General features: G+C 43.1%; 10 protein-coding genes, 1 long non-coding RNA gene and 1 other non-coding gene across 18 annotated transcripts; 5 read left to right on the forward strand and 7 right to left on the reverse strand.

The window, feature by feature from the left end:
- Positions 1-3015: 3015 nt before the first annotated feature.
- Positions 3016-59226, reverse strand: tmem104 (transmembrane protein 104). The gene is made up of 10 exons (XM_040118674.1): positions 58609-59226; positions 58288-58354; positions 57354-57475; positions 55854-55935; positions 51573-51666; positions 50116-50199; positions 43359-43458; positions 41678-41774; positions 19771-19864; positions 3016-7417 (listed from the first exon to the last, which is right to left on the reverse strand). The coding sequence occupies exons 2-10, from the start codon at positions 58330-58332 to the stop codon at positions 6654-6656; spliced, it is 1482 nt and encodes a 493-aa protein (XP_039974608.1). The 5' UTR covers positions 58333-58354; positions 58609-59226; the 3' UTR covers positions 3016-6653.
- Positions 59227-62231: 3005 nt separating this feature from the next.
- LOC120805618 (5-hydroxytryptamine receptor 3A-like) lies at positions 62232-68677 on the reverse strand. The gene is made up of 9 exons (XM_040156014.1): positions 68129-68677; positions 67881-68047; positions 66096-66140; positions 65775-65884; positions 65306-65478; positions 65050-65204; positions 64737-64947; positions 64471-64629; positions 62232-62616 (listed from the first exon to the last, which is right to left on the reverse strand). The coding sequence occupies exons 1-9, from the start codon at positions 68166-68168 to the stop codon at positions 62327-62329; spliced, it is 1350 nt and encodes a 449-aa protein (XP_040011948.1). The 5' UTR covers positions 68169-68677; the 3' UTR covers positions 62232-62326.
- Positions 68678-69875: 1198 nt separating this feature from the next.
- Positions 69876-77837, reverse strand: tsen54 (TSEN54 tRNA splicing endonuclease subunit). The gene is made up of 12 exons (XM_040154833.1): positions 77695-77837; positions 76221-76379; positions 74931-74994; positions 74674-74757; positions 74358-74456; positions 74224-74276; positions 73786-73911; positions 72494-72968; positions 72214-72349; positions 72028-72088; positions 71127-71240; positions 69876-70699 (listed from the first exon to the last, which is right to left on the reverse strand). The coding sequence occupies exons 1-12, from the start codon at positions 77748-77750 to the stop codon at positions 70549-70551; spliced, it is 1578 nt and encodes a 525-aa protein (XP_040010767.1). The 5' UTR covers positions 77751-77837; the 3' UTR covers positions 69876-70548.
- A 1106-nt stretch (positions 77838-78943) lies between these two features.
- Positions 78944-79015, reverse strand: trnat-cgu. The gene has a single exon. It is a non-coding gene; the product is annotated as a tRNA-Thr (tRNA).
- Positions 79016-79272: 257 nt separating this feature from the next.
- Positions 79273-84947, forward strand: LOC120788214. The gene is made up of 2 exons (XR_005707208.1): positions 79273-79641; positions 80753-84947. It is a non-coding gene; the product is annotated as an uncharacterized LOC120788214 (long non-coding RNA).
- A 2067-nt stretch (positions 84948-87014) lies between these two features.
- Positions 87015-103904, forward strand: LOC120785910 (polycomb protein suz12-B-like). Of its 2 annotated transcripts, XR_005706647.1 has the most exons (17): positions 87034-87205; positions 87996-88042; positions 88177-88241; positions 91755-91823; positions 92485-92534; positions 92639-92724; positions 92860-93106; positions 94129-94231; positions 94355-94460; positions 95710-95884; positions 96030-96118; positions 97170-97313; positions 98037-98194; positions 98318-98516; positions 99719-99798; positions 100615-101463; positions 102508-103904. XR_005706647.1 is itself a non-coding variant. In XM_040120892.1 (16 exons), exons 1-16 carry the CDS (start codon positions 87034-87036, stop codon positions 101072-101074), a joined length of 2250 nt encoding a protein of 749 aa, XP_039976826.1. In that variant the 5' UTR covers positions 87015-87033; the 3' UTR covers positions 101075-103904. The 2 variants fall into 2 exon arrangements, 1 of the variants encoding a protein (XP_039976826.1); XM_040120892.1 differs by having other exon boundaries at positions 87015-87205; positions 100615-103904.
- Positions 103905-108651: 4747 nt separating this feature from the next.
- crlf3 (cytokine receptor-like factor 3) lies at positions 108652-127417 on the reverse strand. The gene is made up of 9 exons (XM_040156507.1): positions 127320-127417; positions 121241-121368; positions 117080-117287; positions 116697-116784; positions 115918-116095; positions 115580-115808; positions 114138-114276; positions 113789-113901; positions 108652-112971 (listed from the first exon to the last, which is right to left on the reverse strand). Exons 2-9 carry the CDS (start codon positions 121355-121357, stop codon positions 112706-112708), a joined length of 1338 nt encoding a protein of 445 aa, XP_040012441.1. The 5' UTR covers positions 121358-121368; positions 127320-127417; the 3' UTR covers positions 108652-112705.
- LOC120805943 (mpv17-like protein) lies at positions 116423-139951 on the forward strand. 6 transcript variants are annotated; one of them, XR_005709615.1, is made up of 4 exons: positions 116423-116512; positions 116597-116860; positions 117051-117326; positions 119722-119769. XR_005709615.1 is itself a non-coding variant. In XM_040156517.1 (4 exons), the coding sequence occupies exons 1-4, from the start codon at positions 131226-131228 to the stop codon at positions 134152-134154; spliced, it is 624 nt and encodes a 207-aa protein (XP_040012451.1). In that variant the 3' UTR covers positions 134155-139951. The 6 variants fall into 6 exon arrangements, 1 of the variants encoding a protein (XP_040012451.1); XR_005709612.1 differs by lacking the exon at positions 119722-119769 and adding exons at positions 131882-131952; positions 132985-133014 and having other exon boundaries at positions 116429-116860; XM_040156517.1 differs by lacking the exons at positions 116423-116512; positions 116597-116860; positions 117051-117326; positions 119722-119769 and adding exons at positions 131226-131532; positions 131882-131952; positions 132985-133014; positions 133939-139951.
- A 1042-nt stretch (positions 139952-140993) lies between these two features.
- Positions 140994-156420, forward strand: LOC120784969 (nuclear distribution protein nudE homolog 1-like). Its single transcript, XM_040119159.1, is given in 11 exon segments — positions 140994-141449; positions 142143-142285; positions 143176-143329; positions 146088-146236; positions 147213-147349; positions 147650-147780; positions 147783-147838; positions 147840-147916; positions 149103-149188; positions 150779-150924; positions 151344-156420. Coding segments are annotated over 10 exon segments (1071 nt in total). The 5' UTR covers positions 140994-141449; positions 142143-142199; the 3' UTR covers positions 151393-156420.
- A 4289-nt stretch (positions 156421-160709) lies between these two features.
- LOC120784161 (myosin-11-like) lies at positions 160710-190114 on the reverse strand. Its single transcript, XM_040117698.1, has 41 exons — positions 189950-190114; positions 188912-189082; positions 185677-185833; positions 183513-183540; positions 182617-182804; positions 182183-182208; positions 181317-181409; positions 181144-181207; positions 180882-180980; positions 180233-180376; positions 178123-178218; positions 177902-178020; positions 177430-177582; positions 177162-177335; positions 176372-176545; positions 175826-175940; positions 175517-175704; positions 175295-175416; positions 174010-174079; positions 173646-173806; positions 173310-173418; positions 172019-172150; positions 171722-171928; positions 171041-171178; positions 170825-170948; positions 170215-170386; positions 168983-169195; positions 168552-168696; positions 167812-168018; positions 166981-167085; positions 166185-166337; positions 165621-165869; positions 164689-164901; positions 164267-164476; positions 164019-164180; positions 163653-163781; positions 163059-163147; positions 162167-162290; positions 161817-162025; positions 161024-161132; positions 160710-160886 (listed from the first exon to the last, which is right to left on the reverse strand). Exons 1-41 carry the CDS (start codon positions 190112-190114, stop codon positions 160710-160712), a joined length of 5883 nt encoding a protein of 1960 aa, XP_039973632.1.
- A 4280-nt stretch (positions 190115-194394) lies between these two features.
- On the forward strand, positions 194395-194878 carry hoatz (HOATZ cilia and flagella associated protein). Its single transcript, XM_040124135.1, has one exon. It carries the CDS (start codon positions 194395-194397, stop codon positions 194860-194862), a length of 468 nt encoding a protein of 155 aa, XP_039980069.1. The 3' UTR covers positions 194863-194878.
- Positions 194879-211651: 16773 nt separating this feature from the next.
- Positions 211652-241647, reverse strand: gsg1l (gsg1-like). The gene is made up of 5 exons (XM_040123657.1): positions 241344-241647; positions 229191-229238; positions 219217-219369; positions 216053-216164; positions 211652-212024 (listed from the first exon to the last, which is right to left on the reverse strand). The coding sequence occupies exons 1-5, from the start codon at positions 241630-241632 to the stop codon at positions 211652-211654; spliced, it is 975 nt and encodes a 324-aa protein (XP_039979591.1). The 5' UTR covers positions 241633-241647.
- Between the last annotated feature and the right edge of the window lie 46711 nt (positions 241648-288358).

Here is a 288358-nt window from a genome sequence, read left to right on the forward strand (position 1 = left end):
CTAGAATTAAACTTTCGGTCCTCTCGATGGGAAAAATGGGGTCGTTGCAGCAGCAAATTGGTAACAATTATGATACGAGAAGGTCAAACCGCTTGAAAACATTGTGCTGTGTTAGTTTTTCCGTAGCAGCATGATAACAAGGAACCACATCGCACTTAAACAGAAACTGATTTGACGAAATGATTTGTAAAATTTCAGTTCATCAGCCCCCAAACAAGCAAATCATATTTCCTGACAGGCTGATGGGACTGACATTGGTTTAGCAGGTACTTTGTCATAAACCAACCTATCGGACAAATGTAAATTTTGACCCGATGACCCGATTGGCAGGACTTCGAACAGAAAACAGTCTCACAAAATCCGGTCTGACTGCACCATCAGTCCCACCCAAGAGGTGCAGCACCGCACCTTTGAAATGCTCGTCACAAGTTGAGACAGAGCTTCAGACTTCAGGATCTAAGGATAGATGGTGGCGGATGTCGTACAGAGTGTAACGCCCCTTGAGGCAAATTTGTAACTGACGATTTTGGGCTGTTTAAATAAAACTGACTTTTAGCACCAGATGAAAAGTCAGGATCTCCAAAGTTAGTTCTTCCAGAAGGGGACGTGAATGTCTGACCCGGAATTCACGGAAATCTATAAATGGACCATAAACGTCAACATCAGGGTGGTGCTAGGAGAAAAGTCAGGGGGGATCATCGCTCGAATTCATCCTCTGAGATTTTGTGCCAATGCAGATATTTTACTCAGTAAGTGAAAACTTTTGATCTCACCAGGTGGAAAGTCAAATTCATCATCAAAAGTCACTGATGAAGGTTTTTACCAAATTTCGTTGCAGTCCATCTAATAGATCTTGAGATATTTAACTAACTAATGTTAACCACACGGTGGCGCCAGAGGAAGAGTCGGACGATCACCTAAGCCAATAGGATTCAGCCTCTGGGGACCATGAGGGCCTGTAAATTGTTTTTTTTTGTTTGTTTGTATGTTTGTTTTAAACTGAATCCATCCCATATTTGTTGAGATATTTCATTCGGGACCAAAGTGGTGGACTGAACAACCAGCGTGACGACAGGGGAAGTCGTAGTGAGGATAAGATCTAACTGTTATAGCTTACAACATTAATTAAAGCGGCTGCAAAACGTTTCCGCAGTGAGCTCATCCTACACATCTGCTGTAAATATGCATCAACAGATAATTATGCAACAACAGATGTAGGGAAACATTCCTACAGAAAAATGCGAAAGTCATCAAATATGTAGCGATATGGAAAAAACAAGTGATGGCAACGATGTGCAGTTTAAACTCCCATCAATATCAGCTCATTAATGAGATCAGAGTTTAATTCTGTAGATAATCGGAGCCAGTTATTGCTTCAGTGAAGAAGAGAGCAGCTGCCTGGCTGCAAGTTTTTGATTAGTTTTCATAGATGCTGATGAAGTGAGGAGTTAAAAAAAAAAAAAAAAAAAAAAGAAGAAGTCCTAAATTTCACCCCATGAGATCAAATATTTGCAAACAAGCAGCAGCCGGTAGCTGCTCTCTCTTCCAGCCGGCGTAACTGCACTGCATAAACCACACAGCAATTAAACACACTGTGAATTAATTAAGCCGCGCCAAGTTTGCATTTCCAATTAAAGCTCTGGCCCCAAACAGGCAGACACACCCCACATACATAAAGGGGCAGAGGGCAAATGAAATTACAGCGGCGAAGCCTCGCCGAGATTGAAATTCAGCGGGGGCAGGCTTGGTTCGATAATAAGAACAGGGATCTCGTATGTCAATGGAAAAACTACTGAGGTGCTTCGCGGAAGATTGAGGTGAACAGGGGTGTTTGGAAAGAAAAAGAAAAAAAAAAAAAAAAAAAAAGGTGCCAATTACCCGGAGAGCAGATACAAATACTGCCAACCGTGAGTCTGTGAAATTGTATGGCTGAATACAAGAGTGTGATGTGAGGAAGAGCGTAGCCGCACCTATTCATGTATTCAGTTCCCAGGAATGAACCCTACATTTTTTTCTACTGGCACCGGGAAAGAACCGGATTTGTTTCAGTGTGGAAACAGCCCAGGCCGTGATACGTCGTTTAGGAGGTGAAAGAATTTCGTATCATCCTGCGGTGATTACAGAACTCTTGACCTCCAACGGGGACTTTTTGTCACATTTAAATGGATTTATATTGAATTTCAAAGGAACGTATTTCCGCATCCAGCCCGCTGGTTATGATACTGTTAATTAGCAGCTTCACCGCACAGAATCTGACACCGCTAGACACAGCTTCGCAGCGGGATCAGCTCGGGCTCTGGGCTAAAACTCAGACAGGTTTTTAAGAAGTCTAATCATCTCAATCACTTTACACGGTTGCTCAGACGAGGAGGTGAATGATTTCAGTCCAGTGTTGCCTGTTTGTGTGTCTTATACAGTTGGCATGATATCTCATAAGCTTGTAAACTGATCATAAAGGAGTTTTACAGGGACTTTAACGGGATTCCTTAATATTTCTCAACATTGGGCCGTTGCCCGTACTGTACATGTACAATACTTGCCTGAAAAAAAAAGTACGATACATGCATCATACAATTGTCCGTCACTATGTGGATTTGTGATGCAAAAAGGGAACTCTTAACATGGCCAAAAGTATGCAGACACCTAAACATCACAGCCGTGATGCAATCACCTGAACATCTCAGAACGCCAAAACCGTGGGCCCCGCTGTTCTGGTTTCAGGCCTTCCACCGGAGTTCGGAAAGCAGGCCGTATAAGGCGTTTATAAGCCTTTACGTATAAGTAGGAGCGGTTCTGCTCGGTCCACATTCTTCAGGCCATGTAGCGTAGCTCTGCAATGCTTTGAGATATTACAATGGGAATTGTAATATCTATAGTTTTCAGTAAAGTCCCTGTGTCCAAATCCTCTGCACTAAAGCCTGAGAGAGTCAATGTTATAAATGATTGGTATGTGGGCAAAAGCCACATAAGAAAACTCCATTTCCCTTTGGGCAATTAAGGTTCATGAGGTTCAGATGAACATAAAGCATTTATTTTCTTAGTGAATCATAAAAATCAAACACAACATCCATTAAAGCAGTAAGCATCCATATAAACTGGTGAATCACAGGCTGGCGAAATTATTGTAAACAAATACAAGGAACGTGGATCAAAAATGAAAAAATAAAGCGATTCTCAGAAATACAGTGACAAAAAAAAAATAATAAAAAAAACCCAACTGAAATTATAGAAAAGACAAGAAAACAAAGGATTATAAAGCATTTTTGGGGACACGCTGATTGTCAGCTAAATGAAATGGCTTACATGCAGATGTCGTCTGGCAAGCTGCTTTTCAAAAGATGAGAAAAACAGCAGTCGATAAGTTTAGGGCAAGAAAATAACCCTGTAAAAAAGGCACATTTCACAACTCTTGATGAAGAGTCATCAAAACAACATTTACCGTATTCAGTATCTAATCATCCACTCACACAAACACAGTTTTAAAATTGCCTCCAGATTAAATTATAAATATCTGCTGTATCCAAGGTAAAAAAAAGGTTTGTAATTTTCATTCAGATGTTCCACTTCAGATGAAGAGGGAAAAAATAATCAAACAAACAAACAAACAAACAAAACAACAACAAAAACACCTGTAACATCAGAATCTGGGAGGATGAAAATCAAACAGCACAAAAGTGAGAACGCAAACGTGAAAATGACATATAACGATGTTTTTTTGTATTTCTGCATGCAGGGACTGCTACAAGCTCCTCATCCACTTCCACCCAAGTAAGACAAGCTGTCGGATGCTGCGTGTGACGACCGTCAGTGTTTTTATAATGAAGAAATTACTGATGACCTCAAAATTACGAGAATCCGCCTCGTCAGTGCCGTGTCCAGCTGAAAACGTCAGTCGCACATTCTCGCTGCAGTTCGGTGATGACAGACAAGACACTGTCTGGTACGCCGCGACGACGTCCAGCACATCCAGCACTGTACCACAAGCGCCGGCAGCTCTGCATCCTTCAATAGTGCACCAGTGCTGGAGCAGCTGGAGTTCCCTTTTATCTTTATGCGCTAGCTCTGATGAGCCAAGATTCATGCCAAGGAAAAAGTCTCTATGGATAATGCTTTCATGGTTACTAATGCATTTAGAAGAAAAAAAAATTAAAAATTAAAAAGTGTTAAAAATCTTTTTGTGCTGTGGATATGTTGACCGAATATGTTGCGTCAACAGTCAGATTAGCTCAGAGATGTTGTGTCACTCAGCCATAAAGCAGCCTTTAACAACAGCACTTCGATAACCTGGATCCCAGACGATATGTAGTCTCATATCATGGTATTACGTAAGTGGCCTTTCCTTCACTGAGTCCATTACGTTCTATAACAGGACATCTTTGAGCGTATTATCATGCTTATACCACGGATATTTATAAAAGTAAAAACCATCCGTACTTTTAAGTGGTACTTTATAAAAAGGTACTGTTGCTATGGTTACCGTTTAACGTATCTATTCATTAAGCACTGATTTAAAACAGTGGCTGCGTTTCAAACATCTCCCCGTTCACTCATTTCCTACGTAATAGGGAAACTTTGCGGTGAGCAGTAAGATCAGACGCCGCACGCCGCCCGACAGTGGCGGAGTCACGTGAATTTAAACGTCTATCAAAGGTGAAGAATGAATGGTGGACATTTTGGCGGGTGTTTGGTGCACAGATCTACACTTTGTATTCGGACACTCAAGAAAGTAAATCTAGCGCACTTAGTAGCAAATAGCTACGGCTATGGTTTCAAACACAGTGATTTTATGTGATCATGTAGCAGAAATTCCATTATCCTCGGACATAAATCACTACTACATCATCCAGCTCTGGTCTCTCCTACACGGCTAAAGTCCCACTGTGTCCTTCAAGTCTCATGAAGTGACACTGTAACCAACATCAAAGTGTAAAGGGTCAGTTCACGCAAATGACATAAAAGATATTTTTCTGACATACCTTTAGTGGCATCTGACCACGCAGGTAGTTTTGGTTTCATCTGTCCACGTTGAGTGATGGCTGTTTCTGTGGTTCATACCAGCACTCCTGATACCATGGAGGTGAATGGAATATCATACGTGGTGCGCACACATTCGAAAAAATTAAAACAGCAACATCTCTTTCTAGAAAGTGTCCGTGTTACTCTGGATAATCCGCAGAGTCAGACTACTTGTAGTTTGCTGCGGAGCTGATTTCTCCAGAAGAAACAGTTCCCACGACCACAGAGGAAGGTGAACTGAGAGCACCACAAATCTGATTTCATGCACCTTCAAAATCTGCATTGCTAAATTTCCCCAATGATAAGTGAGAAAATATGTTTGGTTTTTGCTTTGGGTGTACTGAGCCTTTAAGACACATTTCACGAATTATGAAAATCAGAGAGACGGAACCATTTGATGGGTTAGAGATGGAAACGTAAGAGCAACAACAGAGTTCGTTAAAGTCAGTACAACTCAGAGAGGAAGCTGCCAAGTGTCAGTTAAATCCGCATTACTGAACTGTGGTACAGAGCGCGGTGTGTGAGGCTGCGTTGTTCCAGGTGGCACGGTAGTAGCCTTCCCCCTCTGAACGCCGATGGCTTCCCCACAGCAAGAGCCGGAGCACCGTAGATCACGATTGCCCTGTCAGATGCTGGGCTGTGTGATAGATACAGTTTGAGCCTGACAGAGTCATGAATGGGTGCTGAGCGGTAAGAGACGGGAGACATGCCCCGCGTGTGAACTACAGGCGCGAGCGTCTGGTGATAAACAGAGACGCAGCTCTTCCCGGAGGCCTATCTGTCTGGATCTGTCACGGACGGAGCTTCATTGTACACAAGGGGGGGGGGATGCGAGGAGATCGGAGGCAGCCACCGCTGAGGAATGGATACACGTCAGCCACGGAAGACTGATCATCCCTGATTTGTTCGTTTTTCTTCTTCAGCTGGTTTCCGTTCCAATTTCATTATTAAGCTGTGTAGATGCCAAGCAGTTTCGCAAACAGGACACGAGTCTGGGTGTGACAGGCTCTTTTTCTTGTCGCTACTCGGCTCTTTCAATTGCTTTAATATATTTTTATTGGAACATTCTGCCCCGAAGGTCCAATGGATCATTCAGCACATCGACACTCTAACTTTTCCATAGTTCGCCATTTGAGCGAGGCATGATAGAATAGCGTCTGACACCCTCTGTCCCTGCGTCCGACAATTTTTGTAACTTTCCAAAACCGACAGTCTGACAAGCATGCCAACTTTCTGCAGTTTACACATGTGTGTACAACACTTCAAATTACTAGTTCATTTGAAGCATACTAAACCCCATTTCAATATATTTTTTTAGAAAGTTCTGTAAGTGTAAAATCCTGTGAGAACCTCAACACCGTCCGGTGTTTGTCGACAAAAGATCATTTTAATAAATGCCCTTCCATTATATTCATGCACCGTCCTGCTTTTGTAATGGAGAATAAACACTTGACATTTGGTCCCTTTTAACAAATTTGATAAATTATTCTTAATTACACTTAAATTTATGCAACAGAAGTCCCATAAAAAGGCACACTGTCCAACCAGCAGCAAGTAAGGCCTCGTCTACAGGAACAAAGGAACCGGCGAATCAGAAGTAGATTACTAGAGAGTTTTTTTTTGGGAACAGTGAGTTCTCATTTCTTGGTATCAGTCAGGATGATGTTGGCTGTGACAAACATGAGGCAGAAGGCGGCCCACAGCAAAACAAACCACACCCAGAAGGCGTGGCGGAAGGGAGACTGGTGCTTGTTGATGGCATCTCTGCCCATCACGGGCTCCAGATGGCGTCTAGCGTAGTAAACAAGGAAGGCTGGGATAATGTACTGGATCCCTGTGCCGGCATAGGATCCTGTTATGCCCACCAGGGACTCCAAGTTGTGGGTGCAGAAGGCCACCAGGATCGGGGGCACCAGGGTAATGAGGGGAAACACAACGCGGTCCACCACCCACGGGTAGGTGCCTCCGTCCCGGTGGAACAGGGTCTTCCAGTTGTTGCGGAGTGTGACGGCAATGATGGGGAAGTTGGTGCTGATGGTGAAAACCGGGAACAAGCCCAAGAAGTAGCGCAGCACTGGAATATCCAACACGTTGCAGTTGTCCGTGAAGTTCAGGGTGTACATGTCGTGCAGCAGCGAGCTGTCAAAGCAGAAGATGGCGGTGAACGAGAGGAGCACGTAGAAGCCCAGGATCAGGATGTAGTCAGCTAGGACCAGCGTGCCCACGTGTTTCTTGTCGGAGATGGGCGTCACCAGGGAGGGCAGGGAGTGTTGACACATGAAGGAGTAGACGCACACACCGAACAGGTTGGGGACTCCGGAGAAGGAGGCGACTGGTGGTTGGCCCTCACCGGTGCCTTTAGCGATGCGGATAAGAGCCAAGATGATCATCATGGTGAACGCTGTTAAAAAAAAACAAGAGGTGACTGATTACAGAACACACTGTGACAGTAAATCACCCACAACGGTGGCAACAAGAAAATAAATCTACCGTATATTTAACTAAGATTGTACGTGATGGTGAATGTGGTGTTTGTACGTTATGCCCCAGTTATGCCAGACTACGTCACCGCAGAGCAGCGGCCACTGTGGCCAAAAATAGGTAATTACAAGATAATGGTAGATGGAATTTCCTTTTATTTCCCAACATTATCAGGTCAGTTTCTTCAAAGACATCATCATTAGGTTACAAAGACCTGACTAAAATGTTGTCTGACTATACCAGAAACAGCTAACATGCTGGTGTTGGTCATACCCGACCACGTAAGGTAAAATCCCAGGTGTACTGAAATGAAAAGGTGTGTATATTGCTCATGAATCAAATTTTTCATCTGTGAAAGGAAGATGTGTGTCATTTCTTCTTTCAAAAGTTACAACGTCTGTCTTGAAATAAAACTGACGGAGAGAGTGTGCTGTAGCAAGCCGTGGTCCAGTAATATAATTAGTAAAAAGAGCCAAATGTGAAAACTAACTTAGTGTTGTCGAGGTTGCAAATGTATTTTTCCCATTAAATAAAATTGATGTCACAGTCACGTATGTATTTTTCCATGTTGTGTAAAGTCATGGACAGGTTTCTATTCCCCAGCTTCAACATGTCACTTACGTTGTTTTCCTCTTTTTATTTGGACAAGGACGACCCCATACGACCAGCCTGGGGATGGTACAGAAAACAAAGTTTCTGGCCCCTTCTGTTTGTCTGGGAGAGTATACTGTGCCACGTGTGAAGGTTTATACCACCCCCCCCCCCCCCTTAAGGCTACACTGCTTTCCCTGAACTGCATTATTATGTTCTTGTCCAATGCCAAACTCTACCCTCCACGCATGGCAACAAGGCAAAGCTTAGCTGCAGTGTAACCATGAGGAGCTGAAGGGTTGGGATACTGCCACAGTCCTGGGTCAGCTTGGGGCCAAACCCTTAAATGATCCTTTTCTTTAGCGCCTTTCTAATCCAGCCACTTTTGTTCCTCTCTTCCTCAACTCAATTTCCTCTATTATTCTATCGCTGTTAAAGAAAGAAATACACTTTTAAAAGGACGGCCGGTCATTCACTGCTAATCAGAAAGAGATTGTGCTACGTGGAGCACTTTTAAACAGCGACATGCACAATGTTGAAGTTGTGAATTGTGATACCTTGGTACAATTACAAAGAAAAAATACAGAAGTTTAGACAACTAATAGGTTCTATCTCCGATTATTTGTATTACTGGGACCAGGTTCCATTTGCCCAGGCTTGTCACTCCTTTGTAAATCACCTGACCCTGCTCAAACAACCTATAACTGATGTCAGTTTGTAACAGAGGAACAATCCCACCTTCAAGCCTTGTACTGTAAAGTAATTTCCCTTTTCCAACACATTCCACCGATCGGTTCCACCAATCACACAGACTTCCCACAAAATCTGTACTGGTAGTACCACCGCAAAGCATTTAATACAACTTTCTGTACCCCACATAAATCTCTCTGGTTTTTATTTTTATTTTTTTTATTTTTATCTTGTTCATTTAAAAAAAAAAAAAAAAAAACCTCTTTCAGTTTAATTATCTTGCTGCATCTATTTTACGTTTCCAGTGGATTATGTAATATGGAGCCCTGAAATTGACAAAAGGTAGTAAAAGGTTAGCAGAGAATTCAAAGATATAACTGCATGCATTACTAAATAAAACAACTACCTAAACAAATGAAATAATGTGTAAAAATAACGTATAAAGCTTTATACTTTTCCCTTTACCTCCAACCAGTTATTTAAATACATTTAAAATGTATTTATTTTACTTTTCTTTTGATCTTTTACTACTCTTATTTCTTAAATTTTTTAAGTTTCCTTACTTTTTTCTTAAAATTTATTATTTATTCATTTCCCGTTTTTCTTGCGCAACATTTCCCATTTTCCGCACATTTCCTATTTTATTAATGCTTATATGACGGTGAGATGGACACGTCAACGTATGTGACAAGCCACTGCTGACGAAGTTTGCTATTTTTGACTTGTCTAATAACCTTTTACTGCCTTTCGTCACCTTTACACTCCTCACACTTTCATGTTTGAAATGTGTATATACATAAACTTGCCTTACCTTAGATGTACAACATTTAAAAATGAATGTGGTAAAGATACTTTTTGTTGGAACACTACATCTAGTGCTTTAAAAAGGGAAAGCAACCCACCTGATAACGTTCACTCTGCCAGTCTGGAACTGCCCTCCAGCTGTTTGTCCCAGAAACATTAGATGAAAAAACCAACTAGGAAACATTTCATGGCTCGACATAAAGTCATTGGAGCCAGATGGAGATAGAGCAGCCCCACCATGTGTCTCCACCTCCTGCTGTTCGCATCGCATCTCCAATTTATTTCTGGAGGTGCCTCTCTAGCAGCTAGCATCAGCGTATCTAAAGGAGACCTGAGCATGGCCTGCAGTCCTGTTACAGGCTGAGAGTCATGTGGCCCAGTGAGCCGTCTCACCTCCACACACAGTCAATCAGCCCGTGACACCAGGAGTTAGTCATAGCCTTGCGATGGCCGGGAGCCAGCTCCTCAACTTTCATCATCAGCTGTCCTTTAAACGCAGGATGACATTTAGGAAGTGACACTCGGACCGAAATTTGCCACACATATGCGGGAAATTATTCTATACCATACACTTCAAAACGCTCTTTGAGACTCGGTGTGATGCATAACTAAAAGAATGAGTTCCCAACTGCCTGTGATGGAAAGATTTTAGAGGGCCAGCACTGACGGTCCTTGAACAGTGTAGTTTCTGTTTCTAGCACAGGTCATAGTGCTTTAACAGGGTGGAGGGGAAGTGTGCAAGGTTGGGAAGACATCATTCCCAAGACGGATTATTATCAAACATAAACAATAGCTATTAAAATGGAAGGAGGTGAATTCATACCACATTTTATTTGTCCAAAGGGAAGAAAGGGGAGTTCACCATGATGATCATCTTGGCTCTGAGAAAAATCTCTTTCATCCTTTTTTTTTCATGGGACATACAGTTAGGTACGCAAGTATTTGGACAGTGACACGGTTTTTGTAATTTGGCTTCTGGACTCGAGGCAGAAGATCCACAAACAGGCAGCAGCTGAAGGCCTGGCAAAGCATCTCAAGGGAGGAAACTCAGCATTTGGTGATGTCCATGGGTACCATACTTCAGGCAGACATTGACTACAAATGATTTTCATCCAAGTATTAAAAATAATCCTCATATTTATAAATATGTTGGTTTGTCCAATTACTTTTAAGCCATTGAAAGTGAGGGACTACGTATAAACAACATCTTGATGGCCTTGTTTCAAATCCAGTGTACAGACGCGAAATGACAAAAAATGCTTACGTACCTAAGTCTAGATGTGGAAATGGCGGATCTAGTCGATGCTGAAAAAGAAAGCATCACCAACTACAACAGAGCAATATCGTGATTTTGAACAAACACAGCACGTAGTTACATTCCACACCTTTGTTTCACACTTTCCATAGTCACATCCGAGCAGCTGTACACACACACACACACACACACACACACACAGCTAAAGTCTGTTAACTTGTTTCACAAGTGTTCAGTATTTAAAGCACCTCTGGCCTCTATCCGATGTAATCTCTGGGTCTGGGGAAAGCTCTGCGAGTTGCAATCCTCCCCACTCCGACCTTAACCCCCCCCTCTTATACAGAGAGGTCAAATGGCTGGGCAACAGACCAGCTTTCAAGGACACGGACACACAGATGTAGTGCTGAAACGAATGATCATTTTCATTACCGATTAATCTGACAGTTATTTTCTTGATAAATCAGTTCATTGTTCAGTCTATGAAATCCAAAAAAACAAAGAAAAAAAAAAAAAAAAAAAAGCTTATTTTGTCCGATCAACATGTGCAGTCCTTTTCTGCATTACTCTCCACTCCCCAAAAACACCTTTAATGTGTGAAGGAGCCATCACTAAACCCATCTGTCTGCTCCCTTTGCTGCTCCTGTCTTCTCTCTCCTTCAAACTCTCATCTTCTTTCTGTCTCTTGGAGCCTGTGTGTGAAGCAGTGAGCACAGCCACCTGTCTGTCTGCGGTACCACGAGGGGAAAAAGGTGCAGGAGGGGAGAAAGGAATATTTTCTCCTCCTTGACACCAACACTCGCAGGCTGCACGGGAAGGGAACAAGCATGGGGCTTTTAATTAAGAGTACCTCAGGGTGGCTGGGCACCTTTTTGCAAGTCCAGCCAAGATTAAGATGCTGAAAGAGAGCCTGTGAGCGAGGATAGCATCGGTGATCATACTGGTAAAATGCCTCCGAATTGCAAAATCTAAAGCATAACATCTCTTTTCTCTGCCCACAATTCATAAGATTTTATTCTAATTAGTGCCAGAGAACTCATTTGTCTTACTTAAGACACAGGAACTAACGCATTATTTTCAAAGAGACTGAAAGTCAATGGGATGGTGGAGAGGTGCTGAACACCAAGAACAAAGCCACTAGGATAAAGCTTTTCATAATGTGCTCATTCGTCACCAACTCTCAGCTGCATTAGGCTGCACAAGGTGGGCAAGTCACGGGTGCCCGTGACAATTTTTTCACACTCATTGCACCCACAGCTATGAATCTCGATGCTGAAGCTCTACGCGGCCATGAAATAAGAGCAGACTGGCTTTAATCACATTGGCTGCTTTGAAGGACTGAGGAAACAGAGTCTACTGCGTCTACTGAGTCTATTTACATAGATAATTCAGTATAGCTTTCTAGGTCACTGGCTTCATGTAGGAGACGGGTCTAAGTCGTACTCCTATGCATTATTCAGTGACTATTACGAATCATATTGAGACCAGCAACACAAACAAATGAAATATACATCAGCCTGACATTCTCCTTTGATCTAACCACGACTTCCATCATGGCCTTCTTTCTCATTACCTATTGACAGGATGAAAAAGAACCTTTAAGAGATGCCACTGACTCCCTGATAAGGTTTCATGTGACGAAATCTATGTCACCCACCTACAATCCAGTAGCAACTCCCCCTATCTGTCCAAAGACCCTCCACAAAACTCATTCATTCAGATACGATGAGCCATTTACCTCGGCAGATATCTGTCAGGATACGGTGATTACATGCACTTTCAAATTGACACAATGGGCACCGCCAATACTCTCCGCTTCACTTGACATTCGAACACAGGAACTGAGTAAATTGAGCAGGTGTCAAACAGCTGCACATCCCGTCCACGTAACTAGTGGCTGTCCATCATGCAGCCCGTGACTTACATTACCCGAGTGAGGATGGGATCGACCTTGTGAGGAATGCTTTATCTTAAACAACCCTCCAGAGGAGGCTGTATTCTCACTGGGAGCAAACAAAGCTGTTTCTGTTAACCCAAGGCTGGCAGACACTCTCAGTACCCCAAGGAGTCATTGACTGCCTATGGAGGAGGACTCGTCAGTGGCTATCTCAGAAGAAATGGGATTCCCGGACTCAATTAATGAGTAGAAAATGGTAGAAGGTGAGAGGTGATCAATCTCATGAGCAACGGAGCACGAGAAAGCTGCAAGTTGGGGGGGTCTTGCTCCTCGGAGAGAATGACTTGGACACTTAAACGTGAGCAATTCATTGATGATAGTGAGAAGGTCAAGGACGTCTCAGCTGTGCCGAAAGGAATGGCACTGCTGTGACAGCATTTTAACAACACTACGGAAACACATTCTAATCTAACGCAACGCAAGGTTCTTGTGATGCTGCTCTACTGTTTTCTCATCTTGTCTGCCAATTTAAACATCTCCCCTGCTAGTGCTTTGAGAGCACAACAATCATCCCATCACTAATTAAGAGAGACACTCCTTGAGCACTCTTGGATAATCTCCGTGGTAATTAGCAGCGCCGGCTCTTTGCCCAGTTCTCGCCAGGGTTTCAGGATTCCTTGCTGTGGTAGAGCTCTACCACTTCAAACCTATCAGGACCGGAGCTAGCGGGCTGCTGCTGCTGTGTTTGGTGGGCAACTGGGTGATAAGTGGCTGCCTTGCCTCCTAACAAGTGGTGTGATCTCAGATAGGACTATCAGTAAACACAGCACAGAGCGGCACAGCAGTTGGCCCACTGTTTAGCACCTCCTGCTGCAGCTCGAGTTCACGGGGAAGAGCCAGCCAAACTCCATGACACCATCTAACAGCTTCATGGAAACATCAATTAGTTCACTCAGCCAGAGCTCTGAAAATTTGTACATTATCCACAGATTAGAAACTAAATGCACCTGCCTCTGTAACCTGCAAAAAAAAAAAAAAAAAAAAAAAAAGAGGAACAATCCAAAGAACTCACATCTTTAAAAAACAGTAATAACCTGTTCTTTCCTTGTGCTTACTGAAATTATTCCATTATGTCCCCCTATTCCATTGGGTAGGAGGGCAAATTTTTGTTTCCTTGATTTAAATGTTGTAATAGAAATAGAGATAATTACTTGAGCTTTAATGCAGTGTCTAATTCTAGGGTAAAACTGTAAAATGCCTATTGTTGAAACAAGTACTTAATTACTAAATGAACTAAATGCAAAAAAACTCAACTGAGTGATTAAGAACATTTATCAAGCAAAGTTTTTGGGACTTCTCTGATTCCAGCTTTTAAAACAGGAGGATTTTCTGCTTTTCTATTTTATATCCTTATATCCTCTTTTTTTTTTTTTTTTTTTTTTTTTTTAAACAGTTTTATGACATTTTATAAATTTTATAGTGATTGATCAACTAAGAAAAAAAAAAAAATCTAAAGATTAGTAGATAATGAAAACAATCATTAGTTGTAGCCCAAAACATTTTGTTTCCAGAAGATTTGGTTGCCCTGAAGGTATCGCTTTGTTTCTAAACGTTATCAGTCACGCACACATAAAATAAAAAAGTCCTGGAATCGAGATAGCAGTGTGCCGCTATTGTCAATCTTTCAAAGGGTTGTGTCGAACCGGCAAAAAAAAAAGAAATCAGACCGCACAAGAAAATAAGCCTGTCGTCTAAATGTTCTCTTACATCTGTATGTTAATAAAGGTAAAAGTTGTAAATGAGCATTTAACATCAGTGTTTAAGTAAGGATTTTTTTTTCATTGAAAAGGCAACAATTACTAAGTAAAGCAATAACATGTGATGGATCAGATACACATACAAACAGTAGGTAATACAGGTAGTGCTTTTCTTTGTCCACTACATCTGCACAGGATTAAAGCCAAGTTAAAAGGTTCTCAGGCTCAAGATTTTAAGCAACAGATTTCAAGTATGAACAAATAACTTCTATGATAAAACTCAACTTATTAAGATAACTTCTTTTGCCTAAAGCTGCAGCTTTAATCCCTCCCTTCAAACGTCTCATGCCCAGGATTGAAGGCAACTCTGAGGTAAACAAGGCACTGAGGTATAATTAAAAGCTTAGTTACTGGGTATAGATCCAATTGATCATGTTCTTCAACCAAAGCAGATATCAACCAAACATTCCTTTAATCACCCTGGAACTCATCTCAGCAGGAAGTCAAACCTCTCATTAGGCAAACAAACATCTATACTAAGCAGGGATGGAGGACAGGGGCACTGAAAAAAAACAAAACAACAACTTTAATGACAGTGAAAGTGGCCGTGATCACCTTGATATTTAGTTAGAATTTAAAAAACAACAACAAAAAACATACATACAAAAAAAACAAAAACAAAAGCTGCTGTTTTAGTCCTTGGCTGACAACAGGAGTGTCATATAAATACAGAAAATGAATGATGTTTTCCAATCTGGGTTTTTGTTTCCCTTAAATGTGACAAACTGAACATCCCACTCAACCGGCCACCAGAGTCCCTCTGACCTTCAAAAACAATACACCCCCCCACTCACTCATTTAGAACGGCACTGGGCAGCCGTGAATATCCCTGCGGGCACTTTCCTAGCCCCTAACACTATGCCGTGGTAAACCAAGAGCATGAGACGGATGGTGAGAGCCGTGGATCACTGAAGCTGAGAGTCTTTGACTGAAGTTCTTTCTCTCTTGGCGCAGAGGAGGAAAATTGTGCGTTTTACTGTATTTCATATAAATCACAGTCAGTGTTACGTTAAAAATGCAATGATGTAAAAATTTATTTGACCATTAAATTCTTGTGAGTTCTAAATATAATCTTAAAGAGTTTGTATTTTAATTTTAAAAAATGAAAGCAAGTAAAAGGGAAAAAAAAGTAATCTTTAATTTCTTTTTAAAACATAAACTATATAAATAGAAGCAAAACTTTTTACAGAGCCTATAAAAAGTATCCAACCCCTTTAAAGTTGTCATGTTTTATTATTTAAAAATATTGAATCAAAGTAGATTTAATGTGGCCTTTTTCCCCTACTGATCAATAGAAAGACAGTTTAATGTCAAAGTGAAAGGGTCAAAAAACTCAATAAATTTACTTTTTATAGGCACTGCATTTACAGTCTGAAGGTCTTGTGAATAAAAAGAAATGCTTTAAACAAAACCAGTGGTAAGACCACTTCTTTTCTGTACCAGCTTTTCTTTAACAGCTTTCATCTGAAATAAATCTGACAATCTGCTCTCAGGAAACACAGGATCCGTACGCCTCTGACTCAACAGTTAATATAGCCAGAGACCCCCTCAGTGGCTCCACACAGCCATGCAACCCAGGAGAGATGGGCGGAAGTGATTAATACTCGTTTACTGAGGAGGCTGTTAATGTGTTCCATTCCTCTCATACCACTCAATATCTATTAGACGAGCTCTCTGCGCCTCTCAAAGTTGGGGAGGTGGCGTTCTGGCGAGCTGACAAGGATCCCTCCTGCTTACAGTGGGCAGCAGGCGGGAAGTGAGGAGGCTGACTGCAACAGGTTGCAACATTATTTACCTTCCCATGAATCTGTCAATATAAATATGCAAGGAAAGTATGCGCTGACAACGATGACTAGCTATTTTACTTCGCGTTTATATTCACACTGTCTGTTTTAGTGTTATTTTGATTTGAGTTATCATACATGTGGCGCAGAGGTTTTTGGTGCAGTTACACAATGCATTTGAAATATACTGTAAATCGCCACTAAACTACTATTAGTCCAACTACTAAATTTACCTGGCTATAAATTTAAAGAGTCAAAACCCAGACGAAGCCTGGTGACATTAGTGGTGTACCATGGTTTTGTTTAAATTCACAAATGCCAACTTGCCAGCGATGATTCATCAAAAAGGTTAACGTAACGTGCTGCAGTGAGTAATGATGTTTGTTGTACGCAGCTCCATTCAACCCTCAAATGTACAAGATTTTGGCTCGTTACTACACAGAGTGCCGACAACATGGACATAAAGGTTAACAAGCGCTTGAAAATTCACAAGGCAGTGAAAGATGGCCGGTCGGTGTGGATGGCGCTTGAGTCTTTCAGTGATGGTGGGAGGATGGTGAACCGTAGATGGAGTTTCCCAGGTAATCAATAACAAAAATGTCAGGTATATAAATGCTTTTCTTTCCACCAAGGAACTCTAGGTTCTTATGGAATGCCCTCACAAAATACCCCGCATTCAAATACTTGGGCAAATACATGTAAATAGGAGGATGGGCACAGTGTCAGACTTTGAGCACCCTGGTCTGTAGTGTCCATCACAATGGTAATTCTTGCTTTTTTCCAGAGGAAAATCCAGTAGTTCTGTCTTTGAATAGTGGGGATGTATTCAAGCTTAAAGAGGGTGTTAAGTTGCTCTCTAAAGAAGTGAATCATCATCATGACATTATGTGCCACTTCATAAACACTTCAAAGGTTGATGTTGTATTGTTCAGCTGTTTTTCTTCTGTTTGTTTTTTTTTTAATTAACACAATTTAAATTGTTTAAGATACGATGCAGTGACAAACCAAAAATTGTACTTTCCATTGTAAAGTAGGTACAATTGAGTGGCACGGTGGGGAAAAAACAGAAAGTGACCAAATGAGTTCTGGGTTGAACAAATGGTGCCATGCTGACCCGTGCTAATGACTACTCCATTGAAAATCCCAGCATGTTACAGGCAGCGCAGCAGCAGGCAGTCACACCATCACTCATGTTTGATGTAAAAAACAGGGCTCACTGGACAAGAAGGTGACTACAGTTGATGGGCAACAACCGTGACAAGGCCGGCGCCGAGGGCAGGAGGCAGGGCCCCGACGCACCAGCCAGCTGCTAACCCTGACATCCAGCGCACCATGTCGTCACTCAGGGGGACTGGACAGGAGGGGAGGGGCGGCCTTATGTCTGCAGAGTGTTTGGTGTCAGTGGTTATCAATAAAACAGATGCTGAGACCCAGGGACACAAGAACAACCAAACCGACTTGAGTAAATCAATCCTGTATATTTAAAAACTGTATTTAAGTGACACTCCAACCAGAGTTAAAAGTTCCCTCCTTTAGTGAACAGTGGCTGTGATCAGCTTGAAGGATCAGAGCCAACGGTCAATATTAATGACCTCACAGAATACCTAATGGACAAAACAGGCCATGAGTTCTTTACATTTTTAGAACATGGCCAAGAAAAATCTAAGGATTAAGAATCAGCTACTCTGATTCCAAGCATTACACAGGGTTATTACCCCTGTTCTTAAAAGATAATTCTATTACTAATTGGGTCTTTTTTCTTAATTTCGTCCATCATCTTTATCCCTCATAATTACACTGTAGATGTTTATGATGTGGGAAAACTGAAAAGTCGCTAAAGCAGAGCAGGACAGGTGAAGAAACACGAGCAGTCAGAGGATCAGACGGGTTGTAAACAAGCCAACAGTTACCATTTTATTTGGAGGTAAATTTGAAAGTTAGCACATCTGAAATGTTTTTTTAGAACCGATTACTGCATGGAAAAACTGTGTGCACAGAACTATGGTATGTACAGTAGGTCAAAGCTGAGGCAGGAGGTGGGTCTGTGAGCTGTAATGAATGTTTAAAACCAACAGTTTTGGCTGTCTTCTCTTCAAAATAAGTTTGACTATCCTGGGAGTTTACAAACGCTGTGATCGCCTGACTGATCTTGATTTTTGTCTGCTGGTTTTTTGGAGACCTTCTAGGTTTACACTGAGATATTTGTGTACTCATATAAAAGCTTAGGAACAGGCAGGAAATCTGACCTGACACAGTATGCCAGAGATGAATGCCACTGAAGGTCATCTGGTAAACATTTCACCAGAAATTCAGAGGTGGGTCTTAACGGTTCTGATTAATCTCTTTGGTATATTTTTTGGCTCTATTTTACATTTCCTCAGAGAAACCAGTGAAATACCGGATATAAACACACGGCATGAGAACTAATTTAACTATGCTGATGTAAGATATGTAAATTTATAACTAGTCCTGTGTTCACAGTACTTTTCACACAGTATTACAACAAAAGGACGGTCTGTATGAATTCTGTGACGTGTTGCATGTCATTTGAATTTCTCTTATCACTTTTGCTCTTGCTAAATACGATAATATACAACAATGATTCTCAGGAATGAAAATCAGAACGATGTTCTTCTAGATTTTAAAATCTAAATCTAATTTTATGTATTTTACTGTTGGATCTCTGAGCATGCGTTTTCCTCGCGTTGCCGCACAAGTACATGGAGGAAACGTCAAGCTTCCCCTAGAGCCATTTTCAATCATCAGCCAGTGCTGTAAAGAGCCCCGCAAATGCGACACAACCAGTCGGTCACATAGAGAGCCAGGGAGGGGTGAGGAGAGATGGGGAGGAGTGAAAGGCGCAGCTGAAACCCCTGTATTATTCAGCCAGCCACTGGACAGTGGGTGGATGCCGCTGCGTTTGTGTGTTGTTTACGCGAGCTAGCACAGGGCCGTGCGGGGTTGGCGGGAGCACAACGATTCAGTGGTGTTGTGATTTTAACAGCAGGCCCAGGACGGGTGGTTTATTTTCGTCCGTCACCCTGTGAGTGACGGTCCAATCGAGCTTGGGAGGGGCTGTCAAGCCTGTCAGGCTGAGGAATGAGAGGAGATGAGAATCAAACACACAGAGCAGGACCAAACCATGATGGACAGACCTGAGTACGGCAGCCACCATGGCAAAGGCGGGAGGGGGGGGGAAGAATGGGAGGAGACATCTAGAAAATGGAAATACGTGTAGGTATAGAAAAATAGGAGGCAGAAAGAGAGGGCTGGAAGAAAGCAAAAGGAATCAGGAAAAACGAGAACGAATGGTGAAAGTCAAAGAATAATGCCATGTTTGAAGAACTCAAAATCTTTGAAGTCCTAAACCTTCAACATATCAGTAAACTGAATCATCAGTGTTATTGAGGGAATACTGTAGGATTTGTTTAGTCTTACCAATCCAGCGCATGAATGAGGTGAGGATCTGGAGATATTTGGTCTTCTGAGCGTTGAAGAAGGTAAAAGGCCCCAACAGAACAGTGAAAATGCTCTGCAGAGAGATAAAGAAAGGACATGGTGAATACTTTCATTGCTGTAAGAGACAAAACATGTCTTACCAGCTCAAGGTAAGACAGCCCTCTTGCCATCGGCACTGTGGCATCATCCCACTTTTGCGCGTTTGCTTGACCACTGTTCATTTCAGCTTGCAGCTCTGTTTTTTGACTTGCAGTGTTGATACTTCCCTGACGTGTAATTTTAAAAACACCAGTGGAGACGCATCTTTCCCAAAGTGCCGTGAAAATCCCATCAGCACTCTCAAGGAGAACAGATGAACAGGAGGACCAATCCCCAGTCCAAACAAAATTTCAGATCCTCTCACGCCCCAGCTTTGTTTGCCTATCAGATCCTTTCTTTATCAAGAGCTGCAATCAGAGGCAGCGGCTCAGCTACTGTAGCTCCAATTCCATCGGCTCCCCTCGCTCCTCCTCCTCCGTGCATTCCTTCCCTCCATCCCCATTCTCTGACTGCACAGCATGAGAGGCATGTGACCACAGTCGCAGTCACTTGTGTGCCATTTAAATCTCAAGAGCAGCCTGCGGGGTTTCAAAGAGGGACCTTACTCTCCCATCAAGCGCACACTTACATGCATACCTCGGGGTGAGGACACTGAAGTATAGTGTTGGACATGAGGTAAAAAGCAGAGAGTGGACAGAAAAACTCAACGCTCAAATATATGCCAGTTGTAGAGCTTCCAGAGTGACTTTTCTAGTGCTCAGAAAAATCTTCAAACGCAGCAAAAAATTATTTCAGCAATTATGAAGACCAGGAATCTAATTTGTAATTAAAAAAAAAAAAAAAAAAAAATCAAGCATGTTATTCGTAATATGCCTCAAAGAGTTTGGCATTTTGAGAAGCCATGAATAGATATCACTAAAAGACATGGTCTAGATAGAGCGATAGATGGATAGATAGATAATATCTGTGTATTATTTTAAGCACATAAACTTTCACTTAACACGAGTGTAAGTTGTTTGTACAGAATTAGACACATTTATAAACTAAGGTCCAGGGAGCATTGATCAAAAGAGCAGTTTTGGACAAGGCTATGCTTTAAGTTAGTCAGTTATTCCATAATGGACCATGCAAAAGTACAGTACACAACAGGTCGTTTCCTGTGTTTGAACTAGAGAATTAGGGAACAAGGGAATTTCAGACACCGCCAGAGGCAGCTATTGTTTCCAGGTGGACAGATGGACAGCTGAGAGATCTGTGGGGGTGAGAGGGAAAAAAATAACAACAGCCTTTAGTTGTGCTGAATAATGATGATGCTTATGTGTCTATATATTCAAATATTACCAACTGTCTTCTTTGCTTAGTGCAGCCTAAGCCCAAGAGGAGCCAAAGCATAAATCTGCACACCCACTGGAGGTAATGAAGGAATCATTATGAGGAGAGATGTGTCTGCAGAAGACGGTGAATTTAATGGCAGCTGGCTGACAGACAGCAGTATTTTAGCCCCGAACGGTTCGGCACAGCCTTTGCCAGCACCTCTGCTTTCTGTGCAAGGATCACTTTCTAAACCACAGCAGGACATCAACCTGGGCCCAAGTTTAGATACAGTATATTTATGTTTGAAACTTATTTGTTGTGCTTGACGAGGATGGCTTATTGAGTTCCTGATATAGTGACTGAATACATGGCACTGCTACAACTACCGACCAGCTCGGCACTTGGAGAGCGTCAAATCATTGTTTCCGTTTATGTCGACCTCACTGAAGAAGCTGTACTCTCAACACAGTCTGCAGAATACATAAGCAGGCAGAAGGTTGACAATGCGGATGCAACACAATGAGCTACGGATCAAGCTAAGTAAAAAAAAGTGGCCTACAAACACTAAAATATAAGATTAAATAATAAAAAAAAAAATTTTATTTTTAGACACGCTGCATGTTTTTAATGTTCTACAATGATTTCCCGTTAAAGTGTAAATATAATCTTTTAGATTTTTAGATACCTAATTCGTTTTTTTTGCAGTGATGAAGATTTTGTAGAAGCAGAATGGGAAATTGTTTGAAATTTTTTTTAGTACTGGTGCCAAAACAAAACTGCACGTTTCGGTAATGATACAAAAAGAAACACGTATCCAGAAGCCGCAGTTTGATGGAATACAAACATGTTTGGTCTACAGCCGACAATATAAAAATAGCAAGTCATCCTGACTGAGATCAAGAAGTATCTGTTCCTAGAATGAGTAAACAAGAGGAAGAATCCGACCAACTGTTCGATGCATTTGATTTTTGATTCTCAATGCTATAGAAATATTTTATGGATATTTAAGAATTACTGATGTACTAATGTTTGATGCCCAGCCCTACATCAAATAACTTGATTTTTCATACCTTTATAGCGTAAACTAATAAGTCATAAATAGTCTATTTCCTACTATGTTTTTTGCGCATTTTCTACAATTTACGTCACCTTGCAAATACCACTACTGACCACCTTTTTCAAGGCATACCCTCATTTTTATGTTGATCCAAAAGACCTTGTTATACTTGGGAAAATGGCTGGCACTAATGTCGTATGTAAAATACTCTGAAGTTAATGGGCTAAATCATGTAAAACCACCAAGATAGTCCATTAACTGGACAATGAAAGCATAAACTAAATGTCAGAGGATGCATGTACTCCCACAGCAGAGACAAGAGAGCCTTGGTCCTCTGAAAAAGTGTTCTCAAGTTCGGTCAGTAGGAATTAGATCAAAGGCACTAAAACTGCAGAGAAAAGAGAGGAGGGCACATAAAACGACTGCATGAGACTGGAAAAGTGGAAGTGTGAGTGGGAAGGTGTAAGGGCATCAGGTGCCGTGTGCTGTGGGGTGACCCACCAGAGCAGAGACAGAAACTGGTAGTGTCACTAGAGGCACAGCCAGCAGGAGATCGCACTTCATCCAGTCCACCTTAAAAAAAAAAAACAACCTTTCAATAGGATCTGGCTGCGAGGCATGAAGGAGGAAGCGTACAAGAGGTAGGTATAGTCCAGGATTGACAACAAACTGCCTTTATTCCTAATTACTCTTCTTTTGTAAGTATATTTTAATTGTATTTTAGAAAGACATGTCCTGCTTTTCCGATCTGTCCCATTTTCAATTACTGTTGTTCCCGTTTCCTGTTAATGAAAATTCCAAGTTTGCTCATTATCTTGCCAAATTTAGGACGATGTACATATCCACAGCATCAGTACAACAACAGTCATGTCAAACTCCCTACAGAAATACTGTTACGACGAAGAAATCATTCCAACCACTTCTTTGCGGCTCCCTTTCATGAAACTGAATTCTTCCTGCACACGTTTCACATTTAAACCTATTCACGATGCAAACAGCAAAGTCTCTCACTTTCCTGATTGACTTTTAATCTAAAAAAGTTCAGGACATGTTGAGTTTTGGTCTTGGTTATCATTCGAATATCTCTTTTTTTTGTTTTGTTTTGTTTTTTGTTTATTAAAATTATATTTTTGGCATTTTGTCTTCATGTGAAAGCTCACGTCATAAAAGCAGACGGGAAACAAGGGGAGAGAGAGGGGCATGACACCTTTACCCTTCAGCTACCAGGACACCCATGAATAGCATCTTTTATCTGAGAATTTACAGCATGTATCATCACAAAGTAGTGCAGTTTGTTACAGTTAACAGTTTGCTGTGGAAGGTAGACATTAGCGAACTCCAGACACTTTAGCATAGGCACCCACAGCCAGCTTATAAGAATAAATGTATATGAAGTGTCAGGTCATCTCCTTCTCTGGTCGTTTTCATTCCTAGCTACCACGACGGATGGGAAAACTTTTGATAACGCTCCATGAACCACAGTCTTGTGACTATCTGGCGAGAAACACGCTATCTATTATATTAATATCACACTGAAAAACCTTAGTTCCAGTTTCCAAGGTTTGCATCAGCTGGAAATGTGCAGCAGTGTCAACTAGAGAAATAAAACTGCCAGACAACAGAAGAACAGGAGATGAATATAACTAGAATTTCATAACGTAGACGGATTGACAATGCAATGCATATATTCATTTAATACTTGGTTCCAGCTGTTCCAGCATTTTCATCTCACTCTTGCTTGCAAGGCCACTACACAGATTTTTGTCTGCGTTTTTTCGTCCTCACCACAGAAACTGCTTACGTTTCAGGCTCAGTTTAATAAATGCCTCAAAAGACAAAAGCAAATTCTGTCAGGAGTAAAGGGGCATGAATCAGTTTTGGCTAGGTGCTTCCCTCCCTTTCCCTCCTGTTCGGCAAGCTGACGGGTTTTGCTCCTCCGGAGCAGCACACTCACCAACGATGAGCATTTCACTTTTGACAACGGAGACATTCTTAGAAATCAGCCATTTTTTCTCCTCAGCATGAGACAACACCTGGCTGGCTGCAATCACACACTTCAGTGAAACGTAATAAAACGGTGAGTCTGAGATGAGAAACTACGAGTTTGACCGAGGCAATGATGGATACAAACACTGAGATCTGTCCTATTACCTCTCCTCAGAGGGTTTGGACTGAAGGTGCATCAGCAAATACTGAAGAAAAAAAGATTCTTGCGTGACCTGCTTTCAATGCAAGGTCACAGGCACTCATTCATTTGCAGAGAGCATGGGAGGTTGGTTCATCACATAAACAATGAATTATCAGTCTATTCTAATAATGATGGACAACTTATCACGTGCAGTGTTCGGTCCAACATGAATTTGATGTTTTGTGGTGACACGTCTCCCTGTGAATGCAAGGATATATGTCGCAACAGTGTGAATTGAACTTAACAAATAGAAGACGAAAAAGAAGAAGCAGCAGCAAACCTATGATCAAAACGTACATGGGTATTTTAGTTCTAGAAAATATCAAACACTTATCAGACTGAATGATTAGCTGAATATTATACAAAGTCTATCCAATAATGTTAAAATAAATAAATGCAACTTCACTGATCGGGCAAAAGTGCTACAACCTGGAACATGGCCCTTTTCATCTTGTATTAATGAATATTTTTTGCTAAAATGAGCAGTTCAGGTAACAAATCTTTTCTGTTCTTAACTCCACTTGCTGTGACAGATAATTGCCCTCTCTTGGGATATAGTTTATTAAGGTGTTTCATTCTCATTCAAAACACAACTTCAGTTCTTTGTGGTGACACCATCGTTACTTTGGTTCCGAGCAACATCTTTGTCGCCACTCCTCATTGACATACCAAGGTCTTATACAGACCATGACCCAAGTCATGGCAACAATCGGAGGGCAACATCTTATCCTTATGTCAGAGCCAGCAAAACTAACCTGGTTTTAAATGTAGGTTGTGAAAACATTTTATTTTTTTTTTTTAAAGGAACAAAATGGGGGTTTGCCAGTGGCCTGGGTCCTGGGGTTTAGGACACTGACCACGTAACCACAACGTTTCCAGTTCGAGTCGGGCTGGGGACCTTTGAGGCCCATCATCCCCCATCTTTCTCCACTAATTTCCCATCAGTTCTCTACCGTCCTCTGTCTCATAAAGGGAATAAGTACCTTTATAAAATGAACAAAATAGCATCAATTTTCCAGATTTTCCAACTTTTCCAGCAGTCTCTGTGACGCTGAAATGTTATAATTTCGAAGTAAGAGATTAATGGGGTTTAGATATGGTGAATGATCTCAATTATGGTGAAAACCTGCAACCAACTGACAACCCAGGCTGTAACTGTCAATCACTTTCAAAGTCTATAAAGACCTGTGTTTTGGATTTGTGCGGATGAGAGGATGCCAATCCAATCCAGTGCCAATCCACTGGTCTCATTAATCACCACACATGTGAGTGTCTCTCCTGAGCCATGTGTTGCGTAGGCTCTTCATCCATCACAGTTGGGCTACATAAGTCAACCCCTGACCGTCCACCCCATTGAATAATTAATCAACATATTTTTCTGTCTTTTTTGGGGGGGGTCAGCCAAACACTGTGATGGCCCAGATGTCCTCGAGCTCTTGGACGTCGTTGCAGCTGAATTTACATCCAAGAGAGCCATGTGAGCGCTTTGTTTATGACGGCTAAGCTGTCCGGCATTTTAATTGTGAAATCACCGTTTAGTTTTAGGTTTTAGCTGTTGTTTGTCTGACGCAAAGAGGGTTAACAGTAAAAGACCCAGAGGGCAAGCAGAGATCAGGGTGCGGACAAAGTCCAGCATTGAAAATCGTAAGTGCCCTGGTGCTTCTATGCAGTGGTCCAGCCTGGACACTGATAATCCCCCCACAATCAAACAGAGAAAGGAGGATTATAATTCACAATCCCCATAGTCCCAAGATCCCTGGCCATTTGTGTCTGATGTTAATCTTTATTCCAAACAGATTTCAAACAGATAATACTGAAACTGCAGGTCCTTATTCATGCACTTTTTTTTTTTTTTTATTATTATTAATTGTGAAAGTAATGATTTTTGATCACTGTCACGGTCACAGTTTTATATTCATTTTCTTGTAAAGAGACGAGTATAAAACTTTAAAGTTGTTATTCTGCTTAATAAGGAGAGCAAAGGGAAGTCGGATGTGATTAAAGTGTAGAGTTCGTGTTGATATAGGAGGGTTTCTCCCAGGATAAAGTAACTTGAACTCGATGCAGGTCGTGTGTGCTAACTTCAACCTGTTTTTTCCTCAAACATCCAAACCTGTTTGTGACTGATTAAGCTACTTCCCAACATTTCCCGACAAAACTCAGTTCTCTTTTCTCTTTTTCTCAGACATTGCCGCCCTGATTAGTAAATGCAAAGTAAATCTCATAGGTGATTAACCAATTATTGTCACGTGAATCAGATGCATCTCAACCCATTCCCATGGAAAGATGACGATTGCCTCAATCATTAAACACGTGGTCTTTTCTGTACAGCATCTCAACTCATTTTCCTTGACGTCCAATAGATCTTTTCATAAATACAGTCCGTCAATAGGGCAGACTCTCTTTATTTCAGGAGAGGCAGCTTGCCTCCACTGTAATGTAATGGAGAAAATCCTGTATTTCTGCTTTACAGTCATCTCACCTTCTATAATTAACAAGATTTCTCAAATGTGGAACAAAACTCCCGGTGCTTTCAGTCACATTAACACAATTTGCATGACATACTGTAACACTGCCTCTTTTGGTGAACTATAAAAACAATATAAATGCCATCTTTCACAGCAGAGACATAGGCTATATACTTGCAATGAGGACAAGTCTGCACCAAGTGACACACAGATCTAGGATGCTTCCTCACCAGCAGAATAGCTGCAAAAACTGCAATAATTCAAGACTTCTACAACTGCACACACCATTTAACTTAACCTTGAACTGAGACCTTGAATGTATAAAATATAGAACCAAGCAATCTGAGACTTTTTTTCAACCGACAGTTTGACAGAAATTAAGACACTACTTATATTACCACAATTTATATTTGTTGTCATCAGGACCGGTGGAAATTAATCAGCCGTGAGAAATTAACCAAGTAATTGATACATATTTAAATGTCTAAAAGCCCAGCGATACTCTATATATTCTATGTGTGTGTTCATGAAAAAAAAAATTCAGGAATCAAAGTCTAAAGAAGACAATTTATTTAGATTGCCAGACAATATTTCATCTTAACGGTTCTAAACAAAATAAAATGCTGTGTGACCTCATGATGCCGAGCAAAACGACGCTTCAGCTACATCATACACAGGATGTAATGAAGTATTGGATGTTATGGGGCAATGCATTGCCTTGTTGACATGTATGATAAAAGACTTGAGGGGAAACCTGACCGCGGTGGTATGCAATAGAAGTGGCTTAAAATAGGCCATAAAAGCCCAGGAGATACGTACAAACCCTTATGATAGCAATAACAAGCCAACTGAACACACAGGCAGCAGGGAGGAAAGGGAAGTCAGACAAAGATGCTCACAACATGATTGTGGGGGGTTGGTGTTGTGAGCAGAGGCAGATGATATAGAGGGGAGCAGAGACGGTGCCTGCGAGGCAACACTATGCAGTTAAAACCATATTGGAACTATACGTTTGTCAGGATGACAGAGAGTCTTCCTTCAGAGTCATTAATCAGCAGCAAACATCTCCATCATGTAGACTTGATTAACATAAATAAATAATAAAAGAATGGATGAGTAAAATTATTTGACTTGTCATATTTCAAGAACCAATTAATGAAACCAATTAAGATGGTTCCATTCTGCTTTATGTTCCCCTTATCGGGAAAAAAATTAACTGGGTGTGGTTAACATTGTGTAGGAATGCCAACATGCAGCCTCTAGGTGATTATGCTTGCTAGGTGACAATGTAATTAATAACAATTAATAACAGGATGAGCGCACTTTGGCAAAGAGCGCAGAGCTGAAATGACTGCTCAATGAATCATAAGTCAACTGACAAAACAATTTGATAGCTACTTTGATAATCGAGTAATTGTTTAAGTAAAATTTGCAAATATTCTCTGGTTTCAGCTTCTCAAATGTGACCATTTCGGTTTTATGTCATTGTGAACTGCATATCTTCACACCGCAGTTTCAAGCAAAACAAGCAATTTGGAGAAGTGACCTTGGGGTATGAGATTACGATGGCCATTTTCAATATTCACTGACATTTTTCAGAATAATCAATTAATTAATCAAATAATTGTTAGGTGCCAGTGTAACAGAGTGACAGAGCCTTGGGCATGAAAAAAGAACGAACCAACAGGATTTGACAGAAATTAAGACACATGGTTTAAATGTTATGTAGTCCGTTTAATGAGGACAAGTTCATTTGTAGGTGCAGCTAATGAAAGACTCCAGACATTAAATCTTTTCTACATAATAAACAGCATGAATGATGCTGTGATTATATAAAGAATGACAGAACCGCAGGAACTGCATGGTCAATTTACAACAGATTCAGGTTAAAAAACATAAATAAATAAATAAAAAAGTGCACACGCCTCAACTCGCTTTCTACAACTCAGCCTTTTACTATAGTTCTTTAATGTTTTGGGGAATATTTGCTGCGAACATGGCTCGAATTGGGTTTCTGGGTAATGACCAGTGCAGGAAAGTCCAAGTCAACAACAATGGAGGAAAGCAGGAAGAAATAAGGGAATGTAAACCTAAATGCGAAACTGGCAACATCTTGAAAGACATGGTTGAACATCTGCCTTTCTTCTGTGTCTCTCTTCAGTGTCTGCAGGGGTTTTACAAATGACCCTCCTCCTAGGGGCCTTTTCTGAAAGCGTTAACAGAGCATCAAAACGCGTGACAAGTGGTGGTCAGGTAAGCTGGACTACGCTTTTTGCTGACTCGGGGTCTAGAACAAAAACACCATCACTTCAACCCCCACAGGACCCTGTACATTCATAAGGCTGATGAGTAGAAGACACTGGTCTGAATTTTTTTAAAAACCTAATCGTAAATATTATTCACGAATGACAGATTTAGGGTGAATATCATGTTCATTTTTCCGAGTGTGTGCATACAGTATTTTATGTTTTACAAGACAGGCATAAAGAATGAATAGAACAGGGCTTATCTACTGCCAACAGAAGCCTCTCCATCCATCTCTTGTGTGACCATCTCTGTCAGCTCAGCATACTGCTCCCACCCCTTTGGGTCTTTGGGTCAACATCAAACTACAGAATTTCAACTTCCTCAAAAACATACACACAGAAAGTACCCCGCAACGAAACTCAAACACACACACACACACACACACACATGCTCACACACAGTATATATGAATAAATAATGCTGTCTCTCTCTGAACGTGCCTTGCATCCAAAAGACAGCTGATGCAGGCTTCAGGAAGCCAGTGAACCAGACTGTGGATGACCTGTCAGGCCTGGTCCAACTCACTGGAGGTCCCTCAGCCAGTTTGTTCAAGTCTAGGTTCTGACATAGCCAAGCACATAAAACATATTGTTCTCATCTCAATAATTGGCGAGATGAGTAGAGATATCTCTATCAGGGCAGATTTTTGAAGGATCGTTATTGGCCAACAAAGCCAATCAAAATCGGAGTCTTTCTTCATTGAACTCTACTCAGTTTTGTCCAGCTGAGCCCTTTGGATCGCTGCTTACGACAGCCCACAGTGTGAGCCTTGTGGTGCATATACAAGTGGAAATACGATTGTGTGAATGTAAAAATCATTTGGGCACACCAACGCAAGCGACCATCATTTCTAACATCGGGGTTGGCCAGATACACAGATTTGCCAAACATTGGCGCTTATGAAGCTGCACAGTTGGTTCATCTCCTCATAGAGGCCAGGATCATTCACTCGTCCTTCCCTATAATGATACTACTAGCAAGAAACTGTGTCCTCGTTAAATGACCTAAACACACCTGGACTCAATTTCTGTAATTATCATGACCAGTAGTAAATTTACTACTGAGCATTTTTGCAGCGCTACTTTACAACTCGATGTATGGGAATTTTTTTTCTCAGTAATAACAAGTCCACTTTAATAAAAGCATCTGCATTTTGATCTTTAAAAACTACAACGGTCAGTGGTCTGGCTTAATTTTTAACTGTAAATGTAGATGTTGAGGACACAGTCCACCCACAATGGAAAAACTGAAGGAAAATGCAAAAACTGAATAAAATAAAGGGAACAATAAAAAAAATCTGAATAAAATCTCAGAAAATACTAAAGTCTAGATGGCTGGATGTGAAAAATCCCATTGAAATAAGTACAATTATAGACAAACTCCATTACAGCTTTCATTTCATTTGCTGTTGGTGAAAGTGAAACACATCCAACACAGTAGCCTACACGGTTAATTAGGTGTGTGGCCCTGGAGACTGAAGATAAGACTGTAATGAGGGGGAGGTAGACAACTCAGACAGAAACAGAGGTGAAGGAGGGATGACGTGAGGGCAGAGATGCAAGGGGAATGTGTCATCTTGTTTCCAGAGACAAAGTGCAGGGCCAGTCAGAATATTTTATACTCTGAATAAATATGGATCACTAAATGAAGCAGCCAATAAAACAAAGATTGTAAAATTTGGGGGTTCAATTCTGACTCGGGCCACTATGCTAAAAATTGATACAGTCCAAGGACTTTGGATAATTTCACCCACCAAGAGTCTGGGAAGATTAACTATGTGACATTCAACTTTAGACCATAGAGCAAACCTGATGGAGAAAATATGGAGCAGAGACGCCTTTATTTCACTGCAGTGCTACTAAATCAAACAGTCTCATCAATGTCATCCAAAGACTGTTCCAATATGCAGGCAAAATTAATGCGCAGGCTGCACTGTTTGTGGCAGAAGTCATGTGTAAAAGTTAATCACACACTGGTCATCTGCAGTGTGATTTAGCCGGTGATTAGTATTTTCCACTTCCGTGATTTTAATAACAGCAAAAAGTTTTTCTGCAGAGAGCTCTCACCTCCCAGTAGCAAGGTCACATTTACCTTGGATCTCGTTTAAACTCAAACTCAGGCTGAAAATCAAGCAAAGCTAATTCAGAAAAGCAAAAACTAAGAAAAGCAGTTACACATCGCAACCCTTGTCCTACGAACATGGAGCATCTTTGCGGCCTGTACGTCCTCACACAAACATTAACAATTCACGGAGCGAGGTGTCTTATAACTACTCCTTGGCTTCATAATGTGGTTATACTTCACAAAACTACTTGCTGCAGACTTTATGACTTTGAACAAGCTCCTGTCTCCAAGATATTTGCCTAATTAAAAGCCATAAAAGGCAGTTGCGCTCCTCAAAAAAGAAGCCATTACACACCAGTAATATGGTAAAAATAACAAGCAACAGGACACAGTGAAGATTTATGACAGGCTTGGGACATATCTGGGGAGGAAATGAGAAATGATGATTTGCCTGTGGTTTAATAGGACGATGGACTATTGTAAAAGGGAGACAGAGGAGGAGGAGGAGAGGAGGAGAAATGGAAGGGAGACCGCAATTACAGTACAGGACACTTTCCTCCCAAACTAGACAGATGAAAAATAAAAGAATACATCAACAAAGAAAATGTTTTGTGAAAGTGCTTTATGTCAAGACGTAATTGAAAGAAAATGTGTGGATATTTAATTCTCCACTTTGGACAAGGGCACGATGGGTCAGTGGACAGCAATTAAGCAGCTGTTCCCAAAGGAGCGACTACAGAGCACCATGACCCAACCACCCGAACCATTCAGAAAGACACTGAGGTTGGCTGCTGCTCCGGTGGCAAACTACAGAACACGAAACCCACTGTCATGCAGCCGGACGCGTAATGAGTTCAAGGTTACACTGGGGCTCAATGTGGACGGCTATTGTCAACCTTTCTGCATTTTACACGTGGCCACGAAGCGCTGTAAATTTCATGGAAATCACGTTCATTTGCCTTCAGCAAGTGAGATCACTGCAACACTCTGAAACGTCCTTGCGTTCGGCCTGTAGATTTGTCTCCCCTCCGTGCCAACCCTCACTCCAAAAAAGAAAGGAAGTCAGTGAATGGACGACTGAGGTACATTCACTTTATCTTACCCCCCGAGGAGAGATACACACAAACAGCTGGGTTTCATGAAAAAATTGTCACAAAACTTAGGTATATGACAGGTGGGAATAGAGTAGCACGATTATTTTTAAAAAAATTAAATAATAATCACTGGCTGGAATATATTCAGAGGCAAGCGGCAGCAGCAACGTCACCAGGAGGTCTTAATTTTAATAGAAAACGCAACCCGGCTGCAAATATATTTCCTTCAAAACCTGTTAGTTGTACAGTATATAAATGGAATTTCTAGAAGACGGGGTTTGAATTGTCCCATGCAGTACGCTTCCTGGTTACCATTTTTAACCAAACAAATCAAGGGGATCTGTATCAAAATGATCAGTTTATGTAAAAGAATACTGCTGTCAGCCGATACATAACATTGTATTATAACAAAAATCAAATACATCCATGAGTATATCTGACAACGCATCTACAGTAACTGCTAATTTCTTGAGGATAATGTCGGGGCAGCAAGTCCTCCAAATTAAACAACAAGATACGTCATTTGTAAGCATTTTATGATCTGACATCCCTGTTGGCAGGACGACGCCATTTGTCGGCGTCTTCAAAAACCGTTCACGTGTGCCGTTTAATGATATGACAATGCTGTGGTTAAGGTTTGGTAGGCTCAGTGACACAAATGACTTGGTTAGGGTAACATTGTGGTTTGGGTTAAAATGACTATTTTACACACGATTTCCTCCCGACAAACAAGAGTAATTACCGTGGCACACACACACACACACGCACGCACGCACGCACGCACGCACCCACACACACACGGACACACACACACACACACACTCACACACACACACACACACACACACACACACACACACACACACACACACACACACACACACACACACACACACACACACACACACACACACACACACACACACACACACACACACACACACACACACACACACACACACACACACACACACACACACACACACACACACACACACACACACACACACACACACACACACACACACACACACACACACACACACACACACACACACACACACACACACACACACACACACACACACACACACACACACACACACACACACACACACACACACACACACACACACACACACACACACACACACACACACACACACACACACACACACACACACACACACACACACACACACACACACACACACACACACACACACACACACACACACACACACACACACACACACACACACACACACACACACACACACACACACACACACACACACACACACACACACACACACACACACACACACACACACACACACACACACACACACACACACACACACACACACACACACACACACACACACACACACACACACACACACACACACACACACACACACACACACACACACACACACACACACACACACACACACACACACACACACACACACACACACACACACACACACACACACACACACACACACACACACACACACACACACACACACACACACACACACACACACACACACACACACACACACACACACACACACACACACACACACACACACACACACACACACACACACACACACACACACACACACACACACACACACACACACACACACACACACACACACACACACACACACACACACACACACACACACACACACACACACACACACACACACACACACACACACACACACACACACACACACACACACACACACACACACACACACACACACACACACACACACACACACACACACACACACACACACACACACACACACACACACACACACACACACACACACACACACACACACACACACACACACACACACACACACACACACACACACACACACACACACACACACACACACACACACACACACACACACACACACACACACACACACACACACACACACACACACACACACACACACACACACACACACACACACACACACACACACACACACACACACACACACACACACACACACACACACACACACACACACACACACACACACACACACACACACACACACACACACACACACACACACACACACACACACACACACACACACACACACACACACACACACACACACACACACACACACACACACACACACACACACACACACACACACACACACACACACACACACACACACACACACACACACACACACACACACACACACACACACACACACACACACACACACACACACACACACACACACACACACACACACACACACACACACACACACACACACACACACACACACACACACACACACACACACACACACACGCATCTGATACAACTTTCACCTTACTTTCATAGTATTGGTCATCATTCTTATCAGTAATAATAGCAAAACTGTTTTCAGCAAGTTGATTACTGAGTTCCGGGAACGCTGCGAAATCACTACAACCAAGTTCAACAGGGCAAAAAACAAACAGTCGGACGACCAGACAGGTTTTAAACAAACTCGCAGGTTAGACAAACTTATTTGGAGAAGAAATACAAAGCCAAATCTGTCCATTGTAAACATCCATCACAGATTACAGACCCACTTTGTGCTTCAGCTTTGACTTGCTTTGACTCTTTCCCCTGCACAATGAGGGATTACCACCAACATTTGAGATGCACTCAGTTTCGGTTTTGCATCCAAATGAAGTGGTTTTGATAATCTGGATAAACTGTTGGCTTGTTTAAACCTGTCCGATCATGTGACTGCTCACGTTTCTTGCTCTGTCAGACTTCAATGCAGCAATTTCGCCATGTACCAAGATCTCCGGAATAAACAAATAAGTAATATGATATCGTATTCGATTTTACTTTTCTGGTTTCACTTTGCTGCCCAGTTCTGCTCAGTGTCTGTCGCACAACAAGGGTTAAAGAATATGAAACAAAGAAAGAACGACACACAGTCACTTGAGCATAGAGTGTTAAAAAAAAAAAAACAAAACAAAACTATGCTACTACCTCCATAGTTTGTCCCTTTGGTTACTTTATCCAATATCTGATACGAAGATTGGCACCAAAATGCTCTAAGTCACTAACGGAAAGCAGTGCACTTTACTCATTTTAACACTTTTTACAGAACCTACAATATGTGATCACATAGGAGCATTATTTGAGGTGGACCATAAACTTTTCACCGATAAAAAGTTGGTACAGGTTTTTGTTCGATTGCCAGCGTTTTCATAAATTCTCAACCCACATCTCAACCCCTTATTGATGTTACCAAATCAACAGGACAACAACTAAAACCGGGCTGTTAGGTTTGCTCCTTTCCTGTGTAAAGCTGGTGAAGTTACACTCACCAGTGACACAGGATCTTCTGTAATTGAGAGTGCATCACTTTTGTTGAATCTTATGCCTGTTTACCAAACCCCCAGGACAAGCCTGGCAGGTAAAAATGTGCCAAACCAAACCTGCACCTAGTTTATAATGTTTCACTTTCAGTAGAATTCTTATGATGTATGAATACCCAATACTCTGAATGCTAGAGCAACCGCAAGCGTGCTAGACAGTGCTTTTGGTTCTTCCATCCCACAAGTAGATGCATGAAAGCTATACCCTAATGTTGGCACATCTTTAATGCATGAAAATTCAATTTACGCCAGCCTTCCTCCTCCTTACATGTCTCTCTATTGTTTGTGCTTTTGGAGAAAAACAAGCTTTCCTCCATTAGCTAAACAACCGAATCCTTTATGCGCCATACATTATGCATGCAGTTCGCTGTGTGTAACAGGGTAAAAATGCTGCAGTAAAAAGATGGCATCCACAGGGAACAGGCATCAAGGTCACTGAAATTCCTCTTGGAACCAATCTATATTAGTCAGTTAATTAATCAATCAGCTCTGTATTGAGGAAAGTGGCGGGGTGGGTAATTTCTGCACTCTTAGGGGACGAGCAGCAACTTGACCTGTGCTTAAAATGAACTTTACTTCAATGCTTGAGACAGTGTATGGCTTAATAGACACGCAATGTAATGGAAACATCTGCATGAAAATAAGAACTGAACAATGCAGCGTAAGCATCATCTGCCTTTGATCTCATATACTGCATGGATTTTCCATCACTCCCCACATACTGAGGGAACAATAAATCAGCCATTTAAAATTACACTCGCCGTCCAGCAGGGTGGAGTGTACCAGCCACTGCTTGGCCAGCCACTGTGACAAAGCCCCTGCAGTGAAATTCCAAAAAGAAAACTTAGCAGGGGACAATCAAGGACAGAGACGTTTAATTGAGGTCCGGGGAATCTCTGCTGGAGCCGAACAAAAAACCCAGAAAGGCCCCACTGTTGCAGAGGCCCTTAATCTTTTCAATCAGAGCTGTGTAAAAGGCCAGGATCAACACTGTGGGCTCTGTTATGCAATGGTCTCCATCGTCTCCCTTTCACACCCCCAAAGCCAACATATATTGTAGATATTGGAAGTAAAGCCCCCAGCTGTCCGATTAGGCAGCGAACGTGAGAATCGATCAGTGGCAGAGCAGATCACGGTCAATTGATCTTCTTTAGAGCTTTCACAACCTCGGAAGAAGAAAATGGCCGTCGTGGCATGTCCACCGCTGATGGTGCTGCTGTGGGAAGTCAATACTGATTAAGTCAAAGACCTGACATGATGAAATATCAAGTGGGCTACTGTGGCTTATTATCACCAAGTAATTAGTCAGTCTCTGTGAATTTAGCACTGAGGTCTTTAGAAAAATGACAACGCGTATTATAATGAGACTTCAATGTGCATTAGAATACCAACATCACTCCGTGGTGGCTTGTGGCCTTTGAAGGCTGAGTAAAACTCAACATGACAGATGCGTCGCTGTGAAGATCACAGGTAGAATTCAGCTAATTTAACTCTGTGGAAGCCACACATTTATCCCAGTTTCCCTCTAGGCTGGGTTTGAGTGTCAAGACTGACACGCAGCTGATGTGACTGACACATGACGAGGGAACGGGCTTGAGGTGTGGAAGTAAAAAAAGAAACTGTGATGCCTGGAAACACACTAGACTCAATCACGCCATCCCTGTGTTAAAGTGGGAAACAAGGGTCAGGCGATGAAGAAAGCAACTCTCGGTCCAAGAAACTGGAAACAACCGGCTGGAAAAAAAAAAAAAAAAGACCGGCCCGATGGATGCACACTGAAGTTACTAACAAATTGCAAATAGTGTCAAAACTCAAAAATAGACTAAACTAGATTTGAGGCTGAATGTTTGTCTCACTTTGCCTCGCCGCCGTAGTGCTGTTGGTAAAGGCCTACCCATATGTACGGAGATAGCTGTTCTCAAACCTAAAAATAACCGTCAATCTGTTGTGCACTGCGAACAAAGCCCTCCAAACACTGCGGAGCAATCGTCTGGAGGAAACCTGCCACAACTGTTGGGAGAGATTCACGCGTAAAGGTCTAAGGACGACACCGAATAAGGCTGAGAAATGATAAGTCTAGTAATCGTCAGAAAATGTTTTAAAGTGTCAAGGAAAAAAAAAAAAAAGCCAAACGTTCAATTGTTCCTGCTTATTGGGTTTGAAGATGTGCTGCGTTTGGCTGTTTTATATCATTGTAAACTGAAAAGCTTTGGATTTTGGATTGTTGGTTCTACCAAAAATAAAAAAAAAAAAAAAATTACAAGCTTGGGTTCTGGGCTCTGGGAACTTGCAACGGGCAATTTTTTTTCACCGTGTTCTGAAATTTCATAGACAAAAGACAGATTCGTTGATAGTGAATTTAGTGGAAGCCTGAGATGTGACCACTGTGACTTATTTGCGGCGATTCTCAAAATCTGGGCCCTTGAGGCAGACAGACAGTCAAAAATATCCGCAGGTTTTCATATCGAGATGAATTCTGGTAGTGGGAAAGGGGTGAGTAAAAGCATCTTAACTCCTGTGGACAACATTAATCCTGAAGGACTCACAAGAGAGAGCCTCCATCCATCAATACTACATCTCTCTCTGTCCGAATTCAGTCTGACATCAGCCTCCCTTCCCTGTCCGCTCTTTGCCTCTCTTTCCCTCTCCCTGCACAAATCACCCACACAGGGATTAAGGCTCTTTATAGCAACACCATAATCAGGCTGCTCTTTAATCTCTCGAAATTTTCTAAACTCTAAAAATGTTATGGCTGCAGTAATGTCTCTAGCATTACTCCCAGCGATTCCCATGGACACAACCAAGCAGCTCCCCTTTCGCCGCACGGCCCAAACATGACACTGCTACTGGCCTCCATTGGTGCATATTAATTCACACTACAGTACAGTGCAGTGAAATGTAGTTCATTAAATAGGAGTTAAAGATGTTTATCCCAATACTATTGCACAGAAATGTGAAATTCTAACACAAACAGGTTTACAATATTTTTCCATCGCCATAATATGCTCCCACCATGCTGCTAAAAAAGTAAATATCTGTACTCAAACTAGCACGACGCCATAAAAACCGAAGTCGTGGAGTCATGAGAGTATGGGTAACTACTCTGCACTTATTTGTTTGGTGTCTGTCAGGAGACTGCAGCTTCACATATTCCAAGTCTGATGCTGTTTGTACCAGTGTCAATGTTACTCAGCATTTATCTTCCAGTAACTCAGAAATTATCTATGAGTCATTAAGCATACTGCTTTAAAGATATGTGTTTTAAAAAAAAAAAAAAGGTATGAAGGCATAGAGCAGAGTCTGAAGTTTCAAAGTAAAAATCTAAAACACACACCTTCCAATAAAAAAAACAAACAAACAAAAAAAACAATAAAGGTCACCATGGCTTGCCTGAATGACCCCTTGAAGCTCTGTACCTCAGGAAGACCTGAAGTACAGAGTGAAAATTGACAGAAATGGACAACACTGTGGAAGAAGGGCACTTTGTCCTTGCAGCTCAATGCAGCTTGCAATGGAAACCCTGAGAATACAAAGGAGCCCACGTGGATCCTGGTTGGGCCAGGTTCTGATAGCTCTTTCCACAGGCTAGCGCACAGCCGAGGAGAAATAGTCAATTATTTAGACTCGTCATTCGGAGCGTGGCTGCAGTGTCTTTAGGCTTGAGCCTCTGACCCCGTGACGGCGCACGCACAGAGCGGAGGGTAGAGATAGTTCAGCCACTGTGCAGTATGCTAGGAGGACCTACTGAATGTTTCATCACAGCTCAGTGATTTCTGACTTATTTAAGGAAAGGTCAACCACAGCTAACTCAATAAATAAATAAATAAATGAATGAATGAATAAATTATAAGAGGATACTGTGAAAAACTCACAACGCCTTTGAGCAGATGGATCAAAAAACAAAAAAACAAAATTCAAAAAAAAAAAAAAATCAATAGATCTTAGATATCCATCATAGAGCATTTAAATTATGACATATTGTACGTAATGTTTATGGACGCTATTTAAATTGTTTTGTTCAACAGCTACATCTTCACTAGAGTTGGGCAGCCAAATCGTGAGACCAAGCAAATAAAATTGAAACAATATAAGTTACAAAACGTCACCGAGAGCACAAACGTATAGGTGTTCAAAATTACCTCAGATTAATGTTTAAGAAACTAGTCAGGAAATGGAAAACTGCCTTTAGGTTTACCTTTAGAAAGTTAAATCGTTTGGCTTAATTCGCATCTGATTTGCTGAGAGAGAGACTAGTTCGTTGATTAAAATAATGATAAAGCAACATGTTATTGTGGCATCATAGTTTCACAATTTCTTTGGAAAATATGACTGTGACAAACATCACTGAAGCTTGACAGGATAGGGACCTCATAAAGCGGACGGGACATTTAATACAGATCTCTGCTCCGGTCCAGTCATTCGCTACCACTGATACTTCACGCATGTGTTTCACAATAAATGCGATTTAAAGTGAAGGCAATGGTAGACCTTTACCGTCAGACTGCGGGTGCCGACGGTGACATTTGTGGTTAGCTAACATTACCAGAGATTCCATATTTCTTTTCTATTACTAAACCTACTGTATACAGTTTCTCCATATATTTAACTAAGCTTGGTAAAGGAGACCGGCTCAGAAAAATTAAGGCTGGCGTTAAAATCTTATTAGTGACTCACTTTTAACAACTGCAGTTAAAAACAAAAACACACAGCAGAGAGCTCTGTTGTTCAGGGTGGCAGTTTTAGCTTGTGCAGGGAAGCAGCAGCATGTGCTTACAGGAGGTTTGTAAGGTCTTTACGTGCTCCCAACACCAGTGAACCCCACAGCAGAGTCAGTGTGCGTTACATGAATTAGACAGGTTGACGTTAACAAAATACAGTCCACAAGCGCACTTGCCTACGAAGCACTTTGGTGTATGAACATCTCCATGTGCAGCTCAGAATAAATGTGTGGTTCCACCCTCGTGTTACCTTACACACAGAAGAATGGCGTCACACGGAGAGGTTTCAGAGTTTAACTTTAAAAAAAATAAGTGCACTGGTAGTGGAGTGGTACTTAACCCTAACCCGAGTATCAGTGTTGCATATCTATTCCCCTAGGCAGTCAGGATGAAACTGGGAAATTAGTCTGCCAAACCGCGAGTGTAAACAAATTGACCGGAAATTACAAATCAGTATTATTTCAGTTTGCTTACATAATCTAAGAGGCTTATCCCACAGGAGATAAAGGAGGGAAAAGTTCATTTACTGGCAAATTATTTGAGGTCGGCTCAAGCCATTAAAATATAAGCAAGGCTAGGGAGAAGAGAGCAGGGAGGCTAAGAAATTATACAGGAGGAGATCAGCACATCTATCACTGTCGCTGTGCAAAGTTAAAGCCCGAGTGGAAATCACAGTTCGGCTCGCTTAAGACTTCAAGGACACGTACAGCTCCTGTGGGCCGCAGAGATAGGGTGTCAGAGGAAGTTTGTGCGACGAAGGGACTCAGAGGACACAAGAAGCTGTCAGAGCTGAATATGACTGAGATGCAGGCGAGGCTTGGCCCATTACGACTTTTTCAAAAAACATGCGCGTAGCTGTGCCGTTTGGGTCAAACGGGGACTCTTACACACCGTCCAGCAGCAACATCACTTTAGAATACCTCCCAAAGAGGAGAAATCCGCCGTGAAAACAAGCTTTACTTACATTGTTCAACGTTTTTAACCTTGTTTTTGGAAAAATGTAATTGTCTTATCTGAAGGTCACGTGTCAGATTAAATTCTTGCCATAACTTGGCAGAGAGAAAGAGTTGTTGGGACTGGAAAAGGGGAGGCAAGCTACAGGTGGGGGTTCTGGCAGACTGCTAGGGGGGTAAAGAGAGGGGAATGCTGCTGGGATGAGGAAACCAGAAACACCAGCTTACCAGAAACACCCTGTACGCATCGTTCCTTGTGACAGAGCCCCAGCACTGGTCTGTGTCGTTGTACTTCACACTTCCAGCACTGCAGGAGTGGTTTCCGCTGCACAGGAACATAAACACAGACACACTTAGCTTCATGTCTAACACCATGTTGCTATCTGAAACTGACGCACACACCGGGTCATCCCTGTCGCTCTTTGAGATCTGTGGTCTGAACGGGCACCAGGGCCTGTCGCGAAACTGTCTCGAGTTGACGCGTTAGCGAAGACACAATCAGATAAATCAGCTAAAGGAAAAGCTGATGTGCGCAGCAGAGGTTGTGAAGACACAAACCCTATCACTGCTGCGTGAGAGGGGAAGCTGTAGTAATATCATCTGGTTCTGCCCATGCCACTAAGAAGTCTGCAATTTCTACCTTAGGGCAAAGAAAACTGCTTCTGAAGTTTCAGTTACATCTCACATTTATTCTTGCTGGGAGGTTAGCGGGGTTTGGACTACAGTGGAGGAGAATTTAATACGATAAGACAGCATCAGTGTGCTGGGCCTCGGGACAGGATGAGGTAGGGTGCCATTGTGACAACAACAATTAGAAGAAGAGGACTTTATGCCAGGAGTTTATACTGTGACTTTTCCTTAAAATCAACACCGCGATTTTATTATGATGAATTAATTCAGTGAAGCAGGAAATGAAAGAAGCTCAAAGAGGAATGAAAAGGTTTTTTTCAAATACTTGTGGAGCGTCAAATGAAAGCAGCAATAACAGTCAAATCATTTAGCTTTGTGCCAGTCCGTTTTTATTTCAATCGTGATTTAGCCTCAGGCTGGGTGGACAAAAACATGACCAACTGTCTGGTTAGGGTCTGGCTGGGCGAAGATGACACCTTAGTGACGTGGACCTACGAAGAGAGGTCAGCCAATAAGAGATGAAGAAGTTTTCCCATTGATCAGGCAGTTCAGTGTGATAAAGATCCTTAAAAAAAAATGACCCGAAGGCAATGTTGCGGACACCCGTGGTTCACACAAACGAACGGCGTTCTCAGGTTCACCCGGCTGAGTCTGGTCATACTCCAGTTGACTCTAAACACTAATGTCCGCGGGAGTAATAGAGATGAAATAGTGACGAAATATCAGTTTAATCAAAAGGTCATAGAAAATATAATACTTTCTCTAAAAGGGAAAGTTTTTGGAACTGCCTGAAGAAAAAAAAACATCCATGTCCGAAACTTTAACTGCCCCCCCCTGAAAGCATCTCACTTAAACAACACTAGAGGGGGAATGGCTATTTCTGTGATGTCCAGGCTCTGGAGGGCAGAGTCTGTAACTATATGAACTACCTTATTCCCGGCCAGTCTGGCCAACAGACTTGTAATAAAAACCTGTCTGGAAGCAAGTCAACATGACTCAGACGCCAGGAGCACCAGTAAGAGGTCAGCGGGCCTAAAGGCTTCTGTCAGAAAAGCTTTATTGTCTCAATCTTGAGTTCATAAGGTGAGAACAGGACCACGGTGTTGGAGCAAAGGAGCCAGTGAGATGAAGAAAGATGTGCTTCCTCTTGGCCAAATGGAGAGTAGCAATTGTTCCAAATGTTCTTCGAGGAGAGAATCTATAAAATCCATCTCTATATAATTTCATTTCACAATAAAACTGAGAAACTGATGTAATAAAGTAAGTATATTGGTCTTACCAGGCAACTTCCATCAGTGATATAGGCACGGCGGCTGCGTAAATGGCCATGTCCCCGTACAGATAGACAATGATGCAGATGTAGAACATATTGACACCGACTGAAAGACAAAAACAAGAGAGATCAAGATATGAATGACTCAGGGATACGTGCCAAGTTTGTCTTGGTGAATAAAATCAAGATTCAAGACGTAACATGAGGTCAAGAGGTGACAAGCAAACATATTTTTCATCTTTGTCAGCCGTCCAGACACTTCATCAATAAATATGGTTGATGGACCGTGTGTGTCAAACTTTACCACTGCGGTGGCATCTCTATTAAAATGCACTCTCATCCACACCTCCACTCATTACATCCCCCCATCCTTTATCTGGGAGAGCAGCCTGTCTAGCAGAGGCACATCTTATTGGTCCAATGAAAAAAAAATTAATAGCATTTATTAAAAAACTAATCACTCCATGAAGGAAATTCTCGTCAGCCTTTGCTCTCCACAGTGACAAGCTCTTAACCATCAACCCCCCCCCCCTCAAAAAAAAAAAAAAAAATCCACACGACCGGCTGGCAGACCCTGCCCAGCTGCCTTTGCCAAGCCAAGATCGAACGCTTTCACCAGCAGAGGGATCATCACAGTGCACCATGCATCCATCATGCTCTTGAATTCTCAGAAGGGGGTTCAACTGTCCAACTGGACCCTCCAGCTAATTCATTACTGCCAAGGAAATTAGACCCTAGAGTCCATTAAAAAGAAATAAAAAGTGACAGATTTACAGCTTTAAAGGCTACACAGATTCTTTTATGAATTAAGCGCTGGGGGCTCCTAGCAAACAGTAGAAAACATACCGAACTGGCCGCCTGACAAACAACTATTCATCTAGTAGTAAAAAAGAAAAAAGAAAAAAGCCATTAATATATTCACGACACAGTTGGAATCCGGCATTAGATACTGGAGGCCCAACAGAGTACCGCAAGTCTAAATTAGCTGATACTTTATTTCAGCTAAAACTGCAATCAATTTTCTCTTTAAAATGTCAGAAAATAAATAGTTTAAAAAACAAACAAACAAACAAAAAAAAACTGCCCAACACACTTCCCCAGGGCCTAATGTGACATTTTCAGGTTGCTTGTTTTTCAATGTACAATGACAGAAATCAGGGGAAAAAAAGCAGCAAAACCTTAAATTCAAGGAGCTGGAACAGGAAAATATTTTAGGCTGAGAAATGCCTTAATGATTGATAAACAATCAAAATTGTTGCCGATTAATTTTCCATTGATCTACTAATAATAACTTTATAGAGCATGTTCATGTGCTAATGTTATGCGACTGTCCGAAATATTTAGCTTTGATCTGGTAATTTTATGTCTGGCCCCATTACTACATTGATGCTTTTTGAGAGTGACTTTCTGATACTGAATGATACTCAAGACTCAAGCACAATGATATGATATATCATATCCTATCCTATCCTATCCTATCGTATCGTTCCAAACACAAGGGCATATGTTTCAAGGTTGAGATGATGAGAATTAGATCTTTCTCCGCCTTATTTCTCACATCATCAGCTAAGGACCCCAAATCCTTCTCCATTCTCCCGCGGCACAACATGGGTCGAGGCATTTTCGTGTCTCGGGGGCTGACAGAACAAACAGAACGTGCTATACTCTGCTGCCGCTGTCAGTAAGCGACGGAAGCTCTGCGTGACCACAGGGATGCAGGCCTTCATGGCACTGTAACTAATATTTCCCAATTACCCAGAGCCACAGGCAAAAATGCCGTAAAATGGGTCTTCATGTAGGAGCCTGGGCTTTCATGTAGCTGTGAAATGCAGCGCTATCCATCAACACTTTGCTTCTGACTGACAGCAGACCTGACCACCTGTCTATGAGGAGCTACAGAAAAAAGCTGCAAGGCCACTATTTAGTTAAATGCACAATAGGGAACGGTAGCTTTATTACCTTGTAAAGACTCATCAGTACCGCACTTAGGGATTTAATTCTGGATACTGCATTACAGGAATAACAATATACGTTATTTTAAGCACTTTAAACCTGTCCTGTAGAGTGGAACTGTCTTGTTTGGTCAACAGTGACTTATTAGAACCGTTGTCACGTCTAAAGCTTCGGAGGTAAAGAAGAAACAGAGGGAATTTTAACTTTGAATTTCACCTAAATTAACATCCCTCTCCTTATATTCGCACTCTGCTCCTCGCGGGAATGTCAGAGTGAAATTTTGATGGAGTGAGCTTATAGACATAATCAAATCTAAATTGAGCCAGCCCCAGAGGCAACAACACTATTAACAATATGTCTCTAAAAATAGGTAAATAGGACAGTGCGGAGTTAGAAATGGCTCATTTAGGTCTACCTTGTCAACAACCAACTTCTGTGTGATGAAGGAATCATTAGACTGAATCTCTTTGACACTAAAAGTCACTTTTGCACCTCTGATGATTAAGAGCAGGGGAATAAACCCAAGAATCCTGAGAAGAATTTGAATCTTGGTCAGGGCCTGACCACTGCTAGATTTTTTTAAAGGCTAAAACTAATATTTGAGAGATTTAAAACCACCTTATTGCTATTCTTCCTTTCGTCTGGCCCTGGCACAGAAAGGCGATGTCCCCACTCTTGATTGCCGCCTTCAAAGCTCTGATTGGCTCCGTTGTTTTCCCAACAGGACTTAGACCTATCTGAACGATTGAAAAAAAGATGACGGGAACTCAGGTCTGACTCTCTGACAATTTTCTGAAGAAAACTGTTTAGTAAAATAGCTGTAACCGAGATTCACTGAGCGTGACGCTTGGATAACACACTATAAACTATGTCATGTTGAATTACTTCTAACATCTCTTTGGCATTTCTTTATTGCAATTCCTTATCAAGTGACACTTGTGCTGATAGTGGCGCATATATAAGCTAAAATCACCAGTTAACAGCTGCTTTGTCAACGTGTCAGACTGACAGACCGAAGCCGGCAGTAGTAAAAGGGAGATACAACGGAGCAGTAACACTATCAGAGACGAAGTCGAAAACTTTGGGCCACCTGCGTTTTGTATTGCTTATTCAGGCTCAGAGGGATCGGTTGGCTTTAGGCTTTAAGCCAGAGATGAGCTTCCTTCTGAAGCATGTGTCATCGGAAATGTGAGCTGCCGCTACGACCAGTGCTTTCTACTTTACAACTGCAAGCACCGTATACTTCGATCCATCAGGAAGCAGAGCTGAGGTCTGAAAGGACTGAATGGATTCTAGGTTACAACAGAGCAGCCCTCACATGGTCCCATTTCGAGAAATAAATCAAGCTGTAATGGAGCAAACTTCCTTCCGGGGACTAAACTTGTAATATCGATCAGTTGGGTTGATCACAGTTAGCTAATGTTAGCGGGCGACATATGGAAAATGAGTGGGCTACAAGCTGAAGCAAACATGTCCATTCATCTTCCCAGTTGGCGCAGGCACTCCAGGTTTCACTCTGCCAGTGCTCTCAATGCACAAATATGACATTTAAGTAAAAGTCACTGAAGTATTAAAAATTGGTGTGCCCATGTTTAGTTGTCATTAAAGACACGGGCCCGGGGTACAGCGGAGTAAATTAGTATTCGCTGCCATGGTTCTCCATATGTCAGGGGAAGGACGGCTCACGTTGAAGAAACAATCCTGCTGTTTGCACAGCAGCCATGTTAACCACCACATCACATTACAGAGGTAGGAAAGCTGAGACAAGATGCTGATGCAAGGACAGCGCTCTGTTAGTCTCTCTCTGCGTGACTTTCGCCAAAGTCGTCTTCTAATCAACTTTCAAATCATCAGTGTGAAGGTTATAGTAACACCTTTCCACAGTGGTGCAAAATAAACCAGCCCCCCATCAACATTCCAGTCAGTGGCTGCAGGTCAGGCTGATACGATAGCCATGGCCTTATTCCAAGCCTGCTTTACCGCTGCTGCCGCTGCCACATCAATTTCAGCCCAGGAGGAAGTCAAATGCCCTCTAAGCAGGAGAGATGCTTTTAATTGTCTGCAAAGGTGCAGGGCAGAAAGACGGTGTGCAATCACGCCTACAGTTTATTATCTGTGAAGAGTGAGGAGGTGGTGTTAAAACTGTTTTAATGTCCTGTGAATTTAGCAGAGTATAATGGACCTGTTTGCACTGTCTTGTTCTTTTGGTTCCTTCAATGCATGAAGAAAGAGCTGAATGCGAAAGCTGGTCCGGACTGCTGTTTGCCCTCCGCCGATTTTGTTTTGCTACGCTTTCCAAGAAAGAAGAACTACTGGTTATCAAATGACAACATCTGTCTCGTCACACCCGTAATCCCCTGCAATTTAGGGTTGTTTCCTGGAGATGGCTTGGATTAAATTGTCACGTCCAACAAACTGCACAGCCATTCCCGTTATGAAGAGGACGGAGATTTACATTCTCACTGCATTTTGTAAACACTTCAGATGTGAACATATAGCTCCTAATGGCCCGACTGTGTTTGACCTTAGGTCTAGCAGATTATTTGAAGGGCAAAACTATAAAACCTGAACGCACAATAACCAGCAGGCAGTGCCAGAATAAAGAATCTATAACTAGGACTGCAACTAAATGTTATTTTTAATATCAATTGATCTGCTGATTATTTCCTCCATTAATCCAGTAATTGCCTGCTCGGTAAAATGTCAGAAATTAGTGAAAAATACCAATCACAAGTTTCCAGAGCCCAGGCTGACGTGTTAACGTAGCGTGCATTGTCAACAATCAACCAATCTAAAAGCCCAAAGATATGTTGTTTACTTACAGAGAAGACCAAGAAAACCTGCAAACAATTACCACTCGAGGAGCTGGGCCCATCGAAGTTTTGGCAGAACAAAGAACTTAATGGACAGATTGACTGACGGAAATCCTAGAGCTGTGCAGAGCTCAGACGTATTATACTGCACCTCCATTTGAGCAACCAGTTACCAGCAGGGTTCTGACATTTGTACCTGTCCTCAGGGTGTTTTTACATAAATTATTATTAGTCCAAGCAGGTCTGCCAGGGTTACGTGGCCAGCCGATTAGGTCTACAGTCTACAACTTTACTAAACACAAATTAAGACCCCAATTAGTTCCAACAACGAATTAAGCAGTGAGATGCTACCCCCCCCAAGAAAACAAGACTCATTTGGATGCCGAAAATATTTGGGAACATAAAATGAACGAAGATTGCATTGAAAAATGCCTTCACTGCATCTGTTCACCTCAGTGTTTGGACCGTTGTCCTTGTAACTAGGGCTGAAACTCAAGCTTAAACACTCTTTTGGTGCCAACTGAAATGTGTTTGCACCACTGAGTATCAGAAACCGTAACATACCGTAAACTGCAATGAACGTCTGGTTGGTTTTAATTGTTTTACTTATTCTTTGATCAAACAGTTCCCAATTAAAAATTGAGATTTTACCATTTTTAGATTAGAAAATAGAAATAAATAGAAAATTTGAACTTTGGCGTCTTCTGTTTTTCTCAAAAATGGTTTTGTAAAGAAAACATTTTTCAGCGAGGCTTTGAAAAATGTATCCTGCTGGCACCGGGTTGAAACTCACTGGTATCATATCAACACTAGTACTGAAAAATGTCAAATTACACCTGGTCTCTCCGGTCACATTTCATTATCTGTAAACAGTATGTGCAAAAAAAGGGAGCTCACATATAGGGATGAAAATTCTGGACAGCCCGCAGGAAGTGAGCAGGTCGCTGTTGTCGGGATAAACAAAAGAGCTGCATGCCCCTTTCCTCCTTCAGCATGTGCTGGGACCCGTGCCTATCTAATTCATTTCTGATTAGAGTCACTGGGCCGCTTTCCTATACCATGGGGAGAGCGAGGACGGAGGAGAAAAACTCATTTCCTTATTAGCAATCGATACCTCCACGTTCCTCACCTGCACACGGTCTGTTTCGTGGTGGGAAAGGTCATCAGCAAATTCTTCAGGCAGGAAAGTGGAGTCAGTGACAATAGGCTGAATGGATGGGAGCACACCGCAGCCTTAACAGCATGAGCTGCATGACGGCATACACCGGCGCCTTCGCACGTGTGGGTGTGAGCGTGAGCTGAGGGGACTTGCCTCATACTGTGTGCGCTTATGTGCCGAGTGCTCCACCTAGCGTTGAGATGCCGAAGGACAGAATGTGTCGGCTCAGACGATGTTGTCAGAGCTCTGGCCTTTCCTTGTTCCTTTGTTCCTGCGACAACAGGGACGCTGCAGACCGGTTGAGAGGAGCCCGTCGGTGTAACACAAGCTGTCCACGGGAGGGGGGGCATGAGGAGGAGGATGAGGAGCCGCACGCGGACGTAGCCGGGACGATGTGCTGATGTGAGTGAGGAATCTAAATCCACTAGATTTGCTCTGTCTCCGGTTCAAGGTGATTTTGCTTTCAACATGCCACCGCAAGTTAGCAGAGGGCTCATTAGCTCCCAAATGAAGTACAGGTTGTGCCCCCTCCCACACACACACACACACACACACACACACACAGTGGGGAGATTAACAGCCTCGATGGGGTCTCAAACAGCTAATTACAACCAAAGGCAGTTAACCCGTATACAATTACATCCAATTAAACAGCCAGCAGCCTTCCTCTGTGAATGTGAGGGGTGGACATAAAAGGTGTAAAAAAAAAAAAAAAAAAATCTTTCCTGAATTATCCCACGCCACTCCTCCACAAAGATGAGGTTAGATGACAGTGGCGTCTGCAGTTCACTGAATAACGGGCAGTGACAGTAGAAGCTCGAGGCCAGAAGGACGTTACCTTTGTTGAAGAACATGGAGGCCATTTGACCCATCTCGACCCGCTCCACAATGTCGAAATGATCGACGTGACCTCCTGATCTCTCTGTGAAGACATTGAAACATCATCTGCGGTAAATACCATTCACAGTGGAGGTAGTTAAATGTCAAATAAAAAGTCCGATCGTTGAAAAAAAACATATATAAAAAGGGGTTCAAGACTGGTTCACAAGCTGCTTTGAGTTTACTGCTGAGATTCAACAGTTAAACTGAAATAACACAAAAGCACTGCTCACATTTTATGTGCCAAAATTAAAATATGTCATTTCAGTCAGGGTACAGTGTGATCTCAATACTGAAGATATTTAAACAGTAATTAAAAACACTTTGGTGACCAGCAAGACATCTTGCTCATTTAAAAAAAAAAAACACTAAAAGCGTTTTTAGTGAAAAAGCTGCGCAAATGTGACATTAAAGGCTATAACTCATTTTTTTTTCTCCCCATTAAGCAGAGTTTTAAAAAAAAAAATCCAAGGCGACAGCTTCTAACAGCTCATTTGTTCAACAGAGTCCGAAAGCCAAAGACATTCAATTTATGATGATGCCAAACTGAGAAAAGCAGCAGGAACTGAGGACAAACGACTCAAAACCCTTGATGATCTCATTTCCTGAAGTGTTCAACTGTTTCAGTGTTAGTCATTACCAGCAAAAACGGTGCCTGCAATTATTTTTTAGACTAATTGTTGTTGTTTTTTATTGATTAGTCAACTGACAGAAGATGAATTCCCAGCTATTTTGTTAGTTGATTAATCACTTACGTCACTTTCCAAGCAAAAGCGGTGAACATTCGATGGCTCCAGGACCTCAAGTGTGTGAAACACTGCTTGAACTGGTCTTAGCGGACATGAAATTGAATATCTTTGCATTGTGGACTGTTGGTCGGACAAAGCGAGATGTGTGATGATTTCACATCAGATTTCATATCAGATTTCAGTTTTCATTGTTTTCTAATGTTTTATAGACCCAACGATTGAATGATGAATCAAGAAAAAATAATATGCAGATTAAATGATGATTGAAATATTGGTTAGTTCTAGTTCTATATATTTTACCATATGATGACCACTGAGACATTTTGATTATTTAAAAATACATTTTTATTGAAAAACCTGTACAGACGTGAACTAAAACTGCAGTTTTATCCATCGTCTCTGCTGTTACTAAAAATAATTCTCTCACCATCTTGTCATGATAGATACACCTAAACCTAACCACATCTTAACCATAGTAGTGATGGATCAGAGTTCAGTTACATGAGTCACCTCTGGGAGGTGGTTTTGTTGTTCAGTTTGGAGGACTTGTTAATTTGACAGCATGTAACCGCATCCCCTCCGGTTCCAAAGGATTAACCTGGTGTTTGTTGCCAGCACTTGCACTAATTGATGAACTGTAAACACCTGTTGCACACATGATACTCACGAACAGACAAGATGGGCTTGGTCTCCGGCTGTAATCGGCCTCGGCACATGACATCGTCATCCGAATACTCGGAGGTGGAGTCGCTGTCGTCGATCTGAGGAGGATGACATGAGCGTGTGAAGCTCTGTTTTGGCTGCCTGTTTTCCTAATTTCTCAGCATAAACAACAGTCAGTTTACAAGCTATTAACACAGTGTTTATTTGCTCTGTACGTGAAACAGGGGAGGGCAACATCTGGAAATTACTAGCAACAGCTGGGAAGCACTTTGGAGAGCGGAGGACCTCGCAGCTCTCCCCAATCACACGCCCACACATTGCTTTTTATCGTTTCACAAATTCTCTCCAGATTAATATCAATACGCTGTCAAGGATAGTCAGCTTGGTGAGTGTCACCGGCCGAATCAATAAGTGACATGTTGGCTGGGACACAGGGAGGAAACGAAGATGAGGGGTGATGGGAGCTAATGGCTCTGTGACATCCGACAAGCAGGCAGCAGCAGACAGGAGCCGCCCGACACGGCGCCCGATTTACACGTGCGGCTACGGAGGAGAGTCAGATGAGCGGTTGTGCCTCAAGGCAGTGGTGGACAGAGGCAAACTAACGCCCTCAAAATAGAAATACAGTCAAACACCAGGCTGCAGACAAAAATCTGGCTCCTCGCCGTGGCTGCGATGGTTTAATTCCTACTTCCAGAAGGCGAATTAGAAAAGAAAGTGACGGCAGTTTTCTTTCATTATTTTCACTTCAAAAAGAATTAGAATGTAGGACACATTGTGATTAACTGGATAAAAGAAACGAATTAACTCTTAGGCCATGTGATTAAACAGTTTTAAGATTTATTTCATATTTAATAGTAAAGCTCTATGAATTAAAGGGATGCTGTTGTTCAGTTATGGTGGCATTGTCATGCTATAATGGCTGATCTGGCAATAGTTACTTTTATGGGTCTCAAAGTTTCCTTGAATTTCCCAGACGGGAAATTTAACCGAATCCATCAAAAGGCTCCTGGAAGAGGAATTCTGGGATGTAATTTGGTGCTAATTACAGGGAAAATGGAGACAGCGTTCAACTGGTGTAATTCCAATGAATGGCTAGTGTAACCTAGAGCCCTGGTTCCCAACCTTTTTGCTTGTGACCCCAACGAAGCAACGCCTACTTGCGAACCCTCCGACAAGGTGCATGTCTCTGAGTTGTGAGCAGTTCATTCGAAGTGATTTTCCCTTGTTTGACTTTTCTTTTAACAATTACGTTTAGGCTGAAGAGGTTTAATACACAGTATGTATACAGGCCAGCATTTTATGAGGAAAAAAAAAAGGAAAGATCATAGAAAAGTGGGAAAATTTGAGTTTTGAGGTGTCAAAATTCACTGATCTACAGAGTTGCTTCACGTGCAAAATGTGAAATTTTCCTAGGCAAGAATACAATTCCACATAAAGTATCATAGAGATTAGAGCTGCAGTGATTAGTTGATTAACTAGTTCACTGGACAGAAAATTTAATCGGCAAACCATTTTTGAGTCATTTTTTTAAGAAAGAAAATGCAAAAATATTCTGGCTACAGATTCTAAAATCTGAATACTTGCTTGTTTATCTCCGTCTTCTGCAACTACATTTTATAAATTAAGGAAATTATTTTGCAGATCGATCTACTTCTTTCCTGAAAATAAACTCTAACAACTGTGTAAAATGCTGCCTCTAGTATCACTGTATTTAGGACCAAATGACACAGTTTTTTTCCAGGAAATTTCCGAGAAAACGAATATAAGATTAGAGACCCTCAAAATGGAACACTCCCATCATTTTTGGATTTTTAAACATTTGGGGAGAGAATTTGTCAGAATACAGTCCATGTTGGAACTTTGGGAGGAATGGACACTGATACAATCCAGCGGCACTTCACCTAAAACTCCAGCAGAGGGCGATCTCAGCAGCCCGTGCTAAGCCTTAACTAGCCAATCACAACATCATTCAGTTGTAGATTAAAACACAACCAACTCTGTGGTATTTTAGGTCAGGAACAGTCAGTCACAGTTGGGGGCTTCTGTACGGAGCTCAGCTATCACGTCTGTGGCCACATCGCATGGCCAGAAATCAAAGCTCCACGTCACCTTTGCCTGCAAATCTGCCTTGTTTTCCTTATGAACTGGCTTAAAGTTACTTCCGCTGACAGAAGGACCATTCTCAGACTCGGGGTCTGTAGTTATGACCTAATGAAATTATATGGGGCTTTCCTTGAAAGCACATAAAAGGAAAAAACAAAGAAAAAACAGAAAAGCATTTTCGTTAATAGGTTTCACCCAAGCTGAGAGAAATAAAAAGCATTCAGCATTCAACATTTCCACTTTTCTCCCTCTCTTGTTTTCCATTACGTGGGAGGAAAATGCTGAGGAGGAGGACAGGAGCCATGAATCAAAGCCGAGCGTTTGAGGCCATTGTCCTCAGGCTCATAACTCCTCAACAGGACACCCACAGGCATTAAGCAGGATGACTCCTGCGCCACAGGAGAAAGCAAAAAGCAAAGGCTGAGTCAGTTAGAAAGCACAAAGTCTTTTTCTAAGTCAAAGTAAAAGTGATTGAGGACCGGGTTCTTTCCCTTGGTAATCGAGTACAGTCCTCCACTGACAGCTTCATCCAAATTGAGTTTGTAATAGAGGGCTGGCAAGAGGCACATTTCACTTGTGCTAGGATTGGGCAATAAAACAACACCACCGCTCTGAATGAAAAATACAGCTTCCTATTGAAAGGGGAATTTGCGTCCTGGATTTAAAATGAAATATTCTATAGTCTAGTAATTTTTACTGGGATAAGAATGAAAGGTTATCGTTTCTCTCAACAGAAGCTGGAATGTGAGAGAAGAGATGTGGTGATAAACTCCAGGTCGAAAACGGAGGATCAGTCACTCAGCTTTGGTGCTGCAGATATAATTGGACAGCGTAAGCTTTTAAATGCTTCACATGTTTAAAGGAACAGCGAGGTGTCTGTAACGTCTCATGTGACATGTTTAAACGACCCTCACTTCAGTTGTAATGAAGGTTTTTGAACAGTTGGCTCCTGAGTTCTTGTTTGGGATGAAACAAATTGACTACAATGGAAATGAATCAGTGGAGGACGCAGTGTCCTTGTGTCTTTACCGTGTTTTAAAGTATGGGTTTGCTTTGACGTATGTCTGTGTGCCGTTACCGCAACTAGCGCCTATTTTAACTACGCATTAATGTTGCATATTACATTTCTCAATAGTTAAAATCTCCCAAAGCCCGAGATGCACCTTCAATCTGTTTGTTCTGTCCAACCAACAGATGTTCAGTTTATAAATCACACCAGCAAATGCTCCCAACTGGGAAGCTGAAGCCATCACGTGCAATACAACCCCTCTAGTGTTAGAGTGGTGGTGACGACGGTTGAAAACCACGCTGAACTACAAGATCAAAACTTACGCCGTCGATATCGACTGCAGAAACTGCCACTGAGCCATCGGGCATCGGGCATAAATCCAGCTTGAACTTAACTCAACAGGACAGAACGTTCGCTGACGGTGACCGGTGCAAATCCGCGCCGGTAAAATGTTGCCACAGCAGAACTGCAGCGGGAAACACCACCATCCCTCAGTGGGCGCGCTGCTGCCCACCGCGCGCTACATCTGCAAGATTTACACTAGTCCGACCAGATCCAGTTTGCCCCAGAGGAAGAAAGGATAGTTCTTATGAATCTCTCTTGCACTTTTACACATCAGCCATCTGTTTGTTGTAATCAATAAACCAGGATTTTTAGCTGTATGCTAAGGGTTACGGCGCAGCTTTGGAGTCTACGCACAGCTAGAAAACTACACAGAAAATCGCCATTACGCCCCCCGAGTGAAAACACTCTGGATTTATGTTTGTTTTGACACAGATTATTTCCTAGGTTTATCTCTGTAAAATGAAAAAAAAAAAAAGATGAAGCGAAGTTCATTTTGTTATTAGCTGCCTAAACGTGGTGAAACCTGTCAGAACAAGACGTGTAAGCACATTAACCAGAGCTAAGAACTGGAAATGTCCCCGCACTGCGTTTATACTAACATTAGTTCCACTTTTTCGCCCGCAGGGTGTAAATAGTGTTTGGCTTAATGTCTTATTAGACAAACTCCCCCTGACACAGAGGAACATTTACTTCTTTAATATTTGGTTAGTCTGACACATCCTTACAGCAAATAGAGGAACGTCCGTCCAGCCACCATCCTATTAAAGAGATATTTACATTCAGAGGACGGGCTAGGCTGCGCCGTCTCAGAGTTTATTATCTCACCTCCTCCTGCTCTCTCCTCTTCCAGCGCAGCTGAGCATTGGCCGCCGCCATCGCCTCAATCACGAAAGTGGTGGTCATGTAGCTGGTGAGGGGCAAAAGAAGGGAAGACAAGACAGGTTAATGGCCTTGACCATTGCAACAATACGTTAGAAACTTGGTTGTTACATTTATTTTCAACAACGCGTGGATCCATCAAAGCTTTCCTGTAAAACGCTGATTGCAACTCTGCTGCCTTAAATGAAAACAAGTTTATGTAAATATCAAAAGAGGGAAACCTCTTTCTTTAAACCTTCAATAACTGATTTGTTGGCCACCTGCAGGTAGTGGACACAAGTTTTGAACGACGGCTACCAACACCAGAAACATCTGGCTCTTTAGCCGCTAAATGCTCCGCTGTGTTCGCCAGCTGGACTCTGACTGGGTCCGTCGGCCGTTTGCTGCTGAGCAGGCAGCGGACAGTGGCTTATTACAGCTGTTTCTCTGAAAACACCTGCCTGCTGCGGCCGAAGACGACGCTGTGAGAGCGGTGAGAGTGAACCAGAGCGGCAAACAGATAAACAATGAGCTGAAACTCACTGTAAAGCTCTGCAAAGCCGAGGGGGAGCTGCAGATGCATGTGATAATTCTCTGTAGCTTCATCACTACAAACAACTGCTTTCACATGATCACACTGTTTCACATTGTCACTTGATATATTATTTTAAAAATACTGATTATGACCGTTTTAAATACCAAAAACAGAAGAATGAATGTTCAGTTTATGCCAAACTGGCAAGAAATTGTCACATTTAAAGATGTTTTGTGTCTAAAAAATTAAAATGCAAACTTATGCACTGAATGTTAATCACAAAACGATTCATTATGAACCATCAGAAAGTTTTTTATCATAATTTTGTTTTCTGTTCTGACATTTACCCCATTTTTTTTTAGTAAATATTATCTTTTAAAATATTATTACTCTATTTAAGGTGACACATTTACTGTATTGGGCTTTAACCTTCAATTTTACTTGAACACAATTAATACTTGACCTACAGCGAAAAAACCTCTGTCACAAATTTCTAAGCGTGTGATGAATCCCTCACCTCAGAAAACTTTTTGCATTAGCAACGTGTGGGAGTAATGAATTCCTGTTTTGATTTGATATTATATTCATATTTGATATTTGATTCTGTTTTCAAATTCATTCAATTATATGGACCAAATCATGCTGTAATCATAACTTTAAAAAAAATCAACTGTCACATCTACACACTTTTTCACGGGAAAACACACACAAGACTGATCTTAAATACGAAAAGCTGGAAACACTGCCATTAAAAGCCTGATAAGTAACCATCTTTATCTTAGGAGCAGGGAACAAGTATCATGTTCAAACTTTTGCTTTGTTGTTTTGATACTGACTCTGAATATAAACCAGAAGATGTCAGAGATGAAAAAGAGGCGGGCGGACACCTCTGCGTTACCGCCACATCAAGTCTGGGGTCGAACAGGGCTCACCTCATGAATCCCAGGAATGAGATGAGTGCTAAGCTGACCACCCAACCGGCCGTAGCGAAGGCTTTGGGCATCGTCAGAGCTCCGGTTCCCACGATCAGATTGAACATATACACCAGCCCCACCTGTGGAGGAAATGAGCAGGGTGGAAGGTCAAGACGTGCACGGGTCTAACGTGACACTGCTGAGCTTCAGCTGTGGCAGGATTTCGTGTTTCTACCGCATTTCGCTTTTAGTTTTGCTGCTGCGCTGACTGAAATTTCTCTAGCAGTTTTTTTTTTTTTTTTAAAAGTCCAAAATCTTAAGATTTAACCAGCGGTGCTTAATCGTTGTGGCAAAGTCAGGCCGATGTAGCCAAAGTCAGAGACTGAAGTGAGTTGTCGAAACTGAGTCCAGACCATAAAGAGGCCTGGTGTGTAAAAAAAAAAAAAAAAGAGGATGTGTAAGCAGTTTGGTTTCCCTTTATATGTTTCACAGCACCTTCCTGTGCGCCATTACTACTTAGAGACCTTTACTTATTTGATGACCTAAAGAAAAATGTCCTTTCTCTGTCCTAGGTTTGGAGTATTTATACATAATGTATTTATACATAATGAGTCAATTTAATCTGCTCCAGGTAAACAGATTCCAGGTTCTGTTCAACCCACTAGGTAAAAGTCAAAGAACCCGCGAGTCCCCAGCCGAGAACGCATCAACTTCTTCACTCCCTTTCATAAAGCGCTGCATTGATCACAATTTCTTTGGCCCCAGTCCGGTGGACTTTTGCATTCAGAAACGCGTCGACCGCGGCTCCGAGCTCCTAGATGCAAAAAAAAGTTTATTGACAACCCACATTTTTTTACAGAGCTCCCCCCTTTACGTCAGCAAGGTGTGTGTCCGACCTTGGATGGTCAAAATCAGATCAGGAGTTAAACACGGGATTGTGGACGACACTCACAAATGCGGAGTAGGGTTCCCCGGTCTCTGTAATTCCACCTGCCATGGTCGATGACACTGGGCTTAACCTGTAGGAGAATAAAACATTAAATAAACAAATAAAACAGCCAGGTTACTGAAACTTATACTGGCTTTGCATTTTAAACGTATACAGTTTAAATATTACCAAAACAGGCTGTGTTGGTAGAGCCATCACCGATGGATAACCAATTATTCTGAGGTTTTATCAACAAAATACTGGTGAATGTGGGAAACTGTTTAGATTATACTGCGGCTAGCTACACAGGTGTCATTATTGAAAACAAAAATAAAGAATGCTTACCTTACTTCCCACAGGTGTATCTCGCTAATTTAGCCGCTAGGCTAGCAGGGTTGCTCCGAGCCGTCGGCCGGATCAGATCCTCGCTAGCTGGCTGAACAAACGCAGAGCCTCGCCGCGTAGCTAACATGAGCTGCTTCGGTGTCAGACAGCCGGAGGGCAGCTTGGGGGGGGGGGGGGGGACCACCTTCCCACGGGCTAACGAGGCTCCAACGATCGGCTAACTGAGCCAGTAAACTAACCAACCAGCTGACCTGCTCCGCTATGAACACGCGTCAAGCTCGCTCTAACGTAAACCTCACACTTCCGTTAGTCGCTTTCAAAATACAACTTTCACTGTCGCGCATGTGTTGCAGTGGTCGATACAATAAAGCTTTTATTGCGAAGACAATAAACAAACGGAATCGGGGTTTTTCGTTGTTGTTGTTGTTGTTGTTGTTGTTGTTGTGGTTGTTGTTTTCAAATCACATCGCGAGTGCATGTTTTGTGTATCGCCGCCGTGCCCCTACAGTTATTCCGACACCGGCGGGAGCGCGTTTACCACGACGGGTGACCGTTGGTCGCACCAGCGAACAACTTCAATTGCGTGGCTGCGGGTTTCCTTCCAACCCGCCCCTCCGTGCCGCGGAAGTCGTCAAAACGAGCGAACCCGCTACCAGCACGCCTTGTGACGTGACACGTGCGCACGTCGTGTGACATGTTTGACCCCGGTTCTCGCCTTGACCCCGGGTCCCGCCTTGACCCCGGGTCCCGGCGCTTTACTCGGAGCACTTCCGCTTCCTGCCGCCTCGCGCTCCACGCCAGCGACCTGAAAGCCCCGGCGCATAGAAGAGTCAAGTTGCTCCGGTGATGGCCGGGGCCACGGTTAATCGGCTCGCCGTTACGGCCGCCAGCCGCCGGCGGAGACCAGGTGGTGCCAGCCGACCGCCCAGGTACGCCCAGTCGGGCCGGCGACGTCCCGGAGCGGCCGCGGCGGGGATCCCGGACACGCAGCTGTGACGAGACCCGTCAACAGAGGACAAGTCCTCGCTTTTCACTGTGACTCGGGCTCGTTGGAAATGAGTCAGGGGAGAGTTTTCTCTGAGGAAGAAACTCTTGGTTCCTCTCAGAGGACAAACCCCCAAGACCAGACTATGGCCCGGGGTTTTTCGTATTTTTTAAATTTATTTCTTCTACATTTAGTTAAATACAAACAAGCTATTTTCTTTTTTTGGGGGGGCTTTCAACGATTCTTACACTGTCATCTAAAGAAACAGAAACTAGATTCAGATAAACTCAAATTTAAAGCAACAAAAAGAAAAGGAGAAGTGAGGCTTGTCTTTATTTATTTTCCAGTTCGGGTCGACAGGTAACTTTGCACCAGCAAACATCCGGTGGTTTGACTTAACATTTGTTTCAAAAGTTCTGGAGACTGGCGGCGAAAGGAAAAGCCCCCGTTCTCGGGGAAAAGGTCATCATTGGGATTTCATTCATCATTTCCTCCCTGGTTTCGAGCTAAAACTCACCGAGGAGACCGAAATCCCCCTGAGGGGGAAAAAAAACCAACAAAAAACCCGATGGACCGTGTTCGGTTTGTCCGATTCTGCCGCCGTAGTGTCAGGAGGGCAATGGTGTGATTAAGGCGGTTACACGACTGCATGAAGTGACACCGCCCCATAAAAACAGGGTCTGCTGGATCGACCGGGGGGGGGGGGGGGGTCTCTCGTCGTCTTGTTTTCCCTCTGCTCGTCTTTACACTTTGGTTTAAACCTGCCCATTTAAAGTCGGGGGGGGGGGGCTTCATGTGCCCCACGGGCCGTGGGTCTGCGTCCTGCCTGAGCCGGGGGACGCTCCCCTGGGGAGTGCTCTCCTCCCGACACCTGCCTGGACGCGCGGCGTCCCGGACGCATTCGGTGCTGCGGGCACAAGGTGTCACGGCTCGATGCCAGGGGGGGGGGGCTCAGCATTTCATTCAGGGCAGGCCCCGGAGCAAATCCTCAGAAAACGGGAAAGTTGACCGAATAAAGAAAACAGGAAAAATTCAGACGGTTCGTGACGTGTGTGTGTGTGTGTGTGTCTTTTCACACCACGTTACAGGATGTATGGGGGCCTCATTTATTTATCGACCTGTGTTTATTTCCTCTCATGTCACTTTTTTTGTTTTTTGTACCTGACGAGGATGCCACCTCCCTTAACAGCCAATCCACCCCGTCTGTCTAGAACTCTAATTTAAAGCCATTTGATTCAGCCATTAAAGATACAGACAGAAGTATTGTATAATTGCACATCAAGCACACTTGCATATAATGCTGCCCATCGCTTTTTATTTCAGTTTATTTCACCGTCAGTTCTCTATTCATGGTTTGCCTTTTTTGTATCTGTGTAGAGATTTAATGTCGATTTTCCCCATTTTTATTTTCTTGTATCCCTGTGCTTGTTCTGTCCTGTTTCTTCCCCTGCTGCTGTAGCCCCCTCGGTTATTATTTAGAAATATTGTGATGATCAGGCCTGGGTCCGGTTCATTCATTTGGTGGCTGTAATCAGGACTGGATCAACGACGGCGGCCCCAAAGCCCCCCCCGTCAGCTACATATCACGTGGGTCTAAATATTTTGATTATTCCCAACTTTGCTCAAAACTTGCACCACTACAGTAGAACGTCATCTATCGTGGAGCCTCCGTCCTCCATCTCCCGGCCACTGGACCCGTAGGGGGGACTTGTAGAGTCAAAATCTAGTTCTAGGACCTCCGCTGTCTGGAAGTTGTTGTTTTTTTTATCGCAACTTTTCTGTCGGTCAAGTAGTTAACAGGCGGAGAAAACCTCAGGCCAGGTCGTATTACTCCATCAGAGGAGATCATCATCCAACAATTATCCTCTCTCTCCATGTGTCCGGCAATTTTTTTCTTTAATGAACAAGCGATTGTTCAGTGATTAAAAAATGTCAGAAAATAGTGAAAAATGCACCTCATTATTCCCCGAAGCCCAAGTTAACATACTCAGGTTGCTTTTCTTTTTTCTTTTTCTGACCAACGGTGGAAAAAAACGAACTCTGTTGGATTTAATATCGTAGAAAACTGGGGAAGACAGCAGACATCCACACTTGAGAAGCTGGCACCAACGACTTTTTGGCATTTTTGCTTGGAAAACCACTCAACCCATTAAACAACTAATTGTCCGTCGGTCATGTCCTCTGTTCATCGGCATATCATATCGGCTGTAAAGTGGTGGTTGGTTTCTGGGTGGAAACAATGAAACTGTCACGTATAACGGGGGCCCAACGACGATATTCTGCCCCTGGGGGGGGGGGGACACCTCCCGGGAGGTTAATCCGGCCATGGCTGTAACAACCATTTACTTAGCAGCTTTTTATCATGAGAGACAAAAAAAAGTGTGTAATTTAAGCATTTTGCCATGTTATGTTGAGATATTAGGGGGCGGGTGTTGAAAATATTGGTAACACTGGCCAGTTGAACCCTTCTTTTCCGATAGCGACCCAGCTTTTCTAAACTATTGAACATCTTTTCCCCTTGTAGAGTCTTATTTGTGTGTAGGTTGACAGTTCCGCAGGGCAGGAAAAAAAAAGAGAAAAAGGAAGACACGCTCAACTACAGGTCAAAAAGAGACGGACTCAGTTCAGGTGGGTTTTATCAGTGTCGGTACCCAGGTGGGTTTTTTTTAGTTATTTAACGACCCATTTTCACCGAATTTAAGAGCATGCACTGGCTGATTATACACACAGCATCTAATGATTATCATTTGCCGTATAGTTCTGAAACCCCGCCTTGAACATGCACACCACAAAAATCACAACAGTTAAAAAATACAGGACAAAGAAGGCGGAGTCCACGATCTCGGCCAGTCTTCTGTAGCGTCCGGGCTTCCTCTCGTCTCTGTGCTGTCCTCCGGCCTCCTGTCGCGCTGCCCTCACCTCCTCCAGGATCAGTTTCAGCAGGTCGTGGTCCCCGGGCCCGTCCCGAGCAAGGTGACCCTTGGCCGGACGCACCCGGCCGCTCTCCTCAGCTCCGGCGGGCTCTGTGTGGGGGGATGAGCCGGTACGATAAGCATGCTGAAGTTAAAACTGGGGAAAATAGTTCAGCGTCTGCCTGTGCGGTCGCCGATGCATCTGTGTCGGGATGTGAACTATGTAAAGTTGTTATAATCAATATTTTTAGAACACTAATACTAACAATAAAACTGTGAAAGGAGTCACGATGAACCCACGGAGAATTGTTGGCTGACTCTGAGCATTTTGCCATATTTTAGCTCTTTGTTTTGGTTCACTGTCTCCACTTCCACCAGAGCTGCCTCCAGGCGGCCGCAGGCGGCGAAAGAGTTCCGCGCTCCTCCTTGGCCCGAGAGGCTTCATGGAGACGAAGCCGAAGTTTAAAAAAGGGGAGTGGATGCTGGAGTAACATTCACCAGTTGACCAGACTCATGCGTCCCAATAAAGCCCACACAGACGTGACGTTTCCTGGTTTGCTGTGTTGCCCCCAAGTGACCGAATAATCGATTAACGTACGTTTGAGGAAAAAATGGCTGCTAATCCTTCCTGACACAAACAAGTTTAACTAAAACTCTGAATAAGGGAAGAATACTTTTCTGGTAGCAAGTGAAATGTGTTTGTAGTGAACTCTTATCAATTGGCTGGTGGCTCGTTTAAATCTTCGATCAAATATTTACTTACTCAAAGCCATAAAGTTTTTCCTATGTCCTCTGGTGTTTACACTACATTTAATATTTGGGAAACTTTGGTTTGTCTCAGGAAATAGATCGACTCAAAATGTACCGCTTTACCATCACAACTACCAAAACTCATTTATTTTATTGCCGATTGTATTGAAAATCTTTAAAGACACTTCTTTGTTTCCACTAATTATTTGACTTCATTACTTTCCAGCTGGACACATAATATCTATGTTTTTTTTATGGGGGGGGGGGGGGGGGGTTGTGATTATTTTTTGATTGTTTTATATCTTAAAACAAAAGAAACATGGGCCAATGATATATCTCCTATTGGTCCACGACAATACACAGATACATAGTCACGCCACTTATGTATCCTCCCCATTACATAATGTTCACTCTCAGTGTAGTTCAGTGTGTGCAGGGGACGACCAAGAACATAAAGCAAGTCTTGCAGACACATGGTACATCCACTCACTGAGCACTTTATTAGGAACACCATTCTGATACTGGGTGGTTCATCCGTTTGCTCTGAAATCAGCCTCAGTTCTTCGTGGCCTGGATTCCACCGGATGTTGGAGAGTTCCCTCTGAGGTTCTGGACCACGTTGACGCGACCGCATCGCACCGTTTCTGCAGATTTGTCAGCTGCACATTCGCGCTGCCGGTCTCCCGTTCTACCACGTCCCAAAGGCGTGCCACTGGATCCAGATCTGGAGACTGGGGAGGCCACTGAAATCCAGTGAACTCACTGTCGTGTTCATGAAACCGGTTTGTGACCTGGAGCATTATCCTGCTGGAAGCAGCCATTAGAAGATGGTGAACTGTGGCCATGAAGGGAAGCACACGGTCAGCAGCAACGCTCACAGGCTGTGGCATTCAAACCATGGCTGGCTGATGTTAAGGAGCCCTATCTTTTCACCACAGGTAGGATACTCCCAGCACTCCACCAGTAGGTGGTTGGGTTTTCCTGGCTGTGGTACAACCGTATGTCCTCTCCTCTTCTTCCTCTTTCATGATTTTACGCCTTGTTCTTAATAAACAGCCCGTTATGGCAGACAACCCTCGCTGACTGTGGTGGCCTCCTCACTGAAGCCCCCTGCGTCTCCATCCACATCTGGCTGTTGTGGATGGATCTAACAACACTCAAGATTTACAAAACAGAAAAAAGAGAAACTGTATCTTTAGTGGGCAGAACACGTACCTTTGTGACCGTTGGCTTCCAGCTGGATTTCCACTTCGGCATTAGCAGCGCTTTGAGCCTCCTTGAAACAGTAACCGTCCAGCTCCATTAGGAAGCTCACCAGAATGGCCTCCAGGAGGCTTATCCACACCAGGGTGAAAACCACAATACAGTAGCAGGCTAGAACAAACGTGCTACGGTCAGTGTAATGTCGTTGACACCAGTAAAGAAGATACTGAACACTATCGCACTTAAATCTCTGGTCTGAGGCCTGTGTGGCAGCTCACCGATCATCGGAAGACTGTCCTCAGTGGAGGGCAACATGTCCTGAAGAATCAGCAGTAAGACGGAGATGGACAGGAGCAAGGTCACTTTGAAGCTGAGCTTCTCCCCTCTGGCATCGCTGATGAAAAAGGTGGCCAGATCCAGGACCAGAAGACAGAACAGGGGTACGATCAAATTTATCACATAAAGCATTGGCTTTCTCATGATTTTGACCTGAATAAAAAAAAAAAAAAAAAAGTCAAATGATTTAAAACCAGAACACTCGGAGAATGGGGAAAGAGCTGCTATCAAATTTCATTAAATGTCTGTTCTTACCATGTATACAAGCCTGCTGTGAGATGTACCAACTTTGGTAATAGTATAATGAGTGATTTCAATGTTTTTAAGTTGCCATTCTCCCTCTGTAACCATGGTCAACTCAGAGACTGAAGTAAGGATTTTGCCACTGTAGTAGGTTCCTAGTATTAGAGCTTTAAAAAATAAATAAATAAAGGAATTCAATAATTACACCAATTATGTTCCAATTATGGCCATTCTGAGGTGAGCCCGCGGTGCGTCTGGTGCATTTTACCGTCATAGTTCATGGATAAAAATGTGATGTTACAATGTTGCACATCGAAGGGGAACAGGTAGAGCCTCAGCTGACAGGTGGAGGTCAGGCGCTGACGTCTGTTCGCCAGCACTAGACCGCTGGGATACAAACTGATGTGTGGACTGTCTTGAATACTCCCACTATCAGAGGCACTTTAGGGGAAAATGAAGAGGAAACGAGAAGTTTAAAAAAAAAAAAAAAAGGTAAAATTCGACTTTCAATTATATTTCAGCGAAGGGATCAATTGACTTGGTTGTCTCCATCAAAAACTAGTCACATCACAGAGGTTTAATCAGTATATATATATATTTTTTTTGAGATCTAAACAAGTCACAGCAACCATCACCAGGATTGTAAGTCCAAATTTGGTGCCGGATTGTGTGCTGAAAACACCCCTTTGGGCGAGACCAAAACCACAAACTGCAGGTATGTAGTGAGTCGCACATACTCCTCTTGGATGGTTACATCTGGGATCCAGAGCATCGACCTCGGAACGGTCAGCATGTCTATCCCACAAAAGTCTGACGAATTCCACGTGAGGAATTCATTCTTCCAACGCTGGGAACAGAAAAATAAGGGGCTTTTAAATATTTTATGACAGGTTGGCGATGCTCTCTGAGGTTGATACACACCGTGCAGGGGTGTATATGTACAGTGCATAGTGTATCTGGCGATAACAGACCAGTGATGTTTGAAAATGCAATTAAATTGTTTGGCACCTTAACGCGACACGATCTGCTCTTTCCCTCGTGTCAGTCCAGATTCTTACCATTTGGATCCAGACGTGACTGGTGACGGTTTGAAACTTCTCATCCTGCGGACAATCAGCAGACCTCAGTAAATACTCACAGGCGTTTTACAACATAAACAGCATGTTGAGTGGAAGGGATCGATTCGCCAGATTCAGGAAAAACGCCTAGTTTTTCAATCAAATCCATGCAGATAGTTCCGCCTTGATTTTTCCCAAGGTTTTGAGAATTTGCCAACCCATTGAAACAGAGGTGAACGGGACAGTGTCCTCACTACCAAGCCCACGGGCCTCGATTTGAACAGTTTTCATCTGGCTCGTCATAAAACCAGTGACAGAAGAAGTATTCAGACCGTTAACTTAAGTAAAAGTGGCGATCCAACAAAAATCTGATACAAGGAAAAGTTCTGTTTTTAAAATTCTACTCAAGTAAGAGAAGCAGTATCAGCAAAAATGTCCATCAGGCATCAACAGTCAGAGTGTTAAGTTACAGAGCTCCCAAAGTCCTTGTTGCAAAGGACGTAAAAATAAAAGCTTTTGGGTCTTCAGGAGCTCTTTATTAAATATGTTACATTAGTGGATATTGTGTTATTTAAGTGTTAACATGTAAACAGGATTTTAATGTAGCTGATCTGAGCTGTTTTATCAAAGTTTTTGTAGTTCAAAGGCCCACAGTCCATCCCCAACGGTAGTTTAGCCTAGTTTAGATTAGACCTTTTTTTTTTTTTTTCAGGACTGCGTGGGCGTCAACAGACGGGGCTCCGTCTACATCGCTCTCACTCTCCTGCCGGATTTGTTGCCGGACAGTTAGTGACCTTTGGGCGAGGTTTGGTGACCTCGCCTAAATCCCAGCAACGGTTTGCACAACGAGGGGGGGGGGCATTCAGGTCCTTTACTCAAGTAAAAGTACCAATACAGCATTGTAGAAATACTCCATTACGAGTAAAAGTCCTGCATTTAAAATCCTACTAAAGTTACAGTACAGAGCTATTATTAGCTAAATTTACTTAAAGTATCAAAATAAAAGTACCAATTCTGCAGAAAGTCGGTCCCTGTGACTGACATTGATATAAAATGCATTATTAACAGTGATGCATCGAAGCGCAGGCAGCAATTTCACTGTTGTAGCTTCTTGAGGCGGAGCTGGTCTTAACTACTTTATGGTACAGTTAAATAGTTTAGTCCAGAGGTTCCCAGCCTCTGGGTCGGGCCCCTCCAAAGGGACGCCAGATAAATCTGAGGAGTTGTCAGATGATTGATAGGAGAGGAAAGAGGGGAAAAAACAAAACGTTCTGATACACAAATCTCTTGTCAGTCTTTGGACTTTTGTCTTGTCTTTGTTTTTATGTGTAGTATAGGAGAGTTTATCCTCTTTGGGCTTCAAATAAGTTGTTGTAATGAAGCTACCTTAGAAAGTTTAGCAGGGAAATGTCTCTTTCGTAACTGACAATGACTCAGAAATCTGAGTCACAAGACAAAAAGGTTGAAAAACACTGGTTTAGTCTCCAGCAATGTGTTGTATTCTATAAACTCGTAGGTTTTTTAATTTAAAATTTAAGTCCTGAATAAAAGTAACTGGCGACTAAAGCTGTTAAAATAAATGTAGTGCAGTAAAAAGTACAATATTTCTAGAAATATAAAGTAGAATTAAATGGAAATACTCAAGTTAAGTACATCAAAATTGTGCTTAAGTTGAGTACTTGAGTATAGTTACAAGTTACAAGTTAGAAAGCAGACACATTCATAAAAGCAATGCACTCTAGAGGGTCAATTCAGTTTTTACGAAGAAAACACAAAGACACTTACCACTTCTAAAATGCCGTACAACAGCATGTCCATCTGAACAGGGGTTGCGTGAGTCCAGTTCTTCACAGGTCTCATCATTGCTAGAACATCATTTCTTGTAGTCAGTTTTAGGTGATTCAGGAGCCCCCAGTGTGAGCAGTCTGAAGTCTGACCGCCGGAAATACCTGCTAGCAAGGACAAAAAAAAACAAACTCTTAGAGACAAACTTCAAACTGATACAAGAGGAGAGTTTAAGTTTAATAACTCACCAATTAGAGCAAGAAAAGCTAGAGTCCTCAGAGATGACATGGCTGTTTGGCTTCAGCTCAGTCTGAGCAAATCCTTTTAAACTGCAAAAAAAAACCTTACATAAACAGTAGAACAATACAACAGGTAAGCCCGAAAAACATCAATAGCTCTAATTAACTGCACTGTCAAAGTGAAAAAAAGCCTCTCTTTGTGGTCTGTGAGTAAGAGACACTTCACATATCACCTGTACGGCTCTCTTGTTCACCTGCAGCTGAAGCAAAAAGTCAACACGGGGAGATCTCAGTGTAATTTGGGATTGGGAGCGGAAAGGTTCCCAGAGCACACACCGAAACACCTGTGGTGAAGACTAGAGATGACTCATAGAGTGCTCATTTGACCATGTCCTCTCGAATAGAGCACATTAACTTGTAGCTGTGTGCATGAAAGCACAGTAGGTTTGGAATACGGGCACATTTTACCCCCTGAAAAGCAGCAAGACACGTCATTTCTGCCTCCCTGGGACGGTGCACGGTTTTGAACCGGCCCTGCCAAAATGTCCATCACAGAAATGTGAGTTGTAACAACTCTGTAATTTAAAAGAGACATTTTAGTTTTATTATAGGACTAGTAGTGCGCACAGATCCCAACATTTTCCCCCCGGCTCACCATTCGCTGCTGCTCTCCCCTGAAGCGTGAAGTCACTCCAGTGGCAGCAGTTGTTATCGTTAGTGTCTTTTCTTGTTTAGGGTAACTAGAATTTTTGTGAAAGACGGTATACAACAAAAGTACACGCATATGCAATATCACTACAATGTTAAATGACTCAAAGCTCCTTCATCTTGCAATAATTCTATTGTTTTTTAAGTTGACGTGTAGGGTATTTGATCTCATGTATGATTAAAAACAAACAGGTTAGATAGACAATGAAAACACAGGCCCCACAGGCGCAGTTGTCCGTCCTCGAAATATGACGCCACACGCTATTCACTATCTACACAACCTCGCACAGAAAAACAGGGTAAGTGCTCCTGACTTGGCACAAGGATCATCTGTGGAAACTGGAGTTTCGGTGACTGATCAGTGTGAAGGACGTGACATGACGTCAGCCTCTACGGACGGCGTCCGAGAAGAAAACCGTTGCTCACAAAACTGCACAAAACTGCAGATTAAACTTTGCCAAACAACAAGAAAAGAAGCCTGATGAATGTTGGCAGTACATTCTCTGGTCAGATGACACCATCATAAATTTGTTTGGATCAGATGGGTCCAGCATGTTCTGTTTGGACCTGGCCAGGACCACCACACTGCTGACTGTGAAACTTGGAGGTGGGAGTTTGCTGATATGGGGCTGCATGAGAGCAAGAGGTGGAGGAGAAATGACTTTCATAGATGGCAGGATGAAAGCAGATTTGAACCCAAATACTGACTGAAAAGATGAGTCCCAGTCTCAAGAAGCTCAGCAGGAGAAGAATTTCCCAACATGACAATGATCCCAAACCCACTGCAAAATTCACACAGGAGTTTTTACAGGAGAAAAAAGTGAAAACTATGACCTGGACAAGTCTGTCCCCTGACCTGAACCCAATATAAGCCCCTGGAAGTATTTTAAAGCAGAAGTTAGAGCAAAAAAAACCCTCCAGCCAAGAGCAGCTGAAAAGAATCATCCGTGAAGAACAACTGGTCTCATCCGGGTCCAGGAGGACCGAATCTGTCATCAGGAATAAAGGCGGACACACAAAATATCAACAAAATAAGAGTAGGGAATCTCATGAACGATGGGTGCACTGGCTGTTGTTGCAGCTGGTTCTTTAATGTGGAGCTTTCGGCTTCATTCTTGGGCTTTTGGCTAAAAGCAAATAAAACTGTATCAAATGGACAGGATTTGTAAATAATTAACATTTTAGTGATACTGACCAGGAGTTCCTCCTCAGTTTTTGCTGTATACTGTAACTGCTGTAGAAACAATTTATTTCCCACCAGGATTAACGAGGTACTCGATAGTCTTTTGTTTTTGCCGAAAATAAACAGTAACAAATCTGGTCAGTTTAATTGTTCCAATAAGTCTCTCTGATGGCATGTTGGCCCCGAAGAGAAAGAAAAAAAAAAAAAAAAAAACCCAAAAAACAAAAAACTAACTCTTCTTCTTTATCAACACTGTGTCAAAAGTGTGAACAAAGCAAACGGATACACCCATAAATTATAAATTCCCAACTTTGGCATCGCTTAGTGGCAGCACAGAAAGAAAACGGTCCTACCCGTCCAACAGATCTGACCCGGGCGGCCAAACCTCTGGCACTAAAAATACCCCCACCTTGTAAATCAGACACACAAAAGAAGTCTGCATTTTCACACATGCACTCCGTCCAACAGATTTATTTAAAAGTCCCGGATACGTGGAGGTAAATGTTTTAAAGTGATGGTTTTTGAGAGCAGCGAGTTGTCAGGGGTACACGTCAGTCGGCAGCTGGAAGTCTTTGAAGGTGTAGAAGGAGATGTCTCCGTGGTCCACCACAGCAAAGACCACCGGGATGTCTCCACTCTGGCAGGCCAGCAGCTTGATAGCGCGCAGGTCGGGCACGGGACCGTCAAAACTGAAAAACAGAGGGGACACGGTCAAGTTGTGAGCTTTGTAGGAGACGAGGACCAGCGTAAATACCAGCATTCACAATCTGTGACAATTAGTAAATGAGTCACTTAGTCGATCGACAGAAAATCAGACAGGGAGTGTGGTTATCAACTAGTTGTTTAAGTCATTAGCCAAGTAAAAATGGGAATTTCTGATGGGCATTTGTCGGTGTTTTCCAACATTTTCCAGTCTAAATGATCAATCAAACGACAATCAACAGATTAATTAGGTTGTTGTCGTCGTACCACAAGCTCAAAAAGACAGATGAGAGGAAAAAGATCCATTCATCTCCAATCACTGTGATGTTTACGTCATCCGAGTCCGATGTCTGTTGTTTTCTGTAAGCCAACCATTAGTTGCCGTGCCCTCGGGCAGGTTGTGCGATTTCTTACCTGCACACGCACATGCGGGAGTACGGTTTCCCCGGGTTGCTCTTCTTGAAGTCAGCCACCGAATCAGGTTGGTAAACACTGAAACAAATCCTCCACCCATCTGACCCTTTTAACCTGAGCAGACAAAGCGCAAGGTCGTCGATATCTGAACGAGGTGCCCTCCGTCACAGTGAAAGCAGAGAGCCGCGGCGTCTCCCTGCTTTGTTTCACAGTCTTTATGGGTTTCTAAATGACAGACCGTGGATTGCGGTAGCAGTGAGACGAGCTTGGTTCACACTAAGTCCGAATTCTGATTTATCTTCCTTCACAGGAGACTCAGAGTTGATGTCCACTAATCACGACGATCGGACAGTAGAGCTGGTTATATGCTACGAAAATGAACGAATACACTTCAAGTCTCAGATTGAAATTTGCAGCTGCTTCCACAAAAGTAACTAAATCACCGTCGAGAATTCACAGAAATCATTTTTGGCTGAACCAACATAAGCCTGATGGACAAAAACACACAACATAGAAAATGATGATTAGTCGATTCATGTTTGGGGGGAAACAAGTTATTCAGTCAGAACCCAGCAGCAATTACTGTGATCAAAACCTGTGACAAGGCGTTGGGTTGGAAATGGGACAGATCAGGACAACTGGGTCACGCCAGAGTCTTATTTACAGCATTTATCCATCAATTCATTTTTAGTTTACTCTCCCTTTATTTCTTTTATTTATTTAGTTTGCTTTTATTTTGTTTTGATTTGTTTGTTTCTTTGTCCTTTTTTTCTCTTCCTCCTTTGTCCTTGCGTTTCTTTGCTTTCTCTCTTGGTTGACTCCCGACTGACAATTCATTCCTTTTATTTTTTTTGTTACCAAACTTTGGTCTAATAACAGAAAAAAAATGAATCAGTTATACCTGGACGCCCCCTCGAGCAAATTTGTAGATTTAATCACACTGATTTTATCCAACAGTTCCCCTGGAATAAAAAAAAACAAATATCAGTGACTTGGTTTTCAAATTAGATGCGACTGATGTAGATGAAAATCCAGAAACTATATGAAGTCTGAATTTACTGTGCAGAGTAGGTCCATGTGATCTCACCAGTGGGGATCGGTTGTGTCGGGTCATGTAACGGCGAGACCTCTCTGCTCCACAGGTGTGCTGGTCGACCTTTACGTCCCTCCTGCCGCCTCGCCAGGAGCTCCTGATACTCTGCCCAGTTTCTGCACCGCTGAACCTTGAAAGAACTCAGAATGTGATCTCCCATAATGTGCCTCTTTTATATCACTTGAAATAAACAAACATAGTGATAATATTTCCAAAAAAGTAATATTTTGATGTTATGTTAGATTTAAGTGGTTTGCTACCAGCAGCTACGAACCTCTTTGTCTTTGTTGACATCCCCCTGCCGCCTTTGCTTGTTTTCTTCCCTCTTCTGCTCCTTTGAGGACATCGTCACCTTCCGCAGGTTTATCCTCTGCCTCCAGGGGGCAACGTCACAGACTCCCACACCCAAAGCCCCGGGCAGCAGGGATGGGTCCGGAGAGGCCAGGCATTTGGAGAGGTGCTCCGCGGAGCCCAGGTCTGGGAAAAGGATGGTGCTGAAGTCCCAGCGGGAGGAACCTGAGGTGGGGCCGTCTTCTGTTCCTTGGCCCGAGTCCCCGAGAACATCCGTCATCCACCAGGTCCTGCCCCCGCCTTCGTCTGCTGTACTTGTGGTGGCAGCCCGTACCTCTGCAGTCTCTGGAGAGGCTGTCAAGTGTGACTCAGGGAGTGTTTTGTCCTCCTCACCGTCATGGCTGCCTTTATCCTCCTCCATTCTCTCAGTGGGGGATTCTTCTTGTGCTTCAGTATGACTGCAGCAAGAAAAAAAACAAAAACAAAACAAAACTGTGTAGCCTCTTTGTTCATCGGAAGACTCGTGTGCTACGCACCGACTAATGATCGAAAACGTCACATCAGTCATTTATTCTAACAACATTTCAATAAACTCAGCCGAATCAGATCACCAGTGGAGCTGCAAGAAACTTTTTAATTTGTCAGACCATGTGGATGGTCTGTACTCTACAGTGTTAAGTTTGTACCTTTTCTACAATCAGTCTCTTTCTGCATAGTTTAGTCAAACTATGCAGCCTGAATAAAAACAAATCAAACAAGACTTAAAATGAAAGACAACACGCATTATTATATGTATTTCCTTTTCATGTACGCATTTACTGTGTCATAATTAGAGGAAAAACGTGTTTCAGGGATAAATATTTAGCTTTCTGTCCTTAATAACTATATATCAATTTTTACTGTGGCATGAATTTTCCATGCAACACTGAAGAGGTGATCTGCATTTCAGTTGTGTCCTGCAAAGAGCAACACAGACCTGACTCCACTAAATCAGAGCAATGTTGTTACTTTTTCACGGGGAGGTGCAAGAGAGGTTTTACTTTTTTCAGGTTGGAAATTTAGTTCTGCCAATTTGAAAGCACAGAACTAAAAAAAAATTAAAAAAAAAAATCAACAGCTCATCCTATAATGAAAAAAATAACAGCTCCAATTTCTACTTCTTCTGTCTTTATTGAGCAGTAGCTGAACAATAAAATCTAGTTTTGTCCTAAATCACTCCCAGAATTCAATCATTCACCATCATAGGGACTGGTTTCGTACAGGGCATCTGTTTACCTGGATGTTGGGGCGGGGGCGGGCGCGGGGCTGGGGCTGGCACTGCGTTTCCTCTTCATTTGTCTCCCTGCTCTGTCGTGTGACTGAAGCAGGTTCAGCTGCCTCGCGTAGGACGACGGCTCCAAACTGTAAGAAGCCAAAAACCCAACACCCACATTCGGCTGATTTTGGAAACCTGGACCAAAATACTGAGTCTCTAAAGACCCATTTGGACAGGATTAGCTTCCCCAAACCACGTAAAGAAGTGGAGGTCTAAAAGGGGCTCTATATGGGGGTAGAGACTGATGGATGGAACTGGTTCAAAGTGGGGCACTGATCAACACCGCCATCCCTAAAGCTCCGTTGCTATCAATACTGAAGATGACTTCCTGTTATGTTATATTTCAATGCCCACCTGTACGTCCAAACATGCCTGATTGGGATGTGCGCTTCTGTTACCTGGGATCAAACCTGTGCACCACATAGCCAAGCCTCTTCAAATGCCCGAAGACCTTTGTGATGAAAAGGAGTCGTTAGACCAGGTCGGCATCGCGTTCCGCTTCCACGATGTGTGTGGGGACTAATGGCTGTACCTGATATTGCTGGAGGCCCACTGTGTTTGAGGAGAGGAATCTCTCATAACCGTCCTGAATGGACAGTGGCAAGTCCTTATAAAACACCTGCAGGGATCCCTGTTCACACATACACAGTTAGGTCCATGAGTATTTGCACTGTGACACAATCTTTGTAATTTTGCCTCCATGCACCACCACAGTGGATCTGAAACGAGTTTACAGATCTCATGTGTTGCAGCAGGACTCCTTGACTGTCATTCAAATATTACCGAATAAAGACAAAGAATTTTGTGTTCAGTAATCCCCTGAGCAACAGGTCTTATCTGCCACTCACACACTCCATCAGGTAGAGAGCCTCTTCAGGGAGGAGATACTGTTTTCCATTGGCAGAGAAGCCCATTGTCTGCCAAAACTTTCCCTGTGTAAGGAAAAAGAAAAAAAAAACATGATCAAAAATCGCAAGATACATATTTATAATTTGACAGACGTTTGATAACAGGAAGTGATAGGAGATGCAGTGCAGAAGTTGTCAGCTTGTCACAGGGTGTGAGTGATTATAGTTTGTCTCACTTGGTGTGACACAGTACTCACAGCTGGAGACTGGAGCTCCACAATCTGGTCACTCGGAAGCCACGTGGCCTTCACTAGGTTTCCTCTACAGTAAAATAAGAACAGACAACATTTATGTCACACGTCAGTGCAACACAACCTGACTCTCGCTGACTGCACATACTTTACATTACTGACAACTCGGGACATAAAAGATTTTTTTCTGGCCGCCAGGACGCGGAAGAACTTCCCCCACCGAGCCAACAGACACGCGCCCCGGACATATCATCACCTTATAAAGTTGTTATGGCAAACGTGTGAGAAAACAGCCGCTTAATATATTTCCACATACTGCAGACACGGAGCAGCGTGAGCAACGTGGTGTTTGTGTTCCGGCTGATGCCTGCACAGCGCATCCGACCCTCACACTGCTCTTCGCTCTGGTTTGCTCTTCGCCGACTCCCGAGATAAAATATCTGGCCCTTTTAGCTGCTAGATGGCGTCCTCTCTTTGACATTAAATATGTCTGTCTGTCCGTCTGTTTGGTTGAGAGCTTGTTTTCTGAAAACAGCTGCCTGCTTCTCCGGTGATAATTATCTCTTCACGCTCAACTCATCACTACGAGAGACTCCTTTCACATTACGTGCAGTCATTTGACCCATTGTTGATATAAAACTAATGATTAGAGGAGCTTCAAAGACTTCCTGCTTCCTGCCAGCTACGGTACTAATTCCCTTTTATTTGTTACGTCTATTGGCAGAGGTATCACAGATGCTTAAGACAGCTAATTCACCACAGTGCACATTTAGTCAGTCTCGTTTTTTGTCAACGTTACAGTATCATCATGCTATCAGACAGCTGTGAACAACTGACTGCTTTGAACAGTCCCCCTTCTTGGTGCGTTCGAGAGCGCTCAGCAGCCTAAGATTTCAGGGTCGGTTACCGAGCAGCAAACTTTTTTTTTTTTTTAAAAGCAGAACAGCAACCTCTGTCATTATTATTGTTTGTCTTGCACGGTCGATTTGCCGTCAACTGAGCTCAGGGATGACGTTAAACCTTTCAGCAACTGACTTCAAAATCTCAGACGGCAGAACGTCTTTGAATGCATCTCTAAGGAGAAATCAGAGGATCGCACAGCAATAATTATCACTGGGGATGGAGGGATGGATGGATGGATGGATGGATGGATGGATGGATGAATGGATGGGTGGATGGATGGATGGGTGGATGGGTGGATGGATGGGTGGGTGGATGGATGGATGGATGAATGGATGGGTGGATGGATGGAGTGGTGGATGGGTGGATGGATGGGTGGATGCTACGCCTACTCACAGCCTCTCCACTCTCTCCTCCGATATGAGGCTCCAGTGCTCATTCAGGCTCTGCTCAAGCCGCTCTCTTTGCTCGTCCGAGTCACTGGGGAAGAAGTCCTTCTGTCCTCTGACTGGGATCTTGTGACTCCTGGACCGGGCTGCGAACAGCTCCGACGGACTGGAATTTAAAGAAAGACGACAACGCTCAGCTCCAGACACTTGACATTTGGCGCTTTTATCAATAGATGATGGCAAGACACATAAATATTAATTTAAAAGGTCTAAAAATGATTTAAATTTTTTTTACATCTAACTGTTTAGAGTCAGTGCAGTGGTGGCCACTGTCACAGTTTCATAAGACACAATCGAGCCACTGAAGAGAGGAAAAGAAACCGTACTAGTCAAGTTTATGAAATCTTGCAACAACAACAATAAATAAAAGTTCCCACAAAGTTCCCACAGTTCCCATATCTCCAGATCAGTACAACAATGCGTCGCAGCAGTCGCTTTGGGGGAAAAAGAAAAGAAACGATCAGTTTCTAGCAAAGTGCCGTTGGTACTGGCTCTGATGCTGACCTCATCAGAGGTATCCACAAAATCAGATCAAATCAAAAGAATCAACAAAATAGGTAATTTGCTCAGGGGAGCCCCAACCTTTGCATACAACTGTATGCGCTGCATAAAAACTGAACCTCGCTTCTCCAGGTTTAATTTCGACCCCCAGGCAGCAAGCAGGACCTTTCCCAGACCATCTAACAGGTCCCAGACCACCTAATGGGTCTGGGGAAAAGAAACACCTGTCACCAAAACCCCAGTTTCTTTTTGCGTGCTACTGCTGGGCTCTACAGGAGCATGTCGCGGTTTACGGTGTTGTGTTTCTACAGCGTTATCGCGAGTCATTAGGTCATGACTCGGTTTCACAGGACATCGCCCGGACATTCAACCGGCACCAGTCGGCTGCATGACGCCTTGCTCATGGGCCAAAACGCGCCGTGCGATGCGACCTTTGAACAGCACGCTTCCAGATCCCTCCTCGAAGGTGCATCTGCCCCAGTTAACTCTGAACTTTTGCAGTATTTTTCCCCCTCTTCTCTCTCCCCCGAAACACACAGCGGAGGGCGACAGAGAGAGAGACGAGCGTACGGGAGTCCCCATGATTCGCGAACCGCTTCGGTAACTTAATGTCCACCTCTACACCTCTGGAGATCACCGAAGCTCCAGCCGTAGAGCTTCTTTATAAGAACCCCCCCCACACACACACAACAATTTCAGTGATGTCTTTCATATACGTGTATGTAACACTACTCCATAACTTAGCTAACAGAAAGATGAACCCGTCCCGCCATGTGCACAGGGCAAACGCCGCAGAGCTCCCACGACAGAGACAGGTGGGAGTTAAGAGGAGCGAGAACCCCCGAGCGAGCGGGACGGAGGAGTTATCGCCGCCTCTCTTTAAATTAACAGTTATTTGCCAAATTTAGGCGGCAACGCACCCTAATATTTCACTGTAGAGACTGCCTCCGGTGTCTGTGTTGTTTTGGTCCGCCATGATGACCGCCAGTCCCCCGCCGCAGCTCTCCTCTGGGTCCCGACGACCGTCAGGTTCAGCAAATTAAAAGTAGTTACACTCGAGGCCGACAGGGGGAGCTGTTTGGAGTTCTGTTAAAAAACGTATGTTCGCTCAACCAAATTAGAGCTGCGACGATTCGTCAATCCACAGAAAATTAATCGGCAACCATCATGATAATCGATTAACCTGTTTTAGTTCTATTTCGAGGAAAAATTCAAGCCAAAACTAATTTCACAATCGTTCCCGCCAAAGTATGACAGACCGATGGAAAACCAGTACCGACAATATGGCCTGGAATTATTTATTATTATATTTATTGTTATATTTTTTTCTGTAGTTTCCGGCAGGATACAACAATATTTCATAATGGATACATTAACCGATTAAAAATGATTGATTGATAGATTGAAGTTTTTTTTGTTAAATTGACACTCGCCCATGGAAACACAATTCCACTTTTAGTTCTGTAGAACTTTTCCTGACAGCCCACAGTCAGATACAAAAATGTGTTATAATTAAAAATTACTGCGTTTTTTTTTAGGAGACTGAATTGAGTTCTTTTCATGAATTTTCGAGAAGTAACTGCGTACACACTTATTTGTCTTACCAAATGTATTTTGTGGAAAACGTAACCGTTTCATGGATTAAGTTCATGTATTGTTTGTTCGTTTGTGTTTCGTCACTTTTGACGTATCCTATCGCTCAGAAATACAAAAACTGATCAAAATCATGTTTGTGTGTTCACTCTTCTTAATACATGGGCCAATAGATACATATCTGGTAAAGGGTTGAAGCCACTGTGGTTTGCTTGACGTGATTATGTATGGTATGGACAGGACTTCTCTCAACCAAGTACCGGGGTTATAGCTTTAGACAAGTCTACTAATGAAGGGTAATCCAGGTGTAAGACTCATTGAGCATTGTGCTCATTTTGAACATTAAATGAAATTGAATTGAAAATGAAAATGAAAATTGAAATGAAAATGAATTTTTCCGTTTGCCCAGTTATGGGTCTTTCACATTTACAGCTGTAACAGGTGAACAGGACAGTCGTTCATAGCATCTGTAAACGCAACCGTTGTATCATTATACAGGATATGGTGCAATTTTAGAAAGCAAAGATGTGCAAGAGAGAAGAAAATAAAAAAAAACATGTAGCTTTCACGGGATGCAGGCACGGACGGGGTTCGAACCCGCGATCTTCGGTTTACGAGACCGACGCCTTACCACTTGGCCACCGCGCCTGGTAATGTAAATGCCGCAGCGTTTGATGATTTGAAGTGAGCACGTACCTAAGCCATGCGAATACCTGCAACACCGACACAAGCCTATAAAATTCGATCGGCCCGTATGAAAGAGGGGAATCTAGTCGGAGCACTTTGAAATTCAGCAAAAACCCCGCTAGACCGAAGGGCACACGATTCAGCGAACTTCCGGAAAGGGACCGTCTGTGTCGAGAATGTATTTTCTATATAACGGATGAACGTACACCATATGAGCTGATGAGATGTGAAGCCATAAAAACCTAAATCCACCTCGACAGAATTCTTGCATGCCGCCGAATGTTCAGGCAGATGGTATGACTGACTACGACCAGTGTTTTATCCATCGGGCGTTTGACGGTCGGCGAAGTTACAAAAATGTGTAAAATGTCGAAAGGAAGTTTCGCGCACCCCTGTCACCACGGGCGAGAGAAGGGAAGCCCGATAGAACAACACACCCGGAAGCAGCTCCACTGGCTCGGGACAGGTGGGATTTCAATCCGTCGATGATGGTGGCTGGACGCGCAAAGCGATGATGTGAAAGTTGCATTTTCACGTATCGGATGGTGGGAAGATTTGTGCGGCCCTTGCGAGTTTCAGCTAACGCTGTGAGTAATGTGACTGACATTTTGTGGAGAAAAAAAAATCAGCGCTAGCTTAGTTACCGTATGAGAAACAGTGATGTTTACGAGCTAAAGCGTTAGCTTGCTAGCAGGTGATCTCTTCGATATTTGGTCATTTTTTTTGCGCAGTTTACGGTTGCGGTTCCTCTGTTCTCGTTACTTACTGTATATTGGTTTTTAACATCAATAGCATTCTTGTAAGTCGTATTACGTACGCCAAATTGCACTCAAACTTTACTAAATCCGTGCTGACAGACACCTGACGTACTAGTTAGACATGAATCGAAACTTCTTACGTGTCATTATGTGCCGTTCTTCAATTCGGCATATCACATGGGGTATTACATTTTATATTTGGGGACAGTTTCGATTCAATTAACTGCTTTTACCTGAAGCTTACGTTTGCTCTCTTTGAGCAAGAACTGAACCTCTAAAATTTCTCCCAATGGGTGTAGCTACTATTACGGGGCTAGAGGATCATTACTGATCAATATTGATAATTTTATCGGCCTTTTGATAACGTATTTACGCAAATGTTGCTGTTCAGAGTAGTGATTCCGACCTAATTGCATTTAAAAGAAGTTACATCACGAGATGTTGAGGGCCTTGCTTCACATGGTTGAAGAGCATTTTACCTCGGTGTGATTATTTGACACATGATTTTTGCACACACTTGCCCTGTGGAGTGTTTTGGAAATCTGAAAAAATCAATACGCTGTAGATTTCGGCCAGATGACTGCAATGTAAAGCGGGCAAGCAAAGCATAGCGTCAACAAAAGGATATAAAATCAGTGCTCTATGCTCCTCTAAGACTCCATTCCTGTGATTTTTCAGATATTCCTGTTGGTAAAACATGACCAAATAAACTTTTTGTATGTTACTCGAATTTTAAGCCTCCGTCCAATGTCACTGACACAGGGATTTTTTTTTTTTTTTCAAGACTTGATTCTAATGTCAACAAAAATAATCTGGCAAGAATACAGTTCTTGGGAATACAAAGTTTCATTCCACAGTACAGGTCTCAGCATTGACCTTGAAATCTAGCATTGCTCAGTTCCTAGCTGAAATGTTGGCGTGTCTCGTTGTCTCGTTCCAGTCTTTGACGGAGCCTGTCTGATCTGCAGCTGAGCCTCCCTGTCTGCCTCACCATGCCACTGGTGGTGGATGCCGTGTGGGCGCTGTGGAGCATCGGAGCTGGCATCTATGACTACTTCCACACCAGCGCCATGGAGGAGAGGATCCACACACTGGAAAACGTCCTCTCTATCCACCAGTTTGTGATCGCAGCCCTGTCGGCAGGTCTCATCCTGCTCATGACATATATACTATGGAGAAAACACTAAAACCTTCATCCACTGAATGTTGTTTTGTCGCAGGATATCTTTCATTACCCGGGCCCGTTTTCCATCCAGATGTTGGCCAGAGGGACAGTCTGGCTCATACAGATGCTCACCTTTGAAGATCAAGCATGTTCAGTAACGATTGGGATGTCCCAAATGAGGTCAGGAGCACTGATGGGCAACTAAACCGAGCAAAGAAGCTCCATAAGGACATGAAGTCTCTGAAAACTAGTCGATGCCCTTTGGGTAGTTGGAGCTTTGTCTGTCTTTCTGTCTGTCTTTCTGTCTGTCTTTCTGTCTGACTGACTGACTGACTGACTGACAGATGGACCATTGTCCACATTAACCCAAAATCATAACTGCTTCTCAAGGCAACTTTGCACTTTGACTTTTTTGCCCAAGCTTGAAGGATTTGATGTTGATTTAAAAAAAACAAAACAAAAAAAAAACACAACCCTCTGAGATGATGCGCTTACTTTAAACACCTTCGCAGTGTGTGCTGAGGGGTGAAGGTGTTCGGTCATTGTTGGTGACGACGGCTGTCTCTGAAAAGCGGAGATGCTTGGGAATTTAAATCCTTTGATGTGTTACAGAACTGAAGTGCGATTGGTTGATACTAAATTTATTAACCCTGTTTTCACAAGATCACAATGTAATTACCTCGTGTTTCCAAGTTAATCGTGTTCTTTTTTGAGTATAATATCAGTTTTATGCAGTGCTTATTCATTTCTCTAAGGCCATTAAGCTGACGGAATGATCTGATTATCTTGACATAATTTAGATTGGCATCACAACTTAATTATCTGAATCCTGAGCTAACAAATGCTGTTCATAACGTAGCGTTCTCCTCTGTAATTTCTGCTTTGGTCTCTTCTCAGATGCCTCATTCTCGCAAAGCAAGAGGAACAAACCGTTGCTGAAACCCACGTTAGATAGACTGTAAAGCAGATAAATCCATTATCATGAAAAATATTTGGCCCCCCGATGAAAGCTGATGTTTTCACTTTTCAGTTTACATCAAAACCTTTACATGATTCTTCATAAAGGTTCATAAAGTTTCAACATAAACTCAACATGACCTCATAACATGTAATAATTATCAATGCCTCCACGCCCCCAAATTAATTCTAAGAAACTTGCGAGATAAATAACAGATAACAGATCAATAATGTAATTTTGCCTATTGGATCAGAACAGATTCGCAGTTTCATTCAACCACAGATGAGGCAGACACTGTTTAAAGTGTGTGAAATTACACCTCTAGTCTTTTAGTACAACTCAGAACATACTGTGTATTCATGTTTACAAGTCTTTTTTTTTTTTTGCAGACAACTCTGCAAGAACGAACTTACTAAAGGGAATTGTGACATCTGCCCCGGGACACACTCCTAAAACTGTTTTATGACTCAGTTTTATTCTTGCGAGGGTTAAAAAAAACGAAGCAAGTAAAACATATGGAAAACATACAGGCCTGTGTTTTCACCAACCTGTACATCAAACAGGACCCTGGTTGATCCTATTTGCTGAGTACTGTCTTAGGATAATGAGCTTTAAAACAAATCATGATGATAGAGTTGTGATCTTGAGAGAGCAGGCCCAAAAAAAAAGTCTCGGCAATGAAACACACTCTCTGCTTTCATAGTTAGTCACTTTCTGTGAGGGGACCGTTTCCCACCAAATACTTTATCCAAGAGTATGATAGTCCTTTGTCAGACTGGGGGTGGTTCGTAAAATTTGAGACAAATGCCTTCGGCTTCTGTGGTTTGTAATTATCCTCGTTCTGAGTGGCAGAACTAGAAAAACAGGATAAGCACAAAAAACACTGCTAAGAGGTTCAAACACTGGGTAATTAATTCATCTGTCACGTGACTTATTGTCAGTTTTTTCATGCTGAGGAGAAAGGATTGGAGATGTGGGATGTTAGAGGTTAGTCTTTATTTAGTGTTGTCTACTGTGTTTTGGAAAGGGTGTGTTTGTGTGTGTGTGTGTGTGTGATACATTTCATTTCTAATGAAATGTATCTGTCACGTTTTCTCTGCTGCACCTGCTCACTTACTGTGTGCTCTACTGTATGTTACTCTGACAAACTACTACCATGGCTTCGACTAAAGGGAATATGTTTGAATAATAAGTCAGAGCTGTTCTTTTTCCCACTTGTTTCGTGTTTTAATTACAACCTTTTTGTTCCCTGTCATGGTTAACGATAATTTAATTTCAAATAATTTAAATAATGTTAATAATAATTTTGTTGTTGTTTTTTTAAACTCGTAAACAAGTCATTTTAAATCTGGATATGTGCCTCCATCGTGTGTTTTTGGGTTCATTTTATGTAAAATAGGATGAAACCAAAAAGGAAGGAAAAAAATCCATATGCTCGGAGGCCACGGTCTTGTGCAGCATCATGAGACAAGAAATGTAATTGAAAATAAATCAACATAAACAGAGATTACACATCTTATCAGATGATAGGCTATGAAAGAATCTATATAGTTACAAGGTTCCCCTTCTACAAAATTCCACACTTACAATCAAAAATCAAAACTGGATAGAGCCATACTGTCAGTGATTTCCGTGGACTCTGTTGACTGGTTAGTTATTGTTGCGGCTCGGTAACACAGTGGAAATATCACCACTGTGTGAGTTCAGCTACCGTGTGCTCATGAGCTATTTTCGTCCACGTTATGTTTCGGGGTCAGTGGTTTAGTCATGCGCAGGCAATAATTATTGATATAATAATTTTTATTATTTAGAGTGCATTTCTCTCAAATTATGGAAAGATATTTGGGCCACCTCTAATGATTTAAAAAAAAAAAAAAAAACGGTTAATAACAAATGAACACAACAAAATATATATATAAAAACAATTTTTTAACATTGGATGTGATGATACATTTGATACTGGCACGAATTCCGCTTCACAGAACTGATACTCTTTAATTTTGAAAACAAAAAAATCAGTGTAATCAATCAATCAATCAGTGGCTATAGACACTTCTGTTTGACCCTCATTTTTAACTGGTGGGTGTCTCAAAATTGCCACGTTTTTTTTTTTTTTTTAATTTAAATTTTTTTTTGTGATGGTGTGCGTCGTCGGGGAAAAGGAAAAATCAGAGGAAAACCATATCATACGCGACTTATCCTGGTCTTATTCAAAATGTTTTTCATAAACAGCATCATAATCAGTGAGGCATATCCATCAGTGGCGGAAGAAGTACTCAGGTCTTCAAGCAAAAGTCCTAATTCCAAGATGTTACTTAAGTAGAACTATTATCTGCTGAATTCACTCAAAGTATTAGAACTACTGGGCTGGGGTGTAGCCCCGTACATACGCAGCCTCAGCGGTCCCCGTCCCACTTTCTATGCAGTCATCGTCACACCTGTACAAATAACTGAATCAACAAGTAAACACATCTGTAGTGGTTATTAACGTCATCAGTAATGAAGTGCTCATTATGCAGTTTTGAACATACTGTAATCACTGTGTGAAGCTTTCACTGTGGAGACCATTATAAAGCACGTCATGGTTTTTAGGCCTTTGTTGTACGTTGGGCATGAGACAAAGGATGGAAAGTGATCTTATTTCAGGCCCCTACACGGAGAAAGGATTTCTGTATTTCCTGATGGAAAAACAGATGAATGAGGAGAATTATTTTTTTATTTAAAAAATAAAAAGCCCAATTCAAATACATGTAAAGAGAAAAAGGTAGCTCCAGGATTAGACCCCGCTACAAGCTCGAGCTGGTGTGATGTGAAGTAATAACTATGTTGTGAGTTTTTTTCTGATGCTGCTGATACTTTATTCTCATCAGTTACAATATTAAAACTGTTAAAAACACTGTAGTAAACTAACTGTATTTCGAAAGTCATTCGTTGAGGAACATTTTACATTACAAGCATTTATAAATGTGTCGTATAATACTTTAGATTCACAATAAAACGGACTACTTGATGTCTCTTGTCAGTGTAAATTACTGCAAATGTGTAGTTGAAATGACTTTTTCAAATGGTCACGATTGGTTCCATAAACCATAACGGAGCTTCTGGGGTACATGGTTAGATACAGGGAGCAGTCTGTCAAATAATTTGTTCAACGGTAATACAGACGAAAACCAACTTCCGGTTTTCAGACAATTTCCAGGCTTTTTGAGGGCTCTTCCCATGTTGGGGCCCTGGATACTCATTTTTAATATTTTTCTTCTCTCTACTTTACCCCTGCTACTGGATATATTAGTGGTATTGTACTGCCTCATGCCATATAAGCATATCATGTTTTTCTTGTGTAAAAAGGCTCCATTAAATATAAATTAAAAGTACAGTATTTGCCTCTGAGCTATAGTAAAGTATAAATGGGAAATACTCATACACGTACTGTAAAATTGTCGAAGTTGTAAGTAAGTACAGTACTTAGTTACATTCCACTGCTGATATTTATTTAATTTCAGTAAGGTTTTGTGTCTCTGACCACACCAGGCTGTGCTGGTGTGTCGCTGCGAACGACTCGGCTCCATGGGCCGGCTCCTCTACGTGAACGATGGGAGTCGGCTCCCGTGTGAGAGCCTATTTCTTTTATTTCTCTTTTTGTTAAATTAATTAATACGAGACTGAATTTCTGTCTGATCACACTGCTCAGCGCTGACCGAGTGTTGGGTTGATGTGTGTGCAGTGCCCCGCCGATCGTGTGTGATGACAGACAAGGATCACACCATCAGGTTACAAACTCTTTTGTTTAGTGTTTGTAATAAATAATTCAGAATTTATAACATTCAGCATCAATAAAACCTTCAATACACATGTGAAATGCTGTTTGGTGTTTTTTATATGAATGTTTTCATGCCAAACACAATTTAAAATAATGGTATTCTGGAAATTATTAGGTTTAGTTTAATTACATTGAATGATCGAGGTGATAGACGTGCACACAAACCAATCATAGGTCAAAACATTGTTAAATTTGGCTGAATTATAAAGGGAGCCGAAAGAATCTGCTCCTATGGCTGAGCTGAGAAAAAACGAGCCGGTTCACTATTCAGAGCCGGAATTCCCATCACTACCACGCTTGCAAGCGGCAAATGTGGCCCGTGGGACGGGGCCAAATATTTCAACCCATCAGCGCTCGGGCTTTTACAACCAAGCGCGGTGGTTGGGTGGAGCTGCTAGAAGGCGGGATCTTTCAACAGACGTCAGGTCAGAAGCCTCAACCTACATCTCGTCAAGTTTTCGGGTTAGCCCAAAGGAGGAGGAACTCTGCCTTCAAAATAAGAGCACGCAAGTAAGATTACGTTTTCAGAATTCATGTATTTAATGTAAGTATTTTCATGGAGATGTCCTCCTTGGAACCGCATAGTCATATTCATTACACACAATGCAAGTGGAACACATATTTGAGCATTTTATAGTTTCATTAGAACTTATTTAGAAAATACTAACCGGATAAAGTCTGTGATATTTTCTGCCACTTTCCTGTGCCGCTAACCCAACTTGCCAACTGGCGCTAGGCGAGAAGTAATGTGAATTTTGGTAAAATTATGGCATCTAAACCACTGGAAACGTGTGCCATTTCTCTATTTAAGGAGTTGACGATCAGCTGCAGCTTTCGAGTTCTTAATTGGTGAAGTCAGAGTGCCGGACAATGCTATCTAGTTAGCCCGGGGTTGTTGCTAGCTGGCTAAGGAAGTTAGCCAGTTAGCTAGCAAGCCGCGTCAGCTTGCCAGAGGCAGTTCTCTTCTTTCGCGCATTTCGAGCCTGTCCACGGACCTCTATAACTGTTAAACCGGTACCTGAGCAAAAACGTTAGCTTTTAGCTTCGCCAATGTCAAATGCGAAAGAGCGAAACTTCCACAATCCGCTTTTAAAATGAGGAGTCAACACAGTTTCTCCTAAGCGGCTGGTTCTCTGCCAACGCTACTCTTTTGTTTTGACAAAGGAAGAGGACCAGAGATTCTTTTTTTTTTTTTTTTTCCTTTTTTTTTTTTTTTAGCTTTAGGTTGTGGTAAAGTTTCTTTGGCCTTTTTTGTTTGTTTGTTTGTTTGTTTGGGCAATGGCTCCACATAAGCAGAGCTCCTCAGGTGGAAACCACCCGGTCGGTTTCGGTCCCGGAGGAAAAGCCCACGGTTTTTACCAGTCGTCCTCCTCGTCGATGGCTGCAGCCAAGAAGCCCAACATGCAACTCATTCAAGCCGACCATGAGTTGTTCCTGCAGGCCTTCGAGAGTGAGTTGCGTATTGAGAAGATATCGGTGTTAAAGTTTAATTCAAGGTCAAAGGAAACTTTACAGTGGCTGTGGGGTGGTGAGATGAGGGTCTGCTTAGCTGGAGGAGTAGATCATTTTATGACTTTCATAAAATTATTATCGACGAGTCATGTCGTGGTTAATACTGTACACTTTTGATTTTAGCCATTATTTATTCCATTTACCATTAACTAGACGTGTTGTAGTGCTGTCATACTTTATATTTTTGTCAAATACCTTGCAGCTGCCAGGTTGTCTTGGTGTTTGCGGATTTCATTCAAACTAAACCTACAATATAAAATAAACAGGTTTTTGGAGACAGATTATTTCATTGTTCTTTTGCTGCTCTTTAGCCACATGTTTAACTATCTCCTAAACACTGCTGCAACAAAAGATGGTTTTCTGTTAATCTATCAGTTATTTTTAAATCAGTTTTATAGTTCATTAAATGTCAAAAATAGACACAACCAAATTTTTGCCTGACCAACATTCAAAATTAAAATACGAAGCGGAGAAAATCAGGCATATCCTTGCGTTTGAGAAGATTTAATCAGCAAATGTTTGGTATTTTAACTTAATAAATTACTTACATGTCTAACTTATTGGAGTTGTCATTCAACAATTGGATGATTGTTTCAGCATTAAGGGCAATGAGGTCATTCATGTTTTTTTGCTTGGCTTGATGCGTGTTTAACATTCAAAATGTTTACTTGAAATGAATAGTAATACATAAAGTCATGTGCTGATGGTGTAACTATATTTATTCCCAGAACCAACCCAGATCTACAGGTTCCTCCGCACTAGGAACTTAATTGCTGTGAGTTTTGCCTTTTCTTGAAACTACTCACATGATTAACATTTGAGACAACAGGAAACATTTCTGTACCTCTTGGCATGTTGAAGCAGATTTGTAACACTCTGTTTTTTTTATCTCTCCCTGTTACATTTCAGCCCATATTCTTGCACAGGACACTCACATATATGTCCCACAGAAACTCAAGGAATAATGTCAAAAGGTAAAAGGAAAAAAAACAAACTGTCTGTTTGTGTCCATTCATGATGTTTTTCCAGTACTTAACAGGTTTTTGTGATGCAGTTCATTGAAAACTTGTAGGCTTAGAGGATCTGTTGTTTCATGGGTTATCTTATTTCTTGTGTTTCTTTATGGTTTAGTTTTGTTCAGTTTTAAGTTTCATGAATGTATGTTGGATTGAAATGTGGTGTTAAATTGTTTGTCTCTTAGAAAGCAGGTCAACTGTTATCATGAGTGAGAATTAACTGACACGGAGGCTGCTGTAGGTGGGGGCAGGCTGGATCAGTAGCTGAGACAGGAGAGACGTTTTCAGTTAGGCTGTTTTGCATACAGACGCTTCACAAAAAAAGATCCCACTGATACACATGGGGCTGCTTGTGTTTCAGTGTGCACTAAAGCGCGATGTTAAAATACAGAGAGCCTTCTGACATGGATATCAGATGATAATTTAAAGAACTTCATTTTATTCTATGTTAAAAAGCTTGGGATGCATAGCAGCTACTACTGAACTACCACCAAGTAGGAGCATGTTGAATATTGGCTGATACTTAGTTTTTATTAGCAACCAAACTGTGTCTTGGTCTAGGCTTGTTTATTTATATTTCTGTCTATTTAGCGGTTTTTAGGCAGTGTCCTTGTACCGCTGTTTCTGTTATGACTTGGACTTTGGTAGAAACTTGTTTTAATTGTAAGAAAAGTAAGGTATTGAAATTACCTTTTCATTAATTACAATCTTAGAATTGGTACCAAAACTCCTGACAGGGGTTTACCAGCTAAGAGCTTCCACTATGAACATACAAGCTGGTAGGTGTTTGTTTTGTTATTTATGTCTTCCAAAAACGTATTTATGTGCAAAAGAAAAGTTCATGAAAAAATAAAATTCTATAAATCTATGAATATGTAACAGTTTCTGTTGAACACAGCAGATGTTCATGTAATATTTTAAAGATTAGATAACAGCTAACTCTTACGAAACAAATTTACTTTGATCATTCCTTATTATTGTATTATTTTCTTTGGTTTTGAAGTTTTAACATCAATTTATAAACTTTAAAAAAAGGAAAAGGACATAAATAAATTGGAAGATATCGGGTTTTTATTAATTTAATTCTTGATAATCATCTATATGTGAAGCACTACATTATATCAGTCTTATCTCTGCTACAGTCATCTCTAAAATATGTCAGCCTTAGTAGTTTTTCTTTCAATCCTTATTTGGAAATGCACTCATCATACTGGAACTTTTCTTCTTTGTGCTACAGTAATTTCTCTTCATTGCGCCGGGCTTGATTGCAGATTAAAAATGGCACCCATTAGATTGTTATTTCTGATTTGAAGTGGAGGTAGCGAACCAGGTGACGTGTGTGCTGCTGCTCGGCCCGGTTTCACTTTCATCTGCACTCGTGCATGCTTCAGTCACATGAAACGCAGCTTGGGATTTGAGATGATTAAGATCCACACAGGGCCACTACACAGTTACTAACTCTTCATAAAAGTGTGAATACCTGAAAAACATAAACTTAAAGAACAGAAATGCAGTGAATTTCATAAGTGAGATTAAATGCTGCTAATGTTCTGTACTTTGATTTGATCAGAAACTAAAAATCAAACTGGTTTAGTGTTCACACAAGGCATTCTTGGTGGTTATATAGTCTGTGTCCAGAGTTTTCAGTTTCATTAGAAAACTCTGAGACTTAAATTGGCTCTGTGCAATCAAAATGCCTGAGCAGTACGAAGTTTCTCACTTGTGTAGCCTCTTTGAAAAGGCATTATTTTATGAGTCCATAGCCTATCCAACCTCTGCTCAAATCTTCATGATGTTGTATGTATGTCACTGTAAGCAAATTAAAGTAAAAGGCACCCAGCCCACAGCATGTCCACAGGGTATATGCAGATCTTAAAAAGGCACTGATTATTGAGCACTGATTTCAGTTTCCTACAAAAAAGGCCTTACAAGGTATTTACAAATCTTAAAATCCGTTTACAAAGGTCTTGAATATTTTTAGAAGGCTGCCGTTTGCTGTAATGTTACTTTTCAAATATTTTTTGTATGTAATTTTAAAATCCCCAGTACTATTGCTCCAGACCTCTGACATTTTACGTAAAATTCATATGTGGGCCTTAGATAAATTCGTTTTTTTTTTTTTTTTTTAATTGGTTAATCCGTCCATCCGTTTTCTGCTGCCTATCCAGGTCCGGGTAATTTTTAAGGACTACTTAATTACATTACTAGGAATTGTTGTTATATACTGCTGGGAAATGCTGACAAAACTTTGATATAAATACCAAAAAATCCGTGCATTTGATGAGTAGAAATTACTCACTAAGAGCGTAAAAAATCTCTTAGTAAGTATGAAAATTATATTTTTCTTACTTTGACCAGTATGACAACGAAACAGGTATTACACAGAAAATGAAAAATGTCTTAAAGTCTTACGTTCAACCTGGTGAACCCTGCAGAAACCCCCGTCCAGTAGCAATCATTTTTCTCCGGGAGAACAGTAAAATAATTGCGTTTATGTTACAGACTAATGTACCAGGAATGAGAGATTGCACATATTTGCTTGATGAGGTGTGTTGGTGAACGTTGGTGCATTGCTTTGCACTAATAGCAGGGCTTTTTTTTTTTCTTTGGCAGAATTATTGAATTGAATGAGGAGGCTGCACTTGAGTCCTTTCTAATGTCTGTCTGAATATAGCCTAAAGATGTAAGGGCTGCTTTCTGCATTCTGTAAGGCTCTGCACAGCCCCCCAGGTGTTTTCAGTTACTTTGGCTCATTAGACCTCTCCTCAGGTTGACACTGGACAGAACTTGGATTTATGTGAGGTCACCAAACTCCCATTGTGCTAAGGGGTGCAATGTGAGCCAGGTTGGTGTGCTTTAGATGAAATTTTAGTTCAGTACACGGAAAAGCACATACAGCAACAGCTTGTGCAGCGTGTAAGCAAAATGCCACATCTACCAACAACATCTTAAACAGTACAGACAAATAAACACTAATCTCAGGGTTTGTCACAGTTGAATCCAAATGGAAAATGTTCTGCCAACGTTTCAAACAAAAGCTAATTAAAGTTTACCGCAGCGGGTTTCTCGGCTGTTTCCACTTTGTATCAAACACGTTTCTGTGGAAGTTGTTAGTCGTTCCAGCCTGAGTGGCAAACACTCAGCGCCTGCCATCGATATATTCACATGGAAAATGGAAAAAGTCAAAAAATATGATTTTAAAATGGCAAAGAGCTGATGCAGAATCAACCGCACAAACGGAATTGTCTACATATGTAAAGTAACTAAATGCCTCAACCTTTACAGACCACTGTCTGTTACTGTGTACGGTTTTACACGTCATTGTTTGTGGGCGGACTGAATCTATCTCCAGGAAAAATTCATTTGGCTCTGACCTGTCACTCTGTATATAGATGTGTTATGCTGTCTGTAGGTGTGTAATGGGTGGTGGTCGTATGGTTGCTAACTGCTGCCGTTTGTCTGCATGTACAGGAAAAGCTCCAAGGTCGACAATCTGCTGTTCAAAGTGGAAAAGATGAGGGGTGAGCAGGAGACTCACAGGTAAACACTCAGTCCTCCACGACCCACTGAGGTTGATCTGTGTTGTTGCTGTTGTTGTTGATGTTTCACAGGGAAACCCTGAATGTGTCTAACAGTTTTGACATTTTTGCTGTTTTCTTAGAAACTGCTACAATTGACTGCCTTACCAATTAAATCTGGGGAGCACACACAGTGCCTCTGTCAAAGTTGAAGAATGTTTTCAATTTGTGAGAGGGTTCTCAGTAGTCTTTCAGCAACTTTTCAAGATAAACCCATATCCTTAATGTGGAAAACCTTAATATATCAGCAGGGACATTCCAGTTTCAATCAGTATTTTCTGCCATATAAATCTTATATTGTAATTGTTAATGGGTTTTGCAAACATCACAAGCACATAAACCATCAAAACAATGTGCCTCTAATGAAGACGGAGTGACAGAATAAACCAGTCTCTGATCTTATTAATGCCATATCCTGATTTCAACTTTTTGTCAGAATATACTTCCTGTTTGGAATATTGATATTTTTGGGGGGATATGCAAAAACAGCCCCAAATTTTCTAACTATAGTTTTAAGTCATGCTAACCGTGTGAACTTCACATCCAGTGGAAATTTGATCAAACATAACTTCACCTGTTTTAGTTTTAAAGTAAAAGTCTTAAGTTTATCTGTTTTCCCACAGCTTGGCCTCTAATCTGCAGCTCACCTTTACTGGTTTCTTCCATAAAGCTGGTACGTTTGTCCTTCTCAGTAGCTGTCCTTGGACTCTGATTTCCTCTGATTCACTTTGACTAACAGGAAGTCTTTTGTCCTCGTTTATAATGTTGTGTTTTCAGGGAAGCCATCTCAGGACTGTGAGAATGAGCAGAACTCCGTGTCTCTGGAGGTGCTGCTGGTCAAAGTCTGCCACAAGAAGAGGAAGGTGTGGTATTTCATCACTGCTGACCTTAAAGTTTTTGATGACTTTCATCTTTTAAAGGATAGGGAAATTTTACTTATAGATAATTTCCAGGTGTCAGTGACGTACATCTGACACTTCTTTTCCTCTCCTGGCCAGGATGTAAGCTGTCCAGTGAAGCAGGTCCCTACAGGGAAGAAGCAGGTTCCTCTGAACCCAGACACAAGCGCTGGAGTCCAGGCCAAGCCAGGCTGTTTCCCCTCCCTGCTGGTCCCCAGCAGCGAGTTTGAACCCAGCAACTCTCACATGGTCAAGTCTTACTCATTACTCTTCAGGGTATTGTGGCCTGGATACCCTCGAACACAGATCAACGGCCTGACAAACGGAGAGAATCACCACAACAGAGGTCAGCAGGGACTTCCAATAACACAGAAGGCCACACAGACAATTATTATTATTTTTTTTTATAAATGGGATCGTTCTAATGATATCAACATGGATTACAATGGGTAACACTGTATTCACAAATGAATTGCTGAGATCTGGGAAAACAGTGACATCGCTAACAAAAAAAGTTTGACGGGGCAAGAAAAACTAGGTTTGGAGGAGAGACCAAGAGTGGACTTTAAAGTTATTACCCACACTTCCTGGTGTATATATCCATCGCTTCCTGCTTCAGCTTTTGGGTTGCGTTGGAAAAATACCCAGATTTTTTTGAGCTCTGTCGCTAGAAATTTTCATTTGCTTTTATTCTTATAAAATTCATATTTTTCCTCAGGTTTTTCCTCATCCTAAGAATAGTTGGTGTTATAGCTGTACAGGTTGTAAAGGCATTTGAGGCCTATTTGTGATTAGCCGTAGTTAATTTAATGTCATTTCATTAATGATTAAAATGAAACCTTTGGCTCATGTTTGTTTAATGCCTCTCTGAAAGGCAGTGTCTCTACTTGTCAAAGATTTTTAGTGAGGGGTAGGAAACATCATTTGGTACCCAGTTTACGGCCCTGATCAGACTTTGTTTTTGTTGTCCAAAAACACCGAGAGTTTTGATTCTTCTGTAGAGAAATTATCTAGCTGATTGCGTTTAACTTTCACAAATATCCTACCAGTGTTTTAAGCAATTCAGCAATTACCTTGGCGATTACAATGTTAAGATAACGGAGAGAAATGACTACAAATATAAGGCCAAATTGGTAATAAAATAAAAATTACACTGTAAATACTTTTTTTTTTTTTTTTTTTTTTTTTCCCCACAACATTGTGTGAAATCTCAGTGAAATCAACCTTGAATCTGATAACCATACTGGTGTTGGGCTCTTTATGGTCACCATTGATGCACTGATCAGGTTTTTAATACCAGATCTAACTATCACCTTCAATCCTTTTGTGATGGAGAAGAGGTATATGTCATTGTGTGTCTTGTTTCAGATTTTACAGAGGAAGTGGTAAACAGGAAAAGGAGGAGCTCCTCTCTCAGGGAGGAGGGAGAAACCACATTTGTGGCTCAGATGACTGTCTTTGATAAAAACAGGTGAAACTCATACACACTCTCACAACCTGACATCTTGCAAACTGTTCTGACACACAGGAAAACGTGTTATATTCACTGTGTGGCAGGAACAAGAAATGAAAAATGATGTGTATTTGTGCGCAGACGTCTGCAGTTGTTAGACGGAGAGTATGAGGTGTCTATGCAAGAGATGGAGGAGTGTCCTGTCAGTAAGAAGAGGGCAACCTGGGAGACCATCCTGGACGGAAAGGTGTGTGAGTCTGAGAGAGAGAGAGAGAGAGAGAAACTTGTAAAGTAGAAAAAACTAATGCACATAAGCTCCACGCTAAAGGTATTTCCACATGATGAATGCAAGATATTTGCACCAAATTAACCAGGTAGTTAAATCCTCGCTTCTTGCACTTCAGAGACATAATTCCGTGTGATGGGGAAAACCCTCCATAAAGTGTTGTTTGCTCTGAAATTTAGCTGGCACAAGTGAGCATTTGATGAATGAAATGTGTGTCCCTGTAATGACATTACAAGATCATTTCTCAGTCTACATCTTGATTAATGAATGATCTGAGTCATCACCAAAGGCTGACATCAACCGAAACATCAAAAACTAACAGAAAAAGGTGAATGACAGCAACAGAAAAGAATCCTCTTTTTACTATCTCTACAACCAAATAAAGACATTTATATCGGACCTTAAACGCACTGTAATTAAGTGAAACTCAACCCTCCTCTCGTCACCTCACCAAGATTTCTTATGCTAAGGAGCATGAAAAGAAAAATACTGTATAATCACAGCTAATAATAACAATAATAATAATATTAATAATATAATGACGATGATAATGATAATCATTTATAGTGCACTTTTCAAAACCAAAATGCTTCACACAAAGCAGCAAATTAAATTCAACAAATTATATCATAAAATCTTTTGATGTTATTAACACAAAGTTTATAAAGAAACAAACCAAACACGTCGACATTATTTCTGAAACATATACACAAATGTTGTATTTTATTAAATTGATGATTGTCCACCTTGAAAAGTTTTCAGTTTTTAAAATTAAATTACTCTTATGTGAATATAGATCACAGATCTGTAGATCTGTGTTTATTTGGTTTCACATACAGAAATGTACTACGTTATCATTGTTATGCTCTGCGTGTTTCTGTCATGTAGCAATGTAGCAGCATGTGCTATGTGGCAAACGTTATCCACCTCCCCTCTCTCCAGCTTTTCCATAGCTCACTGTCTGGTGTGGGTGTTGGAATGAAAAACATTTTAATAGAGAAACGCATTAACCAGGAGTTTAAAAAAAAAAAAAAAATGTACTTTCATATTTGTGCCATTTAACTTTTTTCACTTTTGGACAGTAGACGTGATGTTCCAATACGCTTTCGGGACACCTCTAAAAGAAAGCTAATCTGGATATTGATCACGTTAATAATAACTGAACTTTAAGCCAGTGTCTGTCTAGAAACTGTCTCCTCTCTTTTTGTAGCGTCTACCGCCATTTGAGAGTTTCTCCCAGGGACCCACCCTGCAGTTCACCCTGCGCTGGACCACGGACTCCTCCGATCGCTCCACTGCACCCGTGGCTAAACCCTTGGCCACCCGCAACTCTGAGACCAACCAGGACACCAGACCCAGCACCCTGAGAGCCACTCAAACACTGGGTGAGCATGACACAGCAACACAAAGATTTAGATTTTATAACAAAGAAATCTGTTTCAGTGTATATATAATTAGTTGGTCAGTGGCGAAACAGTTGATTAGGTTCATTAAACGTGAGTGAGCCTGTATTTCTCCTCTGTGCTGCAGCTCTTAAAGAATCCATCAACACTGACGTGCAAACCAGAAGAGAACAAATCTCAGCTGAGCCCAGACAGAAACTACGCATCCTCTACCAGGTCAGTCTCACCTGATATCTGCTCAGCAAACTTTTGCGTTTACAGATCCCCAGAAATTAGTATGAACGTCTTATCTCAAACAAAAGAGGTCAGAACGTTCAGGCTAAATGACCCTCTGCACTGAAGATGTTACGGCTTACCTCTAATTATTCAGCCACTTAACCACTATCATCTCATTGACTTTATGTCCAGAAATTATGCTCAAATCAGGGTTTGCCCCAGACTCTCATTAGGTTACAGTGTTACGCCATGAGCCCCTGCCTGAATCAAATGAATGTTGTGGAGTTTCGAAAGTTAGAGGTCGGGGATATAGTCAAAATACCCTAGTGTGTTCATCCGAACGTGTCGATAGCTGAAAAGACTGCCGTCATAAAGAGAGGTGAGACCATTAAAATACGGAGATAATGGCGCACACTTTTGAGAGACTTTCTTCAAAGGCATTCTTACTGTTGCGCTCACTGCGACTGACAGATTTTGTAACTGGCCGATACCAACAATCCAACCATCGTGCCGACTCTACACTGCGTTTGGCCAGGCGTTTCTCTTTTTCATTCTTTACGCAACGACTTTCTGTCACGTTTCACATGCGCAGCCAAGTGTTAACACCATGAATGCCTTCGAGGAGCAATGTCTGAAAGTGTGCGCTGTTATCCTTGTTTGAGCGATTCGCTGTGTCAAGACGACAAATATATGCAAGAAAAACACTTAATTGTTAGAGAAAGATGTAGCTTGTTTGAAACATGCTGAGGCCAGTAGACTCCAGATGGATCTAAACGTATTTTCAGCAAGTCATGTAAGACTTAAGAATAAGAGATGCTATTTGGAACTCATTCTACTAGCATCATTACTGCTAGATGTAATCATAGTGCAATGTCATTTATTTTCCCAATATTTTTAGTCTGATGTGAATTTAAAGTACTGCCACTGGAGAGTGATTTTTCTCAGCAGTATTCACTGTCATCAACAGCAGGGATCAGACGGATGTCCCTCTTACGTTTGTGTCAGTTTTTGCTGTTTCGACACTCTCGCATTCACTGTGTCCTTTCTCCAGTTCCAGTACAACAACAACACTCGGCAGCAGACGGAGGCCAGAGACGACCTCCACTGTCCCTGGTGTACCCTCAACTGCAGGAAGCTCTACAGTCTGCTCAAACACCTCAAACTGTCCCACTCCCGCTTCATCTTCAACTATGTGGTGAGACGGACTCACAGTGACTGTCTCTGTGCAGAAAGAGAGACTCAGAACCGAAAAAATATCCTGATAAATTAAGCAAGTCGAAGCAAAACTACAGGTTTAAAAATAACACATTTCATTTATGTGGCACTTTTCAAAACAAATTTAAAAAGTGCTTTACATGGGTAAATTAAAATAAAACACTTTGTTTTTCAACTTAAAGAAGGCAATTTAAATTACAAAAATCAAAAAAATGTATGAGGAAAAAATTGGATAAAGATTGGAATAAAAAAATGGACATAATTAGAACTAGAAAAATTAGGGGTAAGGCTAAAAAGGGATTTTTTTAAAAATAAGGGCAGAGGTGAGAGTCTTGAGTGTTGACAGATTATAACCACACTTGTTTACATTCAACAGCTTTAAATTTGAATGTTTTACAACATTTGGTAATTCTTTAACCGAGGTTTTCATTTTGTGTCTTTTTTTTTTTGCTCCCCTCCCAAGATTTATCATTGATTTGGTCAATATCTTGTTTGTCAACATTTCTTTTCATCCCAGCCCTGCTCATCATCGTCAGCCCGTTCTTCATCAACATGTGAAGATGTGTGTTCAGATGCTGTAATTTGAATAGACGCTGTAGGCCTTTGCATTGAGAGTTAAAGGCTCTAGAAATTTTAGTCTGGATTCCGCTGAGTTTGATTTTGCTTTTTTTTATTCACACACACCTCTCGTGATCTCCGGCAGCCTCATCCTAAAGGAGCAAAGATCGAGGTCTCCATCAACGAGTGTTACGATGGTTCGTATGCAGGAAACCCTCAGGACATCCACAGCCAGCCGGGGTTCGCCTTCAGCAGGAACGGCCCCGTCAAGAGGACCGCTGTCACCCACATTCTCGTCTGCAGGTACCACTGATGTCCTGACTGAAATATTTGCTCTTAACGGTCATTATTTAGCTTTTCTACCGAGTTACTTCTTGTCAAGGGTACCCAGAATTTCTGAGGGTTAACCTACTGTCCTCTGTCCAGACCCAAGAGGACGAAGCCGAGTCTGTCTGAGTTTCTGGAGTCGGAGGACGGTGACGGAGAGCAGCAGAGGACATACATCAGCGGACACAACCGCCTCTACTTCCACAGTGACAGCTGCCTGCCGCTCCGGCCTCAGGAGATGGAAGTGGACAGCGAGGACGAGAGGGACCCCGACTGGCTCAAAGAGAAAACTGTCAAGGTCGGTTACTGCCAGGGGTTAAATTGGGATTGGTGGGGAGGGGGAGCCCCTGTCCCACAGACCACACTGTCGACACTTTTTTATTGGGACTATTTCTGCAGTAGAAAGTAGCTCCGCTGGAAAATGTAGACATTGTGTTCTGTGGATTGTCCAGAGTAACAGTGGCACTGTTTCTTTTTTTAAATGCCGTACCAGTCCCACAAGACAGTAATACAACACCCCGGATATATACGCCTTTACCCAAAGACACTGCCGGGGTCATATGAATGTATTTTTTGGCCTTGAATTTCACTGCTATCTACTACTGCTACAGCTATTTAATGAAGTTAAAGAAGAGAAGCCCAGATTCTGCGTTTGTTTGGTCAGCGTGAGGCAGGGTCTGAAAGAGTTTGTTGAAGAGATGTTTTAAGCCAAAAGCGTGAGAGGTGTTAAGGCTGCGATGCCGAAGGAGACGAGTTTATCTCAACTCGGTGCGATGCTGAACTTCTGGACTACCCCTTTACAAATAGGTTGTCTAACGAAATCAGAAGAAACAGCTCTTGGTAATCTTTATCCACTTGATGAGATTTTGGGGCAGTAGAAGCAGTTATGTTGCGCAGCTACCAACACATTCCTTGCGGTAGCGAGCGCTGTACCTGCATTTCTGTTTATTTTAGTTTGTTTTTGTTTTTTTCCACTATAATGGTCAGGGTATCTGCAGGTTCTGAACAGTCTTAAAAAGCTTTGAATTCACTTTCCCTTTTTAAAAAAAAAAAGAAGATATTAAAAAAGTCTTGAATTCAAAGTTTTTTTTCTTGCCTGCCATTGACAGTAAATTTAGTTATAATGTTTGTAATTTAGGAGATGTTATATCGCTGAGAAGCTCATCAGCTCACAATGGACAAGTCAAGATTTTAGCTAAAACTGAAATTAATTTTAATTAATCAGTTCATGTTAATCGATTATATTATTATTAAGTATTGTTATATACAGCTGGGAGATAGTGACCAAATGTGATATTAATTTCTATGAGTTCATGTACTTGATAAATAATTGTAGGCCTTACTGTCCATTTTCCTTCATTCTTTGACCGGTATGATTGTGGAAAAAGGTAATTAAATTAAATTGCGTTCTGTGTTGTGTTAAATTTAAATCTTTTAAACCTCTTTAACGTGGCGAACCCTGAATCTGTGCGAAGTCTGATTATTCTGCTCTGACCGCAGCAAATCGAGGAGTTCACCGACGTCAACGAGGGGGAGAAGGAGATCATGAAGCTGTGGAACCTGCACGCCATGAAGCACGGGTGAGCACCAAGTAGGGACGGGGTTCGGTAGCATCTTACTGAATTCAGCGCCGGCGTCAAACCCACTTGTGAAATCTTGTTCGGTTTTACCTGTCAACATCTACGAGGAACCAGACTAAAATAACTACAACTCAAAGAGAAGCGGAGAAACTACAGTTTGTAACTTTCACAACCTCTGGCTGAGCAGCAGAATATTTGAAATGTCGGTTAAATGCATCTGACACATTCAGCCTGATGAACCAGCCACCGACTCCAAACACTGACGCTCCTGATTTTGAACTACGCAGCTGATCAGATAAAAATGTTGATATGATCAAAGTTTAGATTCTTAATCTGACGTGAGAGGAGAGAGCAGAGTCACCGCTCCGTTGGCCCCCGTTAAACCACACACACGCACAGTCCACTGTTGGTCATACAGAGCTCTTACAGAGTGACGTGTCCTTTCACTCGTAAACAATCTGAGCGAATCAGCCGTCACTGATGTGATTTAAGGAGCAACGGCAGCAGCAACTCCAGGTATTTTGCCGGCCCGGGAGCCGGAAGCCAAAATTGAACCATCACCAGCGTGAAGCTCATGTTTCACTGCTTGATCACTGTTTTATTCTCGGCCAGATTCTTTCATAGTATCTAATAACTAAGTTTCGGTTTTACAGTAATCAGACTAATAAAGTGTGTTGTTGATCAATCACTGATTTCTCACAGTAATCTGGTCTCTTGCGCACGTAAACATAGTAAATGATTCACTCGAAGCGAGTCTTTGAGGTTTTTTTTTTTTAGTTTGCAGCCGTCATATTGACTCCTCTGTCCTCCCTCCAGCTTCATAGCAGACAACCAGATGAACGAGGCCTGCCTGCTGTTTGCCGAACACCACGGCGCCCACATCGTCAAACACAACCTCTGCCGCAACTTCCTGCTGCACCTGATCAGCATGCACGACTTCAACCTGGTCAGCACGCTGACCATCGACCGGGCCATGGCCCGGCTCCGTCTCATCCAGAGCCAGGCCTCTCAGAGAGACAAAGACAGGGAGGACGAGGACGAGGACGACGAGGAAGAGGAAGAGGAGGACTGGGAGACGGCGGTGGAGTCCCAGCCGGAGCCAGAGCCGGACCCAGATCCTGACCCCGATCCGTCAGAGTATAAAACCTGTAGTGACGAGACGAGCAACGGCTGCCTGGAGAACGGAAACCGGCAGGAGGAGGAGAGCGGAGGAGCTGTGACGGAACGAATGTTCAGCAAGCAGAAACTCTCCGGCTCCGGCTCGGTTCTAAACTGACAGCTCAAGCAGAGAGCCACAAGATCCCAAACAGGACTCGAGTTTGGAAAATTGAGGCTACAAACCAGAATCGACAAAAAGGCGACAGACAAGCAGGTGTTCAAACACACGCACAGGTTACTGCAGGGATTATGTTTTCAAGGGCAGGTTACATCAGAAACAAGATGAACTTTTACTCACGAAAGTCGTTTGGTTTTCAATGTTCACACATTTACATCGAAGAGACGCTTCAGAGGCGTTCGTCATTTGGTGACTCATGAAAGCGAGGAGTTCAGAAAAACTTGAAGCTTTGAATCATCGTCATTTTCTCTTTTTTGAGAACTACAGAGGTGCCACGTTATTTCCTTGGATCTCCAGCCCATCACGTTTATTAACGACAAAACTATGAGGTGAGCACAAAACACACTCGGCCTTCAGGCTGGATGTGTTTGACCACATTTTGTAGACCTAAAGGATGAGGCTGGCGGTTTTCTAGATTATTCTAATTGTCAGCAAATCCCACGAAAAGAGCAAAACCAACAGTGTGTCAGTCCGTCTCTCGGCGCTTGGACTCTCATTCCTCTGACCGTGGCTCTCAGCTCCGAGCCCCATGGGTTTGTACCGAAGACGTAAATCTTTAAAAACGACCTCACTAATGTATGATTTCATTTTTTAAAAAGGCTCAGTAATTCTCCTAAAACAGCCGGTCGCTGTAGTTTTTTAACAAACAGGAGGAAATAGTGCGTTTGGGACTGAGATATATCAGGATTTGAAACGCACACGAAGAAACATTCATTGTTGGTTTGGGTCTTTTTAGGGATTTGTTGACGATAAGCAAACTAAGGAATATAACAAGACGAATCCAGAAGTTTGGGTCTGTGGGCTGAAAGTTCGAAATCTGCTTCCACATGTTTCTGCAGCTGTTCTGGCAGATTGAGCAGAGATTAGCCAACACGTTTTTTTGGATCCGTTTTCTGCTCGCTCAGATCCACAGACGCAGCTTTTTCTTCTGGGCTCAAAACATCAACCGCACTCTGTTGCTCCTTCAACCCAATCTGCGTTTTCAAATCGGCCTCTGTAGTTTCCAGACCAATCAGATCCACCTTGTGCTCAGTCCACGGTTTTGCCAATGAGCTTCAAATGGGATCATTTTTGTCTTCCTCAGTGTGACGCACCAATCAGTGACCTTCCAGACACACTCAGCTCCACCAAAGGTTTTCATTTATTACCGAGTGTGTGTGCACGTGCACGTTAGTGTCATGGGTGTCAGATCAGGTCTGCGGGTCTCCGATCAGGTCTCTGGGGTCTCTGCACAGACTCGACAGTTGACGTGAATCGGCCGCAGCATCTGTCTTCCTGAACTCCGCTGCAGTTTCACACACTTTACTGGTTTTTAATTTTCCACTCGATGACAGTATATATTGATATTTATTATATTTTTTAATTTTTCTAAGTACTAAAGTTTCCAGCCCGCTCCGAGTCCTGGATCCGATGTTCACAACTCAAATAGTCCAGCTTGAGGGCTCATCTGAACTTCTGTCACTGGGATTACACACGCAGACAAATCGGCAGGATTCACCAAATACCAGATCGGAACCGGGACACTAGTGTGCGTGTGTAGTCGTGTTCCAGTACAGTTTCTACTACTGGTGCTAGATCTTTTTTTTTTGGTTTTTTTGGTTTTATGGTTTTGTTTTATTCCTCACTTGGTGGAAACAAGTAACACTGCCAGCACTCACAAACGCCAAGACGCATCGCTGCTTCTTCAAACAGTGCTCCTCATCGTGCAGCTCTGCTCTGCTGAGCCCAGGACAACAGACGGACAGTACGAACCGTGTCCCTCCTCACGCGCTGCCTCCTGTGAAATCCACAGTTCGGTTGCTCGACTTGCTCAGATGGCTCTGAGAAATGCAGCCACCTTATTCGCAAAATCTGGACACGGCACAAGCACAAGCGTGTCGTGTGTGTTGAGTCCGTCGACGTGTCGGTCGCTTGTTTATTTTCGTCTCTGCAAAGCTGAAATCGAGAAACGTAGATTTTCTGATTTAGGAGGAGGAGGTAGGTTCAGTCAGAGTTGGACCCACAGAGAATTCATTGTCTGAACAGTTCATCTCCAACGCATTTAAGCCTTTTACCAGGTGCTGCTTCCAGTTTCTTTCATGTGAGAAATTGCTGCCGATCATGAACTGAATCCCTTTTGGGGTTTTGGACTGCTGGTCCCACGCCAGAGCTCTGGGAACTTCTGATCTGCATTTTCCATTATTTTATCGACTAATTTACTAAGTGATCACGAATGAAAATGAGTGATTGAGGCCACACCTGTGGAGGCGGCGGTCCCCCTGAAACAGCACCCGGGTAAAAGCACCACCGTTAACTGGAGATGAGTTGTTCTTCTTTCTTTTTTAATGTGTCATTTCTCAGCTGGTTTTTGATTTATTTTTCTCCTCATTGTTGCTGCACCTGCCCACTGCACCTGTTGTTATGTACATAAGACTCTGTGAAACTATATGTAATAAATTAGCTTTTGACCACGGTTGTTTGGAAACCTGAACGCCACCCGGGAGGTTTTGTTAGTTCCTTCGTTCACAGACCAAAGGGGATGAATTCGCTGCAGATTTCTCCGCTCTTGTTTCGTGTCTCCTGTGGAAAATATTTCTTGCTTTTTGTTTTAAAAAAAAAAAAATAAATAAAAACAAACACAAAAAAAAAAACAAAAAAAACCCCAGAACAAACAAAAAAATAAGGTTCCTACGAAGCAGATTCAGGCTGCATCCCTGAACCATCTGACCCGGTATCACGGTTTTCAAATGATCCTGAAGTTCGGTTTCAGTGAGACACAAAAAAAAAAAAAGCACAGAGTCCAGATGCTGGTGCTGCATTATAGTTTAAGTTTTACTGCTGCATTGTGGCCAGCTGTTAGGACTGGCACGGACACAGAAATATTTTTGAGGTTTGATGGGAACAGTTGGATTTAGGTGTAAGTTCTCATACTGCGGCGCCGCTCTTTAAAAGCTTTACATCAGTCAGAGGTCTGATGGCGACAGATCCGGCACCCAGAAACCTGGTTTGCTGTGGGTTTTCAGAGGCGATGGGTTCATATGTTACAGTTCTGAGAGACGTGCAGAGCACTTTTTGTTTCCTTCAGAGCCCGCTGTTGATTTTAAGGGTTTGGTTTTTTTTTTTCCTTTTTCCTTTTTGTTTCCTTCACGTGAGACCAGCAACATTTTGCACAAGGTGAGAGGAGCCATGTCAAGAAAACAAGACTTTTCTTCAACAATAATGTAAAAACCAGCTGAGTCAGAATGGTTTTCTATTAAAAACAACAATTTTGTACGACTGTCAGCCACGTGTCCATTTCTTTCTGTAACGTTTCATTTATTACACGTAAAAACATACCATACATAATGCATTCTGAGCACTTTTCCTGGTCAAGAACTTCTCCCCAGTGATGTTACACTTGTACCAGATTACCTGACACAGAATCAACCTTTCAAAGCAGAACGATGGTGGAAGGACGTATCGGTGTCCGGCTTCAGATGAACGAAAAAATCGCACGTGTTCTCTCTCTCTACACCGCTGCCAAATTTAAAAAGCTTTTTGATTTTGAACGTCTTTTACCAAAGGTGTTTGCATTATGTTTGATTTGACTCAAGATGCTAATGCCTGCCTTAATAAAGTTCAAATTAGTTGGGCTTTACTGGAACGAGCAGTATTCCAATACTGTATAGCCACGGCGCTGTTAGTAGTGACATTATTTTACAGTATGTTCAGAAAAGTAAGGGAAGGGAAAAGGAAAAAGTTAGGGAAAAAAAACCCATTAGCCTACAGAGAACTGCACTGAAGGCATATAAAACCAAACATCAACAGTAAACTAAGTTAAAAAATATTCTTTATTTAATATTAGCTCAAATGTAGAATCAGGAGTCTCTACTGCCCCCCAGTGGTCACAGCGAGGAACTGCAGCACGTCAATACGGATGTAACAGCGTCCTAGCGCTTCCGGTTTTCAAAATACAATCACCAAACTCAAGCTAACACAAGCGGGCTGACGGAAATGGTTACTCGTTCTCATGTTCACGGTTAAGACTTTAGTCCACATTCATCAGTGGGGAAATACATATATACATATATAAATATCCGGTAGACTTTTCAACAACGGTATCAACTTGGAAATTAATTTGAAACGATCGCCCTTAGCTATTTTCACCAGGCTCCGGTCGCGAGCTAAATCACCCAGAGATTTTTTGTTTTTTGAGAGGGACTGAACGCGTTTGTCTGTTAATATGTCGGAAGAGAGGAAACAAAAAAACAAGACCAACACCAACAGGTGAATCGACTGGATCCGGGGAAGGCAAACCCGTGACTTTCCGCCCCTACGCCGTCGGCTTCCGCCGGCTTCCGCCGGCTAGCACGGCCCTCGGAACCGCCCGTCATCAGGACACCTGTGGGTTTACCCGCCCGCCTGGCCACACAAAAGCCCTGTTGACACTAAGGGCAAGTACGTGCCCCCGCTGAAAGACGTGCCCTCGCTTCAGCGTGGACACACCGCGTTGTGAAAACGTCCGCCGTCGTCGTGTCGGCGCTGACGCCGGCTCGATTCATTTAACACGCCACTAGTAGTTCTTCGCTGTGGCCACTGGGGGGCAGCAGTCTGCACTAAATCCGCTAGAATTGAGGCAGAGAATTAAAGACAAGACAGTAAAAAATATTTTAAAAAAAAAACTGTTATAGTGAGAATGAGAAACAGTATCTGCACGTCCTGAAATGTAACTCTACATATATCTATTTAAAAGAAACTAGGTCGACACGGTTTGACATTAGAAATCCTGGATTTACGTAGGTTGAACTTGCTAATAATGACAGCAAAGTAAGAATCTGTGTTGATGTTGAGGACAGAATTTAGCAGCAAGTACTTTAATATTACAGACTAGACATAACATAGTATATAATATAATACACTGAAATAAGTCATGTAATTAACAGAAGGCAACACAATGTGTTTATGATGGTCACAACTAGTACTTCTTAATATCAGATATTTATAGTTTTGTATTATTTTCACATCATTCTGGATTATATTTCATATCAAAAACACCTCTAACTACATATTAGAGTACACACACACGTTGCATTTATGCAGAATATCAAGTTCTGCACATTTCACTTGGGCCCATGGGTAATTTCGTTGTGTATTTATTGACTGATTGATTTGTATTTGCTCTACCATGTAAGATTGATAAAACAGTGTTATTTGTTATTCAGTTGATTATTTTACCCAGAAAGCATCGTGATTTTTTTTTTAAACAATTTTAAACGTCAGCAGACTTAAAACCTTTGTTTGACTTCGTGAGACGCGTGAGACCCCTGCTGCTGCAAAGAGTTCAGTAGGTCATTTATAATGTTTATTATTGATCTTTGACATTCGACGTTCCCGATTGACTGACTGATTGATTGAGGACAAGTTGCCAGGGTTTTCCTAATCACGAGACCGTTCTTTTTTTTTTTCTGGAAGTCAGGTTTGAAAAAGTAGGGGGTCGTCTTTTATTCGAGGACGGGTTCGTTACATCGGGTGTTGTTTTTTTGTAATGGAGGGAGTACAGGTGCAGGAGGGTCCTTCACTAGCCCAGTTTAACCTGCAGCGGTCTCTGAAGTCTGCCGTAACGCGCTTTGAACAAATTCTTGCCGACGTCTTTACCGCGGAAATGAACCAGGGAGAAAAATCCGTCACTCAGCCAAGAAGCACGGACGATGAGCTCACAGAGACCGAGGTCTGACAAATCTTAACCATCAGGTGAGACGCATCGACTGGCTGCAGCAACTCAGCCGGCTCTTACTCGTCTATGCACAGGTGCTCATTGTCTCATAATGCGTCCGTGTCTGGACCCGGATGAGGAGCAGAAGACTGGTGGACGGATTCGCCAGTTTAATGAATGACTCTTCTGTCCATTATGAGTCCATGAGTTCCCTAGCAACTGTCTCCAGACAGCCCAAAGTTCTAACTAAAGTTACCGTCAACGAGCAAGAAAAAGGTATTCAAGAACTAAATGGACTTCATTTGAGACTTTAAGGCCTTGTTTCTTTCTCTTTTTCTTTTTTTTTCTCTTTGTTTCTCTTTTTGTTTTTCTTTGTTTCTCTTTTTGTTTCTTTGTTTGTTTTTTTTGTTTTTGTTTGTTTCTTTTTGTTTCTCTTTTTGTTTGTTTCTTTGTTTGTTTCTGTTTCTCTTTTTTTTGTTTCTCTTTTTGTTTTTTTTTTTGTTTCTTTTTGTTTTTCTTTGTTTCTTTTTGTTTTTCTTTCTTTGTTTCTCTTTTTGTTTTTCTTTCTTTGTTTTTTGTTTTTTCTTTCTTTGTTTCTCTTTCTTTGTTTCTTTGTTTCTTTGTTTGTTTCTCTGTTTCTCTTTTTGTTTGTTTCTTTTTGTTTTTCTTTTCTTTGTTTCTCTTTTTGTTTTTCTTTGTTTCTCTTTTTGTTTTTCTTTCTTTGTGTCTTTGTTTCTCTTTTTGTTTGTTTCTTTGTTTCTTTGTTTCTCTGTTTCTCTTTTTGTTTGTTTCTTTGTTTTGAGGGAACTGAGTTCAATTCCTTTTCCAGACTTTTCAGATTATTTAAAAGTAGAACCACAGGCTGGATTCAGGTGATCAGATTACATAACATGATCTTTATTGAACAAAATTCCAAGGATGACATCAGTGAAAACAAACGCACAGCAAAGCTTTGACCAGCAGGTGTCGCCGTTTTGACCGTTGCTTCATTGTGGTCTTCGTTCGGTCTCTGATTTTTCCCTCCCTCGGGGGGAGAAGTCGTCGCTGCGAGGTTCTGCTCACCGGAGTCAGGAAATTTGTACCATCAGCCGGATCCGTCCGAGCCAAACCACTGACCTCGGCTCGGCAGGAAAACGGGGAAAGGGCTCAGAGGATCGTTGGTCAGAGAGCTGAAGAAGACGCGTCGACTGAAACGGAAATTGAGTGAATGTGTCCCGCTGCACCTTCCTGTGTTAGCAGCGGCTGCAACAGTCCGTGATGTGTGAAGGACAAGCATCCACCAACGCTTCCTCTTATTTCAATATTTGCACATGAAAAAACAAATTGTTTTAAATAAAAAAAACCAACCAAACCACCTTGGAAAGACAGAAGAACCAGTCTGAACCAGAAAACATTCTTATCTGAAAAGCTGTGGAGACATTGATCTTGGTGGAGGCGGACTCACAAAAATGAATGGTTGAAAATAACTACAGAAAAAAAAGGGAAAAAAAGGAATAAACTGACAACAGGTGGAGAGAGGAGACAAATAAATTCATGAGATATGGTGGAGAACCAGAAAGGGAAGATCAGAGATTTGGATCCTTAGATCAGTCTGATCCTGCGCGGCGGAAAACAGGAGCCAGCGCTTCTGACGGGGTCTCGTTAAAAAACTGGAAACGGTTTCTCGTAACTAGAAAAGCACGAGTTGCTAAAAGACACCGACCGGCTCTCCACGACGCGAGCTTTGCAGGATGTAGCCGGCGTCAGACAAGGGTTGGACTTCTGCGCTTTGACATTGATCCGATGAGGTTCTTCTCTTCTTTTGGTTTCAACTATTTTGATAATCAAACAATTGTTTTAAGGATTCTTTTTTGTTTGTTTGTTCGTTTCGATGCCAAACATTTCCAGCTTCCCCAGAGTCGGGTTTTTTTTTTTTTTTGCTTTTCTCTTAGATCACAGTAACCTGAGGCTCTTTGGGTTTTAGACTGTCGGTCGAACAAAACAGCACATTTGAAGGCGTCACCTCGGACTGTGGAGGCGTTTTGTCGCTGTTTTCTGTCGTTTGAGAGACAAAACGATTCATCAACTACTTAGAAATAACGGTCAGTGGCAGCCCTGGTTACAAACAATTAAAATATTCTACGGGATCCGTTAAAGGAATTAAAGACCAAAGGAGGAAGCGTCACGTTTTCCAGGCCTTTGTTTTTCTGCTGTTCACGGGTCAAACGGCGTCTCCTATCTGGTATCCTCACATTAATCTGTCTCTGATGACCCAGCAGGAGCAGCCGCCTCCGGCGACCGAGCGGGGGTCGTCTCTCACGTTGGTCAGTGACCATCAACCATCGCTCGTGAAGCAAACGCTCACCCTCCCGTTCAGGCGGCAGGATTGTCGACACGGTTCAAGATTGTCGATGCGAAAACAAACAAAAAAAACAGGGTAAGAGCTGGTGATTCGGAGAAACGGCTCCATTATTTGAAAGGCAACAGTTCAACCTAAGGGCAAAGTTTGCTTCTACAGCCCAGATCGCCACCTGTCTGTCCGGAGTTGTCAGCTGTTGAACAGCTTTTCTCCGTCTTCACAGAGACAGTCAAGGATTTCAGTTTGACGTGAAAAAAAGAACTTTACTCGCTTCTTCCGGTTCTTACAGCCACATCTCTTTTTTTTTTCTTTTTCTCGTCTCGACCTGTGTCTTCATCTCAGGACCAAAGGCTGGTCGTCTTCATGTTCTGTTCTTTTTTATTCCCCCTCATTTCATCGGTAGGAGTTGTTCCTCTCTGAGACAAAGAGGCGTCTCACAAGAACACAGGACATGTTCTCGAGAGATGATATAATATTCTGTTGGGATTTCAATATTCAAAGTTAAATGAGCAAATTTTTAAAAAAAAGAAGAAGAAGAAGAAGAAGAGAACACTTCTTTATGGCGAGATGACAAAATACTTAAAGCCAGATCCAAAGGTAACTGGCTGAAAATAGTAACAAACATAAAACTAACAAAACTAATAGAAAGCTGAGCTGGCTGAACTAAACTTTTCCAAAGCGTCTGCTTCATTGCCTTTGTAGAGACGTTGCCGTAGCCAAAAACCCCGGAGAAACTCTCACGTTCTTTTCAGCTTCTGACTGGCGACAGCCGAAGCTGCTAAATCCGCCTCTTCCCAAGCACTTCTCAAGCTCCTAATTGGCTCGGACGACGTCAGGTGAGTCACACGAGGGTAAACTGGCCTAAGTACGAAGCCGTGAAAACAATGAAACTACCAGGGAAAATACGAGACACAAAGGAGCAACTTTCCGGTTTGCAGGGTTCCTGTAGAGTTCACCGGGTTAGAGACAGAAATTTAAGACCTGTTTCACCATCATAACTTCCTAGGAACTACAATTACTTATCATTACAATGGATTGATGGATTAACTGATTATAAATAATAATAATATAAAAAGATTGAAAAAAATTTTTGTGTCATTTTTCAAGGAAAAATGTCAAACACTTGTTGGTTTTAGCTACAAAATGTAAAGATTTGCTGCTTTTTCTGGTCACATACACCAGTAAATGAAATACCCTTGAGTTTTGGACTGATGGACGGAAAAACCAAAAAAACACAACAAAACAAACATTGATGTGAGACTTTTGTAAATGAAATGTAAGTCTTCTCAATACTTGAGGCTTTAAGGGCTTTTCCAGACCTGCAGATCCCCTGTATTTGTGCGACAACAGGACAAATGCAGTCGTCGCATTAGGTGAGACACAATTATCGGTCTGAATCTTTCAACTGCCTTTGTTTTCTGAGGCTTGCGGTGTTGCGGCTTCGCGACGTCCCGCTGGCTGCTGGGCTCCACTCAGGCTGGATTCAGCCCATTTCCCCAAACCTCTCAACATTCAGTCCAAAACTTCAGTCACGCAGGTGACACGCAGGCGACACGCAGGCGACACGCAGGGTGGGTTGCGGGGTTTTTTTGGTGAACTGTCCCTTTAAACGTTTGCAGCAGCAGGATTAAGACGCAAAGAAAAATACAGGAGGAGGTGAGACTTTCACAGTGACGGTTTTTATGTTTAAAAAAAAAAGAGAACAAAACCCAGCAGGTTCAACAGTTCAAAACCTTTAAGAGGCAGTGGCAGATTGTCTGCTCCCAAAAACACATCCCGTGGCCTCCAGGGAACAGTGTGCGTGTGTGTGTGTGTCCTAACAGGCTGTGGTTTCATCTACAGAAGTTGTCAAACTGTTACTATGGCTAAATGAAGACAATGCATAGATAAAACTCCCATCCAAACTCTTCCCCTGCTCACAGGGGATGCCAAAAAATAAAAATAAAAATAGCTGTAAACAACGGCCCCCCTTATCAGAAGGCCCAGGAAACTTAAACAAAACAAACCAAAAGCCAAGAAGATGCCGTGAACACAAATGTGTCGGTCCTCCCGACGCAGCTCCCTGAAGAAAAGCGACCAGTTCCTGCTCAACGTTTGTGAGACTGCTCTGATCGACGGGGTTTGCAGAGAGTCTGGAAAAAAAAATCGGGATCAATCACGTCCCTTTCCTCGGAGGGCAGGGACCCTCCCGGTCATAGTCAGCCTGTTTACATGCACAAAAGAAACCAAGTGACTCAGAGGAAGCAGGCTACTGAAAAATAAGAAAGGCGATAACCGGGTGTTCGGACCAAAAACAGCCCGGCGGCTTCACTGGTGGAGGCAGTGAGACGAGGTTAAAGGGCAGAAATGCACCATTCACATTAGAAAGTCTTCTACCCAGAATGTGCGCTTGCATGCGGCAGGTCAGCTCGCCCCGTTTTGGAAGCGCGGCTGTGTTATGTCAAAATGCTCGCTGATTTTTTTTTTTTTTCTTCCCCCCCCTCGTCTGTGTCGGAGCATTTGGAGCAACAACTCAGCGAGAGGACTGTAGCTAGCGCGAGCAGTTATCACAGTGATGGCTTTCCCCTCTGTGAAGTCTGTCAGGCACGCGTGTTAGAGCTGATTGGAAACGGACTTCTCGGACATCGTTGTTTCTCCAGAGGAAGTCAGGTTTCTCTAAGTCCTGACAACAGAAACCAGGTTTGTTGAACAAGTGAAAGATTCATTTTACTGCAGAAACCCAACAGCAACCAAGTTACTTATGTGCATGTAAACAGACTGAATCTGTGCCTCTGAGCCAAAGAAACAAGCTGCTGCTTTTGACGAAATAAACAGAACTAAAACTCTGGTAAATGCAGCAGGACGCTCTTTAAAACTTGTCTGCCGCCCTGTTCATCTGTTCTGCTGCTGCAAAAATATTCCCTCTGGAGCACCATCAATGACAGCTTTACCCTGCGTTGCCCTCTTTGGGTCAGGGGTTAGGAGGCTGAAGAGTGTGAAAAAGGCTACGGTTTTTACTTCACTGGGCCCCAGAGGAAATAGGTTTTGCAGTAGTAGGCTGCAGGAGTCTTTGAGGATTAGTCTTCACAGCGGCTTTAAATTCTGTTTAACAACGCGCTGTGTTTCTTAACGTTTCACTTCTATTTGTGCCTCTCGTCGCAACCTCTCCGCTGCTGCTTTGACGTCGAGATCTGGCGAAGTTGAACTGTTTTCCAGGACATTCGCTGGCCAGTTTTGTCCCAGGAATTTTCCGTGTTTGGAAAGATACGTGAAGGAATTGCAGGATTTCCAGGCTTCGTGGATAATTACTGACGAATGTTGTGGGCAGCCGCTGATGTGGAGAGCCGACCTCTGAAAGTTAGCCGTTGTTGAGTTGAGGACCATTCAGGGAAGAAATGACTGATTTTCCTATTTTTCCAGACTTTGCAGCCGTCCTGTCAGAGCTTCGGATGTAAAAGGAAATAGAACAGAAGAAAACAGATGAAACTGAAGACAACGGAGCCCGTGTGAGGAAACTCTTAAACTCCAGCAGACTGAAGGATCCGCTCTTGCTTTTCTCTTTTAAAACTGAGCGACGGAACCCTTAGAACACAAGCACTTTCCAGCCGGAGTGGACGAAAGAGCAGCCGAAGAAGAGGCAGTCCACGGCCTGGTCCACCAGCCAATCAAACACCACCTCCCGGTTCCCCGAGCCAATGGTCACCCTCAGCTTGAAGTTGCCCCCCTCACTCAGGTTATTGTTGCTGACGGGAAACAGGTTCACCACTTCCATGTCAAAGGTCACGGCGGAGCCCATGATGATGGCGGGCAGCTGGTTGGTCATCTCTTTGCCGTTTACAAATACAGCCCCTACAGCAGAGAAACACGGATACACAACTGCTCCATCACTTCAGGGGAACAGACTCAACAGTATCACAGACCTTTTTATCAGCAGCAGCGTGTTAAATACTCACGTCATTTAATCAGAGTTAAATCTGTAAAGTAGCCTTAAGAAACCCCCTCCCCCACTGCACTAATGGCCGACAATTTCCGCTGCCTTCCAGAACTGACAATCTAATATCTACACCCACTTCACGCCGTGCTCTTGTTCCACTTGTGGCACCGTTAATGTCAACCTCCCTCTGTCCCCTCCCTCTCCGGACGACGCCCAGCTTCCCACTGCGCCCGCGGGCCAGGCCGCTCGGATCGGGTACGTCCTGTACAAACAGGGCACCGGAGGCCTGCTTAAGCAACTCCTGAACGGCATTCTGAAGTGAGCCGTTATTGATCCACTGATACCAAGATATTAAAGCGAGCTAAGTTTTCTCCATTACATGAAACCAAAAACAGTAACTTTAGTTTTATCACTATTGAGCATCGGCTTCGGTTTCAGCTTCAGTCCGACAGTTTACCCATATGTGTGTAGTTTATCCAGTTAATAAAAATGGCATCTTGTTTGCTTCTCCCACCTTCTCTGAACACCGCCCATGTAAACCATGTGACACCACCTTTGTTGACAAGTCAAATGATGCCTAAATAATGTGCATATCGAGATCAGATCCCAACGCGGGCGCAACGAGAACGCATTTGAATAGCAGTTGGATCGGATTTCTTTATCCAGGTAATGAATCCAGATACAGATCTTAGGTTAATAGCAGGTGTAAATGGGGCCTTTGTGTCAGCATACCATTGGTGGAAATGCAGACGGCCTGGTCTCTCTGAAGTGACTCTGCCCCCCTCCCGCTGTCCACGCACACGCCCAGACTGTCCCTGCGATCCATCTGACTGGCTGCAGAGATCCTACAAACACAAAATATGAGACGCACAAGTTACATCACTGTGAATGAGTCCAGGAGAAAAAGGAAAGAGTCAACATATTATACACTAATTTGAAAATTTGCTTCAGCCCTGGAGAAACACAACTACAGCTGTAAAAATAAGGCATAAATAAATCTACAAGTGTTTGAAAGGGTCCCGGTGTATTTACTGTATATTTGTGTGAGTGTGTGAGTGTGTGTGTGTGTGTGAGTGCGTACTTGAAGGTCAGCGTCTGGCCACAGAAGTAGGTGGGTGCGTTGGAGTAGAGGACAGGGCAGCGCGACTGGGAGGAGTCATTGCGCAGGGCGATGTTTCTCCTGCTGCTCAGGATGTAGCCCTCGGTGCCCGGACACCACTCTGTTATAATGAAAGAACAGACAAACGCACGCACACACACACACACACACACACACACACACGCGCACACGCACACACATTAATGACTGTAATTTTCTGGCTGTTTAGTTTCATCATTATTTAATCCGTCTGTGAAGCGGGGGGTTAAAAAGACTGTATCTGATGTGTTTTTCTGTTGCTAAATTCCGGCAAATGAAGGTTTTTGATTTTTATGTTGTAACTGTAAATATCTAAGCGTATGTAGCTATTCAACTATGGAGTGAAGAATCCTTGTATGAGTGCTTTCTGTCTCCTTTGTGTTATGTCCCCCTACCCGCTCAGAGACTACTTCTCAAAACGTGGACAAATAAAACCGGAACTGCCTTCATCAGCAGACACCACCGGGGCAGGCCTCACCGCCCCGTCAATGGCGATCGGTTTAGTCGATCCTCCTGGACTTTGTAGTACTCCTCAGTGCATTTCAGTTGAATGGTAATTCTCATTGTCAGAGCCGTATCAGGACGTCTGTATCTGCGGTGCTTAGTTACTACGAATGCAGAGCCGTCTCTTCCTGCCGCTCTGTTTCAGCTTTCAGAGAGACTTTCATTATGATGCAACGGCAGGAAATGCATCGCTCTTGACACCAAAGTCAGCGGTGTCACCATTCCTCACTGCTCTTTTCCACTCTTACTGGGTTTTTTTGGAGTGGATCAGTTTTAAATATTGCAGGGAGGAAGAAGAAAACAAACAGCGTGCTGTTAGAATGACCTGGAGGCAAAAGCGCAGGTCAGGAGAACCAACTCACATCTCACACACCACCAACACCTTCCTTAGCACTGTATTACCGATCTGTTGCCTAAGATCCGCTGCATTTTGCATGTGCCAGTCTTTCACATTCGAAGGTGTGTCTTCTAGGCTGGTTCGGGGTGAAGAGGAGGGTCTTTGATTTCATGCCGTGCCTTAGTTTCCCCTTGACAAAATGTGAAACTAGTCAGTGATTGCCACTCTAGAGCTCTTGAGAATTCATGTGTGTTTGTAATTCAGTGAAAAGACCCTTAAACAGCATTTTGCCAGTTGTTAACTTATGTTCTCATTATGAATCAACGTCACGTGTGTCATGTCCAGTTGCTCAATGTCCAGCTCAGCAGCTCTATCAACACAATCAACAAGTATCTTCTTTTTCTGTTTCCCGCTCTGAGCCGGTTGTGTGCAGGGCCAGAGATCATTTCAATATTTCTACCTCTGCACCTCCACTTCAGCCCTTTAAAAAAAAAAAAAGTTACCGCGCAGCCCTGCGTGGGTCGGGTGACAGGTCTTCACCTACCATGCGGTGCGAGCGTGGTGTATCCTGTCTGTGGGATGCTCCAGGGGCTCCACTCGGTGCGACCCTCCCCACGGGCGCAGACCCTGAACAGATAATCTGTGTGCGGGTCCAGGTGGAGAACCAGAAACTCACACTCCCGTCCAATGTAGGAATCCTCATACTGGCTCCCCCCGCTGCCAGACCGCCGGTGCTGCAGCCGATAATCTGCTGCTGCAAAGTCCTCGTCCACCTGACGCACACATAAAACAACAAGGTTTCAAGTACTTCACATGCACATAAACATTTTCACGATGTATGTGAGTAGCTTCTTCATATTTGTGTCCCTTTCCCTTGCAGACCTTACACCAGCGGACCAGGATACCGCCCGGTCTCTCCTGTAGCTCCTCTATCTGGACGGGCGGGTGGGAGGCGACAGAGCCGTGGCGGGAAACCCGGTCCCTCAGCAGCCCCAGCAGGGAGTCGTCCAGCTGGGCTGAAACACAGGGCACGTCCACCAATGCTGGTACCTCTGGTAGACTGGAAAACACACATAGAACCAGTTAGAGAATAATTCAAGAATGGATAACTGCAAACTGGTGATACAAAGCACCAGGAAGTACCACTATTTCTGTAAAGGACGGTTACAGGGGGATTTCAGACCACAGTACAGTGTTACACATAGCAGGTGGTTCGTTTTGCCTAATTGAGCGTGTGACGCCCCTCCCACTGTCTTGGAGGTTGCCCTGGCAAACCTCGGCAGGCAGTGGGTTGACACAGGAGGGTCGTCAGCTGATGCGGTTCACCTGGGCCATCCACATGGGCCGGACCATAAAAGCCGACGTGCTCACTTGCTCTCTCTTTCAACTGCTGACGTCCACCTTGCATCAGCTTCTTCTGCTCCTCCTCATAAAACACCACCACAGCACACATCCCACTCACCCGTGCACCGACTCTGTGGGTAAACTTGCTGCTCTCCGCACCACACTGATCATTTGTGTTACCTTTACCAACAACCAACAAAAATTGGTTTGTTTTTAGTGTAACCTTTGCATGGACTCCCCTTCTTGTCACATTCCCTGAGCCAGTCTGTGACAAGGGAAATGCCTGCAGCCATAAAGAGCGTGTCTGTGTCCAGTACCTGTCCAGTTGGATATGCATGGCCTTCTTAGTGAAACTGCCCAGTTTGTCCTCCTTCTCCCCAAGACCGCAACGCAGAGCTGCTTCCCCTGGAGAGGGAGAGAGAGAGAGAGAGAGAGAGGCTATATTTAACTCACTTCCTTTCTTATCTGATTGGAACTCAGGGTAACTATGCAAATTATTTTCTCAACTAATCAGTTTAGCCGAAAAATAAATTTTAAATGTCTTGTCTTGAATGGCCAACAGTCCAAAACCCAAAGAAATGTATTTTAGTATCATGTATCAACAGCAAGAAGATGTGAGTAACAGGCAGAAAACAACCCTTCTCCATGAAAAAAAAATAAATGTTTTACAGATGGTTGCAGAGATTTTAGGATGACCCACCCTCTCTCAGCAGATCGTCGGCCTGGGCCACCCCGTGCTCGATGAGGCTCTGACAGTCATCCAGCGGTTTGACGCTGTTGGCCTCGATGGTGTCCACCTCAGCCAGCAGGGCAGACAGCCGCTCCGTCAGCAACCGCGTTGCTGCTGCCTGCAGCTCTGCAAAGTGCCTCCGGAGGGCCTCACGGGCCTGACCTGAGCTTCCCCGAACCTACAGAACAGAGAGAAGAGGAACAAGGCAAAAGAAAAGGTGAGGATGTGAGCCTGTGGGGTCGAATGCGGTGGCTAACGATCTAGTCTGGACTGTCTCAATGTCCTGGAAGTTTGTTAAAAGACAAGTTTACTGCACCCAGAAAAGTCCTCTCAAAGAGGGTCTGTTTATGCAATTTCAAAACTAGACAGTTTTTATTTGTGACTGTTCTGCTGATTGGCTTCTTAATCAGTCGATTCATTGTTTGGTCTATGAAAAAGGTCAGAGAAATGTTGAAAAGTGCCCTTCAAGATTTCCCAGAGTCCAGAGTAATGTCTCATTGAGTTTCCAATGATATAAAACGGAGAAAAGCAGCAGCTCCTCACATCAGAGGAGCTGGAGACAGTGTTTTGCGTTTTCTTTTTTTTGCCCAGGAAATGATGAATCGATTATCAGAATAGATGCTGCTTGGTTTCATGTCGATCAACTAACCGATTAATCAGTGTATTGAGATTTTTCTGCAGGATTCATTACTTCAGTGCTGAAAAAGTTAGTACTTTTTAATCAGCCTCTCTTAAAAAGTACTGAGTGGTGCTAAAAGGACAACCAAAGAGTGTTTCTGCTGGTCAATCATTGTCCAGAGCAGAAAATTTTGACGACTACTTGAAAGATTGTCGGGACAGTCAGTGTAGACAGTTTTCTTGTTTACAAACAACTGAGGATGTTCCCACAGGATTACAGCTGCAACAATTAATTTCAGTTTTTATTTATTTAAAAAAAAAAAAAAAAGCTTAGTGGTTTCTGAAAACAGCTGGTCAAACGGGATGACGTAGTGCAAAGGTTGGGGATATTTTCAGCGGTGGATTAACACCTATTTGAAGCTCCTGTCAGTATTTTGGGCAGCAGAAGGCTGTTGTTAAAAAGTTCTTGGACAACAATGGAGCTCTGTGGCACAGAGGAATAAGACACAAGACAGTACATAGTATCAGGCTTTAGATACAGAGGCACTACTACTATTACTACTACTACTACTACGCCTTAAGGCCAGGTCATGGTTTTCGCTTGCCCTCGGATGGACGTGGACTGCACACTCGACAGACACACCTCTATCCATACACTACAATCACACACAGTGCAGATAGTCCAGCAGACTCCAATTTCTGCACGCAGACGTCCGCAGAGGGTCTGCGCGGACCGTCGTGGACTTGCAGACCCGGAAACTATGAATTGGACCATAGAAAGTCTCAGCACAGTCTGCCCTCACTGACAAGTAGCTTGTCAGGAAGCTTGATGCTTTGTCATCAGAGGTAGAGGTTGTTTCAGTTCCTCTTTCCAAATCACAATTTTATACACAAGTTTACACACACACACACACACACACACACACACACACACACAAGCCCAACGATTTCACAATGAGCATACAGAGAGCGAGAGAGAGCGAGAGAAAGAGAGAGAGAGCAGGAAACGGATGGCTGATTGACAACTGCTGCACTGATAAAGGGCTACAGTATGACTGAGTGGGAAACACACACTGGGTTTTTGCCAGAATACACACTGAACTGTGTGTGTGTGTGTGTGTGTGTGTGTGTGTGTGTTTGTGTTGCGTTGCAGACACAGAACATTTTCCACCGGCGACAATGCATCACTTCCTGACGACTATCAGTCCGACACAGACAGCCAATGATCAATATTTTGGCGTAGGTAAAATAATAGTCAAACTAAAACAAATAACCAGAGATCATCAAATAATTTCTCAAACATGGGAGGAGATGATCTGACATCAGCCCAAAGAGACAGTTTTCCCAAATGTTTGGAAAACTCCTCTTACAAAGACGAGACGTTGCAGTGATGGTATTGTCTAGAGATTTAACACACACACACACACACATTCTGTTATCTCCTTTCTTATTCTCATTGCGTGTGTGTGTGTGTAACATTTCCTGAGTTCCTAAAATCTGGTTGTGAGCCATCCCTGCTGTGGAGAAGAAAAAAAGGGGGGGTTATGGGAAAGAAACCCCACCCCATATTTGATCCAAAATAATGTATGATGGAACAGCTGGGACTGGGCAGAGGGAGGGTCAGACACACAAACGCAAAAAAACTTGTGTGTGGGACTTCTGAAGTAATTTAAAGTGCACTTTTCACTGTACTTCATATATATCTCCATACAAAATCCATAAATAGTCAATGTGGCTGCGGATTGAAAAAAATTACTGTGCAAGAAAGCTAGCCGCACGATGAAATTAGATTATTTTAAAACTACACCAACAGTGATTTTTAGTTTTAGTTTTCTTGAGAGCAGGAGAAACAAGTTGTGACCATATTGACATATCACCTTTTAAGCTGATATGGTGTTATCAAACTGTCGCTTATTTACACATCCAGCTGTTACGGAGAAACATTATTGTTCATCCACTTGATTAATCTAAGTCCAGTACTCCCTCTCTTTTAGCTCTGTTTTTGGTCCCCACCTGCTCCTGAGGGAAACATCTGGCTCTTCAGCTGCTAAATGCTCCGCTATGTTCACCAGCTGGTCCCTGACTGTGTCTGTCTGCTGTTTGCTGCTGAGCAGGTAGTGGACGGTGGGTTTTCACAGATGTTTTTGTTAAAAATATCGAATATAGCCGCTTTAAATAACGTTGAAGTAGGAGTGCACTGCTAAGGACTTTTAAAGGGTCATACAAATACACACATGAAAAATCGATAAACCATATTGACTGACTGTGTAAAAACAATTTGTGGTTTTATGAGGGGACACAGTCAACAATGATGATCATACTCTAGGAAGTCACTGCTCCTGAAAACCCAAACAACACCTAAAAACACAAGTTTACACGTTTTGGATGGATTAAAACAAACAAAATACACGTTACAATGGCAAGCTGGAAGATTTCAGTCCTGGTTGGTTTGGCGACACCTGTAGTTACTGGAGGTAACGGCGAAATACGTTTTAATACTACAGGTCACAGAATTCTGTCGTTTGAATAAATAAGAAAATATTTGGCTTTTTTCCAATCAGCTTTCAGAATTTTAAAAAAAAAAAAAAAAAAAAAAAAAAAACTTTATTCAAATTTTATTTTATACAACAATCTGAAGGTGTTCAGTTTAGCCTAAATCCTTAAGTTCATTTGTATTTCTAAAAAATTTTCAATGTGGAGTCATCTTATCCCGACTCAGCAGTGAATGTGTCTCGGAGGGAGAGAGGATGACTTCTTTCTCTTTCCCTTTGGATATTTAGAGGAGAATGTCTGTCTGCTTTTCACATTCTCCTTCTCCCCGCAGTTATCCTGCTAGACCAGCTTCAAACCCTGGCACTGGCACACTTATATAAGTGACTAGTAAGGCTTGGTATCAAACCTCAATAATTTCTGATGACTGACCAATTTGTGTCTCCAGCCACTTGATTCGAAAATAAATACTGAAAGTTGGCATGCAGTGTCTGGACACATCCCCTTTTTTTTTTTTTTTTTTTTTTTTTGGACAAGAATCTGGCCTGGTCCCTCTCCTCTCTTTCTCTTCCCTCATCTCTCCTAAGGCTTTCTGTCTGTCCATAGCAACAGGAAATAGCAGCATTGTTTACTGTGACCAACTGGACAGGTAAATCTAGACAGCGGGAGGAAGGAAGAGATAGCACAGAAAGAGAGGGAGAATATACTCTCCTGGGATTCATTTGGGTCAGAGGCTAACACAGTTCATACTGTCCTGCCCTGCTTGAGTTTATATGTAAGACAGAGTGCATTGAAACAGACGAAGATGGCGGTTAGGGTGGAAAATCCATCATATCTCAAGAGGCCAACATTGGCTGCAGTAATATGAGCCCTTTTCCCTTCAACAGAGAAGTGAACCAGAAAGATGACTCTAAAGAAGTTAAGAACCGAAACATAAGGTGCTTTCCACATGACCAAATGGTTGTGCTATCCGCTCTGTTCAGTCTATTTTAGATCCGTAGAGGTGTGAACAGAGTGCAGTACCTGTTTGCGGGCCTGGTTGAGGCCATGCAGGCGCTGCTGGAGTTCACTGCGGTAGTTCTGCGCCGCCTCGATGCTTTCTTTCGCCTCCTGCAGCAATACGTCCACCTCCACAGACATCCTCCCGCCTCCTGACACACACGAGAGAGGAATATTTACAACACACAACCATGCAGCATAACCTGAACCAGACACCAAGAAACTCCCATATTTAGTGAGATCACAGTGTTAAATGACTGCAGCAAAATGTATCAGCCCGTGTCCTGGACGAATTCCACTATTTTCTGACATTTTATAGACTAAAGTAATCGAGAAAATAATCGGCAGATTCATGGATAATGAAAAGACTCTTTAATTGCAGCCCGTAAACACAAGATGCGTGTCCTGTTGAGGACTACAGCTCTTCTGCTGAAAGAAAGATGGGTCAGACTTGGTTACAATTGTTAGATATGTCCAACTCAGTTAGTCTTATCTAAAGTATGTTCTCCAGTGGAGCCTGGAAATCGTGCAGCATTGTTTGCTATGTTTTATCTTTGGATTTTGTCCAGCCAATTGTTGAAAAGTGAGACGGGAGCAGAAGCTCTGCAGTTTTAAATGAAGTCATTACCTTGTTTTATTTAATTTATAATTCAAGTAACTTGGTGTTTACTCAATCTGTACTTTAACTTCATTATTTACTCTGATGTTGCAGCGAACACAGGGCACGTAGGTGCTTTTATTATGGAAACAGCCCGCTGTGTTCCATAAATTGTTCTGACTATTGATTATTAATGTGGCCGACTATCGATTAAGGAAACCGCTTAAAATTTGCATCCCGAATGTGGCGCCATCAATAACCTGCATCCTCCACTACAAAAACTACAAGGTACAACACTACATGCAGAGCATTGTGACTGATTTGAGACATGTGGTAACGAGAAAACCACTTCCTCCAGCAACCATCCAACCAACCAACCAGTCAGTTGAAAACACTACTTTATGCTTGACTTGGTGTCAGCGCCCAGCAGCGTGGGATTAGGCTGTTACTGACCTTTAAATAAAATGTGGAAAAAAAAACTGCTCAGTGTGGTTCACCTGATACAACGCAAACCACCTTTGCAAAAATAAATTCACAAACTAGGTGCACTTATTATGCAATACGGACCCCTGAATAAACCCAGGGAAACCTGGTTCTAGCACAGAACAAAGTAACATCAACATGTTGATGAGCTTATCTAGTTTCAAAACAACAGGCCTGTCAGCTGTAACTACAGTGTTAACAGCACCACAGTCACAAACACAGCTGCATTAGACTGCCTCTAAACATTTATGAGAGTTTAAAACTGAACATTTACAGCAATATGACGCACTGAGAAACTTTCCCAACAGGTTATATGAGAAAATTCATTAAAGTAACGAAGCTAGAGTACCTCTCACTGCTTTTAACGGACAATCCTCTGCTACACGTCTCTGAATATTAGTTGTAAAGTACCAGTTTGGGTTTAAGACTGGAAAATACTCAACAACACACTTGAAATAAAGTGCCGCAACACCAAACTGTAACGGCATCATTTCACTTCTAAAACAGGTGGTTGCAAGTAAACTTTCATTAAACAGTATCATGAAATATTCAAATATATTACTGATACACTTCTTTGAAGTTGACTGCACCATCCTACCCAAAACCTCCAACTGAACTTGACATTAAAAACGGGCAAAACAGCATGGAAACCTCTGTTCACCCTGCATACAGAAAGAAACTGAATATGACACAAATCTCCTTTTGCACTACCCTAAATGCCTTCCTGTCTCAGATGTCTATTTTTGGTGAAAGAATCAAGGGGACTTAAAAACTCTGACAGATTATTTTTTAATGATGAAATGAACGATTTATCATTTAGCTCATTACAATTTTGAATTTTTCATGTGTGACTAGGGATTTTTCAATTAATGCATTTTGTAGCAGTTCTTTATCGTTTTTTTTTTTTTAAATAATCTTATTCATCTGAGTTCTTATTTAAATATGCGAGAGATATGGCCACATGTGATTGTCGTGCAGATATAACATTCTGTATGTGACTTTAAAAGGGCTTCCCATAACAAAATAATTCAATCTTCAAATAGTTAAGTCTTCACATGATGAAGGCTTTAAAATTAACTTTCGTTAACAGTCAAGTCTTTGATAACAGCTACAACTTTTTAATAAAAACTCATCAGGCGATACCATGTTGGACTAAAACTTTGTAATCTCACACAGCAGGTGTATCCAGATCCTCTAATATGAAATCAATCTCTCGCTCAGCTTCGTCTTCCTCGGAGCTGAAAGTAGTGACACAGCCTCGTCTCCTGCTGTGGTTGGCCACGCTTCCTTTACAGCATCTAAAGAGGAAGTCGCTAACAGGCTTCATGCTTCTGCCACATACAGTGTGCACAGTATCATTATGTGGACCAGGAGGGCATCTTATATTACACTATGGTATAAATAGCGTCTCAACATTAAATCTAAAATTAGTTAATGCAGGTCCAAGAAAACAATTAGCTACAAGATAAATACAGTTAATCACCACCTTTTATAAACTTTACTTGCCGTCTATACAATGATAAACAGCTTTGAACAGCCCACTGATCACAAGATGTTATTTCATTATGACTACTCTCCAACAGTAAAGGATCTATTTTAGTGTGAATTTCAGATTTACACCAATTATATGTATGTATTATTATTATTATTATTATTATTATACATATTGTTGAATACCTAAAAGACAAAACCTGTAATTTATGTTGTTTTGTTGTAGGAACATTCTGATTGCTTGGGTCTTACCCATAATCTGATGCAGAGCTGCAAACTAACATAATTATTATCTCAGTTAATTGATTAATTGTTTCATTTCCTAAAAGCCCAAAGTTAATGTCTTCAGATTGTTTGTTTTGCCCCAAACCAAAAGATTTTCAGTTAACAATGATGTAGAAAACCGAAAAGTAGCAAATCCTCACAATCGAGAAGCTAGAAGCAATGACTCTTTATCTCATTTATCAAGCAAAAAGGCCAAACGATTAAGCGATTATCAAAATATTTGATCAGCTTCATCTGTGTGTCGGAAATTGAGTGTGTTTAGTTTAGCTTAGCACAAAGACTGGAAGCAGACGGAAACTGCTAGCGTGGCTGAATCAAAGCCCGTCACCGATCCATTATTTACATTTTTTTGTCAGTATCTCTCAAATAAACAAGATCCAGAATGTAAATAAGTCAGCTCTGAGGTTGCCGGAAGGTGGTTTGAAAGGTGAAGCGATGAGTCAACTATTCAAACACCAGACAATTACTCTGCAGCTATTTTGACAAGTTAAACTCTGAAGTCATATTTTTAAGCAAAAATACAGAGAAAAACTATTATTATAAACTAATATTTGCTGATTTCTTTTGTCCCCTGATACTTAACTGAATATCTTGGGTTTTTGTACAGTTGGTCGGACAAAACAAGACATTTTGAGACATCTTGTTTATTACTGAGAAATTATGATGGACATTTTACACCATTATTCGACATTTTAAGAGCCCAAACACTTCATTGAGAAAATAACTGGCAGATGTATCTGTAATGAAAATCATCATTAGTCGCAGCCACGAGTTTAATTGTTTTTCCACTTCTGATAGAGCTAAGCCAACAGTTTCCCCCTGCTTCCAGTCATTACATTTGTTTTAAAACCTCAAATATTGAAATTGACTTTGGCCTGTAAAATCCTGTATCAGTCAGGCTCTAATAGAATTGGTTGTTTATACAAAGTCCTTGAATGGACCTAAATTGAATGTCACAGAACATTTTCGTCGGTTGGCACACACAAGCAGTAAACTGTATATAAGCATTTCTACACACATGAATGCAAATGTAGAGCTGCAGAATTATGCAGGCATGCACTTGCGTGTTCACTTTGACAAAAAAAAAAAAAAACCCACCCACCACTAACATGGGTCCACCCCACTCTCACACTCCTTTCTTTCTGCTAACAGTGGCCAGAACAGCAGCCGCTTGTCCAGCCATAACAGCTATCCACAACATACACTGTTTTTCTTTTTCATCCTCTAAAAAGGGTGCTGGCCCTCTGTGCTTCTCTGTAATCCTGCGGTTTATAATCCCTCTTTCTCTCGAAAACCTACTAAAGACTAAGTGAATGACGGGCACTTAGCCAAGCAAACATCAAGCTAGTTTTCCTACAAAACAGTAAATCTCTTGTCTATTTGTGTGATACGGATGTATGAAACAGAAACCGCCTTCTGTCTTGATTTCTTTTATGCTTCTGGTGTAAATATGCAGCCAGACAATAACCAACAGTGTGCTTTTCGGAGTATTTAGGTCAACCTGCATGGGAAGATGTCCCACTGTCCCGCTTTCAGAGGTCTGTTAGACTGTTTACAGTGTCAGAAAAATGTGCTCCCTAAAACTGTAGTGAAACAACCTGGGGAAAACGTCTGACTCTTGTATGAAGTAAGAAATGTCCTATTACTCCAACACTGGAGTACTTTATAAGGGGTTTTGTGGTACTGCTTTTGTGTGTGTTTGCTTATTCGGGTTCACCATTCTGTGTTTTTTTTTATATTTCTCTTCACATCCATCAGCGTAATGGGTTCTACCTAAAAGTTTATGAAATGCTGTTTATGAAGCATTTAAAATACTGTATATCAGTGGGTACAATTTAACATGCCACTAACTTGACAAACCTACTGACTAAGGTTAAAATAACAGGGCTTCAACTAACTGTTTTCATGTCAATTAATCGTACGATTATTTTCTTAACTGTTGTTTATAAAATGTCAGAAAATAACATGATTTATGATGTCTTCAAAATGTCTTGTTTTGCCTAAACAGTTCAAAATCCACAGATATTCAGTTTACTACTATGTATTACACAGAAATGCGTTTAAATTCTCACATTTTGAGAAGCTGCAAGCAGGAAATGTTTGGCATTTTTGCTTACAAACTTATCCAAACACTTTGATTATCAAAATAGTTGCCAATTAATTTTCTGACGACTTATCAATGACTCGACTAGTTGTTGCAGCTCTAAATAATAATAATAATAACACGTTTGCACGTTGTTTGGATGTTGTAAAGCACCTGAATACTTCATGGTTCTATGACCCAATTTGAAGTCTCCAAGCTGCATGTGTGAACCAAATGTCATCAACAGGAGTTTAAAAGGCTGCAACTCCTTCAGGCACGCTGCACATGCTCTGACTAACAGCGAAGTTATGACAGGCATTCAAGCGCAGACCGACAATTATTATTAGAGCAGACCACTGACAAAACGAGACAACAGGAGACATCGGACAAGTCTCAACTCGCTCACAACTTCCGTATTATGTAGTCATTTTTCATCAAGTTCAACCTCCGCCCACCGGCATTGATTGGGACAGTCTAAGCAACATGTTAAATAATGTAAAATGCATAATTACAAAATTCACGCTGCATAATCCCTCGCATCCCTCGGAGGTCGATGGATCTAGTCCTGATGATCGCAATCTGTCTAGTCTGTGGAGACGACAACTCCCAAAACTCCGTTAAGAAATCTCGTATTTTTAATTTGGCGTCATTGTCAGCAAACCTACATAAATCACAATAATATAAGTGCAAGTTTTCCTAAATAAGTAATGTATTTAGGTAAATTCGGTGTAGAAACATTTCACCAAACGACAACCTTTATCCATGAAATATCAACTTCAATAGATAGTTCGCACTGCTAGTTAGGATGTATTTTGGTGGAAGAACATGATGACAATGACAGACGAACTAGCAGAAAAAGTTACCAGTATCAGCTGTAAATGAGATTGAAGGAGTGCCACTGGGGTAGCGGAGAGTTGATATAAAGCTACGGGTTATGAAAAAAAAAAAAGAATTTGCCAAGTAGCGAGACGACATTACTACATCTTAACGGAGTTTGTGGTTAACTTCTCTCAATAACGTTACAAAACAGAGTTTGGGCTAGCTTGTGGCCAAAAGACAATGAAAGTCGGGACGTTGCTGGGAGAGCAAACGACGGCAAAATCGGAGAAACTAAAAGCCCCCCCCCTCCACTTCTTATGTGGGGAAAAGGTTTTCAGACGTACCTGTTTTAGTGCTTTCTGGTGGCCATTTCGTTCCCGAAACTTGTGAATCAGCTCGAAGCCGCCGCCACACCACCGCCGCTAGATACGATGGAGTTCTGTGCTCACGTCCAAAAAAAACGACACTTCCGAGGCTTTGATGACAACAGCCAATCACAGGCAAGATCCCTTCGAGCGACAAGAAAGTTAGCCAATTGGATCGCTATACGCTCCCTCGTCCCCGCCCTGATCGCCCGCCCCCTCGGAATGAGGTGGAACTGATGAAATGAATTGAAGTGTGTCCGAATCCAAGGGCAACTTCCCAGGAGCCTCAAAATCCCCAGGTCCACCCCAAATCCGGTAGTTCTGTATAATTAGAAATCCGAAATTCGCACCACTAAACCGACGCATCTATCACGATGGGTCCTCCACCTTGTCCTGGTCTTGCAGAGGGACCCTGTGTGAAATTCCATGTATAAGACTATTATTAACTATTAGACTATATTCTGCTTAAATGTGTGTGTGTGTGTGTGTGTGTGTGTGTGTGTGTGTGTCAAATAATTACAGGGTGTCTGCAGGTCTTATAGTCTTAAAAAGCATTCAGTTCAGTTCTCCTCAAAAAAGGCCTTGGAAGGAGTTAAAAAGTCCCAAATCCCGTTTACAAAGGTCTCTGATATTTATTCCTGCTTGTAGACGGTAACATCAGTTTAGGCTTTCGGCTGTTGGGAGACAGCTGCTAGGAAACTCATCCAGTCATGATGGATAGTCACAAATATTAATGATCTATTTTTAAAGTGGTTAATCCATCCATCAGTTTTCGGCTGCTTATCTAGGTCCACACATGGGGTGGATCATAAAACGATGGGACCCTTGGTAAAACACCCACTCCTCCTACATAGAGCCCCCCGGACTGGGGGTGGTTTTGTGTCTGTTTGTGCTCTCTTTTTTTTGTTTTTTGTCTCTATGTGGTCATTTTGCGTTTACCTGGGATAGTTTCGTCTGTTTTCGTAGTCTTGTAACTGAGCTTTGTGAAAGAAATGTTAACAGTCTCTTTATAAGGAGGCTCTGGCCCGGGGGCCCGAGGGGTCAGGGGGCCACTGCGTAGTTCACACATGGGCTCAGGTCATGCTAATTTTATTACAAGGAATTATTGTTGTATAAAGCTGGGAAGTACTGACAAAATGTGATATGTCACTACATTCACATACTTGATGAGTAACTGCAGGCCTTGTTGATGGTTTTCTGTCATTTTTGAGGGGCAGGACTGTGAAAAATGGACTGAAAGCCTGAATTAACAGAACTTAAAATTAATTAACAGAACTGTAAGGCTGCAACCAACAACTTTTTTCATTATCAACACATCAGATAATTATTTTCTTTAATAATCGATCAGTTGTTCAGTGTATAGAATGTAGGAAAAATAGTGAAAATGTCCACAATTATTCCCTGAAGCCCAAGTTAACACATTCAAGTTGCACGTTTTATCTGACCAGCTGTTTCAAATACAAAGATACTGAGTGCGGCTTTATCTCCTGTTAATGATGTGAGTCACACATTTTGTGCGTGTTCAAACAGCCCAGAGGAAGTTACCAAAGTAAAATACAAAGTCCAATGAACCAGAGGTTTATCGAGGCCTGTGGTGGTCCAGCAGTGAGTGAGAACAGGTACAGTAGGCTCTGCTGGGAAAACAGGCCCAGTGTGGGGTGACGTCGCCCTCTAATGGTTTGTAGTTGGCTGCTTTACTGTGCAGCTTGATGGTAAGGAAGCTGATCTTGTTTCAGCAAACTCTGCCCTGATCGCTCGCATGTGTGTTGGTTGGCGTTGAGGGCTCGTATTTTGTGAAACAAGGTGCAGTGAGTCCAAGCGGCCGAATAGAGGCTGGTAACAATCTGGGCTCCTCTCATCCCCTAAAAGCATCATGGTGCCTCCTGCACGGAGGTCCCCGACCCTGAGAGATCCATGTTTGATGGGTCGGTGCATGGCTGGATGAACCCTCCGAGGGGCCCCGGAGCAAAAGCTTGACCCCCACTCTACATGTTTCATTATTTCCCCAGGTACCCAGAAACCATCCAGTACTATAGAGCTGAAATGGTTAGTTGATTAATTGAACAGATGATTGACAGAAAATTAATTTGCAACAATTTTGATATTTGATGTATCCTTTGAGTCAGTTTTTTTTTTTTAAGCAAAAGTGCCAAGAAATCAAAGCTACCAGCTTCTCAAATGTGAATATTTGCCAGTCTTCCCAGTTTTCTATGATGATAACTCAACATTTTGGGAGGTTTTGCCTGCTGGTCAGACCAAACGAGCTATTTCGATATGTTTATTTGATGTTCTTCACTATTTTCCTACATTTTATACACTGAACAATCAGCCAATTAATACAGAAGATAACTGTCAGACGTATTGATGATAAAAATAATTGTTGGTTTCCACCTTACAGTTCTGCTATGATGGAGTACTACGGCCCTGCCTGAGGTTTTCTGTGTGTTAATTACTTGACACAGAAAAAAATGAAAGTAATTTGACAGAACACAACTTTAACACCAAGGAGCTTAATATAAAGTAAAACAGGTCAGGTCTTAAAACTAGATTCTGTCACAGAGTCCCTGATGTAGGATGGAGGACCCGTCATAGCTGCTATTCTACTTCAGTGGAGGAAATTTCTGACAAGTTCTTGATCAGTCACATCATGTTGACCCACATAATATGTCGCAAGCCTGGGACTTTGGGGGCCCCCTGGGGGCCCGGCGCCCCTGGGCAGTCGCTCGCTTCGTCTGTAGGGGCCACACAGTGGCTCAGTGGTTCACACGAAGCAGCGGGAGCCGGGGCCGGCGTGTCCCTGGCCGCGTTGCTGTGGCCCCTGACAGCAGTGGGAGAAAATAGCGATATTAACATGTGAAGAAATGAATCGCTACAGAAAAAATGAAGCATTCGTTTTATAGGGATTGTCAATGTAGTAATTTATTTTTGACAAATTGAGACTTATTTATTCATTTTTTCTGCTCATTTCATCCGTTTATTTCTTGTGTCACTTCCGGGCCCCTATGCGTCCTTTAACGTCGTCTGCAAAGAAACACACACATTTTTTAGTATTTTATTTATTCAGTTGACTCTCCTATTTCCATGGAGATTTCCACATCCAACATGGAGCTCTAACGTGCTGCTCCAGAGCCACAACTATTTGATGTCTTTCTCATACTTTTAATAAATGTCAAAAGGGAAGACTGGAATGAAATGGAGAGAGAGAGAGAGAGAGAGAGAGAGCGCCACTGATCTGGCAGCGCACGGACTCTGTGAAAGCGCGTCGGGACCGAGCTCCGCGCAGTAAACTGCTGCTTTTGTTGTCGGTGACGCAGTTAGACGGGGACGCACATCTGCAGCCCGGGACAATCCCCCAGATTAGCGCCTGACACGCAGGATTTGCCGCAGAGGCACCTGATTCACCGGGAGCGAGGCGCCGAGTCAGAGCAGACAGAATGATCTAGATCCATTTTTATGGTCCAGCGGAGCCTGTTCCTCAGGGTTCTCCCCGTCCTCTGTATCTTCATCGGATGCACTTTGCGCACATGTCTCCAGGACGCAATCGTTCCAGAGAAGCCCCCCCAGAGAAGTGACCAAAGTGGACCCGTGGCAGGTTTTACGCAGAACGCCAATATGCCGATTAGAGTGTTCGAGAAACTTTTTTGGCGGAGTCTGCATTTGCCGTTAGTCTTCTGAGAAGTGATAATGTGTGTTATTCCTGCTGCCGGTGGAAACGTCTAATCCTCCCCCCCGATTACCGCGCTCAGATGGATTGCGTCTTGCCGGCCAGCCGGCTGACATCAGGGCCTAGTTAAATGAATTTAACCGCTATGCTTGCGTCTTGACTGCTGAACTGCGGCCATTTAGGACAGTTCGGTATCGTTTTGCTTTTCCCGTGGTGCCAAAATGAGGAGAGCTGTACTGAAAGAAGCCGCCAAACGATTCCCCTGGCTGGCCAATGTCACTTTGTACGGCTGCTTGTTCGCCGGCGGTGACCTGGTCCATCAGCTCATAGCTCAGAAGGAGCGCATGGACTGGAAACACACCGGCAACGTGGCCATCGTTGCCATCAGTTTCCATGGAAACTTCAACTACTTCTGGCTACGAGCCCTGGAGAGACGATTCCCTGGAAAGTCTGCCGGGATGGTTTTCCGCAAACTCCTGCTGGACCAAAGCTTCGCGTCGCCTTTGGCCACCAGTGTCTTCTACACGGGTAAGACGGCCTGGCTTCAACTCAGAAATCCGCATCTGACGCAGAGGAACGCATTTTAGAGTTCGGTTTTTAAGCGAGCAAGTGTGTTTGGCTTGAGATCCAGTGCGCTTCTGTTGGAACAGCAGGACGTTAACTCGTACAACTCTTCACAGGAAAGAGAGGCAGGGAGAAATACGGTTGCTATAAGGGGACATGCGGGAGTTGAAGTCAGTAGTGAGGTGATGAGGTGATGATGTCGTCCCTCAGTCCAACATCATGTGAACCAAGGTGAAGAGTTTAGCCTGTGCGTCAGGGCGCACAAATGGTTTTCACCCCAAACTCTGCGCAAATGTCTCCTCTGTCCCTGCAGGGGTGAGCTTCTTGGAGGGTAAAGAGGACATCTTTGAAGACTGGAGGGAGAAGTTCTTCAACACCTGGCAGGTAAGGGAGGCCTCGGCAGCATCAAGCGCAGGAAAGTCACCTTCCCCTCTCACACGGTGGCTGCTGCTGCTGCTGCGAGCTCACAGCCAGATTAACCTAGATTGCGCCGCTGCTGCTTTTGCGCAGTGGGCACGACGCCCGGGTACAAGCGGGGTAATTGAGTCGTGACTACCGCCAGAGGATAAAACAAGTCGGCGAGTTTCAGGACGTTTGGGCGCTGAAATCCTGCCCGATGTAAAGCACAGTGTCGCTGCGGTGCAATGCGTCATGATCCCGGTAGGCTTCAGCCATTTTACAGTAACAACCAAACCGAGGAAGGGAAAGCAGACCGTTTGTGTGTGACTGACACATGAGAAAAGGGTCCGAATCCACTGTCCCAACGACTCATTCACAATGAACTTACATGAGTGTCCTGAAACTGTTGTTTTCTCTACAGGTGTGTGGGGGGGTTCAGCTCACCATTCTAACACATCTTGTTTCAAGAATTTAAAACAATTCATTCTCACATTCTCAGTGGCAGAGAGTAACTAAATACCTTCACATAAATACTGTATTCGCATGCAGTTTCAGTTTCGAGTATTTCCATTTTCTTCCCGTTTTTCGGTCTTGTTTTTAGATGCTCTTTACTCATTTCTAACGAGGAAATTACACCGAGAACACACGTTTCCTCTTTTCTCTTGGTTTAGCATAAAATAAGTCTGAAGGCTGAATTGATGCTGACATTGTCAATGGGACTCAGTCCAAGTAATCACTGTAGATCCAACCTAAAAACACCCATAAATGTGAAATACGCTTTAACCACCATCTCATAGGAGGCTGGAGGTATGGCACCAAGCACTTATGACATTGTGCAATGCTCCTTTTATTTAAAGAGGGAGTTCACGGTCAGTTTCTTTAGAGTGATGGTTTGTAGCATTACAGATGGATAGGAAGGTTCCCCGAGCTCAACGCATCCAGTCCAGACTATAATGATCTTCACTGCATTTATAAACTCAAGGTCGAACACTCATTATGTCCTGTTTTCATTTTCAGACTGGACTCATGTACTGGCCATTCATGCAGGTAAACCTGAGCACAATTTGGCGGATCTGCCTCGTGGTATTTTAGTTAGAAGACCTTGTGACTTTGTTGTCTGACCAGAATGTTCCCTGCTGATGTTCAGTGCCTGTAAATTTGACTATTTTATGCCCGAAACTACAAGTTTTAGTCCACTGTAAGGATGAGAAAGTAGAACTAATCAAAAGCAGGAGGAGAGCCTTCCTGAATACCTGAGACAAATCGGATTTAAATGTCTCAACTGATGTGGTGTTGATGAGTCTAGTGTTCCCGTCAGCCAAGGCAAATCTTTTTAACAGAATCGGGCAAAGTATTTATTTGATCTGTAATCGGTGTTTTGTTTTTTCTCTTTAATTTCATTTTAAAGCGATCTCATATCAGAGTTCAGTACTACACATTTTCATTACCATGATTAGAGTTGCTCTGCTCTCTGCGAGCACATTGTGAAGCAGGTCACAGACTGTGTAAATGCATTTACTCTAAATAACTGATTAATAGCATCGGAGCAGTTGGAAGAGGAGTAACAGCAGTGACAATGCAGGAACGCACATAAAATGAGAATTACTGTATGTTCATGTGTTTGTTGCTCTGGTGCAATATAAGATTATACAAACTATTCATTTAAGGTTTACTCCACTCACTATTTTAATAGGACTCCTTCAGAGCCAATTTAATTTGATACAAATAAGAAACTAACATTAAATATATTACACTACGAGAATAAATTAATAATTTTAGACTGATTATTATTTTTTAGGTGGTTTCTGGTTTATAGTAGTGATAATAGTGGACTTCTCAGCTTTGACAGATCCTAAGTCCATACAGAAAGACAATTATGTTCCCACTGAATAACATTTCTAACTAAAGTAACCTCTGCCGCCCATTTCTCCGTCCTGTTCTCTGCCCCCTCATCTCGCTGCCTCTTCACAGTTTCTGAACTTTGTCCTGATGCCGTTGTACATGCGGACGGCCTTCATGGGCTGCTGCGCCTTCCTCTGGGCCACCTTCCTGTGCTTCTCTCGGCAGAACGGCGACGGCACCGCCGCCGTGGCTCTGGCCTTCGTCATGGACCCCCGTAAAACTTTGGAGAAGATGCGTGAGGCCCGGCTGGCCCGAAAGAAGCAAAAGACCGAGAGGCAAAACTGAAGCCAGGAGGAGGGGGACACTGCGTCTGTCATTCAAGCCTTTGAGCTCCGATCGCAGGACAGAGGGCGTCTTCCCTTTTGCTAAACTGGAAGCAGCGTGGAGAGCTGACAAGCCGAAGAGCATGTTACTGGTTTAAAAGAGAAACCGTGTCACTGACTACATTCACTATCTGTCGCATACGCACACAACAGTTTGGCTGATGTGGATTTCGAAGGCCAGTGTAGTAGCAATAACAACATGTTAGGTGTTGAAGTGTCCCTTATGTTGGCATTTTCACCCTGTGCTGAATACTATTACGTTTGACCTTTCCTACGGCAGAAACATGAAATAGGTTATTTACCAAATACTAGAAGCACAGTGCTAAATTGCTTTTGCCCCTTTAAAGACTGGCAGAGCTACACGAGAGTAAGACAACATGTAAGAAAACTGTTGTTTCAAATACCAACCCTGTCTCCTAAAAATTCTCCTATACACTACTAATCTGCAATGGCAAATACTGTATGTTTTAAGGGAAAATGTAGTCTGCCTCAAATACATCAACATTAGGGGGAAATGTTTTGGCTGTTCTGCAAAGTCCCAAAATGTTCATACTGGATTTAAGAGCAACATTTTCGACGACAACATATTTTGTTTGTTTTCAAGATGAACCTTTTTATGGTTCTCTTCAGGGGCTTAACGGCATTCAGTAAAGTCAGGGAACGATCCTGGTCTTGGTTAAATGTTTGGAAAGTCAACACTGATTTGAAGCAATAGACGGAATGTATTAGCGTTTTCAATAATTATCCAAAACCCCAGTCTTCTCCAAACCAAAGTGTTTTCTTCCCTAATCCTAACCACACACAGGAGGATGCAAACTCTGGTCTCTGGCGTCAAAGTCATCGCTCTTGGTGCACCCCCTGTCCATCCCCAACAACTCAGCGTGAACGTATCATCGTTTTCACTCGAAAAAACGTCGCGATATGGAAATAATCCAGGCAACAATTATGTTTTCTTCAAGACAAATTGGCAACATGAGAAGCACTCATTTCTAAGCGACAGGGTTGCTGGTGTGGCTGCTTCAAGCCACCAGTTAACGTGCTGCAGGGTTCATTGCGGTCCAAGATACTGAGGTGTTGAAAGGAGCAAACAAGAATCTGTCCTCACCGAGGCTCTAGAGCAAAAGGCGGGAGATTCTTTCTCAGGAGATCAAGAATATCCAGCATCCAGCCACTAGTTGAGATATTCTCTGGACCAAATAATAGACCGGATGTCGACGTCGAGACCTGCCACAGGTGTGGCAAAAAAAAAGATAAATGTTTATTCTTTAAGAAGAAAGTGGAATTCATTTATAGGGTATGAGGTCTATGTGCTTAAGGCTGACCTACATTATTCACAGTTGTACAAATGATGATCTCGCCTCGAAACCCCAGTGGTTTTGATCGGCCTGGACCTATGGACTCTTTACTTTAAAGGGCAGTTGTGTGGTGATGAGGGACCGTGGCTGGTTGTTGTGTTGGTGGCGGCGGTTTGATGTGAGCCCGCACCGCGGTGAAGCTCCTGAGGTCAGGTTTTAAGGGCTCGAGATTCCTGCTTTACACCAGTCGTGCCTTGCCTTGGTGATGAGACTGCCCCGACCACTGTGTCTACAAGCTGGCAGTGTTTGGCTGACTGGTGACGGTCACTAGTACGAATCAATACACTGAGACATGTTTGTATATTTTGTGTGTACAATTTTAAATGGACAGCTCATAAAGTGTCCAAAATCAAACAGGTTCATTATTTGGGAGGCAACAATATGCTCAGCGAATGTCTCAGTAATCTGTCCAGTACATTTAGAAAATATCTGCTGGCGGCGCTAGAGGAGAGGTCAGGATCTCATCAAAAACATTCAGGGCACTGTGAGGACATAACAGCAGTTATCGTGAGAACATGATGAGACACTTTGTCTTAGAGCAAAGCTGTTCACGGAGAAAATTGGAGGTGATGGTGGTGCTAGAAGAAATGTCAGCAGGTCACCAAAAATCATTCGGAAGCATCCTATGGGGACGATGAAGATTCTCAGCATGAGATATGCTCCTCTGAATCAAAGTATTAGACATACAGATGTTAAAAAATGGTTTGATCTCCTGGGAAATACTTTTCTTCACTTTTTTGCTGATAGTCACATGAGAAAAACCATACCACTCCCATATCTGTACGCTAAACATGAGGCTAGAGTGAACAGGCGATTAGCTTAGCTTAGCATAAAGACTGAAAACAGTTGGACTCTGTCCAAAGGTGTAAAATTCACCTATTCGGCATCTCCTTAGCTCCAGAAAAAACACAAATAGTAGTTTTTACAATTCAGTTTATTGTGCAGATTAAACAAAAGAGATATAATGACTGAGCTTTAGTAGGGAGCCAGCTTCCGGTCTTTATGCTAGGCTAAGCTAACCACTTGCCATCTTAGTGTACACACAAGAGGTAGGTATTGACGTTCTCATCCAACTCAACCCAACTTTATTCACATAGCAGTAAGAAAGTGAATAATCATAGTTCCCACAATGTTGAACTTTCCCCTTAAGGTTGACAAGGATGCCAAGCTTTAGCACTTCCAGTCAAAATGGCTCATTATGCATTATTAAGAAAAAGGATATGTGTCAGTGCATCCCATTTGTGTTGTGTGCCCTAGTTTGACCTGTGAAACTACACTATCTCAATCATGTCCTTCTTACACATGCCATCAGCCAGGACACCTTATCGTGCGACACCTCCAGTTACCTAAACCAGACCCATAATTTACTCTCTGATTAGATTTTAATGATCTTTTAGTAAAGTTCAAAGATTTGTGAATTTTATTACTATTTTCCAAAAGACAGCAAAAAGAGATTTGGATATTTCATTGTCTTAATTTACAATTCACCCATTACACCAGCAGTGAAAAACTCTGTCTACATTGTACATAATATTGGACTTTATGGATAAAATTAATTGGTTTACCTTTAGGGAGGTCCACACTTTTAGCAGTTTACCGCAACCCTTCTGTAAATAAGTGCTGAAAAACAACATAGAAATTCAGTATTTCCATGTAGGAAGTGAAGCTAAAACCTAAAAGAATGTACGGGAGTCCAAATTATGCCATTGTGATGACTGGTTTACAGCAAACTGTGCTCAACCTCAACTAATTTGTTGCATTAGTACCTTGATATTTTCAGAACGAGATCGCTTCTCTGCTGAGTGAACACTTGTATGTCCAGCTGACGAGGGACCGGGCAGTAAACCCGAGATGAATAAACCCGAGTCAAACCGTTCTCTCCTGTTCTGTTGAGTAGATGTGATGTCAAGACCACAGATATTTTTTTTTTGATGGGAAATTGTGTCAGAGTTAAGCCAGGAACAATGAGACTGTCGCGCTGTCAAGGCTGGATAACCAGCCCAGGGGCCCCAAAAGTCCCAGGTTTACTTCATATCAATTCTACCTATATAATTCGATTAATCACTAATTTGTCAGAAACTTGCACCACTGAGGTACAATATCGACTCTGACGGATCCTCCATCATCCTCCTCGTGGTTCTGGTCTTATAGGGGGACTCTGTCAAAGTCTAGTTTTATGGCCGTAACTGTTTTAGTTTATATTGAGCTCTTTTGTTTTAAAGTTGTGTTTTATTTATTGCTTTCGATTTTCCTTGTGTTTTTAGAGTCAAATAATTAACACACAGAAAAACCTAAGGCAAGCCAGTACTATCTAACATGGGAGAACTGTAAGGCTGCAACCGACAGTTACTTTCATTATCAGTATGTCTGACAATGGTTAAGTGCATAAAGTGTCAGAAAACAGTGAAAAATGTCCGTCGTTATTCCCGAAAGCCTAAAATTAACACACATTCAAATAGCTTTTCTCGTCCAACCAACAGTTGAAAAATACCCAAAATGTTTGAAATTGCTATCCTAGATATCATTCAAATTTTGTACCAGTGAATTTTTGCCATTTTAACATTAAACGATTTATCATTTGTCAAATTTTTTTTTTGCCAATTTTCTGTCAATCGACTAAACAATTAAGTAATAATTTCAGTTCTAGAGCACTGGTCGGTTTCAGGTGTCTGGGGAAATAATGAAACTACCATGTATGGTGGTGTTCAATCTGGACCAAATGACACATTTTTGCCCCGGGGCCCCCTAAGAGGTTAATCCAGCCGTGAGCACTGTTAAAGTGTTGAACCAGCTACTGGAGCAGATTAAGACTGATGGAAACAGTGAGACAAGTGAATTCAGGCATTTAAAATAAGAGTTTAAAGCCATGCCAGCAGCTCTGAGAGACTGTACTCATTCAACCACAGGCATATGGCTAAATACCTCCAGGTGTATTTACCATGGTCACCATCTTAGTTCAGTGAGAAACACCTTTGCAGGTGTTTGGTCATGAACCAAAGTATTAGACGAATTAAATTTTGAGCTGATGATGGCGCTAGAGGGAAAGTTAAGGGGCCTCAAGTTATTACACTTCATCCTGAGGGGAACATGAAGGTGGCAATCCATCCAAAAGTCGAGACGTTTCACTCAAAACCACAAATGAGAACCTCATGGTAGGTTGTTTTTCCTTGCTGAAGGGAAAAAGTCAGGGGGTCACCAGAGTGATTGTGACGCATCGTCCGGGCACCTTCAATATCTGTAGAAGACGTAACAGCAATCCATCTGATAGTTGTTGAAATTTTCAGTCTGAACCAAGCTGGTGGACCTACCGGCAGTCCAACTTTGTTATGCATGGAGTCATGCTGCTAGCACTGCGTTGTTACACAGTAAATTAAACAACCAGCACTGTATGAAATAGTTGGAATCAGATCAACCTCAGCCAGCGACAAAATTAAAGTGCTGCCTTCACTTTAATGGTTCAGCTATAAAAATCCGATATGTAATATGTAACAATATAATTCTGAGTGAGTGCTTGTACTTTTATACTGATAACACTTATATACTCTCACTTGAGTACAGTTTTGAACGCAAGACTTTTACTCGTATTGGAGTATTTTTACAGAGTGTTGTTGCTACTTTAACTTAAGTAGAAGATCTGGGGTACTTCTTCAACCACTGCTTTACAGAGGATAAACTGTAATTCGCCAGGAAACGGTTCCAGCCTGTAACCCCAGTTTTAAATTTTTACATTTCTTTCTAAATTATGTTACACAAACAAGACACATCATGTTAAATGGTGAGCTTTAGGGCAGTTGGTAGATGTTTTTTTGTTTTTTTTACTTGAACTCCAGCGGGTTTTAATCTCACTCTTGAAAAGAAAGCAAATAAGCGTTTTTCTCACAGTAGTGAACTATACCTTTAACCAAACTTCCTCTACTGTCACTGAAGGTCACAGACGCATGTTTGTAGTCTGCTGTCGGTGTGGACAAGACTCTCTGAAAACATGTAGCCCAGATATGAAGCAAGGACAGAGTGGACTGGAGTTTGTTTGTGTGTGTGTGTGTGTGTGTGTATAACAGCTTTATGCTCTAATGATGGTGCGTGTGGATTAACCAGGATCAGATAGGCCTGGCTAATCCCCTCAGAAAAGGACAGAGTTGACCCGGTGCGACCTCTGACCCCAACAACAGGAAGTTAAATTCCCCAATCAGAGCCAAGGGATGTGTCAGGTTCCATTTAACCATCTCTGTACCCTCTGAAACATCACCACCACACCACACAACATGTAAATGGCTGGATGCAGAGCAGGGGGAGGGGTACGGGAGGGAGCACACTTTCCTGCATTCACATCTAATAACTGATAACAATAAGTAATAAAAATAATGTAGAAAACAGGTGTAAAATGTTACAGGAGAGTTGATGTGATGTGTGTATGCAGCTGTAAATCAGTTGGTGTGAATAAAACAGTGATGTTTTGTTTGAGCTCTTGTTCTGTCGTGTTAATGTTCAGCCATGCACTGTGGGGCGGTCTTCTTTATGGCCTTATTTAAATACATTTGTAGCCTTAATGGTTGTTGTTTTTTTTTTTACATGGAGATATAATATGTATTGAATTAACTTAATGTTGTGAATGGCTGTGGATCATTTCTTATGAGAAAAATATTTAAAACGAACTAGAAAGCATGTAAGATATTAATTAGAATATGTTAATTTCTCTTAACATCACTAAAAGTTTGAAGTTAATTCTTATTTAAATTCTGGGCAATGAATTTAAAATGAATATCAGCAACGGCAATACAACTAGTGCATTGTACAGTTTTCTATTATATTTACATTGCAATGCTAACAAACTATGCTTTGAATAAAGAAGTTAGTGTTTAGATGAGTGTAATACGCTGAAACGCTGCTACCTATGGAGGCCTGGTTGTTGTTATTGTTTCACAGGCCTGGCATTTGACACAATGGACGACTTTGAGTGCAGTAACATTTGGACCGTTGCTCTGTAGGAACTTACTTTTCATTACCTTTACACCAGCTGCTCACAGAACCACGGACAGACCGTGAGAAAAACCGAGAAAGTCCCCCCAGCCCTGTAGGACCCCCGGACTGAAAGAGACACAAACAGGGTTGTGTTATTTGCGTCTGTCTGTGGAAATTTTCCATCTGTGATCGTTTTGCGTCTCTGTGGTTGTTTTATATCTTTTTGTAGTTGTTTTGTGTGTCGTTCTTGCGCTTTTTCATTTTTGTAGCCAGTTTGTGTGTCTTATGGTCAATTAGTGTCTTTTCTTAGTCACCGTCTCTTTGCGGTACTTTGGTGTCTCTTTTTGGTTGTATGCGTCTCTGTTTTTGTTTTGTATTTCTTTGTAGTTGTTTTGTGTGTCTTCGTGATGGTTTTGCAGCTATTCGTTGTCACGTTGGAAGTTAAAAGCAGCTGTCAAACCCCTCATATCAGACCTCGCCATCTAATTATGTGCTCACACGTTCTGATGTTTCCGACAGCACCAGAACGCAGCACCGGCCTCTGGTAATCCATTAAAACGTCTAGACTGTCCAGATTTATGCGCATACGCCTCTTACACTGATATCTCTCCTCTGATTGGACAACAATCCTGATCCCGCCTATCCAAATTTGACGGACAGACAAATTGACTAATGGCAACGGGTAACGAGGCTGTCATCTAACTCATGATTGGTGATTTGGTCTGGACAATATGAATGGCAACATGTATTGTTCGACGTCTTCCCGAGACAGTGGCAACTTTGTGGATTCTAACTCCGGGCAAGTCCTTCAATAGTTTTCTTTCACCGTTACGACCGTAAGTTTAACCGACAAACTTTGTCGGCAGTAATACCAGCGCATGGAGAGGATTTAGAGAAAGAAAAAAGTGGTTAACATTGCGTCGAACGAAGCTAATTGCTGAACGTAAGTCATAGCTGTAATGTGTTTATCTGGGCTGGGATTTAAATGGTTAACGCTAAACTCCGTTAGCTGAACTAGCTAACTTAGTTGACTTTACAAGCTAATGACATTCTTCTGACTTTGTTATACTGTGTTGTTAGAGTTTTGTAGTTAATAGTTTCAGCTAATCCTCTCCAATGTTTATAAAAGCAGGTGTTTCTAATGAGAAACTGCATGAGGGTATAAGTTACCCGTTATCTCTTGCCTATGTTCCCGTTTTTTTTATTTTCGCCTGCTGTGGCAAGACTCCATATAAATATTAAAACTAATTTACTTCAGATGTGGCTTGGGTTGCATTTCATTAAATATGACCAAGTTTAAAGATGTTTTACGAATCTTTAGAGTCAATTCATCAATTCGGCATACGTTTTATATTCAAAGAAACATTATTTACTGTAGGCTGAAACTTATTCTTCTGATTTTCCCGTTATCTTTCCTAACTAAGCACACTGTTACACGGTGGTGTCGACGAGGACCAAAATCTAGAAAATGAGATTACATCTGAAACATAGAGCTACTTGATGGTTCACTCGTTTGCCAAATTAACGTGAAAATTATGATTTTTCCATTAACCGGTGTAACGTGGACAATAAATAGTCCGATTTCTAAACGCAATTTCTTCCGACTGGAACTTGTCTAAATGCTTTGTTTTAATAGAACCCCAGACCAGCTTTGGTGAGCGTCAGGAGAGTCGGCTCTCCACCCGGGCTGGAGATGGGGGATCCAGAACCTCCAGAGTTTGGGTCCCTGGAGGAGGAGCTGGAGTACTGGAAGGAACAGGCTGCCAGGCACAAACAGAGGTGTCCCCCCCGTTTATGTTGTTTTTAACAGAAAAGAATATGTTTGCACTAATTCTTCATGCGGTTCCCCCGCACGTCAAAAGTGCTTAACTGTTGTAATTGTGTATGCGTAATAAAGTTGGGACATATATTTACACTGTATCATGATATTAGAATCCTGTGGTTTTTTTGGTTAATTTTCCTGCAGTGTTGTCTTTTCTTGAAGAATGATACCACTAGTTTTGCATTTTTACATGACCATATAGACCATATCTTAATATGTGTGTTCCTTACCTTGAATCAACCTCAATCAAAAAAAAATTTTAATACCCTCCACGAATAAATTCCAGAGCCCCTAAAGTACTGAAAGATGATATATATATTTTTTAACTTGTTATATAAATTACATAAGTTATATAATATTTTTTTGAACAAGTTAACATCTTGTGCCAACAAGATAATAACTACCACGCACAATATTTAATCTTTCAACTTCTCGGGCTCTGTACTAAAACTTCAAAATAATCAATAACTTTTCATCATCTCCAGTTCAGTTTGTAGAAATGTGAGTCTGTAGACACTCCTGCAAGAAAAACTACGAAGAACCTCTAGGTGTTTTCCTATTAAACACATTTCTGTGATGTTTAGACTTTTGTGTTTAATTCATAATGGCCAGAGCTTCTTGTGCTTTGGTGGGAAAATGGTCAAGTTATGTTATTTGTCCAAACAGGTCTAGTTCAGAATAATTCTGGCAAATCTTTCTCTTAGATATTGTCTTGTTCTGATTGTTAAAAGTAAGTGAGAGCTGTGTTCTTTTAAAACCAGACAATTCAAATTAATTAGGCAAACTGAATCACTGTTAAAAATAACGTAATATATGACATTTATTCTCCGTGTTTGTGTGTGTTCAGTGCGGAGGAAGCTCAAGAGGAGCTTCAGGAGTTTCAGCAGATGAGCCGGGACTACGAGGTGGAGCTGGAGACGGAGCTCAAACAGTGTGAGGCGCGAAACCGTGAGCTTCTTGCTGCCAACAACCGCCTTCGCATGGAACTGGAAAACTACAAGGTACAGAGGACATTATCAGTACCTTTCATATACTATCAAAAATGCCAGTATCGCACATCCCAGCTTTTCAGACTACCATCAAGTCACTGAAAACCAAGACACTAGCACTGGAGGTTGTTCAGAAATAGTTTATAGAGAAAGTTCTCAAAGATCAAACTCTGAGATAGATAAATAAATGAGAAACTTCAACTGTGGATGGTTGAATAGTTAGGAAATACAGCAATTCTGTCGCAGTGCACTGCGATAGCTGTGCTAGTCTTGTCATATGTCGTCCTAACCCTCCCTGAAGCTTTTGAGAATCATCTGTAATACAATTAATTGTATGCATCTCAACATGCATTTATAGCCTTTACTGAAGCATAAAACTGCTGCATCAGGATTGTCCAGGGTTGCAAAGTTATTTTAAAAAAATTCAACCAACTGAACGTCCATTAAAGTTGATTTGACTGGGGATTTCCATATTTATCAGCTGATAGTAGTTGCGTTTTATGGCTCCTGTTTGCCTGTGGTGAATAGGCTTCACTGGCGCCCTTCTCTTAAGACATACACACAGGCACATACTTTCACAGAGGGTTGATTCAGAGTGGAAAAAGGCAGCTGATGCCTCCTGCTTAATCTGTGTCTGGAGGGGATGGCAGTACTTCCCTTAAGACCCATTCCATTAATGTCATAGTTTAGTCGCCCCATTTTTTTCTCTTAAAAAAATGTTTATCCAACTTCTTTGAACATAGTAGGCATGTTAAATGGCATTCTGAGGGACAATGGCTCAATTAAAAATAAAAAAAGCTTTAAAAATATCCAATGGAAATAAAGTTTGTAAGAACTGGTTGCTACATACTTCAGTCCTAAAGCCTTGATTTTGCTCCGTTCAGTGTCCTCAGTGCAAGGCTGTGAGGATTATTATTATTGCTTGAGCTGCACTTTGACTCAATATTCAGCTGAGATTAAGTCATGGTTCAGGAGAATTAAGACTCTTTTATTTGTGGCAGAATGATGGTCAGAGGTAAAGTTTGAATGCCATCTGCAGAGGCCTCCACCATGCATGTCTTGCACTATGAGCAGTTCCCTGGTCCGAATCCCCTCATGGCTGGTGTCAAGAGATCTGTTATAAACTGTAGGGAGCTTGTTTTAATATTACTATAACAATGTGCAACAGCTAACATCAATCCTCATTTATAAAGCAACTCAAACATCAGCTAACCACAGTCAACAGTTTGCCTATTACAGTGTGAAGAAACCATGGGCTCCAAGATATTTAATTTAACATGATGAATCTAATTAAAGACAGTTTAGTTAGTATTGGTATGAATACCTATAAAGAAATTATAGAAGCACTGAAACTGTCCCAAAAACCTTAATACTTATTACAAGGCTGCAGTCATAGTATTTGCCTCACACTGAAAATGTATGATGCACGCATGATGTACCAGTGTAGCTGATATGTGGTATGGAAAAAGATTGAAAGTGGTTAAAGGGAAATAAAAATCAGAGTTCCTCCTCAGGTTGGTAACTAAAAAAAATGAATAAACAGGCATCCAACAGGAATTGGAAGGCTCCATCACAAAATAATTATAATTACAGCTCCAGCAACAACAACAACAACAACAATAATGACATACAACTGGTAATGACACTCGCTTGCCAGTTTATTAGGTACACCTAGCTAAAACATCTTAAAGAAAAACAATGTATCCTTCATAAAGGTAGGATTTAATTCAAGACAGTTGTGTTAGACTGCATTTTTTTATGGCAAGGCGTAACTGGCAAATGAGTGTACACTAATAATAAGAATAATATTTATTTTATTGGTGTAGAGGAGCACTTTATCCAAAGAGGCAGCAATGTAAACACAGCCCGACACTTGAGATCTAACAGCCTCAGCGATTCGATGACAAAAAGGTTTATGAAAGCTAAAATAATAGATTTAGATTTAGATGTTTACTCATTGGCTTTGGTGTCAGGTTTAGGGTCTATTTTAGTCGTGTTGTCAAAATGGGGGAAACAAATAGTTGTATTGTTTATATTCGGTTCAGATCCATGTAAAAAGTGAATAAGAAACTCACAGCTGGAGTTGACAAAGGCTAGTACTCACCGTCAGAGCAGTAAAAGGGCTTTATCTTAGACAGCATGTATGTCCAGTATGCAGAGACTTCATGGAATTTAGTTAAAACGTGCCGAAGCTTGACACAGTGTCATGTGGTATGATACCTGTTCCTGTGGGCCTCACAATGCCTCCCTTTAAGCTCAGTACCAAGAATATTTACCATTATAAGACAAATAAGTACAAATATCTGGCACTCAACATGTCATTTTGTTAAAAGAAAGCCAGTAACAAACTGGTAGCAGTTACATAGGTTCTGCTTATTCCAATTTCTTCTGTTGTTGTTTAGTTTTCTGTGGAAGCGCACACAACTGCACATTCCTGTGCACCAGAGGATTTTGTTTCTAGGAAGGAGCTACCACACATGAAGTTTTTAGAGTAGCTAATGTAACAGCTTTCATCAGCTGACTATTCTTTTAATTATCATGTTTTGTGATGTTTGGATTAACTAAATGTTTGGGACATTTTAGACTATTTAGGAATTATGCCCTGAAGTTGAAATTTATCCTCTTGAATTTTTGTGGGAGTTTCAGCTTAGTAGCTCATCATTAGTCAGTGACTGTCTCCCTCCTCTGCTGTTCTACAGACTTCGTATTTTGTTCTTTCTTTTTTTTCATATTTTGTCTTCTCCTGACACAATGGTCGGCCTCCTGCCAGGAGAAGTATGAGACGCAGCACTCTGAGGCCTGCCGGCAGATCTCCAGCCTGGAGGGAGACCTGGCTGAGACCACGGCCATCAGAGACCATCTTCACAAATACATCAGAGAGCTAGAGCAGGCCAATGATGACCTGGAGAGAGCCAAGAGGTCAGGACACGCACAGAGTTGAAGTTAAAGAAGTGGAAGGGAAAATTCTGTGATTGTACAAGTTTGCTTCAGAAATTAATTTGCTGATGTATTGAACAAAAACCATATGGCTTTCACGATCTGATTGAACAATATTTCGTCATGATTGTAAAACTAAAGAGAAGTAAAAGAAAAGCATATGAGGCATGGTCTTTAACAAGTCTCACTGTGCTCTTCCCTTGCTGTGAAAATTACTGTTTTATTAATTTTTTAACTTTGAAGGACATTCACCCTATCTGCTTCACCACCAGGTGCCTTTTCACAGTATAAGTTGTACAGTACAAATAGCAAAACTAGCAAGACTGCAGAAAAATAAAATTCGTGCTCTATGAGGTAATTATACAACAAAGTGTTTATTAATAAGAGATCAACATGGATTAGAATTCAGACGAGGTAAATAAAGGTTTTTGCATCCTATCAAGACAACAGTTCTGAAGGTAACTGTGAGGGCCAGATCAACTAAGGCGTTTTGTGACACGTTTGATATAGATTTGAGGCATTCTGCTGCTGTACCCCACCCCTCAATCTCTTTCCACCGTGTGCAGAGGCTTGTGTTTATTTTGAACATCTTATTACATCTATTATTCCTTCTCCATGAGGTTTGCTTGTCTCCAATTGCAGTAATAGTAAACTACTCCTATGCAACATTTTATCAGCTGAACTGCAGTTGAGGTAAATGTTATGATGTCAAGATCACTAAGTGTCATCTATTTTCTACACTTGGCAAGCTGAGAAATCCAACCACTGAAGTGCTCCTATGTGCTGTCCTTCACTTGCAGTGTGTGTGTGGAAATTCAGGCATTAAACACATGCAGATTGCAGCTCTCGGCGCCGGCCTCAGATCTTTACGTATGAAAATGTCTGCCTAACGCTCAGAATCATTTCACCTCGTCCACTGACGTTTCCCTTTGGTTGTCTTGCACGCTGTGTGTTTCAGGGCGACCATCATGTCACTGGAGGACTTTGAGCAGAGGATGAACCAGGTCATAGAGAGAAATGCATTTCTTGAGAGCGAACTGGATGAGAAGGAGAATCTCTTAGAGTCTGTCCAGAGACTGAAGGACGAAGCCAGAGGTGGAGCTCTGTGTGATCTGTTGTTAGTTAAAGCTAATGGACAGATGTGAATTTTATGTTTAAGTTAGAATAAATATGATACTGACGTTGGTGAAATAATTATACAGTCATTAAAAGGACACAAAAGGACACATGCAATGCATATGCTGACAAGTTTATGTCAGCATATGCTGACAGCTGATTTCATAAAGGCGTGTTACGTTGTTTTAAAAGTCTCTGCTGCACGACTGTAACTCTCCTCTATAATTTCTGTGTGTGTGCGTGTGTGTGTGCGCGTGTGCGTGCGCACGTGTGAGATAGACCTGAGGCAGGAACTGGCAGTGAAGCAGAAACAGCAGGTACAGGACAGGAAGCCGTCCCTCAGCAGTGTTGTCAAAGAGCCTTCATCCTCCTCTTCCTCCTCCTCTCCGCTGCCCACACCCACCCCCACTCTCTCTCTCCCCCTCAAAGGACAGAGGACAAAAGCACATCTTCATCCTCTAACTCCCCCCCCCCCCCCCACCACACCACAGACGTCCAGAGCCCCAGCGGAGTCCGCCAGCCACACGCCGCCGTCCGTCAGCAGAGGTTAGTCAGTCAGCTGGTCGTGACTGGACCAGTTTGTGTTGTGTGTGTTTTTAGTTGACCACTTGTGACACTTGTTGTCAGAGCCCAATTCTCAAATCTTCTCTGGGCTATAGACTGTACTGACTGGTGGGGGTCACCAGCCCCTAGGGTGCAGGGAAACCATAGCCTCTGAATTGGCCAATAAAGCTGAGTTATGACATAATAATAACTTTTTTACAACTATAACATTTATAACTTTGAACTTGTTGCTGTATGCGTTGCATTTTTCCTCATTACTCCCTTTTGTGCCCCAACAACAATATACACTTTTTAATTAAAATATAGATCATCTAACGTTGAGGTAACCACTCCGTTATCACCACCTTTTAGCATTTAGCAGTACATGAAATCTGTGTGAAGCCTCTGAGTATTGCTGAGAGGTCTTTATCCCTTCATTGTCAATATAAAAACACTATAAAATCACTTCAGGTCTACTAATACAAACATTGACCTCACATCTCTGATATTTATTTTTCGGCTTCTCATTCTTTATGCAGTTCAGGTTTAAAGGATCTTGCAAGTTGAAAGAACATACTTCTGGGAACTCTCAGTGATGCTTTTTTTTTTTTTCTTTTTTTAAACTTATCATTACCAAAAAGTCAGCAGGAATATGTTTCCCCTGATCAAAAGCGCCGATTTAAAAAAAAAAAAAAAAAAAAAAAAAAAAAAGTCAGAGAGCTGCTGATTGTGTTGCAGAGGAGCCAGAATCTCTCGAACTGTGATATGAACAAACAAACAGTAAAACTGTGCTGCAGTTAGTATATTTATGATCCAGTTTTTTAAATCCAGACCTCCGAACAGTTAATTTTTTCCAGAAGATGTGATCATATGAATAAATGATTTAATATTAATAGAAAATATGAATGCATATCATGAACTAGGAATATCGTACTGAAATACTTAAGTACCGTGGGACTGTCAACTAAAACTAATCTACTAATCAATTACTTGATTGACAGAAAATGAATCGCCGGTAAATCTGATAATAGATTAATTGTATAGGTCATTTATCAAGCAAAAAATTGGTTTCAACTTCTAAACTGTGGGATATTTACTGATATTTACTCATTTTTATTTATTTTTTTTCCTGTTTTATATCATTGTAAACTGAATGTCTCTGGATTCATCAGTTGGCTTGTTTCTGCAGGCGAAAGCCTTTCAGGGACTCCTCTCACCACCTCGGCGAGAATCTCGGCTCTGAACATCGTTGGAGAGCTGCTGAGGAAAGTCGGGGTAAGAGCCGCTCTTGTGATTTTTGACCCAGTACATGGACCAAAGAGAAGTCCATGTGTATTGATTGTGATGAATCAGCCGGTTCAGCCTCTGTGTGTGTGTGTGTGTGTGTGTGTGTGTGTGTGTGTGTGTGTGTTTTTTTTAAAATTAAATGGTGACTTCTCATCATGAGACGCTGCAGGGTGCTTCTGGTTTTACTCACTGGGGTTTTTTTTAAATAGCACACAAACAGCTTCTTCCCCAGAGCTCAAGAGTTAACTGATTTTTAGAACCAACATAATGTACAAACAAGCACAAAAGGCACAGTTAGTAATAATAGCGAGGTTTACATTTCCTTGGTTTTTTCACAGTATGGACAACTCAAACAAAGACTCAGTCTCTCCCCAGGCTCTCGGGCTTGGAAACATTCACCGTAAATGATTGAAGGGGTTAAAACATCTGCACTTCATGCACTTTTGCACTTTTGGGCACAAAGCACTGTAATACCCATTTGAAACAACATACACATAATAAACTTGTCCAAATATTCACAAAAACAAGAAAAACAAGCAAAAAAGTCCCAAAAATACAGAAACGATTGAACATTGGACATGGACATGTGAAAATGAAAACGTTTAATATAAATTGCAATAACATAGCAAAAAATAGCATGCAATACAAAAAAGATGTTAAACGTAACACTGAAACAAGCGACAGGATTGGAAAAAAAAAGCTTCTTATAATATTCAATACAACCCTTTGGGTCTCAGCCTTTTCTGCTTTTCAGCCACGCTGGTGACGTGACTCCAGGGATGTCGATGGGTCACTTGATTTATCCACCAATTCAGTCTAGACAACTATTGCCATGAAATTCTGGACAGACATTCATGTTCCCCAGAGAATAAAGCCCGTTGACTCAAGTGATCCCCTGACTTTTTCTCTAGTGACACCATCAAGTTTTCTAGTGAATTGTGTCTACAAGCAGTGGATGGATCACCATGAGATTTTACACAGACATTCGTGGTCCTTTTTAGAGGATGAATCTTGCGGACTTAGGTGATCCCATGACTTTTCCTCTAACGCCACCATGAGCTTGACATTTGTAGTTCTCAGTGAAATGTCTCAATAACTATTTGATGGATTACAGTGTAATTTGGACATCCATGGTGTTGGTGAACTTTGTTCATACATATGAACTCTGTAACACTGCCATGCACTTGTCTTAACAATTTCACAACATAATAAATCCCTTTTATTATATTTACTTCCCCACAGCTGCTAAAGATCTCAACCTCGAGTTTCATCCATTTAACAGTTAGTTTATTTTTTCCCCTATAAATAAGCATTACAGTCTCACAGAACTGCTAGTGTGGCTCTTAGTCTTGTTGAAGTTTGGTTTGGCTCATCCATTTCCCATTTATGTGCTAATCCAGATTAGATTACTCTGGATGCCTCACCACAACAGATGCATCAGTTTCTCACCATCAAACATTAAACACAGTGATGCTATTGTTAGTGTTGTTGCTGTGGTCGAACACCATCTGAAGCGGAATATTTACACAAGAATTTGAACCTTCTTTTTTTTTTTTTTTCCCCCCTCATTTCTCATAGAACCTAGAGTCCAAGCTGGCATCGTGTCGGGAATACGTCCACGAGCAGGCAGCTAATCGCAGAGGTCACGCAGGTGGACAGGGGGCGCCGGCGGGCCAGAACAACTCCTCAGAGACCCATCCTACCAACGGGCTCTACAACAAGGGGTGAGGTGCTCTGTCCTGCACGGTGCAGCAGGTTGACAGCTTGCAGCTACTCATGTTCACAGTAGTAAAGTAGTAGAAATGTTACATAACCTGAAGTTTATAAAAAGGAGAAAAATATGAGGGGGGGGTCCAGATAGACTGAAGTGAGAGGGAATTTGACAAAAAGAAAGATGTTAATTTTGCCCACAAAAACCACTGTAGAAGCTGTCAAATGATCACTCGTATAAATTATATAAATATCAGTATCTTCTAAAAGCACCAGTAGTCACCATCCAAATATTGTCACGTCAATGACTGGTCAATGTTTTCTCGTTATTTAAAAGTGGTAATACTTTAAAATATGTTCGAGTCCTGTGAGTAAACGAGGAGCGACGGAGTACGGAAGAAGCTCTCTGAATGTGTCTGTTGTGTTCTAACAGGCTGGTGAAGAGGTTAGACTTCGGAGCGGGACCCAAGCTGCTGCTGTGAATACGAAAACATGCTCCACCTCGACTCTTAATCCTCTGAGCTGCTTTGCCCTTCCTATCCGTCCAGCCTGGATCTCTCAAACATTTAACGGTACTGTGTGTTGCACATCATACAGGTGGTTTCACACCATCTGCCTCTTCAGGACACGGACGACTCTAATAGGAAGCTTCGGTGATGAAACGGATGGATATGTCACCGTGGATGCTCTGGGGTGTCTGTTACCAGCCCAAATCTTTTCAGCACTCGCACTTAGCTTGAACTAACTTACTGGACTCATGCTGCATGTCACCACCTCACCTCCTTGGGTTGGATCCGCCAAGTATTTTGCGCTTTTTTTTTTTTTTTTTTGAGTCCCTCTACAGGTGTGTTCAGACTGAATGCAAAGTGAACCTAACATTACATACAGTAAATAAAAAGACACTATCAGATGTGGGTTCGCTCTAGGTAGTGAGAATTGAGACCAAGATATGTCCAATAAAATTGAAAATGTTTCATTATCGGAAAGCTGCACTACACAGTATTTCCCACAGTGTACTGTAGTGGAGGATGAATTTCCAGAAGGAAACATCTCATGTATGTACAGGAACAGCAGGAGCTTTCACACTCGTCATTTAAAGTGTCTTGTATCCGAACAAAATCTTGATGAGATTTAATACTCTTACGTTTACACTTAGCCACGTATAGGCGTCTCTGTCAGCCAGGTCTCAAATCTGAAGATCATCCGTCTTGGTTTTTCCTGTCTACACGCAAATGAAGGTCTGCTTTGCCCCAGTCCAGAAAGTGGCAGTGATGCAGCTGAAGCTGTTTAGTAACTCTCAAAAACACCAGAAGAATAATACTTTCACTGAACTTCAGCAGTTGTTTTTTTAAATTTTTTTTTTTTTTAAACAACAATTAAGTTATCGATAACGGCTAGCAAGCTTAAAAAAAAAATGTATCGTCTTCACAGGCTCCTGAGGTGGTTTTACCATTCGGGTTTCAGTCTGTCCGCTTCTTGGATGTATTTACACTTTGCTTTTTTTGATACCACAATCTGATCTGTCCAAGACACATGAAGCGACTAAAAGCCCCTTTACACTGTGCGATTGTGGGCCGTCTGAGGCGTAAGTCACGATTCGGAGGTTTGGCGACCAAAGACAGAAAAATTCAGACACTGTCAGAAATTAAATTCTCACAGTTGGACTGCTGCTGGGCATTCACTGCACAATGTGACATGCCTCAATTGATACTGTAAAGTCTGACGCAGAGACCAGGATTTTAATAGACCAGTCCCACTCAGGTCGTCGATATCGCACAATCTGAAGGCGCCCTAACTGTAAATAGTCAGTTTGGAGGAAAACGAGAGAGACAACTGGAGTTCATGTATGTTCGTCTGAGCCACAGCTCAGACCAGTGTCAGACAGGAAGTTCGCTCCTGTTGTCCAGTTACAACAAGTGTCTGTGCTTTCACATTTGTTGATTTTTGTTAAACACAGTCTGCTAAAAAAAAAAAAAAAAAGAAAAGTCAGTGGCCAAACTTGCACAATTAAAGCAAAGCGAAAATTAGCTTATTGTTTAGTCTGAACACACCTTAAGGGCGTTTGAGTACTTAATACTGGAAGGGCACTTTTATCTACATGTGAGGAGAAGGTTTTTGAGAATGTTTTAAATACTACTTTTAAACTTTTAAGGGCTTGTTGTTTGTCCTCATAATACCACACTGCCAACAGATGGCCAATATGCCTCCGCAGTCGCATTTGTTGAAGAATGGGTCGGCAAAAAAGTGAGATCTGTTTCTGGTAAACTCCAGCGACTAAGTGCCACTAATCACAGAGAGAATGAAAAAGAGAATCAAAGTCCCTTATTAAAGAAATGTTGTAGTCCACAAAGATTTTAAATCAAATGTTTTTTTTTGTTTTTTTTTTTTTTACAGATAAATTAGTTTCCTGGTCATAGACTGCAGAAGAACACAGACTTTGAATTTGTGTTGTCACCCATAAATTTCTGAAGAGGGAGATTTGAAGTGTGGAATTTAGATTTACTACTTGCTGCCGTCTTGGCAGTTACTGAGGGAAGATGCTCTAAGGGAAATAGACTGGGTTGCGCTAGCCTGGGAAAAAAGAAAGTAGCAAACACCACGGCTGAATGTGCCAGGCTGAGACCTCTGTAAAACAAGCAAACATGCTTTCAAACATGCCGTACATCTCTGTAAGCCTTAATGTTTTATTAGTGTTTAATAGTGTTGTTTTTTTTATCACTATGGTAGATGTTGGGGAAAAGTTAATGTTGTTATTTAGAGCATAATGTTGTCTGGAAAATTTTTACTTTGCATTTCAAGAGAGAAATGTTTGAAGGATCTTGCTTGATACCTTGTGGTCGTCAGTGGTACTGCATCTTAAAGCTGCCTTAATGAATATCTTTTTATTGCAATGAATCAAAAATGAAAAGGACTCACTCGTAGTGATGAAGAGATTATCAGCATTAGGGGTGGACGGTTTAAATGGTATAGAAAGTACACCGGTATGAATTTGCCCTGCAGTCTGGGTTTTGACTATACTGTTCTGACCAGCCCTCGCATATCTAAAGTGGCCATGATGTAACTACACCAGTGGGGGGCAGCAGTGCACTCAAATCGTGCCTTGTCTGCTGGAAAGAAGAAGAAGGAAGCCCCTTTTATACAGCCTGTTCAAGGCGGGAATATTGCGACGTTATTCCGCCTCGTCGCTCTGTATAACATGTACGAGCACGGAGTTCGGGGAAGGGGGCACTGTTCCACCTTTTGTGCCGGAAGCGGAGGTGGTCACAGAGACAAATCGATGCCTGTGTTAAAGGGCTGGCCAGCATGGCGGGACAGACGCAGACGCTTTTGTATTACACATCACGCCTCTGATTCCATGCAGTCTTAAATTACGCATGGGGGCAGCGTTATACCGGCTTTGTTGGGTTCCGTGTAAACGCTCAAAGCCGGCATAATGAGGGGTCGGCGATTGTAGCGGGATCTCTGTTTTAAAGGGGCTGAAGATTCGCAGCAAGCTTCGAATCGTCTGGGAAATGTGAGAGCTTTGTTTGGAAACGAAGAAATGGCTGAAAGCGCCGGACACAACGAAGTAAAGTGAAAAAGACCGATGCCATTATAGAGACAGGGTTCGCGTTTAAAAGGTCAGACAACGAGCAGAAAATGATAATCTGCAAATCCTGTCCGACGACAGTGGTCGCCATGGTTTTAAGAAAAACAAACATACCGTGATATATACCGTTACCATCCATGCTGCAATTTATACCGTGATTTAAATATTAGGCCACACCGCCCGGCCCTAATCACCATCCTCATCTCTGCGGCGCTACAGCGCTTTTTAGCCTTGTTAAGCTTCTAGTCTTGGTCGTACGACTCATTCCGTGTATGGTTCATTCTTAAGAGTTCTGGTACTCTGGCGGTGTTTCAAGAAAATTAATTTGGACTGTGAATAGGTATTTTATTATTTTTCTGTTGAAAATGAGGGATTGCTTTCTCTCCTTGTAGGCCGAGCTCAGTGCCAGAGAGAGAGAGCGGTTTTATCTCGCTGAACTCCATGCGAATCTGTAAATGTGCCTGATGGAAGCAGAATTTCAACTGGAAATACAGGAAGCTAGAATCTGCCGCCTTTGTGGCTTGGTCCCAGTTTGCGGTGTAGATGTCGTTCGGGAATTTCCAAAGTGTTCTTTGGCCCCATTCCTGATCACACTCCGTTAATATTGAGTCCAATCCGATACTTACATTTACCTAAATGACACCTCTCTCTCTCACAAACAAACAAACAAACAAACGGGTTCAAAACAGTTAAGTTGAAAACCATATTTTATTATTCTGATAGGAGCATAAGTTTAACTGGGAGAGTGTGACTCCTGAAACTGACCTGACACGATCAGATGTTTTACTACATAAGACTCATAATGTGGGTAATACACAGAAGAGTAGAGTAGAGAAAGCACTGGCATTTGATCAGGTTTATACGAGCCTGTATGGATCCCTTTAAAATATTCCCGGATCGGTCTCCGGGACATCCCTTGGCCGTTACTGGCCAGACTGCGGTGAAATCCTTTGTGCATGTTCACGGTCCCCTGAGGATTTTGGAGCCTCTAACCTTTGCTTTAGAGCCAGATTCAGACCCAACCCCCTTTACACTAGAAAAATCACAACCTAATACGCAGTTTGCCCTGAAATTTCATTCATGTCCTCTAGAGGAGGAGGCTTCAGCACCATCCTCTGGGTGTTCGAGGCTCAAATACTGATAAGGCTGTAAGAATAGAAAATCATCAGTATGTCGAATGTGCTCGCACCTGTTTGCAAGTTTTTAATGCCTGTTCGCTGCCTAAAGCCATTTGTGTGTTCAGTCCATCCAGTACTTTTAAATTATGGCGTGAAATGAACATTGTAGAATTAAGGCGCTGCCAGTGGAGCCTTGTACTTTGTTTTATTTCGTGATTGCACCGTCGGTGTAGCAGACGAGTAGAGGAGGCACCTTTTAGACTGAGGAGACACTCTTCGAAATAAGTGAATCCCTCCGCGGAGCTCTGCTTCTGTCTTTCCAGGAGTGAAACTGGAAAACTCCCTCTGTTAACGAGGAGATATAAAAACTTCAGTGAAGGCTACTTGTGTTTTATGTTAAAAAAGAGAAAAGTATGTAATAGATTGACTTGTTAGCGTTTAAAAACTGTAACTCTACTGCAGGGTTACTAACGTAGGTTGAACATATGTAGGTTGTGGTTCAGTTGCTTGAGTCCGTAGACGGGATCGACTCACGAGTAGCTGCTCAGGGCGAGTGTGAATTAACAGCAGCAGCAGCCGACTGGACCTTTCCAGTAAAGGTCAGTGTGTGAAAACCGAGGTGGAAAATGAGGCTTGTTGGGGTTTGGGTTTTTTTTGTTTTTTGTTTTTTTGTGCCTTCTGTGACTCTATAAAAGTACTTACATGCTCATATATGAAGTGCTAAGACCTGTTCTGTTCTTTGTTGTTTCTATCTTCAGTGCTGCTTATGATGCGTCTCCAAAAAGCAATAAAACTTGAAACGTCAACAACAACAATAAAAAATAAAAATAAAAAAAAATAAAAAAAAAAAATTAAAGTCACTTATTTTACTTATTTTAGAAAATGGAAGAACTGAGACAACAGGCGTGTAAGAGTTTAGTAACAGTTTTAATCGCACTTAGCTGGTTCACAAAAAGCAGAAAGTCCTGCATCACAGCAGCCATGGTACAAATCACCGTAATTATAATTATATGTTGTGTATCTGTGAGGTTTAATCACACTGCCTAATCTCACGAATGGATATACAACAGTTGGTTTACAAATATAGTTTTACATTCAGCTTCTCTCTAGATATTCTTAAAACCCTCTGAGGAAGTGCGTAAAGAATAAAGTCAGCCACGGGTCGAGCCTCATGTGTTGCCGTTACATTTGAGACATAGAACGAAGCATCAGATTTTCCAAAAAATACATACCTTGTCCTTTTGTTGTGTTTTTTTGTGTTTTTGTTTTTTTTCCTTTAAACCCAGAAGGTCATTTAAAGACGCTTCCTGCCGTTCATGAACCCTTAAAGTCTCTTCACACAATCTAGATGAGAAAATAAATGTTTTAAAGCTGCAACCCCTGTTTTCTAATCCCAACAAAGGTGGTGAATGTCCATGCCCAATTTGTCCAACCTGAATCGAAATTTCAGACTGTATTTTCAGTTATACGGGTATATTTTGATGTCTCTAATATTTTATATTTTCATACAATACAGTGTGTATATTTTTCTTGTGTAGTCCCTAAGAAGGGAGCAGATATGGCATCTCAGGCTACCTGGATAGGAAACTGTTTAAAAATATTTGTTATCGTGCAATAGCCAGAATTATTTTATTTCTTTTTTTTTTTTCATCCCGATTGTTAAAATGATCTATGAGCATTCTGGAAAAAAAGTGATATCAAACAGCCTTCTGGGTTTTATAAAGATTGGCAGGTATTTATCTTTCAGAAAATCTGATGCTTAGCTCTGCGACCTGAACGTACTGGGTAATAAATGAGACACCGACTTTTTGTGTGGAAATTATTAAAACTACCTGAAATATAAATAAATATATTAAATTCACATAAATTATATGTTATGTTAATAATCCGCAAACATTGGAAATAATGGTGACTTCTTTTTCTTGGCTTCACTTAAAAAAAAAAAACTCAAAAAATTAAGCTGGGGATCAGATTGCAGACACTTTCTTTACTCTGGAGATAATTCGGTTTCCTTTTTCCTTTTTGTAAACTTTATCCGAGGAGCTACAGTCTACAGCATTCATAGCTCTTCCTCTGGGCTCCCTGCATGACGATTGTTTTCTCAAAGTGTGAGGTTTATTTCCCCAAATAAAGGTAGACAATTTGGAATCAACCTGTGTAATAACACATGCTGGTACATCCAAAACTAGAGAAGCATAGGATGAACTCATGTGATGTGTTAACACTTCACCTATTCTCATTCGTCTTTCCAGCAAACCATTAGCAAAGTAGTTCACCTGATCAGGTTCAGATGCGATTTTTGTCAAATTTAAATATGCCAAACAAGTGGGCCTCCTAATCTGCCTTTTGTTTATTGATATATATATATATTTTTTTTTTTTTTTTTAGAGGGGGAGATAAAAACACAGGTGAGTAATAGATTATTTAATGGAGCTGCAAAGGGAGGAAATTTTGGAACAGAGAAACAGTTTGGTTCAAGTGGGTTTAGTGAAGGAAAGCTATACTGAAGCTGCCAAGATTTCAGTACAAAACAACCAAATCCATTAAAACTAAAGAGAGCAGTGAGTGGCCTGTTCAATTCTCCCGCGAGTAATGACACAAATCTGTCGGAGCATTTCAGCACTTGGATGGATGTGAAACCGGAACAAGACACTTCGCTGACAAGTTTTTGCTTTTCAAATTCAAATCCCAGAGGAAACGGAGCTTCGTTTAAATCAGAATCAACTTACTGTTAGATTTTGGATAAATTCAGCTGCTTTGGAACAGTTATGTTCCTGACTGCAGTTACAACGTGTCCCGAATCTGCTGAATCTCCGTAGGCTGTAGTCTTTTGCATAGCAACAGCCGCTAAGGCTCATGGGTACTGGAGTATATGGAGCAGTTTCACATAAAAACTCAAATTAACCCTAATTTCTCAGGAGGAGAAGTGAAAGGTGTCTTACATGATCATGTATAAAGTACCAGAGAGTTGTTTGAAATTAAAGAACATCAGTGACTTGAGAGGAATGCGCATATTTAAGAAACAAAGGGTCAGAAATCCGATCTAGAAGTATTGTGTTCCACAAAGCTCCAAATAAAATTATTGATTATTTAAACCTGCAGATTTTTTTTTTCTGGTATAATTTCGCGCAAAACGTGAAGATACTCAGTTTATCTTCATATATGACGACAACAAGCACTGAGTCCTCCCATCTGAGAGGCTGGAAGATGACTGAATTGATTAAATCAAATTTAAAATCACAAATAGTTGCAAGTGAATTTTACAGACTTTGAACATCTAAAAATATATTCAAAAAACAATTCAAATGGCAAATATAAAAAGGCATGATGTTGGCATTAGTGTGTCAGGGATCGTGTAAACTTTTCTTTTGGCCTCTTCTTTAATCTTGCTAATCTTTACACTATGTTGTATTGTTTTCTTCAGAACTGCTTTGTTGCCTCTTTTTTTATTGTTGCTCGTGTAGAACATAAATCATTAGTGTTGTTAAAATATCCAGGAGCTTCATGTGTCTCTGTGTCCAGAAACACTGAGGTTGTTACTGTGAAAAGACACTTGAAAATTTAAAGTGTAAAAATATTTTTCTGAAACAGGTCGTCATGCCCACGTTACTTGAGCGAAACCCGATCTCGATGTTTACTCGTCGGGGGAGCAGGTGTAGACCTCCCCGCGGGCCTCCAGTGGGGGGCTGCAGGCGGGAGGAGACGGGGACGGAGGCTCCTCCTCCTGCAGCTCCACAGAGTTCTCTTTGACGATGCTCCTCCAGCCGATGCCCCCCCCCATCCCGAAGCTCCTCATGGTGCCGCCGCTCCGAGGACTGGGGCTGCTGAACACCGCCTCCCCGCCACCACGCCTGGGAACACCCGACACACAGGGAGGAAGAGGAAGAGGAGGAAGAGGAGGGTCAGAGGGAGGTGAAGGGCAGAGGAAGAACAGAGAGCAGCGAGAACTTGGTGGCTTGATGCAAAGCAAGGTTTGGAAGAGAAAAAACAAAATGTTGAAGCGCCTGAAATCTTTCAGCAGGTGTAAACTGGAGGATCAGGATAGTGACGAGCAAATCAAATTAAAAAGCCTGTTGAGGAAGGAGGGAATATTCCCAGGAAGTTTTCAGGACAGTTTGCAGATCAGTAGTGTCTGAGCACAGGTGTGAATCAGGAGCAGCCGAACACGAAAGGAGGAAAAGGAAATTTAAAATCACTAATGATCTTCACAATTCTTTTCTTAGGCACTACACAAGTTCAAAAGGTTTAATGCTAAAGAAAGAAATTACTCCTGTCTTCAACAATACATCCGTTACTGTCCCAGAACAAACGGAGGGCGGTTTTAGAGAACTGCACCACTTTTCGATTCTGAATATGAAATTGATCTGTTACATGGATAAAGTCATCTACTAAAAGAAATCAGTGTACTAAACTTATCTTACTTATTTTTTCAGAGGATACTTATTTCAGTAAAAGTTGATGAACTCCCTTTTGTTAGCATACATTTTGGTGGCTGCCTTCCACTCATTTCTAGTGAGTTAGTCAGTTTTCTATGATGCTTCCCTTTTTTTAGGCAGGAAAAAAACCCCCAAAATAAACAATATTGGAAAAACTAGCAACAATAAGCTGAGCTGCAAATCTACAGAAGGTGAAGGTCTTTTAGGTGTTTCGCCTTCTGAATAAATCTTAATCCGAACCTCGTAGCTTAGCTTTGCTAGCAACAGAGCGCCGATGTTTGCACTGTTGCCACACGAAACTCACATGAACGAATTCGGTTTTAATTACACTCCACATTTTTCCGAGGACCACTGAGTTAATTGCTTAGCTGCTGATGCTATAAATTGCCGGGAAAAATTCAAATTCCCACAATCTGGCCTAATTGTACCCGTCCAAATAACCTGTTCTGTCCAGCAGACGGTCCCAGTCCCACGTTTGAGAACCTGGAACCGGAGGTGTTCTGTGCTTAAAACGGTTGGGACAATTGTTCAGCTCTAAATATCGCTGTTGAATAACGTTATAACGATCAACTCCTCGATTAACGGACCAATTGTTTGGGCTCCAGTCCCCTCACGGCTCCACCCGTCTCCCCTTCAGTCTGTCCGCGGGACCGTTGTTACCTCAGTTTGCTCCTGAGTGAAGACACCTCTCTGTTCAGGGCGTCGTTGGCCTCGCTGGCCTCGTCCAGCTCCCTCTGCAGTTTCCTACGAGCCGCCGCCACACGCTGAGCCTCCTCCTCCGCCTCCTCCAGCTGGTGCTTCAGCTGCTTCACGCGCACGTAGCCCTTCTCCGCCTCCATAGAGCGGACACATGGACAAGCCGTTTTATTCGTGGGGCATATGACTGATCACATGATAAACGATCTGGTGTAATGCCTTCACTTCTAGTATCATCCTACTTGCTGACATTATCAGAAAACAGCCATGTCACCTGGTCTTTGTATTGCTGCGCCTGCTTCCTCTCATCCTCCATCTGGATCGTTAAATCCTTCAGTTTCTTCTCCCTCTGACGCAGATTCTTGCCGTTGGCCTGACGCTCTCTGCAGAATAATCAACATCACATCATCATCATCATCATACGGAACAAAACACTGCGCGTAATGCAAGAACTTTTCCGTATCCTTCTCCTAAACATCTTGTTTTTTCTGTGAGGTTTGCCGATGCGAGTCTTTGAAGCTGGATTCAGCAGAACTCTCTCAACTGTACAAACTTGTCGAACATTGTTTGTTTCACCAGTTCACGAGTAGGTTCTGCGTTTGTGAGATTTTATTTGCTCTGCTCCGTGTGTGGGCGAGTTTCGTCCACGAAAGAGAATGAAGAAGATCTCACACCGTGGAGCTTTAAATTCCTCTAAAAGTTGTCGACTCGCTCTGTAAATTGCCATGATGATGTTGGTACGTATTTGTAAACCTACTTTTATCATTTCATTCTAAATTCTAAGTATGAACCTGTTGTATGAGCTGGTCTTGCATGAGGTCTTGATCGAGTCTGCCCTCAGTGTGGTTCTTAAAAGCTGACATTAATATTTATTTTGTGTCATTTGAACAAAAGGTTTCATTAAGGTTGATAAAAGCAGCGTACGTCTGTCCAACATTCATATTTCAAAGAGATGTTGAGTTTACCAGCTTCATTTTACTTTCCCAGTTTCTCTGATGTACTTGTCACCTTGTGAGTTTCAATTAAACCTCTGGAACTGTACTCCATTTCCCAGCATGCACCATCACCTGCTCTCGATCTCCAGCTGCTCCTCAGCGTCTCTCAGCTTGGCCTCGAGGGCGGCGATGGAGGATTTGAGTTTGGAGCGGCCCTGGCCCTCGGTCTCCTGCAGCTTGGCCTTCAGCTCTCGGTTCTGTCTCTCCAGCTGCTGCCTGGACCCCTCCCTGCTCTGAGCGGAGGATCTCTCCGCTGCCAGCTCTGCACCCAGCTGCTCCACCTGCAGCGCAGCAGTCAGGCAGGACATGACACAAAAAAAGGAGAAAGAACCATTAAGAGAAGGGGGACATAGGGCCCAGGCTCTAACGCCACTTACCTAGACTTATCTGGTCTAGTCTTAACCCCTTTGCAGTCAACCTACCAGCTGCTGGCTCTTCCTCAGCCGGTCGTTGAAGCTCTCCACGTTGGCCTGCTCCTCGTCCAGCTCCTCCTCCAGTTGGCCGATCTTAGTCTCCAGACGACGCTTCTCATCAGACAGCAGTGACCTGAACGGGAGGAAAGGACGATAGAGAAATTCCATGTTGGAGGAGAAGGGAAGTTGGAAAGTAAAGAGGGGATTGCCCATTCAGTCTTCTTTTGTTTTTGTTTTTTTTTTTAAATAGACTTTTCCACACACAAGAATATGTGTATATTTCTGAAGAAAAAAAAGAATAGATTGCAAATTTGAAAAATGGTTAAATTTAAATGGTAAAAATAAGATGAATATTTTCAAAAACTTTATAAACACTGGGTCAATTAAACCCAAAAATTCAGCTTGAATTGAATTTGCTAATTTCTGTTAGCATCACAAAACCTTTATTCCTTACAATTCCATGACTGTGGCAACAGTAAGACGGGTTGAACCAAACTCTGTTAAAATCATTACAACCTAATAAATTATCTAATCTTCTGAAGTCCTTCAATCAACTACTGGCCAGATCTCCGTGAATTTTTCAGTGGACCAATTTCGTTTACCACTGGCTTTTCTTCTAGCGCCACCGTCAGGCAAAAATCGTTCTCTGGGACCCACTCTGATCCGAGACGAGGCATCTTCAAGACTAATGGCCAGAAATGCAGGAAAATTTCCGTCATTCTTGATTCCCAGTGAGGTAAAAGGTCTGAACGGCGACCGCTGTGTCGCAAATCACGTCTCCTTCCACCAACCGACAAATCTCCCCCACATAATCATTTTATGTTCCATAAGAAATGGAGGCTTCCTTTGTAAATGCGTTCTTTGTCACAGTGACACTGAACAGCAGCAGTAAAACACCTACTTCCCAGAGGAGTTACTGGCCAGTTCCTCGTGTAGCTCGTCTCTCTCTGTCTCCGCCTGCTTACGAGCTCTCTCGGCTGCCGCCAGCATCTGGACAGACAGAGGAAGCGAAAGGTGAAATAAGGTAAGATCAGGAAGAAATGAATGAAGGCTGTGCTTTTCTTTTTATTGCCCGTGAAAGACACGGTTAAATAACATATAGTTCACATAAGTGAACGAGCACCTTTAGAGTTAGTATACAGCTTAAACGATGCACTAGTTAAATAAAATAATCAACCAGCCACACATCTATTAGTAGTACACTGTGGTGGTCTCCTCCCAGATGAGTCACTGGTCTTCAGACTGCTCAGGCCTGAACAGCACAAATTCATACGTTCTACCACAGTAGAAAGCACATCAGCCGGGATTTCTGTCTGCTTTCATTGACTCTAGTTTAGCTGCTTATGATGCAAATCTCTAATTACATTTTGTCATTTTTCCATGAAATGCGGAATTTTTTTTAAACTGAACATGTTGGTGACACAATCGTGACCGAGGGGAAACAACAAGCATTTTCTTCGAGGCTGAAGTGCTAAGATGCTCAACGTGACCTCACCTCGTGCAGCTGGATGATGTCGGCCTCCATGGCCTTGGTCCTGCGCTCAGACTCTCTGGCAGAAGCGAGGACCTCCTTCTGGGCTGCACGAGAGTCCTCCAGCTCCCTCTGGAGATCCTTCACCTGGCCCTGTGAGGAGCAGAGGGGGTTGTGTTGGGTTTCAACCGGTGTTTGATTACATATGACTCACACAGTAGATGATGATGATGATGTTCCACCTGACACAAGATGCTGAATAATGGTTTCCAAAAATATCAGTCCAGCTTTAGTTGCTTTAGAGCTTTGATTTCTTCTTCTTGATTTCAACTTAAAGATACTGACTGTTGAAAAAAAAAACAAAAGGACACAAATTCATAAAAACCTGACCTGGATTTTGCGGAGCTGCTTAACCGCCTCGTCACGCCCCCTGCTGGTGGCCTCCAGCTGGTCCTCTATGTCTTTCAGCTCCCCCTCCAGCTTCTTCTTCCCGGCTGATGACTGACCTCGCTGCTTCCTCTCCTCCTCCAGCTGCGCCTCCAGCTCACGCACCTGATGGGGAGAGGGGGGAGAGCAGTTGGTCGACCTCTCCGATGCTGGTGGAGTCTCTCATTCAAGTTCAGACACCAGGGTGGGACTCTTTCCACGCCATCCTTGAGCTGATGAGGTCCAAGGATCTCGGCCTCGAGGGCCTTCGGTCCCTGCTCCGCCTCTAGAGCCTCCTGGAAATGCCTCTCCAGGGCCCGGGACAGAGCTAACACCCGAGTGTCCTTCTCCCTTGCCTCGGCCTCCGCTTGGTCCCGCTCCTCTGCAAACTTACAGGACACGGTTCGCTCCTCTGCCAGCATCTGACCAGAGTGAGGACAAAGGAGGTCACGGGAGATCAGAGTGAAGGTAAAATGAAGAGAGGACAGGGAAAGTCCCAGTGAGAGGTGTTTTTTGTGAAGAGCTTTTGGGGCACAGACTAATAGAGACAAGCGTGGTGAGATCACTTCTTTCATGATGTCAACCTCTCCGATAACAGAAAGTCTCTCATTCAAGTTCAGACACTGTTTCTTACACTCTTTCCCACGTCATCCTTGGAGCTGATGAGGTCCTCCATCTCGGCTCGGAGGGCCTTCATGGTCTTCTCCGCCTCCTCTAGAGCCTCCTGGTTCTCCTCCAGGGCCCGGGACAGAGCTAACACCCGAGTGTCCTTCTCCCTTGCCTCGGCCTCCGCTTGGTCCCGCTCCTCTGCAAACTTACAGGACACGGTTCGCTCCTCTGCCAGCATCTGACCAGAGTGAGGACAAAGGAGGTCACGGGAGATCAGAGTGAAGGTAAAATGAAGAGAGGACAGGGAAAGTCCCAGTAGAGGTAAGCCAGAGCTGGGGGCATAGACTAATAGAGACAAGCAGGATTTCACTTCACACAAATTCCCAGATTCTTCAAAGACAGATGTGAACTATATCTTGAAATCAGTCAAGCTCAGCACCATCAAGGCTGCTGGCTGCTGCTCTTGTTGCTCTCGGAAAGGCTGAACCATTTTAAGGGGCTTCGTAATATCAGTCGGAAGTCAGTCAGACCAGCTGACAAACTTGAGGGCAAACATGTGCTGCTGAATGGACATCTCTGCAGTCCTAAACATTTAAAATCCAGAAGATCGTGACGGAATCGTGTTCGGAAAAAACCTTCCAGTAACGCCGAGACTAACTCTTCTCTCAGACTACCGGCAGTGTGTTTGTTCCACCTCAATGATACTTTACTTTTCTAAGGAACTGTTCTTCCACTACCACTTAAACTAATGAATGTGAGAGAAAAACATCAGAAAATTTAACTTAATAACTTATAATTAATTCCCTGCAGTTATGTGGTTTAAATCAAATTTTATTTATGGTGAGAAATCCGTATTGTGTGATATATTCCCAAGAAACCCTCAACCCTGAACTGTAGGCATGTGCAAGGAGCCACACACACTGAAATACCCCAGAAATACTCCTGGATTTGCCAAACCTGATCAAACTTCCTCTGCTTCTTCTCCAGGTTGGAGACAAGCTGCCGCTGGCTGTCCAGGTCCATGAGGACGTCCTCCAGCTCCTGCTGCAGCCGGCTCCGGCTCTTCTCCAGCTTGTCGTAGGCGGAGGCCCTCTCCTCGTACTCGCTGTTGGTCGCCTCCAGCTCGCGCTGCAGACGCTTCTTCCCCTCCTCCAGCAGCTCCACCATCCCCGACATCTCGTCCAGCTTCTTCTTGTGGTCGGACAGCTGACAGAGGGTCAAACGGTGAGAGCTTAAAGGGGTTTGTCATGTTCAAGTTCTGTTTGACAGCAGTTGTGTGCTTACAACAACACTCTCTCAGTGCAGTTTGTAAGGTTTTTCAGTATCTTTTGAAGAGACTACTAATGGTAAATGAGAAATACTGGCTGTTACGTAAAGCAGACCTGATGGCTGCTCACCAATCCCATTGTACTAAAACAGATTTCTTTAGTTGTTAACCGCTGATTTATCTCTGAATGTCGCATCACTGTCCCTCTCCAACGCCAACAGTTCAGATTTCGAGTTTTGTCTGAAGTTACTGACCTGCATGTTGAGGCTGGAGGCCTGCCTCTCCACGGCCCGTTTGGCCTCAGTCTCCTCCTCCAGCTGCTCCATCAGGCTGTTCCTGTCCTCCTCCATCTGACGGAGACGCCCCGACAGATTCAGCTTCTGACGGGTCTCCTCTGACAGCAGCTCCTGGAGGAGAAGGACGAGGAGACAGGAGGAGGATGTGGAAAAAAGCGTAAGAATGACGGCAGTGTCAACGTCAACGTTGGTCCACCACTTTGGTCCGGACTGAAATATCTCAAAAATTAGTGTAATTTAGCAGAGACATTCAAGGTCTCCAAAAGATCAATCCCACTGCTTTTGGTGATCCTCTAACCTCTAGTGCCACCATGAGGTTGACATTTTTGGTTCAGTGTGAAATATCTCAACATCTGCTTGATGGATTGACACTGAATGTTTCATAGACACTTGTCGTTTCCAGAAGATGCACCTAACAACTTTGGTGACTTGCTAACTTTTCCTTTAGCGTTACCATGAGGTTGACATTGTCAGTATTTATCCAAACTTCTTGACAACTATTGGATGAACCGCCGTGCGATCTAGTGAACACATTCACTATTTTTTGGCAAAGTACAGCCTCACAGAGGCACCGGCATGGCTGTAGACTCTTCGTCTTGTTAGACGTGTGTTCACCCTGACACTGGTGGGGGCGAACCTACAAGGTCAACTCTGGACTCATTTCGGGAAGTCGGTGAAGGACGTTTCACAGCCGACTAATCGTCCGTGTTGAGGAGCTGGATATAATTCACTGAACTGAACTCGTGTCTCTCACCTGTGCGTCCTGGAGCTGAGAGGACAGACTGGAGACGTCTTTACTCAGCTTGATGTTCTTTCCCTCCGCCTCGTTCAACAGACCCGTCACGCTGTCCAGCTCCAGCTAGCGGAAAGCAAGAGAAAGAAAATAGGAGGAAGATTGAAAGAAATATTCAGAGAAAGGGACGGATAGAAGAAAGATGTATACTGAAGTTAACGGTCGTCCCGAGTTTGTGGTTTTGTCCTCTCTTCACTCTCTTTACACGCCGCTGCCTGTTGCCCAATGCAGAGATCCCACCACACCTGAGATTTCCTCCCGTGATGAATTCTGTTTTACAGTTTTAGTTGTCGATCCTTTCACAACACGGCAAGATCTGGCCTCATTTTAGGTCTCATTTTAAGCCAGAGACCATCTGGCAGCTCCAGACGTAACTAATTGTTTTTCATTACAACTCTGATTCTGTAGGACGACTTGCTTTCCCTCTTACTCCGCCTCTTTAAAAAAAACCTGCATAACCGTATTTCATGTCACAATTCTTTGACTTTGCTTTATTATATCAGTGAGTGATTGAACATTCACTCATTTTGCCTGATCTTTTTTATGTGTATGCTTTTATATTTGTTCACTTGTTAAAGTCTATGAAGCACTTCGCAAGCTTTGTTTCTGAACATTCATACACATTTAAGGGCTTTAAAGTTTGCTTTTCACATTAAAGGTGACAGCAGTTAAAGAGGGATTAACGTGACCACATACTGCTACTGCTGCTCCAGTGTTGCTGTTTTAAATTTTAATACATAAACAGTACACAGAGGAAGACAGTCAAACAGTCAGTATTAATTCACGACTCACAGTCATCTTGGAGACTCTCTCCCCCTGCTCGGTCCTCTGCCGCTCGCTCTCGTTGAAGCGTGAGTGCAGGTCGTTCAGCTGACCCTCCACCTTCTTCTTCTTGTGCTCCACGTCCTGTTTGCCGCTGGCGAGGGATCGCAGGTCAGCGCTCAGATCTGCCGACTCCTTCTCCAGAGCCTGCTTGGCTTTCTCCAGACCAGCCCTCACCTGGACAGAGAGGTGTGTGTGTGTGTGTGTTTGTGTGAGAGAGTCGGTCTTTTTCTTGAGCGAAATATCAGTTCACTGTCCACTCTCCAAAACGGAGCCGATTCAAGAGTCAGACTTTTTTATTTTCACATTCATTTCTACTCATTCTCTGACATTACTTAAATATGTATCTAAGTAAGATCAGGTTCACCTGCCCCTGTCCAGGTTCAGGTGCAGAAAAAGCCATTTCTCCCTCTAAATCAGGTCGTCATGCCGGGTTGTTGAATGTGTGCAGTTTCTTTATGTGGCTGCATTGTTCTGCCTTTGTTCTGGACGTCTGACATTATAAGTAGAAATTCCTGTGTGGAGCTTTCTTAATGAAAAAAAAATAAATAAAAAGTTTTGCGTACCCCTGCGCTAGAAGTAAGTGAGAAAATATGTTGAACTGACCCTTTAATGTTAGGGTTAGGAGCTACAGACTGCATTATGTCAATGAGGATCCTCACAAGTACTAGGGTGTGTGTGCGTGTGTGTGTGTGTGTGTGCACACGTACCCTCTTGGCCTGCTCCAGCTGCTCCGAGAGCTCCTCCACAACCTGACCGTGTTTGTGTCTCAGATCCTGGATTTGAGCCTCGTGGCTCCGTCCCTCGTCCTCCATGGCTTTCTTCAACATGGCCACCTCCTGCTCACGCTTCGCCCTGTCGAACACACACACACACACACACACACACACACACACACACACGCAAATCAGATCACCACAACACTTCCAGCAGTAGTGCCTTTTGTTTCTTCACCTTGTCTTAAAGCCTTTTTATGTAAAGCAACACATTTATATACATCATGTAGTACAACATCTCCTGCATATCTGTCCATTCAGGAAAACGGATCCCTCCTTTTCAGTACAGCTGAAAATGAACAGGATCATTGGAGCGCGTGGATCGATCAGACGACACATGTAGGAAACTTGTGCGTGATACGGACCGTAGCTCCTGCTGGGCGGCGGTGGTATCCAGGCTGTCCTCCAGCTCAGTGCGCAGAGCATTCAGCTCCTCGCCGAGGTCCCGTCGCGCCGCCTCAGCCTTCCCCCTGGCCGCCCTCTCTGCCTCAAAGTCCTCCTGCAGCTCTGAGAGCAGGGCCTCCAACTCCCGAATCCGCTTCACCGCTGCCCCGTGCCGGCTGCTCTCCTCCTCCAAGCTGCGGACACGCAGGACACCAAAAAAAAAGTTCTAATATAGTTTCTAATATTTTAAAACCCCACTCCTTTAATTTCAGGAGTTTCATTCCTGTCTGAGTGGAAATGTCTCTGAGTATGAATCAGTTGTCATGACACCGGTGACACTGAGGAGGATCATTTAATTCGGCAGATTCTCTGGAGAAAAACGGGTTCCAGCAACCTTTCTGCTGTTAGAAACGTACACTTCGTTGGGCTGATTTCAGTATTTTTAAAGAATTTCATTCTTGGCCGCTTGGCCGGAGCTTTGAAACAACATCTAGACCTGAGTGTTTGGAAAATCCTGGCGAGATTGGCATGAAATTTGCCGTGGATATTCATGGCGCACGGAGGAGGGTGAATCCCTATGATCCTGCTGACCTTTTCCCCTGCTGAAGGCGGAGTAAAAAGCCCGCTGCCACAGAGTGGAGCCGGACGCCATTAAAGATGGAGACAACGGAGAACGTTTTCTCTCCTCAAAAGCAGTCATGGGACTAAAAGTGACAGAAATGGTTGCGTGAAGAATGAGAAGAGAGTTCGAGGGAGAGGTTCAGACTTCTTTTCCCACCTTCACGCACCTGACCACTCCCTGTGTAAGGTGGGTGTGAATGTCAGATTATCTGTTTGAGAAAAGTATGGGACACATCCTCCTAATTCTAACGTCAGACAGGTGCAGGGGCAGGAGGCTTCAGACACCGTTCAACGATCTGACAAGAATCATGTCTGAAGCATAGACGGAGCACATTTGTTCATGTGGTGAACTTTTCTCCAGCCCTCCTCAGGACAAATGATCAGCTTTGCATAATTTCTTAGACTGCCATGAAATTTACTCGGCACATTTCTGCTCCCTGGACAATCAGTGCTTTTAATGACCCCGTGTCCTCTCCACTAGCACCACACTGCAGGATAAACCTGGCATTTTTAACCCAACTACCGCCAAGGCCCTAAGAACAGTTAAATAGTCTGCATGTTGCGTCGTATCGTGGGGTGTAGTCCCTCTTACCGGGCCTGTGTGGCCTGGAGCTCCTCTTCCTTGGCGGCTAGCTGCGCTCGGAGCTCAGCTAGTTGGGCCTGCAGGTCAGCGTATTGCTCCTGGAGGTCGGCCAGCTCCGCCTCCACCTTCCTCTTGGCCTTCTCCGTGTCCTGACGACCCTTCTCCTCCTTCTTCAGACGCACTGGACGCATCCAACAAAAGACGACAGTGAACAGACCTCAACAAACCACCTCGAGGTGTTATGGGAAAAAAATATTAAGCTCATTTGTTATTCATAATTAAGGTCCTTCACTTAGTATCAATATCCACTTTTACAACCCAGTAAATCTAAAGTGGAAGAAGAACTTATTGCAAACATATTCTATTTGACATCCTAGAAGATAACTCGTGTACAGTGTTTCTAAGCTTTAATTTTACTGGGTAAGTTTTATATTCAGAAATCTGAATTATGGGTAAAAAGCCTGACTTTTTGGTATTATTTTGCTATAGATCTGTGAAATTATAAAGAATTTTGTTTAAAGTATTTTCTAATTCTTCTACATGTAAACAGAGGTGAATAGAAGAGAGTGAAACTGAATGGAGGTCAACAAAGATACGAGTGAGGAATCTGCTGACTGACCCTCCAGTTCAGAGATCATGGACTCGTGTTTGTTCTTGAGTTTGGTCAGGTTCTTGGACTTCTCCTCCTCCTCGGCCAGGTTGGAGTTCATGTCAGCCATCCTCTCCTCCAGAAGCTTTCGCTCCTGAAAACAGAGGCATTGGAGGATTGTGAGTATCGTACGTGCTGTGAGAGAAACACTCGACCACGCCGGTAAACACGGCTGCTCCTTCGAACCTTCTGCAGTTTGTTATTGTGGTCCTCCATCAGCAGGATGTCCTCCTCCATTTTTTTGACTTTTCCCTCCACAGCCACTTTCTCCAGCTGCAGCCTCTGCCGAGCGTCCTCTTCCTCCGCTATGTGGGCCTCCATGAGCTGCAGAGGAACAGCGGGTTTGTGGTTAAACACGGGTAAAGGAGAGCACGTTTCAAAAAGCCCGAAGTTTGAAAGGTCAGAAATCACCAGACCAAAACTCATGGCTCAGGCACAAAAGAAGCGTGTAGCAAAATATAAGAAGGAACGCAACACAAAAATCGTTCTGTTAATTTATTGCTATTATTCATAATTATTATTGCACTGACGTTTTGGATTGTATACACTTATGCAGAGTTTTAGAAGATTACAGTTATTGAGATGATGAAGAAGTGGTTATGGTCGCTGCTAAGCTGCTTATTTTACCTTTGAAATGTGTTTTAATAACATTTAAGCGAACTCCAAAGCAAAATAATTGTTAAAGACATTTATCGCAGTATGAAACCAAACATTCGCTGGTTTCAGCTTCGTTAATGTGAGGATTTGCTGCTTTTCTCAGGCATTTGTCACTATTTTCTACAACCTGCATGATGAACAATAATGATCAAATAATTGTTAGAATAACTTAAAAATAAGACAGTAATAATAATGATGATGTGTGTCCACCTGTAGCTGCTGTTCCAAGTCCTTCTTCTCCTGCTGCAGGGAGTTGCTGCGCTCCTCCTCCTCCTCCAGCCGGGCCTCCATCTCATGCAGCACCTCCTCCAGCTCCTGCTTCTTGGCCTCCAGTCTCACCCTCATCTCCTCGGCCTCAGCGAACTGCTCCGTCTCCGCCTGCAGCTTGGACTCCAGCTGGGCTCGCTCCTCTATCAGCTACACGCAGAGACCTCAGTTATTTCTGGAAATATGTTTGTTTGTTTTTTTTAATGTAGGAAAGTCGATGAAAACCTGCGTTTCTCTCACCTGGGTGTGTTTCTGGGTGATGTCCTTCAGTTCGGCCTCCGTCTTTACTGCCACTTCTCTCGCCGCCTTCAGTTCCTCCTCCTTCTGACCCATTTCCTCTTCTTGTCTGGTTACCTGCAGCAGGGGCTTCACCTGATCCAAGTACAGACAAATCCACAACTCAGTCCTGGTTTCTTTTGAATACAAAGACTTTCAGAGTAAGACCTAGAAAGAACAGGTCAGATGGATGAGGAATGAAGAATCCCAGACCCACGAGTGGAGCAAAATTGATCAAATTTGTCCTGATAAACCTCTCAGACCTAGTTTGTCAGGTTCAGCTCCACACTGTCAGACCTGGCTCAGCCTTTTATCAGCCTTTATCCATCTACGCCAGGCTTTGTCAACCTCAGCTGCACTTTGACAGCAACACTGCAAGTTGATATGCATGATAACGGCTATCGATCATTAGCGTAATGTGCTAAGGTTTAGTATCTTACGTTTCTGACAGCGCGAAAACTCACACACGTCTCTCTTGTCCGAAAACTGGAGCTGGCGACGCCGCTATCTGCTCTGATTTAAATCAAAGAGTAATGATCACATATTTATTTTATTTTATATTTAGAAAAATGTAATCTAGAGCTCCAACGATTAGTCGACTCATCGATTAATCGACTACCTGATGGGCAGAAAGTTAATTGACAACTAATTTCATTATCGATTTATCATTTCATTTCATTTTTCGAGCAGAAATTCCAAACATTTGCTGGTTTAAGCTTCTCAGATGTGATGATTTAATGTCTTTTCCTGTTCAGAGACTCATGCACGCTACACCGCTTCTTATTCTAACCCCCTTTTGGTTTGATTTTAATTAACTCTAACTGTAAAAGTGAAACCGACGTAAGACGAGGATGGGAGCAGTTTAAAAAAATAAGCTGTCAGCACAAGACGGTAGCTAGTCGTGAGTTCATGGGGAAACCAACATCAAACTTCACCTCCTGTGGCATAATTGGGCCTTAAAGATTAGAGTATTTTTGGATTTTGGACTGTTGGTCAAATAAAACAGGCAATTTGAATATAGACTTTGGGATGTCGCTGTTTCTGACATTTTACAGACAAAGTCATTAATCAAGAAAATAATTGGCAACCCACTCGCAGCCCTGATGTGATCCTTTGCTACGATGTGGCATCAATAATTCTAAAAACCTCTAAGTTTCCGTGTGTGAACACTGGTGAGTGTAAGTGTGTGTGTGTGTGTGTGTGTGTGTGTGTGTGTGTGTGTGTGTAGGTGTGTGTGTGTAGGTGTGTGTGTAACCTTAGTAAAAAGCCTCCACCACTGCCAGTTCTTCAGTTTGAGGTAACAGGCGCAGTTTCTCTGGATGACCTTCATGGCGCTCAGCTGCTGCTGACGTTTACTGAAAGCCCTAAAAATTACACAGGGAGAGAAGAGTCAAATGTAAGCTGGTGTGTATATCTCTGTGTGTGTGTGTGTGTGTGTGTGTGTGTGTATCTGTGTGTGTGTGTGTGTGTGTGTGTGTGTGTGTAAATGAGCGACAATATTTCATTCAAGATGCAACAGGTAATTTTGTGCATCGGGCGCCCAGGGGACAGACATCACGATGCTGTGACTGGGTCTAACTGTTTCTCTTACTTGCGGGCCAGGAAGCCTCTTGCTTGTGCCTGGAAGGCGATGATGACGACGGTGAGTTTGAGGTCTCTCTCCTCCTCCAGCTGGGCCAAAACTCCCGTCCTGAAGAACATCTTACTCTGACCAATGCGATACAGGTTAGGATCCAGATCCAGGTGCTTTACCTGGAGGGGAGGGGACGAAAGGAGGAAACGAGAAGGAGGGAGAGAAGTGGAAACTGTTCAGCATCACTGAGGACATCCGCTCCACTTTCATTTTAAGACTGTATGTAGACTGCAGTCCCATCACTGAACTGTTCTCAAATCACAATAGACTGTATCAGTAGTGATCCGCAACCCCCGAAAACGTTCACTTCCACCCAGCTCACCATCAGACAACACGCCTGTTTCCCGTCCATGAAGCCTTTAGGGATGGCATTGGCAGCCAGAATCTCATATCTGCAAACAAGAAAACACACAGACACTTTCCTGTGACATCAAATGAACAGTCGCAGCCGCATATACCAAAAACAAAAGCCTTAACACTAAACCAGGGAAAACTCCAATGGTGTGTTGCTATAACTGCAAAGAGCTACAATTGTGACTTATAAAAGACTCCAATGAGCTAATGTTTTTATTTCAAATTTAAACTAATTTTGAATTTCAGTTGTCGCCATAATTGAAATTTCAGATTTTTTCCCACTGATGTAAACACAAATGCCTCCAGTTGCGAAGCCAGAACTCCCCTGGTTTATGGTAACCGCAAACACACACAAATAACGCAAGCAATGATCAGCGCGACGTGTAGGTATGCAACGCAAATTGGTGAAACCGCCCAAGTTCTGCAGCTGCTCCACGACCTTTTTTTACCTTGCAGCCCTCATGGGAGTGTTTTTTTTTTTTTTTTTATATACTTCTGGCACTGCAGTCTCTTTTTTTTTTTTTTTTGTTTTTTTTTTTTTGAAGTAAGTTTTTATGATGATCATGTTTCTGTGATGACACTGGTTGAGGTATTGAAATCATGTGCTCAGTGCCCTGCAGATCATTTTTGCAATATCAATATGTACAAATCATTAGCATGATTATTACAAATAATAGTAACATTAGTATGTGATAATTTTATTGCAAACAGCAGTTTTACTGAGATTTTTTTCTGGGGTGGACACCAGTCTAACCTCGCAAAAGTCTCCTAAACCAGTGTCAAGGCAGACTGGATTTTGTACCGACTCTAGGTTCAAGGTCTTTCTTTGTCAAATGCGCAACAGTTACGGGCGTGGCAGCCATTACTGGAAATGAAATGCTTGGGCTTCGATCTCTCCCACTGAAGTTCGTCTTACTTTGACAGATTTCACCCAGCGGGACGCTAGGCGGCGCTAACGGTTGACCTGAGTGTATGTAGAGCCGTGAGTGTTCGCTGACCTCCAGCGGTCACAATCGCGAACTGCAACACGGCATTTAAAGTACTGGCTAACATGCAGTGTTAATGTCAGTATAATTGCTGTCCGAAATGTTCTGTCCACTGCCAAGTGTATTCACGACGGAACAAATGGCACGGCCAGAGGTACAGATACAGTTGACATTAGTACAAACCGAGATATGAATACCATTACTGAAACCTCATTAATGGTAACCAGTATAACTATCTGAATCATTAAGTCTCAGACGGCTCCTCACCTCTGCCTGAACTCCTGGAACACGATGCGGTTGGGGAATCCCTGTCTGCAGATCCGAATGCCCTCCAGCACCCCGTTACACCTCAGCTGCTCCAGCACCAGGTGGGAGTCCATCTTCCCGGCCTGCGGCACAGCAGCCCACCAACAAGCACTGAATGCACTGTTCGCAGAGACACAGTCGCCTCTCTACAGTCTGTGGCTTAGCTTAAATAAAATAACGTACCCTCTTCTCGTGGTTGGGGATGATGCAGCGCACAAAGTTGGGCTGGGTGTTGTGCAGCGTGGTCATCAGTTTGCCCAGTGACTCTTTGTAGAGCTGGCCCACCGTGCGGAACATGCCCTTCTTGGACTTAGTGGGCACCGAACTCTCTGACATCTTGGTCATGGTCTGCAGACCCACCACTCGATCCGCTGACAAGTGGATCAAATAAGATTTATAACTCATTTTATTATCATGACTATAGATTTGAGGTGAAACGTCCGGCTAGAACAGCGTAAATGAGGACATGTTGCCCCCTCATGAAGGACTGACCGTCTTTCCACAGGTCCTGGATGAAGTTGCTGGAGGAGTTGTTGAGCAGAGCCGTCACATTGTCATTCAGAGGATCCATGTTCTTCGTCAACCAGTTGGCTGCGTTATAGTCGACCTGGGAGTGTAAATGGAGTCGATGTTCTGATGACAAGGGCTAAAAAAAACTGAGTGAAGAATTTACAGGACATGGCTGATGAAATTTTGTTACTGTCAACAAATCCCATGAAAAGACCACAACCAACGATGTGTTAGTCCGTCTCTCACTACTTCTGCTCCAGGGTCCCTGGTTCCTTCTGAAAATGTACATTCTGAAAAACATCTCACGGAAAAGTAACTTCCTAAAAACACACGTACACAAAATACTAGTTAGGAGCCATTCATTGTTGGTTTGGGTCTTTTAATGGAATTTGCTGACAATAAGAAAAATATAGATTATCACCAGAATTCTCCTTTAAGTTATACTTAACTGTAACTGTATTGTTTACAGAAATATACAGTCACAGTCATGATTTTGGTCTCATTCTCGAAGCCCTCAGTGATCCTCACCTTTCCAGCGTAGTGCATAACAGTGAACATCAGTTTATCTTTGTGTTGCTTGGGTTTGGAGAATTTAACGTGACCGGTGTGGGTGTTCAGCAGCTTGTCCACGAAGGAGACATCGGTGGCTTTGGGGAACCAGCACTCCTCGTCCAGCAGGGCCAGGATGCCCGGAGGGTTGTTCTGCAGGACACAACAGGACACAGGGACTGCATCTGAGACCGTATACTATCATACCCTAACCCCCGCCCGAAATTGATTTGTTTCTTGTTGCATTTATCCCCCCCCGCCCAAGTAGCTCCTCTACTTGGCTCAAACTCTGCTCTGAAGTGGTCTAAGTGCATGAAATTAAATTCTGAACCTCAACCAGTGCCCGAGAGAACCTTTTTTTATTTTTCCTATGAGAGTCTGGGCCCGCCACTGCCTGTGGTTTTAGACTTCTTGTAAATTCAGCGCCCCATGAAAGGCAGACAAATGAATCCCAACCGATTTTACAAATCCAAATTCGGAGCTGGCACAAATACGTATAGTCCTGAAGTCAAGCTGAACTTGTTCCAACTTTCAAAATTAAAAAATGAAGTTTCTGCAAGGTCTCAAAGGTGTTTTTGAGAGTTTGTCAGTTGGGATACTTGGTCTTTTGATGTTTGTTTTGACTAAAAAAGAGAAACTGCATAAACAGGCCTGCAGTCATACACAGGACACTGATATGATCTGACGTTCGGTATGTTTTGATCAGTAAATCTACAAATTGATTAAAAACATGTCAGGTGACGTATGCGCGGCTGCAGCCCGTCCTGACCGGCCTCTCGATGAGCTCGATGCAGGGCTGCAGGTCCAGGCCGAAGTCGATGAAGTTCCACTGGATGCCCTCCCTCTTGTACTCCTCCTGCTCCAGGATGAACATGGTGTGGTTGAAGAGCTGCTGCAGACGCTCGTTGGTGTAGTTGATGCAGAGCTGCTCGAAGGAGTTGTCCTGAGGTGGGAAACGATCAGTGATTAGAAAATTACATAAATACAATAAAACCAACGCTCAAGCGCTGAAAGGTTGGTTTTCAGTCAGCGTTCACCTCAAAAATCTCAAAGCCAGCGATGTCCAGGATGCCCAGGAAGGAGGACGACTGTCTCTTACTCTTGTCCAGCGTCTTGTTGACCCTCGCCAGGATCCATCGAAACAGACGCTCATACATGGCTTTAGCCAGAGCCTCCACTGCAAAATCAGCCTGAAGGGGGAGGAAGCGTGAGGAGGAGGAAGGGGGGGAAGGATGAGGGCGAGAGATTGAGGGCGACAGCAGAAAGCCTTTGTTATGATTCTTTTTTGGGATAATTTTATAGCTCGGTGTTGCTGGACAGCGATGCGACAGAAGGGCTCTACATCATACCCAGAAACAATTCTTCAAGTTCGGAGGTGAAAGGTAAATTTGTACATTTACTCAACTTTCATTCTGAGTCTCGGATACTTCATGTGAACATTTACATCTTCCTCCACTAAACGTCTGTTATTTTTCTGTGTTTAGCCAATGAGGTTTGGTCTGCTTTTACCTGCTGCTTGGTCTGAGCCTTCTGCACCACCTCCCTGCCCACTTTGATTCGGGGGGTGAGGATGGCGCGGGTGAAGTCGGTCACATTGATGCCCTGCAGGTGACACACCTTCTGGGCAGCTGGGGTTGGTGGGAAGGGGTTGATAAAATGAGACAGAGACGAGGGCGGATAAGTTGAGGGGTTCACTTACAGAACGGGTTTTGGTAGTTTGAAAGGATTACCGGTGTTGTCAGGCATGGTCGCCTGCTCGCTGTTCCTCTCCTTCTCAAACTTGATGTTTCCCAGCTGGAGCACGGTGGACACCACCTTCAACATCCCTGCAGAGGGGGAAGAGGAAGATGAAGGTAAGAATGACATTTAAAAGAATGAATAAATATTCAGTAGATGTCATATTTTCCCGATCGGATGTTTGTTTTCCAGCACAATACAGCTGCACAGTGAAAACCCCGACTAAGTTAAAGTTGGTATAACCAAAGCAATTCGAGTGAGAGGCTGGGAAACTGTACATCTCTATGTCCCAGGTTTCCCTTAAAGGTTGAGTTTGTGTCCAAGGACACAAAGCTTTGGACAGGATATGCACAGTCCCTCTTTGTCCCCAGCATGATCGAGATGCTGACTACAGTCGTAAGTTTTTGCCTGATTACGCCTCCTGGGAATGTGTCACTATTTTCTCAGGATTTCCCGCCATAAATGGAGTTAAATTTTAAACACAAAGGTGCAGATAATTGATCATTAAATGACATTTATTCTAATATTCTGATGTGTTGCTTTCATATTCTTCAGATCACAACGACTGAAAGAGTAAACACAGGTCTGAGCAGCAGAAATATGTTTCTTCTTCTCACTGCTGTTAATCCACTCGTGACCCGACTGAAAGGTCGTGACCCACAGGCTGGGAACCAATGCCTAAGATCATGTGGTAATATTCCTCTTAAATTCCTCTAAAAGCGCACTGCCTCTGTCTCGGTGCTCCACCTGTCCAACGCCAGTCTGCGACGGGCCTATTGTTCTGCCTGGGGATGGAGGTCTGCGGGTCTGATTGAGCTCGGTGCAATTTTCTTTTCAGAAACTTAAATTTGTAAAAATGGAAAAGAGAGCCTTATTGGATTTTCAGTTTAAAAAAACAAAATGAAAAACACAAAACAAGTCATTTTCCTTTCTCTTAATTTGTACATCAGAAAAGAAAATGCCAAGAAAACAAAAGACGGCCGTTATTTAATTTGTCTGACACTAAATTTTGACTGTAGGGGGCGCCGTGGCACGCACGCTACTTTGTAGGAGTGGTTGTTACTATTAACGTTATGTCTAATGTGCCTCTTTTGACCTCTGGTAGATTTTCTTTGGGTTTTATTCAGCCTTTAAGGAAGGTGAGAGAAATACCAAGTTCCTGATAATTACTGAGTGAAGCTTTTGTTATTATTATTATAATTATTTTTAAATTTGCGGGTACAGGTCAACTGAGGCCCAGCAGAATGAAAGGTCACAATTTCTGGTGACCTGTGCCAGAAACTGTGACTCTACTGCGGCTGGATATTGAACAAAAAATATGCGGCGTTGAAAAACTGTCGGGCACTTCACCTTTTTTCCCCACTCGTTTTAAGACTGAATTTTATCGATGGCCCGACCTCTTCTACAACGTAACATCCATGCAACAGCGCCCCCCGTGGTCACATTTCACGGTGGTGACACAGTATCGTGTAACATTGGTTTGACAGAACGAAAAATGCGGCTGTTTATTACTTTGAGTTCCAGTACTTTCATTGTTTAAAATGAAGAACAAAAATCAAGGCTGAATTTAAGCTTCTGTCTGCTGTTTTTGACTATTTCACCCAAAAATATCTTATTTTTTGCTTTTTTTTTTTTTTTGTCTTTGGATTAAAAATAAAAATGAAATAACACAATTTCTGTTTCTAAAAAGAAACTTCAAATACCATAAAACACAGGGACCGGTTAAGTTTAACCATCTGCGTAGTTTCATTTACAGATTTTACACTCAGCTTAATCTAAAAACTATTTGGCCAAACAGCCAAACTGTCATTTTAGCATGAAAAGTAGTTGATAACTGCAATAATTCCACTTTAGGGTGCAAAGACATTCATATTAAAAATCCCGGGATCCTGCAGTTATTTGTCCAGGACAGAACTTTGGCTGGAATTGTTGGAATATAACGGGGTTCAGCCCTGATACTGATGTTCAAAGGCAGTTCAGAAAATGTATGGAACCTATGTGTTTTATTTTCATTTTAACCACAGTGGGTTAAAATAGACAAAGCGTCTGAGCTGTTTTTGTTGCGGGGTGCGTGTTGATGGACTCTGATGGCGCGGCGTGTACCCAGTCTCTCCTCGTCAGTGAAGCCCATGATCTCCATGGCCTCCAGGGTCTCATCAAACATCTCGTCGTCCTGCTGGCCAGGGATCTCCACGTGACCCGCCACCAGGAAGCGATAGCTGCTGAAGTCCTCCAGCAGCAGCTCCTCTGCACACGCCAGACGCACGCGCGCACACACACACACACACACACACACACACACACACACACACACACACACACACAGTGACGGTTTAGGACATACTTAATGGAACGTGTGCAATTTGTTTGTAGGAATTCAGAGCACAGAGATGGGATCAGTTTTTCTGTGTGTCCAGTGCAGAGACCAATGACACGTTTAGAAAAAGTTGAGCTCTCTTTTCACCGCGGGTATTTCCTTTATTCAAGAGATTTAGACATAGAAACGGGAAAAAGCGAGACACTGTGAGTCTCGGCGCGCTTAGTATTGGTGCCATTTGTCGACCAACAACTGCCGGTAGTGACGGGACACAGCGTCTCAAGAAGTCCTGTCCTCATAGTGGGGTTGAGCTGCGTCCTGTCTCTGTCCCCAGCCGGTTTCAGGATGGACGGCTGGCTGCCTTGTTACCTAACATGATGAGACCAGTAAACCCGTGTGTTTATGTTCCCTCTCGCTCGTATGTGAGTTGCTCACCCCTCGTCTTGTCCTTGGCTCCTGCCACCATGTAGTAGAAGATGTGAAATGCCCTCTCAGTGTTGCCCTGACGAATACAGCGAGACTTCTCCAGGAGGTCTGAGCGGGTCAGGAGAGGGTCAAGCGGATAACCAGGTCTATTCTCGGCTCATCGTTTCAAGCTAGCACTTGGCATGGTGTTTGGACATTTAGTTTATTATATCTTTAAAAGTTGTGTTCATAATTTGACTGAAGTCAAAATTTTGAGCTCAAAAAAGGATACAGGTGTCAATATTCGCTCCGACAATATAGCCAGTCACATCAAAGTTGAGCTTGATGAACTTCCCCTGTGGACGGAGGTGACAACAGCAGCTACATGACACCATTAGCAAACAGCGGAAACTAAAGGGCAGAATGTGGGTGAGGGCCGACTCAGGAGCTGGTTAAAACGCTTACAAATCGTGAGGAGTTGTCGTTCTTGATGGTTTTGGCGTTTCCAAATGCCTCCAGGATGGGATTGGCCTGCAACAGCTGCTTCTCAAGCTCCCCCTACAGGCCACAACAAGGTTACACATCCCTCCATCCCTCCATGAATATGTCTGCACGCCGTGTTTGACAGTAAGCATGCACGCGACAGCAGGTGTTTACACGGTAAAAATGTAGATGACACACACGCACGCATCTGCACACCGTTAAATGAAACACAGACCAAAACATGTCACATGAAGCTTTAAGAGAAAGCTCGACTACTTATCACGTAAATGTGTCTGAATGAGATTTTATACTCACGAAGGCCAGAGATCCTGGTTGCTGCTGCTGCAGGAACAGACAGGAACACAAACTGGTCAGAAACCCAGTAAATCCTCACTTTCCTTTTCTTTTTTTTCTTTTGGTCTTCATTTTTTAAAAAGTGCTACATTTAGCGCTACCTTTCCCCACGTGACAGCTAAAAAGGCAGCAGGACAGCAGGGTCAGATGTCAAGCGACAAACCACAGATTGTTCGTCGCTGGATTTAATGCGGCTGAGCAAAGAGCAGCTGAGCGTTACAGGAGATGAGATTTGAAAGATATGAAGACCAAAAGTACTTCCCCATGAACAGCCTGTTTCAAGTCACTTTAATTTTTTCAGTCAGAGTTCGCTCAAAAAGCAGCAGCAGCGGCACAGACGACGAGAATCTGTCCTCCCCTTGGCCCCGGCCGCAGCAACTGAATCCTGTCGTGTGCAGTAGCGTATGTGCTTAAACATTTATACATTTCGTTCTCGTCACAGCCTCGAATAAGTCGTACAGTAATGTCTTGAACACTTGAGTTTATTTTAAAACGTAAAGCATAGAACATATCAAAACACCTACGGTTTAAATAAATGTATTCACTACGGACTCGAAAAGTCCCTTAGTTTCCTTTTTTCCATCAAGGGAGGCCCAGTGCATTCAAAGCGTCCCTGACACACACACAATACATTTGTTTGGAAGAGAGGTTCTCTCTCACACACACACACACACACACACACACACACACACACACACACACACGTAGCTGCTTGCGAGACTCTGTTTTTCTGAATGAGTCACGTTTGCAAGCCTTACAGCTTCACGCAGCATCACAGCGGAGGCAGTAACTGATGCCAGTAAACAGTGAATGTGGGGAAGCGGTAAGAGTTAACTGAGAGAAACAAGCATTTTTATGAAATCTGAAATCCTGCTTCTGAGCCTTTCCTTTTTTCTTTTTTTTTTTTACTTCGTTCTTTAGCTGCGACTCTGAGGACCCAGTCTCCTGGAGCCATCTGCAAACATCTCTGAAGCATCCGGGTGAAGTTCCTGAAAGCTGAGGATGTTTCTACTCACGGGGTTGACGTCTTTTTTGCCCTTGTGCGAGGAGGCGATGACAGCCAGGTACTGAATCACCTTCTTGGTGTTTTCTGTCTTCCCTGCCCCAGACTCGCCTCTGGGTGACACAGCGGAGGTGAGGAAGGGCAGGGGCGAGAAATGGGAGGACGAGAGGAGAAAGAGAGAGAGAGATTATAGTAGAGGACGGATGGGAGGGAGGAGAGAGTTGGAAATGGACATCGGATGGCAACAATAACTCATGTTGACTCATTTGGATCACTTGAAAGCCTCGGCTTTTTTCCTTTGACAGTATTCAATTCTCGTACAGTTGATAGGAGCTGGAATTCTGATAATAATTAATCAACCATTTGACTCATTCTTTAAAACAAAAACGCCAAAAGTGTACCAGGTCCAGGTCCGGAATTTTGAACATGCGCTGGTTTTCTTTGTCTTCCGTGATAGTGAATTGAGTATTTTGGGGGTCTGAACTCTTGTCTGGACAAAAACAGTAACTTAACTCATTTTGTCAGCTCGGGTGACATTTTATAGACGAAAAAAAAACAGTCACCAGATTAATCGATACATAAATCTGGACAGAAATCAGTCCATAGTGTCCCGCTGTGAGACTCACCTCATGCAAGTCCCCCTCAGTGTAAATCATTCAGCCTTAGGGTTAATTTCCTGGTTTAAAGGTCAGGGTCGGGGTTACGCACGTAGTAGTTATAGGTAGGATTAGTAAGTCGGTGCGATGGCAACGAGTTTGTCTGTGCTCACATGCACGTACAGCGTGATGGAAAAAGGTTGAGTGTTGTATGTTTTGACTTACGTGCAGAGGATAGACTGATCCTCACGGTCTGTGGAGAGAGAGAGAGAGAGAGAGGGATGTTAAAAAAGGCGGAAATAATGGGAAATGTTGACTGAGCTGAACTCTTTACTTCAAGCCAAGCTGAACAGACCAAACATGAACTCTGAGGCGGTACCGGCCGCTTCGCTCGGACACGGGAGCAAAACGGCTCTGAGATCCCGTTCAGAGGGAGATTAGCCTCCATCACTCATGTCGTCTAAAAATAGCAGGTGGATGCGGGGCTCCGTCGCTGTAATCTCAGCTCACTGCTCCATGTATGGCCATTCTGGAGCCGAGTGGAAAGTATGGAGCTGGTCTGAGGTCACCGGCGGACCATCGGGAGACCAGAGAGCCCACTCGGAGACCTCAGCCAGGACGGCCACCAGAACCCCGTGTTTGCTGTTTCATAAAGCATTCTAGCAGATTGTGAGCTGTGGCCAGTTATGTTTAGTGGCCTCTGGCAGTAGCAACAGTCGCGGGGGAGGAAACTGGCAAGAACACGGCAGACACACGAAACGGGTTGTCTTTGTGAGAAAATATGTCAAAACAGATCAAACGAAATGAATGAGAATAAACAGGTCAGCATAAAACTAGTTAAAAGCTGAGGAGGAGGAGGCGTGAGAGGAAACGGGTTCACTTCTCCTTCACTGAGCTTCTGATGTTTCCTAAAAAGAAAACAGCAAAAGAGGCGACTCCTCTGACGGGTGTGTGTGTGTGTGTGTGTGTGTGTGGAATACCGTCAACATCTCATTAACTGGGCAGTTCACCCAGTTAACATAAAAACACATGACCACTGGTCAGCGATTAAAGGCCACTGGAACTCACCGGTATGCAGCAGGTACCGCTTGGGTAATTACTCTTGTGCGTAGCGCGGCCTTTTAACAGGTTCACTGGGTGGGCTCCTGACCTCCGTTACTAAACTACATTACCCAGGGGAGCTAGGTGAAGCGGGCGGACCCGTCTGCTGCCGCTCTCGCCCGCCTGTGGCCGGTAGCGCACGAGGACACGATGTTAGTGACTGGATCTTACTTAACCTACACAGTAGACAGTCGACCATATTGTCTTCACCGGACTCTGTGGATTGAATTTATATGCACGCTCTGCCGTCTACTCTTCGGTCACTAGATGGAGTGTATCATGCCCTGAGGTTCATAACAGGTGACGGCTCTGGGACTCAACACTGTGACCTGCACAGGACCATAGGTTGGACCTCTCTCTCTCTCTCTCATACGCTATATTATTATTTATCTCTAAAGCTCTTGTGTATCTTAAATCTCTTTGGCAGTTCAGTGCTTCACCTGATCTCAGGTGCGCCTCATTCTTAAAGCTCCCAAAGTTAGAACAGAGCCGAAGGTGAGAGGCCTTCAAATGTTTTGGCTCCCGTCAGATGACTGCAGCGCAGCAGGATCTGAAAATGAATCGACTGGTTTCTTCGGCTGATTTTAAAGTTTTAACTGAATCACCTGTGATCCTGAGATGAACTTGGCTTTATCCCCATTTTCTGTTCAATACAGGGTCTTAATCTTTTACTATTTTATCCTTATCTCTTACTTGTGGTTTATAAGTTTAAGGTTTACTTGGCTTGGTTCCATTTTTGTGGTCCAATGCTTGTTCTTATCCCTTTACCATTTTATCTTGACCTCTTATCTGCAGTTTATAAGGTTGAGTGTTTGTCTGAAGGTTTTTCGCTTTGTAACATTTTGTTTTATTGTCCTTTGTTCACATGGCATCCATGCAAGAGAGAGTACGGCTGCTGTCATGGGGCCACCCTGTATAAATAAAGGTTGACTGAATGATTGAATGAACTGCAAAGGTTTTAAATGTCGTTTTTCAATAATATAAGCACCACTAATAAATTCTATTCAGCTCCACAATCCAATATAAGATACCATCAAATCAAAAGCTGCACAGTAAACTACCGATAGAAAAGGTGGAAATATGATTATATCTTTCTTGTAATTTACGAGAACTGACCCTTTAAACCTCAATATCACATTTGAACTTATATAATATTTAAAAAAAAATAAATTCTACAATGAAATCAGGTGTGAAAAACCTCTAGCACCAGCGTAATACTGACAACAGGCTAGTACAAGAATATATTGATCAGTCATTACCACACACACACACACACACACACAGTTACCTTGCATCATGTTCCTGTAGGCGTTGTCTGTGATGGAGTAGATGTGTGGCGGCACCTCGTGACGTTTCTTGCCCTTGTACATCTCGATGATCTTTTCAGAGTAGATCGGCAGCATCTTGTAGGGATTCACCACCACACAGAACAGACCAGAGTACGTCTGTGTGGGGGGGCAGAGAGGGAAAACTGAAAACCCACATCATTTTACATCAAGTCAGAGCAGATAGGCAGCTTTACGCTGTTCTCTCTGTCTGGTTTGTCGATGTTAACTACGCTCAGAACAGAAGGCAGCTGCATCTCGTTTCTTCCCTTTGCCTTTAGCTCTCCACCTATTATTGACTAGTTCACATGAAAGGCAGCGTTATTTCAGTTGTGACAACCTGGTGCTGTTGCCTGCCTCTGATATCCTCCTTCAGGTGCTGCCTGACCAGTCTCACCTGTTTGGTACAAGCCAGATTCCTCCCAAGACGGCCGAGTCCAGATCGGAGCGCATTAATCTGCAGAAGTTCACTTCGGGAGAAGATCAAAATCCCAGATAGATATTGGTTTATTACTCAAGACCCATCTTTACTGATGCGGACCCTTTTACGATCAATCAGTCATCGGTAACAGGACAGAGACTGATCTTTGTCCTTCAAATAATAGGCTGCACATTATGGTCACTGGCGACCTTCCTCTACACAAAGTTGCTAAGTCTTGCTAGATTTGTCGCTAGATTTGTCGCTACGTGCTTTTGTGGGAAAATCCTCTCAAAGGGTCTGAAAAGTCGTTAAATCTAGCGGCAAAAGGCGCTGAGTCGGAAACATTGCCTGTAACCACCCCGCTGACGACGTGACAGAAACTGCTCGTGGCGCTTCATTTTGAAAGAGCAACGGCCAATGGGAAACTCCAACAGTCGTCTGGCCGACCAATCGTGTAACTTCATCACTGAGTCACTTAAAATATTGCACAACCTCTCAAACTGTATGATTATACAACTAGAATGACACTCAGACAACGCAGACCTCCGCCAAGGCCAATGTCAAACAACATACACCAGACTTCAGAGACAAAAATTCAAATTCATAGTAAATAAAATCTAATGGGTTCCTCCCTGGCCCTTGTCCCATCCCTCCACCAAGTTCGCTGCAAATCAGTTCAGCAGTTTTTTGTATAATCCTGCTGACAAACAAACAAACCAACAAACAGACACAGGCGAAAACATAACGTCCTTGGAGGAAGTAAAAAAAAAAAAAAAAAAGTCGCATTATTGCCTGAAATTAGAAATGCACAAACCCTGAGGCTTGTTATAGTTATTTAAAATTTAGCAATAATTTTGAACTTGTTGAGTTTACATTGTGGGACTCCACAGAGTCACAGCTCATATTCAGAGTTCAGGGTATGAGATTTTTTTTTTTTTTGGCTGCTCCAACACCATCTGCTCATATAAGGACTGGAGGGACTGGAGTTATTAACTTCCAGTGATCTTCATGGCCGTCTGTATTAGATGCATAAGCTTGGATTTTAATTTCTACATCCCGTACCTTATTAGACTTTGTAAGACTGACTGAAAAAATAAAAACATAAGCTGTTAATCCTTCCAGTACATCCTGAGTCTACGTAGAGGGCACAGAGGCTGAACACAAGGACTTTTCCACCTGAATGTGGAGTCAACCTGCCGACCTTGGATCAAGGAGCTTCTTTTCTTTTCCTCTTCTTTTTTTCTTTATATTAAGCCTGACATGTTGATGTGAAAGAGCTGCTGTTCAGAGTCTGTTTAAAATGTTCCGGTGTAGAAAGTCAGGATTTAAGCACCTTGTACTTCTCTATTTCTATTTTTGACAGAAGACCCCTGAGCTCGTCATCATCACACAGTGTTATTGTGACTTTCATTTAACTTCCATTATTTTGGATTTGAATTATCCAGAAACTTTGGTTTGCAGACTTTCAGAGAGGAACACGAAAAAGTCGTCCTCAAACAACTATCAGTGGATACTTTTAAAAATGTTCCCTAACCATGAAATATTCACTTTGTAGTTAAAGTGAAGAATTGAAGGTTCATGTATGAAGAGTGGAATCCAAGCAAATCTTCTTTTCTGTAACTCTATGTTCATGTTTTCTTTTTAAGGATAGAAAAGGACACCATCTTTTTTTTTTTTTTTTTTTTTTTTTTGTCTTTTAGTTTTCATTTCATTTCAGTTTTGTTGTTGCTTGAAAAAAAAAATTTAAACACTTACAAATATTTCTGAAAAACAAAACAAAACTTTGAAACATTTTGTTGTGGACTGATGATCTGTTTTGAAAAGTACCATAAATGTGAGCAGGAGCAATTTTAGACCTTGAATGTGGGGACAGTTTCAGGGGTGCACAGTTCTGTGACTCACAATTTACTGACTAGGACGACAGAAGTAAATAAGTGTAATGCAGTTCCTCTGATTTGTGGAGTGCTGCTATGGAGACCTTTTGATGCCTGCTGTGCGTTTCTGGAAAGCAAAAGAAAGTGCTGAAAGCGTTTTCTGCTGCTCAAGCCTGACAAAAGGTTGAAGAGAAGATGCAGTCGGAACTGCAAGAGTGTATTTATCACGCAGGTTGAAGATGTATGTGAGGAACTGTCATTAACGTAATGAAAAGATCAGTGATGAGTCAGTGTGGTAGATTTTTTTTGTTCAAACCTTTAAACGCCTTTTGACTAGATCGTTGCTTTAAACGGGTGATAATATAACAGGCCTGGCTAATACGTCCACTGGCTGCTTCATTCATGTTGCACTGGGCCGGAGCTGCTGTGAATCCTTAACGGTAAAGGTGAAATGGTGTGAAGAAAAACAGGCTGAGGCTCTTATCCATCTTGGGTTGTGGATCAGAACAGTAATTTTACAACGCATCTCGTAGTTCGCAGCAGCATCTTAATCTTTATCCTACTGCCGTCACTCACTGTCTGAACTATTAAGACGTTACCACCACTTCTCTCTCTCTTTGTGTTTCTCAGACATTAAATTGCCACAGTGATCAGCCAGCAGTGAAAAATCAGACGCCATCGTATGCGTCAAATGTTTCCGTCGGTTTTACCTGCTCGGACCCTGCTGTGGTCCTTAGGTCAACGAGGACGAACACAATTTGCTTATTTCATGCCTGAAAAAAGGGGCTACAGATCCTCAGTCGACGTCCCCCTTTGGTCTGGTCCCAAACAGGCCTCCCGGGGTGTGTCTGTGTGTGTGTGTGTGTGTGTGTGTGTGTGTGTGCGCGTGTGAGTGCTTCTCACATAGATCAGGCTGGAGAAGTATCTCTCTCGCAGGTTGTGGAGGACGGAGGCCTCGTTGAGGAAGGTGAGGGCGGCCATGTCCTCCACTTTGCTGAACTTGGGCGGGTTCATCTTCTGGATGTCTTCTTTGTTCACCTTCATTTTCTGACCGTTGGAGAGCTCCACCAGCACCTGCGGCGCAGCGGCAGTCATAAAAAAATTTTTAAAAGACGGACTAAAAACGTGCTGCTATCGAACTCAAACGCTGGCTGGCAAAAGGGTAAAGTTTTTAGGCCCTGTTGGGAAATGTTGCCTGTATGTGATTTCGTATTTTGGACGCCTGGTTAACCTGACTGAGTCATCTCCAGCACTCTGCTGAATTCTGTTGTGCCCAAAGAGCTACCTTTTTTTTTTTCTCTATTGTATATTATGATTGTTGTCTTAGTAGGATTTGTCTGACATTTTGTAGATGTTTTCAATGCACATACATAACCAGTAAGTAAATCCAGGGTGATACAGCTAATAGTAGTAATGATTATTATTATTATTATTATTATTATTATTATTAGACTGCCTTTATACATATGATAATAATAAGCATGATGACAGTTTTGGACATTGACCCTCTCTCTGATAATTGGGGTGGGGACACTTCTTTCCAAAGGGTGTATCTACAGTGAAGTGTATGGGAAATACTTCTTGTGTTTGAGTACGAGTCAGCGATGGTTTTTTAAAAAGGAGGAGTCACCATCGTCCAAAAAACTGCGGTGCTGCTGCACCCAAACATGGATAAGCGAGTCTGATCGAGCTCTGGAGGGGCTGCAGATTATTTGACCTCTTGTCATTTTTACATGACCACTACTTATTATCTATGGATAATAAATGGACACGTGAATTGTTTAGCAGAAGCTCATATTCTGAGTGGTCATTTAAAAACACAAAACCAAAAAAATGTTCTTGCTAGTGCCCAAAGGAGCTCAGAGGAGCTGCTTCTGCTCTGGTTAAGACTTTTTAAAGGGTAGTACTTGTACTAACAATGGCACCACCAGGTCCAGTTACCTCATCGCCCTTTTCCTCCTTGATGCTGGCCGGCTCGAAGCCCTCCCTCTCTGACGGCACCCACACCATCTTCTTGGCTGCCCAGTCGGCCTGTGCCACCCCGCTGTTGCGAAAGTCATTTTCCAGAAAGAGGTACTTGCTGTCGTCCGCGGCCGGGTCAGCCATGTTGGAAATCCCAGTGTCAGGAGCTGCACGGAGCTGCGGTTCTGCGGCGCGGTCGATCTCTGGTGGTTCGGAGACGGTCGAGCTGGCGTCCGGATCGTCGCTGGCGTCTGGTTCAGCCTGCGGTGTGGTGACGGGAGTCGAGTTGACCTCTGACCTCTGTTTTACCCCTGGCCTGCAGACGGAACACACAGGGCAGAAATCGCACACTGAAAATGTGAAGTACAACACAATAAGTTTTTTTTTTTATTATACCAGTGAGTCCTCCAGCAGCGAGGCTGCAACAACATGACGGTGTACACAACTTTTCCCTATATATGCTAGTGAGGCTACCAAGTCAACGTTGAATTATCCCCATCGAAACCGACATTTAAAAAGAGCGTCACTAAAAACGCAACCAAAATCCATCCCTGGTTTGCACAGTTAAACGAGAAAAAAGTTGATGTATTTTGAGAAAAAAAATCTGAATATTTCAAGTTTTTAATACTTTATCGTCATCATCCAGCTTTAATGTGTCAAAGGAAGGACGCAGATGACCTGAAATTTTAAGTTTAACCAACAAGCGCCTTATTATCAGTGATTTTTAGGATGCTGAAAAGGAATCAAAACAGTTACGTGAAGCACGTGGGAGTCAATGGACGATTTAGAAGCAGCAGCTGGAGCACAGCGGGAATTAGGTTCCCTCCAGACAGCTGAGTTAAGGAGAGAAAGTGAAGACCAGTGGGCTGTGAACCTCTGGGAGTGATGTGAAAAACATCCACTGTAGTATAGTTTGCTGTGCATCTGCTGGAACGAGACAGACAACTAGAGTCTTTCGTCTCTGGATGAGACAGTTAAACTGCAGCGCACAGCTGGTTCCCTATAAGCTTTCGTTTTCCCTGGACTGCGAGACCCGGGCGGAGCTTTTCAGCGTCGGGCACCCGCGGAAGAGCCAAGCCAGGTGGGGACAGCGTGGAAACACGGACCGGAGCCGATCACGGGTCCGGGAAGGTGAAACTGCAGTCCGAAGCCAAGACCTCTGAAGGTAAGAAATATTAACTGTTCGCTGCACGTGGACGGTCAGGAAATGCTACAACAAACAGCATTTTGTTGTCCAGGCAGCCGTTTTCTCATAACACCAGGACTTGATTCTCTAAATATTAGGACTCTGACAACTTTTTACTCCATAATGTTGAGACTCTTTTCCCACTATATTACTACTTTAACTCAGGTGGCCCCATTACTCCTCTGACCAGTGACACTGAGAGACTTAGATTAAATGAGTGTATCTGACATCCTAAAGTCATGGTGCAGCTGATTTAAAAGAAGAAAACGGTTTCAAATCCCACAGAGTAACTCGACAGCCCCTAAGAATCTCTGCTGATCTCCAGGTGTTTCACTTGCTGCAGTGATGTACAGGTGTGCTCAGGGACCCCTGACATCCCTGTTGGGTGTGGCTGCAGGTGCAACAAGGCCAATTTCTGACCACAGCCATCAGTGATGCTGACTCCCGGCTGCGGGTGAAACAGACTGAATCTTCAACCAGAGAGAGCAGCGAAACACTGCTTTTCAACCCCGTGTTAAGCTCCTATTAAATATATATTAAATATTCATGCATGACTAAGCAACAATCAAAGATAAAGTTTAAAAAAAAAATACTTCTGATTGTGAGAACTTAAATCTCAAAACCCCCACAACTGTCGTCACATTTTAAATCACGGTTCAACGCACAAACAGATTTGTCAGAATTACAGAAAAAGCGGGACCACACACGGCACCAAGCAGAGGAAAACAAACACCTGCCGCGCTCTCCGAGATTTGTCAACTTTCTGAAGCGACTCTGCGGATATTTGAACAGCCTCTGTCTTTACGCCTCATCACACAGAGGACTCCAAAGTTCTGAGCACAAACCAGCAGCAAGAACCCAAAAAAAAGACCAAAACAGATGCGTGTTTTCCTTCTTCCTTCCCCTGTGACTCCAACTGCCACCTTTGCATCCTAATAAGACGGAGCCTTTACATTTGCTTTTAGTGAACCGCCCGACAGATCGCTGCTGATAACGGCCTCGGCACATTTCCCTAGGTTTGCATTCAGCTACTTACTCACTTATCCCCGTCTCCTCACGAGGGTCACGAGGCCGCTTTGACCTCCGGTGGAACAGCAGGTAATAAAACATGAAAAGCAGCACGCAGATAACCCCTGTAATCAAACATCTGAGCTGCCATGCTGGAATGCCCATGTTTGGCTAACCCTTTGCTCCTGGTAGCTTGGTAGCCCAAAGAGGGATGCTATAGGGACTTAGCAGGCATACTACCTTATAAGGTGCAGCTCATGTGTCCAGCCAAGCTTACCGTTTACACCAAAATGGTGACAGGTCACAAGGTGCATCCATGCGTGGCCGCCGGCACACAGGCAAAACAGAGCAGCTTTGAGAGCACAAATCCATACATACTGCTCTCTTTCAGATTTCTGCCATACTTGCTTGGGGTTGAATGTTTGAAGTGACTGCGAGTCACTGAGCAGAACACATTTCTGGCTGAAACACCATCCTGGAGCTTTGTCAGGCTTTTGCCAACACTTGAGTAGACTTTGGATCATGCAGCAGACTGTTACTTTCGAATTACACCGTTTAAATAGACATTTTCTCCTCCATTTGTTCATCTTTAGCAGCAAATATTAACACAATTTGCTGCCTTTAGTGTTTCATGTTTTGGTTTGAAGAATGACAGAAATGTGACTTTTAGCTACTAACAAGCCACTTTTTAGTTTTGCCTCAACGTGCATAGTCGTTATTTTGCAGCTCTAAATGACAATATTAGACTTTCGAATTAATCTAACAGCTCATTTCAGTAAAATTCCTTGCATAGAAGGGGTAAAATCCTCGACCTGTGTCCTGCATTAAAGCTGCTGAGTTTATTTTCAGCTGTTTGAAGTAAAGTGAAATATTCTTCACACTCACTGTGCAGAGCTTGAGTCCTCAGTGAAGGATGACAGCTGAACTCCAGGGAGATGAGAATGTCATGTCAGGTAGGCGAAGCGATGGTGGTGGTGATGATGTCGTCACTCCTCCTCCGCACTATTTAAACCGGCCCGCGACACCTGGGGGTGGAGCAGCGCGTGCGACCCGCCTGGCTTCCAAAATTGGCAGCAGGAGCTCGTGCGAGCGATCGGGAGGCTCGGTTCATCTTCCTTCAAGTTAAGAGCCGTGAGCTGCACACGGTTAGGCCATGTAGCGTGGCTTACTGTCCACTCAGTGGGTCTGATTACATCTGGCCGATAAGCTGATGAGTAGACCTACTTCTGAGTGGCGGAAAGCAACAAAGTAAATGTGCTCAAGACCTGTGCGTCAGTACAGCTTTGAGGTTGATGTACTTGAGTATTTCCATTTTCTGCTACTTCTGCTTTCCTGCATTTCAAAGGGAACATCTTGTAGTTTTTACTCCGTTACATTAACTTGACAGCTGTAACTGGTAACATTGAGATTACAGCTACAAAATATTTGTAAAGCCTTAATGTTGATGCATTGGTAATAATGAATGATGAAAAGTAACTAATTACATTTACTTAAGTACCGTACTCAAGTGAATCTTTTAGGTCCTTGAGTTTATCAATTTTCTGTTACTTCGTGCTACTCTACTACATTACAGAGGGAAATATTTGTACTTTTTTACTCCACAACACTTAGCTGACAACTAAAGTTACTGGTTAGATTCCAGATTAAGATATTAAGATACACACCAAGGTTTTATCTTAAAAAAGCCAATAAATGTGGTTTTTTTTATACATAACACAAAAAGATATTACAGGAGAATAGACCTTAATTTAGTCCTAACCCTCCCTTTAATGCTGACAGAATTGTAGTTTTTTTTTTTCCTTTTTTTTGGAAATGTGCTTTGTTTGAGTTGTGAACTCTTTAAAGTTAAACCTCTCTTGGCCCTTTGAAAGGATCTTATTCTACTCAGTCTTTAGGCCTGAGAGATAAGCGTTCATCATGTAAATTATAAAACCTGTAGATAGGCTTCCTGAAACTCGCGTATGTACCGAGGACACATTCAAACGCTACTCTGTCCTGTCGGTAGATCCGCAGTTTTCCTAGTTTCCCCCAGTTCACCCCAACGCTCAGTGAAGTGTGGACCTGCATTTATTTTGAAAGGTTTACGCGGAGAGCGCAGATCTTGTTCCTGCTGGGCTGCCGTAGTAGTGTCGTCCCGTTTCCTTGGTGACCGCGGCCAAACAACATAACTAGCTCCTAATTTACCGTTGTCCTAATTTCCCTGTCGACAGTTTTCTGTCCTGAAAGCGACATGTCTGCCCGTCCCGAGCCTCCGGAGCAGGAGGACTTCGATCCATCCCTCACCGTGTTTGACGGCTCTTCCCCGGAGGATGTGTCCCATGCCAGGCAGCTGTGGGGCTCCCTGTCCCTGCTGCCGCCGCTGGAGTCGCGGCTGGTGCCGGCGGATATCCGACAGAGGCTGCCGGTGTCCCGGCCGCAGCGCCGCAGCCCCGCGGCCGCCGGTCCCGCGCCCTCCGCCCCGGAGCCGCCGAGCGTCGCCGCTCTCCGGCAGAGACAGGAGGAGAGACGGCGGTACGTGGCCATGGCCGACCAGAGGAGGGAGATCCTGGCTCTGTTGCGGAGGCAGAGAGAGCAGCGGATCCAGAAGGAGCTGCTGTCCGTGGCCTGTAAACCGAAGGTGAAGCTCGGCGGAGAGAAAGTGCTGAAGCCGGCTCCGGACTCTGAGATGGACGAGGAGCTGGTCAAACAGCTGCAGTAGGACAAGGACTGTGATTAAGTCTCGTCCTTATCTTAAATGGCTTCACACACTCTGGGGGCTTGCTGAGCAAACGCCTCAGAAAGAAAGAGCAGTTCATAGCTGCTGGATGCTTTATTGACCTGTTTTCATCTTCAACATGTGATGGACATTAAGTTTGACCCATATTGTTTCCAAAAGGGAGACACTCTCTGTGGAGTGTCACCAAAAAATGCCTGCAAAGCTGTAATGTGGCCTGGAGGCAACACACTGTAGAGCTAGTCACAGTGCCAACAGCCACACCACTTGGTCTTTAGAGTGTGCTGTTTGATGATGGGAAGGGGATGAAGGAGACTCCGTCTTGATTGCATGTAAAGGGTTATTACAAAGAGGTACAGCGTCAGATCAAGCACCTGCAGGTCTGCTCGTGAGAGGGTGTGGAGCCGATGAACCGCTCCGAAAACCAGCCTTGGCCGCCAAGGCCGTTGTTTTCCTAAGAAATGTCACTAACGCACGGTTTCAATCACAAAGCATTAACTCCCTTTTCAGACTCGGAGGCCTCCTCTGAGGTCCCCCCCCCTCGACCTAGGGCCTCTATGAGAACACATGAATTTATCTCTGCATATTTAACCATACAGCTCATGTTGACTGGTTCTGCTGTTAACGTAAAAATCACAAGTACGACGTAATGATGATGGTTACATCGGCCTCAGTTACACTGGAATAGAGTGTTACCTACTAACGACCTTGCTGCAAGCCACGTCTTTGAATTTTAAATTACGGATGTCAACCTGAGTTTTTCAGTGATATCACAAACTCCGATTGTTTCTCGTGTGTCACTGGTGTCACCAGTGAGACCGAGACGCATGTAGTACGTTACTGCAGGTCCCGAAGAGTCGCAACACGGCAGTGTGCTTCAAACAGCATTACATAATGTGAAGCGAAGGTTGTGCGGGTATTCAAATTCCAAATGTCCAGCGGAGAAGGCCCAACCATAATAGGATAAGAGGAGGCCCGCTGACTGTTGACTTGGTCTAATTTGGTTGAAGTTTTCGAAGCACACAGAAGCCTGTCGAATGTAAACGCTCTTTAACCTCTCGAACCCTGATTATCGGCGTAATTCGTCCTTAAGTGGCTTTAAAGTGGTCCTCCACCTCAAATCTGCCCCTCGCGATCAGCAATCTCCTTCTGTGCTGGCTGTGATAACTTCATAGTTTCCTCACTGATGACCAACAGCATGGGATTAACTTCAGCTTTAAGTGAGGTTCTAACGGGAGCAGCAGTATGTTTGGCTACTGTGAATTCTGACGAAAAGTAGGACAGTTTAGAGCATCCTGGACGCTCGGATGGAGAGAAGAAAAAAAAAATCGCTCGGCATTCTGGAGAGAACTGTTTTGCAGCCACCTTTCCAGCGACGTTTGTAGTCTGCATGAGAAAGGAGCGGCGGCCCAGTGTCTTAAATTGCTCCTTCAGCATCTGTTCATCTATATGTCCGAGAGCTCTTCAGCAGCACCCGGCGTGACACTCGTTGTTTTTATTTCATTAAAGAATAAGTCTGGTGGTATTTTTTCTTCCTGTCAACAAATTCAATGGAAAAACCCAAACCAGCAATGAATGTCTCCCACTAACAAGTATTGTGTTTATCAAAGCCTGATATATTTTAGTCCCCTGAGCCATAAAGGCTCCGTTGTTGTCCAAAAACAACAAACAAGACTCTACAGAGTCGACAGCCATGCTAGCGCCTGTGTGAGGCTTTACTTAGGCACAGTGGTGCTTTGAGCTACATGCTAACGTCGGTATGCTAACATGCGCAGAATGATGTTTAGCAGGTATAATATTTACCATGTTAGCATGCTAACGTTTGCTCATTAGCAATAAACACAAAGTGCAGCTGAGGCTTGTGGGAACGTCATTAGTTTCGTAGCATGGACAGATTACGTTGCTGCAACCTCTGGGCACAGGTAAAAGGCCCCCCACCCTGCCCCCCACCCAGCCTATACGTAGGACCCCCACACTGAAAATCTCTGCAAGATGATTTTTCATCTCTTTGTTGTCATTTTTGTCTCTCTTTGGTTGTTTTGTGTCCCTACTGTAGTCACAAGAAATCACTGTGGTAAGAAGTCACTCACCACATACTGTGGGGAACATGAATGTCTGTACAAAATATGACAATCCATCCAAACATTGTTGATATATTTCAGTCAGACCACAAATGTCCACCTGCTAGTGGTCCTTAAGTCACTGGTTCACCAACGTCAGTGTGGTCAATCCTCTGTGGAACATAAACTTCTGTACGGAAATCCATCCAGAGGCTTTTGAGATATTTCATTCTGGACCAAAGTGATGGGCCAACCGGCTGACATCCCCACTCACAGTATGGGCCACACCATTGCACATGAACACACACACACACACACACACTGTAGTTTATTTTGACTCAGTCCCACACACAAATGTCAAACCACACACCCCCAACTGGGTTTCAGTTTCGCTGAAGCACTCTTTAATCATTTGGGGGTTGAGATCAGGTCTTAATATTTATTTCTCATATCATTCCTGAGATCCAGATGCGCTTGTGACCAATAAACACGGTGGCCCAGTATACACGCAGCACTGGTCCGGTGTTTAACGTGCCCAGTTTGTGTGGAGGTTGGTGTAATGATGAGAATGTGCCTTAAGATGTCAGTAGAAGTTCATTTATGGACTTATCTTGATATAAAGCAACCTCTCTCTCTCTCTCTTTTTGGGTGTGTGTTTGTGTGCTTGGAGGTGCTACTACTAGAAGATGAGAAAACTGAACATAAGTTGTTTACCTTCCCCCAAAACTGGTGTCTGTCTGCCTGTGCTCCTGAGTTAAACCCCGTCTGTCTTCACCCGGGTAATTCACCGTCAAATCCAGAAAACGGGGCTGTGTTTCTGTCTGATGTCTCGGCCCAGCAGTCTCTTTTCTCAGGGGTGGAAACAGATCGCTTTAATATCTGCACGCCAGCTGTTGCTTGCTCAGTTTGCTGCACTTCATCGCTGCTCATATGAGAGACGGAGCTCTGAGGGCGAATTGTGGGTCAGTGGGAACTGATGTTCCTGATATTTAACTGACATTTCAAACAGAGCCTCAGGAGGCCTTGCAGCCTGATACAGTAATGATCTGATGAATGTTCAGCGGCGCAACGTTGGCAACATCTTGCCTAAAGTCCAGCGGTATCCCTTCTTCTCTGTCGACCTTCCTGTTGAAAGGGGGCGCTAGCTTTAGGAAATACATCGAGGTTTTATAAAGTCTTTAATCTCGTGAACAGTATTTTCAGATGAGTCAAGTGTTGAGCTCCACGTTTTTGGTAAATATTGTCTGATGTTTTTCATTGATGATGTTTTCCATTCTTCTTTGCTTGTTGTGAATTCACACTGGCATATATGAGGGGTGAATAAAAATTTAACAAATTTAATTTTGATTTAGTAAATAACCTCACTCTATAAAATATCAATCGTTAACCTTTACCCTGGAATATTAATCATTTAAAGGATGATTTAAAGGCTGGTGTTATTGTTCTTGTCAACAAATCCCATGAAAAGCCCAAATCAAACTCTGTGTCAGTTCGTCTCTCAACACTTTCCGACTTCCCTCCTCTGTCTGCGGCTCTCAGCTCCAAACCCATTGGTTCCTACCGAAGACGTGAATCTTCAGTATATCACAAATAGTTATATAGTTTCATTTATGAAACAGCTGGTCACTGTTGTTCTTAATCAGACAAGCGGCAGGAAGTAGCACATTTGTTGGGGACTATTTTCAGTGGTGGATTAATCCACATTTACTGCTGTAGTGAGTATCTGGGTCAGCGGGATGGTGTTGGTGAGGTTGAGTCAAAATAAACCAAAAGGGTGTGTGTTCATGATAATGACGGATCGTGTCACCCAGTCCTGTGGCTTATCAGGAGTAACCAGGACATGAATTCTGGACAGACAGGAGTTTTAAAAGCAGCAGGGGTGGCAGCCGAGGTTTCCGAGGTGAGCATCTGAACACCAGATAGAGAGGGTGTAAATGAAAACGTGGGTTTTTAGCTATGATAGCAGTACGGCTCGCAGGATGGCACCACTTCGGTCCAGACCGAAATATCTGAAAGTCTATCTGATGGATCGCCGTGAAAATGAGACATTCATGGTCCCCAGAGGATGAAACCAGCTAACTTTGACGATCCTCTGACCTTTCTGCTCGTGCCACCATGAGGTTCACGTTTGTGTTTTTCAAGGGTCTGTGTGATACAGTTGCCTGATCCTGGTGCAACTTGAAAGTCAGCAGTACAACAAAGTTGCATGTATTGTATAGTTTCACTGAGCCTGGCCCCGTGTCTGTAACAGCTGGCCCTGCTAAGCTATCTCCTGGAAATTGGACATTTCATTCAGTTGAATTCAATTTTTATTCATGTAGCGCCAAATCATAACGGAGGTTATCTCAGCGCACTTTTCATAGAGAGCAGGTCTGGACCGTACTCTTTCTGACCTCTGTCAGAACAAATCCAGCTTTTAGTTACAGTACTTCACCTCTACCTGACATTGTTTTCCCCAGACGGTCACTACGTTAGGTCACCGAGAGGATTTCCTACCATCCAGTGAATTTCTGTTTTCAACAATCTTACAGTAACAGTTTTTACTGAGCAATGTCCAAGCATGACTGTCTCACGTGACGGTCCTGGATCAGGGCTACGCAGAAGCAAAATTTGTATAAAATAAACTAATTTCTCCCTCATTGAGCACTGGACCATGAAATGAATGAATGCATTTCTCAGCGCCTCCACGTGGCCTATGGAGCTGTGAGTGAGTGGGCGAATGCTATGCAAATTAGCTGGTTTTAACAAAAGATGTGGTAGCGACATCAGAAGGAGAGGTTCGTCAAATCAAGCCACTTTTAATCACCTCACTCTTGACTTCAGCATGAATTAAGATGTAGCAGGGAGTTTATCAGTATAGTTATACTTTAATCATCTGTTTTTCTCATCTTCACTGCGCAGGGACATGCTGAGAATAAGAAAGACTGGGCAAAACCTGTTGATCACAAACACTTAATTCCCAAACCATCACCACAACAATGGAGCTTTAATTAAAATGGATGGCTGGAGCTGGTGTGTGTGTGTGTGTGTGTGTGTGTGTGTGTGTCTCACAGTGGGGCAGCTTCTCTGCCAGCTGATGCTTACAGCAAAAAAAAAAAAAACCCTTTACTCTTATTTATTTTTGTTTTTTATTAAATAAACTTTGGCATATAGTCATGTGTTTCACATAGAAACAAGTAGACACAGACGCACGCACACACACACACACACACACACACACACAGAAACACACCCCTCAGATATTCAGACAGCTGGGTTTGTTTTATCAAAGACCATCAGGCAGTCAGAACAAACGCACACACACAGGTTTGTACTTTTATAACTGTGAGGATCCTGATTTACATAAAGCATTAACTTTCCCCGTGTTCTGAGGAAATGAGGACCCGACAAAATGTCATCCCTTTCCAAACATGTCCTCGCTCTCATGGCCTGAAGCTCATATGGGTCCTAACAAAGGTGGAAGGACAAGAACAATATGGCTGTGAGGGGAGTGTGTGTTTTTCGTTCACGTCACAGACAGAAGACTCTGACTTCCATTTCTCTCCATCTACGCACAGATGAGGAAAATACGTTAGATGCATCTACGGACGCCAGCGCTTCTTCAGTAACTGAGTAACATTAAAATTTTAAATTCCAGTGGATGTTTAAGCCTGAAAACTACATGTAACACAAACCCCTGGCGCTTCACTGGAGAACAGGACGTGTGCACTAACTATCTAGCCTACTTCTGTCTTCAAAAAAAAAAAAAAATCCAGACATTTGGATTTCAAGTAGCTCAGGAGTTTTGGTCCCAACCGGAAGAGTAGCTGTATTTTATTTATTTATTTATTTTTATATCAACACTAAATCAAATGTGTGTGTGATATGAAAGGGCCTCGCTCACAGGGACAAAACCCACAGAGAATTATAAGCAACTCTGCAGCTCTGCTGAGCTTGTTCAGCCGCTTTGAACACATTCACTGTACGGTTCAGTCTCAGCAGCTCCGTGAACGACGGGCTCATTGTCATCAACACAAACATGAGGCGACCGCTTGCTACCGAGTCAGGCATAAAAATTTATTTAGTGTATAAAACTATATAGAGCCGTTTTATTGAATCCATTAACCTCCATCCAACCACCCAACTGGAAAAGCCAACAATTAGCTGCTGGACCCACAGCAAGTCATAGCAAGTCCATGGCTTGGGGGGGGTCACTCAGTTTTGAGTTTTGAGTGAGCTGTGTTCTAAGGATGCACCCATAAAATTATTATTTTTTTATATTTATATTTATATTTTATTATATTATTTTTGCTTTTTTGTTGTTGTTGTTGCTTTATGTGATAGACAGTAGACGGGGGGAAAGAGAGGGGATGACATGCGGCAAACGGCCCCAGGCTGGATTTGAAATATTCACTTTTACTTAAATTATACAGCTATCGTGTTTCTCTCAGTAAACCAACTCAGATACCTCAACTTAGGGTTTGCCTCAACCTGAACTGTGTTAAGCAATGGACTCTTTAACATAACTTTTTAACATAAAAGAGGAACTGAGAAAGGACAGAAAACAGGACAGTCTGAATCTCTTGCCACTGTTTTTCTTTGGATACAGACTTTTTGCATTTGTTGTAGATATTAAACCACCAGCACCCCCCCCCTTTTTTTTTTTTTGACCTACCATGCTTGTCTCTCTAAATAATACAACACTTGGAGCATCAAAGAGCCGCTCCCTGATGCAACTTCACAGTAATAGTCCAGTTAAGCAGCCAACCAGACTCTCAGAGCTCTGTAGGGTACAGACTGTTGGGCTAATAGACCTTGTGGGGCAACCTCTGGCTGGTGTTGGGATTGTCTATAGGATCAACGGAAAAGCCGACGGGGTCGTGAGGCAGATGTTTGCTCGATGTATTTTTAATAGAAATACTTGTATAGTGGATCCGCATACTGGATCAGCAGTAAAAAGCCGTTTAATATAAACACACGCCTGCAAACACCAGTACACTGAAGTGCTTTAGCTGCTCAGGCGGAGGAGAGCACTGAGGATATTTATGGATCTGTCTCCGGCGTCTGTGACAACCTGTTGTGTAATACAAGAACAAAGACGCGTGAAACAAAAAAAAACGCTCAATGTCAATAAACCGGGGAGGGACACAAATCACAGCGACACGCAGGCTTTCCGAAGCACGTCCCTGAGCTTGCGTTTAAAGGGAGGTGATATACAGCTGTCTGCTCTCCAATAAAAGCTACATACCCAGCAGGAGGTTTTAAAGTTGATAAGTACCAGGACCAGTCTTGTAAAAAGTCCCACTTTTAATGAATAAGCTCCGTGGCTCTTCTCTGACTTTGAGCCGTCCTCTGGGATTCACCGGAGTCGTCTCAAAGCTGTCCTAAACTGCTCCCCGGCTCTTCTCTCTCGGGGACCTTTGATCGAGCAGCCTCGCTGAACCTGCGACAGATCAGGCAGTGGAGCATTTTACTGGTAATAGAGAGACGTCTTTGATATTTTTTTTCTTGATCTTGTTTCTTGGTTCTCACCAGTAGGACAGGCTTTGACAACACACACTTCTGCCTGGTCCGTCTGAACAAATCATTTAGCTCATCGCTAACACAAGAGCTAAAGGTTTAACAAGGCATTTCCATGGAGTTCCCTCAGCTCAAGCTCGATTGAATTAACCTATAACTTTAACCAACTGCCCAAACAAAACCTTAAAGTGTCTACGACTGATAGTTTTTACACTAACGACGTATCATATCACAATATGAAAGACTTCTCTGGTAGTTGTGCTATCACATGCATCTGCAGCTCCCCTCGGCTTTACAGTGAGTTTCAGCTCATTGTTTAATCTGTCCGGACCAGACTTTTCTCTCACCGTTCTCATAGCCTCATTTTCGGCCGCAGCAGGCAGATGTTGTCAGAGAAACAGCTGTAAAAAGCCACTGTCTGCTGCCTGCTCAGCAGCAAACAGCCGACAGACACAGTCAGAGACCAGCTGGTGAACATAGCGGAGCATTTAGAAAGTTTTTTGATTTGTCCAGCAACTACGAAGTATTTCACTTTGTCTAAGACAATGTTGGGCGCAGATAGAAGAAGCGTGGACTCTTTCTAAAATAGAATCCCAAAGACTGATCTGAAGAGCTAGTACTGAATCCTGTTTCCCAAACCACTCTTCAAGGCATAAGACTGAGATTTTGCTTTTGTGATTAACAAGATCAATATTTATAGTAGACATTGTGCCTTGAAAAGATGAAGGGCGCTCTAAATCGCAGGGATTGCTTGGAGGTAAAGTGGGCAATTGAGGATATTTTGCGCACAAAAACGCAAATTTGTGAGTAAGGAAAGAAATTGTTTTGAGAGAATTTTAAAAATGATCACGGAGATCATGAAATGGAGAAAACATGACATTGGAATAGAGATCAGCAAATGACCTGATGCCCATGTTACGTCAGTCTACAAAGGTTTTGTCCAATAAAGAGCGTTTCAATAAATGGTTTGAATGAATTGGAGATTTTACAGAGAAAAGAGTCCAGTAAGAGTGATGTCTTATCTGTATCCACATTTCGGTAGTTGAGAGTTAATACGTTTAATGATAATACTCATTGCTGTATTTCGTTTTACATGTATGTTGTCTTTCACTATTGCCGCTCTCATCACTGCATTTTCCTTGGAAAAACCCTCCCATCCTGACCGTTTCACTCAGCTGACGTGGATGCTCCGTCATCCATGTTGTTAGCTTGTGAGTTGCTGTGAAAGTTGAGATGAAATCGAACAACAACAACAACAGCAACTGTTTCAGTGATCCTTCAGTTTGAATCATCCAGCTCCACCGACCAAATTTATAAAATGTCACTGTTAATGAGGACGGTTATGCATCGATCGCCGTCTGCAAAGAAAGGAGAATAGGTGAATCTGGGGTGGAGGATGGGCAGTTGAGTTCATGAGAATCAGGGCTATTGATCGCTGGGATGTCTCATTGGAAATGAATTGAATGATTACAAATGCCTGCTTGTTTCTCATGCAAACAGATGACCTGTTTCCCCGTATTCTAGGTGCCCTGCGTTCAATTTATTTGTATTAGTAATGCCAGGTTAACTGCGCTCAACCCCCAGCGTTATACAACCACCCCCAGTGCGGTGTACAAAAGCTCTTGTTTAATACCGTGTTATCATCAATAGAGAAGGTCATACTGCACAGTGAGCCTGTTTGTGCTGACTGAAAAATGCTCGTCCACCTTGAGATGAAGCATTGCTCTCATCAAGCTCCATTAGGCCCAGGAGCAGCACAAAAAGATACATCTAATATATTCTCCAAGGACTGAGACTGTGCTGTACCTCATTTAGTGCCAAACAAGAGGTTCATGTCATCATCTTGGGGCTGTGCGAATACATCATGTATCAACTAGGAAGGCACTGTATGAAGTCAAATTAATGTTTTAATTACTCACGTCATCCAATATGCAAATGTTGTTTAATTATTTAAAGCTGCACTAATTAATAATTTGATTTTAGCAATGGCTCAGGTGACTGTTTTTAAAGTGAGAGGGGGTTTGCTTGAAGTGACGAACCCACAGAAAAATATCTCCCCTCAGCTTTTTAGTGTCTTTCAGTGCAGTGTTTCGGTTTAATGGCCCACAGTTACACTGCTTTGGCTTCACTCTCAACAGCTCTCATCTCATAAGAAATTGTTCTAGGAGCATCAGGCAGCAGTTTGCATCAAACTGTCTCTGATAAGCCAACCGTAAACTACCTGATCAGCAAGCAGACAGCAGGCAGGCACAGTGTAGGGAACGCAGCAGGCAGGTGCAGGTGCAGTGAAATGAGTTTGATAGAAATAATGACAACCGAGGCTCAGAGGTGAACAGGCAGGAACAGGAAACGGGTAACAGGTAACAGATAGGTGGCGAGAACAAGCAGTACAGCACGAGAGACACGCAAAAATCAGGCAGAGAGCAGTTGCTCACCGGCAGGTTGAAGCACTGATGAGAACTGATGATGAAACTGGGAACAGGAGTGTTAATGGGCGGGGAAGGACGGGTGAGAGTGGGATTGGAGGAAAGTCCGCGGGCATCTGGTGGCGGGATGGCGAAATGACAGGTCTTAGACAGAATGGCCAAAATAAACAGGCCCCAGACAGGAATCCTGACGCACAGTTAGAGACCAGCCAGTGACGACGGTTGAGAATCTAGTGGCTAAAGAGCCAGATGTTTCCCTTAGGAGTTGGTAGAGACTAAAACAGAGCTAAAAGAGAGGGAATATTGACTTTGATTCAACATACGGACCCAAACACCAATACATGTAGAACTGAGGCTCAATTTTTATAACTAATGAAAGTCATCACTGTATTTGAGTTTGTGTGCCACTAGGTTGGATTTGGTAGAAAGTCTTGGCTGGATCGTGTTATGATTTCAATCTGCAACCTAACCTTTGAAACTCAGGCTGGGCTTGATTGTGCACTTTAAGAGCATCTCCAGATATCAGTGCTTCAGTTCATCGCTTCATTTGTCTTGTTTTGAAAACATGAACTTCATAAAGCGGGTGATCTGGGCCAATAATCAGTGAGCGTAATGTGTCTGTGACGCAACCAACAGCCAGTTTGTAATTTGAGATTCATCATTTACTGTGATGTCTCGTTGGCAGATGACGTTTCCCTCGGTATCACCCTGTGTCTGCACTGCGTGCAGCTCTGTGTGTTGTAATGGAGAAGGTGGAGGCTTTCTGCGTGTGTCCTTAGTTATAAATCGTCCATCTCCATTTGCCATGTCCAGCGACGCGGCGAACTGCTCAGCTAATCTTCCCACTCTGCATCTCTGCCGACCATTACGGCTCACAGGGCCCATTCGTCACGTCTGTCTGTGGAGATATTATGGATCAAAAGGGAGTCTAGTTGACTGATCTGTAAGCGTTGGGCAGGGAAAGGGAATCCATAACTGCAGGTCAGCATGAAGCACGGTTCCCTTCTTGAGAGTTCTCTACAGATCAGAAAAGTTTGGGTCGAGTGCGCTAATTTGATTTCATGCACTTAAATTAGTCATTTGTGCCCTCGTATTATTAAACTTGTTCCCTGAAATTAAACAATCTCTTCCATAAAATCTGTTTGAAGAGGTGTCATAGGTAACTCTGTGAAGCACTCTGTGTCTAACAGCAAAATCCAAAGTGGATCCAAATATATGTGTCAGCTGTGATATTCTAGTACAATTTAAAATTCTGGGGATGTTTTTTTGTGTCGTGGCAGCGTGCCACTTTTTTCCACCTCTGAACTGATCTGATCTTTTTAGGCTGAGCAGCCAACTGGAACGCACACGTTTCCCTTGCTCGCGTATCCACAAGTCCACAATCAAAACAAAGCTGTATACAACATGTTCAAACTGACCTACTCACCGTGGAGGAAGAACTTTGCGGATAAATCCTTGCGCTGCCTGAGAAACTCAGATCGAGGTTAAAAAAGCTCACAGTCTTTGTGGCGGTTTTGGCTTGTCAATCAATGTGCAAGATGGCTGTTAAGCCTTAGACACAGCAAGTCTGGAACAATCTAAGAAAAAGCTGAAAGTATGTAAGTAACGCAAACTATTTAGATCATTAGTTGAAAGTAACAATAACACAATGTAAATATTAAATATAATCTATTGAGTATTGTATCAAGTAAATTATTTTTTGTTGTATAAAAACTGTGAAATTTTAATTTTGCATGTTCTTTGACCAAGAACGTATGTGATTGTATCGTATAGTTTATTTTCACGTTCGGCGCGAAATTCTGTTTCACGTGTGAGTTCACATTTGAAACCGGTTTGAAAATCACGTTCCCTTTACCTGTGGATTTACCATATGTGAAAGGTCGTTCCACATATGGTAAATTCATCGTGTGGTGTGTATCATGTATAAATGACATATTTTAAAAACATGTTATTTGAAGCGGTGAGTGTTAGTTCCAATCTGGAGGACATGGGGTGCATCACAAGGATATGATAAGAGTGATTTGCAGTTGTCTATACATGATGTGATTAATGACGCTGGAGTAAGTGAATTGAATCCAGAATTAAAAAAAGACAGGAAACAGGGTGTGTAATACATAGATAAATATATGTAAGTAAATACATTCAAACAGAATAGATTTTTCTAGTTGTCGCCAGCATGTTTACATCAGTGTACAGAGGATTCCTGACCCACCACAAACCAGCAGTTTACAGCCAGGCAGCATGAGGATTTGGAACTTGTGTTTGGATTACGTCGACCCCAAAACCTCCCTATTACTACTGCAACTCCCAGCAAATTTAATCCCTGCTGTTTGCAATCCACGCCTTATATAACTGAGCATCCTCGGGCTGAGTATGGTACACTGGAAGCATCCAGGAGAAACTGCAGTGCCCTCCCCAGCAGTTGCTTCTCTGTCCGTCCTTACATGTCTGATTCAGGGCAAATGTCAATACCTGATCCCAAACATCAGAAAAACCTCATCTACATCGGTGAATAATTATTTCAGCACATGAAATAAGTACGACGTTTGTTGAAGCCGAAGTTGTTAAACGTACTTCACATTTTTCACTTAATGAATACACATCGAACTGTAGGTTGTGACACGTCGAATCTACTGAGCAACCTCATTAGAGCTGCTCTAATCAATATTTTTCTATTAGCAGTGAATCAAATGACTACGTGTAATGTGAAAGGCGTCACTCATACTGACTCTGCAGTTCCCCCTCAGTTCCAACGAGCTCCTTAGCCTCCTTCGGTTGTACAGCCCCCAAAGCTACTGTAGCCACTCACTCTCACGGCTCTCATCAATGTCATTTCCTCGTCAGCTTCAGCTTTGACGAATGTTTACGGCTCGCGTACCCTGCCCCCAACTGGCAAACGAGCAAAAAAATAACTGCAGGTTTAACTACTACTGATTTTCTGCACATCAATGAGCCCATCACGAGCCAGTTTGGTGTTTCTAAGGTCAAAAGACATTGATACGAGTTAAACTTTTTTTAAGCATCAAGGTTACATATAACTGTTGAGTCAGCACCACAAAAAATGAACGTTTGCCAAAAATGGCCCGGTTTTTACCCTGATAATCGCACTGAATTGACGTTTTATTCGACCTCGTTCATTCATCTTGACAGCATGGTCATGGCGGATTGGTTACTCTGTTTTGGTTTTGCCCTAATCAATCAGAAGTGGATGATGAACACGTCCCGCCAAAATCGTTTTAGGTCGACACACGAAAATGTGCAAAGCTTTAAAACTTTTGGCAACAACCCGTACTTCTGGGTCCGTTTCATTCAAGCTTGATTGTTGCCATTTTTCTATCGTTATTTTTCGTGAACGTGGTTGAGTAGCTGGATTGCTGCGTAGGAAGATGACAGCCCCGTTCTTAGTCCCGCCTACAAAAGTCTGACTGATCGTTGGTGTCTCCAGACAGCAGAAGCAGCCATCACTGAGCACAACACTGAACCTACCCGGTATTTAAATCAGTGGACAAAATGGAGACGTGGGCGGCGATTCGGAGGTTTGGAATCCGGCGACACAGATTTAACATTGACATCTAGATAGTGATTTGAGCTGGATATTTCCCAAATCAATAGGTGCACAAAATCCATTTTAATTTAGGCCAGTGATTAAACATCTTCTGCACCAGGGACCAAGAAGAGACAAACCCAAATATTATGTTTTTAAAATTCAAAATGCATGGATACAACACTCTGCCGTCTTTTCCACTGTGACCCCTCAGAATCAGCTGCTAACACACTCAATTTCAGCACTTTTTTTTTTTTCCTTTTTTTTTTTTTTTTTGAAATCTGGAGCCCTCAGCTAGGATTAGGATTTATCTCCTCGGTACGTCCCAATGAGTCTCACATACAGTATATTTATGCTGTTAATTTCCACCGAGGTCAAAGGTGAACGGCTCCCTGCAGCAGCAGGAGGTTCACTGACTCTCCAAGGACACTGTGCCTGTGGAGCACATTATCTTTCCGAGAGGAATAACCTTCGACCTCTGCTTGATGAGACTGTCTGTCATGTGTTTCCACACACTTTGCAGCCTGTCAGTTAAAAAATTATAATCCACAGCACTGCCAGCACACAGAACCATCGGAATGGGGACACTTTCCATGAAATATTTGTTAATGATAAGAATGAAGTTTGGTACAAGAGTGAAAGCCTTCATAATTTGCTTTGTGTTCTCACGACGTATTTCATAGTTGCGTGGTGTCAATATTTTACCGAAGCCCTTCCACAACAGTCAAACAGCTGTGTGCGAATAGACTGCTTTCTAACATGCTATTTAAGATGCCAGTATGCCTCTGCAGAACTGCCGGATGTTGGATGGTTAAATAACTTTAAAAAACTCCTCCCCCCCGGCACCTTTTCCAGATTTGATTAGAGGGGGCTTTGTCTTGGCTTTTAAAATGCCACTTTCATACCCAGGTCACACTGTGACTGTTCAGTTGTGTGGCGGGGGGACAGGGTAAGCACAACACAACTATTTGTGGCACTTTTAGTGTGAACAACCAAGTGAAACATTACAAATGTCTTCCAGAGGAGCCTGAAAAATGTGTGATTATTGTGTCTCCCCCTCCATATGACAACTGACTACTCACGCCACATTTGAATGTGGCCATGTGTTGCAGCCATGATCACTTTTGACTTCCGTGTGTGGTCACACAACACGTTGTAGAGATTAAAGCATTATAACCCCTTAACCCAAACTGTGGAATAAAGGCAGACTGTCTGTACTGTGATGCCTTTTGATTGACAGACCTGCACCACTTGTGAGTTTTGTTCAAACGTTCTAAGTATGAGAAAAATTTGTGAATGTGACATGTTGTCTTAAAACACTGAAACCTTTAAGATACAATCTGTTGGTACGAGGGATTCTTGCATGAGGCATGATTTGTGTTTTAAAATGGTCTCGACTGCAAATTTAACACTAAACTTAAACTTGACTGAAGTAACTAAATGTTAATAAGACCTGTCTGCTAGCCGCTGGCACTGAGGCTTGTTAGCATTTTTGGTATGAAGAAAAAAAAAATCATACAGCTGTTTTAGAAATGGCTATCAGGAAGTATTCACAACTACAGTGTACTCATAAAATCAGATGAAAAAAGGCAACCACAGGAACCAAAATTCATCTTTGCTTTTTCTCTTATGAGGTGCATAGGCTTTTGCTCTTTTACCAAACTTGTTCTGAAGCTGGATGTAAATGTAAACAAACAATCACAAAGCTGCTGAGGACAGAAGAAGCCGGATGTGATTCGAACTTCTCATCAGTACATTTCAGTTTCACCAACAGGATCAACACAGCTGAAAAATGAACAGAACTCTCAACACTAGTTTTCACATTCAGCGTCATAAACAGGACATGGCCTGGGCATGACCTGTTAAAAAGTGCTATGTGTAGCATTTTCTGTTTATCAGCCTTAATGCAACACAAACGCTGTAACTTCCTGTCCCAAGGCAGACCATACTCCTTCCTTGTTCCCCCCTCCCCCATCCTGATATCAGTCTCTGTGAAACTTCTCTCTCTAAAAGCTGATCCATTTTTTTTTTTGCAAAAGACAAAAGTTACGAGATATTAAGGTTCAAAGATTAAGTATGTTTTGGAGTGTGTTTGCTCGGCCGATTGGTGTCTTCACCTGCAGAACTCTCCAGGGACTGATTTGACCTGCTAGCTTGTTCACTGCAGACTGACCACTAGTGTATGAGCTATTTTTAAAAAGTTCTCTGACGTCTGTGGGTTTGACAATGGTGTTTTATGATATTTTATAATGGGTTTGTGCCGATTACATGTGTATCACAGGTTCTGCTTTATCCAAGCTATGTATAGGTGAAACCATATAGAAACGCGCAGGTTGATTAGCAAGCTTTACTGCGTTTTTCCCTTTGCCGTAGAGAGTTTCAGAATTTTCTCAGGGACAGTTGTGTGATGCTCCTCTTTGCCGATGACCGTCTATACTTCTAATAGTGCAGATTGACAACCTAGCGAGGCTACTGAACACTAGCAAACCTGACTGGCCGTCTCCATCTGTCACATGACCTTTGCAGTACAGGTTTAACGGCACCTCAAGAGTCGTCTGCCTCCTTTGCTCAAATTTGTTTTTTTGTAGCTCCTTTAGCTCCTGACATAGATGTGAGAACACAAAATGTTACCTCAGAAACCCAGGGCTGATGTTACAGATGCCACATCACAGTTTTATGAGTTTTCCTGTTGAAACTCTGCAGGCTGTAGATTAGGCTACATGCAAGTAAAAAATAATGACGTGATCCGTCTTTGTTTCCCGCAGATTTTCCCAACAAATTTTATGACAGTAAAATGCAGTGTGGAGTCTGCTACATTTTCAGTTACCATTATCCTTTTTTTCTTCTGGCCAAAACAGCCGCTGTACAGCAAAAGTTTCAAAGGCTTTAATGTCTCAAAACTGAAATTATTTTTTGATGTTAAAATACTACACATAGCACTGTGAAATATGCTGGAGAACACCTGATTTCCATCCAAGTAGTCACAGATCTCAAAGTCTGTTTTGCACAGTTTATATTCATTTTCATTTCACATATAGAACATATCCATCTAATTTTATTTATTTGCTTCCTCCACGTCTCTTCTTCTCAGGTCAGTTAATCATCCTCTTCAAACAGAAAATAAGGGCTGCTGTGCTTTTGATTTTGGCGGGAAACCTGTGGCTGGGTCCAGGCCTAAAGGAGCAGTCCCCCTAAACATCTCATCACACCTCACCCCACATGACCCTACCATTCTTGCGGGTGACTCAGCACTGCTCCTCCCCCAGAGAGTCTGTGTTCTCCCCCGGGTCAAGTGAGGCTGATGCAGCTCTCATCTTGCCCCGTCCTGGACCAGAACCCGGACCTGGACCTGGTCCTGGACCTGGACCTGGGCCTCCAACAACAAGCCCGGCTCTGGCTCCGCTGTGGCCGGGGTAAACCTCCACGGTGCTGGAGATGGACTGGAGGGAGCGGTCTCGGAAGTAGTGGAAAGCCTCTTGGTCCAGGTAGTTCTGCTCTTCGCGCAGGCCCTGCTCGAACAGCTTCCTTTTGTGTCTGAACTCGATCACGGTCTTGGTGTAGGAGTTGAGGGTGGTGACGGAGGCGGCCATGCAGCAGGTGAAGGAACCCCAGGCCATGCTGCTTAGAGAGAGAGACACGGGTGGTGAGAAGGTGAGAATAGAGGGAAGAAACAGTGAATCTCTCTGCTCATGGTGTTAGATTTTAGCCATGCTAATGTCATGGTTGTAAGGAAGGTAATGTCGCTCTGGTGGTTGGTTCAAGACTTTGGTCCAGACTGCAGTATCTTGGCAACTACAGGACAGATTGCAGGGAAATTTCAGATAGATATTCATGTTCCCCAGAGAATTAATCCTAATATGAGCATTATGATGTTTGCATTCGGCTCAAAACACCACTGTACCTAAGCACAGAGCTGCTAACATGGCTGTAGACTTAAGGTGGCCGATTATCAAAAATCCGTATTTAATTATTTTGTGTTAAAACAGCCAAAAAAATCTAAAGCTCTGCTACAGGCTTTTAGAGGCTGCACTGCTAATGACACCCAAAGAATGAGTTATATCTTTTCTAGCTGAAATTGTCACTACAAATGTTTGTTTTGAGGCTGGTGCTACCGGATTTCGATATTTCTTGTGTACAACTATAATCTTGGGACTAATTGTGGTGCTAGATTAACAAATCATCCATTGGGGATTATGAATGTGTACTTTGTGATTGCTGGCAAATTTTATTGTCATATTTCTTTGATGTGACTGCACGACTGCTGATTATTTTAGCTAGCCCCCCAACAAAAAGTCATCTAACATGAGGTCAGCCTGAATGAATGTAGAGAAATGACAAAGCAATTCAGCCCATTATCAGGCTACCATAGTGTTGCTCAAGGGGACATTGATCCTGACGGTGCTGCTAGAAAAGAAGGGACTAAGGGTCATTCACTTATTAGAGTTCAACCTCTGGGGACCATTAATGTCCACACAAATGTTAATGGGAAGAATTAACTACTGGCCAGTGGTTGTTAGCGTGTTGGATGGTTGGAGGAAAGGATGATTAACACTACGTCCTCAGGCCCTATCACTAGCAGGACAGAAACACTTGGAGGAAGTCAAGAGGTGTGTCATAGGCTGGGAGGAGAAATTTCCTTTTTGTCTTTAACTGCTCACAGATAAATCTGAGGTGCCTCAGTGAATACTCTGAGCTCTTTAGCCTCACCCTCTGCTTCAGTTAATGTTAGCGGGAACATAACTGATGTGCTGCTAATTGAGAGACTGCCGAGGCTCTGGAGGGAATCTGTGCCAGGTTAGTTAATTAATAGGAAAGCCAACAGCCCCTCTGTGAAGAGCCAAACACTGGACGCCAAGAAATATGGCAAGAAAACCATGAAGACACACAAGAACAAAGTAGAGGAAAATGACTAAAGCAATTCATCATTATTTATCTTTAGAACAGGAATCCAAACTCTGGTATAATTCGATATCTCATAGTTTAATGTCAGTCACAGCGATCGATCGCTTTTCCCTTAATTTTCATAATTTAACCATTATTGTCTCACAGAGGAAGCTCAGGCCGCTTACAGTAAGAACCCCAAAACAGTATAAAATTGCAATAATAAATCCTAAAGTACCACTACGTAAAAAAAACAAAAACAAAAAACACCACAACATATATTAAATAGATAGACATCAGTTGATGAAGCTCAAATAACTATTGTTTCAAAAAGTGGCCAAGCTTCCTTTTCTGATGTGATGAGTATGATGCTGTGTGATTGATTACTTATTAAAATAGAAGTCGTCACTATGCCAGTGGTCGTCTCAGGCTGTAAACCGTAACGGGTTTTTCAACCCTTTACGGAACCAAACTGTGAGGAACGTAGAGCATGGAAAGAGTCCACGATGAATGATCAAATAAATAACTAACCCTTGTATGATGTGACAGTGCCATGGTGAAGGTTCGGCTAGGTTTAGGGAAAGATCGCGGTTTGGGTTAAAATAAGAACTTTGCTAAGGTTAGAGGGCCTTCATCGTCATGGTTACAATAATGACCACGTGGTTAAGGTTACAGAACGATCGCGGTCATGAAAATATTAATCATTAATCATTAAAATAAACAACAGCATGGGGGCGTTTGATCGGTTGATCAGATTCATCCTGCAGCAGGACAAAGAGCCCAAACACACAACCAGAGTCATAAAGAACTGTCTTCAGAGACTAGAAGAACAAGGAGTCCTGCAACAGATGGTCTGGCCCCCACAGAGCCCTGATCTCAGCATCATGGAGTCAGTCTGGGACCACATGAAGGGACAGAAGACCCCGAGACAGACTGAATCCCCTGTGGCAAGTTCTCCAAGATGCAAATTCTGGTCACAGCAGAGTGATGGGAAGTTTTAGCAGTACACGATTTATGTTAAACGGTCTGTGCTTGTGTGTTAAAACGGTTTGGTAATTATTTCTGAAAACATCCTCACTTTACTTTTACACTTTTTTAGTGTATTTCCCTTCTGAAGATCCTCTGGGCCAAAATTATATGGAAAATATATATATTAAAGGACAATTACGTTATTTTTCTACCTGGGTCTTATTCTCCTCTTCCGTTTGACCTTGTTCTTCCACATTTTCACATTTTCTCATGTGGCATTACTTCTGTAGCATGTACACGCTCAATCAGTAGTGACCCACTGCCTCACACATGCAAACAAACCAGTGAGTGCAGGTGAACGGGTATACTCTTTTTTTTTGCCAGAGCTGCGTTTTCCAAATCTCTACAACGGAGGTGGTGTGTGGAATTAGTGCAGTTTGCATGAGCCACAGTCAAAATGATGAGAATAAGAGCACGGTCGAAAAACTTTCCAGTCCCCGGATTTTCCTGTTAAAGCAGTTAATCGATTATGGATTACGGAGGAGCTGTCATAAGAAACGGAACAGGCACAACTACATGTGGAAGGAAAGCCCGGCATTTAGTGGCTCACTTTGGTTTAAACTTACGGTGAAGGTTTTTTTATTAAATACGTTCACTGACCCGGTTTTCACATTTCTCAGACAGGTTACCGGTGTCAGGAGAGCTCTGAACAGAACGTGTGAGTGCACCTCAGCTGTCCAATGTCCTCAGCATGGAGCACATTCACGCGCTTTATTCATCCTGGAGGAGCTGTTTGGCCTTCTGCTCCAGTGGCGGTTAATCATTGCTGCTGAATTTATTCCACTTTAACCATCCTGAACGACTCCCTCACGGTGTTTAAGGGAGAGCCCTTCACTCCAATGACAGACGGAGAAAATTTTTATCAGGAGCTGGCGTTCTTGTTGCAGGTGTTTCACTCTTTGTGTCATGTTTTATTCTTGTTTCCTTGTCTTAAAATCCTTGTTTGTGCCTGTCTTGTTTGTTTCTTTTTTTCTTTTTTCTGACTTTTATTATATTATGTTGCTTTTCATAAAACGTTTGTAACGTCGGCATTGGTAAGTACTATATAAAGAAACAGAAATGTTATTGAGTTGTAGAGCCCTGACTTTCAAAATAACAGTTGAAAAAAAAAATCTCACCACAAGGTCCATTTAGTAGCTGCTCTTATGCTTTCGATCTTACTGCATGATCATCATCGGGCCTTTCTGTAGACAGGAATGAAATCTGAAGCTCAGTTTTTAAGCCAACATGGATGAGCGGTGCGTAAAGTGCTCAGAAAATTTGAAAATTGAACACTTACAAGTGGGAAGACTCCATCTGCTGAGGAAGTTTACGTGCTAAGAGTGAAAGCTCCAGGGCAGCTACTGGTGAGATTTTTCTCAGTTATAATAATGATAATTATTACTACAACAAGGTTTTCTAAAAATCAGATGCGCGCTAGTAAGTGTTAGGTAGGAACTTCTCTGAGTCGCTGTCTTTCCTTGATCCACAAATGATTTGAGTGAACTCAGGCAACAGCTGCAGCACGACTCTGCCCTTGAGCAGAGAGACGGGGAAGGTCAAGAAAAGTCCTGTCTGGTTAATTATCTCAGCCAGCAAATCAACAATAGCCCTGTCGCTGCCCGTGTACCTGAACAGCACCTGCTGAGTGCTGACACACTCCTACACACCTACAGACGATCTGTGTGTGCGCATGTGTGTGTGTGTGTGTGTGTGTGTGTGTGTGAGTGTGTGAGTGTGTGAGTGTGTTGACTGACCAGAAGGACCAGCCATAGTCCCAGCTGTGAGGCCTCCAGTCTTCAGGACCCAGACTGACTGTGATCTGGAACACCTGAGTGTACATCATGTGGGCCACCATACCCAGAAGACCTGCAACACACACACAGACGCACACACAAACACACGCGTTTTCATTACAAACAACATTTTCTGCATCAGAGAAAATCCCCGAAAGGGGGCTCTGGGCAGAGTTTCTGGCCGGGCCCGCTTTACAGCTCACTCTCAGCCCTGGTATGTGTGGGCAACTTGGTTTACCCAATGGACGGACTATGAGACGATGGTGCCCCTTGGGCACAGACATGTAAAACCCCTCATACATAAGAGCAAAACCCACAGATTGTAAGAGACGTGTCTCTCTCTGGTCATTTAGCGTCTCTTTGTACTCGTTTTGTGTCTCCTCCCCGTTGATATTCACGGTCGCCGCAGGATGACTCACAGCTGCTGTTTCTTTAAGCACCAACATGAGGCAAAACAAAAAAAATCGCCTCATATAAAATATCAAAATTTAAATATCAAATAAATATCAGAATGTAATGAATGCCATAGAATTTAATGATCACATTTGTGCTCCCCAGAGGGCGAATCATTTTGATTCCAATGACCACATGACTTTTGCTCTACTGCCATAACAACGCTAACACTCGGCACAAGATAATCTGCTCTGAAAATGAACAACAAACAAAACGGTAGTAAATCACTGCACGTCTGAGCTAAAGCTCAACTCATTATCAGCCATAAATCAGAACACGTGTAATTATCATAATTAGTCATTATACAGTATCAATTGATTTAACGTGCCACTTATGAGACAACCAATCAATTAGAGATAGGGATATAATCACTCATAAACATACAGTAAATCAAAAAGCCACAATGGAAATGAGTCGATGTGACATTAATGAGGAGGTTATACATCACAACCACACCATCAACAGCAGACATCAGTGTTTGTGTGTGTGTGTGTGTGTGTGTGTGTGTGTGTGTGTGTGTGTGTGTGTGTGTGTGTGTGTGTGTGTGTGTGTGTGTGTGTGTGTGTGTGTGTATGTCACGGGGAAGTGTGTGACGGGTTACAGCCACGTGTCTGTGTTTGTAATCAGTCTCACTGAGGTTGTTCTTGGCTGCTCCAGATTTACAGTTCACCATAAAGAGAGCATCATTTGTCCTCAACCTTGACTCCATGATGACACAGATTTCTAGGAAGTGTGTGTGTGTGTGTGTGTGTGTGTGTGTGTGTGTGTGTGTGTGTGTGTGTGTGTGTGTGTGTGTGTGTGTGTGTGTGTGTGTGTGTGTGTGGTCCAGTTATAACTCATTTTGTGGGGACCTAAATCTGTTTACACAGTCACATTATGGGAAATTGTCATCCTTACAGGGAAAAAAAGCAAGTCCCCATTTAGTAAATGTTTAATTTATAATTTGATGACATGGTTTAGGTATTGGTAGTCATGGAGACACGACTGTGTGTGTGTGTGTGTGTGTGTGTGTCTATACATGTCACATACCAGTAAGTGCACAACGTCAAGTCCTTCATCTGCTTTACTGTGGGTTTGGCTGAGTACATTTGGTCAACGATGTACTGAAAGCAGTTTGTTGACATTATCACTTTTTGCTGTAATGAGAAGTTAGTGTAATGGTAATGTGTGTGTATGTATAGTAATGTAACTGATAAAAGAAATTGCTGACTTTTGCAATCACCTCCTCAATGTCACATTTCATTGGTTCAAACAGAATCAGACTTGGTACAGCACAATTACAACTGTAATAGTCTCGGTTATAACTGTTATTTATGGTTGGTACATAGTACCCACAGTTTCAACTGTGCAGCATGTAATCCATTATTATTATTTTTAATCTGGCATCACTGATTTCAGCCTCACTGTTTACTGTTCGCACTCCTGCAGCCGCATCGTAGTGACCGAGTGCAGCGCTGACTGCACTCGATTACGTATGCTACTCCACAAAACAAGACACGGACCATTTCTTTTCATCATCTTTTGCAAAGGAAGGAACGCAACAAGAAGAAACAGCCGCAGCGGACCGGCTCCGGAAACGCCCCCAACCTCCAACTGGTCATCAAGGTAAACAGCTCCTTTTATTGTGAAACGCCACTGATGGGAAACAGACAACTGTTGCATGTCTTCCTTATTAAAAGGAGGCCCTGAATCCTCTCAGCCCACAGTTTGTTTGGCTGCTCCGTAAACGGATACACCACAATAAACTGATAGTTACTGAGTCAAGGAAGTTCCTCACCTCTTTCCACAAATAGGGGGAAAATGGAAAATGTTCTTGTTTGCCAAAATTACATTGTAAGGGGTTATTAGTTGAATTGCTTGTATTGTATTTTGAAACTCAAGCCTCAATCCTGTTTAATTTAGTAATGGCTGGACAGCCCACACCACCACGGTATCAACAAGTCCTCCAACCATATATGTCGCTGTTCGCTGCCCTCAGATACGACCCAGATGCGGCAGATGTACGAGACATTTGTCGTCACGGTTACAACAATAAGAAGGTGGTTAAGCTAATTAACCGCTAGAGGTCACCTAACGATGCCCTTGTGTTTCACAGGAGGACAGTCTACACGATACTGATTCTCAAAATGTCCACGAAACGTTTTCCTTGTGAGGGAGGAATTGTGATCACACGTTATCAGTGAAAACCCTGTGAAAACCTGTGAACTGTGCTTTAAGAGGAATCACTGGTGTGCGGAAAACGTCCTCGGGGAGGCGAGCGGGGTGCGGCGCGGTGGACGCACAGCCAGCTTCTTGCATAACAGGTTTAACATGAGTTGGGAGAAAAATCCCTGGCACCCAGCACAGCAAAGGCTTCCAAGGGATAACCTCTGACCCTGGACGACCTCTCACAAATCTGCATCAGTCTCTATCCACTCCCCTCGTAATTCTCAGAGCATTTCCGAATGTGGAGGAGGGGAATATGGTTTCCGTCACTGTTGTAAAGTGGATCCTGCTGCCAAGTTAATGCTTTAAATTACTGCGCAAATTAGTGATCATCATTATTAACCACAACATCTACAGGTAGTTTCTGACAGTACAGGACAGACAGTAGGGATTTATTGCACGACTTCACCTACTTCCAGGGTGCATGGAGATGGGAGGGGGGGTAAATCAGGTCAGGTCCGTCTTACCGGACAGCACGGTGAAGACGGCAGCAAAGGCGTTGAGTTTGAGTCCATCGATGACGTTGCTGGAGTGGAAAAGCTCCAAACACATCAGACTGAAGCCGACCACCAGCAGCAGGATGTAGAGCACCTCCGACACCACCGACAACCACAACACACCTGCACACACAACACACGCAGCTCGGTTATTCAAAGAACAGTATCTCGGGGCCTTTCCAAAACCAAAAACACGAGAAGGGATTCCCGTAAGAAGTTAAAGAAATGCATTACTTTTGCATTTTTTCTAGCGTAAACAGCAACCATTAACATGTCCGACTGTCTACGAGGATTTTATAATTAACTAATTACGTTATTATGTCTGAGGAAAAAAGTCAGTAGACATGCTAGATGACATCACAGGCTAATTTGCATATTAACGATGTCATAACATAACTGCTGTATTCAAACATATCCGACATTTTAAAAAACTCCTCTGTCTGAAATCAAGGATCCAATGTTTCAAAAAACAACTACAAATCTTGAGCCATAAATCCGCCGCTGTCATTACGGCGAACTGCAAACGTGCGGTGCGAGACAGCCGGACTGGTGCAGCAACAGTAACAACCGATGACCGGCGCGCTTTACTGAACTGTCAGTTATGATGGTTTTATTTGCTGTTTCACAAGAGAATAAACGTGGGACACTTCTGTGCTCTGGGGCACAAATAGGGTCAAACGTAGAAGAATCAAACAGGGTTCAAACAGTCACATAGTTGGTCACTTGCTTTTCTTGACTGATCAGTCAGTAAAATGTCTAAAATAATACTAAATGACTTTCATGCACCAAGGTACGGACATTGTGGTTTTAATTATCGTATTCAGGTCTGTTTCAAATCTTCTCCTTTTCTTTGGAACTGATGATTTTGAGAAAGCACAATATTCTCTGTGCAGCTGCGGTAAATTAACCACAATGTTCAGCATTGTGTTTTACTTTAAAATGAGCATGTTCTCGAATGAAAATCTTCAGAGTAAGAGCCTGCTGTGAGCAAGAGTTGTCATTCAGACGATAAACAAAGTCGGGGATTGGTGCTGGAGAAGAAAACACATCAAGCTGAATACAGCGATGACTCGTGGGACAGCTCCTCTTATTCTGACTATCTTTTGCTCCCGTGGCTGTGTGTCGGTTTTTTCAGACATGCACGCTGATACAGAAATTCACCAAACGACACACGGAGCTGGGTTGAAAGAGCTGCTGGACTCTGGAGGTCAAGGCTTCCACTTGTCAAACGGCCCTGCTGAAGAACCACGAGGTGAAATCTGTCTGACCCAAGTTTTGGTTACATCTGTGAGAGGGAGCACCCGGAGTCCAGAGTAAACTGGCTGTTAATGACACACCAGGGTTTCGGTGCATATACAGTACCCAAGCAATACTTTCTTAAAGACTTTAGTCTGGGGGATATAAATGGAAATAGGAGGACTGGTGAGGAGGAGTCAGTACCGAGTACCAGCACATCAGATTCCTGCCCCCAGGGCTGTGAGAGTTTGCTGCTTCTCCTTTTGATAATTTTAATAATTTTGTTGCTTGGATTTAAAAAAAAAAAAAGCACTTTGAAAGTGTGACTTTGGGTTTTTAACTGTGACGGCATTTCTCACTAGTTTCTGATCACAAACCAAACAATCAATCGATTAATCGCGAAAATAATCAGGAGACTAATCCATGATGAAAATAATCACCAGTTGATCAGCCACAGCATTAAAACCGGTAACTGGTTTTAATGTTGTGGCTGATCGGTGTATATCTGACCAGTTACGAAATTCCATCACATCAGCAGCTGACACAGGATTCCCATTTCTTCTGTAACAAAGGTTTTTTTGTTTTTGTTTTTTTCTCCGTTAAAGCGCCCGCGATGACTCTTACTCCTGATCCTGTCATGCGCAGAGAAGGATGTGAATGTTACCTTCAGTGTTTGTTGTATTTATTTTATATTTTTTTCTCTCCAGGCACAAACTGAGGGCGGGGGACGTTTGATTGTCCTTCCTGTGATTCTGTCTTCGTTCATTCATCTGGGGGTCCGTAACCCAGAGACTCCTGATGACACTTTGATGAGTCTTTGGAGAGTGACGATACATCTCTCCTCTATGGGTAGGACATGACCATCAGAGCTCAAAACAAGGTGAGAAATTTGTTTCTGATCGGCCCGCGGCGAGGGGGGGGGGTTGATATCTCCACCTGCTTGTTTGACACACATTGATTGGCTCTTTACTGTGTCAGCGGCGCCCTCTGGTAATACAGAGGGAAAAAAATCTAAAAATCTCACGCAGGATGATGAACAGGTTTAAAGCCGTACTGTACTTCTGGAAATGTGAACATTTTTGAAGCAGTGAGGAGTTGTCATCCTGTAACTGAAGCGGCCCTCGGGGCCCAATCTCAGCGCCAGAACTCTCGATTTTTTTTCTCTACATCTCTCCACATTTCTAATTTCTAAAATGCAGAGGCCCCTCTTGAATCGGCGAAGCTCGTGACACGGAATTAAACAGGATTATCTGCTCTGCCGGGGATGTCGATGATGTTGGAAGCACAACCTGCAGGCCGGGATTCCAGTTTGAACATCAGTGAGCGAGGGGGACCTACAGGATCCCTGAACAGCCGACACTGACGGCTAATTTTGTGGCAAGGACCGTATTCCTTTATTAAAGTTTTTCAAATGAGCCACTAAACATAATAACGGAATTTTAAAAAGGAAGGGAAAAATTTAATTGACTGCAATGGTAAACCTCGAGGCGAGGTTCAGGTCTCCTGGAAGTTCCTTCCAGATTTCCGAAGCTAAAAGCTGCTTCACCAGCTATTGCTACTTTTGCACAAGTAAAGGATCTGAGCACCACGCAGTCGCCGGTTCAACGTCGTTGTCTCAAGTTATGCCCATCTCACCGCCTCCCGCTGGAGATGCTCGTGCCTCTAGCTGCTAACTGTAATCTGCGTCATCCTTTTCATACCAATCACATACTGTTTCCCCCCTGGTACCTAAATGTTGGTACGGTGAACAAAAGGGAGTAACAAGGGGCAGTAGGAACCAGTCGGTATTTTATTGGTACCTGATTCATACAGTGACACTACCCTGTAAATTGCAGGCTGTATTGTAAAGTGTTAGTTTTTTGTCTTGCTGTTCACTTGTATTTGTCGTTGGTTGGGCCCAGTTATAGCTACTAGTGTTTTAACTGTACTCATTGTCATACTCCTCCATGAAGCTGACATTTTATACAGAACGACAGTTGGTAAAGGACCAAATTGAGGGGATCCATTTGTTTCTACCGTGTGCTGATGTAATCATAATCACTATCACAACGGCGGATAAATTAATGGCAGATTTTTTTAAATTCTCGCATATCGATATCAATGTCTGCCACAAAACTCCAGTGTCGGTTGAGCCTGGAACGATTAAAGTCAGTCGACAGAAAATTACATTCGGTAATCTGTTAGTTGTTCAAGTCATTTGCCAAAGAAAATGACCAATCATACTTTACTACTCTAGATCTTTGTAAACTGAATGCATCTGGGTTTTGGACTGATGGGGAGGCAAAGCAAGTCGTTTGAAGACTGGGTCTTGGGCTCTTTGTTCGCTGTTTTCTGATATTTTCAAAGTTAAAAAAAATAATCGATGATCTGCGGTTGCAGCCCTTGTCTCAGCAGGTGCAATAAAGACTAACCTTTTTTTTTTAGAGTAGTGCAGCGATCTGCCTTGTTTCAAGGTACTGAATAGTTTCAGAAGAATTCCAGATGCTGGGGAAAACTGCACCAGGCACAAGTGCAAAAACCTCTGACATTATTCTTTTCTTGCCATCAGAAATCAGAGAAATAAGGCCGTCACAACGAATTTAGCTCTAGCATGTCGCTGCAAAACTGCAGGCACAGATGGTTAAAGGGAAGTATTTACAGCAGAAACTGAGGTGAGGCGTGTTTTTCAGCAGGAAGCTCGTATCTACTGTTTCCCACGAGACGGTGAGTGCAGCCTGAGAAGGGACTGCTTCACGAAAACAGAGAGACAGGCAGCAGACAGTCAGTGATGAATCGGAAACAGGCCAAATCAGTAAAACTGAGATGAGAGCGGAGGCAGATCTTTCAAAAAAGAAAGGAAAGAGGGAGAGAAGAGAGGAGGGGGAGGCGGAGGACGAGCAGAATCCTCCGGAGGGAACAGTGATAAAAGCAGCACTAAACACTTTACGATGTCAAGGTGCAAAATTAATGTGTGTTGCTCAGTTCAGGCCATCTGAAGGAGAAACTGCAAACCGGCTGAGTCTGAGCAGCCGAATCCTTCGGACCCACAACCACGCTGAGTGAACTGAGCACATGTTGTTTTCTTTTCTTAGCCGTGTTAGCGGCGTGGCTCCACGGATGGCAATATCTGCCCGTCAGTCTGTCCTCCACTTTGGTCCAGCCTGAAATACGTCAACAACTACTGGACAGATTCCCGTTCATGGTTCCCAGAGGACTTGGGCGATGCCCTGACTTTTCCTCTAGCGCCACCGTGAGGTTGATTTTGTTTTAGATCAGAGTCAGATCATCTGGTGTGCACCTCCAGGAGATCTTTCAGACCGACGAGGCCAGCTGACAGGACCACAATCGCCCTGGGGACGAACTGTCACCCCCCCCCCCGCGGTCCGGTCGCCGGTCGTTTTTCATTTGTAACATTCAAACCAGGACAAGCAGGTTCAACGACAGTTTTTACCTGCAGGCAGTGCTGAACTGTTAACTGCTGTTAACCGCTCAGTTACTGGACTCATGATTACACTGGACACTCGGTTACATAGCACACAGGCACTTGCGCTGTACTGTACTGCTCTGGCCGCTTCATCTTCATCATTTGTCATTACACCTTTTCAGTATATCGTTGCTGACTTTTCCCCTAGCGCCATCATCAGGTCAATATTTTAATTCGTCCAAAAAAGCTAATGACGTTCCCCCAAGCCTCAGGTTTACTTTGTATTTAGCGCTACTTAGCAAACATTAGCACGCTAACACACTAAATTATGATGGTGAACATGGTAAAGATTACACCTGCAAAACATCAGCATGTTAGCATTGTAACTGTGAGCAGGCTAGCATGATGATGTTAGCATTTAGCTCAAAGCACTGCTGTGTCTATGTACAGCCCCACAGGCCTGCTAGCATAGCTATAACCTCACATCTGACCTCTGTACACATTGCGACTCGGTCCCACAGGCCTCTCAGCACAAACCTTACGGGGGGAATACAGATGTTATGATTTTTCACCTGTTATCCGGCAGCAGTTTGCAAATATTTTCATGATTGCGCGGAGAGGTATTTCTCGATGTTAGCCGTAAATTAGCAAGCATTTAGGTAGCAGTGAAGGAAGGTGTAATGCGAGCTCCCACCAGTAACGTCAGCGCTTCCAATAGGTTTGGACAGTGGATGTAGCGAATAGCTCATACAGCGAGGAACGGAACAAATGGGGCCATGTTTGTAGTCCTGTTTCTGAAAAACTGGCCACAGTTTGGGAACATACCGGATCTAAACGTTTGTTGGTGTCATCGCGGGCAGACGTGATCACATACTGTATGCGCTAACAGGTACAAAAATATTCTTTGTATTTCCCCCCGTAAGGTTTCCGCTGAGATGTCTGCGTGACCACGTGCACAGTGTGGCGAGTTCACATACGGGCCTAGCACAGCAAACAATATTTACATAGTAAAATGGGCTTACGTAATATTTTCCTTAATTATGGACCTGCCAATAAAGAAAATTAAATTAGAGAAGCAAGATGAATTGCAAAAAAAAAAAGATGTTATTCCAGATATGAACCCATGAATTACATGGACCCATGAATTACATGGACCCATGAGTTACATGAATTACATCTTTCACTCCGCTGACTGTCAGGTCGTCTCAGATCTGATTTTTAATGAAGGTGCTGCATAGCTCTGATAAACCAGTCTGACTTTACTCTCTGGTTCCTTGTTAGTCGCGATTTTAATTTCCAGCCAGTCGGTGGAGACTTATTCCAGGGGTATAAAATGCCTGTAAGGGAAACTCACAATGCATCAATATTGACCGAACTAAAGTTTCTCCCCCGTTTCTGTCTCATTGAATATGTATCAGTAGACTGAGACTTCATGAAACTAAAGACAGCAAATAAAACCTGTTTTGATGGACTCAGCCAGCAGGACTGATAACAGGAAGGAAGCGGCTCATCAGACCGAGTCTCATTTCAAATGGATTTAATTACATCTTTAATTACTCTGTGTGTGCGTGTGTGCGTTTTCATAAGTGTGTCAGGGGTCTGTGATGTCGGCAGTTTTTTGACAGTGTTTTTCTGGGTTCCTCGAAACATTTCAGTGTCAAGAACCAAGTTTTAATTAGATTTAGATCCACAGGGAACCTCATTAACAAGACTATTGATGAATGGATCAATATTTAATATAAATAATTGGTACGGATTTAAGAAATTGAATCAGAAGAGTCATTTTAATACGCTGAGTTGATAGTGAAATATTAGGGCTGCAACTAATGATTTATGTCAATACTTCTCATTATATAAATTAATTTTGAGGTTAATCGATTAAATAAGTTACTTAAAAAATTACAAAATTTCACCTATGCACTGCAAAAACTCAGAGGGATTCAAACGACAATAATAAATCTTCCCACCGCAGCTGCAATCACCTGATGTTTTTTACTTGGTAGATGAAGAACAAAACCATTCATCCATTCTTAACCCTGTCACAGGTCAATTCTCTGTCTGTTGACAAATCAGCTCTAAAGTTAGCTCTAAATATTAGAGGGAATAACTTAAGCAGTGTTATATGAGCTGCTTTAGTATCAAAGAGGTCTGCACATTAACCGACTGTCAAGCTCGTTTTAAATTTAAGTTTTCTAAAATACTTTAGTCTTTAATTTTTCTGATTTTTTTTCTCTTTTTGTTCATAAGTGCATAAACACACAAGACACTAAACACGTATCTTGTTAGTTTCTAGTTTGTTTCTTTCTTTCTAGTTGTCTTATTAATAATTGCCACTTGGATGCGTCTTTTGTTTCATTCAGGATTTTGTGATAACGCTTCCAGCTCTCAGCAGTTTTAGTTTGAAGAATAAAAGCGTTTTACGCTTGTAGGAAAAGCCAAGGGGAGAAATGAGTTGTTTCTGGTGAGGATCAACTAACCGAGCTGCCACTGCACTTGGATGAACTACAACTCAAAGTATTCGGATTCTTTACTTAAGTACACTGTAAAAAATACTCCAGTACAAGTAAAAGTCCTGCATTGAAGATGTTACTTAAGTGCATAACTATTATCAAAATGTACTTAAAGTATCGCAAGTAAGTGCAGTAGAAGCAGAGCGCGTCATGAAAGAAATACTCAGGTAAAGTACAAGTGCATCAAAATTTGTTCTTAAGTACAGTACTTGAGTATTAGGCTTTTGTTGCCTAAACCTAACCACAGGCTGTAAAATGATGTAATCCTCTGAACATAATCCAGCCAGCAGTTACGTTGCCACCACAACATAATTGGGAAAAACGGTTTACTAGTATATGAACTTAGTTTCAACAAGACAGGGCTGCACGACCAGAGTATTTTTCAAATCCTGGCTATGACCCCGGTTCTCTAAGTGTTTTCTTGTAAACAAATTAGAGTTTTTTTGTTTCAGTTTTCATTAAGGACAGACTTGGATGAGACCGAGGAGCAGCTGTGTGTTATAAAACACAGCAGTGAGCATGTTGGGCTCAAAAGAAGGCAGATTAACATATTGTATCCTTGTGTGAGAAGCAAGGTCGCCCCCGCACAATACATCATACCATCTACCACTGCTCCGTGCAACACTCCTGCTCCTCTTCCAGATGGCATTAACAGATGAAACCATCAGAGAACTTTCATTATTAACTACCTGCTCTGCATGAAACAGCGAATTAGAGGCTACACCCACATGCACCAAAATATTCCCTTTCATCTGGACGCTCAAAGATTCCTTTTATGAGCCGCAGGATATAAACATCGTGTGCTGGTAGAAATGAGCTGCTCTTATCTGCAGTTGAGGGGGGGGGGGATCTTGATCAGGTGCCTGGGATATTCCTCATTATCCAGCATCCTGATACATAGAAATGTGCAGTACTCTGTATGTTTTTGGTGTTTAGATAAGGAGAAGCCATATGAAAAGGTAAAGAAAACAGTTTTTTTGAAATATTGAAGACAGCTCAAAGCAGCAATGAAATACCACGAGGTAGAGAAGACCTGTGTGCCTCTGGTAACGTAAGCATATCGTTAATGGAAACATAGGATCATTTTCTCCTTTCAGCTCCGTGAAATTAGCTTATGTTGTGTATGTTGTGCCTCAAGTCAGAGTGAACTGTTTCTGTATGAAGCCAGACCAGGATCTTTCCCCGACCTTACCCAGGTGCTGCCAGTGCCTCAGCATAACCATGAGAAAGTTTCACCCTTTAAAATACACCGCTCCACCCGTGGGACGCTTTGGCCTCGGTGGCACTAATTTGGGTGTGTTGGACTGACTAAATCTTCACACCATCTTGACAAGTTCTACATTGTTTGAAAGCTCCGAGTCTCCGGATTCTGTCTGTGCAAAGCTTCCTCACATCAGCTGTTCAGTCAGAATTGGTTCAGACTTGTGGCTGTGGCCCCAAAGTGTTTTCCCACTCGAAAGGTCCTGCCACAGGCCTCACACTCCCCTTTTTCACGCCAAAAAAATAGGTGAGATGAAAAACCCGTACATTTCTACCATGTTTGTGGCTCTGCAACTTTGCTTCTGTATCTCTTACACTCATTAATTCAAATTTATAGAGTAACCTTTCGAAGGAGACCAAGGTTATGACTGTAATCAAAATGGTGGAAGAACAGTAACCTTTAATTTTGGGTACATTATTTTGAGGCTTGTGCACAAAAATGGGGGTGTCTGCCAACGGGTTAATAATGCCGCGGTCAGCACAGGCGGATATTATGTTGCAAGACCGTGGAGAACACATTACAGAAACGATCAGAATCAACATTTTTGCGACTTTTTTCATTATCTCACCAGGAAACATAATCCAGTTAACATTACATTATCTTCAAAATGCAGATATAAATGTTGCATGTAAACATAAGTTCAAACATGAACTTTTATGCCAACTTTTAGCCGGCCACCATTGCTGATGTTGTGTTTACACATTGTGGACAGTATGTTGGACAGGAGGAAATGCTCTGCAGCTCCACCAGCACAGCTGCCAGTCCACCACCCTAGGCTTAAGTTGGCAAGTGGCTCCAGTGCCCAAAATGATGCCCAAAGGAGGAGTATCGATAAAAGCAAAAATATAAGTACCATTGGTACATCGGCACCAACAAGCACCCGCCCCTAGATAGGGAAATGTTTCCCTGTCTGACGAAACATCGTACAAACCACCTCCAAGTCCAAGTCCAGCTCGACGATCAGGACTAACAGGAAAGCAGTAAAACTGTGAATTTTTGTAAACGCGTGTCATTCAAAACACAATTCAGGGCCGGTCCCCGGGTACCAAAAGTGATCTACTGTCTCAGTGAAAACTCCACCAATGGCTGTCATTTCTAGTTTTGGAGCTGGATCATTAACAATGAGTCTGGTTTGGTTTGAAACACCAAGACGCAAAACTCACTTGGAGAGTTCTAGGAAAGCTGGGGGTTTTTGTTTCGCTAATTCTTCACACAACATCTGTAGTAGGAGAATACAGACACAACCTTGAGGTATGCCAGGGGTATATCTAAAAAAAAAAGCTTTAAATGACCTCTTAATTCTCCAGAATCAAACAATGACTTAGAGAGCACATTTTCTTCTGTAAAAAAAATGAATAGTGTTAAATGCAGACGAAAATAAGTTCCTGAGAACTCGTATTAGACACCGAAATAGTCCAGAAAAGAGAGATGTGTATGTATATTTTTTGTTTTTTCAGTGGTTTTCCCTGGGCCTGATGAACAGTTGGGGAGCGGCAGGGAGTGGCGGTGATACCTAATGACCATCATTACTCACCTCTCTCCGACGCCGGGGCCAAATCAATGAAGCTCCGACACTTCTCACCTGAGAGGGGAGGGAGGGGGGAGAGGGGGGAGATGAAGGGGGGAGGCAGAGAGGAACGTAAAGGGGAAAAGAAGTGGGGAGAGGTGAAGAATTCAAGGTGAAATGAGCTGGGAATGAAGCAGAGAGGGGGGGTGAGAAAAGAGGAAGGAAGAGAAGGAGTAAAAAAAGGATGTAAGGATGAAGTGATTAGAGGGAAGGAGAAAAGGATGTAAGGATGAAAATTAATGCACAGGGTGGAGGGAGGAGGACATAAAGAGCGTTAGTGTCAGTGTGTCAGACTGATAAAAAACAAAAAAACAAACAGCTAATCATGTGTCAGGCTCGCAAACAAAGACGCGATGACTCCAGAATGTCACTCAGCTTTGATTTCCCCATCGACGCTTTATTTTGTAGCAGATACGCCAGGAAGGAGGAATCATGTAAACGTCTGACGCCAGAAGTTTACATGATTTTTTTTCTTTTTTCTTTCAGGCCCTGTTCACACCTGGCATAAACATGCGTCTGGGGGGTTTGGATCACGAGTGGACGGCTCTGAGCACGTCCGTTCACACCTGGCATTAGAGTGCGTCCCCAGGTGCGTCTTTGGGGGGGGGCGTTTGTGATCGGATCCTCACACAATTAATGCCAGGTATGAACGGGGCCTTTTGGTTAGCATGCTGTATGTAATGTTAAGCAAATAAGTCCAACTTTTTGGGAGATAAACTTATTTGCTTTCTTTCCAAGAGTCAGATGAAAAGATCAATCTCAACCTCATGTCTCATCTTCTACCAGCATCTCTAAAGCTCACTAATTAACACATTATATCATGTTTCTTTCATCAGCTCATACATGCAGAAATATATAAACAACAAATCACGAATTTTGGAGGAGTTGTGCTCCGCACTGCTGCTTCCAGCAGGGATGGACAACTCCACAAAATCGGCTTTCGACCCAATGCCATGTATGACTAGGGCCTGGATCACCGATATCAATGCCAATATCAGTGCCTCTTATTGTTAAAAGCAGCTAATGTGCTGTCGTGTAAGGAGAGAAATATGTCACAGTTCATGAGGGGAATGCATTATTATCGTGTGACTTCTGAACACATTTTAACAAATTGCCCAGGATGTGATCTAACATGGAAGGTTTTTTACCCAAAACAAGTGTTCAGTCAATCCATCCTCCCCTACCGGGCTTGGTGCCTTTGTACCTGCACAGAGACCGCAACCAAAGCTTGTGTTTGCCCACCATATCTGGCAACCCGCTCCGTAATTATTGGGCGGATGGATAAACTTTTAATCCCAACAAGTAACTGATCTCAAACAGTCATCTTTATATTTCTGTTTGTATAACGATTAAACGAACATGATGCAACATGTTAATCGGTCAGCTTTAGAGTTGTTGGTGGGTGAATTTTTGATCTTCGGACAGAGTTCGGCTAGCTGTTTCCCTCTGCTTCCAGTCTTTAAGCTAAGCTAGGCTAACAGCACCCGAACTCCAGCTCTGTACTTCACACAAAGACACGAGGCTGATTTTGATCTTCACGTCTCGCTCTCGGGATTGTTGAGCCACACCTTTAAACTGTGAGTGTGCCGCTGGTCGAATCTCCTGCAGATCCACAAATGATCAAGAAATGAGAGTTACTCTCTAGTATCACCTTCAAGTATGTGGTAGCATATGTACTTTACGGTGAAAGTAACACTTTTTTAAATCTCTTAATGTCTATATTGTCACGATCATATTATGAACGTGTAAATCATACAATATTCACGCCTATAACATAGTCAACAGCCGTAGTTAACGGTGAGTTTAGGGAGTGTTTTGCATAGTGCAGTGTCTTCTTGGCTTTATTACAGCTATTTCTGGCTCTCTCGGGCTGCAGAGAGTTGATCAGAGCTCGGCGGGACCCTGCAGGTCACAGATCAGTGGCCGCAGCACGAGCCATAACTCAGCCTCTGCGGCGTCACAGGCTGTAGGCAGGCCCATCCATAACCAGCCCGAGCACCCCCCGAACCACCCCCTCCGAACAGCAGATGAAGATACACTCTGTTTGTCTCCCCGATACTTGGGACGGTCCACGTTTCAGGGGCTAAAACAGACTTGGACTGACGCTTGAGTCTATGGTGGGAACTGTATCTGCTCTAAGTGATCACCATTTTAGAGCTAAATCGGCACATATGATAAAAAAATACATGTGATTGGGTGCTATTCAGCTTTAAACGCCCTCCCTCTTCCCCCTCTAGACGATACACACACATCATGAGGAGGTTTCGCGAATATAGTGCGTTGTACACCGGAAAACTGATCTGAGATCTGAGAAAACAAAACACACAAAAATGTAATCTTTAGAAAAACGCATACTCCAGTTCATACTCCAGGACAGTCAAGGACACACCCTTCTATTGATATTAAGATCGAGGTGTTTGTACGCAGGCACGCTGGCGCTGGACTACATGACGGTGACTTCTTGACAGTGATAAGAGGAGCACCTTCGTTTGTTGGATTTGGCTGAGCAACGTGAAAAAGTCAAAAGAGGAGAACGGCGTGTGTAACGTGCGTGGGAGCCAGGATGGGAAACACCTGCAGTGCACGAAATGCACGAATCAGCCTTTACAGTTCAAGTAAGTCTAACCGAGATCTGGTGGCGCTAGTATTATATCATTTATTTTAGCAAAGCAGTATTGATGGGTTCATATCATATGTCACGGAAGGTGGAGATGGGAAAGACTCCTGTGGGACTTGGACGTGGATAATAACTGGATAACTCCCATATGAAGTGAACACAGCATTAGTGAAGTTTTAATACCTTGAAAATTCAAGTGGACTTCTGTGTGATTGGCCCCCCAGGGGCCAACGGAGTGGACTCTGCATACTGCACACACTACCTGGCCTGGTCCAGCTTCTTCTGGCTGTGCGTTACCTGTTGCCCACCTGCTGTGTTGTTTACGTCCTTCCTGTCTGATAATTCCTATATAAATTAACCCGGTGCCACCTGTGTGCCAGGTGCAGGCCGCAGTCCTAAACGCCACCCGCGTAACCGCCTTTAACCGCGTGGCGGCTAAATCCTCCTGCGCTTGAGTCCTCCTTCCTGTCTGCCAGTTACCCAAAATTTTACCTGAACTAAAAATGAGAACAAAATGATAATAACTGCAGATAAACGTCGGTCTATGACTTCCCTGTTACAAATGCGTGGTGCTATTTGGCAGATACTGCAGAGGAAGTCGGGAAGTCAGGAGAGCGGGTGGGAGAAGCAGACGAATGCGTTGATGACACGGTGAGCTGCGGTGAAGATGTGCCACAGCTAAAAGGTGAGCGGCGCGGCGTCTGATTAGGACCTGAATCCAAAATGTAATTAAAGAGTGATCGTTCCCGTCTGTGACCCGACGACAGGACTAACTAACAGCACCATCAGTATTCCCACACCTTCCTACTGCACACAGGTGACGACGCTCCTCAAAAATGGTAATTAACCAAAAACTCCCAGCTATCCTTCTCCCAGTCTATCGCCTTGTAATGGAATAGATTTATTTCAAAGAGGCTTCAGGTGATTTCGAATGTCTTTTCTTGTATTTTAGTCCCAACTCTCATTTTCACACCACTCATTCATTATTCCCTCTCCCTGCAGCCAGCCACTCTGCAGTCTGTTTAATCAGCGATCCGATGTCATTTGGGGCTAATTGCAGCTGTAATGAGTATGAATGGATTTGTGAAACAACGGCTAATGTACCATTACTTCTACGGTTATGTGTCTGTGTCAGCCGTATCTGTCAGGTACACACCAGGCAGAGAACTAACTTGAATCAGAGGAAAAGGTGTCAGTCTGCGGTTATTTCGCCTTTGCTTTACCTGGTTTATTCACACTCAGACAAATACGGTTAATATGACATGTCGCAGCTGCTCAGGCAGACCCCAGAATCCAACCCAAGTGTGACCGGGTCTTGGGTCCAGATTTCATCTCAGTTCCAACTCAGGGCGGACTGAAACTGCTCTGGCTCTAAAGTCTGTCCTGAGACCCGGTAACAGTCAGATAACGTGAGCCAGTCCCGGGCTGATTGGCGATTGCATCAACGATAAACGGCTGAAGAGCTGATCGCTGGTTGCTGATGGCCCTTACCATTTTATTTGCTTTATTTATTTATCGGCTGATCCGGTAAGATGTATTAATAATCCAATGATAGCTTCCTAAAGACTGCATGTGTTTCACAATTACAGCTAAAATATAATATAAAATAGCCTGAGGTCTGCTCATGGCAGTGTATTTTCCAGCCAAATATCCCTATGAATTAAATCCATATTGAACAACTCTGCACCTCACAATTTTACAACCAGTATTAACATTCAGGGCCAGAGCAGAAAGTAGCGTGTCCTTCATGTAGCAAGGTGGAAAGTAAGGATTTGGACTTTTATGCAGGAGACTAGAGTTTATGTCCTGTAACGGGACCTGAAATTAACCTCTTTTTGTAATTAACCATAACCACAACCTTTCCCTGAACACGCAGACGTTGCCACGCGTTATTGTGGAATTGAGGAACTTTAAACCCCTTTGTCACTGAACGTAATCCTGGCTTCTGCAGAGTTGTGTAAAATTGAGGTTCTCATCTGATTATGGGCTATAACCGGGCTGAAAAACAAACGAGCATGACGACGATCAGCGCGAGGAAGCCAGTTCTCGATGACGACTGGTTTATAGGACTAGTTAAAGGAACTTATTTGCCTTCTTGTCGGGAGTTAGATGTTCAGATTGATCCCACTCTCATATCTGCACGCTAAATACGGAGCTACCGCCAGCAGCTGGTTAGCTTAGCTTAGCACAAAGGCCGGAAAACAAAATTGACCCAGCGGCTCCTGTGGAGCTCAGTGACTAACACCCTGTATGTGGCTTGTTTAATCCTAACAAAGACAACCCTCTGTGATTTCACGGGGGAGTGCGGCGCTGTCCTACTTCTGGGCTGGGTGTGTACAGTAACTTCAGGCTCTGTTGAAGCCGCTGTCCAGTCTGCTCAGGTCAAATTCGATCCAATGTTACCATATCCAGCAGCTGGACCGACGGAGTTCCCTGGATGAAGAATGAAATGTTGCCAGTCAGTTTCCACTGGTTGACCTCATTTTGCTGCGTTTGACCAATCAGTGTCCAGAACTAGGACTTTTTATGCCTTTGAGGACCGGAGTCTTCGCTTTATCCAGTTGATGCACTTTTAATTTAACTGCGTTAACTTTGCTAAACTTCACGAAAGAAAGCAAATACTGCAGAGGCTCTCGGGGAAAGAAAGGCGCGTATAGTTACTGTGAGGAGTTTACAAGAAGCTTGGTTTGATGTCAAACTCGGTGCAAACTAAAGCCTCTTCCTGGAGCAACTGTTCTCATTACTGCTGTTAAAACAGTATCGAGCTGAGCTGCTTACCCGTCTCTTCGCCGTTCGTGCCAGATTGTAGTGATGTAATGAAGTGAGTAAGCCTCACCGACGTGATCGTCACAGCAGGACTCTGTTTTTTTAACTCGACCCTTAATTGCCTTTCGTAACCTTTTATGTCCCCCTCTCTGGATACAGATGTGACAACAGCAGGACGAATGATTACAAAAACCTTTTGCATATATAAAATCGGTATCAGACAAAGAGAGTCGGACTCCTCCACAGCTGCTCGGACTCAAGTTGTTTCATCGTGTTTTAAATTTTCCGAGATACTAATTCAAAGCCATTTTCACGGCGCGCTGCTTGTAGAACAGGAGAACAGGGACACTGAGGAGCAGCACAGTGAGACTGATGAATAGAAGCAGTAAAGTTGTAGGACAATGATCAGCCTGACCAGGTTTCAATAACACCGGGACGCCGCTGTCTGCACCGACAGAGGACGCAGGGAGTGAAATCAGTTCTTTCTGGGCACTGAAACGAACCAAAGTTATGAGAGGATTACTACTTTTTTAAAGGAAAATAGCGTTTCGAATGCTGCAGATGATTAATCACGGAGGCCAGCTTATCTCTAATTTCTTTAGTTATCTTTAAATTTTAATCTCTAGCCCCCCCCCCCCCATTTTCTAGCAGCAGACAGGTAACTGACAAGGTGTTTCAACCACAGCAAAGACATGGTGGAAGGGGCTGCTGATCTTTAGAATCAGCTAATGAAATACTTTAGAGACGTGTCTGCTGTCAGCCTGCAAAGCATACAGTCTCTAAAAAAGTGTCATATTTGTGTTTAACAATACCCACAAAATATGGAACCCCCCCCCAAAATAACAGACTAAAGAATAATTGCTGTCTGATGCCCTGCTCATTTTTCATGCAAGCAGAAAAGCTTCCTCTTATCGGGCATCAGCAGCAATAATTCATTTGTGTTTAATATTTTAACTGCAGAAATATCTGGAGCACTAAAGCCAGTGATCTCATATGTGGAGGATTTTGTTCAACATGCAACAGGTAATGCATCTTCCCACCTTTGTTTCATCCTCACTGTTCAGTAAAATGTCAGCCATCTGTTGTTTCTTTGTCTCTTAACGCCTCGCGTCTGTCTCTGTGGGAGGTTGTAGCAGAGCAGTGTTTTTGCTCCAGGTTCTGGCAACAGACCAGACACAACCCGAGACTGATGAATTACAGGAAGCAAAACAAAGGAGCGACGGCACCGGGTCCACCTCAGACCGAGAGACGGAGAGCTTTTGAGCCTCGAATCTGGGTGTGAATTCTGATAACTGGACCACTCCCAGCACTTTCAGACGCTTTGGAGTGCCCCTGTTTTAGATCAGCGTTCGTTTACAATTCATTTTGGTATGGGTTACGTGACATGAGACTTACGTTCATACGCGGCTAATTTGAAGTCGCTAATATGTTCAAGTAAACGTGTTGACGCCAAGATTATGTTCACTGGCAACGTTTTGTTCGAAAGCAGCAGGTCAAAGCGTAGAGACGCTCGAGTCACAAGGCTGCAATTTTTTTCTTATCTTTAAACTAGTGAGTGACATTTGTGTAAAACTGATTCATAAAAAACCATGAACCATTTCATGCGCACTCACTTTCGGCTCGACCCTCGTCTACGACCGGCGTGAACGTCTCACTGCTTGTGTTTCTTGAGCTGTCTGACTTCTCCCGTTCTTTCTGTTTCTTTCAGCAAGGTCCCCTTGCTCCCAGATCTCAGATTTTAATTTGGTGAGTACAAAGTCGTCATTACTGATAATAGTGTTGGACCCAGGTTGGGATAAACAGTGCGCCGGCAAGTTACCAATGTTTTTCCTGCTGTGACATGAAGCTCAAAATGACCACAGATACAACGTAAATTCAGCCAAACAGCAAACTGTATATTCTCTTCGTTGTTTTTCTCATTTCTCTGCCCCAGTTATGCAGTTTATTGCTTCTGCCTTTCTTCTCATCATGTGCTTTGTAGCTAGATCAGTGGTTTCTAACCCTTTTGGCTTTTGAGCTCTAAGGGAAGCAATGTGTACTTGTGACCCATCATAACCAGTAGCATATGCTTAACCAAACCAAAAAAGGATCTTCTTCCTGGTTGATTTGAATAATGCTTGGATGCCTGAAGAGGTCAAATGGTCCAATCATTCACAGAACATAAAAGTAAATGTCATTTTTTGCCCTGACCCCAAAGGTTGGGAAGCACTGGCCTAGGTCAGAGTTAACCCGTTAGCGGACACCCTCATTTTTACGACAAAGCTGAAAATAACGTACCCAAAATAAAACGTTACCGTTCTTCAACCCTTTTGATTAGAGTCATAACCCCTTAAATTTTACATCCAAAAAGTCACAACGAATAGAAGAGATGCTGATACTTTCTTTTTTGCGTCCCCTTTTTTTTGGGGGGGGGGTATAAAAAGGGAATCTACAGACTGTAGCAGGACCTGTTGTGTGGAAAACACTTTGGAGCCGTAGCAACGGGTCTAAAGCGATTCTGTGTCAATGGCTGTTGAGGATGTGTTGGATTCGAGGATCCTAAAGTGCTTTTCACAGACAGAATCGGAGGTTTGTCAAGGTTGTGTGAAGATCGAGGCCAGCGCAGACCAAAACACACCAGGAGAAGCGCCACCAAGGCCGCAGGGGCGGACCGTTTCAAAATTAAATAAATATAGATGAAGACTGGTGTTCAGTCATACTCCGGGTTATGATGCCTATGACTTACTGAGCCCGACAGCTGCTTGAAATTCACAACAGTTGTGTTCGCAGCAGCCGGCAACTTGGTTGGAAGTTAATGAATGTGAACCGGCGATGGCTGGCGTCTCAGTGTGTCTGCCATCTCCTCAGTATGTGCTGCGGCCGCTCTCGTCTTCCCTCAGCCTTGCGGGGGACACGAGAGGGGGCTTAAGGAGGGATTTTTGTTCTACAAAGGAAAAACGAACAGCGTAAAGTCAGAGTGGCGGAGGCACGAATGAAAACGACGGAGAGAGAGAAGGACTCGCAGAGTAAAACGTTCATTAACATAACTCTCTGCTCAGTGATGTATGTGACGTCGACACCCTCTTTATCCCGCAGAGCCAGACACACCAAACAGCAATAAATATACCCGGAAGAATGCCGCACTGTTCGTTTAGCTGGGAGTCTGGAGCCAATCACATTCAGAGGAAATTCAGTCCGAGACAAACCGATCTGACAGGTAATTCAGAGTTATTTACACTCGGACAGATGCCTTGTTTTTATCAAAACCTTGTGGAACTCAGCCGGAACACTTTACGTTTTTTGAACCGGAAACCTGACAACTGAGCCACAATTCATCTCAGTAGGCACATCCTGATATTATGCCACAAAAAACAGCACTTTGCAGTAGTGTCACAAGAGGAGACACAAAAGGTTTTGGTTTGTGTGGGATATCATCATGTAAGCAAGAATACAAGATCGGTTGATTTGAGTGAAGCAGGAAGCTGGACGACTGAGAGTAACATCAGCATCATCGTCGGAAACAGAAGCTTTAGCAACGGCCAGACATCGTTTCACCTTCGAATCCCCAGAACTGTTCTGGGCTTCCATCGGCTGAAACAAAAGGCAAAATCCACAAGCCTCTGCGCCATAAAGTCCGTTTCGTCATCTTCACTGAGACCCAAATGCAACGGTGCGACCCGGTCTTCATCAGGGCTGGAGAAACCATGACATCCAGGGGGCATGTAATGCGTGTAAACAAATAAACTAATGTAATTTGCTCTCATAACAGTCCACACACGCATCACCATGTTTTGGATTTGGGCAAATAGCTGAATAAAACACCACGTTCGGCAGGAAATCCACCACATTTTCTCCTGCTGGGCTCCTGTGGAGTTCAGCGCTCTCGCACAGAAGCAGACGTCAGCAGGAAGCGAGAGGGACACACACCAGAATCAAGAAATGTTGCAGCTCTGCTGCATTTAGAGGCTCACGTTGCCTAAAGGCCCCGCACATCCACACGGGTGTCCCTGTTAGACCTGATCTGAGAGTTACGATGGGGACTGGGGCGGGAAACACTGAGGTGCAGGTCGTATATAAGGAGCCAGGCGTGTTGCCAGAGACACGTCACCCTTTCGATTTGAATTCTGCAACAAGAACCCATGTGAAAACCTGTCGATTAGTCTGTGTTGTTTACGCTGTTGCTGCACGGGGGGGGTTGTTTGTTGTTGTTGGGTTTTTTACACATGCTGCACAACTCATCCATTTAAGTCCTTTTCTGTGCCGCACTGAAATGAAATTGAAAATCCTCAGGAGGTCGGCACAGTCCGGTACTGTGCTGGTCTGGTTTTGGAATGCACCCCACGCGGGTTCCCCCGCTGGCACCAATGACAAAGAAGATAAAGTTGCACAGCAGTGGCTCGCCAAGCGTCATCCAGCAGCTCACGTGGCGGCAAATAATTATATGACAACGCAGGCAATACACACGCTTCCTTAAATGCTCAAAGCAGCTATAGTAGGCGTTGCCAGTTCTGGTGGCCCTCCGGAGCCCCACAGTGGAGAAAGTGGCGCTGGATGGGTTAAAAAATACATATGTGTAAACAGTAAACTGAGCTACAAGCATATAACCTTTTCATGTATATTTGGGCTTTTACTAAATTCCTAAATATGGCCAGTGAATGAAAGGGAGGTAACTGTCACTAATCTGGCAACGCGGCTGACGTGTCGTAGCTCACTTCTTTGGCGACTGCATGGTGCCGCGTTTGCTGACACGTTGTCCAAAAAAAAAAAAAAATCAATCAATTTTCTAATCAAAGACAGCTGCAGGCCGGACGGAGTGAAGCAAGGCAGCAGTGTCAGCGAGGAAATACAGAGTCAGAGCAGCAACGAGAACCAAAATGACGACTGCAGGTGGTCGGAGTAAAAAAGAAAAAGAGACAGGTAAAGGCCGTACAGGATGAGCAGAGCAAATTTCAAGAAAAATGGAGGGAAGATTTTCGACGTGTCCTCCACACGTCCAACCCCTTGTGTTTAACATGCGACCAAACGCACTCCGGTTACAAGCAAAGTGACTTGGAGCGACATTTCCAGATCACGCCCCCAAAGCTGGGCGGCTCTTGGTGTTTCATGGTGAAAGTGGCTCTGCTGCCGACTGGGTCCCGCCAGCCTGAAGCCTACCGGTATAACACGTTGCACCTTGACAAGCACAACTGAGGAGTCCTTCAGGTAAAACCTTTTTTTTTTTTTTTGGTTTGCCGGTTTTTTAGCATATGAGGCCTTCGTTGAAGAGCAGACCGTGAAGACAAACAGGAAATGAGGGGAGCCAGGGGTGCGACATGGCGTGTCGTTATCGTGCATGGGAGGAAGCCTCTGTGGGCCAGTGCACGTGACCCGATCCTGCAGTTTTTACCGTGACCACTACACCAGGACCATCACCTCCGAGTCCAGAGCTGCTCCTGCAGGGCTGTGAGGCAGGAATGTGGTGAATACAGAAAACTCACAGACACATCAGCTCTAGTTTACAGCAGCTTTTAACATCTGTTTTTGCCTTAAGGACCCAAAACTGGTCAGGACACACGCAGACTTCATTTATCGGTCTCTCTCTCACACACACACACACACTTCCTCATACCCTTTATCTGTCTGTCTCGCTAAGCTGTTTATTTACTCAAGCACGCTGCCAAAATACATCCAAGCGCACACACACACACACACACACACACACACACACAGACTGTGATGCACTGTTCTTGCTCATTCACCATCACTCTCTTGCCTCCTCCTCGCTGCCTCTTTGCAGATCAGGAGCAGCTGATTCAGTCTGTTTACCTGACACCAGCAGATTCCTGATCTACGGACGCTGACAGGAAAACCGTGTGACAGATCGCCACAGACGGTTTGTCCACTTTTCAGGTGGAGCAACTAAAAAAATCTTTTCTTTATCCGTTAATCTGACGATTCGATTAATCGTTCAGGGTGAAAAATGTCCATCACAGTTTCCCCAAGTCGAGGGCAGCATCTTTAAATTGGTCGTTCTGTCAGACTGACAGTCCAAAGCCAAAACAATATTCAGTTTAATGTCTCGTGGGACACAGAATAGCAGCACATCCTCAAATCTGAGAAGCTGGAACCAACGGATCTCTGGTACGTTGCTTGAAAAGTAACTAAAACAATGATCAAAACTAGCTGCCAATTAATCAACTAGTCGTTTAATCAAGTTCAGCCACTGCGGTTTCCAGCCCTGCCCCTGATCAACTGCCGTTTATCTCTCTGAGGGAGACTTTGGATCCACGTCGACCAGCGCGCAAGGAATCTGCTCCGAGGAGCGTGGTGGGCTCGGTTCAGGACGGAAGAGCTGACACGGTGCTCAGTGCACCTCAAACGCAGCGCGTCAACCTCCGTAAACCTGGCGAGTGCGACTCGACTGAAGCCAAGCGTCCGGTTTACGCACAGAGTTCAGGGGTTTCAGCGCGCGTCGGAACGACGTGACCGACCCGTTCGTGCAGCAGGGATCAATTCACGGAACCGTGCCGCGACCCGAAACCCCATGAACAAGCCTAAAGTTCGGGGGGACAAGAACAACGAGACGTTTCGCGGTCATTTTAGAGAAACGGGTCCTAAATGCGCGCAGATCGTTTGTATTTTTACTTCTGCTTTCCCAAGAATTTACTCTTTCGCTTTTTGGAACAACTTAGTCTGGTCTCTGCGGTCTTCATCTGCGAGATCGGCCCACGAGCCTCGCGTCATATTCAAGGTACCGACTCCAGGACGGGTGTGCCCACCTGCCTCGTGGATGTTCTCCTCGCAGGAGTACCAGATGCCGGTGTGGAAGCGGCGGAAGAGGAAGCGGTCGTCCCCGGTCTCCCAGCTGTAGTGCACCTTGTTCTGGTCCGTCTCGTTCACGCCGTAGTCGATGCAGTTGTGGCGCCGCTGCTTGCTGCAGTTGGGCTTGGGAACGCGCTGGGTGCCCTCGCACCAGTACGTGGTGATGAAGGCGGTGGTGGAGAAGAAGAGGGCCACCAGGTTCAGACCCACCGACAGCAGCGCGCGACATTTCCGCGTCGTCTTCATGATCTCGGTGCGAGCCGCCGCGTCCCCGCAGGCGGCGAGAAAGTTCATCCAAGACGCAGCGAGACGGAGGCGGTCAGAGGAGGCGGAGGAGGGGAGGCATGGCGCGGCAAAGACGCACAGAGGAACTAGGCGCGTCTCTCCGCCTCTCGTCTCCCCTTCGTGCCAGTTCGACAGAAGTGACAGGTGGAAGGAGAGAAACCTGTGAAGGAAACAGAGCCTCCTCCATCCGCCTCGGCGTCGCACCTGAGCCCGTCCAGCCTCACCTCAGTCCAGAGAAGCCGGTTCACTGTCAGAGAGCAGGACGCTCACTGAGGACCCGGGATGCTGGAGGGAGCATCCCTCTCCCTCTCTCTCTGTCTCTCTCTCTACCTCTCAGTGTCTCTCTGTCTCTTGCTCTGTCTCTCTCTCTCTCTCTCTGTGTGTGTGTGTCTCTCTCTCTCTCTGTCTGTCTCTCTCTCTCTATCTCTCGGTGTCTCTCTCTCTCTCTCTCTCTGTCTCTCTCTCTCAGTCTCTCTCTCTCTCTCTCTCTCTGTCTCTCTCTATCTCTCTGTCTCTCTCTGTCTCTCTCTCTATCTCTCTGTGTCTCTCTCTCTCTCTCTCTCTCTCTCTCTGTGTCTCTCTCTCTCTCTCTCTCTCTATCTCTCTCTCTCTGTGTCTCTCTCTCTCCTTCCCTCTCTCTCTGTGTCTCTCTCTATCTCTCTGTGTCTCTCTGTCTCTCTCTCTCTCTCTATCTCTCTGTGTCTCTCTGTCTCTCTCTCTCTGTCTCTCTCTCTATCTCTCGATGTCTCTCTCTGTGTCTCTCTCTCCTTCCCTCTCTCTCTGTCTCTCTCTCTCTCTGTCTGTCTCTGTCTCTCTCTCTATCTCTCTGTGTCTCTCTCTCTCTATCTCTCTCTCTCTCTCTCTCTCTCTATCTCTCAGTGTCTCTCTCTCTCTCTCTCTCTCTCTCTCTCTCTCTCTCTCTCTCTATCTCTCTGTGTCTCTCTGTCTCTCTCTCTCAGAGACCTGCTCCGAGGCGAGACATCTACATGTGTTATTTTCCCAGTAGAAAATGTTTAGGGAGAGTGTATGGTACCGTGCAATAGTTTTTATTTATCGGTGAACTTCCAGAAAACACTTGAATCAGATCAGTATTCTCTGTGACCCCCCTTTGCCTTTAAACCAGCACCAGGTCTTCTCAGTAGACCTGCACACAGTTTTTCAAGGTACCCGGCGGGTAGGTTGTTCAGGGCATCTTGGAGAACTTGCCACAGGGGATTCAGCCTGTCTCAGTGTCTTCTGTCTCTTCATGTGGTCCCAGACTGACTCCATGATGCTGAGATCAGGGCTCTGTGGGGGCAGGACTCCTGGTTCTTCTAGTCTCTGAAGATTCTGTATGGTTCTCTGTGACTCTGGCTTTGTGTTGAATCTGAAATAAGCCACAACGTGATAGACAATAAAGGATACATGCCCAGAATTTAATCCATTCATTCTTCACACTGGAGATGGCAGTTGACAAAACAGTCCAGATCCACGTAGTAGCTGTTCTGGATCCTTCCATCATATCCCATGATCTTCATCAGGAGACGGAGTTTGCCCAGTTTCTCCTGAGCACTTTAAGGATTTATTTATTCAGTCGTGTGACTGAAAGCTCCAGAGCAGCTACTAAATGGACCTTGTGGTGAGATTGATTTCCGCAGAATGAATTCGTTCTTTACCCGTTGCCCAACTGTCGACCACATTAGACAAAAGATGCATTTTAGTCCAACTTTTTCACAATTTTTTCTCCAGCTAACAAATAAAAAAAACAAACCAAAACCACTTTGATGGAAGTAAAAAGCTGTTAATGTTAATTGGTATTATGTTTCAGTTGACGTTGTTTCTGCATCTTAAAAACAAATTATTTTCAACACTTTTTGTTAACATCTTTCATTTGGCCCTTTGCTACAAGCAGACACACATATTTGCCTGGAGGAAACGGGATTTGTTCTCCTGGTGTAACAAAGGTTGCAGCCTCTGCCGGACGACGCCAGCAGGGCTTGATGCTTTTCGCCTGGTTTTATGAAATATACTGCATCAGTCAAACTCTACAGGGACGATAACCGATCGCAGACTTTGTGTTCAAATGCATCAATCAAATTATTTCAAATTTCTCACAGACTGAGGATGAGGGATGATTTTCGGCAGCTCTCAGGGAAACCCCTGTCCTCCCAGACAGACCTATATATCTGTAATAATGGAACACACCTCTCTTTTCATTTGTTTTTGCAGGTGTATCGTTCTTGATGAATATGTAGAAAGCGGCCGGCCCTCTTATCGATCACCCAGCAGAGAGCTCACATCTCCAGGCATGAAAATCACCGGCGACAAGGCCGAGCCGCCCACCGCACCAATCCATCACCTTTCATTTTATGGCTCCCACCTCCGGATCAATAATGCGTGAAAGTGTGTGTGTGTGTGTGTGAGAGATGCATGCCGGCCCAGTCTGATTCAGGGTGACAAAGCACCTGAGGAGAGTCAATAAACAGAGTAGAAAACGGTGTGTTGATAAATGTGTGATAATGCTTTTGGATTTATCTGCAGTCAAACTCTGAACAGTTAAAATATTACTGCTTAGGACATCCAGCATAATGACTCCAGCCTACTTCAGCTCATTTTGAAAGTACAGTAAAACCAGTTCAAACGCACAAAGAAACAAGCTGACCGCGAGTCCAGACTGTTGTTCGACCTGATCCTGGTTTCAGAGCACATTTTATCCTCTGGACCAGATTCTTTCAGGAGCATTTTGTTTTTTTCAGAGCCACATTTTATGGCGGCATGAATCAACTATGGTTTGTTTAAACTTGAAGGGGCTTTGTGGCATATTTCAAATCTTATTTGATCTAACTCTAAAAAAAAATCTGGCCACTTTGCACTCGGCGCCTCTGTGGAAAAGAATCAGGAAACGTGTCTTCAGCAAACCGACGGGACGAGCAGCACAAGCCTCCTAAAACTTCCACCCAAACTTAAACGTTACATGCTAGTAGCCCCCCGGATTAGCTGCTCGGGGATTTGCATCTGGGGCAGCTCGCTGCCGATGACACGCTGTCTGACGCGAAGCTGGTGGAGGAGCAAAACTTTGCAGCAGACGGTGGGACCTGTTGATGACGGAGGTCCATAGATGAGAGAGACCTCCGTCAGCGTTGCCACACTAGAGAATGTGCTTCATATCCCCAAAATGAACCTGAAGAAAAAAAACAGAGGACACCGGCTGGACCAGGTCTCCATACAGTTGGAGACAGCCGTAGCCACGCTAGACCCCATCTGGAGCCGTCCTCCCCCTGAAAAACTGAGCCCACTGGTCGTCAGTGCAAGCAGCTCATTACAACCCACTGCCGTAGTAATTATGACGGGGGGAGGGGGGGTCAGGTGACGTAGTATACGGATCAGCAAAGTAGGAGAAAGTTGTTGTGGCTGGATCCGTCAACAAAACACGGGACTTGCACACAGAAGACCGCAGCGCGTTTCCTGCTCCCAATGGTCAACCTTGTTTCTTTTACTGTAACCATGACGACGTAGGTCCTCCAACCTTAACAAAGTTCCTATTTCATCCCAAACCACGATCTCTTCCAGAAACAAACCAAACCGCGACTGTTCCATAACCTTAACCGCACGTCTTTTTAAAAATTCTCGTATTCATTCGTCAATTTATTTGTAAATATATGCTGTGCATGAATGTGTGTATATGGACTATTAATGAATTATTATCAGCATTACTCTCTGAGCAGCACGTACCCGCCTCCCTGAACTCTTATATGAAACCATGTGGGGCTGCCTCACACAGTGCCTGAGACCAAGCAAAGCTAAAAAGGAATCAAAGACTCTCAGGACGTTTTGTCAATATCTAGTGAAGTAGTAGTAGAATGTTATATATGGAACCATAAGTTAGAAATGTTTTTAATTACTGTGGATGAATAATGACTTAACTGGTGGTTGTGGTATTTTTTTTACCTCTGGGTTATATTTTCGTCAACTTCTGGTTCCAACAGTTTCTGCTTCTTCGGGCTACATCCATTTGTTATATATATATATATATATATATATTTTTTATTTTTATTTTTTTCTACAGAGAATACATCAGAAAAAAATCCTCCAAAACCACAAATCACCTTGAGAGGCCACGACCTGAGACATTCACTCACTGGAAGAGAATCCAAAAAGGACGATGTGAATTTTCAACCCTGTTGACATCAGTTGATTTTGTGACGCTAACATTTTTCAAGCATGGGTCAACATCTGTCTCCCCCTACCCACAATGCCTTGCCTGCATCTTGGGGTGATAGCCAGCGTCTGACCCCGATTTATTTTTCTCACTCCTGACGGTCACTGCATTACTGACAAAATATTGCGTGACTAGATGAATTGAAATCGGAGCATGTTAACACACGAATTGAACTTTCCACTGAACAGGCAAATGGAAAATTCGATGCTTTTATCTAAAGCGGTGTGAACGAAAAACATCTGACTTGGCTTCTTTTACATCAGCGTATAAATTGGTTTCTTTAAGTCCCTAAAATAGAGCCGTGAATCATTCCATCTGTGTGAATCCCCTTTCTGGCTTGAAAACACACACCTGCACACACACACACACACACACAGCTGCACATATATTTCGCCGTGTTGTTGGATAGATGCCCCTGACAAGATTTCCCATTGGATATATGGGACCATCTGTGGGCTCGCATCAGCTTTGTTTGCCGTCTGAATTAAATCCTGGCACCAGCCAGTAGATCACGACGTCCGAGTTAACACAGCTCCCGGCAGCAGCAGCCCGCGACACGATGCAACCCCCGCCAACAACAACAACAGCAGCGCACCCCTGCTATACACACACCCCTCCAAACCTATCTTCCAGGGCGCACTCGGGATTTTAAATGTCAGGAGCACCAAACTTCAAGCACCTTTCCACGCTTTGCTTCTGTTTTTTTGCACGTACTTTTGCCGAGGGCAGGATGTAGTTAAACATCGTGACTTTCCTGTTTGCGGCGTTTTCTGTCGTCTGCAGGCCAATGGAGCTCAGGAAAAAGGGCAAGTTTTCCTCTTGACAAAGTCATCACAGCTGCAGGCTGAATGGTGTTTGTTGCAGCAGTTTCCCAGAGATTCCCTCCAGCTGTTCCTCATTGTGTACTCTGGGCCGTTATGGGACTCTGCTGATCCTGTTAGGACTCGGTTTATTCACACACACTCATTAGAGGAAAAAATGATGCCACTCCAATCCAGTTTTACACACACACACACACACACACACACACACACACACACTGGTCTCTCTGCACATGTGAGGACTTTCAGGTGCAGACTTTCCTTTATACCTGTCTGATCCCATCCCGTGCTCCTCCCTCTCAGAATACAGGGCTCCAGTATTCAGGCATTTAAATCCAAACTTAAAAATCAGGCCTCAACTTCCAGTTGGTGGCCTATTCTTTGATTACTTCAGGCCGCGGTCCCCGTGGGGCTGCCTGCGAGATCACTGTAGACTTGCTGAAAACATAACATCTGACCCTCTATTTTTGTTGTCCCTCATGCACGTGGGCGTCCAGGCTGTGTGCCTCTCTCTCTCTGTCTTTCTCCATTTTCTCCTCCCCCTCCTCTCTTTTTTATCAGGCTCTCTACGCTGGACCATCAGCTGTCCTGGGACCTCTCTCGGTGCCTCATTCCAGATGTTTTCGATCTGGATCTTCATCCTCCAGGATTCCCGTCCTCATCCTCGTCTCTGTCTCTTTCCCTTCTGTTCACGTTGTCCTTGTCTCTCTCTCCTTCTGTGTGTTTGTTCCCCTCTCCAAGACCTAGGGATGAAGTGCTCGGTTTTGCCTCTTGTGTGTTTGTGTGGTCTGTCCTCTTGCCAGGTTTCATGCTTGGAGAGGAAGTTGTGTGGCTCAGGTCCTATCTGTTGGCGGCACCTGGAAGTTGTTTGCGTCCTTGCGGATCGTGTTCTTCATGTGTGTTTACGATCTGCAGCTTTGTCATCCTGTAAATCTTCTACGTTGCTCTGTTCTGTAGACGTGACATCTGTTTCCCGTCTGTCTGAGGACAGAAGGTGTCGTGACGCAGCCTGTCAGGCACTCTGAGGCAAATTTGGGAGTTGGGATATTGGGCTTTATAAATAAAATTTGACTTGACTTGAAATGTTCTCGCTACTATGGTTTATACTGGAAATTGTTACTCACAAAGATAGCAATACAATTTTGCTTCGGGTCCAAATTAAATATTATATTTCGATCTGGATCCGGACCAAAGTCTGCCTATTATGTATGTGGGCTCTATAAAGTGCCTTCAAAGATTTCCACAGAAGTAAGAAAAAAGTAGTGTCCATGACCTGTACACAACCTGCCACAATGCAGTGTGTCGCACCGTGGCGCCCCTCAGTTGTCGGTGACGTCACAGAATAACTCAAACGTCACTCAGGTGTTTGAGTGTCCCGCAGGCAATAAGACGTCTGCAAGAAGGGTTTGACAGAAGATTGGCTCTGGATTGGAAGAATTTCATTTTTGGTGTCAGATTTATTGCAGTTTGTCAAAAACCGAAAGCTCTCACAGATAATGAGATACAAGGCTGTCAGGCCGAGGATCGAATCGAAACTCCCGCTTTCACTGTTCTTCATTCCAAAATCCTACAGGGAAAAAGACAGACGGACAGGAGGGCAGGCAGCGGATGAGGGGACAGGGGGGAGAACTGGGCTCACGGGAAAGACGCGTCCCGTCACACAGATGTCTTCACTGCAGATTAGCACCAGCAAAAGGCAGTGACCAACATCTGGGCTCCCTGCTGGAGATGTCAGAGGTGAGGAAACACACTGACGGCTTCTGACTCTGCACCCAGGTGTCACGTTCCTACCTGTCACAGGGAGAAAAAAACCCACTGTCAGACACGCACACGCACACGCACACGCACACGCTTTGTCAGGGGAAGACACCGCAGGCCGTTACGCAGAGGGCTGATATTCGAGTGCTGTCAGTGGCTCGGAGCGACCTTGGCTGAAATAGACTCTGTTGTGAACTAAAGTGGATGTTGTGTTTAATCAAAGTCAGAGGTTCAGTTCAGCGACTTAGACAGGAACCAGGTTTCACGACTCGACGCTGTGAAACTGCAAATACTGAATGCAAGCTTTCATTTAATTTTCTCATTTTTTATGCTTCTTCAAATGACGATATAGAGTATAGGTATACACACATGCATTCATTTATATATGATGACCAAGTGAAAAAACATGTTTAGAAATCTCCGCAAATCAAAAATTGAAATCTCTTATTTGCAAAAGTATTCAGACCCCTTGCTGTTGCAATCCAGAACAAACCCTCTGTAGACCTCAGCGATAAAACTGTGGCGCGGCGTAGATCAGGGCGAGGGTATAAAACCATTTCTAAAGCTCTGATTGTTCCCACGCGCACAGCGGCCTCAATAACTGTGAAATGGAAATGGAAGAAGCCAGAACCACCAGGACTCTTCCTGGAGTTGGTCGGTCCAGCCAAGCTGAGTAAACGGGCAAGAGGGGCCTTGGTCAGAGAGGTGACCAAGACCCAAACAGTCACCCTAACAGAGCTTCAGAAGTCCCCTGCAGAGCTGGGAGAACCTGCCGGAAGGATCTGCCAGGAAGAATGAGATAAACTGCCCAAATCCAGGTCTGCAAAGCTTCAAGAGACTTGGCCAAGAAGACTGGAAGCTGGGCCTGCTGCCAAAGGGGCTTCTACAAAGCACTGAATTAAGGGTCTGAATACTTTGATTTCAGTTTTGGATTTTTAATACATTTGCAAAAAAATTCAAAAAACCTGTTTTCACACTGTCATCATGGATTATTGAGCGTAGACCGATGGGCAACAATGGCCATTTTATCCACTTGAGATCAAATCTACCTCACAATAAAGAGTGAAAACAGTGAAGGGGTCTGAATAGTTTCCGAAGCTACTGTGACGATGAATAAAAAGGCAAACTTACAGAAGGAGATCCAGATACAGACATAGTGCACATCCACCACCCTGCACTGGCAACGGATGTAAATCCTCAGGTGCTGAATCATGAAATATGAATATAATTCCTGAGGACACTGGGCTGAGCGAGCAGACATTGCTTTGTTTCAAAAGGTCACGGGCTAAAAATGTTGGAAACCAAAACCTCAATCTAACCATAGTATTTTAACATAACCTTGAGCACAAGGAACTGAGCCAAAGCCTAACTGCACAATGTTATGCTTGTTATTTGACAAACTTTTTGTAGAATATGATGCATATGAACTGAGGTCAATCACTGTGAGAAAGGAAAAAAAAACGTATGGACTGAAGTGTTGGTCAAGTCGACATTTTGTCCTGATGGTGGCGTTAAAAGGAAGGTCAGTGGAGTCTGCAAAAATCATTGGGACTCATCCTCTGGGGAACACGAATTCCCACAGAAAACTTTGGAAAGTTCTGGCCGTCGGTGGTTGTTGAGATGCAGTGACTGTTGGATGCATCTTTGGCTGCTTTCACGACAATAAAGAAATAAAATAGAATGAAATCTCCACCCTCATCCAGTTAATATTAGATTCCGTCTTCAGAGCCGACACATCAACCGTTCAGTTATCATGTGAGAATGCTCCCTGTCTTTGAATTATCAGTAGAAACAAGATAAACAGACTCGCAGCTCTGACTAGTGCCGCTGATTCCCTCAGTGTGTGTCGACTTGAATTTCAAACAGGTTGTGTTACAGCCACCCCGACTCTCTGAAACAAGAAAATGAACCATGTTCTTGATAAATTCTTGTGGTTTACCACAAAGTCGATAGAGCAGCAGAGGACGTGTCTCTTAATCTCCTCAGAGATGGAAGTCTTCACACTCTCAGGTTAAGAAGAAACCTTTTCAGGTTAATAAATAACGATTAACAGATTGTCAGAACAACAGACTGTTTTTTTTTGAGGGGGGGGTGTTTAGTAAATTTTAATAAACTGATCCAGGCTCGGGCCTCAACAGTCCCGTAACATCTTGCATGCTGGATGAAAACTCATTTACTTTATCCAGTCTACCTGTTAAGCTAATAACTTGTGTTTAGTAAATCCAGTCTCACACTAATGTCCAACGTGTTGCTCAACAGGAACCGCTATTATTTTGGGCACATTACAGATTAATAGATGTTTACAGGTTTTTGTTCTCATGCCACCGCCTCGTTTCTTTCCTCCTTGTTTCCTTACTTCAATTAGTCAATTAATCTATCAGTCAATCGACCAAAAACAAAAAAACAAAAACCTGAAACTGCTTTCATTATCAGTTTTCAGTCATTTTTCAAGCAACAATGCAGAAGCTTTTCCTTCTCATTTATGACAATAAACCGAATATTAAAATAATCATTAGTCGTCATCGATACTCATCTCTAGCGTTGGTGCTGTCTTGTCTTTACTTCCATACATTTGAATGCAGAACTCTTCCAGTACCACTGTCGTTGCCGCTAAATCCCTCTCTGGCTGTTGTTGGGCACATTGGTGGGCCCACTGATACCTCTCACTTTCAGCGGCTGCCACTGACACACTTTTCCCAAAAAATAGAAATAAATAAAACCAAAAAAAACAACAAAAAACCCAGCAGTTTCCAGTGAAAATGACTTGCTAATCAATTCCACGCTCAGCAGATTCCTCCTGGTTGTGTTTTTCCAATTAAATGTGTGAATGGTGGTGGGGGGTGGGGGGGGTTAAGGTGTTTATTTTGGCCAGTAAATAACATTTATGCAAATTCCCTCGGGATGGATTGCTGACAACGGTGTGTGGCGTGTCAATGCAGACGTTTTAACAATAGCTGCACCTCTGGACCTCAGTGTGGTGGTGAGATAAAGTGGCGGAGCAGCAGCGGCAGTGCCGAGTCTTTAACTACATTACGCTAGTGGCTGAATGGATCGCATGATGTGCAGGTTAGAGGCTTTAGGTCTGGTAAACCCCTCGGTTATGTTTAGGAGAAAACGAACCACGAGCGGCTGTTAGCAGGAGGCACGGGCCGAGCCACAGCTCGACGTGTTGAAGTCACGCGCCTCGCGTTACCAATCGTCCTCCTCGACCTCTTCCCCGAGACGATTTACAGCTAAATAAAGGGATCGGTGGGCTTGTAAGATACTAGTTTATATGAAATGTGTCCTCCGACCACATCTAATGGCAAGTGATTAAATCTGTCTCCTCCTCCTGCCTCCCTGATCTCTCTCCACCAACTCTGTGTCTTTGTATATCACGGTGTGTCACTCACAGTGACAGCAGCGCACACTTTCGGACAGTCTCTCCTCAACGGTGATGTTGTTGTGATTATGATTAAAGTCAAGGAGATTTCTGTCTGTCGTCCTTAACTTTTTCCGTAATCGTGCTTTTTAAACAATGGTATAGCCGATGATCCAGCACAGGTGTTATCATTGACAACATTAAATAACAGCAGCACCTTCGTCGATTCTGTCAGACCACGTCCCGACCATGAAATACCGATTTTATCAGCAGGCTGTCTGTCTCACTCCTCACCAGATGTTGGCTGTGATGCCGTTTTGCTGTGAGCCGACTGAAAAATGGACAAAGACGAAGAGAATTAGCTGTTTTGATGAGGTTCAGGTGTTTCAACCGTGAACAGAGCTCTCAACAAAAACCAGCTGGAAGCATTACCGTGGTGGCAAATTGTTTTTCACACAAACATTTAGACGGCACAATGTCTCCGGAGTCTGAGGCAGCGGAGGAATGCTTTACAAGAGGAAGTGGTTGGGAAGAGCATTAAGAAAGAGGGTCGGCTACTTGGCATTGAAACAAAATGTTGAGCCGCTGCTGAGCTAAATGCGCTGACATCGTTCATAATGCGAAGTCATCTTCATCGACTCAGGAGGAGGCGGTGAGGGTGGTCTTGTCTTAACATCTTCCGTCCACATCCTCCCATCTGCGTTTTCTCTTGTCGCTTTCAATTCGAAGAAAAATTACAAAAAGTGATTTTTGAGGATGCATCCATGTTTCTTTTGAGTAAAACTTCATTGTACTTGTCTACAACTGCCCATGTCCAGACCGCTTGACTAAACCATACATTGTGAGCGCAGTCGTCCCGTATTTCCGTATTATTAGCCCCCTATTAGTGAAAGAGTCCACTGTCCGCTACCTGCTCAACAGCAACCAGCAGACAGACCCAGTCAGAGACCAGCTGGTTGACACAGTGGAGCATTTAGCAGCTGAAGAGCCCGAGAGGGAATATTGGACCTAGATTCATGTGGTGGACACACACGGCGCTCCAACGTGATGATGATGTTGCTCTGTGTCTGCCGGGTGTGAGAGTGGGAGATAATTAGCCATAGCAACATTATAAGACAATGATATGTCAGGCCTGTGTGTCAGTCAGCTTGCGGTGGAGTTTTTCCGCCCAATTGTGGCCAAAGAAATCAATTAATGCAGAGTCAAGGTTAAAAAAAGATTGTGAGGAGTGTTTACTGACATTAACAGATGGTGAATCTGAAAGTTTTTAAGGAGGGTGAGATTAAAAAAAAGCAACAGCGTGATGGCAGTCAGACGGCTCGTTAATCCTCTCTGTGACTTCAGTGTGTATGCAGAGATATCAGTCCATCTGTCTGTCTGTAGGCCTGTCCACACAATATGACTGTATTCAGTGTGCGTGTGTGTGTGTGCGTGTGTGTTTGCTCGCAGCAAACACCCCAGCTCATCCCCACTTTTTCCTGATTTCCCCTCGGTAAAGAACTGTGGCTGTGCGCTGACCTGCAGCTCATTATACCCTCGGCTGAACCTCCTCTTCACGCCTCCCTTTCCTTATCTAACGGGACTTCCTGTGTGTCTATCTGTCTCCGGCAGCCATCCGTATCAGGGTTCCACCAAAATGACTTTCTGAAGGCCAGTGCCAGTATTTTCATTATCTTAAGCCATTATCTTCCAGTGGTTTTATGCCAAATGTTCCACCTAAATTACAAATATGTTTCTCTGAGAATTTCATTCTTGCCGAAGTAGAAAAAGTCTCTAAATCTGTATTTAAACCATAGTATATTAACGCATGTATCAGTGTAACCAGGGGGCTTGTGCATGGACATTCTAAGTCTGGGTAGAGGAAGTCAAATTGAACCAATGTGACACAACCAAATCATGCAAACTAAATGTCGCCTGCTGCTGTGGGTTGATATAAAATGGCCTCAGTGTGGATGCTTTTAATTAGTTCTGCATAATTTTTATTAGCTTTCACACACACGCAGTGCAAAGGCATGGTCAGAAACACTCATGAGCTTCAGTGGCTACATTTCCATGCAAATGATCTCTGGCTGCAGCTACTGATTACGTTTATAATCAGATCTTATACATACTTATGAGACGTCTGGCTTTCCAAAAACGTACAAATCAGAACTCCCCACCTGCTGAGGTTTACGGGGATGGGGGTGCAAGCATGGGGTTTAGATGGCAGCCACCCCCAAAGAACTTTAGAGGACAGCAATTACTGTGTGTGTATCACACCCTGATATACTGTATCTTATTCCTCTTTGCCACACAGCTCCATTGTTGTCCAAAAACTATTTAAAAACACATCAGTGAGCCACGCTGTTGCACTGGGTGACATGTTCCTTCATCACCAAGAACACACACACAGTGTAGTTTATTTTGAGTCAGTCCCACACACACACACACACACACACACACACCATCCTGCTGCCCCAAATACTCTCTACAGCACCACATGTGGATTAATCCACCGCTGAAAATAGTCCCCAACAAATGCTCTATGTCCTCCTGTTTGTTTGATAAGAAAAAAAACAAAAACAAAACTACAGTGAGCAGCTTGTTCAGCCAACAAACAAAAAGCTGCAAATGCAATAACGACGTATTATCAGCTTATGAAGTTTTGGCAAATTTGATGCCAAACAACATGGAGCAACATTAGTATTCATTTGCGGTTGTCTTTGCATTAATTTGATTAAAAGTTCCTCACTAACTAACACATAAATGTTAAATGTAAATGCTAAATATGTCACTATGTTCACCAGCTAGCCGCTAACTTTGTCTGTCTGCTTTTTGGTGCTGAGCAGGTAGTGGACAGTATTCTCACTGAAAAAAAAAGCCACCTGCTGCTGCTTGAAATGCTTGAGATGAGCTAAAAAATGCTAAAACTCTCTGTGCGGCTGAGGAGAACTGCAGAGTTTGGTGATAATAGCTACAAGTGACACCTTTCACATCAATGCCTGCAGCTGTAGCCACGCTAGCACCTCTGCAAGTTTAGGCTTTGGGCTAAATGCTAACGCTAGAATGGCAACATGCTCACAATGAGAATGCTAACATCGGAATCAGAAAAAGGTTTATGGCCAAGTAGGTTTTTGCATACAGGGGATTTGTCCCGCTGTTGTGGTGTATACCAGACAAACTATGCAAAGTAAGAGAAAAAACAAGTGCAGCAAAAGTCAAGAATTCTAAATATAAAATAGAAATGTACAATAAAAATATGTAAAATAAAAATAATTTAAAGAGCTGTACAGTGTTTGGAATGAAGAGGATGGAATGTGCAAAATATTGAATGAGAAGTGTAACACGTAACGAGACGTAGTGTCCATGGGGCAGGGTGAGAGTCCATGTGACTGGGGGTCCCGGGCGTTTTGATGAGGCCAGCTGCCGTCGGGAAGTAGCTGTTGAGACATTTCACTAAAAACCAAAAATGTCAACCACCAGGAGTGGCCCTGAATGGAAGGGCAGAGTATCATTAAAGTCAGTGGGATTTATCATCAGGGGACCATGAATGTCTGTAGAAAAATTCATCTGAATTCATCCATTAGATATTTCAGTCTGGACCAAAGTTTTGGGGTGACAAACCGTCTGAATGACTGTCCGACATAGCCGTCTCCTGAGCCACACCGCTAGCACCGTTGCCCTCGGCCGGATGAGTGTGTGTTACGAAAAGGATGGTATCACGAAACCGCGCTCAGCAGTTGCGAGACCGCACCTCAGTTCTTTCTGCTTCAGGGCGCGACGTGTAGCGTCTGACAGCTTAACCTGCATCATGATAAGATGTTTGTGAAATGAAGTGAGTGCTGCGGCATCAGTGCAGCTCCGGCAATCGATCCAGCCACAGAGGCCACCTCTAGATAGAGGAGCGGCGCAACAGGCCCCTGCTCGTGCTTCACAATCACCGAGGTCCTAATTTAACTTCGCACCTGCTCCTGCTTTCATGGATACAGACGAACCGTTCCTCAGGTGGAACGGGCCGGAGCTTGAACGGCTTCAGCACCTGCTGCCCTGTCTCGTCCCAACTCGCTCCGACTCGACTTGTCAAGGCGAGAACTGGTGCTTGAGTAGGGAGGATCCCCGAAGGACCAGTGTCGGCCCTGGCTGGAGCAGCGTATCAGTGCACTGGAAACAGTGAGTCGGTAATGGTCTGTTTGAAATAACAGTAGCGGAGGACACTTAAGCGAAACTATCGCAGCTTAAATTCAGATGCCAAAGTCTACGTTTCACTTCAATTTAAGTGAGCGAGTCATCCTCCCTTTTCTACCCTCTTTTCCTTTCAGTCTCTCATTTTAGCCTTTTCCTCTCATGTTTTCTTCTCTGTCATATAAGTTGAACAAAAATGAAGAAAAGATGAAGAAAGTATGAGAGAGACTGTGGAGAGAGTGATAAAAGAAAGAAGAGAACAGGAGTTTTTTTATTCAGAAGTTTAAACCAGGGTTACAATAATAATAATGCAATAACGTAGAAAATATTATTTCTGCACTCTGCAAATCTAAGAGATCTGAACAGCAGGTTGCATTAAAGCAAAGTTTTATTTTCATTGCTGAATCTTATTCGAGAGAAGTTACTTCCGTCAGGATCGCATCAAGAAGAAAATGGAGATGGAAGACAGATGGATTTATGCTTCTCTTGCTCCCTGCTGCAGGAAAAGAGCATAAAAACACAGAAACACTGCTTTGTAGATGATCCTCCTGTGCAATTCATTTAAGAGATGACAACCTCCAGGCTTTTAAATAGGCTGTTGCCAGATGTGGTGGGTGTGGTCGGCTGACACGGCATTAGCAGGACGCGATAGTGATGCACCTCGACTTGCTCACAATACGGAATGCACGGCACATGCTAATAACATGCGGAGAGCATAGTTAAATCTTTCAGAATCCCTGCATGTCACCGACGTACAGCGTATTTATCGTTCTCTTCTACTTGCTTCCTCAAGTAGGGGGGGGTGCTTCATTTCAGGCTGGGCAGTGATTAGCTAGCCGTACTACCACCAGGACAGGAAATGGGACACAGTTCTGTTTTTCAGCAGCAAGCAGCAACACGTACCAACGTAGCTGAGATTCACTATGTGAGTCAATGACAGTTGATACTTAGTTTCAGCCCCAAATGTCTGGATGGACGGATGGAGGCACAAGCGTGTGGAGTGTGAAAAATACATTAGAGTAAAATAAAGTGTGAAAAACGTAGATAACTGCACATGAGAAGAGGGTCCATTTTGGTGCGACCGGATCCACATTGCAACAGAATTTACACAGCTGAGTCAGATTACAGCTGCAGCCAGCACAACTGGAAACACACTGTACGTGAGGATTTCTTTGATGACAAGAGAGGTTGTAATTTGTCCAAAAGAAAATGTGCCCCGTGTCCGGCGATGCTCCACAGTGAGGGTAACAGAGTATCACAGGACCGAAAAACAACCATTCACACCTGCGGGTAAACTAGAGGCGGCAGTTAACCTGCGTGTCTTTGGACCGCGGGAGGAAACCGGAGCACCGGGGAGAGAACATACAAACTCCACACAGACAAGCCCCCCGGTCAAACTGGGGTTCAAACCCACAACCTCGTTGTTGTGAGGCAACACTGCCAACCGCTGCACCAACCGCTGCTGATATTAAGCACCTTGATTTGCCATAGAGCATGAAAAGAGCTTTACAAATTAAACGGACTTGACTCGTAACTGGAAAAACACACAGCACGGGTGATAACCGGGAAGAAACCGCACATATTCAGACGAAGAGGTTACAGGTCTGTCGCTGAGCGTTAGTTGGGCAAAGTCATACAAAGGCTTCAGGCTTTTTCTTTACAGAGGCACAGATACATGTAGTGTGAAGACCGGAGTATTACCTATTTGGCTCACGACTACAAGGAATGTCCATTCATCAGTCCGAGCCCTTGTTCCACAGCAAGATGTTTCAACGGCTCCTGGACTCCACATTCCTGCTTCTCAGAGGATGAACCCGTTCGATCTCACTGAACACATGACCTTTCCTCTGGTACCGCCCTCAGGACAGACATTTACGTTTTAGCTCCACTACTGGCACTGCTCCATGAACAGCAAAAGATTTCCTTTTCAACACTTTCACATTATGGCTGTAATGACCACTGGGGCCTCTGGAGGCCACTAGCAGGTTTTTAGACTGGGTATGAGGTTTGGAAGCCACATGGACAGACACCAATAATCGTTCACAAATTTGCATATAACACAGGGATTTATGACTCTATTTAATTCACTTAAATGACTTCAGTTTACTTTATAAACTTACAAAGACGATAGAAAGACTGAAATGCATCAACTACTTATCTTTATTAAATGCGCTGTTAGTTGCACTGACTCAGCTTTGCAAGTCATGCATGAAAAAAGTAGTGATTTTCAGCTCACTTACACATCTGTGTGTGTTTGTGTGTGTGTGTGTGTGTGTGTGTGTGTGTGTGTGTGTGTGTGTGTGTGTGTGTGTGTGTGTGTGTGTGTGATAAGGAGAGAAACGGTCTGAAGCTCAGACAGCGAAGCCGATATTGTAAATCTTCAGTCTCCACTTGGTGCACACAGAAAGTCGGCCATTACAACAGAGGCAGACGCGAATGGCGGTCGCAGCTCTGGAGAGAGGGAGCGACTGCGGGAACTAGAAGCCACACGGTCCTTCGCTGCATCTCGTAATATTTTACCGTGCAGTTAGAGAGCGAGGATATAAACAATATTTCCGGAACAAGAGGTCAGTCCCACCCCCTCTCTCATCCCGCATATCAAGGCTCAATCAGACCGAGCTCTGGCCGAAGTGAAGGAGGCAGGTCAACCGACGGTCGTAACTGAATGTGTCCCGCCCCATTCAACATAGAAATGAATGGGAAATCCAGTCTGACCGCACCATGAACTTGACCAGAGGTCCAATCAGCCAGAGTAAGTGAAAACACCTGTGCAGGTGTGCGGGGCATGTAAGGGAACAGTTTCACTATATTAACTGCTGATTACAAATTTCAGGGAATGGATTAGTATTCGAGACAACCCCCCCGGCACCTACTGCCCTGGAGTCATCCAAGACTCTGGATTCCGTTTCAACATTTGATGCACAGCTCCAGCCGCAACATCGCATTTTGTGGCAGTAGCGAGGGGTGACACCGAGGTCAGAGCTGACCTGACACATAACAGAAATAAGCACCTGCTTAGGGTCCCCCTGGCCACCAGAGGGCCCCCAAGAGCACTTGAAATGTCCCAGTTTTTTTTGTTATTAAGTTATTAAGTATTTATTTCATTTATTTAATATTGTCTGTTTGTTACATTTGGATATGTGTTTTATATGAGAAGGAAACTTTACTGAGGGAGATACTGTTTATCTACTTCGATTGTTGTTGACTGTTGTTCTGCAGTTTTGCACGTTGCAAATTTTTTAAACCGAAAGCAATGAAAGTGGTTAACTTGTTCACAGTATCTGTATCATCTGCTGGTTTATTTTGTTAATTGTTCAGTGCTCCACGCTCGGTACGCCACTCTGTACCGTATCCCTTCGAATATTAAAGCGCAAATCAACTCCAGACCGATCTTGTGACTTTGCTGCCTATTTAGATTAAAAACCATAGCGGGGTAAAAACATGACCAGCTGATTGGTGCGATGTAAGCAACAAAGCTACAACTGATAAAATTGATAATGGGTGTGTTAGATTTCACAGTAGGTGTGAAAATGATCAAGCATTGACAATAGTCAATAGTAATGGCGGCGCCAAGGTGGTGGGGGGCCCCGCAAATCAAATTCTGCTTAGGGCCCCATAGTGGCTTGGGCGGGTCCTGACTCAGGTGACACAACCTGGAAACATTGACCAGAGCTGTATACAGGTGATGGGACAGTGACACCGCAAACACAAGGTGTTTTCCGACGGAAAATAACTGACCCCTTTGTCCTGCAACGACTATGACTTTATTATCGTAATATGAGCTTTTTATTGTAATAAAATGACTTTTTCTAAAAAAATTATGAACTTTTTTCCTCAAATTTGTCAACTTTATTCTCAAAACCTCTGTTTTTTCATAACAGTGGCCTGAACACTCTCATAGATTACAAATGTTGTGTATTTGGGCAAAACCGTGTTTGGTAGCGGAGTTGAAATCCTACATAAGTCCCCCCTGGAAGTTGTTGTGAATCTCTGCAGCACACATGAGAAACCTCACTGGAGAAAGTCTCAGCTCGTTCCTAATCCTTTGAGCTTCGATTGAAATTCACAGGGACCATTATCGCCCAGAGGTCTTGTCCAGTTCAGAATCCAGTTGCTCCACCGGGGATCCCAGCGTGAAGCAGGGTCATCCTTCTTTTCTGAGGGCCTCTCTGTCATGTGTTAGGATTAGTCAGGCATTGAGATGAACCTTGTTATTGAAAAACTCGCCTGTCTCGCACACCTCATTCTCTCCTGCCGTCCTATACTACTTCGGGAGAGGGAAACTTCCAATTTCTGTGATATTTTACTTTGTAATGAAAGTGTCAAGGAGATGTGAAAAGGAGGAGATGCACCGTAAATCCCTACCCTGGGAGAACAGGGTGGAGTGTATATGTGTATGTGCCTGTCCGACTGCTCGCTGAGTCGATGTTTTATTCACCGCATCCATTCTGTCTGTCTGTGTTCACCTCTCTGGGTTTCATGAGGACGGTTCTTTAACTGGCAGGTAAAGGAAGATTAGAAGACAGTCCATTATACTTTTCTGCTTTTGCTTTTTTTCCCTCCCTTCAGCCGAAAGCTCTATTCATTCAATTATTCCGTTCTCTCTAGAATAAGATTTCGTAAAAAGAAAAGGCTCAAGGAATTGTGATTGTGTTTTATGGAAACGGAGTGGGGTTTTTCTCATTTCATCACGAAGGGGAAATTGAGAGTGTAACACTAGTTACTTGTTGCTGAATTACAACTACTTCTCGGGTTGCGGGTAAAGGTGAAAGCATGGCGACAGCGTCTTCAGTATATCTTGGTCTAGAGGTCTTCACCGGTCCGATCCTGACCTGACCTGAGGCCGGGGAGAGTTTGACTCGTTCTGTCCGAAGGTAACAACATCCACCTGCCGGTTCCTCTACAGCTCACTAATTAATTAAATGTACAAAAACCGAAGGGTAAAAATAATAATTTGCCATCTTATGTGCCGGATTATTTCTTGGCTGGGAGGAGGTGCAAGGCAGACAGTGGAGACTCCAGAAAGTCCCTGTCAAAGGCCCTAAAATGTGAGTCTCGTAGCTAAACCTGGGACTTGACCTGGAGGTCCAGATTTCACGAGATCTATCGAGCAGTTCCACAGATGTAAATTCGAAGGAGGCACTCTATCACACGGCAGTTTTATGTTCAGACTGCATTAGGGTGTCTGCGTGCATGGATGTGTTCATGGCACATAAAGGTTCATGCTGAAATGGTCGTGATCATACAAACAGAAAAACCGAGGTTTTCCCTGAAAAGAATTTTAAGCATCTGGCCCCTTTGCTCGCTCACCTAGACGACTCCAAGGCCGAAGTGAAGGACTCAAACTTTGGCCTTTTTAGACATACTGTGTCCGCCTGTTATATATTATCATTTGCTTTGCTCTCAAAATAAAGTACTGGGGACAAACTGATGGGGTTTTTTTATAACGAAACCTTCAGGATTTTATCTTTTAATCAAAAGGCTGCTATTCACACTAAAAAAACCAATCAGGTGTTGCCTGGCCCATAGCTTAACTTTTCACCAAATTTCACTGAAAATTGTTATAGATACATCCTGCTAATTAAAAAGAAGAAAATTAAACAACAGAAGAGTAAAAAACAGAACCTTGGTAATGCTATGTAACTAATGCAACAAAACCCTCCATAGGAAATGAATGAATGGATCCGGACTTCTACCTTCTATCTGTTGGGATACCAGAGGTCTCCAGCTCCCCCCATAACCATGAACGGCAGAAAGCAGGTACCTTTCTGCTCTGCTCCGTAATGACACCGTCTGAGCCGTCCAGGCATGTTTGAGCCCAGCAGACGGGCCATTGGTCAATTTCAATTACAGCCTTCCCTCCTTATCAGCCCTCAGGGGGCTGGAGCTCTGCTGTTGATTGGCTGGGACGTGACTTCATTAGATGATGGGAAACGCAATCAGCCCTCACTTTCTACCTGTCTTTATCCCTGTTTTTTTCCTTCTTTTTGTGACGTGTGGGCCTGAAACCGGACTGGAAGCAGAGAAATTTAGCCGTAAACAAAGTGAGAAAGTGTGAGAGAGAAGTGATAAGAACGAGTGTTTGCATGAAGGATCAATAGCTAATCCTGAGCTTAATCTGGTGTCTCTGGTTTACAGCCTATCTGTCCTTCCTCCCTACTGCCGGCTGCTTCCTTATGAAGACAACAACATCGTTTGTGTCTGACAAAAAGCTCCAGTGATTTAGAAGCTAATGCCTCCACCAGAGCAGAGTCTGCACACAGAGAGGAAGACAGAGGGATGGCTTATCTCAGATGGACAGATAGGGGACTCTAGAGAGGATGATAACAACACAGAGATTTTAAAAGTTTCTTTCATGCATTCACACAGTGAGCCAGCTGAGCACTTCGCTGTCTGCCTGGTTACAACACATCAGCATCTAAACATGGAAATTATCTTTATAAGAACTGCAGCTATTCATTATTTTCATAATCAAGTATGCAATTATTCTGAATGTTTCTTAAGGAGCCAGGAAATAGGAGGGTAATGACCATATTGGACTGAATATAGCCGACATACGTGTAGCTAGTCTGTCAGTCACAGCATCGTTTTCTCTGACTGTTCTCTGCATTGTGGCGCACACCACGAGAATGGTACAGGCCCGGCTGCTTGACTCTTGCACTGAGGGGATCTTGCGGCTCTCTTGTGCTGTGGGGGGCATTTTGTGTCCCGAGTGATCCCCTTCATCCGATCATCAAACATTTCCGTGCTGACGTTAGTGGTCTCTTCCAGGACGACAGCGCCCCCCATCCGCAGGGCACGAGGGGGTCACCAAACGGTTTGATGAGAATGAAAATGATGCGGATCATGTGCTGTGGCCTTCGCAGTCACCAGATCTCAACCCAATTGAACCACCGTGGGAGATTGTGGACCGACGTGTTCGACAGCGCTCTGCACCACCATCATTTGTGACCCGTCTGTACATACGTAATCAGTCACACTCCAGACTTTCTCCTACACTCATACGGTCTCTCTTCGTCTCATGCTATGTGTGAGTTGGTGTCTCCGCAGATTCAATCCTGAGTCAACGCTCCACTGCTCAGACTCATCCCTCCTGCAGCCCGCGACGCTCTCCCACCTCCATCGGCCTCCTGCTTCAGCCCGTCTGCAGCTCAGAGGAATAACTCACCCCCGGCCCACAGTAATATCAGGGAGGGTATCGATTAGAGAGCCGGCCAGGGAGAGACACACGTCTTCAGATACAGGCAGAGATGGAGCTGTTTTAGGTGGATGTGTTCGAGGGACATTCAGTGTGCCGCAGTGTTGTGGAAGATCAGAGGAAATGGACCAGCGTAGACGTTAAATCAGCTTCTTAACACTCTTAAGTTCCTGTCCTCATGTGTTGTGTCGCTTCACGTTGTGCCTTTTAAACTAACTGTGTGGCACGCTTACTTTATTAAAGGGCAAAACTATTGAGTGAATTAAGCGTTAATCAGTCAAGTCAAGATTTGAGACGGCGCACAAACAGCTGCATAAAGTCACGCCTGATTTGGTACACAGTCAGCTTGAAATTAGCTCTCTGTTTTCCCCAGATGTTTTTTTTTTCTGAGTGACTGAGGCACCGCACCGACAGTTTTTCAACAGTCAACAGTCAGTTCTAATAATTTCTGGATGGTTACAGACTTTATAGGAGTTGTGAAAAAGCGGAACATGTTTCGGGGGGTTTACTATCCTTGTAAGATAGCACTTGTTATTTGAAGTTGACAGGTCTGCGATCTTAGCGAAGTTACAAGTTGCCCTTGTGATTCAGGTAACAACAAGATCTTTCCCCGAGCCAAACTTGAGTTAGAGCAGCTATGATCAATATTTGTCACTAACAACACTTCAAATAACAGTGTTAAAACAGTGTGAAAGAGAATTACCACCTAAACAATGAGCTGAAACTCACAGATTTATCTGTCCAGCCACAACTTCACTGCTCCGGTTCACTCTCACCGCTCTCACAGCGTCGTTTTCGGCCGCAGCAGGCAGATGTTTTCAGAGAAACACCTGTAAAAACCAACTGTCCGCTGCCTGCTCAGCAGCAAACAGCCGACAGACACAGTCAGAGACCAGCTGGCGAACATAGCGGAGCATTTAGCGGCTAAAGAGCCAGATGTTTCCCTCGGGAACTTGTGGAGACCAAACACAGAGAGGAAAGAGAGGGAATACGGGACTTAGGTTCATCAGCTGGATAAAACGCTAGTTCAAATGAATGATCATGTTGCTGCATAACTGCTACCAACATATCAACTCAAAAGGAAAGATGTTGCCCTATTTATAGAGAGTGGAAATCCAAATATCCCCTCCAGGCTAGCTGCTGTCAGTTTTATTTTGAATGATTTATCCGTCCTTCAGCAACAAAAGTTAACTTTCACTGTCTATTCCACTGGTGGTTGCTCACGTCAGTAACTCCTCCAACCTAAACGACTATACAGGTCGTTTGCCGCTACCCTCGGATACGACCCATGGGAGAATCTCCTGAAATAGCTCCCCTGTGGTGGCCGGCGTACGGGACCGGTTTAGCGGTCACTGTTTGGTTGGTTTATGCAAAAAAAACTACTTGGTTTGGTTTAGGAAAAGATCGAGGTTTTGGTTAATTAAGATATAGTCCTTTCTTGTCACTTCACTGTCACTGCATGTTCGTATGTTGACACTTGACTCAAAAATTCAAAAGGAAACTTACGATTTAACACCTTTGGATTCTCACTCAGTACAACAATGCAGAGACAGTAACCCCCACAGAAGCTTTTACCTATGTACTTTTGAAGACCCTTTTGTAGAAGGTCCTCATAAGGTCTTAAAAAAAAAAATCAATAGATTTACACACACACACACACACACACACTCCACAGGTTGTGTTGTAAGTTTCAGGGGAAACGTTTTTCGATCGTGTTCAATCAGGATCGCACATGGCCTGATTGAACGTCATCTCTGTCAAATCCTGAGGCTTCATTAACCTTGGACGGTGTAAGCACAAAAACTAATCAATGCAGGTTGTCATCCTTCGCCGTCCATCACCTTCCCTCTTTATTTCGCCACAGATAGTGAGGGGAGAGAAATTAGCCACGAGCAGTACACCACAGTACAGACGAGTGATTGCTTTCAGGGCAGAAACAAACACACACACAGCTGACACTCGTACTTCATGTCAGTCGTCCGTCAGCAGGCTACGTGTGCACGTGCGTGTGTGTGCGTTTTTGTCCGTCCACCTCCCATCTCACCTTGTTTAGATTAGACCTTCCAGTGCCATGGGGGGGGCAAAATTAATCAAATAAGAGCTGAGATGTCCGATGGACCAGTGACCTCCGCTTTATCTTTAGACGCACATACAAATATATATGCTGCTTGCATACAGTAAAACACACGCACACACATGCACAGACCCCCCCCATCTCTCCCTCTCTAAATTAAATCAGCCTCCACTCTGATCATTAGCCTAACCAACCGAAGCCGGAGTGAAGGGGATGGCTGTTTTTCATGAGCCCTGTCGAACGTGCTTGCCGCTCCGCAGTATTCAGGGTTCTATTTACTCTGAGCGGCGTGGTGGCTGGTGCCAAAGAGCATAATACGAGGCACAGGACAACCACCAAAAAAAAAATGACGGACCTACCGATTGATCTACAGCTTCGACGTGTTGCGTTTTTTTTACCCCCCGGGATCGTGTTTCAAGATTTCCAGTATTCGGTGTTGGGCAGCTTTCAGGCTACCTAGTGCAGAGGACACTACCATGATATGCCGATATCGAGTGGAAGTGAAAGAATGTGTGTCATTATCCTCCCAAAATATTAAGCTGCAGGCTACAGAAACCTGATAACATCATCAAGTAGTGAACAACTTGCTGACATATTATCACCTTTTAAGCTGATATTGTGAAACAACTCATTTCCACATCCAAAAGTTACAGAGAAACATTATCATCCTGTTAGAGTCATGTTTGTGTCAGACTGATGAATCTAAGTCCAGCACTCCCTCTTCTTTTAGCTCTGGTTTTGGTCTCCACCAGCTCCTGAGGGAACTCTCTGGCTCTTCAGCTGCTAAATGCTCCTTCATGTTCGCCAGCTGGTCTCTGACTGTGTCTGTCGGCTGTTTGCTGCTGAGCAGGTAGTGGACGGTGGCTGTTTACTGCTTTCTCTCTGAAAACAGCCGCCTGCTGCTGCCGAAAACGACGCTGAGAGCGGCGAGAGGGAATTGAGAGTTGAAATTTAAAATTCTCCGTGTAACAATGCAACAGGCGTACCTTGTACTCTGGCGGGAGACAATGTTAGAATGGATTAAAATGGAAAGTAGGGAACTACTTAGGGAAACTATAGGGAAAATAAGATTTTTTTTTTTTTTTGAAAGAACTGCTCTGTTTATTATATTCTCTTGCCATTTAAAGTTTCCAGGAAACTCCCTGAGAAATTTTAAATAAATAATACATAAAAATAAACAAACATAAAAGAAGAGGATAAAAGAAAGGGTTCCTAACAGGAGAATGAACCTGAATTCAAAGATCAGTGAGTCATAATCAACCAAAATGAAGACTTGCAAATACTACAAGCAGAGAGGAGAGACAGAGGGGATTTAATAGAGAATCATTAGAGTAAAGAAGGAAAATCGCTCATGAGGCAGCAAGTGACTTGAGGTACTGATCCTTTGTCTGTGTGTGTTTGTTCCTTGTATCCCCACATTTGTGCAGTGTAAGCTGTTGAGCTGCAAGCCTCACCGAGTTTAACACGCATTATAAGACTACAAGAAAATAAAGTTTTAACAAGTTTGTTTCTCGAGGAAAGGTCATGGGGTCATTAATATCACGAAGGCTCATCCTGTGGGGAGCAGGAATGTGATCAGTAAATTTTATGGCTATCTGGCCTTTAGATTTTATATTTCTTGGTTAGAATAGGAAATGATGGTGCTAGTGGAAATGTCTGTGGTCACTAGCATCAGTAGGATTCATCCTCTGGAGACCATGAATATCCACATCAAATTTGACAGCTCTCTGGTCAGTAGTTGAGATATTTTTGCTCTGAACTGAAGTGTTGGACAGACACACCGACATGTACTCATGCAGTAAAAAACCCCAAACACACGTGGGACGCACAAAACTACAATAAGTCAAACGCACCTGAATACACACAGTCATGCACACGTACACACTGCAGACACACAGACTGATAACTTTCTGCAGGGAATAAAGCAGTAGGAGGCAGTATGTTTGACTTCACCCACCCTGAGGTGCCGGTGTTGTTCAGGGCAGGACAGCAGGGTGCTGGGGACCCAGCGAGGGGTCACAGCAGGGAAAGGTCGAGACCTTCCCTCCAACTGTATCTGACTGACATGAATCACAGCCTCTCTGATGTCTACGAGGGATTCACTACAGCACAGCACGACACGATCACAGCCACGCACAGACACCATCACGTTACACGAAACCACCTGATCTGACGCTGCTGGGTGTCTCATTTCCATAAGAACAAAGGTTACAAGCTCACACTCAGCTGCTGCGGCACCTGAAGGGAATAAACAGCAAAAACAACATGGTATTATCATTTAAAAGGTCAAATATGATGAAAAATATAATCTATTTTCGCTATTCCAAGTGTATTTGTTTACAACAGCCTCATCGGTAGCTGGAAGCAGACAAGGATCAGGAGAAGTAACGGCCATCAGAAGTTTGAGTTGTGGTGTGAGGAAACTGCTGGAGAAGTGCAGGTGTCTTGGTGAGTAACCGGCGTTAGCTAACAATACTTAACACTGTTGTTTCACAACTTTTCTATCGCATGTCAGGCACTATCCAAACTAGCAGTGGTTGTCTATTACTAGCAAGAGGATTTATACTTTCAACAGAAACTAATGTGCAACGATCAGCTCGCCGGGTCGGGTGTATCTCACTTCGCCAGACATCCATCCACGCTGCTTTTATGGCGCTTACTGCAGGTGTCAGAGGGAGTTTTTATAGAGCGCCACGCACAATCATGTTTTCAGATTCCAGCAGTAAAGTACCGTCTCTTCACCTGCACAAAACGCACCCAGGCCTGAAAGCTAGCAACGGTCCTCTTCCTGACCCGAATATGTGCAACCTTCACTACCACAATACTTCACCATGATATAGAGTGAAATGCAAACTACAACTAGCAAAGAAACGACAACTGACTATTTGCACACTCCCCCACTACCACCTGCTACCACACAGTGAGTTTTGGGGAAACTGGCTCCTTAATGTGATATCTTCCTTCCTGTACAGTGTGAAAAGTCCAAAACGCTGGTGCCATGAATTGTGACCATTGACACCAATAGAAAAAAATAGGAACAACTATACAATCTGATGGAGTGCTGACAAAAAAAAACTATAGATCTTTCAGCATAATGCAATTTAGCCTGACACCACAATGAACAGCCTCGAAACTGACTGTTGAGTAAAAACAAGGGAATATCGTAATCTCCACATGCGCTGTGGACTGTATAATAGTGTAGAGGTTGCCCCTGTACAGTACACTTTGTTTCACACCCTCTCCCCATCCCTGCTATTGTACCTGGCCTTCTCTTGTAATAGCGTTTCTACTGTGCTCGTGTAGCTGATACAGATAAATCAGACATAACTATCCAAATACTCATGTGCGACTCTGTGGTAAGACCATAAACACATTTACATATATTAAGTTAGTCTTGCGTCCTGGACCTTTTCCACTTTTGTCACCTGTTTGAGGGCAGGTTTTTGACTTTACAAGGCGACTGGGACTCCCTGAACTCACCATTAGTTTTGGTCTTTGTGAAGGTGCAGCAGTTTAGTCTGTGGTTCATCTAACCTGCACATCCTCAGACTGTATTAGGTGATCCGCAGCAGCCAGAAGCAAGGACAGGTGTGTCAGCTGATCGTCACTGAGCCACGAAACGGAAAACAGAAAAAAAAAAAATCCTGCCACATTAATGAAACACCTCCTACTGTCTGAAGAGGACGCGCGCGCACAGACACACACACACACACACACACACACACACACACACACACACACACACACACACACACTTCCGGACCTCATGGGGACAGCGAGAAACAGAGATGATTTCTAGGTGAGCAGAGTTCCTGCAGTGTCACACACCCACATACTTACAGAGTTCCACTTACGGCAGGAAGCATCTGGTCTCCGCGATGACACAGGTGGTGGAGTGTGACATCGGCCACCTGGCACCCTTTAAGTATCCTTTTATAGATGCAACGAATGACATAATGCTTCTGTGTGTGTGTCTCATCAAAGCTTTCACCCTGTGGAGGCTCGTTATTAAAACACCTGGTGGGTTTTGCGGTGAGATCACACCTGTCCATCATAAACGACAATGACCAAAGCTCCCGGGGTGAAAGTGTGTGTGCTGACACAAATTCCTGTGTCTGTGTGTGTGTCTGTGTGTGTGTCGGTGTGGCAGAAGATGATACTTTTCAATGTTTTGCTTTTCCTTTTTTTACGGTAAGAATATCTGTCTTGGCTTATGCGACACTGACGTCACACGGCCGCACATGATTGACGCAGTCAGAGAGAGAAGAAAAACACATTTTTAAAATAACCAAACCCAACACAACCTCACAACTTTTACCAGGTCAAAGGTCAGACAGCAGAAATCTACCATCGTTATGTTATTTTTCTACAGGTAACGATTCTGACTAAACAGTGATTAAAAACAAAAGTTAAATTTGTCAGTTAAATTTTTCTCTTAAACACAAAGAATTTAGTTTGGTGTAATGTTTAAGCGTGAAATACCGATAATTCATTTGACCATTAGAATGACTTGTTGTCAGGTCAAGGGGATTTAATTACAACTGAGCCCTGTGGCTGTAACAGCTACAGACAGGCCATACACCGAACCCCACAGAGCTTAACCCACTATCCGCAGCGGCTTCACTCATTCCCGGCAGGGTCGCCCACTCCGATCCTCTTCTAGTGTCGCAAATCAAACCCTGAGCTTGGTCGCTTTCAGCACATTTAGTCTAACAAACAGATGCAGACGGAAACCGAGCCAAAATACCTCAGGGATAAGGGTCATCTTTCATTTTCCATCGGAAGGTCACTAGCTATCTGCATCACTCTGGGGTGTCTGCCCTCAGACGGGCTCACATTAGGCGAGACCTGCCTTCTTGAGGTTGGCAACCAGTCAAAACACAAATGACAACCTGCGACTGTGACATTTGTGATAATCAATTCAACCATACTGCCCAAACAAACGCCCTCAGTACATTCTAACACAATACAAAGTAAACACGATGAAATCAAACTGTCTCTATGAACTGATTTATCTTTAGAGGATCTGAGCGTTTAAGGTTCAGTTTACTGTGACGAAGAATCCTGCTGAAACCACGCAGCTTTGACCACTTCACTACTCTAACGGTGTAGTTCAGTAAGTTACCAGCTTATGTGACATTTTCCAAGTCGAACAGGAGTTGAAAGGGTTTCTCCTGTGTGAGTCGGGTAAAGAGCCGCAGTGTCTGCTGCAGCATTAATGTACAATAATGCGGAGTAGACGAATAACGTGGGACTCCTTCCATGGCTGTCACTCTGCGTGACTCATCCCCAGTGTTCTCAAACCATATGTCGCGGCACTAGTGTGGTTCCATGTCAGCGCACTGAGGAGCTCCCGGGACACCCAGTGGTGTTGCTCATCGGCGGGATAAGTGGATTGTGGCTTGGAGAGCAGAGGGTCCAGATGGAGCCCAGAACTGTGGAGAGGAGTTTTGGTTCCGGTTGTGGGTGACCTGCGCCAACGACCAACACCTGCACGTGCACACTTCCATACACAAAAAGGACTTAAATGAGCTAATGACACACTGTCGATTAGGGAGCCATGCTGTACTTGACCAGCAATTTTTTTTTTAAGTGAAACTGCATATTTGTGATGTGGTTTTAAAGATTCACGTCTTCAGTAGGAACCAATGAGGCTCGGAGCTGAGAGCCACAGACGCAGGAGGGAAGTCAGAAGTGCTGAGAGACGGTTTTTGCTCTTTTCATGAAGTTTGTTGTTTTTAGGAGCCAAATTGTAATAAACTGGAGTGATACTTTAATTTGAGTTTTGCCGCCGGTCTGAACAAATACACATATGAACGCACACTTAAATTATTCAGTTATGATGGTTGATTGTGCAATGTGTTGTTTGTATAACACATTTACAAAAATTTGGAAACCCAGACATCTGGACAGGCCTTTGGGTGGGCTGGGGTCCCACCGCCTGTGGGGTGCACATGGTCCTAAGAAATAAGCCAACACACACACACACACACACACAGAGAGAGAGAGAGAGAAGAGAGTGAGAGCTCACCTCCACTGCCAACCTCCTCCGTCTGCTCCGTCTTTATGACCAGCCTATGAACAAAAGACATGTGTTTTGTGGGTGTGTGTGTGTGTTTGTGTGTGTAGATACTTAAAAAATATATTTACATGAGCGCTGTGTGTGCATGTTTGTGTGTTACTGTGTTGACCTTTTTCTCGTGTATCAGTCTGGAGGCAGCAGGTGCTCTATTTATGCGGGATCATATAGTACAGTTAGCATGAATTACAGGCGTCCGCTCCAGCACAGACGTGTGTGTGTGCACGCCTGCGTCGGCAGTGGCGGTGTGTAGACACAGTGTCAAACGGTATTCAAGCGTCCCTGTCCTCTATAACACTCAGTGTTATAGAGGACGGAAGTTCTACGGATGTGGGATCAATGCTTATGAGGCTCGGTGACCTTTGAAGTCCAGCACCCAAGGTGAAGACTGAAAAGCGCTCAGAGAGAAACGCCCCGTGCAGTTGGAAGCGCGGTGGGTTCATTTGCGCCCGTAAGGCGCCAGTGGTGCAGGGTCTGGTTCAAATCCCTTTTTTTGGTGCCTGGAGCGTCAAAACCAATCCTACTGCAGCGGTCGTCGTCATATTAGTTCCCAAATAAGCTTATTTGTTCGTGCTAGCATGTTTCTATGTACCAGATTAGCAAAAACATTTCTGACTGACTTTATTTTCACCCAAAAGTCAAATTTCACACTGAGCTAAGCTCAGAGATCTACTCTAAAATACAAGGATGTTACTCCGGACGGCATCTAAATGACAGGAGGAGCAGCCAGTTCACAGAAAAACAGGAGGCCGCTGTGGCTGTAATCAAAACTGGGGTGGGGGTAAAAAAATGACCTACACACACGATCGGACAGGATTAAAATCACTGACCAGCACAGCTAATGTTAAAATCACGCCACCTCCCCTAGGGACATAAATCCGGTCCGAATGGGGCTTTAGTTCACATTATCCAAAAGCACAACCTCCCTTTTCAACGTTGTGCTGATGATACCCACTTTGACCAAGAGCCAAACAATCGCACATATACTTGTTGACCGAGAACTTTCTCCAGCTCAGTGAGAATAAATCTGAAGTCATAGTATTGGGACCACAGAATTTAACAATATTCCAATAATAGAAAAGACAGTGAAAGAAAGATTTGTTTTTTTAATTTACATCCGTATATGTTTTTCTTCATTTCTTTCAGGGGAGAAGAATAAAAAGGGAAGAAAATGTGAGTCATCACGTGTAAATGTAATGTTATTTCTCTTTTAATGAAACTATAACCAATGAAAATATTTAATGCGCACAGCCACGGTGTTTAAACATTATGTCTTCACAAAATGTGGCCCCAGCCTTCATCTGGGGACATCTATTCAACGTGCTGGTGCCTTGTTTTTGTAACCCCAAAATCCTAAGGAGAAAACTTCCAATCACATGAAAATACTAAATTGTAAGAATGTAACAGTAAACCACTGTATGTGTGTTTATTCAGATTTCTGATCCTGGGTGACTGACAGGTGGAGTTTTATTGATCACAGACTGGGATTTTTGTTGTTCCCAGTTCACCCAATTTAACACTTGAAGGACTCAGTGGCTTCACTTTGGACTCAGATAAAAAAGGTCCCAGCAGAGCTGCTCCAAACAAAACTAACAGGATCGAAAACAGAGACGTCCCTCTGGGCACGGCGCTGTCATCCCCTCACCCCGATCTCCCAAAACCTGAGAGCTCCAGTCTGTATTTTAATTTTATCATTTTAACGCTAATGTTAACAATGATATGAGTTATGCCGTGAAACAGAGGCCAGTATATTCTACGTAGAAAAGATCTGAGATCGCCCATAGAGCTGAATATGAAGTCAATGAGAAACTTAGAGTAAACTGCAGTGTTTTGAAACAGATGTACAGATTATTTAAACAAACCACCAGTTTGCAGTCATTCACACAATTTATCTCCAATTATCAGTTTTCAGTAACATATAGGTCGATATTAAAATTCACGTTTGTTTCCCCCACGACTGCATGACTCCTGTAAATCAAGGTTCTCGACACAAAGCCAATGGTTTCTAATTGCGTGACTGTACTAAACCCAGCAGAATACATAATCAGCCTCTGTTAACATGTCTCAGCCTCCCCTGAATGCAAATGCAAACAAGAGAGCTGCACCTTGCAAACAGATTACGGGCAAACTGCAACTCAAGCCTCCGGAGACTAAACTATACAGTTGATTTGCTGGAAAACCAAACACAATGATCAGAAAGAGAGTAAAAAGCTCCGTAGAGCTTCAGAGTTGATCAGAATTCTCTGCAGGCTCGTCCCAGAGTCCTTAGTGGAGCTTTAATATTCAACGAGGCATTTGACTTCTTAATTACTCTTATAATTACTCAGTATGTTACCTTTCTCTCCAGATACTCACTTAGCAGAAATATTTTTTTTGAACACGTGCCCACACTGTGACAATACCAAAACCACAGCTCCCCTAATAAAGTGAATGATTTCGTTTTGTATGCAAATGAATCAAGAGAAAGATACGACCAGTACTGCCAATCTTCTCACTTCCTGAAAAGGTTTTTGTTGTTGTTGATCATATTTTTGAGACACAGGTTCTCATCCACAGCGGCAGCATTATTTACTTCCTCCTCTGTATCCCAGCAGAGGAATATGTGCTGCATAGCAGGACTGCCTTAAATCAAGGAGAGTGAATCCCTGGCAGGTCAATTACCGTCTGACCTTGTGAGTTCAAAGTTTAACACGGAGTGAATCAGATCACAATTGTGTGCTGACAGCAGACACTACATGCTCATTGTCACTTCTGAAATTTATTAAGATTGAAAAATAAAGTCTGTACCTTGCAACGTAAGAGTCCTGCATTCAAAAGTTAAAGGGAATATGTTTTATCGATAAAATGTACTTAAGCATCAAAAGCTACTGATCATGCAGAATTGCTCCTTTTGAAATGTTATATTATATTATTAGATTGTTATTGCAGATGCCGTCCCTACCTATTGTGTATACAATATACGATAGAACTGAGGAGGAACTCCTGGTCAGTATCACTAAAATGTTAATTATTTACAAATCCTGTCCATTTGATACAGTTTGATTTGCTTTTAGCCAAAAGCCCAAGAATGAAGCCAATTAATGTGACGAACAGAAATGTTAACGAAAGCTCCACATTAAAGAACCAGCTGCAACAACAGTCAGTGCACCCATCGTTCATGAGATTCCCTACTCTTATTTTGTTGATATTTTGTGTGTCCGCCTTTATTCCTGATGACAGATTCGGTCCTCCTGGACCCAGATGAGACCAGTTGTTCTTCACGGATGATTCTTTTCAGCTGCTCTTTGCTGGAGGGGTTTTTTTTGCTCTAACTTCTGCTTTAAAATACTTCCAGGGGCTTATATTGGGTTCAGGTCAGGGGACAGACTTGTCCAGGTCATAGTTTTCACTTTTTTCTCCTGTAAAAACTCCTGTGTGAATTTTGCAGTGGGTTTGGGATCATTGTCATGTTGGGAAATTCTTCCCCTGGTGAGCTTCTTGAGACTGGGACTCATCTTTTCAGTCAGTATTTGGGTTCAAACCTGCTTTCATCCTGCCATCCATGAAAGTCAACTCCCCTCCACCTCTTGCTCTCATGCAGCCCCATATCAGCAAACTCCCACCTCCACGTTTCACAGTCAGCACTGTGGTCGTCCTGGCCAGGTCCAAACAGAACATGCTGGACCCATCTGATCCAAACAAATTTATGATGGTTTCATCTGACCAGAGAATGTGCTGCCAACATTCATCAGGCTTCTTTTCATGGTCTTTGGCAAAGTTTAATCTGCAGTTTTGTGCAGTTTTGTGAGCAACGGTTTTCTTCTCCGACGCCGTCCGTAGAGGCTGACGTCCTTCACACTGATCAGTCACCGAAACTCCAGTTTCCACAGATGATCCTTGTGCCACGTCAGGAGCACTTACCCTGTTTTTCTGTGCGAGGTTGTGTAAATAGTGAATTGCGTGTGGCGTTATATTTCGAGGACGGACACCGTGCCTGCTGTTATTGGTAGCACGGCTCTTCCTGTACCTCCTCAACACTGCTGTAGCTGTGTGTGCTGTGGTGTAATCACTTTTGTTGCATTGAGGTTGTACTATTTTGAATCATTTGACACTTAGTGATCTTGCACAGGGACGTACTCAGCTTTGTTGCATACGGCTCATGCCAGTTGGCCAATCCGGGAGAAGTGGATCAGCTCCAGGAGTAGTTTGAGCAGTTTCAGTGGATGTTTTGATCTGGTTTGCCATTGGAATCCATTGTAACTGCGGTGAACTCAAGCAGACTACTGCCATCCTAGTCCTATAGTGGTTACCTAAGCTTAACCAATGCTCATATGAATCATTGTGGTAACAGTCTTATGTGTTGTTCTGTTAGGCAAAGACAAACCATCCATTTTGTGACTTTCACTTTTCAACCAAAGTTAGAGTTAAACCTGCTGTTCAGACATCTTTTGCCTTCATATCACTAATGTTGGATTCTCGAAACGAAGGCATACGCCCATTAGGTGAAGTATTCCTTTAAGACGATATCATAAAGTTACTTATGACATTAAGATTTCTCTCAGCCTAGGAAGGTTATAAAACAGTTATAAAACTGTATTTTCTCAATGAAAATGGTGTTGGAAGAGAGTTTCAGGGGGTTTATCCTCAGCTACATCACAGATGGTCTCCAGCAGGCAGGTAAAGGTGGGTGAGGTTATTATGGAGCAGTCATGGCACAATACTTTCTATCAGGACCACAGTTTAGGCATTATTAGACAGATGACATTTGTGTGTGTGTGTGTGTGTGTGTGTGTGTGTGTGTGTGTGTGTGTGTGTGTGTGTGTGTGTGTGTGTGTGTGTGTGTGTGTGTGTGTGTGTGTGTGTGTGTGTGTGTGTGTGTGTGTGTGACAGGACAGAGATGCCAGAATCAAATTGACAAGGGAAATTTTCCACTTCAGGTGTCACCTACTTGTTTCTCAAAGTCTCAGTAATCAGACTGCCTCCACAAGAAAACTCCTGATCACACTAACCGGCCTGTCTGTCTGTCCAATTTGGCTTCTGAACAGCCTCCACATCCAGCACATTTTGGTCCTCCAGGTTTCCTGTGACAGATACGTCGTCCTGTTGAAAGACAGCCCATGACCTGCTGTCACTGGGGCCCCTGTAAATGTCACCGGAGATGCCAAGGACTGATCATCCAGGATGGAAACGCGACGTACGCTCTGGGGTTTGTTTTTGGTTTTTTTAAGCTAACATTTTCAGTTGTCTGCCGATGAAAAGAGCTTCCTCCGAGCGTCGGCCTCCCCTCTTCCGTCAGAGTGTCCCGTGAACATCTTCTTCTCACGTTGAGTTTTCAGCATTTAAACAGCAGGGCCTGTCAGTTCAAGAAATGCTTTGGAGAAATGACTGCATGGAATATTTTTTAGCCACCAAAACTTTAAGCCTGCTCGTAAAGCAGGCACATGTTCCATGTGTCATAAAATCATCGATTTTCAATCAAATCAATATTTTGAATGGAATGTACGCTTGTCCCGTTGCAGCCTCAGCTGTCCAAGGAGACATTTCTCGAAATATCAAATTTTTTTTTTTTTCCGGTATGCGCTGTGGTGTTTTGTGGAGTATTTTGTTTCTTGTCTTATGGCGCTTTCACACCTGTGGTTTGGTTTGTTCGGTCCGGACCAAACGGATAAAACGATATGTCGTAGCATTTTACAGCTAACTCGTTGATTGGACATTTTTGGCGTTAGCATCCTGCACTATCGTCACATCATCAGGAACCACGTGGGAAAATGTAAATCCCGTGAGTGACAGCAGCGCGGCCTGCACTTAAAATCTCATACTGATGTGCTACATGTTACCATGGTTACCAGTTTATTTACAGAAACAGAAACTTATACATCGCTCACACAGATCAATTATAAGATAGCTTCCTGAATCTTGGTCCATGAACAGCAGATGAATTTATTAGTGCTTAACCTTTTGAATAAATGCTAAAATCACCCATCTACTATCAAAACCTTCTGCTACTGTCTTTGGTTGGTGTTTTTGCTTTCACGCCTCAAACAAATGGCACCAGAGTCCACTTGGATGCAGACAGAAACCCTCTTTTTCGAGCTTTCTTGATCTGATGACCAGGGTTTGATTGACAACTCTCACACCAGCCCCAGCGAAGCGTGCCACCTGGGCAAAGACGCCGGGGTCCATTTTAACCCAGCTATACATGTTAGGTGTGAAAGCACCCGTAGGTGCCTTGAGTTGTGTCAGGGACCGTTGATGCTGGGAGCCTGTCCCTGGCTCCATCTGTCCACATGCCAGTGAATCCTTGAGCAAGGCACCAAACTCCAGATTTCTCCTGATTTGTATTTATGTATTTATGTATTTAAAACGTAAGTCGCACTGGCATCAGCTGTCCATGCTTCAAACCAACCCTCATGCTGATAGGAGAGGTTGTCTCTCCAACACTGACAGCTCTCTTCACACACTCCATGTGTGCTTTTGACTCCATGCCGGTCCTCCTGTCTTTATTCCAGGGCACACAGGACACGTTCACCTCCAGCCTCTCACAAAATGTTTCTTAGATCTGAGTTCTAGGAAATTCCACATTTTCTGCACCGTCCAGGACGAGGATGCTGCACTGTGATGGCTGTTTACCAGCAGAGAAAAGTCTCAGCTTTTATTGGAAGTGAACCACAGACTGCACCACATCCATTATACTCTCTTTTCCTATAGCTGCATCAACCAGCGTCTCTAAAATTCATCTCGTCTCTCATCCTGACAGCGAGCCAACTCGTTTACCAGTTTAACATGAAAGTTAGCAATTAGCTCGTCCGATCTGCTGCAACACCTCCTGCTGTCTGTGACCCCCATCCGAAAGTCTGCAGAGCCACCAAAAAAATTAACAAGACACTTCCCAAATTCCAGCTGTTTCCTGCTTTGTTTTCAAACAAAATCCCCCGTTTGTGTGTGCTGAGCTGCAGCAAGCTAACCAAGACACATGCACACGCAGAGAGTTGGCTGAGGAGCCCGGGGGCATCTGGGACTTGGATTAGAAGCCATGACAGGGAGATAGAGGAGGGATTACTCTGCCTGCCTCGTTTCAGATTCCCTGCCTAGATTTGTTTGCATGAGTGACAAAGAGGAAGGGGAGGAAAAGATTCAGAGAGACTGAGTGTGTTAGCCTGAACGTCTGTTCCATTATTGGAAAATAACAAGAGAAAAATCCTAACTGAAGCTGAAAAAACAACACAATTCAAACTGTTTCAAACCAGACATTGCTGTAGATGTTCCGTCAGTGAGACAACACCAACTCTCTCCAAATCCACTGACTGCTGATCAGCAGCGACACCACTGAAACAACAGGAGAGAAGCATTTTATAATTGTATTAACAGAGGAGGGAAAGCAAAATATTGGAAATAAAAAACTGCGCGAGAGAGCCTATGTATCAATGTCAACTCTTCTCAAATGCTTTTCAAGTATTGATCGGTAAATTAGCAGTGTTTAGATGTTATCCAACTCTCCATCTCTGATTACTGCATGGGCTATTGCCAGACAGAAACGTCGATACTGCAGTTCCCTGTAACACTTTCAAAGTGTGCTATTTAGACCAATGTTTTTTTTAATTCTCAATTTCTACAATATCTGCGCTTGGCCACTACAGTTTGCTTGGGGTTAAAGAAAGATTATGGTTATGGTTGATAAAAAGATGAATGTTAATTTCAAGTCTGTAATGGGCCATGAACTCCGGCATCCTCCCCACCTCCAAGAGCATGTATTTTCATTGACCATTGACATTAATCATCAAGTGCCAAATCGTCCAATATGGACGTACTGTAATTTCCAGTGATACAACCTGTGTATGTTCAATTTAAAATGATATAATACAGAAAAGGGAAGCAAATCCTCACATTTTCAGAAGCAAGAAAACAGCAAATGTTCAATATTTTTAGCCACACTAGTTCATGGCTCTGGGGATGGCCATGTTGGTGGGTTCACCACTGTGGTCCAGACTGAAATATATCAACAACTATGGAATAGATTGCCATAAAATTGTGTTCAGATATTCATGGTGCCCAGATGATGAATCGTACTGACTTTGTTAACACCCTGACTTTTTATGTAGCGCATTAGCAGGTTGACATGTGTGGTTTAGATTGGAAAGGAAGGCGGGTCCCCAGATGCTTTACCCTAATTACTCTGATGGTCCCCTGACATCAAGTCAATATTTTAACGTGTTCAATATTTGATTTTCTCATCAGCCCAGTTGTCCTTTGCGTTTAGTGCTAATTAGCAAAGGTTTGGATGCTAACATGCTAAACTAAGACGGTGAACATGATAACATGACATCATACCTGCTAAACATCACCATGTTAGCGTTGCCATTGTGAGCATGTTAGCATGCTGACTTAGCATTTAGCTTAAAGCATTGCTGTGCCTATGTGCCGCCTCAAAAGCTGCTAGCAGGGATGTGAACTCGTCGTCGTTACTCGATGTATGATTTAAAAGATTAATTATAAAAACGTGACTTTTCATTTTCTGATTAATTGATTTTAAAATGTTGGCTTTTCATTTGTCTAATTAGTGCTGTGTCATTAATGGTCAACATTCAGACACCTGAAACACTTGTATCTTAACTAATAAGCTTAACAAGTGTAAACATGCTGTACAATCAGCTTACCTTATCAAATACACACAATTAAAGTCAAATCCGAAATTTCCAGACTTACTGGTAGAGAGTGATCACATCTCTTGTTCACACAGTTGTTCAAGTTTCTGACTCTTCTTCAGTACAAATATTACATGACTCCCATATTATTTCTCTCGCTTCATTAGCTTTAATAAAGCCTGTTATTATTCCATGTTTCACTGTTTAACCAAGCAGCAGCAATCTCCCTTTCTTATTGAACACATGAGTGTTAATATTTGAAAATTCTTCATTATAACAACAAAATTTGTTTAGGATGCTTCCACTCTTGTTTCTTCACAATTTTGTGAATAACTAGAAAAAGAGGGTGAAGGTTTGAATGACGCTCCGAGTCAACATTTAATTACTTTCGGTATGGTGGATAAATATTTTGCCAAGCCTGTTTTTGTCTGCAGGGCATGATTGGCTGAGGATTTGTGGGATTTTATCTTTCCTGATCAGAGGAGCCGTTACCTTTCAGTGAGCACCCTCAGTGTCAGAGTGCTCATTATTCAGCAACTAACAGGTGCCTGAACAAACTGGACGAGGAGCTTGGGGCGTCCCTGTTTCCTGATGACAGTGAATGCAGCAGGCCCGAAGGATCCCTGCACCTTGCCTTCACATGGACAACATAGAAATACACAAGGGAAATAAACTTCCCCTGGTTATTATACCTTAAAACAAGGGGATGTTCCACTTGTTGAGTGCAGCTGTGTCTCAGGTCAGTAAAGCTGACATGATGTTAACTGAGACGGGTTTACTTAAACCAGGCACATTTCAAGTTTCTGAAAGTTTTTTTTTTTTTTTACCAAAAGTGAAATGAATCAATTCTTTTTTTTTTTTTCTCCTGGTATTACGGTTACTCAATGATTATTTTATGTTTTCAATGTACATATTTTATTGCTCCTTTGATGAGCATCAGTATGCATGGAAGTGCAGGGAAATACTTTGAAAAATGCCTTCAGAAGCTTGTCTGCATCCCATACTCAATGAATTCAGACAATAAAGAGAGCTGTAGCTCTGCACCTGATGAATAATGAAATCAGAGCAGGATATTGATGTCTGTGCAGAGTTGGCTGATACTGTGGAACCTTCACTAACTTTATAAAGTCATTGGAGATTGCGAGTTGGTTGTGAGACGCAAGATGCGGTGAATATTTATTCATTAACAACACTCACATATGAAATGAAGCTAATAATATTTTTTACATTAAAAAGAAAACCTGGTGAAGCAATTGCAGGTGAATATATTTAGGGCTATTTTTTGCAGGCTCTTTAGATTTGCCCTACTGTACCTTACCACAGCTGTGACACTTCTCTCCAATAAACCTGCAGTCACTTACCAGCATTTCTGCCACATCTGTAGCGTTTTTCTTGTTTCTGTCAGGACTTCAGCATGGGCGTTGATCACCATAGTCCCTTTTAGCATTTTTTTCATCCTGTGATTCATACAGGACCTGTTCATATTTGATAGCTTCTTTGGAGTTCAGTCTGCACTCCAACAGTAGCCTCCGCTGTATTCCGTCATCATTTATTGCAATCTGAGCAATTTGGCTCTGCCACGTATTCAATCACACTTTGATCATCCTTTATGATCCTCAGATTACTTTTCCAACACACTATTTTGCTCAGTTTTGGGTGAATATGGTTCAGTCTTACCAGTTCCTCTTATGAACTCTTTTTAAAGAGTTTAAATCGGTGTCAAGAATCGATCCCAAGTTTGTTGTGTGAGTTTTAATCCTATTAAAAGAATCTCCTCTTTTTCTCATTTAGTTTTAAAAAGTTTTCACCCATCCATACAGTAATAACAGTGAGACAGGCAATGAGAGCATGCACTGCATTGGGGTCATTTGGCAAAACAGAAATGTGCAATTGTGTATCATCGGCATAAAGATGCTAGTTGACATGGTGATTGTTAATAATGTTTCCCTGTGGGATCATATATAGAGAGACAAAATTGGGCCGAGAAGGCTTCCTTGAGGAATACCATATTCAATACCATAAGTCTCTGATACATAAGAACCCATGCTGACAAGGAACTGTCTACCAGTTAAATATGACTGAAACCAAGCTGATACACGTCAGAGAGACCGACCCATTTCTCAAGTCTGTCAACTGAAATTTTGTGGTCGATGATATCGAATGCTGCACTCCTCTCTTAATTTAGACATCTTTCCCACAGCTTTCAAGACTTGTATGGTAAAACATCCCCTCAAGAAGTCAGATCTAGATTACTCAGAGTTGAACAATTACAGACCCTTTTCTAATCTACCTTCCCTTGGTACACCTTTAGAGACAGGAGCAACCGTATCGAGGCAGAATCTCCATTTATCATTAAAATCATCAACAAGGTCATCAACTAATCCAGTGGTCCATGGAGGTAAGGTATTCACCTGATGTGAAAATCGTTTAATAACTCCATTGTTAATGTTACACTTCACAACAACAGTCTCTGGACAGTTATTTGATGTGGAGAGATTGGTGTTAAAAAAGACACAGTCGTGGTACCTTAATTTTCTTTACTAAAAAGAGTGCCTAGTGTGTTTGAGCTTACAGCACAACATCAATAGCATCACAGACCATTATCCTTGGTCGGGCTTCACTTCACTTGCCAAGTTAGGATGGTGTAAAATCTCATTGACAAACCTTTGTCTCCAGGTTAAACCTCCTTGCCCAACGTGATATCTTCAGATATCACAGAATATACAGATAGACAGTATGCTAACGTTACTAACATTGCCAACACAGGGGTTAAAACGTCCCCATGCCCTACAGCATATCCTCTGGCTCCTCATACCTGGCCCATGAACAGAGCTATGCAGCAGCAGCTACAACGGTCACTTAACAAGGAGAAACCGTACACAGTAAAAAAGTAATATGCATTAGTAATGGGATGAAGAAACACTGTCCTCAGTTCTACAGAGTTTGGCTCAGAAGCTGAAGGCAACAGGGAGTTTGTGGATCTGACAAATCATAACATCAACAAAATAGTCAAATCAATGAAGACAAGTGCTAGCAGATTAAAAGCTGTCTCTCTCTCTTGGTCATATTAAATCTGTACATACATACACATACTAAGATTGGAGGCTCAGTAATCACGTCCACCTTAGACTTTCCGTGGTGAAATGCAAGTAGCAGACGATATTGGAGTGATGGATGGACAGTCTGTGGAAGCTTTGGTGTATTTCATTCAGTAACTGAGTGAATGCTGCCTCAGTGAGATGCACGCTGACCGAAGTGAATGCAAATGTGACAGACTCCTCCTGCCTTCGATGCTGTAGAGCTGCTGCTTCTACGGCTGCAGTAAATGACAACGGGGAACAGAAGTCCTGGAGAAGAAAAAAAAAGCTCTGGAAAAGACATTCAATGGAACTAACCTGGAAAAGTAAGAGAATAGCAATCTACTATGCTAAAAAGCTAATGTGCTAAATGATTTAGACTGTAAGGATGTTATATGAACATTTAATAAATGTTAACATGCTTATTAAAGGCTCAGTTTGACCAAATCACAAAACACCCCAAGTGGTCGACACAGAAATTTCAATCCAGAAGTGTTCTGCAGATATTCTGGAACTTTTGATGGTATCACACAATCTTCCTCAGCAGATAAAACTTGCGTAGTTGTTTTTTTTGGCCATATTTTCTTAAAAGTTTAAGCATTCTTCTATGAATGGACTGCAAACGAACTTTCATTGACTCAAACATTTAAACCATTCATTGGCTCTGCGGCTACCAGCTGACTAGCAACATCTTGTCATATTCACGCTGCCATTATGTCCTGAAACTTCTGTTGCTCTGCTGGCTACACTGGTGTTTGTTGCAGCAGCTCCCTCCACCACCCAAACCTTTTTTGGTGTTGTTGATTTTACTGAGATTGAATGTTTATGTGTGTGTTTGTTAGGGGAGATAAGTAGTTTCTTTAAGAGTTTCCTTTACAACCAGAGCCTTTTCTGCAACATCTAACTTCATAGCCGTTTCACATAAATGATCAATTCCTCGACGTAAGTGTCTTTGACTGAACTGTGGCTTGTAGAGATTCAGGCCTTTTTCTACCTTTTTCTAATTCCTTTTCCTAATTTGACATGTTTAGTTCGCAGGCTGAATGGATAAGTAGGATTCAAATGAAAGCACGATCACAGATAGCTGGCTCATTAACCACGCTTCTTCCACTGATGGTGCATTTCGGCTCTGCTGCGGCTGCACATCTCTGAGCAGAGATGTCACTTTGAGTCAGCTTAGAGAGACTGTGGGGCGGTCCATCTGCAAAAAGTTTGTAAAGCGTCTTCCAAGTCCCGCAGATTAAGATCTGAAAATTCGGGGGGGGGCAGCTCGTCACATCCTTCCACCTAGAGCGCTGCAGGTTTACCCTCTGATTTAAATGTTGTCAATAAACAAGCCAAGAGCTGCAGCATCCTCAAACTGTCCAACTCTGTCCATCAGTCTGAAACTACCTCTCCTTGCAGGAATTAAACAGGAGAAAGGATCAACAGGAAGTGTATCAAGATGTCCAAGAGACAACCCAGAGAAGACACCATGAAGAGACAGAAACAGAACACAAGACTAGGTGGTAGTTTGTCCTTTTCCCCTCAGAGTTCTGAGAATTTATTCATTTAATTTATTCATGTAAGACTTTGCTAGAACTGAACCTTTCAGAAACCCAGAGTATATTAGAAAAAAATTGTCTGTCAACCATTACATCCCCCTGCACACAGAGGACTACATTCACTGCAGCTGACAAATCGACCTCCACTGCAATGTTCCCCTGCAAGTTTATGAAAGATCACTCTCATATTTCACCTGGTGTTTTTTTCTGTCAAGCTATATCTAATAAAAGTCTTTTTACTTTATCTGCTGGTTTTGGATCCAGGAAATGTAAATGGGTCCATGAGGGTACTTCAGCAGGGGGAAATGATGCAATCAGCCTGTTTCAGGCGGTCAGCTGAGTACAGGTAAGACCGAAAGCTGTGTTTTACGGGCAGCGGTACAATTATTGTATCCGGACCACGACTTCCTGTGCCTGAAGATGTATGAACACATGGACAGTTAGATTTTTGAGAGCTTTAAGCTTCAGAAATGTTTTTTTAGCAAATATTAGTTTTTATTCTAAGGACAAAAAAAATAACAAATATCTCAAAAAACACAATGTAATTGCATTAAAATTTTGGGAAATAACATATCCAGCAGCTCAGCTTTTGTTGATTCTAAATTTTTGTCCCAGTAATGGTGTGTGCCTCTGAATGCATCATGTGCCAACAAATGCATCACATGTGAAAAGTCCAAAAACTACCTCAGTATGCTGCTCGTTGGACAGCTACATTGTGCCCACAGATCTTAAACCATTTCATCATGTGTCATCTCTTACCCACAGCTCTAGAAACACTGCTTTACCTCAATGTGATACTAATTTAATTTCAAACAAAATAATTCACATTTTTACGGTATTAAAGACTGGTTGTTCAAAAGTCGTAGAAGGCAACCATGACTGTTTCATTATTCTCAAAGAAAGTATGAAACAAGTGATTTTAGTTGACGTACAGGTCAGGGTTTCCTCCCTGAATCAGAACTCGGTAATGTTTTCATTGATGTTTTTGTATGGGACAGCTCCGAACCTAAACTATGAACTCCAGAATCACTTGGTTCACTGACAAACTGACTGTACAGTAAATCATCTGACGAATGCAACATGAAGGCAGTCGGTGGAAAGAAAAAACTCAAACCCAGATCCATCGTCACACTGGGTTATTGGTTCTCCTCACTTGACCAGTTCGTGAGTGGATTGACTGGCTGCAGCTCTTCTATTGTCCTCTTCACATTTCTGCGTCATAGTGGCAGATCAATAACACATTTCATGCTTTCTGGTGACAGTATGACTAAAGAACCTCTCTGCTTTTTTAAACATTTCTATCTGGTATCCCTGATCCTCCTGCTGAAAGCTCTGCGGTGATGAAAGGTGATTTTCTGACTGGAGCTGATTAAACAAATTTTCGTCTTGTTTTCACCCCAAACAAACCATGAAAACATCTTGTCCTTTTTGTCCTCTCGTTCTCTGTGATGCTGTTAACACACCCTGACCTCTGACTGGTCATTTGAAAGCCAGCCATATGTCATTGTATGTCACAAGTCTCTATCAATCAGATTTGGCTATTGATTTTTACAGCCCATCACTCAAGGCCGCTTGGTCCAGAGGTCAATGGTAGGTGCCACCTTCATCTGAGAAGCGGCCGTCCTCTTAATTCAGCCACAAGGCCTCACTCAACACTGCTGTTTTCACCTTAAATTAACCGCTGAAACGGGACAGTAGACGACGCTCTTAACAGCAAATTATCAGTCTGTGTGTGAACATTCTCAGTCATCCGGGTCATGCTATTTCTAAGTGCTGTACAAAGGCAACTTGCTTCCAGTTTCCTTTGTACAGCACTTACAAACAAATTATCAGTCATTTACAAAACATATTTCTGAAAAGAACCAACAAATGGATGTTTTTTTTAAAGCTGCTATATGTAAGTTTTCCTCTTGCTACACAGCCAACATTAGCATTACTGTTTACTTACCAGTCTGGAAGAAATGTCGCGAGTTCAGCATCAAACTTTGTTAATTTACTCGCCAAGAGCCGCTTCCAGCGGTGGAAAGCTACGCCAATGTTAACTCTGGCTTTGTTTCTATTTTTATCACTTCTTTTCTTCTACTGAGGTTAGCATGCTAATAGCCTAGCCCCGGCCTGTCCAGCCCATCTCATCACTTTCCTGAAGAAGTAGCGCCGCCCAGAGGACGTAGTCTAACCTCTTATCCTGTAAACTCAATGATGGCTGAAGCTCTGGGCAAGCGACCATCACCACCAGCCGTTACCAGCAAGATCCCACGTTCAGCGGCAAAGAAAACTTACGTACAGCCTCTTTAAAGGGACAAATCTGACATGTTGGGAAACACTTGTTAGCTGTCTTCCCTGGAGTAAGATGAGAGGATAGATATCTTTTTTATCTCTTTGTTACCAGGTCAGATAGGTCTTGGATGTAGTCAGCGATAACGATTTATTTAAGGAGTTGTATTTTCATAATTTCCTGGAAACATTCCCCATATTTTCCCAAAAAATGTGCTGGTTTGTAGCTGTAATTTACAAGAATATTTCCAAGAAAGGCCTATGCAATTTGGTACTAATTATAAGAGAAAAGGAGAACATGTTAATTAAAAAAGTAATTAATTTAAAAATGAATTTAATTGACATTTATGCTTCATGTTCGAACGGTAGTTTTCAGCTACATTGATAATTCCTTAGTTTTGTGTTTCAGACTCAGGATGATCGACAAATAAAACACAGTCCATGCTCTAAAACTCACCGGTCCTGCAGTTATACTTAGAAAAATATTTATACGCAATTTCGACAGACTGTAAAATAAAGTGACTCAGTGTGGAACATTTTCTATCAAATCAAAAATTAACAATTTTAGTTTGTCTTTCTAGGAAACACAGATGGCTACTTCTGTTTATGAACTATTCTTCATTTGCCTACTAGATAATTAACTATTTTTTTTCTTAAAAGCTCAAATATAGCGAGTGGATACTTAAACACTGTCTCCAATTCCCTTATAATTAGTACTAGATTGCATAGGCCTGTCTTAGAAATATGCTGGTATGTTAGAGCTAAACACCAGCAAAGTTTTGGGAAATTATGAGGAAATATTTCCAGGCAGTTAGTTGGGAAATACAGGACTCGTAAAATACAGTGCTGCCTAGTTAGCCTAGCTTAGCACAAAAACTGGATGCAGGTGGAAACTTTTAGCCTTTTCTCCATCGAAACTAAAAAAAAAAAAAAACTCTCCAACAACCCGAAAGCTGACCTGTGGATGGCAGTGGAGGAAAAATGCAAAGCGTTCATCCCCTGGGCAGAACAATGTGGTCTTTACATTTCATATCAATCTGCCATCATATGTTTAGATTTTGTGTATACTATTGCATACATACAGCTATTGGTTGCTGCCTGTTTAATTTTCAGTTGCACTGAAGTTTACTGAAACCCAATACAGGCAACGCCTCAAACAGCTACAGCAGCTTCTGAAGAAGAATTTTTGGGTGTTAGATAAAATCCGTAGTAACTAGTAACAATTTTATTGGAATATAAAAGTACAACATTTTCCTCTGAAATGTAGTGGAGTAGAAGTATAAGGTAGCAAAAAAGGAAATACCCAAGTAGAAATACAAAGTAGTTGTATTTAGTTTCTATCCACCACTGGTTGGTTCTCTGTCATTTTAACACTGAACATGATCACGTTTTTTCATCTTTTTCTCATTTGTCTCAGTTTTTGTCATTGCTGTTAATTTAATGATTGTGGTCTATCATAACAGATTAGATTATAACCTATCTTGCCTATAATATGCTTGTAATGCCTTGTGTCGGGTGTGA

The sequence above is a fragment of the Xiphias gladius genome, chromosome 3 (assembly GCF_016859285.1).
Source record: "Xiphias gladius isolate SHS-SW01 ecotype Sanya breed wild chromosome 3, ASM1685928v1, whole genome shotgun sequence".
NCBI classification, from domain to species: domain Eukaryota; kingdom Metazoa; phylum Chordata; class Actinopteri; order Istiophoriformes; family Xiphiidae; genus Xiphias; species Xiphias gladius.

Excerpts from the sequence above, each read along its gene's own strand:
- tmem104 (XM_040118674.1), bottom strand. The coding sequence starts at position 58,332 with ATGGCAGGTGGAATTACAGAGACCGGGGAACCCTACTCCGCATTT. Across the intron at positions 57,476-58,287 it reads GGGAACCCTACTCCGCATTT|GTGGGGCTGGTGTATATGTT; the intron begins GTGAGTGTCGTC and ends TTTCCTCCACAG. Across the intron at positions 7,418-19,770 it reads CTCATTCATGCGCTGGATTG|CGTTCACCATGATGATCATC; the intron begins GTAAGACTAAAC and ends TTTTTTTAACAG.
- LOC120805618 (XM_040156014.1), bottom strand. The coding sequence starts at position 68,168 with ATGTCATCTCTGAGGACTCTAGCTTTTCTTGCTCTAATTG. Across the intron at positions 68,048-68,128 it reads AGCTTTTCTTGCTCTAATTG|CAGGTATTTCCGGCGGTCAG; the intron begins GTGAGTTATTAA and ends TGTCCTTGCTAG. Across the intron at positions 65,479-65,774 it reads GATGTAACCATCCAAGAGGA|TGCCTCTGATAGTGGGAGTA; the intron begins GTATGTGCGACT and ends TTTCCCCTAAAG.
- tsen54 (XM_040154833.1), bottom strand. The coding sequence starts at position 77,750 with ATGGCGGACCAAAACAACACAGACACCGGAGGCAGTCTCTACAGTGAA. Across the intron at positions 73,912-74,223 it reads GTGCACAGGTTTGATCCCAG|TTTGGAGCCGTCGTCCTACG; the intron begins GTAACAGAAGCG and ends GGCTTCTTACAG. Across the intron at positions 72,969-73,785 it reads GCCCCCGCCCCAACATCCAG|TCATACTGAAGCACAAGAAG; the intron begins GTAAACAGATGC and ends TTCTTGCTGCAG.
- LOC120785910 (XM_040120892.1), top strand. The coding sequence starts at position 87,034 with ATGGCTCCACATAAGCAGAGCTCCTCAGGTGGAAACCACCCGGTCGGT. Across the intron at positions 94,461-95,709 it reads AGACCATCCTGGACGGAAAG|CGTCTACCGCCATTTGAGAG; the intron begins GTGTGTGAGTCT and ends CTCTTTTTGTAG. Across the intron at positions 97,314-98,036 it reads GCTTCATCTTCAACTATGTG|CCTCATCCTAAAGGAGCAAA; the intron begins GTGAGACGGACT and ends GATCTCCGGCAG.
- crlf3 (XM_040156507.1), bottom strand. The coding sequence starts at position 121,357 with ATGTCTGTGGAGGTGGACGTATTGCTGCAGGAGGCGAAAGAAAGCATC. Across the intron at positions 117,288-121,240 it reads TCAACCAGGCCCGCAAACAG|GTTCGGGGAAGCTCAGGTCA; the intron begins GTACTGCACTCT and ends TCTGTTCTGTAG. Across the intron at positions 113,902-114,137 it reads GGCCAGACGCTGACCTTCAA|GATCTCTGCAGCCAGTCAGA; the intron begins GTACGCACTCAC and ends TTGTGTTTGTAG.
- LOC120805943 (XM_040156517.1), top strand. The coding sequence starts at position 131,226 with ATGAGGAGAGCTGTACTGAAAGAAGCCGCCAAACGATTCCCCTGGCTG. Across the intron at positions 131,953-132,984 it reads AGTTCTTCAACACCTGGCAG|ACTGGACTCATGTACTGGCC; the intron begins GTAAGGGAGGCC and ends TTTCATTTTCAG. Across the intron at positions 133,015-133,938 it reads TGTACTGGCCATTCATGCAG|TTTCTGAACTTTGTCCTGAT; the intron begins GTAAACCTGAGC and ends GCCTCTTCACAG.
- LOC120784161 (XM_040117698.1), bottom strand. The coding sequence starts at position 190,114 with ATGGCTGACCCGGCCGCGGACGACAGCAAGTACCTCTTTCTGGAAAAT. Across the intron at positions 163,782-164,018 it reads AGCAGCTCCGCAAAATCCAG|GGCCAGGTGAAGGATCTCCA; the intron begins GTCAGGTTTTTA and ends TGCTCCTCACAG. Across the intron at positions 161,133-161,816 it reads CAGCTGGAGATCGAGAGCAG|AGAGCGTCAGGCCAACGGCA; the intron begins GTGATGGTGCAT and ends ATTATTCTGCAG.
- hoatz (XM_040124135.1), top strand. The coding sequence starts at position 194,395 with ATGTCTGCCCGTCCCGAGCCTCCGGAGCAGGAGGACTTCGATCCATCC.
- gsg1l (XM_040123657.1), bottom strand. The coding sequence starts at position 241,632 with ATGAAGACGACGCGGAAATGTCGCGCGCTGCTGTCGGTGGGTCTGAAC. Across the intron at positions 229,239-241,343 it reads GGAGAACATCCACGAGGCAG|GTGAGAAGTGTCGGAGCTTC; the intron begins GTGGGCACACCC and ends CTCCCCTCTCAG. Across the intron at positions 212,025-216,052 it reads GACTATGGCTGGTCCTTCTG|CATGGCCTGGGGTTCCTTCA; the intron begins GTCAGTCAACAC and ends CTCTCTAAGCAG.